The 250,014-nt window shown below is 34.9% G+C and overlaps 2 protein-coding genes and 1 long non-coding RNA gene across 7 annotated transcripts in view; 1 reads left to right on the top strand and 2 right to left on the bottom strand.

Annotated features, from left to right (window-relative positions):
* The window catches only part of LOC127555398 (uncharacterized), a 9,048-nt gene extending 5,113 nt beyond the window's left edge, over window positions 1–3,935 (bottom strand). The window contains exon 1 of the long non-coding RNA XR_007952208.1: window positions 1–3,935. This exon is cut by the window's left edge and continues 4,217 nt beyond it. This is a non-coding gene — a long non-coding RNA (uncharacterized LOC127555398).
* Window positions 3,936–13,956: 10,021 nt separating this feature from the next.
* ZMYM4 (zinc finger MYM-type containing 4) lies at window positions 13,957–136,009 on the bottom strand. Of its 4 annotated transcripts, none has more exons than XM_051987653.1 (30): window positions 135,852–136,004; window positions 97,962–98,007; window positions 88,488–89,012; window positions 83,420–83,484; window positions 82,883–83,053; window positions 62,948–63,032; window positions 62,436–62,688; window positions 57,438–57,612; window positions 57,140–57,352; window positions 53,561–53,711; window positions 52,993–53,108; window positions 52,026–52,301; window positions 51,725–51,875; window positions 50,592–50,764; window positions 42,960–43,113; window positions 41,796–41,933; window positions 41,563–41,600; window positions 40,585–40,729; window positions 36,041–36,159; window positions 35,193–35,364; window positions 34,059–34,112; window positions 33,745–33,924; window positions 33,274–33,368; window positions 31,046–31,217; window positions 30,867–30,953; window positions 28,928–29,079; window positions 22,253–22,364; window positions 21,387–21,635; window positions 17,792–17,921; window positions 13,957–16,518 (listed from the first exon to the last, which is right to left on the bottom strand). In XM_051987653.1, the coding sequence occupies exons 1-30, from the start codon at window positions 135,891–135,893 to the stop codon at window positions 16,311–16,313; spliced, it is 4,647 nt and encodes a 1,548-aa protein (XP_051843613.1). In that variant the 5' UTR covers window positions 135,894–136,004; the 3' UTR covers window positions 13,957–16,310. The 4 variants fall into 4 exon arrangements, with proteins under 4 accessions (XP_051843613.1, XP_051843615.1, XP_051843614.1 ...); XM_051987655.1 differs by having other exon boundaries at window positions 41,796–41,930; XM_051987654.1 differs by having other exon boundaries at window positions 83,420–83,481.
* Window positions 136,010–214,940: 78,931 nt separating this feature from the next.
* Window positions 214,941–233,289, top strand: SFPQ (splicing factor proline and glutamine rich). 2 transcript variants are annotated; one of them, XM_051987651.1, is made up of 13 exons: window positions 214,941–215,978; window positions 216,679–216,867; window positions 218,097–218,398; window positions 218,689–218,784; window positions 221,328–221,524; window positions 221,646–221,730; window positions 221,987–222,104; window positions 222,489–222,534; window positions 222,621–222,739; window positions 225,090–228,391; window positions 231,603–231,648; window positions 232,075–232,138; window positions 233,189–233,289. In XM_051987651.1, the coding sequence occupies exons 1-10, from the start codon at window positions 214,956–214,958 to the stop codon at window positions 225,225–225,227; spliced, it is 2,313 nt and encodes a 770-aa protein (XP_051843611.1). In that variant the 5' UTR covers window positions 214,941–214,955; the 3' UTR covers window positions 225,228–228,391; window positions 231,603–231,648; window positions 232,075–232,138; window positions 233,189–233,289. The 2 variants fall into 2 exon arrangements, with proteins under 2 accessions (XP_051843611.1, XP_051843612.1); XM_051987652.1 differs by lacking the exon at window positions 225,090–228,391.
* The last annotated feature ends 16,725 nt before the right edge of the window (window positions 233,290–250,014 follow it).

Below are 250,014 nucleotides of genomic sequence, written 5' to 3'. Positions count from 1 at the left end.
ACAGCATTATCCCTTGCATTCACTTCTGTTCCGATTTTTCCCCTCCCTCCCTCCACCCCCTCCCCTAGATGGCAAGCAGTCCTTTACATATTGAATAGGTTACAGTATATCCTAGATACAATATATGTGTGCAGAACCGAACAGTTTTCTTGTTGCACAGGGAGAATTGAATTCAGAAAGTAGAAATAACCTGGGAAGAAAAACAAAAATGCAAGCAGTTTATATTTATTTCCCAGTGTTCTTTCTTTGGGTGTGGCTGCTTCTGTCCATCTTTGATCTGAATTAACTCTCTTTATCGAAGAGATCCACTTCCATCAGAATATATTTGAGGTCCCTCTTCTAAACAGTTTCTATGTTATTGTCTTGTAGAGGTTCCTTTTTTTCTCTGTCATGCTTCACTCTTAGAAATGCCTATTCTTGCAGGTAATAGAGTATTGCCTCATTGTACGAATTTAATTATATCTCTAATTGTGCTGACCTCTCTGATTTCCCCTATGATTCCCACTTACCCTAATTTATTCTCTTTGGGTCCAGATTTTCCCACTCATTCCAGAGGATGACAATTTTCTCCAGGAACTTGGTCAGTCTAAATCCCTAAATAGTTAATCCATTGTTAAGGTCCCCAACTCCACTTAAATGTAGCTAGGTGATACAGTGGATGGACCAGGCTGGGAGTCAGGAAGACTGATCTTTCTAAACTCAAATCAGCCTCAGATGCTCACTAGCTGAGCAAGTCATTTAACATCATTTGCCTCAGTTTCCTTATCTGTAAAATGATCTGGAGAAAGAAATGGCTCCAGTATCTCTGCTCCAAATGGGATAATCAATAGTAGGACATGAGTGAACAATAACTACATTTCCATTTGTCTCCTTCCACTGGAGCATTTTTTAGCACTACCCTTTTCCACCAATGAAACAGGATTTTTTTTCTTTTCTTTCCTTCTTTTTAGTTCTTTCCTTTGTGTCCCTTACCCATTCGGTGGGTTCTCTTCTTCCTAAAAATTACAAGACTGTTTCATTGTTAATCTTTCACTTATGGCATATCCCATATTTCCCTCTAGCTTCCTCCTTCTCTCTCTCCTTTTATGTGCCTTCTCAATTTTTCAACTCAGTACAACAAAAAACTTGGATTCCCCTATAGATACAGTATTATGAGACTTAGTTCATGATGTTTCAGGGTTTCTTTACCTCACTTGTATTGGATTTTGAATTTCACTTTTGTTTCCTTCTGTACTTTTAGAAAGAATTCCCTGTATTATTTTTTTATTCTTATTCTTAATACCATAGTTGTCTTTCTCTTTTTAGTTGTTGGTGGGGTTTTTTGGGGGGAGAGGGGTTGGTTCTAGGGCAATTAATTTTGTTATCTGTGACATTACCAGTTGCTATATTTTTAAAAATAATTTTTTTCTTTTTTTAAATAGCTTTTTATTTACAAGTTATCTGCATGGGTAATTTTACAGCATTGACAACTGCCCAACCTTTTGTTCCAATTTTCCCCCTCCTTCCCCCCATCCCTTCCCCCCGATGGCAGGTTGACCAACACATGTTAAATATTTAAAGTATAAATTAAATACAATATAAGCATATATGTCCAAATAATTATTTTGCTGCACAAAAAGAATTGGACTTTGAAATAGTGTACTATTAGCCTGTGAAGGAAATAAAAAATGTAGGCGGACAAAAATATAGGGATTGGGAATTCTATGTAATGGTTCATAGTCATTTCCCAGAGTTCTTTCCCTAGGTGTAGCTGGTTCAATTCATTACTGCTCTATTGGAACTGATTGGTTCATCTCATTGCTGAAGAGAGCCACGTCCATCAGAATTGATCATCATATAGTATTGTTGTTGAAATATATAATGATCTCCTGGTCCTGCTCATTTCACTCAGCATCAGTTCATGTAAGTCTCTCTAGGCCTTTCTGAAATCATCCTGCTGGTCATTTCTTACAGAACAATAATATTCCATAACATTCATATACCACAATTTATTCAGCCATTCTCCAACTGATGAGTATCCATTCAGTTTCCAGTTTCTGGCCACTACAAACAGGGCTGCTACAAACATTTTGGCACATACAGGTCCCTTTCCCTTCTTTAGTATCTCTTTGGGGTATAAGCCCAGTCGAAACACTGCTGGATCAAAGGGTATGCACAGTTTGATAACTTTTTGAGCATAGTTCCAAATTGCTCTCCAGAATGACTGGATGTGTTCATAGTTCCACCAACAATGTATCAGTGTCCCTGTTTTCCCACATCCCCTCCAACATTCCGCATTATCTTTCCCTGTCATTCTAGCCAATCAGACAGGTGTGTAGTGGTATCTCAGAGTTGTCTTAATTTGCATTTCTCTGATTAATAATGACTTGGAGCATCTTTCCATATGGCTAGAAATAGTATCAATTTCTTCGTCTGAGAATTGTTCATATCCTTTGACCATTTATCAATTGGAGGATTAAAAATAATTTTTATTGGTGTTTTGTTTCACCATAATATCTCCTCATGTTCTTTCGCCAACCTTTGAGAACCATCTCATATGACAAAATTTTGTTTTGCTTTTGTTTTTAGAGGAAAAAATGAATTCAGCACAACTGATTCATACATTTAAGAAATTCCCAAAACTTATACAATGTTTAACAATTGTGGACCTCAGGTGAGGTTATTTCTCTTTCCTAATTTTCTGCTCTCTAAAGTGTTTGCAAAGAACAATTTGTTCATGTCTGATTTTCTTTGTAGGAATGCTTCATAAGTATCTAACTCTTCTATTGATTGTACTTTTATTTTTTCATTGATGATTAGGCTTGTTTGCAGGTTATGTCCCCTTGATTTGCTTCTAAAATTCCTTTGCTCTCTCCTTCCTCATCTTCACCTCCTGACTTCTTCAATGTCTAGTTAGAATCTAACCAATCTACAAGAAGCCTTTCGCAGTCCTCAATCTTTATGGTCCACATCTGAGATTATCTCCAATGAATCTTTATATCTTATTTGTAAATAGTTGTTTGCATGTTGCTTCCTTCATTAGAATATGAGCTTGAGAATATGTACTGTTTTATTTTGAGGTTTTTTGCTTGTTTTTATATACCCTGTACTTAACACAATATTATACATATATTAGGAACTTAATTATTGTTGGTTTGATACTAATTTGAAAAGTAGTTGCTTTCTACTTCATATTCATCATATTTGAAAAGATGATAAAAACAGGAAATGAGCAGTGTTGGGAGTACCACTAGTATACTCTTGACACAGCTGTGAATTGGTTCAGCCATTCTGGAAAGTGAGTTGGAATTATGCTCAAAAATCTACTAAACTGCATATCCTTTGACTTGCCCTAAAAGAGGAAATACCTATATAACTATTACTATGTATCCATATATTTAAATATTACTAGATTTATATGCCAAAGACAAAAGAAGACCTATATATACAAAAGTATTGTAGCAGCTTTTTCATAGTCGTCCCAAATTGGAAACAAGGGAGTTACCAACCATTGAAGAATTGATCAATAAATTACAGCATATATGTTGGAATACGGAATTTTTTTTTTGGCAAGGCAATTGGAGTTAAGTGGCTTGCCCAGGGTCACACAGCGCGTGTTAAGTGCCTGAGGCCAGATTTGGACTCAGGTCCTCCTGACTCCAGGGAAAGTGCTCTATCCACTGCATCATCTAGATTCTAGAAGATGGAAATATTGTTTATACCACTAAGAAATGATGAAACAGAAAGACTCAGAGGAACCTAAGAAGACATCTATGAATTGCTGCAGAAGGAAATAAGTAAAAGAATGATTTATATAATGATAACTTTATAGAGAAAAATAATTTTGAAGTATTTAGAACTCTGATCAATGCAATCATCAATCATGAGTCCAGACAGCTAAAGATAAAATCTACTTCCTATCATTAAGATGATGGATTTAAAATGCAGGAGATGTGGAAATTTGTTTTAATGAAGTATATATATGTGTGTATATATATGTATATATATATATATACATATATACATATATATACACACATATATATGCATACATACACACACACACATATATATATATATTTGTTATATTTTATTTTGAAAATTGTTTAATTTGGGCAAGGATGGATGAGTGGGAGAGGGAAATGTGGGAAGAAATTATACTTGTACATATAAGTAAATAAAAAAGAAATAAAAAGAGTAGGTACTTGCCTATTATTGGAATCTACTTACTATTGAACCAAGGATATCAAATTATACAATAATTTTTAAAACAGTTGCCTCATATGAAATGGGAGATAGCTGTCTCACAAGACAGGTAGAACCCAAGTGGCTTGTATTTGAAAACTTTAAAATGGCGATTCAACATTATGCTCACTCATGTCTCTTAGCTGTTAGTACTCTTCCAAAATAGGTGGTCATTCCATGGGAGGCTGAGGCCTTTAAACCTATCCCTAACTTTCAGCTTCCTCCAGTAGCCCAAAGGGCCCTTACCTTGGAGGATCTGGCCTCAGGACCAGTACAGAAATCTTGCTGATCTCTCTCTGATATATACAATTAGTTTTGGAGCATGTCATCACTCCATAATATGTCCTCTAAACAATCAGATCAAGGCCATTAGGAGAACAGTCTAAATTGGGTCTCTCACCAATTTGGCCACAGGGGTGGAGAAGGGGCTGGGTGAAATACCATTTTGCCTACTGGGGTTCGCCATACCAATAAAGATATCCTACAATTAAGTGGGAGTCACTCCATCTTGCTCTGCTGCTCAGAAGCATTTCTGTGAGGCAATGACAGGAACCATATTGATCCTCATTGAGTACCCTTTCCATATTATAACTAAACAAACCTACTTTTGCTAACTATCGAATAACTAGTCCCTTATTTCACTGAAATTTCAAACCCAAGTTACCAATCTAGCCTGTTACATAAGTGAAAGATTTTTGAAGAATGAGGTAAGGACTGAGCAGATTATAGGAAAATGGACAATGAGTCATTTGATTGGGGGAAATTAGAGAAGGAAGGATATAAATGATTAATGGGTTAGCTCTTAGAAAAAGGGAGTGAGATCAAGGGTACAAGTTGACAAGTCAACTGGATTGAGGCAGTCCAATAAGAGGGATTGGGAAAAGCTCCCTGTAGAGGAGCTTTTATCTGGGGGCTTGAAGCTTAAAGTATGGATAAGGGAGACATTTTCAGGATGGGGGACATTTGGGAGATTGAGGTTCTTGTATGAGCAATAGCAAGGAGAGCAGTGTCACTATATCACAGTGATGGTGATGGTGGGTGGTTACTGTAAGGTGTGTAAAAAAACTGGAAAAATGATATTTTATATTTGATCCTGGAGGTGATGGGGAGTTTATTGAATAGAAAAGGAATATGGTTAGACTTGGTGTTTTAGGAAGATCAATGATGGATGAGCAGAGAATGGACTAGAGTGGGAGTAGACTGGAGGAAGAGAGACCAACCTGCAGAATATTATAATAATCCAAGTTTAAAGTGCTGACCATTCTGGAGTAGGGGCAATAGTGGAGTAGAGAGAGGGGAGTATATTTGAGCAATACTATGAAGATATAATCAACAGGCACTGGACAAGAAAGGAGATGTGAGGGAGAGAGTGAGATAAGAGTTAAGGAATTAAAAATGACATTTAGATTGCCAGCTGGGCAAGTGAAAAGATGGTGATGTCTCCAAAAGTAATGAAGTTAGAAAGAGATGAGGGGTTAGAGTGGGAGATGAGGTGGGAAGGGGAAGTAAAGAGTTCAGTTTTGGACATGTTGAGTTTAAGATTTCTACAGGACATCCAGTTTGAGGTATTCATAAGGTAGCTGAAAAAAGGAGGCAATATCAGTGTTAAGTCATCACATACAGATGGTAATTAGATCAATGGCAGCTGTTGAGATCAGGAGTGAAATAGAGGTAAAAGAGAGCCTAGGATAAGAACCCTGTGGAGGAAGGTACACATGGACAGTAGCCATGACCTGGATGATGATCCAGCACATGAGACAGAGGAATGGTCGGATACTTAGGAGAAAAATCAGGACAGATGTCATGAAAACTTAAGAGAAGACAGTATCAAGGACAAGAAGGTTACTGACAGTATCAAAGACTGCAGAGAGGTCAAGAAAGCTGAAGATTAAGAAAAGATTAGAATCGGCAATTAAGAGGTCATTATTTGAATAAGATCAGATGCTGGACTTGGATAAATTTCTGCAAATAGGAAAGATAGAAATATTATTTCATGGTAGAAACTTTCCTGTGGATTAGATCTTTTCTAGTTCCTCTTCCTATTTCCTTTCTCATTAGTCATGAAATAGCCAGTTTGGAATCTAGCCCTCCCACTCTTCTGGATGCTTCATGCCCAATAGTTCTTTCCTTAAGGCAAGATGCTGTGCATAGAGGCATAACACTCTCTCAGAAGTGGACTCTCTGAACACTAAGGGCATAGATTATGCCCTTTTTGAGGTCCTTATTTCTTACTAGAGAGTCATCCCTTCCCCACAGTGAATTGAGATTTCCCTCTTTCTGTTGTAGCTTCTTTTCTTCTTGAAATCCCAGGAGTTATTTTCCCATCATTGTTTACCATTGCCTTCATTAGGACACACTATAAATTCTTCACTATACTGTTTCATCTTCCCTCTAAGTAAAGCCCTATAATCCTGCAGAGGAGTCTAATGTAAAATATTGATTAACCTGGAATGGGATGCACTGTGGGGGTATAGTCCATGATAATTCAGGCCTATTTCTTCACCATCACTTCTATTAAAACTGTATTTTCATCCTTATTTTGTGTACTTTTAGAACTGGGTCTCTTAATGGTTTCTTTGTTATTTTTTGTTATCTAAGCCCATAGATAGCTCATATCCCTTTAAAAATCTAGATGGGGGCAATTTATTTAATTACTTCTTTTCCTTAGTAGTTTATTCCTTGGGTTTTAAGTGCCTAAGGTCTTGTGGAGTATGCGCCTCCTGGCTTAATAACAACATATCTCATTTGCATAAAACTCTCATTAGTGGAGACTAATGTCTTGCTCTTCCACCTCTCTGACAAGGACAAAAGTGGGCGGCATTAGGGGGAAAAAAAATCTTCTGGCTTGCAGGCTCAAGAGAAAGCAGATATGGTCACAGATTCTCTTTTGGGAGAGGTGCCTGAAGAGAAACCAGGGCTCTGGGAAGAAGTCAACACATTGACTATCTCAGGATAATGTCTCCCATGGCCAGAAAGTGCATGCCCTCATGTCCCTTTCTTGGAATCTCAGCTCAACAATCACCTTTTTCAAGATCTTTTCTTGAAGATCTACTCCCCCTTTTCTCTCATCGTGTCTCCCAATATTTCTCTACTTTTTAATACACCCTATATTTATTTGTACAAATGTCAGTTCCTTGAGACAAGGACTGTTTCACTTTTTGTCTATAGCCTCAGCGCCCAGTACACTGGCTGGTACAGAGTAGGCAATGGAAGTTTGGGTCATGGGAAGCTTGATTTGAACCCCTCAGTTGGTAGACATCAGGTCCCCACTGGCCAGATCGAACCCAAGAGTCAAAGCCAGCTGTACTTCCCAATGTTTAAATACACTAAAGAGCTCACACAGAGTTTGAACTCAATTCTGGGTTAGGTTTTAGACTTGTAGCTGTGGTAAAGCTCTGATGATCCCAGTCACCCTCCTGGGTGGATTTTGTTCCATTGAGCCTCAAGTTCCAGTAGGACATTCAAGTTAGATAAAAACACAGGCCAAACCTGGCAAGGTGAAATGGGATCAATTTTAAGTCTCAAGTTACATAAAAAGTACAAAATACAGGATGGGGGGGGGGGGGGAGAAGAGGGATTATAGCTAAAGAATAAATAATAATGTGCTGGTGTACTGCAGAGGTTGTATCCAAATATAACGTTCTCATCTCACACAGAGCCTCATTTTATATGTTTTTCTATGACCTATTCTTTTATCTCACTGCAACCACAAACTGTCATATCCTTGATGCTGTCATCACACCCAAGAACTAGACATCCGTGTTCATGAATTTTGAAATGTCTAGTCCTAATGTGTTGTTGTTGCACTTCTTCCTCTACCTGCTACCCCTCTAAAACCCGTTCTTCCTTCCTGCCACGACTTCTGATGTTGCTCAGTTCTCTCCTAGACCACTAGCCCCTTCTTCATCGTGACCCCTTGGTGAACTAGCTGAAACTTTGGATCACTCCCAACCCCTTTTTGCTCCCACCCATGTGCTGCTCAACAAAGTTGGATTCACAAAACTGGGCTGACCAGGTTCATTACAAGTTTATGTCACATGATCTCAACTAAAACCTAATTATGGCAAGGGAATCCTTTTATACCTCCTCAAAGGGCTGACTATCCTATCTCATTCACCACCAAGACTTCAAATCTTTCCATTTCCCCTCCAACCTCCCATGGGTCCCCCTTCTCTCTGTTGAGAGCCCTGCCTCATACTCTTGACAAATGTGCAGCCTTTTGTCAGGAGCTCCCTCTACTTCCTCATCTCATTTCACTCCTGCATCCTCCACCACTATGCCTTCCCTCACTCATCTCTGGAAAGGTGGCCCTTCTTCCCGAGGCTAATCCTTGCCCACTGGCAGCTTCTTTCTTTTCTTATTCCATTCTCTCACTTAGCTTCAATCCCATTGCCTACAAACACAGTGTCGCAGTGCACCTGGTGCTCGAATAGAGTCAGGAAGAGTTGGCACGCAGCTACCAGCTGGGTGACTCTGGCTAGGGCACTTCACCTGTTTGCCTCCATTTCCTCTTCAGGAAATGACAAAATACTCTATAGTATCTCCACTAAGAAACCCCAATGGGGTCAAAGAGTGTGACAAGATTGATAAGCGCACATCTTCCCCTGTCCTCAAAAAACACATCCTTTTATCACAATCATCCCATCTTTGCTCGAAGTCACCTCTGATAGAGAGCTCCACCTCCTTTCTTCTCTATCAGCTGCGATCTAACCTCATCATTCAACCAGCTCTCTACAAAGTTACAACGATCTCAATTGCCAAATTCAATGCTTTTTTCTTAGTGTTCATCATTCCTGACCTCTCTGCAACCTTGGATACAATCTGCTCTGCTCTTCTTGAATACTCTCTTCTATGTTTTCTGAACTCTCCTGTCTCTCGGCTCTCTTCCCATACCTGTCTTCATCCAGGTAATGTCTGCTGACTGTCGATATTGCACAAGAATCTGTCCTGGACCCTCTTCTCTGTCTAAATTCCTTTGCTTGACCTCAAGCACTCCCATGGTTGCAATTAACTCTATTTTGATGATTTCCAAATTTACTTATGTAGAGCTTACTTTTTTTTTTTTTTTGATTGAATTCTAGTCGCTATTCGCCACTACCTATTAAGTCATCTTAAACATGTTCAAAACTGATTTCATTTATACCTCTATCTTCTCCCTTCCAAATTTCTCTATTATTGTTAAGAGCACTATCTTCCCAGGAGGCTCTCAGACTTGGTGTCATCCTTAATTCCTCACAATTTCAGCCCCTTCAATCTCCCCTACCCCCACAGCCCTTTCCCATATCCTCCTGGTTCACCTGCCTGCCACAATTTTCTTCCCCTTTGTCTGTCCTTCAGCTGCCAAAGTGATTTTCCTAAAGTGTTTAAGTCCAACCAAGTCATTCCCATAAGATTATCACATCCAAGATCAAATATAAAATCCTGTTGGGCACTCAAAAGCCTTTCATAACCTAACCCCCCTCCCTCTCAGCACTTACACTCCATCAGGTACTCTAGCCCACACCAGACTTCTTGTGGTTCCTCAACATAAGACATTTTCTCTTGGCTTTGGGCATTTTTGCTGGCTGTCTCTCATGCCTGGAATTCTATTCTTCCAGGCTTCCTCACGGTTCTAGCAAAAATTTCACCTCCTACAGAAAGCCCTTCTTGATCCCTCCTAATTTTAGTGCCTTCCTTGTGTTGATTAATTCCTACTGATGCCACATATAACTTGTTTATTTCTACATAGTGTTTGCATGTTCTCTCTTTTGTTAAGAGTATGAGCTCCTGGAGAGTCTTTGAATCACCAGTGTTTAGTACAGTGCCCAGCAAAAACTTAGACCAGTTTTTGGTCATAATATACTTCCTCTACATGAGTTTTACCTAAGCCTGATATTGATAAAGGACTCCAAGAACTTTTTCACCACTTTTGGATCTAAATTGAAAAGTCCACACCTACATCGGGTGCCAATTAGTTGTCCATTTTTAGGGTATAAAGTCTTGCCATATTTAAGGTGACAACTTTAAGGATATTCCCTCCCCCAACACACCTTCTTCATCCTCCAGCTGGGGTTTCTCATATAAAGGGACAAATCTGTCATATGGTAACATATGTACATACTTGGTTTGCTCACATAATAAAACTTGTGATTATATTGTTTCCTGAGTACTAATTTTCTCAAATCTTTAGTCTTTTAACCTGACCCATAAGGCCAAATAAAGCAATAAAAATTTAATAAATGCTTACTAATTACCAGTATCATGGGTAGAAATCAGTCAACAAATATTTATTTGTTTTTCCCTGTGCTAACTACCGGAGATACAAAGATAAGTGAAAAGTTTTTGCATTTCTGATGGAGGAAGGAGACAACTTACAAGTAGGTTGGTACAAATAAGATATATACAGAGTAAATGAATTTGGGAGAAGAGGGCAGTAGTGTTTGGAGTATCAAGAAAAACTAAAGTTGAGTAGAGTGTCAAAGGAAATAAGAGTTGGTGGAAAGGGGCCCAAATATTACAAGGATATGGGATAATCCTTAAAGAAAAGATGTGCCATTCGAGGACTTGATGTGCTTCTTAGAAATGGAAATGACTTCAACAATCATTCTTCATTCCAAGAAGCACACAAGCTTAGTTGTCCGTTAGGAGGTTTGATATATGGTTTTTCAAAGTTTTTGATGATTCCTAGTGATTTTACCTGAGTTTCAGGGAAAAGCTTCCAGCACATATATATCTTCAGATACAAGGCAATATGTCTGAGCAATTTATTCACTCAACACAGTGTCATTTAATTATCTTCTACTTCCAGGCAAGTCCAAAAAATAGTATATCCACTTTGGTGAGATCTGACTCCTGTGGGACACATTTCTTCAGCTCTGGAGCTTCCTAAAGTGGATTATAAAGAGCTTTGGGGAACTATCTTTCACATTCTTCATTATATGTATCCTGCAGAAAACCCCCCAAACATTTCTAGTTCAATTATTCCCAGAAACTGGGGCAAAACTAACACAATAAGCCATTCCAAATCATGGTAATCAGCAACAAAAAATTTTTTTTCCTCAGTAATTGAGTTACAGATGATGTCTGCAGAATCAAAGGGGTGAGGGATAGAAAGGCAAGTTTTATTGTCATTTTCCTTGGCTATCTTTTTTTTTTTTTTTGGCTATGACTCTGGGCATGGAAATGTCTACCATATTATCTATGCCCATGTATCAGTCTAACCCCATTCTATTTTTCAGTGCTATTATCTCACCTGCCCTGTGCAATGTAATTCAATTCAACAACAACTAATCGAGCATATGAGGTAGAGATTCACACTATACAGCAAGAACAAATAGTAGGTATAGTCTCACATAACTGAATTTACCTTTGTATAAATATTTTGACAGTTCCTCCTAGGAATGTCACCACTTTTCAATCTTGAAAACTTCTCCTCTAGGTGGCAAACTCTTGTAAACACTTTATTATTCCTATTCTTCCCAATTTTTCACCCCAAGATAGAGACTGTTATCTACTTCTGATGTTCAAGGCCAACCAAGTGAAGTCATTCTTTGTCTTGATCCAATGTCTACTCTCTTTGGTTTATGGATTTGCCAACTTAGCCAATGACCTATTTATTAAGGCAAGTATTTTCAGTTTCTCTTAATCCAAGTTTCTAAGCTGGGCTACCCAACCTTCATGATAATATCTTGACAACCTATCTTCAACAGCAACAAGGATCACTATGGTTCTTTCTTCCAAGCTGATATGAGTGTATAGTGTCTACTCTTATGACAGAGAAAGACCCACAATTGTTTTCTATAGAGTCGTTTTCTTTCTACCACATCATGCTGCCTTTCTCAAATTTAAAATATTTTGGATTATACATTTATAGTTTATCTTTCCATCATCTCGCTTATGTTCATTTCTCAATCTGCAATCATCCTCATCCTTATCTTTTGGCAATTGGGGGAGGGAGACTGGCAACAAGTAAAAGTAATGTGTTGGGTGTGTATGGCATATGGGTTTGATTATTGTACCTAATGCCCATATGCAATATCATCTTTGTTTATTAAGGCAACAGTAAAACGATTCCCTGAGTCAACAATGAACAAATACATTCATAAATATTAAATTTATTCAGAATCTGGCTACTTTTGCAGTTGTAGAAATTTCAGATTCATTAACTTGGTTTGGCCACAGGGGTAATTTCTACAGGTGCCTTTTTTGCATCTACCTATACAGATATATGGCACAACAGTTAGATCAGTTTTCTTAATGGCTTTTCCTTAGGTTGCTAGTTAAAATGAATATACTTTTTTTTTTTTGATCCTTTGAACTGGGTTGAAGGGTTTGCCAGGAGTCCCAGAGGCTTTCTTTATAATCCTCCTCCTCATCTAACACTTCAGGAAATTGAAGGTAAGAAAGACTTAAGTGACCACTGGCTCAGGATCATCAAGAGTCCAAATGCAAACAAGTCTCAACTTCAATATAGCACCTTGCTACAATACATCCAGATAAATTTTGCTGCAGGACTGCATACTCATTCTAAATATTTGATACCATAAACCAGTAGAATGTTCAAAGTAAGAAGTTAATTATTTGACAGAAACTGAAATAGTGAACTGAAGAAATTCCTACAACATAATGCACATTAAAAATGTCAAACAATAATAGAAATGAGAGTCACTAAATCAAATATAAGAACTTTTGTGGCCATATTTTGACTTAGAAAACCACACATTATATGGTGGTTCCTTTTTTTTCTTAAAAGATTAATGTATCAACACAACAAAATTAGCCAAGAACTACCTTTTGGTTTTGGTCCATATTTGGGAGGATGGTGGGTCACATATGGCCTGTACGTTTGACATTTCTGATGCACATCATTTTAAGAAGAGAGCCAAAGAGATGGATTGAACGGACACCTAAAGAGGGATTTATAGAATATCATTAAAAAAAAAAAAAAAAGAAAGATTAACTGGCACTGGCAAGTGGGAATGCAAATCCCAGCAAACACAGCTGTATGTAACACGACTGGCCACATCTTACCTTTTCACTTCAAGTTTTCAGTTAAATCCATTGTTCTACTGTTTTCCCATAAGGAAATTTGTAATGAAAGTCAAAGAAAACATGATTTCCTTAACAGAAATTAAATTTACTTTGAACCTTTCTAAAAACATATGAAAGAAAATCTATATAGAGAAATAAATACTTTGTAAAGTTGCATAATGACTATGAAGACTTCAAGCACATCAGGAAAAATCCAGCTGATCTTCCAACAGAACAGAGTAACAATTACCTAATGTATACACTCTTAACTTTAAGAAGTTTTCATGCTTAACTCCAAGCAGGTTTGGAATCTCTAAGTAACACAACTTAAAATCTAGACCTGTGATTTTACGAGTAGACAGTACTCTTGCTGTGAAAACATCCTTATACTCCTCCATTTCTTATAGACTTAAGAGAACTACCTGAGACACTAAAAAGTTAAGATTTTTGTTCATGGTCAAAAGGTCCAAAACTGGGATCTTTCTGATTTTTTGAGATAGGCTTCTCTCCATTGAAACTGCCGATAGAAAAAATAGTTAAAAGACTTTTCAATAAGATAATGAATGCTTACCTGACTGAATAAAAATAATGTTTTCTGGAAGCAAATAAATCAGGCCGAGTTTTTCCCCTGTAATTTTAAAATATGCTGAGACATACCAACAGGACCTAAGGGGAAAAAAGCCAAAGTTTTTCCAAGACGGAAAAAAAAGAATAACTCACCCATCATATACAAATATACTATTTTATTCTAGGGGAATATCTCTGTGGCTTTTGTAAAGGGAAAACCCAGAAGATTTTTGTTTTGCTTTTTAAAAGAAGAAATGACTAGGGTGTTTCTCTTGCTTTTCTCCCTGGGGGAAAAAAAAGCCTATTTCACATAATTTTAATAAAATAAAAACAAAAACCCAAACAACTAGACACACAAACGTTAACGGCTACAATTATGAGTAATGATCAAGAATTAATTCATCAATATTTCCTCCTAGGCATTAGATAAGGGTTTTGGGCCACTTTGCGGATTTACATGCACCTGAAATCCTGAAATCTTATACAATCAATCATACATTATCTGGGTAATGGTAGTTCTCAAGTTAAAAGATATAGATTTTGTTTGTTTCTGGTTACTTTATAACAATTCATCCACTACATTCACTATGTGTATTTCTTACACCACTACAGATAGAAGGGGAAGTGTCTCAGTGTTTCCATGAACTGTCATGTTCTTAGCATGGGGACCACTATGCCAGGAAAGATTTGGATGATTTATTAGGTAATGTCAGATAGCCAGATTTTTATCCCTCCACTTCAAACAAGGACTTGAAATAGGCAATTCTATAGTCAGAAATGACAAACACAGATGGATGTGATCATACAGAATTGGGGCAGGTTTACTTCTTTCACACAGTTCTTGGTATTAAAAATACATCCGTGAAATCTGTTACAAGCAAGAGGGACAAAACGACTAGGTACACAATGTCAAAAGGCTACTTTCTGATTTTTATTGTAGTTAAATGACCTTTAGTTACTGTTTTTAAAAAAACAAACAAACAAAAAAAAAAGCCCGGACCTTCTGTTCCCGCCCACCCCCTCCCACCTTTCAAAAAGGGGAAATCTTGAAAAAGTTTTTTCAAGGCTGTTAAAATTTCTGAGAGGCTCTCCTGAAGTCTGCTATTTCCATCATAGGGCCCAGTTCAACCTTAAAAAAGGTGAGTGGCCATCCTAAAAACCTTTAGCTAAATCTTTTCTAAGAGAGAGAGAAAAATTCATACATCAATGCTCCCATGACTTATAACCCTAAGATTACTGTGTAGCTAGCATCTGAAACATTGCTGGACTAGAACCTGGATGTTTTTTGTTTTTTTTGGTTTTTTGTTTTTGCCCCTAGAAAGTCTCACTTTTTAGGAATATAGTAGCTACAAGTTCTTCTAAATGTTTTAGTTGGAAACACTAGGTACACTTTTCTACCTTGGTTCTCATACTCTGAGTAATACTGTGTCTTTATTTAATCACACACGGGGTTGCCAAAAGGAGGAGAGAAAAAGAGATTATTTGTTTTGAAATGACAAGGGCCTCTGGAACCTGGCACAGAAGACAAGCCAAAAGAAAGATCTGGAAATTGGGAAGAGAAAGAAATAGAAAGAGAAGCTGCCATTTGAAAAAAGAAAATTCAAACAAAAAGAGGGAGACCCCCTATTTTCTGTTTACCACAGTACTTAGGAGATAGTGGCATCAGATTATAAAGGGCAGCAGAACCCTTAGGCGGGTTATTTAGTGGATTTTTTTTAACCTCCCAGACCATTGGGGTTTTAACACATGCTCCACAGATTCCCACTGTCTACAACCAGAGCTTCCTCACCTTAGCCATAGCCCATACCGAGAGCCGTGACAGATTTGGGAAATAGAGGGACACTGCTATGACAAAAGCAGTGAAGGCATTTCCTGCCCACATGAGGGACCACAGCAGAAGCACTCAGGGCTGTCATCCTTCACCAACTTAAATAACCATGACAAACAAAAACAATATCATCTTTATTCTCTACTCCACGGGGGAAAAAAAAGCTTGGTGTTTATTTAAGGTCCTTGAATCTGGGCCCCGCATACCTCATTTAGTATCTCTCATGAAAGTTCTGAGTTTCTTCCCTGACTAATGCAGGGCTTGCCCTATAGTAGTCAACAGCAGCCAAAATTTCACTCCAAAGTCACAGTACTGTGACCTACCTTTCTAAGGTATATGTTTACTATGGTAGAGTTTTATACAACAGTTTTCCTTAAAAATATCTCACAATTTGTTATTCCCAAACAAAATAAGATAATGCACCACTCAGAAGTAGGTTAGTTCATTCTTTAGTTGTTTAAGAACTCTATCAATGCCAAAGGATGCCATCTCTTTCAGCTTATTTGCTTCCTTCGATTCCAGTTTGTACATCCACTGTGGTTCACAAGATGCCTTTTTTCCTTTATTTTATAATCAAGTCAAGAGGACTTGGCTTATCTGATACACACCGTTTTCTGAAGGCTGGACGCATTCACAGTTTGGTGCTTACAAATGTATATGAAAATAAAATCCCACTTCAGTTTTAATCTGATAATTCAACATCAGAGTCTTCAGATTTGACTTTGGCAAGTTCTTCATGTACTTCTCTCACCATGAGAATACGTGTTAACATGGTGTCCAAGGTCCCAGGGTCTATTGGGAATGTGGAATACCACATAGGGCTATTGGGTACACAGGAGCGTTCAGGCTGAAGATAAAACACATCACTTCTCTGCTTCACGCTTTCAGAACTATCCATAAAAAGACAAGAAAATTCAAGTCAGAGGAAGCCATTATCACCGCTCTCTGAGTAATGGGTCAATATCATAATAACTTTCAGTTAAATCTTTTGTGGGGAAGAGAAACTCAGTATATTCAATGTCTCATGACTTACAGCTCTCAGAATTATTAACAAGAGTTTGAAATTATATATACTTAGGATCTGAGAGACAGCACTTAAAAAATACAAGATGTTTTGTACCTTAACTCTTAAAACTCCTATTTTCTAAGATATAGTACCCAAATAGAGATATATATGATAGCTATAGTTTTTTCAAATGTGTTGGCTGCTAACCCACTATGGACTTTTCTACCTTGATTGTTCTAATCTGAGTAATACTGTATTTCTTCATAATTACACATGAGAGTAATTATTGGAAGGACAGGGGTAAAAATTTTTAATAGAGAAGGGCTACTGCCTGTGACATTGATATAAGCCTTATGAGTAATATTGCCATCTCCTACCATTTCATTTAAAAAGGGCGCTTAACAATATCAAATCTATGTTGTCTACTTCTATAAGAAAACTATCAAACTTCTTAAAAACAGATCTTGTTTACTTAAATATTCAGCAGAACAAAATATCTTCTCTACTCTTTTAATTAATTGTTGTTGCTCAGAAGTCAGGGGGTTTTAACACTAGGTATAATGGTTATTATTTATGGAAGGCAATCATTTAGTTAAAAAAAAAAAAAAGCTTCCAAGAAATAGCTTCATTAAAACAAAGGTATATATGCTATCAGAAGGTCACTCTGCTTAACCAGTCTTATTTGCAATGCTCTTTTTAGAAAAACTGAGGAGAACTCAGAATGAAGAGAAAGATAATATTTACACCCAGATGTTTTAGAACCAGGCATTGCATAAGTGATTCCACATTAGAAATGGTCTCCTATCAGCCCTATATATCTAGTGAGAAAGTATACTTAGTTCCTATTTTCAGATCTCCAAACCTTGAACACCATAACATGTTCCAGTTTCCATAATCAGGAAAAGCTGACCCTTAAGCTACTTAATGCTACCCAATCCTTTCTGAATGGTTCACAAAAGAAGTCCACATTTCCAAAGCCTACTGAGATAGTCTGTCTGTCAACCAGTCAGATAGCTAATAAAAACTGGGAGTAACTTGCCAACCTGATTTTATTCTATAACAGTATTATTTTTGCCCATCATACTATGTAATCATAGGCCTGAAATACAGAATCATCATTATCTATTTTATGCAATGGGGACCCACATACTATTTACCATTTCGACAGGTAAAATTCATAAAGACGGACTGGGCATCTTAGTGGATTATCTGCATTTTCAACCATTTCCACAGCAGCTGAAATCTCTTCATCCTCATTACGTTTTCTCTTTCCCACAGTTAGTTTATCTAGAAATAGTGGGGGGAAAATACTGTTAGGGGGAATAAGGAAAGATGCTTGCTGAGTTTAAAACCAAAAATTCTACCTGTCAATGAATATTTCTTATGAAATAACAGTAAGATGATTAGAAGTAGTTTATTCCTGGAGAACCTGACATTCAGATGGGGGGGGGGGGGGAGAGTGTGGAGAGGGGAGAAAAAACTTCTCTGATCTAAATGGGTTCCCGACATCCATAGCAATAGGAAACAGATGTGAGTTTGAACCAAACATAATCCAAGATCAGCTACTCTTCTGCTTTGGTATGCAAAACAAGAAAGCAACTAGCTTTCAGTCTCCAAGCATTACTGTCAACATATAATGGGTTATTTTTCAAATTTATTTCCCCCTAAAGCATTATCAGAAGTGGAACTAGAGCTGAATGGAAGTGCCAAATGAAAGTTATCTCACATGTAATGGACAAATTTTTCAAGAAAAATATTCTACAAGATTGTGCAAAATTATCACAAAAAAGTCAGGGGAAATGAAGAGAAGAAAATCTATTTCTATCAGCAAAAGAATACATAAAATTGCTGACTATGAATATATAAGAATTATGTAAATAACGCAATCACAGAATCCAATAATTGGAAGACTCTCAGAGGCCATCTACTCTAACATCTAAACCAGATTCCTACGATAATAGATCCAAAAAGCAGGCAGCATGTGCTTGGAAGATCTCTAGGAATGGAATACCCACTAGACTGACCCCCTGTTTTGCTTTAAGGGCTCCAAAAGAACCTAGATTTGCAGCTTTAGAATCTTCATCCCTTGATCCCAGTTCTACCTTCTGGGCCCAAACAGTAAAATTCCTCTTCCACAAAACAATCTTATCAATATTTCAAGAGAGCAGAAGACACCTCCCAACTCTCCTCCTCCCCAGAATTCAATGCATCTGGCTGGCTGCCTCTCTAACCTATGTTTGCTTTCCTCCTAGCAGAGAAATCTGCCTATAGCATTCTGAATCATAGGGTTCTCCATCTCTTTTCTACTTACTAGCCTTTTGAAATCTGCTCTTCCAAAATTTCCATGGCACACATAAGGCCGTTTCTAGGTTTTCTTTTCTATCAAATTTAAAGATGAAAGTCACCTTTCCAGAAGTTCCTCATCATTTTTACTTCACCTTATAGAGCTCACCTTATTGGTAAGAATGAGAACCCAAATAGTGGTACTCCTTGATAATTTATCCACCATTATTAGAGAAATTATAGGTGGTTTTTTCCCCAAGCAAAATTCCTTAAGTTTCTTTTGCTCTCTTGGCTGCCCTCTTTTGAATGTACTACAATCCTTCCTAAAATAAGGCAGATCTAGACCTAAATGCAGTATTTGATTTGCTGGATAACCAAAATAGCATGTAAGCTAATCAATTCCCACCTCCATGTCCCTTTTCATGAAGCCTAAAAAGCACTAATTTTTGACTACCATATCATAGTATTGACATGCTGAATTTGTAATAAAATAAAACCTTCAGTTCTCCAACAGAAATAATGCTGTTTAGTCATGGCTGCCTGTTTTCTACTTGATAAGCTAATTTTAAAAATACAAGCATAATTAGAATTATCCGTTATATTCCTTCTTATTTAATTAGGTCCAATATTCTAGCATGTCAAGATTTTTGATTCTGTCATTTGATATATTGGCTATCCTCTTCAGTTTTGTGTTTTCTCCAAATTATACTAGTATAAAGAGTATGTTTTCATCTAAATAATTGTTAATAATGTTAAGGAATATAGGGCTAAATAAAGATCCCTGAAGCACTCTATTAAGATTCTTCTTCCTAAGATGTCACATGATTTCCACAATTTTTTTGGGGAAGGAGGGGGAGTCCAACCTTTCAACTAGATCCAAATTCACCTATCTCTAGTCTGTATTCTTCTTTGCTTCTAGCATTAGTACATTATATCTCTGTGTATCCACCATGGTCCCTTCAGATAACTCCTTTGTTTTCCCATTGAAACTACCTGTTTTTTATGTCTAAAGAATTTCAGTCATGATAGATAGAATGTTAAGCCAGAGACCGTATCGATTCTTTTTCTGGAACCTATAGATATCCCCTAAAAACTAGAGGGCATGTTAGATAAATTTCCCTTTTCTTTACTATAAACTTTTAATATGGAGTGGTCACCATTTACCAAGGTTCCCAACGTTTCCAACCTCATCCAACTGCTTCTTCCTTGTTGATAAGATCTATAAGGCATTATGATGAATATAAAGAATATGAAATAAATAGGAAGATTTTAATAACTTTATACAAAGTGAACTAACAGAGCCAGGAAATAATATGCATAATAATTACAATAATGTTCAAATAAACAAACCTCAATGCTTTCTAATTAATAACCAATCTTGATTTAAAAGTAGAATATCATCTTCTCCCTTCCATGTAAAAGGGAAAGATTACAGGTATGAAATGTCATCTATAGTGTCCAAAACAGTTGATATGTCTGCTTAACTGTATATCTCCCAAGCCCCCAATTTTCTCTTAAATTTTTTGGTAAAGAGATAGCTTCCAGGGTAATAAGAACAGGAGAAATACATTTGGAAATGGAAGTAATGTCTTTACGAAAAAAAAAAAAAAAGGCATTTCAATAATTTCAGGGGATGAGGCAGTGACTTCTGGAGGGTCACACAGCTAGTGAGTGTTAAGTGTCTGAGCCACATTTGAACTCAGATCCTCCTGACTCCAGGATCAGTGCTCTATCCATTGCATCATCTAGATGTCCCTCTTTTCAATAATTAAGAAAAATATTAAGTACTGTTTATAAAAATCAACTACATGATAATTTCAAATCATAAGGAGAAAAACAAAACAAAACTAAAGCTGCTAGGATTTTTCATCTTTGACATATCCTGACTAGTATGGTGGTAACTTAGCACTCAGCAATGACCCCTACTGGATGGCTGGATAGAAAGGAATGTTTGCATTAGACATCTTATTAAAAAAACCAAAAAGTTTTCTCTAACACTAAAGACAACATAAAATAGTGAAAAGTGTTCTAGGAACTTGGAAGCCAAAAAAAATCTAATTTCTTTGGGCAACAACTTTGGGAAAATCATTGAAGTCTTAATTTCCTTAATTGTAAAGTAGGGAAAATACATTCTCTGTGTTATCTCACAAGGTGGCTGTGATGATAAAATTAGATAATAAATGTAAAAGCATTGTGAATATTTTATGGCAGCAATGTGATGTGATAATGACTCCCATCTGTCTATATGTCTTAAGGCTTCTAGGTTGAAAACTTCAGAATGACTATGGTTAAAAAAAAAAATGTAAGAAACAGTTCTGGTTAATAATGAAACTGCAGGGAGTATTACAATGTTAAAAATGAAGCAGCTATTTTTATGTTCAAAAATTTCAGGCTACCAGCCTGCCCAGATAATAGTTAAGCGATCTAAACATATGCTTTATAGAGATATTCAAAAATAGTACCACACACCTGATTCTATCTCCTGCTTCTGAAAAGGGGGGAAAACTTTCAAATATGTTATCTTGGCATTAGATTTCAAAGTCCTGGTCCGCCTCATCACATGAGCAAAGGAAAGCTTCAGATGCTCTGAGACATTCTTTAGTTGAAAATATTTGGTATTGAAGAAAAGAAGTGTATTCAAGAGAACTATTGGTGAGTAAGCACCCAGCTGTTTGCACTCCCATAAATGCTCTTCTTCAATCCGAGAGAACATATACCCTAAAGACAGGTGTGGAAAAAAGAAATAGAAACAGCATTTACTCATCTATGTCATGCAAAATGACAAAGCTAAAAAGATCTCAATTCAGAAGCAACCAAAACCTGAGGAGGGGATATCCACAGATATGTATTTTTTCCTCTCCTGTATTCATATAAGTTTGGTTAATAAGGGGAGATAAGGAGCTACCATAACATTTCTTGATATCACTAAGATTATTGTAATTGTATGGTTTTAATATCTTTCAAAAATGCTTGGTTTTGAGGATGTAATAGCTAGAATCACAAGAAAACTTTTAAGTATTAGGTTTTACAAAAAGAAACATGTCACATCTTGAATTCTTGCTGAATTCTGTCCGACCAAAAACTATATATCTTTTTTTTTTTGGTAGTAAGAAAAATACAATTTTCTTGGTTAAGATGCATACATTTCCCCAAAACTAATCAGTTCAGTTTATCTTTTCTCTGAAGGACACTAGTGTTGAGAAAATATTTTGTATAATACAAAATTTGGGGATAGAGTGGTAATTCTTATAATAGGAAAGCTTGGAAAACCAAAATGTTTTTTATACATGTAAGAATACATATTAAAAAATACCCCCCAACCATCATTGTCCTACCATTAGGAAGTATTGTAGGTTCCCATATTTTCAAGAGTTTGGTAAGTTCAATCATAAATCTGGAATACGGTTCAGTAAAAATGTTATCTATTCTCCCATTCTCAAACAGGTACTGCAGTAAAAAAGGAAAAGACAGACATTTGTTGGTGCACAGAAAAAGGACAAAAGTTTATTTTTTTTCCATTTTAATTTCAAAAAAAAAAAAAAAAAAAGCAAAGCTTTCCTTTTCATTTCCAATCCTGCTAAAATATGCAATTACTCTAAATAAACAAAGTATCAATGAAGTTGATATTAAAATATCAGATTCAAAATAGAGAAATCTAAATGAACCTTAGGTTTTGATTTATTTGAAAAAATGTCTTCTGAATTGTAGAATGCTTACTGAAGCATAAAGAGATACTTCAGCAAAAGAATGATGGCTTTGACCTTAGGGGAGCTAAGATTAGGAGCTGTGAATAAACAGGAAAGAGGACTCTTTTCTGCCAATCCTGAAATGTGCAGGTCTGCAAAGTATGAATAAAGCTGGAAGGAATAAAGATGGCATCCATCAAGAGGTAAGTCTATTTCTCCCTCTCACTTCCATCTTCCTCAAGTCTGGCTACTTCCTTCCTACTGTGCCCTCTGGCATTTTTGTTCTAGAGTAAACAAACTTCCTTTTATTGTAGACCTTTTTCTTCCCCGTACTTTCTGTCTACTTGTTTATACACAGAGATCTGGCTCCTTCCAAATATCCCTACGTGGCTGGCTATCCTTCACTTGCAACTCCTGATGTTTTCTGAAGAAGCTAGAATACTACTTGCTTTTCATAGCCTCTCTCTGTTCTTTTTACCCAAGCTCTTTTTCTCTGAATCACTTTCTACAAAATACAGACCATTCATGGTTGACAGTTATCTGCAAGTCATTATCCCTTCTTTTTCAAGGAATTCATTATCTCCCCACCCCAGTCTTTCTTCTCCAACTTCCTCTTATGCTAGGGGATTTCCATCTCCATGTCAATATTCCTCCAAACAACCTAATTTCTGAGATCCTCAACCCTTCTCTCTCTCACTTTCATGATCTACACCTTAATTCTGACATTCACAAAGAGAATCATAGTCAGCCCTTACCATTAAAGTGCTTCATTCCTCTTGATCAAAAACTGCCCAAAATGTCCTAATGTTCCACATCTTCATTCCACCCCCCCAAAAAAAACCCCTCTATTACTCCTTTGTGCTTACATGTGACCCCGTTGTACCTCCTGAGTACTTTTCCAGGTCTTTATGTCTGCTCTTAACTTCATTTCCTTCCCTCTAATCTTAACCTGATAATTAGCCAATTCTACCCTCAACTCACCATCTTGTCTAACTTGACAAAAGCTTGTTCTGGATTAGTCTTGTGGGTCTGAATGGCAGAAGAAATAACACAATTGTACTGATTTGATAGGCTACGAATATATATAATCAAACTTCAACTGGACCTTCATTGCATTCAAAACAATTCTTTTTATATCTCCCTGATTTCCCTATCTCATTTCTCATCAAAGTTATTCCTCTTCTTTCAAAAAGCTTTCCAAACTTCCCTATACTTCCCACCATCTCAACTGAGGGTTTCAATATTTGCTTTCTGATAAAATTGAGGTCATATCCAATGTGAGCTCTTTATTTTCCCTCTCTTCATCATCTTCTATTATACTTTTTACCAACTTTTCATAAAGTTGATCTCATACTTGATTCTGTTCCCTTCAGTATTATTTCAGCAGGTTGCCTGCCCCCTTGGATCATTTTATCCATGCTGAGAGCTTCAAGTCTCTTTGTATTCTAGTTCCTTCACTACTTTCCTCAAATATGTCCAAGTCTCTCCCTCTCACCTTTGAATAATCTTCATCTTTCTTCAAGTTTTTGTAATTCTCTCAGCTAAACTCCTAGAAAAAGCTGTCTACACACCTTTCTTTTATTTCTTTTGTAGTTTGGCTTCAGACCTCAACCTTTAAACCACTTCTTTCAAAATAATCAATGATCCCTGTATTGCCAAAATTGAGGGCCTTTTTTTTTTTCAGTTACTTGTCATTTTTTTTGACCATTTTGCTTCATGTGACACCAGTAACTACCTCTACTTCTGGACACTCTTTTCTCTGGATTTCTGTGATACATTTCTCACCTGATTCTCTTCCTATCTGATGACTCTTCAGGCTGGCTGTTGGCATGTTACCTATATCAATCCTCCCTCTAAAAATGGGGGTTTCAAAAGTCTGTGTTCTGTGCCCTCTCTTCTCTCTTTTACTCTGTATTTTATTAGTTTCACAGGGTTTAATTATGATTTTTATGCAGATGACACATACATTTTTATAGTTAAGCCTAGTCCATTCTCTGATTATCAATCCTGTACCACCAATTTTCTATTGAATGTGTCAAGCTGAATGTCATTAAGATATTTCAAACTCGACATGTCCAAAAGAGAACTTGTTATTTTTATTCCTAAGTCCACCCCCTCTTCCAAACATCTCTATTTTGATCATATGTACTGATTCTTCTAGTCTCCTGGATTTATAACTTCAGCATTATGCTCAAACATTCACTTCCTCTCTGAATTTTACATTTAATCAATTGCCCCATCAGGATGTTTCTATCTCCCCACAACATCTCTTCCATCTGACCCTTCTCTGAGTACAGTTTGGTTCAAGACCTCTTCACCTACTACTCTGATGTGCTTCTCCCTGCTTCAAGTACACCTCTGCTCTAAATCATCCTCCACATGGCTGCCAAAGTGATTTTCCATAGGTGCACTTCTGACCACACCACTTCTCTACTCAAAAAATTCTCTTACTTCTTATCACTTTATCATCTATAAAATAAAATATAAAAATTTCTGTTTTTTAAAATCTAACTGTTTTATCTCACGCTTGAAATCTCATTTCCTGTCCTTACACTTGTACATTGGCACCTATGCTTGGAATGCCCTTCCTTCTCACTTCCACTTCACAAAACCTGTCTTCCTTCAAGATCTAGTTCAAATACCATCTTCAATGCAAGGTCACTCCATAATACTCACTCCCTAATACTTCTCAAACTATCCTGTAATTTTTCTGATTATAATTATATATATAGATACAAGAGGAAACCCCAATAGAATATAAGCTTCAGTAGAGTAGGATTGCATTATTCTTTGCTTTTGTACCCTGGAACCCTAGGACAATATTTGGCTTAAGTAGGTGCTTAATAATGCTTACTGAATAATTGACAAGATACAAACAATTTTCACTTTACATCAAGAGACCATTCTGCAGAACTCTACATAAAATGTTTCTGACATAGTAAGAAATTTGTCTTTAGATATATGGAAAAGGAGGAAGGGAGAAACACAGGAAGAAAAGGACAATGGAGGCAAGGGACCAGCATATGGCCCAAGGACATGTGGGGGTGGAGGCCAAGGCTGGTACAGCAAGGTATAGGTCTCTCTTAGCACTGGAAATCTCCTAATTGGTTGTTGGTATCTGCTTTCACTTGTAGAGTTCTGTTTTGTTTTGTTTTCTGGTGAGGGTAAAAAGCTACAAATGCTGAACTCAAGAGGCAGGAACAGAGAGAGAGTGAATACACAACATACTATATTGTAAAGTTAACATAGGTATTTTTGGGGAATGTATATTTCAGAATTTTTTACATAAAGTTGAATTTGAATAATGCAAATTTTCCTACATAAAGCCAAAATGTTCTGTACCTGTACAGCACACAATCCTTACAACGAACAATAAAATATAAATATATTTCAAATTTATAAGACATGGTCCTCAGATAGTGCTTTTTAAAGGAATTTAATTTATACTGAAACATTTTTCAACTGATTTAAGTATGCATTTAAAAAATCACATTAAAAAATAAATAAGACAATTAACATTAATAAGAGTTGGCCAATATTAAGTGAACTGAAATGACCTTTAATTTTGTGTTTGAAAACTAGTTGTATGAAGTTCCAGAACCAAAAAAGCCGTCATAAAAATAAAAGATTTTACCTATTAATTATAGTTTTGAGATAGAGAAACCCAGCCTATAGTACTGGACATGGAGAATAAAGTCTTTGTAATTTTTGAGAACTGATTAGATTAAGGGTTAACCTAGTTCACCCAGGGAAACAAGAAGCATACAAAAAAACAATAAGAGAATAAAATAAAGCATATATTTAAATGCTAAAGATATAGCAGAGAGGGGTTAGATTTCTCATCAGATTTTATTTGTAAAATGCTCTTCGTCATGGATTTGTAAAAAGTTACCCTTTTTAAATAAACTGCAGCTAAGGTTAGAGGAAGATAGATTTCCTTTCTTGGCTTACTTTAATTAATTTCTGATAAAAGGCTCTACTTTTTTAAAGACATAACTGAATTGATCAAAAGATTATTATATGTAGAAGCAGAAAGACCTTTAAATTAATATATAGAATTGTACACAATGGAAATAAAACGCTAGTAGTTCTTGTTTTATTTGTTCCTGTATCTTTATACTTCAGGTAATTTTAATGTATAAGTGATAATTGTTGGTTAACTGGAAATTCACTTAAAATTAATAACACTAATAATTGAATTAAATCATGTCCACCTGTAATTTAGAAACCAACCACAAAATAAAAATACTGTACTGAAATCTAAATTACAAAACCAGGAATTTCTCTTGTAGTCAGATTCACAAAATAAATGGGCCTTCTGGCTCTCAGAATTTATTTTATATAACATCTCTAATATAAAGCAAAACAAAAATTAGAGAATAATACAATTAGATGGATTAGGATCTAGCTGGATAGCTGGATTTTCACAACAGGGTTGTTGCAAGACTAAAATGACATAATTTATGCAAAGGGATTTGAAAATTTTAAAAAGGAGCATCAGTTATCATTATGGAATGATGTAAACACAAAGGGAGGTTATCACTAGTGGAATGTTTCAGTGGAATTTCCTTGGCCATTAGTTGTTAAAGGTTTTTAATTATGACTTGGATAATGTAACAGCAGCCCCTTACCATATTAGAAATGACATAAAGTGGGAGAAACAGCTAACATCTTAGACAAGAGTCAGGATCTAACAAGATCTCCAAAGAAAAGAGATATAGAGTGACTAACTCTAATGAAATTTGGTAAAGTTAAGTATAAAAATCTTATAGCTGGGGCAACTAGGTAGCGCAGTGGATAGAATACCAGCTCTGAAGTCAGGAGGACCTGAGTTCAAATCTGGCCTCAGACACTTAACACTTCCTAGCTGTGTGACCCTGGGCAAGTCACTTAACCCCCATTGCCTCAGCAAAAAAACCCAAAAACCAAAAAACAAACAAAAATCTTATAGTTGGATTCAGAATAATCTACTGAACAAGTATGAAATGATGAGGACTGCCTAGACAATCGCTTATGTGAAAAATATCAGAAGGTTTAAGTGGACTACAAATTCAAATTAATGCAGCACTGTGGCATGGCAGTGGGAAAAAACTTATGTGTAACAGCCTTACTGTACTCAACCTTGGCCAGACCAGATGCATAGTACCGGGATTAGCATTTGGCTAATTTTAGAAAAGAAAATGGAAAAGACAGGGGCTTTGGGAGGTTATAGAGAAAAATCTAAAGAAAGGCAACAATGCTAAGAAGACCAGAGATTAAGACATATAATGGTCTTGGGATGTGAAGAACAGAGAAGATAAAGGAAGTAGCATGATTGCTATCTCCCAAGTATTTTAAAGACTGCCATTTTGGAAAAAGGTTAAACTTATTTTGCTTAGTCCCACAGGCAAAAATAGGAACCGTGAAGGCAAGTTCTGGCTCAAAGTAAGGAAAACCTCCAATTAAAGCTGCTAAAATGCAGAATGAGTTGCTTTGAGAGGAAGTCTCCCCTGCTTGAGATTACTGTAGAAGAAATTCCTATTATGGAAAGAGTTGGTTTAGATGCCTTCTAAGGTACTTTCAAGATATGAAATTCCTGTATACTGAATACATGAATAAGTTCCTTTAAAATTGTTTAAACTTTGTGTTCATTCCAAAGGGATTACTTATTTTAGGAATTTATTTTATGTCTATTTTATACTCTTGTTTAGAGTTACTAATCATATTGAATGTGGTTACTTCATAAATGTTGATTTTTTTAAAATGGGGAGCAAGACATCTTTCTACACATTATTATAATATAATTAATATTAATTTACCTCTACATAATTAGATTGTCTGCTCTTTATGGGTGAGGATGAAATCTTTTATTTGTATCTTAATCTCAATCAAGACTATGGCCCAATCTAAAAAAACATGGGGCCCACAACAGATAATTGATTTGACCACTGATATTTTTTTTCAATGACTATGATTGGTTTCTGTCAAAGAGCGTACACCATCATTTTGAAATATTAATAAACATAAACACTTGAAGGTAACCAATGCAGTTGGCATATTTTTCTGACAGTGAGGTCTGACTAATCTAAAATCTTAAAAATAAGATTGACCCTAGTCCCACAGCCATCTAAACCTCATCCCTAAAGGAGCCCCAAAACAATACCATACCAACCACAGGAATTAATTTCTTGGTTACAGTAAAAAAAAAAAAAAAAAAAAAAAAAGTATTCAAATAAGCACAAATTATTATTTTTTTCAAACTGATTATGGGCTTTGCCAGAATTACTAAGAATTGACAATTGCCAGTACCAGTAAGTAATAAAAAAAAGTAATTTAATTTGGTACCTGTTGAATTCCAAGGCACAAGTATAAGATGCTGTCTGGATCATATTTTTCACCATTTGGTCTCCGCACCTCTTGGATAAACTGGCATAAGCCCAAACTCAATTCAGCAAAAGTACAGGACAAAATTTCTTCCTTTAGCTTTATAGGGCGGACTGTGGGAGGGTGGGATAAGAATACTAAATATCAACTTCTAGTAAGTACGAGAATACATTATAGCTTCTGGCCGTTTGTTATGCACAGTTAGAAAATGACCCCAAATTCCTTGTCCTCAGATGAGACCAGTCAAAACATAACCACATCATAAAACCATTCATTCAAAAACCTGCATGTGAGGTCCTGATTTACCTGCCCAATAGCAATATCTGAGGAAATTTGTTAAGTAATTTAACATAATAATAATTTCACAAATTAAAACTAGGGAAACAGTCTTCATCTACTTGCTGTTTCCTTTATAGAAGGAATTACAAGTTCCTTAGAGTGATTACAGTCTTCCAGGAGACTCTGAAATGATATGGAACTTAACAGAAGAGCATTTAGAAGATTTTACTAATCAAAAAGCATTTCTTTTTGACCACAGATTTTGTGCTATACATTTTCCCTCACAATCTTGTATATCTTTCTTTATTTTATGCCTAGTCTGATTCTTTGAAACAAAGTTATTTCTGCTGTCACACCATCCAAAGTATCTGGAAATATCTTGATGCATGAATGGGATATACAATGTAAAAATGCCTCAAAGTTTCAACTTTGTTTTTACCAAATCAAACCCTTTTTCATAATCAATAACACACTGAAATCTTGTATTCTGTCCTTACTTTTTTTTTTTTTTGCTGAGGCAATTGGGATTAAGTGATTTGCCCAGGGTCACATAACTAGGAAGTCCTAAATGTCTGAGGCCAGATTTTAAACTCAGGTCCTCCTGACTTCAGGGCTGGTGCTCTAGCCACTGCGCCATCTAGCTGCCCCGGATCTTGTATTCTGTATGGCCCAGAAAGCAGAACAATATGGACTCAAAGATGAACAAAAGGAGGAGAGCATACTTAATTCCTTTTAGGAAATGACATTGTTCCCCAAGCTTCCCATAAAAGCAAAAGCACATCTTTTCATCACTACCTCAATAACAATTAACTTTATAACATACTAACATTGTTAATGACAGTAAGACATGAAACACAGTTGCCTGGGAAGAACTAAGCATGAGAATTTTTCAGAGGTCAATGGAAATGCAAATGTTGAGTGTGAGAAGGATGCAACATATAACCAATGAGGCACTCCAAGAACAGGAATAAGAGCTTTCAAGGAATTATGTAACAGGAAGACAAGATGGGCTAGTCAGGTGATGAGAAAGGCATGACAGGTGAATGGTCAGAGTGCTATAATGCAAAATACCCTTGTCATGATGATGGAAGGAAGTGAGAAGACTTCCAGCATTATAAACAGATCACCTGAGGCAAAATTTTAGTAAGACATGAACAAGAGTCACATAGGATAGGCAAGTATGACGGGATTGTAATCTGTAGGGTTGGTAAGAATTCTTTAATTGATGAGATCAGAAATTCATTTGTATCTTTAATAATCATAACATAAAAATAATCATTTAATAATATTAATAATTATATTAATACAATAATTTATAATTGTAACATTTTCATATTATTTCCTTGGGAATTCACAAACCTGTGAAACAGAAATACGATCTTTAATTTTACTAAAAAGAAAATGGAAAATCAGAGTTATAAAATTATTTGCCCAGTATCACACAATTAGTAAAAGGTAGGGTTGACAAAACCTAGGACTTGACTGAAAAAATAGTGTCCTTTCAATAAAGAGCTCCTTTAATAAAATGCCTTTTCACAATTCAAGGAAAAGTACAACCACATTTATATTTCTAAGAACAGTGAGAATATGAAAAGAGAAGAAGTTTTAAAATTAGTTATACCTCTGCAGCTGGGCTCAGAGGTTTCTTGAGAGAGTGAATGATCTTGGGTACTTCCCAAAGAATCAGAGCATGGAACAGATTCAACACCTGACAAAGAAAGATGAAAAACTTAAATGAAAACGTAAAAAACTTCACATTCAGATTAGAGACTTGAAAATCTTTGTACCTGTAACTCTTACCTCCAAATTTCTGCTCCTCCTGTTCTTCCTTGGCATTTTTCCATTTAACCCAATTCTTCCAGGCATTTACTCCATACATGTATTTCAATGTCATTGGGGAAACTGAACCACCTTGAATTGCTCCTTGAACAAAATTCTTGGGCTCTGTGGCTACTATAGACTTCTTCCTTCCCTACAAATATACAGAATATAATTTTTAGTTTGGGGCCCTCCTCTGAAAAAGAAATGACTTAATAAGTTAAGATATTAATATAAAGATAAATAATGAACCAACAAGATAAATTCCATTTTTACCTCCTAATGAAGTAAAAAAAAAAAAAAAAAGCAGCACAATGAACAAGGTTGTTTTTCAAAAGTTACCCTCTTTCTTCCCAATGGAAGCAAGGGGAGGTTAGGAAATTAAAAGATACAGAAAAGATTATCCCTTTTGCAGTATCTTGATAGTTCTATAAATTAGTCAGGTTTTCAAACTCAAGTGGTGATGAAATTTGTGAACTATTAGTAAGATAATAGTAATAAGTGAATGTAAGAAGCATAGAATTAGCTGATGGAGATCTTGTCCATACAAAACAGCAAATAAATCTTAGAATATTCATACTAATATCTATAATACTGGAAGTTTCAATGTAATGGCAACAACTTTCATGATTTCTTTTGATATGTCTATCATCATACTCTAACTTTTTTGACTTTCCCCTGTCATTCACATCCTATATTCACTCTGCTGTCAAATTCTGTTGATACTATTTCTGTAGAATCTTGTGTCTAACCTCTTCTCTCCTATTTTAAGACATCATTACTTCTGGCCTGGAATATTTTAATAGTCATCCCTGCTGCTGGACTCTTCACTGTCCAATTCATCCTTCACCTTGCTAAGGAATTTCTAATGCACAAGTCTGATTGTGACAATTAAAAAATTTTCACTAGCTTAACTGCCTCTAGGATAAAACACAAACTCCTTAGCATTACAGTTTACCCACAATTTGACTCCAAGCTACTTTTCCAATTTTATTTCACTCTATTTCTCATCACACCCCGCCATGTTCCAAGCACAAATGACTACTACTCGATCCCTAATATTGTCCTGCATTAATTTTAAGTACCTAATATGAGCTACAAAATGTTTGAGACTTGGGATGCAAAAATAAAAATGAAAGCCCCTTACCTTTAAGAAACTAAGACTCTACTGGGGATAAGACAAATACAGAAGCTATTTCTGTTTTCTGTGCTAACAACATACTATCCCATCTTCAAGGATTTTTAACTTCCTTCAAGATTCAACTCAGGTATTATCTCATGAATGGAGTTTCTAACTACCTCATCTTCCCAACCCACCAATGTCAAATGAGTTTTCTCTATTTCTATTTCTTGAAGCACTTTATTCTTTCCCCTTGCAACATTCTCCTCTGCCCTTATAGCATTTCAAAATGCATCAGTTAGATATGTCTCATGAATCCTAACAAAATCAAATATGTAAGTTTTCTGAGGGCAGAAGTGGTGTTCATCATCTTTGTCTTCTCAGTATTGTGGCACACAATGATCCTTCTATTTACATACAGTATCAATGTATACTATAAAGTATAAAGATTTACTGAACTGAACTATTGAAACTGTTACATGTTCTACCCTATACACATCTGAAAGCTAATAACTGTCAAATCAAATTCCAACACATCTAATTCCTTTTGTTGGAAAGCCAAGTTATTTATGTATTTTTCACCAAGATGTATTTGAGATTACAGTTTTTAATTACTTGAGAAGTAAAAAAAATTTTTGAGTAGAAGAAATGTCTTTTCCTTGTCAATATTTTTCACAAAAAATGTGCTTTTGATCCAAGATTATTTTTGGAACTAAAAATGTATTCAGAAAGTGATGCTTCAAAAACCATAAAATAAAATAATCTACACCAGAGTGTGGCCCGCAACACCTCAGAGAGGCCTGAGCTAAATTAAAACGTAAGTAGGAAAGATTTAACAAAATGAAAATACAATAAAATACAGATAACATTGTTATTTTAAAATTAAGATAGCATGTAATCCACAGAGATCCTTAGGTATGGATTAGTGGCCACAAATAGTGGCCACTATTTGAGTTGACATTATGAGCTACTACAGCAATTAGAAAAATGCCTGATGCATAGTGGCTTCCAATAAATGTCTGTTGAGTAAATGAAGAAATACAATATCAGAGAAACTTATCAAGACCCCAATGAAACAGTTTCTGCTTACTCTTCGTTTGGGTTGTGGGAAGCCATCTCTGTGTCGTCGTCTTGGTCGTGAGCGAGACTGAATTCCCATTCCCTTATTAAGGGGGTCAAAAGTTTCTATATCCAAAAGAAAATTACAAAGGGAATTAAATGGACCCCCCCCAAAAATCAAATTATCAGGAAGATTGCTATAAATTGCTTTATTCTTTAAATTTATGAAGGAAAAACTTCCACAGACAATTAAAACAAATGAAGTGCGGCATTAGTTTTAGAAAGTGAATTTTAAAAATTCTTCATGGAAACTAGCAAAATATGTAAAGAGAAGCTGATAAAAATGAAATGGACCATTAAAATAATAACAGTTCTGCAAAGGCAGCAATCACACATTTCCTACTATATGACCTAAGAAATTATTCCTAATACCTTCTGATTATTTGATAAGTATCAGTTAAGAATTGTTGTAAGAAAGGTAATTTCATAGCTCTGCACAAACCTGATGGAAAATCTGCCTCTAGATCTTGTTCTGTGTCCAATTTTGGTGACTGCTTCAGTTCTAGATCCAATTCCTGTGTGGTATTTGACCTTAAGGCATAATGATTAAGTTCTTCTTCCCAACTATGTGGAGTAGACACTGCTTCTGATTCAAGATCACCACTATATGTGCTTCCTTGGTCTGAAATTTTAACACAGACAAAAGAAAATTTCCAGACAAACAAACAAAAAACCCAAGCATGATATATAGTATAGTATCTTACTACTGACTAAAAAAGTATAATTGGGAGAAATCATATATTTAAAAGTACAAACCTTTCTCAAATATCTTGGTGTCAAGAAAGAGCTCATGCTCAGATGTTTGAGACCCTCAAGAAAAAAGAAAGAATTTATAATGATCAGGAAATTAAGCTCACTCACACATAAACACATTTCTTTTTCTCATCTCAAATGATATGCTATGGCAGGTTCATGAACCAGTTCAGAAAGAATTTCAGTATATCGTCATATTTAAAAAAAAAAAGAAATACTCAGTACTTTTTTGAAGTCACAAGTTAAGAATTCCATGAAGACATACATATACACTCCAACTACATTTTACCTTAAAGAAAAAAATTTGATATTCTAGAGAATCAGTTGGCTCAGAAGATACTTCAGAGCCATCATCAATATGAGGCCTTTCTTGGACATGAACCATACCCCTATCCAGCAATTAGTCCTAATTTCCCCCCCAAATTATTTTGCATTTACTTTCTGTATATGTATAGGCATATCTGAGTTCATACACATGTATATATACACAAATATGCATATTTAACAACTTATATGCATACATATATGCAGTTTTCCTTGATGGAATAAGAACTCTCTGAGCACAAAGATCTTTTATTTTTTGGTACCTCAAGGTGCCTAAGCACAATTCCTGGCACATGGTAAGCTTCTGGTAAATTAATAGATTGATGAACTATTTAATGATCACTGATTGACACAGCAATACGATATGCATATGTGATATGATGGAAGGAAAGTTCCTACTCAAGTAAAGGTTTTTCTTGTTAAATTCTGAGCTCTTTTCTCACTCTGAGTGGCTACAATTCTATAGAGTCTCAAAAAATCTGAATACAGTAAATATATGTCATCAAAAGAAAAAAAAAAGATTAACAGAAAAAAATTATACAAAAAAACAAGATGGATTTTGGTTAGGGGAAAAAGTACGAGATTGACAATGAACCCTAAAACAATTAAGATTATGTTTCTAGATAAAGATTATAACAGACTGTGGGTATCTCAAAATATTAAAAATTTTTTCCCAAAATGTTCTCAAAGAGAATAAGTCACCAAAACCTTACTATTCAAGAAATTAAAAAAAAAGTTAATAGCATTGTCTATGCATTCAAATTTATTAAGGTCGCACAGTAATTTTTAAAAAAACTTAATGACACTACCAACCTCCATGGGACAGTGTTTTTTCCTTTTCTTCATCCTCTGCAATTATTTCTGCCATCTGAAGGAGGTCAGCCTCAAATGGATGAGGTGACATATTTTCCTTAATGTCTTGAATGGTCTCATTGACCTTTTTTGCACTGTCCACTGTTGTAGGAATAAGCATGGGAACCGGCATCTAAGAAAACACTTAAGAGTTACAGAATAGAACTCTAATTTTGTAATAAAATTAGACAGTGATTTAGATAATGAGTTTCCTATTGAAAGTATGTTTTTATAAAATGGATATCCTTATTGATGAGAAGATAACAGTCTACTTCATAGGGATGTTTTGAGAAGATCAATTATAATATGTAAAACTGCTTTTAAAGAACTAGAGAATAGTAGGCAAATGCAAGGTGCTCTAAAATTATTGTTAAAAAGTAAATGCTGCCTATTATTTTATTTCATTACGTTTTGGATCACCCAAGTAAAAATTGAATGTTTTGATTTGCATTCTCCAGGGTTAAATTATGAACATGAATGTTAATATTCTTTATGATCTCTAATATCTTTATGATTACACAAGCAGATGACAAATAAGTATTCGTTACTAACCAATTTGAAATGCATTCTTAGCTGACAGGATTATTGTGAGGATCAAATGAGATCATGTATTTATAGCACTTTGTAAACCACATAATGTGCTAAATGTCAGCTATCATTACTGTTATCAGAACTCATCATTAAGTATATTATGAAAAAGTTTGTTCTTCCAAATCTCTCAATAAATCCAGTATTTTATATGAAAAACTATATACTATATACTACAGGGAACTCATAAATAAGATTAATAATTTAGAATAATCACTCACTGGTATTGGAAGCCCAAATGGGACTGGTGCATATTGTGTATAAAGATGCAATGGTATGGGCACAAACACTGGTACAGGAACTGGCACCATGACGACTGGGGGTGGATTTGGGATATCTTCTAATGAAAAAATAAACACAAAGATAGGAAAAAAACAAGTCGTTTAGGAATTGGCATCAGGGTGAGTGAGATTGGGCTAGATTACTTTTTTTGTTGTTGTTAAGACAATTGGGGTTGAGTGAGTTACCCAGGGTCACATAGCCAGGAAGTGTTAAGGGTCTGAGGCCTGATTTCAAGTTAGGTCCTCCTGACTTCAGGGCCAGTGTTCTATCTACTACACCAACTAGCTGCCCCTAGATTACTTTTAAGGTACATTTTTATTCTTAAAAAACTCAGTCTTAGGAGATATTTCAGTTATATTTCCAAAGTGATCAGGAGTTATATAATTATACTATAAAATGAATATGACAACCCAACTACATAAATTGAGAGCCATTTCCTGACAAGTGGACAAATATTAACATCTTTCAAAATAATGACCACAAATAATATTACTCCTCAAAATAAAATGTTCAGTATCACTAAATTCTCCCTCCATCCCCCCTAAAATTGGAGAGGAACTGTCCAACATTCTTGAAGATCTGCCTTGAGTTCTTTCATACACTATGAAGTTACCAATGGAGCACAAGAATAGACACAACTCTTGCAAAAACTCTAGCCCATTTTTAAAACCGAACATCGTTGATTACATTTTCTACTCTTAATTTAAGTTGGTGGTTTCTTTATTGAACTTTTCCATTTTCTTTTAACCTCCCAACCCTTCAAAATCTCTGAAAAAAGAAAGGATAGAAGGGAAAAATTATAAGAATCCAAGTCTCTTGGAGAGTCCAGGAAGGAACAGAAAGCAAAACAATCACTGAAACAGAAAGAAAAAGGGAACTGACAACTAAAAAGAGATTGGGGGTGGGGAGGTATTAAAGAGCAGAAGAGTTTAGGTTTGAGTTAAAAAGATAAAAGAGACGTGGGGGGAGAGGGAAGGCTTGTTCTCCCCAATCCCAGCCAAAATGAGCTTTCAAGGGATTTAAAACAGTGCAAACTACTATTCAATAAAGTATTTTTATACTCATTTCTTTATGTCTTTTCTTCTTTCCTTTGACAAAATCAAATGAAAATGGAAGTTCAAGGGTCACACTTCTTCATTCTCTTATTAATGTATGTTTATTTGTGTACCTAAATTATGTGAAATAATCTTTCCCCAAGTCTTCTTTCTGAATTCCTTCTCCCTATTTTTCTATCTTCTCTTAAAATCTTCAAGACATAAATGAATCATTTCCAGACTTTGTCTAATAATACTCAATCTATTCAAGCTCTCTACTCCTTCACTGTGGTGGCTGTAAAACCATGTAGCGGGACTCTGAAAGTGACCCCTTGGTAGGTAATGGCAATACTTTTTTTCCCCTTTGCTCTAGGAAATCTGAATTGTGGGCCTAATGTTTCAGAGTGTTCACTTAGGGTTTCTTTCAGGAAAAGACTAATGGATCCTAATTTCTCTTTGCCCTCTGGTTCTAAAACAAAAAAAAAAAAAAAAAAACCCAAAACACTCAGATTCTATAAACTGAGACATCTAGGTGCTGTAGTAGAGAGAGTGCTAGCCGTAAAAGTCAGGAAGAACTGAGTCTAAATGTTGTCCTAGACACTGAGTAGCTATGTGACCCTGGAAAAGGCACTTAACATCTCTTAGCCTCAGTTTCTATATCTGCAAAATGGAGACAATAATAATGCCTTCCTCAAAAAGTTGTGGTAAGAATCAGATAAAATTGAAGCTTTATAAACCTTTAAGTGCCATATACATGTTAGCTATTATTACTGTTACAATATTTTTCAGCTATGTCTGATTCTTTCTAAGTCCATTTGGACTGAGTTAAGTTTTCTTTTAAAATTTCTTGAAATATGTCTTATATTTTTAAAAATTATAGATGATCTTATATTTTTTTCCTCCTCAATCCATTTTCCTAATCTGTCACTTATTTTTATAATGATATACCTTATGTTTTCTTCCACTTTCTCTCCAGTCTTTGACTTTAATATGTCTTATGAAATCATTGGCCTTTGTTTGGCCTATTTTAATTTCCAGGGGTTTTATTGCTTTGCCAATATGAGGCACACTGTTAATTCCCTATCCAGTACTTCCACAGTTTTTAATATGGAACTTTTCCTCCAGCACTTCCATAGTTTTTAATATGGAACTTTTCCTCCAGCACTCTCATTTCATTTGTAACTTAAAAAAAAAAAACAAAAAAAACCCAAACCCAATCCTCCTACTTCAGATTTTCTAGGAATTCTGTCTGGTTGAACCCAAGTTGTGTTTTTCTGTACCTGTTCAAGACATTTCATTTCATCCCATCTTCTCCAACAGGTAGATCATTCCACCAAAACTGTTCTTAAATTACTAATGACCTTAGTTGCCAAATCTAGTGGCCTTTTCTCAATTCTCATTCTCCTTGACTTCTATGCAACCTCTGCTACTCTTCTAGTTCTATTGACTGCTCTTTCTCTATGTACTTTGCTGAAACCTCTTCCACATCAAATCCTCTACCAGAATTTCTCAGAATTCTGTCCCAGGCCCTCCTTGGTTCTCCATCTATATTACTTCATTTGGTGATCTTGTCAGCTCTCATCAATTTATCATATCTATTCTAATGACTCTCAAATTTACCAAATCTCTCTGGCTTTATCTGAATTCCATCTTCCCCAAGAAGATTTTCCCACCCCCTAATTCTGTTATTTCTTGTTATTTATTTCCTATTTCTCCTATATATAATTTGTTTTATAATATATTTGTTTGCATGTTGTCTCCCATACTAGATTATAAGTTCTTTAAGGACAGGACTATCTTTTGCCTCTTTCTGCTTAACACAAAGCAGGTTTAGTAGGTACTTAATAAATGTTTGCTATAACTCTAAAACTGAACTCATTATTCCCCACCTTTCTCCCTCCATGCTTCTCTCTTTTAAATTTTCCTATTATTTTTAAGGATGCCATCACCCTCCTGGTCACACATGTTTGTAAGAGATGTTTTATCTCTGCTATTCCTTATATCTTGACCCCCAAATCCAGCTATTCCTTACATCTTGACCACCAAATCCAATCTGTTGTCAAGTCCTATTGACTAGCATCTTCCCTATGTACTTCCTTCTTTCCTCTGTCATTGCTACAACCCTGGTGAAAGATCTAGTCACCTCAAGCCTAAACCTAAAAGGTTATGTACAAACATACACTTCTCATAAGTAATGCAAACTATCAACAGTCATATGAAAAACTACTTCATATCATTAATGATAACCGAAATGGAATTAAAACAATTCCAAAGCTTTACTTCATATCCATTAAATCTGCAAAGATGAAAACAGTGAAGTGTTAAAGGGGCTGGGTGAAAAAAGGAACACTAATAATAATATGCTGTTAATAAAATTATGAATGGGTCAAACCATTTTAGAAAATAATTTAGAGCTCTTTAAGAAATGTTACTCAAAATATTTAACCCAGCCAACCCAATGGCCATATATAGAAATAAAGTCCCTACATATACCAAAATATTGTGGTAACTAGAAACTGGAATGTCAATAGTTGGTGATAAGTGATTGCTTGAATAAAATGTGACAAATAAATATAATGGAAAAGCATTATGTCATAGGAAATAACAAAAATGAAGAATTCACTCAGAAAAATATGGGGAGACTTCAACTGGTGTAAGACACAGATAACAAAGCTAGAAGAACAAAACATATAATGACTACAACAGAAAAACAACACAAATTCAGATCAAATTCAATAACCAATCTTAATCCTGAAAATTGATAAAACCCTTTTCTCAGTAGAGTTCAGAATAAAAAAGGGAAGCGGGGAAGAAATGGTGAGAAAAGGTGTCTATGAATGTAGGATGTTACATATACAAGTAGCTCTGTCACTTAGTTTTGGTCAAATGTTTTTGTTAAAAGGGAGAGGGTTGAAATTGGGGTGAACAGGAAATTATTATGATATAAAACAAAGACCTTTTCCAGGTTTAAAATTCTACTGCTAACATACACACAAAAACAGTGAATTTTGTTGAATGACTGTTAAATACACATGTAAATACACATATTTAATAGAGAAACATTTAAAACACAATTAGATCTGCTGGAAATATAGAAAAAGAATTCTTTCAAATCAGACCGATTTTAATGAATTATTAATCTATCTTTTACAAACCAAAATGGTGTTGGACATAAAACTCTTTTAAATGCTTTGCTACTCCATTTTTATTAACCATTCAAGTAGAAATGTTTGTCTTATGAATATACAAATTCAAAAGCTATCTTGGTCTGTTTTTGCATCTAAAACAATTCAAATACAAATAAGGCAGTTAAATTAAGTAAAATGAGGTATCTGACATAGTGGATTAAATAATGAATGCAATTTCTTGAAATTTAAACAATTTCCAATACTTCAGTTCAATTAAAAGAGGAAAAATCTTCCAAATATGAAAAGGATAAAGATACATACCTGTCTGACATTCTTTATTTTGTGTATGTGGTTTGCAAGAAGTAGCCTTGGTCTGTGTGATGGGTTTGCACAATAATGCTTTATTCTTTAAAAGGCGAGGAGGTTGTGTAGTTGGAAGTTTCAGGGCATCAGTTTGTGTACTTGCCTAGTTAAAATAGATACAGAAATCACAGAGATTGTTGAAAGATTTTAGGATTTTTTAAAAAACTAACTACAATTAATTTTTGAAATCTGAACAACATGATTTTTTAAGCTCTCTAAAGAAAGGGAAAATATCTTCATCACTATGATCCATCAGTACACCTAGTGTAGGGGTTGAAAATTGGCTGAAATGAAAAGTCACACCATGTCACAAGGGCCATTACTTAAACTAATACAATTGCCCATTAAGATAATTACAGTAAAAAAGCTATCTTAGACTATTGTACATTTGACTAGCACTATACTTCCATTCTAATCAGTTTAACTTAAAGAGAAAAACACTATTCCTATAAACTAGATGGAGGTATTAACAAGATTCTAAGACTGTTGTTTGCTTATACTGGGAATCTTAAGAATTTGGCTTCATTTCCAGATAACAAAAAAAGCAACAAGAAGGTCAGTAGAGAGAAACTAAGAGATATTCTTAAATTAGATCTTTTTTCCTATTATAAATACACATACATAAATAAATATGGTTTACTTAATCTATATATAATTAAAGTACTAAAAAATGTAGAGAATACATGTCATCATGAGAGTCAATTGCCCAATGCCCTAATTTTCTGTGAACTAAGTTTTACATGTTAATCCAAAATATTTTATTAAACCATAGCAGAAAGAACCAGTAAAGTGCAGTTTGAATTCCACTAGGGGGAAGCATATACTGTATATCTCTTTTAAACTTTATAAAGGAAAAAGATTTCTTGCAGTATATACGAAAACAAAATTAACATGTATAAAATCAGAAGTATTTAATAGTAAAAGTTTAAAACTTACATCTCCAATGATCTTTGCTGTCACCGTAGGAACAGCACCTGTTGGAAATTAGAAAGCAAATTTAAGTTCCTGTACTAGAGTAAAACAAAACAACAAAAATGCTTTTCAGCTCAGTGAACAAAATAGGAAATATTTGAAAAAGGACAACAAATATGTCATTCTAAGTTATAATAATTTTGCTGATAATTTTCAACCTCAAAAGACTAGGCAGATTTCTTGCAATCAATCTATACCTTGTAAGACATTGTTAGAGTTCACCGTAGGCTGGGCAGCAGGCGTACTTGCCAAAGATACTACATTGGCTATGACTGGAGTTGAATCTTTTCTTAGAGAAGGAGGTATAATTGAAGCACTTGGCATCATAGAAACTGCTTAAAACAAGACAAAAATGGAGTTCTGATGTTAAGTGGCACAAAGACACAGTTTAATAACCATTACTTTTAGAAAAAACATTCAACTATATTCAGTATTTATTCTACCAGGCAGGACAAATTTTTCCCTATTAATAAAAGAACTTATTTTGGAATTTGAAGGATGGCTATTTAAAAGTGAAAATTCCACAGAGAGGCTTGGAGAGACCTACATGGACTGATGCTAAGTGAGATGAGCAGAACCAGGAGATCATTATACACTTCGACAACGATATTGTATAAGGATGTATTCTGATGGAAGTGGATTTCTATGACAAAGAGACCTAACTGAGTTTCAATGGATAAATGATGGACAGAGACAGCTACACCCAGAGAAGGAACACTGGGAAACGAATGTGAACTATTTGCATTTTTGATTTTCTTCCCGAGTTATTTTTACCTTCTGAATCCAATTCTCCCTGTGCAACAGGAGAACTGTTCGGTTCTGCAAATATGTATTGTATCTAGGATATACTGCAACATATTTAACATATATAGGACTGCTTGCCATTTTGGCGGGGGGAGGGGGTGGAGGGAGGGAGGGGAAAAAAACGAAACATAAGCAAGTGCAAGGGATAATGTTGTAAAAAACTACCCTGGCATGGATTCTGTTAATACAAAGTTATTATTAAATAAAATAAAATTTAAATTTAAAATAAATAAATAAATGAATGAATAAATAAATAAATAAAATAGAATAAAATAAAATAAAATAAAAGTGAAAATTCCAAATGCCAAGAACTAAGATTGTCAAAGACAACAGAGGAGGTCAGTTTTATAACATACTTCCTTCAATCCTTTCAGATTAATAAATATGTTTAAGTACATTCATTTATGGTGATTTAATCCTAATAGTTTTAAAAATCTGGCTTATATAATTGTCAGTTCAACATTGAAATAAATATATTAATTATATACTAAAACTCACGTTTTCTCATGAAAGTAAACAAATTTTTAAAAATTGAGCTAATACCCAAGTTCAATTACCTGAATTATTATGAAGGGAAGGTGGGTCACATATACTGTGCTGATTACAGAACATCAATATACAAAGCAGGTTACAAAAATGTTTTATTTCCCCTCGCCATTTCATAGACTCACTGAGTTTACCCTGTCGTTTACAACCATCACACTTGGCCATCTGAGAAAGAAAAAAAAAGATCGAGCTAAAGGGAAAAATTACATTGCAAGGTAAGAATAGGTAAATATTTCTACAAATGCCTAATGCATAAGTCTAACTATATCATTTCCTCTCTCCCCTCTCAATAAACACCAATGGTTTTGTATCACCTTCGGGATCAAATGAAAGCCATTTATAACCTAGTCCCCATCTACTCTGTAGTCTTTTTACAACCCCCTCCCTGACACATTCTCTGCTATCCAGTGACAATGGACTTCCTGTTCCAAGAACAAGACAACTCAACTCTTAGCTTCAGGCATTTTTCCTAGCTGTCCTCCATGTCTGGAATGATCTTGCTCCTCCACTGTTAACTACTGACCTTTCTGGTTTCCTTTAGGTGCCAACTAAAATCTGACTTCCTACAGGAAGCCTTACCTTCATAATTCTAAACCTTTATTATGTGAATTATTTCCAATTTATTCAGCATAATAGCTTGCTTAGTGTATATTTGTTTGCATGTTGTTTCCCTTTTTGGATTGTATGCTCCTTGAGGGCAGGGACTGCATTTTGCCTCTTTATCTCCAGCAATTAGTTTAGTGCCTGATACAAAGGCTAACAGAAAAATGCTGGGGGGGGGGGGGGGGGGGGCAGAATATTAATCATGAAAACAAAAAGGAGTATTATACTAGAAAAGAATATCATAAAAGATGAATTCATTGTTAAAACCACCAAATACTGATTGGCCAACTCTGGCCAAGTTGGAGCTTAGGAGAAGTCTATTGGGAATAATGGCCACGTGGGGCCAGAGGGAAAGAATGAAACTATGTTGTTTTGTTATTTGAAATATGATAGGAAAAGCAGTTTTATATTGGCATTTAAAGCTGTATTTTGATTCAGTTTGTTACCTATATTATAACATTGCGAGTTACGTTTTAAATCCAGCTCTGCTGAACATGTGGGTTTTATGGAATCTTTCTCTCCCTCTTCCCCCCAACTGATTTCTGCTACTTTAAAGGTTGGATAGGATAGGGATCTTTTGTCTTAAACTCGACTCACTGCTCTCGGCTACTTCAGGTATGGAGCATCTAGTTAGCCTGGGCTGCAGTTTAGTTCACTTTCCCTGCCCCCTGCCTCTTTGGAGGTGCAGTTGGAGGGGGTGGGGGGGAGAGAGGATTCCACGTGACCCCCTCCCTCTAAACTGTGTTCCAGTCTTTTTTTTTTTTAATCAAGTTGTAGCTACCTGGTTCTTGGCTAAAAGGAGCAGACGGATTTGTATATATATAGAAGGTTATGGTAAATATCTGTTTAGGATTTATCCATAACTTTGGTTAATGGGATTTGTTATTGTAGGCAAAATTTTTTGGGTTTGTAGTTAATATGTCACTGCATTTTTTCCTCCTGTAACTGATTTCTATAATCAGAGCAATGGTCAATAAGAAACTGTTAATGCAATTCAATTATATCATACCTTACTATTTCCAATCTGGTTATATGATATACCTGGTTATCTGTAATCATTATACCCTAAATACTTGAGCAAATAAGTATTTAGTCTGGTCATCTATTAGTTACTAGATATGGTGTCTGGATATTCAAGTTTTTTTTAAGGTCTATAACTAATGAGAGGCCACATCTTACAGCAATCCTTGTGGACCAGTCTTTCTATCTCAGACTGTTCTAACTTTTCTTTGTTAGATTTGTTTTCGTTTCTAGATTTGGTCAAATTACAAATATATTAACTTGCTTCTGGGACCTAGATCAAGCTTTGATTGTCAGCATACCACACTATACTACCATCCCCTTCCCTGGACTGAGCATCTCCACCTTATCTTCAGCAGGAAACGGTTTTTGAAAAAACCATTGCCCCTTCTCCTGATGTAATTTGGACTGATATGGGGGAGTGGGAAAGGGGTTGAATCGTTAAATTTTAACTGTATTACGGAGTTTAAGACTTGGGATGGAAATTATTAAACTTGGGTAACTACTGCTGTTATGTTTGAGGGATTTTTAGTCTGTTATGTATATGTATAGGAATTTTGATTCACTCTTGGGATTTATATGTGGTATGGTTATTTGATAATTCCTTTCCGTAAGGAAAAAAAAGGGAGGAAGACATAGGAAATTGGGGAAACTGGTGTATTTTCTTAGGTACTTCTGCCACACCTCCTATTTTACTAGTTCAGATTTAATTGGAAGTCCTTTAAACAGTCCTTTTCATTTTTCACTCCTTGCTTAAATTTACTGGTCTATGATTTGCTGGTTGTGCTTTAACTTTGAAATCTCTTATTCTGTTGGAATTGCCCTGGAAGATTCGGTTTTGGGGATTATTATTTTTGGAAATAACCAGAAATCGGATACCTCTATCTTGGGGCTGGCAGTCTCTCTGATCTGTTTCTCCACTCCTGTTACCCAGGTCCTTAATTAGTATTTCAGCGTACTTACAAGGACCTTGTAGTTTGATATCGGGCCTCTAGAAGTTTGGGGTTTGCCTGCCTTGGTCTAACTGTGCATAATCTGCTCAGAATTCTGATCCTTTCTGCAGTCCTGTCTGTTCCTCTGGGCAGGGACAGGTGGAGCTACTCCAAGTCTCACCCTTCTCCTTTGGAGCGGGTTGCCCCTCTGAATGGGCAGCACAACTGTCTTGAGCTCTGTAAGCAGAGGCCGAGTCATGCACAGATGACCACAGACCTAATTCACAATGAACTCTCCATATGCTCCCCAACTGCAGAGGACCTGACATGATTGCAATGAGGAGCTTTGTGTATTGCTGATTAACTCTGAGGTTATGAGGGAGAGACTTGTCCTTGCCACAAGTCCTTGCATTGTTCTAGCTTTATTTTGGTTTATTTACTTAAGATAGGGTTGGTCAAAATTATGGTGCTAAGACCTTCTAGAGGAAGGTAATTCAATGATTTGAATAGTCAGAAGAGAGAGAGTGTGAAATGTTGTTCCACAGTTCTCTTTTAATATCCTGACCTAGTTTCCCTAATTGTCCTATTCAGTTACTCTGCCTCAGGTCATAACCATTGCCTCTTAATGTTAGGAAAAAGGTCTTATATCTTAGACCTTAGGCTATAATCATTCCCTCATAATGTTTGATGGGATAAAGGTTTTTATCCATTTTAGACATCATTAGACTATCAGGAGCTTCTCCAGTACCTGCCTCCATTATGTCATCCTCATCCTAGGTTCCTCCCCCCCATTAGGTCACCCCCATCCAGGTACCTCCCCTATTATGTCATCATGCTTGTAACCCTATAAAAGAATCTTGTATCTGACATTCACTGACATTCATTCTTTGAGACAATAGTCTCATTCAGCCCTGGGACCAAACCATGGATCCATTTGGTCCCAGTATATCTCTCCATTTAATAAATTATTAAATTGTTCTCTAATCTCTATCTTGCTCATTTTCTCTGGCATTACAATAAAAGTTTTAAAATATTTATCTTTGGGATGCTTTGGACATACACAGAAAAAAATATTATATTGTTAGAACTGAGAGTACTAAAAAATACAGGCTCATTTTTTCTTCAAAGTAGACGAGAAACCCAAATATTCTCATTTGGTAGCTTGACAATACTGAATTCCTTCCATAATCACAATCTTAGTTCAAGTCTCCTCCCCTTTCATAGTTTACTCTAACAATTTCCTAATGTGTTCTCTCAGTCTCAAGTACCTGATCACATATGGTCAAAGTAATTTCCCTTAAGCACAGATCTAATCATGTGCCCCTCATTTATTCAACTCCAACTGCTTTTTAATGCCTCCAGCATTAAATTAGAGATTACTGTTTACCTTTTAAAGCCTCATACAACCAATCCTATCTTTCCACCTTCAAAGGACATTACTTCTCTTCCTATATTCTACAATTCAAAAATCTATCCAGTCTTCATTTGTGACACACCATCTCTAGTTCCTAAATAGTCTGGCCATCCTCCATGGCTGTATGACGCTCCCTCCTTATCCTGTCTTCTCTTTAAGAAATTTAAGAAATGAAAGTTTAAGTTTCATCAAGAAGCCCTTCTAGACTCCTCATCTCCTAAGTAATCTTATCTTTTTGCATATGTTTGAATTTATGTTGCATATATTTTTAGAATTTGAATAAAGACTCCTTATTTCCCCAAGCACTTTTGACCTTAGTTTTTAACTAGTTATAATCACATAGGCCTGATGGGGAAAAGAGGATAAAGGTATAATATTCAAAAACTTCATCAATGATATGATAGCATAATTTTTTTTTTACATGTTAAATAATCTCCCCCCCACTCCCCTCCACTAGATTGTGAACTCTTCCAGGCCCACGACTACTATCTTTTGTCTATTTTTGTAACTTTAGAGTTTAGCACTGTGTCTGGGTACATAGGAGGCCTTTAATGTTTACTAACTGATTCATGAGTAGGGACTGTTTTGTTTTTTGTACTTATGTATCCAAGTATCAAGCTGGCACAAACCAAACAATACTTGTTAACTAGTTGTTAGGGAAAACATAGGAAAAGGGATCAGCTAAAGTTAAAGTTCCATTATGTCACTTATTTTTAATGGCTTTGCATCTACTACAGCCTACATACATACAGAAGAGAACAATATTTATATGCTAAAAACAAACTATCTTCAAAACAAGTATTTTTTTCTTAACTGCCTATATATGGCAGGAACTTCACCAAGTGGTGGAAAAGTAAAAAGTCTCAAGAAACTTCATTTTGAAAGGGAAACTACCCATTGTATATCTATCAGAAAATAAAGCAACCACTACTCCCACCCCCCACAAAGCTGACACAAGGCAGCTTTGGAAGGAAGGCAATAGTACCTTGGAAGAAAGGAAGGGCTTTAAGGTGGAGGTTCTTGAAAGGAAGATGATAGCAAGGCAGGAACTCCAAAAAGTAAAGGGAAGATAGGACAGCCTTCTAGCACAAGGGAAAGTTTAGGATGCATAGGAGGTAGAGTGATATGGAGGAGGGACATTGAGGTCTTTATGGGTAGACCAGAGAAAACATGGAAGGGAATAATTTTAAAAAAAAAAAAAAGAAGAAAAGAAAAGATAGGATGTGGTCAGAATGTGAAAACTTTTAAATGCTAGAAGAAATTTATTTATAATTCTTGAGGTAATTAATAGAGAACCACTACAGATTAGTGAGGGTGGAAGGGGGGACTGGAAGAAGAAAAAAGGATCTGACCTAGTCAAGCCTGATTTTCAGAAAAAAGTTGTGGTAACTAGAAAACATCCTGGAATACAGAGAGAGCTGAGGGAGGGAAACAAATTGGAAACTATTACAACGATTGAGAAAAGAAGTTATGGGGGTCCAAACAAGAGTGGTGGTAACTAAGTGATGAGAAAGAGATCTATAACAGATATTGTGGACATAAAAATCACCAATATTTGGCAACTGATCGGATATATGAGATGAGTGAGGATAAAACTGAAGTTGTAAATTTGGGCAAATGGTAGGATAGTGATATTTGAAAGAAAAGTCAGCTTGAGGGAAAAGATAACGAATTGCATTTTGGACAGTGAGCTGGAGATGGTCTAGATGAATTCTAAGATTCTTTCTGATTCTAGATTAATGGTTGTAATTCCTAGATCAAAATGTCTTATAAACAGATGGTGATGATGTACAGACTGTTCTCCCTTTACATAAATTATTTTTATGTAAATTCATTTTAGACAAATTTGATTTTTTTAAAAGAAATCAGCATTCCCCAAAGAACCTATGTTAACTTTATTGTACAGCACAGTACTCTTTCATTCCTCATTCTCCTCCTCTTCCTGCCACTTGGTTCTACACTTCACCCACTCCTTAAAAAAAAATCTAAAAACAAAAGAGAAACCTCCACAGGAAAGCAGAGACGTGCTGAGAGAATGCCAATACCAAGAAAGTAGACTTTTGTCCAGTTTCATCCATTTGCCCAACACATCTAGCCCTTCCATCCATCGGCACTCAGGTGCTGTGTTGTGTGTCTGTATCCTGTAGGGCACTTCTCCTGTCAGTTTCACTTCTCTATCCCCAGCATTCCATGTCTTCTTGAGCCAGGTGCCAGCCCCATGCCTGTCTCCCTCCTTTCACATGACATAGAGGTTTGCAGAATGGTCCACTTAGTAAAGAGCTCAGAAAGGAGACAAGAAATAGACAGATCTGGACGTCCTCTGGATAAATAAACCAGGCTTGATGACAGGATGACTCAATGAGGAAATATAAAGAGACTCAAGACAGAATCTTAAGGGTGCAGTACGCTCATCAGAGTTGTGGCTAAGAAAGGTACCAGAGATAAAGAACGAAAAGAAGTGATTTGCTGAGGAAGGAAGGACTCAGTGATTCTGAAGGATGAGGAGATCTGGGCATGTAGGGCAGCTGGGAGAGACTGAAGATCAAGGGCTTAATGTAGTAATGGAAAAGGTATACTGTAAAAGGGTTGGCCTTAGCGAGGAGAAACTCCTCTCTCTTCATTGGAGAAACTGAGGGATAATCTTGAAAAGTTGGGGGAAGGAAGGAAGGGAAGAAGAGAATTTTAGGGCAAATGACTGATCTTGGTGAAGTATGAGGAAAGATTCTTGGCTGAGATGCTGTGGAAGGTAAGAGAGAAGAGAAGGTTTGGAACTGCTATTGCTGTTGGTGAAATAAGAGGATCAACCAGGGCAAAATAAAAGGATTGGCTTGGTTCAGTCAGAACACAGTTGAGATTAAGTAACAGAAATCTGTAGTGAGCGTAATTAATACAATTATGTGACTTCCTTTAGTTAAATTCAGCAGTATATGTGTAGAAATGGAAATGGATAATTAAGAGTAATACAGGGAATGGTTTGGCAGGGCATGAGTCACAAGGAGACTGTAATAGGCTTGATGTTGACTCACTTCAGTTGTGTCCAACTCTTTGTGACCCCATTTTTTCCCCTTGGGTTTTTTTGGCAAAACTGGAGCAGTTTGCCATTCCCTTCTCAGCCAAACAGGTCTAAGTGACTTGCCCAGCATCATATAGCTAGGAAGCGTCTTTAGCTGGATTTGAACTCAGGAAGATGAGTTCATGACCAATACTCTCTCTACTGAACACATAGCTGCTCTGTAATGACATGACAGGAAGGGGATTTCAAAACCAGAAAACAATGGAATTATATCACTAAGGAGTAAAGAATATGAAAGAGAATGTGGCTAGAGAGGGCAGAGTCTAAGAAAATACTAAAGATTGGTAGAATTAAAGAAAAGCATGGGGAGCAACATGGACTGGCTTTCCAGTGAAAATTATGACTTGAGAATTCATAAGAGCCAATTAAGGTGAAATATTTTATGGTAACATAAGAAAAAGCAAGAAGAATAAAATAAAGTTTTCTATTATTGGAAACATTAAATAACCTCAAATTTTTCATACATAGCAAAACCCAGTTTCTGATTTCAATTAATTTTTTAAATCATCAAATACTTCATCCTGTTAAACAAAGAATTAAAAAGGAGAGGGAAAAAAGCTATGTTCTAACTCCCAAATGAAAGAACACAAATATTCCTTACCTGATAAAACAAAACTGTAAACTTGGACATGCACTCTTCACAGCAGAACTCTTCCATCTTTCCCCCAAAATGATTCTGTACCAATTTGGGAGATGTTTGTAAACAGTAACTGCACATTTTACAGTGGCTTCCCCAGCGTTTTGCCAAGTCATGTTTATAGAGCAATTTGCAACCTAAAAAACCAAAAACATAGTAAGGGGAAAAAAAAGGTCAAACTTAAGCATTTACAGCAGGAGTCAATCTGAATGTTTACTTCTCTAAGTTGATGGTTGGACACTTGCTTGTTGGTAACTACAATCACCCATCCTCATTATATACCACTAAGTTAAAGTACATTTTGCATTTTACATATTATCAAAATAGACACTATTTTGTCTTTTTGTGATTTTTAAACAATGTCTTTAAACAAGACATTAAAAACCACTAAAAGAAGATAGAAGGATAGCGATTTGGACCTGTAATTTCAATGGTATAGGTAATTCAAAGGTGACAAAACTTCCTCCTACCAATGTTAATCAGTAACTTCTCTGAACTTCTAAGAAAATTATTTAGGTAAGGTTAAGTGACTTGCTCAGAATCACACACTTAGCATGCATCAGAGGTGGGACTTGAAGTTTTACTGGCTTATTCACATGCAATACTGCCTCTACAATAGCTATGTTACATTTTGAAGATTTTTCAATTAAAGGATTATGTAATGTGCAATGACAGATATGAAAAGTTATTAAGTGATAAGTGTAACACACAAAGCATTAGAAAAGCCACAATATTTTTTTTGAGAAAAATATTTCCTAATTAGTTTTCCTTTAAAAAAAAATTTTTTCTAATTACACATAAAAATTTAATATTCATTTTTAAAAATTATAAGTTCCAAAATGAGAATTTGGAATTATGAGTTCCAAATTCTCATTCTACTTCCCCTTCCCCACTCACAGAGAAGACAAGCATTAAAAAATCACAAATTTACTGGATGAGAGCCTATTTAAATTTCCCACAAAATAGAATTTAAGTTAATAAAATGCTTACTGACTTGACAAAATAAAATAAAAACAGTATCAAGGAAATTAACCCTTAATACAGTATCTTCATATCTTTTTCATTATATTCTGTAGCTGAATGTAAATTTTTTTTACCTTCACTGCAGAATGGCTTATCGATGCCTGAGAATCGCACAGTCTCCTTTATAATTTTCTCAATTTTACAGTATTCACACATTGCCATTACACTATTTATCTTCTTATATTCATCACAGCAAGTCTTGCCACAAAACTGAAACATTTTACTCTGTAATGAAAAACAGTCCTCTTTTTATCAATTCAACAAATGCCTTGTATATCTTTTATTGTTAAAGTAAATAGAATAGTTGTAAAAGACAAAAAGTCCCAAGTACTTTTGTATTCAATTAGATCTATTTTTAAAGAATTCTTGCTTTACCTTGTAATCAAGAAGTTCTGGTTTTGTGGCAAAGAGTCGATTACAGTGCTGGCATTTGAGTTTCACAACGGTACGGGCAAAGGTGACCTGCTGGGATTGTGCAGCAAGCCGCTGGAGACCAGCTGCAGCGGAGCTACTGATGGAGCTGGGGGAAACAGCAGAAGTGCTTCCTCCTCCTGCTGAGACTGTTGTCCCTGTAGGAATGCTGACGATGACTTGACCCTGAGACAGGGGCACCACTGAAGAGTTCATGCCTGTTGGTTTGTTGAACAAATTCTGAAAGGAGAGAAAAATGATGTAAATCTACTTTATTTCATGATGAAGTGGAAAGAGAACCATACTAGACAGAAAAAAAACATGGTTTCAGTCTAGTCTCTGTCATTTATTAGGCATGTGACTTGAAATAAATCACTAACTTTCTCAGCTGCAATTTTCTCCTATGTGAAATGAATATCTTTTCCTGCTTATCTCAGAGGGTTATAGAATATATTGAGATAATATGTGTGTGTGTGTATATATATACTTACATATACATACACATATCATTATAACAATCAATGAATAGATAAAAAGATGTTTAATACTAAAACATCTTTTTATCTATTCATTGATTGTTATAATATGTGTGTGTGTATATAAATATATATATATACACACACACATTATCTCTCAATACTACTCAATATTAAAGAGTAATAAGTTTCTTTATAACAAAGATTTGTGACTCTCAAACAATATATACATGTAAGTTTTTGTATGTGAGTGTAGAGAAAGCCTCTAAATGACATGTAAAGGCAGAAAAAGAATTTTTTTAAGAATTAAGATGAATGGAGCTAGAACTAGAATTCTGAAATTCATGCTACCCAGTCTTAATTCCACTAGAGGGACTCTAATAAATACAGAGTTACAACAAATAATATGCAGAAAAGAGGAAAGATTAAAAAAAAAAAAAGTCCTTATACTATACCTGGAAAGCTACAACACAACTGTAGCTGCAGAAGTTGCGTATACTTCCATCAGACATAGCCAGGTGATACTGAGGGATGGCTGAGGTTTTACAACTGTTACACTGGACTTGCACTCCTTAGTAAGTTAGAATAAAACCAATAAGTAATGTAAATAAGTGTACAAAGGGACTAAAATATGTAAAGGAAATAAAATATCGTATGTTAACATAAAACCTGCAAACTGTTTACTCATAGAAACTGAACAAGATCTATTAAGTCACATGTAAATGTAAATTAACATTAAACGAACAGTTTTTAAGTTTTCCTTCACCTCACTATCAAATATACAATTTAAAAAGTAATCCCAAGTTAAACTGGATATGAATAAATACTTTTTATGTTCAAGAAGTGTCCTCAACTAAAATTCTTTAGGTAAGGTATTCCTTAAAAATACACAAACAAAATAGAAAGAAATGAAACTCTGCTCATAATAGCTAATTTTGAACCTGCTTCCAAATTATAGAAACAAACTAATACCACAACATTTATTAAAACTATAAAGTAAATTTCCCAAAGCACCAACATTACCTGAGGAAGTAACCATTTTAACTCTGTAAGCAGATAAGCAGTTAACAGAGCAGAAAAGCTCTGTTTTCCCCAAGTTATTGGTGTTTTCAATCATTTCAGCTGAGGACCTCAATGATTTACAAAGAGCACAGAGAGTAATTTTTGCCGATTTCTATTAAGAAAACAAAACCATATTCACCAACTTCAAATTTCCATTACATATATGCATGACATACAAAAAAATTACATCAATTTTCTTTAAAGTATTTTAACTAAACTAACCAGAATAAAAACCCAGCTGGCAGATGCCACAAATGGTATTAATAAATGTCAGTAAACACACAAATTGCAGGAAATAAATATTAAAATTACAGTTTTAAAGAAATTAATAATAATGAAGCAAATAGTAAACAATCTCTGGTAGGTCAGAATGGTTTTCTTCAACCTAAACAACCAATGAAGTCAAATAAAAATCAATCATAATATATGGCTCCCTTCTCAATGTTACTATATAGCTTGGTAGTGCCTAGGCAATTAACCACTGAATGCTATTAATATATCCTTCTTAGTTGGTAGAATTTTACCTTTTTTTTTTTTTTTAAGTGCTTTTAATCACACTAAAATCTTACAGCAATCTCCTATATTTCAAGGTTGGTTTCACAACAGTGAGTTCATTTGCTAATGAGCATAAGTCCATTTAGAAAAGCAGTATATATGCAATCTTAGAAATGTCATGGGTAAAAAAGAAAGACACCAATGTATGAAAAATGTGAACTGTTATATTTTACTATATAAATATGTCCACAGAATATTTCCAAAATAAAACTGCACTCACTGATCTGACACAGTCTAGTTTCTGAGATAGCATAAATACCTTTATGTAAATTGTATTTCTCCCAAAGGGAAGAGCAGGTAATTGCTAAAGGAAGAAAGGATATATTTTACTAACAAAGATGTACTACTGATGACTACTGAGAGCAAATAAACTTAATAGAGCCTAATGGGTTCTTAACTTTAATGATTTAGCATGACAACTAAAAAAAGCAAGACAACTAAAAAAGTTCATGCAAATTTAAATTACATTAATACAAGTATAGTATCTAGAAGAAAGAGGTGAATCTCTGTTCCATTCTGGGAGCCATAATTTAAAAGGGGATAAGAACAAACCAAAGCACATTAAAAAGATATCAGAAAAGTGGAAATATTTACAGAAGAATTGCATACAATTAACATATCATGGATTACTTGCTGCCTAGGGGAGAGGGTTGGGAGAAGACAGGGAGAAAAATTTAGAACAAAAGATTTTGCAAGGATAAATGTTGAAAACTATCTTTGCATGTATTTGAAAATAAAAAGGTGTTGTTGTTTTTTTTTTTTTTTAAAGAAGATACCAGGATGGTAAGGGACTTGAAAAACTATCATATAAAGAAAAAGTGAGGGAATTTGACAAGTTTAGCCTGAAGGACTTAAGAAGGAAGGAGACTGTTTTGAAATAGTCAAAGACTTGTCATGCAGAAGAGAACAGCTCAAGAGATATAAAAGAGGCCTTTTATGAGTTCTGAGGATCCTTATCTCAATTATCACTGTCATTGAAGAATTTCAGTTCTCTCCTTGTAAAGGGAATGCTAGAGTTAGAAAACACCCAGTGCTACAAGAATCTGGCAAAGTTTCTCATGTTATTCTTTTCTTTTCTTTTTTTTAAATTTTTAATAGCTTTTTATTTACAAGTTATATGCATGGGTAATTTTACAGCATTGACAATTGCCAAACCTTTTGTTCCAATTTTTCCCCTCCTTTCCCCCACCCCTTTCCCTAGATGGCAGGATGACCAATACATGTTAAATATATTAAAATATAAATCAAATACAAAATAAGTATACACCTCATGTTATTCTTGCAGAAAAGAAAGAGCTATATGAGATTACATTATAATAAGTGATCTGGAATTAGTTCAATAGATAAATCTTAAAAGTACCCACTAATGACTCATATCAATTTGCAAAGTTTCCAGTAGATTTCTTCCTTTGTATTCTACTTGGCTCTGTCTTGCTTAATGTTTTTATTAATAACTTGAACAAAGTCATAAACAGCATGCTTATAAAATTTATAATGACACAAATCAGGAGAAATGGGTAATATATTAAATGACAGGATCAAGATCCAAAGACTGAATTAAACAGGGTTAAAAGTAAAGCTTTAATAAATAACTATTTGGACATGTATACTTATTTTGTATTTAATTTATACTTTAACATAATTAACATGTATTGGTCAACCTGCCATCTTGGGGAAGGGATGGGGGGAAGGAGGGGAAAAATTGGAACAAAAGGTTTGGCAGTTGTCAATGCTGTAAAATTACCCATGCATATAATTTGTAAATAAAAAGCTATAATTTAAAAAAATTAAATAAACCCCCCCCAAAAATAAAATTTTTTTAAAAAGTAAAGCTTTACACTTTTATTGCTTAATGATTCATACAATCAATTTCACAAGATCAAGATAAAAAGTAGTAGTTTATCTAAAAAAAAAAATTATGGGTTTTTGTAGACTGTAAGATCACTAAGTTAATAGTATTATATAGAACATTGAAAAAAGGTAATGTGATTACATAATTCCTAGGCCAGATTATACTTAAAAAATTATGTTCAATTTGGGAAAATAAAATTTTAAGAATTTCAAGCTAAAGAACATCCAGGAAAAGATACTTAGAATGGGAAAGAGCCTTGAGATTTTTAATATGAGGATCAGTTGAAAAATAGCTGAGGAAATGAGAATAATTAGTAAGAGTAGGGAGAAGGAAGAACGGAGAATACAAGATTGCTATCTTAATTATTTCCTGATTAGACTTATTTTTTCTTGGTCTCAAAGTACAGAACCTTAGAAACAATGGGTACAAATTGCTCAGAGGCGAAACTAGGTTTGATGTGGAGAAAATTTCTTAAATGACTATCACAAGGTTGTAGATTCTCCCTCTTTGTATTTCTCAGTCATTATTTACTGCTGTCGATAAAAGTTTTCCTTCATAACTTAATCCCAAATTCTTCAAAATGTGAAATAACATTTATCAATAAATTCTTAGGTGGAAGGGACCTTCAGAAGTTATTTAACTTAATCTTATTGCCTCAACAATTATTTCCTATATGTTCCTAAAACGTAATATTATCAAGAACTACTTTCTGAAAGACTTTTCTTTCATGAGACTGCAAAAAAAGTTTCCTTTGTGCATCTCAAATATCAGTATGCAATTTTAAAGGATTATATAAAGTTCCGCTTCACTTTATGCAAGAGGAAAAAAAAAAACTCAGAAAAATATTTATGCTAATCATATTTTCATAAATTGATATGTATTTCAAGAGCTTCACTATTAATAAAAAATCTTAAGATGAATACTTTTGTAAAGCAATTAATCACCTAATTTCTTTGTAAATCTATATTTTTAAAAGATAGTCATATTAGAAAACCTATCACCCCAACTATTTTAGTTTCTCTTAAATACTGTTTATTTCTCCCTTATAATAAACAGAAGTCATTTATTCTTCTACTAGCACATCCTTTTTTAATAATTCAATGGAAATCACTAAATTAAACATGATCTTATACCTGTTTATATGCTGTGACACATGTCGAACTACAGAATTTCTTAGACTGTCCCTCTATCTGGAGCATGTGGCATTGACCAGAGCCACTGTAACAGTAACCCCCACAGTTCTCACAGCAGTTCATCGTGAGGTTATTAGCAGAGCGGAACTTGGAGAAGCAGGCATCACTACAAAGTTTATGGACCACATTTTGGTAATTAACTTCATGTCGAATCTAGGAATGAAAAGCCACAGTAAGTAGTACCATTCAAATCTCTGACGGCTGTAAATAGTTTCAGCAAATTCAAAATATAACTTACAACTGCATTCTTCTGGCACATGCTGCACTTGGTTGAAATGCTATTAGTATGTATGGTAACAATAGGTTTTCTTTTTAGTTCATACGTAGATAGACATGATTGGCTGCAAAAATCTTTGCTAGAGCTCGTATTGTCAAACTGGGCAGTGATCACATCCTTTGGGTTTAAAATATCTCTAAAAAATAATAAATGAGGAAAAATATGAATTGCTATTTTGTCATGATTCTTATTTCTTTTTGTAAGGTGAAAGGGCTAATGAAATGCATTACTAGAATGATATTAGAACTTTTAATTTAAAAGAAACATTGATGACTTATAGGTGATAACCTCAATATACAATAAAATCTTGGCTATCAGAATCCTCAGGGAATTAATAATTCTGGACAGTATTTCCTCAGATATCAGAAACATCATCCCTTCAAGCATCAAAATTTTTGAAAAAATAATTATCAATCAACAAACATCTATTAAGCACCTACTATGTCCTGACCCATATGGATGTTATTCCTTCTTTTCTTAAAGAAAGCTGAAGGTAATTAACTTCTATGAGTCAGTGAACCTAGTATACTAAAGTGATCTAGGCATGTCTTTTTAGAGCTCTTAAGTTTTTATAGTTTTTATTTTTCTCTATATTCTAATGCCTGGCACACAAAAGGCACTTAATAAATGCCTGTTACGTAATTGTCAGGCTGCTATTTCTACTTGTTACGGAGATGGGTTTCTTAAAACTTTTTTCTACTCACAACCCCTTTTCTGCCTGAAAAATGTTTACATACCTGGGTACATAGGTATATAAAATAGGTATACAAATCAAACATTTACTGATAATAAATCATAACTTCACAACTCCCATATTAACTTATGAGACCCTATATGGGGTCACCAATCACAGTTTAAGCTGGGTTATAATAGAGTATATGCCTATATCTTCTTCTCTACCCTTGGCAGAGAGAAACTTTAAACATTAAAAAGTGGGAAAAATTTATAAGAATCATTTATTAGAAAAGTATCTACTCTGAATTAGGACTTCAGAAATTTTTTTATAAAGAAAATACATTAATATTTAGAATATCTCCTTTGGCCATTCAAAGACTTTTTGGGGCTTACATCCTAGTTTTTCTGTGGTTCCAACATAAAAACAGAATAAAAAATTTCAATTCAAAATAAGAGAGATGAACTTTCTGCCTACTCCAGGATTCAGAGATGAAATTTCTTTTTAGCTACTGATTCTCAAAAGCAACTCATTATAAAAAGACTTAAAAGCTTATCTTTAAATTTTTATACAGTTTAATATTTGCTTAAAAAGACTATCTTTTGAGTGTTGCAAATTTGAAGACCTCAAATATCAATAAAGATGAAGGTAAAAAAAATCTTGAAATCCAAGTGAAAAATCGCAACTGTTACTCTACCAAATTAACAAGTTCTTCTAACACTAACAATAATGCTATCTTTCCTATGATTCATAAAAATAGTTCATTTATTTGACATTAGAGGCAACTGAATTTCTTTTCTCAGTCCTATTTATAATTCTCAAATTGGAATTTTTGTATATTTAAGAAAGACTTACTCCACCTATAGTTTAAAACATACAGAATAAAGCCTTAGTATACAAGCTCTGCAAATGAACACGGCATGCCACCTTGAACAAAACCATTAACATCACCAGATCTGTTTCCTCATCTATAAAACATGGAAATGATACTAGTCTATTCTAACTCTAATGTTCTAAAGCTGGATACCAGGGTATCTCACCTGCACTAATGGTTTCAGTCACTCTAGAAGCCAGTAGAGAGAAAAGATTAGGAGAAATAGTAGTGAAATACTGAAGGTGGGATTAAATAAGAACAAAAGAAGTCAAGTGGAACAAAAACAGCACAAGAATTATAATAAGAAAGAGACAGCTGAAAGAGGATATAACACTAAAAACAAGATGAAAATGGTGAGCTAAGGATAAAGCTGAGAAAAAGAAATAATGGCAGAAAAGAGAAAAGGATCAGGGAATAGTTAGGTTAGAAGAAAGGGACCCAAAAATAATAAATAATAGGATAATGATATGGATGGTAATTAAAGCAAAAGGCAACAGGAGAGAGAAGTATATGACAGGTATGCACAGAGATTAGGGGAGGAAAGCATATGGTAAAAACTGGAAAGAGAGAAGACAGCAAATGACAGAATAAGAAAGGAAAGCTTAAGCGAGAGCAGAACTATACTAGGTCATGGGAGATAAAATACATTATATTGTGCTATAAAATAGTTAAAAAAAAAAAAAAGACTAACTGAGCTAATTGTAAGGACAGTGTGAAATGAGGGAACTTTTGAACACGTTGGGATATGTGGACAAAACATAGGAAAGGAAGACTAAATGAGCCAAAGAAAGAACAAGCAAAAGGTAAAACAAAACACTTTGTGAATCTCTATAAAAGTTTAAGCTATAATTTTTTTCCCCAAGGACCATATGTCATAAAATAAATTTAGCATTAAAACTTGTTTTCAGTGATGAATACTTAAGAAAAAGTTAACTAAAACCATAAAATCTTGGGTTTTGAAGGAACTTTTGAGACCATCTAGTTCAGGATTTTATCTGAAGAAGGGACCCTCTTCTCTAACATCACAGACAAGTATTAGTATTATTGTTATTCTTAAATGGTCGCTCATCATTTGCCTGCACAATTATTACAATGGGGCTTTCACAATATATTCTATTCATTTTTAGATAATTTAAAATTGTCAACTGTCTTCCCTTAGTTTACATCTATGAATTGAAGATATTGTACTATCTCTAAGACTAAGCAAACTTTTCCATAATAAACACTCTTAGTTCCTTTCATATATTGTATTTCTAGTGTTTTCATCAAACTATTCCTTACAATCTATACCAATCTGTAAATATACTTCCTAAAATGTGATCTACCTGCTGATCTATTTATAATACTCCTGACAAGACTATGATAGGCCACAAAAATCTTTACAAGAATTTGTATTATCAAATGGATAATAAAGACATCCTTTAGGTCTAACAAACAAAAATGAGACTATCACTTCCTTTTTAATTACTTCTTTTCAATAATCCAAAGATTGATTAAGCAAACAAAAACAATAAAACATAATATTCTATGGTAAAGAAATTACTTGGCTCCATCAAACTTGTTAGGTAAATAACATCCTTGTTTTAAAGATTAGAAAACTGAGTCTCAGTACTTACTTGCCAAAGTAAGTTCCAGACCTGAGCATCAAACCAAGATCTAATACTATTTCTATCAATCACATTTTTTGTAACACTGCGCTGCTTCCCAAGAGAAGTAAAAACATAAAGAAAAAACTAAATGGGATGTTATGACAAATTATGAAAAAAAACCAGAGTAAATTTCTTGTGATAATAAACTAGTTTAAATGAATATGTACACACACCCAAAATCAGCTTTGAAAATGATCTTCATTATTATTTGGTAAACTAAGTCTGAAGAATGGGATCAAAAGTCAAGATACTCCTATTTCTTTCTACTCAGTCATTTTCTGGCTATATATGATCTTGAACAAGTCATTTGTATTTCTTTGCATCTCAATCAGTTTCTATAAGAAGAAGTTGAAGCAGCTTATTTTCAAAGTTTCTTTCAATGACTAGGTCAAAAATAAAATAATACAGGAGTCAAACAACAATACAAGAGAAATGTATATCCTCCTCTTCCGTTCAGTTTGAGGACCTTTTTAAAAGTGCCCATAAATAAGGCAATTAGCTACTTAAGAGATCCAATTATGGGATATAATTCCTTCGATGAATGCGAGCATGCTACAGAGTAAATTGCTTCAGAAACAGATATGGTCAAACAAGAATGTCACTACTATAATTCTCTTAATTCTTTTACTCTAAAATTTATTCTTAGAGTAGCTATACAAAAAATATAACTATCTTTAAACCTGTTTCTTTATCTATATAAAGAGAATGTCAGGTAAGATGACATTAGATTCCCTACAACACTAAATCTTATAAATCAACACACACACACACACACACACACACACACACACACACACACACACACAGTATGACCATGAAGCAAATACTTCTACTTTAGCCTTTAGTTTAAGAAATTCGCTACTAGTTTAGAATACCACCATATCATACTATAGTCACAGATTTACATTAACATACTATTTTTATTAGTCCTAATATTCTAAATCTCATTTTATGATATAATTAAAAATCATCTTAAGTTTTATTCCTGTTCACTGAGTGATTGACAAAATCCCTTCTCTCTGAGCCTAGCTTTTTGACTTATGTAAGAAAAGTCCAAGAAAACTTAGAAGTGGATTGATCCTTATGTCAATTAGTTTGGTCTCCTCCATTTTGGAGATAAGGGCATTGAAATCTAGAGAAGTCAGACAAGCTGTCCAATGTCACAAAGGCATGAAGCAGCAGAGCTTGGTTTCAAACCCTAGCCCTGAATGCAAATCTAGTTCTCCTTCTTCACAAGTCCTATTCAGTTGAATTCAATTATATCAGAATGTTGTAAAGATAAACAAATAAATTTATAAGCATTATGAGTTCTGTTGAAGGCATTAATATACCTTCTACCATTATTTTGTTACCTGCCTCTACTTGATCTATCATTATTAAAATGAATCCAGTATCAGAAATAATTACTTAGTTTTTAAGTTAAAACATTACAATTTCCTAATTAGTGGGTGTTTCCTTAAAGAATGCATAAAATAAAAAGGATACAGATGATTTTAACTATTATAAAATTATACTATTTAAAGTAGAGGGAAAATTATGTTCCTTAGAACTTGAAAAAAACACACCTGTAAAATTCTTAATTAGCAAAGAAACTATTTATGACCAAGTAATAAATCTGTTAGGGAAAGTAAAAGGCACAGCATGCTTCTACTGGACTGATTGGCTATTTCTTCCCAAAGAGGGAAAAGTGGAAAGATGAACCCTGAAACGTTGATGAAGAGAATAAGCATAAACAACAGACAGAATAGAGATCTCAGCTATACTTTGAGCAGCTGGAACAGGTTTTCTTGGTGGGGGCTGGTAGGCGGGCAGATGGAACGGTGTATCCAGTGAGGCACAGTGTGGAGCAGAAGAGCTGAGTAGACCCTTTTCTCTGATAGGCCGTTTGCCCTTTCTGAAGGATTTTTTTACAACCAGAACAGGAAACTCGAACAGCTGGGGATGGAACTGAGGGAAGCATTTTGTTCATGCCAGAAGATGCCAGAGAAGGCTGAAAGCCTGTTGTCAACTGTGGAGCTATAAAAAACAAAACAGGAAGGGGAGGAAAAGGTTTTGGTATTTACCATGAATATTAAGTACATATATTCTATTTTTCTTTCAACTCCAATCTTCTCAGTCTTGAACTCTAATATAAAATATGGAGTCTGTATTTAATGGTTCTAATCAAAGATTAGACATTACTGCCCACATCACTAATACAAAAATATCAGGAAACTTATCTCCAGATACAGGTCAGAATATGTAGGTGGATAATTTACAAACATGTGCTTCTTACCAAGAGGACTGCCACTGACTGAAAAAACAGCACTAATTTTCAGTTCTCCTTCTGGAGTTTTTCCCTGTTGACCATGACTGTATTCCTGAAAGAAAGGGAAAGGGAAAATTGGATAAAATGCTCTTTTAAAAATCAGATATTTAAGCAGGAGAGAAAAATTACCTTTAGCACCAAAAAGCTAGCATTGTTTCAAAACATCTCAGAGTCAAAAATTTTAGAAATCTTACGTTGGTTACTAGCAATTCTTAAGGAAGAAGATTTGTTAGTATTATGGGATCTCTCACGTCTGCTAAAGACAATATCCTATTTTACTGAGGTCAAATAAAGAGACCAAATGGACAAATGGTAAATGTGACTACATCCAAAGAGAACCAAGACAAAGGCACATTAATAACTGATTTATACCCTAATTTAAGCATTATCTTTAAAAGGTCACAGGATTTAATTTTCATTGAAATCTCTGATTTGAATTAAACAATTTTAGTTGATTGAGTTTATGGAGAGCTGCTGACCAAAAGACCTGTACCCATGAGCCAGTCCAGCCAACCCTTTCAGTTCTGATTCAAAATGGTTTTTTTTAGATAGAATAATCTTGCTCTAAATTACAATTTATCTTGACTAGGATGCACAAATATACTGTTCCCAGAACAGCACCAAACAGATATAAATTTTTACAATAATTTTAAGGGGAAAAGTTTAATTATAGGCTTTTAAATACATTTTAATTTTCAACTGTACAGTTTATCAAATATATTTATCTGACTCATTCTATGATCAAATCAAGACAAGTTTATTTGTCCAAATTCAGGAAAAATGTTAAAAAAAAAAAGGGGGGGGGGACCGTAAAGGAGGGGTGGTGGAAGCTAGGTGGTGCAATGAATAAAGCACCAGCCCTGAAGTCAGGAGGACCTGGGTTCAAATGTGATCTCAGACACTTAACACTTCCTAGCTGTGTGACCCTGGGCAAGACACTTAACCTCAACTGCCTAAGCAAAAAACAAAACAAAAAACCAACTGCTTAAGTCCTCGAACTTAAAAGTTCTTGTTGGGGTAGGGAAAAATAAAAATGGGGCTGTTTTAAAAATGAAATATTGAGTCCTTAATAAACTAAGTAATTCCAAAATTGACAGACCATAAAAGGGCAAGTTTTAACTCCAAGAACACTTACCCAAAATTTTTTAAAAAGTATGTTTTTGCCATAATAAAAGTTTGCTTCAGATTAAACGAGACATGAAAATGCTAAGTGTTAGAAGAACATTAAAGTGTTTTAGAAGATCTTCACTAACAAAAACGCAAAAAAATTCCTTCTTGACAGGACCTATTTAAAAGAATTAAAACTGATTTGTAGTTTAATAATGGTTTACGTTAAAAATGGGTGTACCTATTTTCTCTCCCATTCTTTGTAGAGGTGAGGAACCATAGGCATGGAATACTACATATATTATCATATTATCACCCCAGACTGATGTGCTGTTTTTGTTTTTCTGCCCCTTTATTTTTATTCTTTGTAATCAGAGATGGCTCACTAAGTACAGGATTAGATAATTTGGAAAATAAAGAGGATGTAAAAGCAATGAAAATTTCAGAGCACGTGTGCATGTTCTTCTCAAGTACTTAAAAATGATTCTGTTTATTTTAAAAATCTGCTTTTGTAGGGTTTTCCCCCCAGCAACATCAGATACACTATTAGGTGAAACTAGGAAAAATACGTGGGTTTGTCAGAAATTTTAAACTAAGAGAAATCATGAGATTTTATTCTATTTTTGATCGACTTGTTCTCACTTAAAACATATAGTTTTGACTCAGATTTTAAGTATTTGATAACATTTATAACTCAAAGTCTTGACATTCAAACTATTGTCTCCACAGCAAAACGAGCATATGTACAAACTTAGAGCTTCCTAACTTAAAATGAAAAAACAAAAAACAAAAAAAAAATTAAAAAAAACCTTGTTTGGCTTTTCTTCAAATAAAGGCATGATATTGATACATATTTTGCTTTCCAAATGGAGAAATCAATTCAAGTACCTCATTCTTCAAAAAAATATCCTATTACACTCCAAAATACTCAATTCACTAACAGCATTATCTATGAATTCCATCACTTGAGAAAAACTACCACCTTTAAGATTATTATTATGGACATAAAATATTTTCAGAACTATAATTCAAATAATATCAATTAAATCCCTAGTAAACCTGGTTGTTAACAGAAGAAATAAAGGAGATTAAAACAAAAATTACACTAGTTGGGACTAGATAGAGCCCAGAACTTGGGAGTTAAAAAGACATCTGAATTCAAATTTTGCCTTAGATTATTCATTAACTATATGACCCTGGAGAAGTCACTTTGTAGGCCTCAGTTTCCTCATAACTAAAGATTAGGATAATAATAGTATCTAATCCATATGGCTGATGTGAAGATCAAATGAATTATATACATAAGATACTATATAATGCTAGTTGTAATAAAAATACTAATATTATAGAATGAGTTTTTATTCTAAGCACTACTACTAAATCAGGAGAAAGAAATCTGAAGTTTTTGCCTCTTAACAGCAATATGACCTCAGGTCCATAACTCATTTGTAGAGGTGCTACAGCTAAATGTGAGCTACCACTATCATGAGACCATATCTCATCTCCTCTGTGTAGGTATACTCCAAGCCTCTGTGTGGGGCCTTTTTTCTTCCAAATTATAATGCCTTTTGATGATGTCATCACTTTCTATGAATTCAATTATATCTATGCATATGACTACACTATCTACATTAGCCATCTCTCACCTGAGCTCCAGTCTTACATTACCCAAATGTTTACATGAGAATTTCACTTCAGTGTCCCATGGGCATCTCAAACTAAACACAGCCAAATATAGCCCCCTTTCCTGAATTCCCTACTTTTGATGAATATACTACCATTTCCAACCTCAGTCATACTCAACTCTGCAACTCTCCTTTATTGTTCAAACTCAACCTGTTGGTTCTACCTGCACACTTAGCTCTATACCTGCACACTTGTCTTATTTTTCTGATTTCTCATCATTTCAATGGCTATCACGCTAGTTCAGGTCTTCACCCAGGAGGTTCTCTGCTTCATTTTTCTTTCCAATCTATATTTGTAACTATTCCTAGTTAGTGAATAGGCCAAATATATAACTCCCTGACTCAACACATTTTAGTAGTTCCTTACTGCCTCCAGGATAAAATATACACACTTATTTGCCCCTTTTTAATCCCTTCATAGTAGGCCCAAACTTATCTTTCTAGACAATTTAAATTCTTTGTTTTTTACCCATTCTCTAGCAATTAAAACAGTCCAGAGATCACATTCCATCTCATATTGTGCCTTTTGCACAGATAAAAATTTGGTTAATGAAGTGAAATGAAATATATATGGGGTTTTGTTGTTTGTCTTATCAGCAAAGGGTATCAGCAGCTTCCAGCTCTACTCACTTAGGAGAGTGATTTGTTACAGATGCATATATTTTAAATCAGGTGAAATACACTTAAGACATAATTTGTCTATAGTGCTTGTGTGTCTTGATATCTATTCAATTACTCTTCTCTCCGCCCTCAGTGAACTACAATTTAAACTGGTTTTCTTAGTCCAAGGAAATAACTCAACTAAGAAAAAAGTTGTAGGAATCTTGTACTCCCCTTTCCATTTAAGTCATCTAAGTTAACATTATCAATAATAATCATATTTATATACTGCATTTTTTTTAAAAAAAGGATACACCTGTGAGGGAGGTAGAAGTATTATATGCCCACTTTACAGAGGAGGAAGCAAATTTAATTGACTTGCCCAGTTATATAATTAATTTCTTTGTGTGTATGTGCTACAGAATTATATGCTTAAAAAATTTTTTTGAAATTATCTTTAGTTTTTACATTACTTAATTTCCATATATACCCCCTACCACTGTTCCACTCAGAGCTATCCTTCACAACAGGAAATATTTTTAAAAGAGGAGCAGGGGAGAAGAACAACAACTCAGCAAAACCAACCAACCAACCACATCAATCAAGTATAACAGCATACAATATTTCAGTCCATCACACCTAAAAAGAAGGGCTGGAAGTGCATTCTCTTAGCTCTTCTTGAGGGCCAAGTTTTGTGATTATATTTCATATTTAAAGTTTTGATTTTTGTTCTTGTTTTTTCCATTTATATATTCTTAAAATACATTTTTAATTTACTTTTTTAAAACATCACCAGACATTTTCTCAGTCACCCTCTCTTCCCCTCCCTGACAGCTGATTCATATATTTTAAAAGAGAAAATGCAGAGAAAAGTAAAAACCAGCATATCGTTCATTAAATCAAAAAAGTCTTAAAATATATATGATGCTCCAAGACCAATTACCTCTACAAAGGAGTGAAATGGGTGTGTCTTTTCATTATCTTTTCACTGTGACCATGACACTTCTTTTTAAATTTTGCAATATTCACTTTTAATTCCTATCACTGTGTATACTGTTTTCTTGGGTCTATTTATGTCACTTGGCATCAAATCATTTAAAAATTTCCATTTGTTGTTCAGTTGTTTCAGTCATGTCCAATTCTGCATGACCCTATTGGGGGTTTTCTTGGCAAAGATACCAGAGTGGTTTGATATTTCCTTCTTCAAAATGTTTCCATACTTCTCTGTATTTATCATGTTTATTATTTCTTATAGCACAGTAATATTTCATTACATTTATGTACAATTCATTTAGTCATTCTCCAATCAATGGGTATTTATTTCATTTCCAATTTTTCTGCCTCTACAAAAAGCGCTACTATAAATATTTTGTGATGCATATAGAGGCTTTATTCATATCAATGACTTCTTTGGAGTATAAGCCAAGTAGTATAATTTCTGGATCAAAGGGTAGAGATATTTTGGATTTTTATTTGCATAATTCTAAACTGCTTTCCAAAATGATTGTATCAATTAATGAATACACAGAAATTGCACTAATGTGCCGCCCTTGCCAAAACTCCTCCAACACTGACTTTTCCCAGGTTTTATCATCTTTCCCAATTTGCTGAATATGTCAGGATTGTTCAGATTTGTATCCCTCTTATTAGTGATTTAATGATTTGGAAGCATTTGTTCCTAAGGTTAATAGTTTTTCTTTTACTGACTTTGTTGTTAGTACATATATGCCTCCCTGTATTCTTCATATCCTGCTTTTCTTATGATAATATGCCGTTAATACATTCTACAATTTATTTACCCACTTTCCAATCAATTGGCAGATATTATGTTTCCAGGTTTTGCTGCTATTAAAATACCATTAAAATTATATTGAAAAACTAGGGCCTCTTTTAAGTTCTTGGGATATATACCTAACAGTAATTTCTTTAGATAACAAGTTAGAACATCTTATTAATCAAGTGAATCTTATTGGTTAAGAATTAGTAAGGGGGAAAAAAGTAATTACAAACAAATTTGCAAAGTTGGGCAAAAATAATGTCTCTCAGACTAGTTTACAAAAATTATCTTTATTCACTGTCTTCTCAGGTTTCTTCTGCCTTGCATAGAGGTTCGCTTCTTCTTCCCTTCTGCTATAACAGCCAAGGTTCAAAAACAAGAACTGTCACACCAAGAATAGTATGTTACAGTTTTGTGAGCAGTGATGGTGGTGGAATAAAATAGTATTAAGAATCACACTGTTTGTAGACCATATAGAAACTTTAACTTAGATGTTAAGTGAGATAATTTGTCCAAAAACCTTCAAGTGGACATACTGCTGGAGAATCTAAATTATATCAATTTCAACATTCTCACTATAAATAAGACTAGCATGAAGTTGTAAGAAAATGTTTGATGAAAAATTTAAAAGGAATATTGTTTCAAGGTCTATCTGTCATTTTAAACTATAATATAGACTAAGATTTACAAAATAATCACACCTTAAAAATAACTGTAGATTACATGCCAATTATTTTTTGCAGAGGGTAAAGAGATAGAGAAATTATTTGAAGAACTCACTAAAGCCCTCCAAATTAAATGAACTTCCACTATGACTAATACAAAAAGAGTAATAAGATAGGACTTGGCAAAATAGATCAGGAAATAATACAGTTCAATCACAAAAAAGGAGACTAGCTAAAAAGCTTTAAATACAGAGGCTTCATGTCTTATATTATGAGCTCTTCTGCAAAAGAATGAGTAGGATGCTAGATTCATCATTTCAAAAAGAAAAAAATAATTATTGATGTGGAAATCATGCCTATGTATAGTTAGATCAATAACTTGTCAGAACAAAGATCAGAATCTGAAATTAAGAAATTAAAATTGGACATTATGTGCATCAAAAATCAATTAAACTTAGCAACCAATTATCAAGTACTTAATATGCACAAGGCATGATGGTAGGAAAAAAAAGCGTAAACCCATGTGACTTCAAGAAAGTTTAATTCTACTGCAAGGAAACAATCTATTTACAAATGAGTAAATTCAAAGAAGTCTCAAGGCAAAGAAAAAGGGGAAAACTGGGAAGACCAAGAAAGCCCTTTTACAGGAAATGGCAGTGGAGATGTCCTTTAAGGACACTAAGGATTTTAGGAGTTAAAAGGTGAGGAAGAAGTGGAATCTAGACATGGTGGGGATTACTGGGGCAAGAGAAATACAATGTTTTATTTGGGGAACCTAATAAGACAATTTGATAGAAATAGATTGCGCACAGAATTTTATAAAATATGCCAAGAGACAGACAAATCGTATAGGGCTTTTAATACCAAATTCATGAATTTGTATTTTACTTTATAGAGACAACAGGGAAAACTCAAGATTTTTTTGAACTAAGAGGCATCGAGTTGACACGATCTGATTCATATTTTAGGAACACCATTGTGGTATCCAAAAGGGAAATGGGCTGGAGGAGCAATGTATTTCTAAGCTACTTGAAAGTTGGGATGATCCTACAAGAATGCAAAAGATCCTAAAAAATATTACTAACCCTCAATAGGGAATCAAACAGTAAAGACCCTAGGAAAACAAAATAATCTGAGTAGTTTCATCACTATAAAATCATTTTAAGAATAGTTTATACATTTGTTGAAGGAAACTGACAAACATGAGTGAAGAGAGGCTTTATTTTCTATTGAGCATCAATTGGGAAATGGCTGAACAAGTTATGGTATATCAATGGAATGAAATATTGTTCTCAAAGAAATGATGAGCAATGATTTCAGAAAAGTCTGGACTTAAATGAACTGATATAGAGTAAAGAGAGCAGAATCAAAAGAACATTGTACATAGTAACAGCAAAATTATATGATAATCAACTATGACAGACTTAGCTCTTCTCAACAATGCAAAGATCAAAAACAATTCCAATAGATTTGGGATGGAAAATGCCATTTGCTTCCAGATGGAGAACTATGGAGATTGTGGATCAAAGCATACTATTTTTACCTTTTCTATAGAAATATGTTTAAAGTGACTGTGTGTGTATGTGTGTGTGTCTATCTCAAGCACACATATCAAATTGCTGTCTTGGGGGAGGAGGAAGGAAAGGGAGAAAAAATTTGGAACTCACACTCTTATGATTATAAAAACGAATGTTGAAAACTATCTTTACATGTAATTGGCAAAATAAAATACTGCTGAGAGAAAAAAAGACCAAACTTTTAAACATACTATTCTTGGTGTGACAGTTCTTGTTTTTGAACCTTGGCTGTTATAGCAGAAGGGAAGAAGCAACGAATCTCTATGCAAGGCAGAAGAAACCTGAGAGACAGTGAATAAAGCTAGTTTTTGTAAACTAGTCTGAGAGGCATTATAAGATTTTTGCCCAACTTTGCAAATTTGTTTGTAATTACTTTTTTCCCCTTAATAATTCTTAACCAAAATAAATAAAAGATAAAATAATTTCAGTTGCAACTTCATAATCATACATTTGACAGGGATATACATAATATAAAAATTCAGTAATTACCAATTAAAACAAAGCATTCAATCCAGAAAAGTGAAACAATGTGTGTCCCAAGTAAAGTTTATGTTAATAAGATCATTTGAACTTTCTGTCCCTTTTAAACATTGCCAGCAGAGTATGCCTGAATATTCTCAATGATCTAAAAAACAACAGTTCAGTGAAGTTAGAAAAATGTTCTCATTAAGATGTGCTTTAAAATTAAGAGTAAAATTGTTAACTATAAAATTGAAGGATGGTTACATTGGTCATCTGAGAGAAATGATGATCCCTGATCAGGAAAAACTATTGTGAACCTTAGGAGTAGATTAAACAAGTAGGATTAAATCAGTCCCAATTTTGATGGTCAATGTTAAGACCTAGAAAAAATAATCTGCCATCCGATCCATTAAAAGTCATTGCATTCATAAACTTCAAAACTCCTTTATTTGATCTTAACCCTTTATCATTCCATTGTTTCCTATGCTTTAGCATTCCAGACTCCTAAATCTGTTCTTCAATCTTCAGTACAACTTCTATATTCTCCACCTCTCAATTCTTTCCCAACTCATCACCTCTGTCAGTAGCTATACCTACTCCCTTTCCTGTGGTCAACACTTTAGTGAAACAGCTCAAAGCTATACTAATCTTTATTCTCAAATCTCTTCCTCATCCCATCACAAACTACATACATCTTGCCAAACTGCAACCCTAGATCCCACAATCTATCCCCCTTCATTCCTATTCATATGCTGCTGAATTAAGCTGGGAGGAGAATCACAAAAAAAAGTTGAATCTGCCACAAATATGCTTTTTCTAATCTTGCTGGGCTCTAAAAATAATAAAGTAACAACTCTTTACCTAATTTCTATACTGGTTGTTGCTACCCTTTCTCATATCTTCTCAATCCTCAATCCTCCTCAATCTTCAATCACTCTTTGAGTGAGGCTATTTTCCCCTCCTAATTTCACAACATTCAAGATATCTTCTCCCTAACAGCTTTTCCTTTACTCCTATAATGAAGAGCTGGTCCTTTCCAGCAAATCCATCCCTTCTATATGTAACTTTGATCCCATTCCCTCCTGTGTTTCTCCAGCAGATGGCTCCCTATCATCTTTACTAACTCTAATCTTTGGTCTCTCCCAAATATACTTGTATCTTTCCCTATTTTTAAAACAAACCAAAAAATAAAAAATAAAACACTCTGAATCCTGCCATTCCCAATTTCCACAATACTGCATTTGTCCTCCGTCTTCTCTACTAACTTGCTTGAGAAAGTCAACTATATTATGTACCTCTACTTCCTCTCCTCTCCTTTCTCTTAACAATTCTCTGAAATCTCATTAAACAGAAAATGCTCTCCTCAAAAGTACAAAAGACCTTTTAATTGCCAAATGTACTGGTCTCTTTTCAATTCTTCAAAACTTCTTGACATCTCTACACTTGCTATTGATCTGATGCTACTGATCACTACCTCCTCCTAGTTATTTTCTTGTCTTCATTACCTTACTACACTACCTCTGTCCTAGTTCTCCTGACAGTTCCTTCTCCTGTCTCATTTGATGGATCTTTACTCAGGTGATGCATTCCTAAGGCTCCATCTTGAGGCTTTTTCTGTTACTTAACTTGGTTATCTCACCAGTTCCCATAAGTTCAATTATTATCTCTGTGTGGATGATATGTGTGTATTTATATCTGTATATATCCAGAGAGAATAGGCTCTCTCCTGAGTGACGTATAGCATCACCATCTCCATTGCATCTGAAACTAGACTTCTAAGGCTAGTTATATTTAATATATCTCACTACTCATTTTCCTCCTAATTTTCCCATTACTGTCAAATGCACAACTACCCTTGTCATCTAAGTTCACAGTTAGTGTCCCTCTAAATTTCTCATCCTCATGTAGTCCACATACCAATCCCACTGTCAAATCCCTTAAGTCAATTTCAAGCCCTTATCACCTCTTATGTGGACAATTTCAAAAGCTCTCCATTGGTATCCATTTTAAATGCTTCATTCACTCCAACCCATCTACTATTTAATTGCCAATATGATTTTCCTAAAGCATAGATCAGAGGATTATGCATTCCCTTATTTAATCAGTTCCAATGGGTCCTTATTATCCCCAAGATAAAATATAAAGTTCTAAGTCTGGCATCTAAAGCCTTTCACCATCCGGTCCCTTCCTTTACCAGTCCCAATACTTGATGATCAGCCACACTGGTTTTCTTGACAGTCCTCAGATACAAATTTTTAACTCCCTTTTCTGTGCCTTTGTACTGAATGTCTTCTTGGAATGCTCTGCCTCCTTCCTCACGTCAGCATCTTAAAGTTACTGACTTTCTTCTAGTCTGCTCAAATGCCACCTTCTAAAGGTCTTTCCCAATTCCTCTGAGTTCTATAATGTTCCTTCTTGAGATTATTTTCCATTTATTCTGTATGTACCTATGTTTTTAAAATGTTGTCTACCACATTAGAATATAAACTCCTTAAGGAGCAGGAACTATTTGTGGTTTTCTTTATATATACAGCTCTTAATACAGTGTCTGGTATGTCATTGGTATATCATAAATGCTTGATATACACACATATACATACACATACATGCGTGTATACACACACACACACACACACACATACATACGTGGACATACTGGACATGGTGAAAAAAGCACTTTGTAAACTTTCAGGTGCCACAAAAATACTAACTCATTTAAGACCCAAGTAAAGTCAGCAATTTATGAAGCCTTTCTAGTTCATTTACAACATAATCTTGTCCTTCAGATTAACTCCCATTATCATTTAATCATGTCATTCCACTGCAAACAAATAGGAACAATCTTGTACAGTTAGAGCTTAAGATTTCGAGAAGATGGGGTCTAGTTCTGTTGAGCATATTACCATACTTTCAGTCACATAGGTTTGAAACTTCACGATTATTCTCAACTAGGTTTAGTAGGGAATTATAATGACACCAGCTATACCCTAATTCAAGGCATGACTGAGCCAGGAAGGGTGAAGAGTGTTTAAAACACCACCATGTTTGCTAAAATACATTTGTTAATAGATACTTTTAGCAATATCGTTCTTCTTCACATCATTTCTACTTCCCATTGTAGACTTACCACTTCCCAGAATTCCATACATTATAATAAAGAAGAAAGAGGAATAAAAGACAACTTCCACAAAATTCATCAACATCCCCAAAAGAGTCTGGAATCATTATCCATGGTTCATAGATCTCCATAAGTAAGTATCTTTTCATTTGTTACTTTGGCATTAGAAATGCCATTCTAATTTCCCAGCATGTAGATTCAATTAATTTAGTTGTTACTTTTTCTACTTACATTCATTGTAGTTGTTATTAAAATTGTTCTCCTAATCCTCTACTCATTAGTTTTTCGATACTCATTTTGTCTTTATCATTTCTTACAGCACAATTATATTACATTACATCCACACGTTACATTACACACGTACCATTACAGGTATGTAGATGGTGGGAAAAAATTTGCTGGCTCTGGAGATTAGAGGCCCTGAGTTCAAATCCTACCTAAAATATTTATTAACATCTGTAGAATTTCAGAGATGAAAGGAATCTTTTTTTTAATTAAAACTTTTTATTTTTCAAAACATATGTGTGGACAATTCTTCAACATTAGCCCTTGCAAAAACCTTGTGTTCCAATTTTTCTCTTCCTTCCCCCATCTCCTCTCCTAGATGGCAAGTAGTCCAATATATGTTAAACATGGTAAAAATATATGAAAGGAAGGAATCTTAAAAATTATCTAGTGGAAACTCCTCATTTTGAATCTGAATTTGAATAAACTGAGACCCAGTGAGGTAAATTAGTCAGAGGTAAGAGCCAGTTAGTGGCAGAAAGAGAAATAAAATACCAAGTCTTCTAACTCCAATTAGGTGATTTTTTGGTATTATGTAACTCCATTCCTTAAGTTTTTCTCCATAACTAGATTATAAATTTTTTAAGAGCAGTAACTATCATCTTATTCCTTTTAGTTTAAAATGTATTTTTATTGACATGGTTATTTTCACAGTGCCTATAGATGTTCCCCTACATTCCTGTCACTCCATGTCAAGAACCATACTTTATAAGAATTTTTTTTTTAAAGTGGGAGAAAAAATTATAGGCATAAAGAGATTTTTCAAACATCATTACTAGTATTATTAACAATGACAACAACAAATTCACTTAGCTGGTGCTTGACAGTCTACAAAATTCTTTTTCCACAAACCTGTGAGGCATCACAGTTTTTTTTAACATTATCAAAGTCTCTTCATACTGTCTCATTTTATGCTAGTTCATAACAGTACATTTTGAAATCTTTTTCTAACAAGCTTAGACTGGTTTAAACAAAAACATCAGATATCTATTTTACAGATGAGGAAGTTAGGACTTAAAATTGATAATCATGCAAAACATAAAAATCATAACTTGCAGATGTTCTAGCTCTAAGAACTCATTTTTTTCATTTTACTCCCTGTCTACTTCTTTGTATTCATCTTGTAAACTACCACAATGGTTTGCTTCTTTTCTAGAAGATACTTAAGAATGTTACTCCTTGAGCAATTTGGAACTATGCTCAAAAAGTTATCAAACTGTGCATACCCTTTCATCCAGCAGTATTACTACTGGGCTTATATCCCAAAGAGATTTTAAAGGGAAAGGGACCTGTATGTGCAAGAATGTTTGTGGCAGCCCTCTTTGTAGTGGCCAGAAACTGGAAATTGAGTGGATGCCCATCAATTGAAGAATGGTTGGATAAATTGTGGTATATGAATATTATGGAATATTATTGTTCAGTAAGAAATGATGAACAGGATAATTTTCAGAAAGGCCTGGAGAGACTTACATGAACTGATGCTGAGTGAAACGAGCAGGGCCAGGAGATCATTCTATACTTCAACAACAATACTACATGATGATCAATTCTGATGGACATGGCTCTCTTCAACAATGAGATGAACCAAATCAATTCCAATAGAGCAGTAAGGAATTGAAATAGCTATACCCAGCGAAAGAACTCTGGGAGATGACTAAGAACCATTACATTGAATTCCCAATCCCTATATTTTTGCCTGCCTGCATTTTGCATTTCCTTCACAGGCTAATTGTATAATATTTCAGAGCCCGATTCTTTTTGTACAGCAAAATAACGGTTTGGTCATGTATACTTATTGTGTATTTAATTTATACTTTAACATCTACTGGTCATCCTACCATCTAGGGGAGGGGATGGGAGGAAGGAAGGGAAAAATTGGAACAAAAGGTTTGGCAATTGTCAATGCTGTAAAATTACCCATGCATATAACTCGTAAATAAAAAGCTATTAAAAAATTAACAAAACAAAAAAACAATATGGAAAAAACAATTCTAAGACTATCCCAGAATCTGTCAGTACTTTAAAGGAAAACTTTCCTATATAATGACATACTGTCCTAGCCTTGGTTTTAATAAAACATATAAAGGCAAAAAAAAAAAAAAAGAAAGAAAGAAAGAAATGACCAACAGGATGATTTCAGAAAGGCCTGGAGAGACTTACATGAACTCATGCTGAGTGAAATGAGCAGGACCAGGAGATCATTATATACTTCAACAACAATACTATATGATGATCAATTCTGATGGATATGGCCATCTTCAGCAATGAGATGAACCAAATCAATTCCAATGTAGCAGTAATGAACTGAATCAGCTACACTCAGCGAAAGAACTCTGGGAGATGAGTAAGAACCATTACATTGAGTTCCCAATCCCTATATTTTTGCCTGCCTGCATTTTTTTCCTTAGTTCCTTCACAGGCTAATTGTACAATATTTCAGAGTCCGATTCTTTTTGTACAGCAAAATAATGGTTTGGACATGTATACTTATTTTGTAATTAATTTATACTTTAATATATTTAACATGTATTGGTCATCCTGCCATCTAGGGGAGGGGGTGGGGGAAGGAGGAGAAAAATTGGAACAAAAGGTTTGGCAATTGTCAGTGCTGTAAAATTACCCATGCATATAACTCGTAAATAAAAAGCTATTTAAAAAAAAAAAAAAAAAAAAGAATGTTACTCCTTGCCTACATATATCTTAAACACTAGAATATCAAATTCCTTTTTCCCTGGGGCCCAATTTCTACAAACTCCATAGAAAGCACACACACACACAAAATCTATATACTTACAACAAGATAAAACTTGTCATGATTATCATAACTGCTTTTTTTGTCACTAACTTTTGAACTTCATTGTTTTTCATTAACTAAACTAGAAAAACTAAGGGCTTCTTGCAAAAGAACTTCATTACCCCCAAGTAATCAATTTGAAACTATTCACAAAAATTCTCAAGTTGTTTGTATCCTTTAAATATAAATGACCTCATTAGTGGGCATATAAACCAGGGGAGTCAAGAGCGTAAAAAACAATGTAATATTGTATATACCCAAATAATCATACCAGCACTCTGTGGTAGCAAAAATCTGGGAAGCACAATAGGTACTCATACCTGAAAAAAACAGATTGTGTGAATGTAAAGAAATATGAAGATTTATATGGTCTAATATAAAGTAAAATAAGTAGAACCAAAAAATTACTAAATGACTATAGCCTCATAAATGAAAAGATTACTAAAAGAAATTTGAACTCTTTAGTGATGAAAAAACAAAGTGCTAATTAAATATAATTCCTCCCTAGTGACAGGAAAGTGAATCTCTACTAAAGAAAAATATTGTATATAGTTAAAGCTGGTTTCTGTTTTACAGGATATTTTTATTTAAATGTTTTTCATCATTACCATGGAAAATTCAATGGGGATTAACTAACAATGACAAAAGGGAGTATTGAAATGTTATTTAAAATAAAATGAAAGTTTAAACTAGATAAGCTTTAAGACAATTTTTAGCTCTAAATTTATGAATTATGATAGGGACAATTCAACACGTAGTTACATATTTCTTTACTTGCAAGATTATCTGAAATATATTCCATCTCCTGGCAAAAACGTGAAGCCATTTTATCTCAAAAGTTATGTTTAACTCTTATATAATAAGTTACTACACTGACTAGATTTCTGAAAACAACATATTTTTTCCATCTGACTATGGCAAAAAAACTTAAATTTAATTGTTATTAGAATACATATCTAATTTTTAAATACAACATTCAATTAAAAGAGTTGAGGAGAAAATGCAAAATTAGACAAGTTATATATTTTATAGCATTCATCCCTGACAAAATATTCAGCATCACAAAAAAAAATGACATTAAAAAAAGAAAAGGACATTTAGCATATATTGTTCCAAAGAGAAAGTATATACATGCACATGAAGGAGTTGAACTTTAACAAAAGTTTAGAAATGAATTGTCATAAACTGTCTTAAAAAATTGATTAACAAAAGAATTAAGTGAAGATTACATTTACTTGGATTAGAAAAGCACAAATTACTATTTCTTTTCTTTTTTTCAAAACCTTTGAATTTAAAGATTAATTGCTACTTTCATGATCAAAATCTCAGCTTTGAAACAGATAAGAAATAAAATCCCATTCTTCAGGAATGGACTGAAGCATTTTACTGTTTGTAATACCCAAGTTCTCACCTTTTCTTTCTTCATATTCTTTTAGAAGCCAATGGTCTAGAAATAGAGCTTTCTTAATTGAAAGACCCCTCAGAGGGTTTGTAGACTTAGGTCTAATATCTATTTTGTTCAATGTACTTGCACTGGCCAAGACTAGGCCAAAAAGCCATCACTACACTAGTCTTACTTTGCCAAAGGTGAGAAAATTAGAAAAAAAGAAAAGAAAAATGACAAAAAAAAAAAAAAGAAAATGGAATTATGGTTCAAATGAGAGATGATCAGTGAATACATAGAAAAGGAAAGTTTGATCACAAAGAGACAGCATAATTTCATCAAAAAGGCCATTCCAGACTAATGTTAATTCCTTTTTTGATAAGATCATAAATGAATAAAAGGGAAGGAGAATAAGAGAATTTATTAAGTACCTATGTATGGCACTTATTACATTGAAGCTTGACACAAAGAAATAACTTCTCAACTATCAAAACTGCAATAAGATGAAATAAGATTTTTTTGGAGAAGCAATAAATTCATCATGTAAAGAGATTACCATTAGATATACTATAATCAAGATTCTTTCTAGTAGGGGTCAGACTAGAAGGCCAGTGAAGCTCCTTCCTTACCTGAATTTTTGTGCCTCTGTGACTATAATTCTTTGTTTAACTGTGGTTATATTTATAAAAGCATTGTCTGAAATGAGAATTTGTTTTTTCAATCACGTTTGGTTTAATTTTTTTAAAAAGAAAAAACAGGTAAGCCTTACAGGCAATTTCTAAAGTAGGATACAACTTTATAATCCCACAATTGACTGAAGTATATAAAGCCAATAAGACCAAGCTGGTTTTGTTTACTGTTGTCACAAAAGCATTTGACTAAGGAGAATAAAATGCAATCAAATACCTCTTTAGAGAAAATATCTTGCATATACACTGAAATCTTACACAATTTCATGGGAATATGAGAATGTGAGAAATAATTTGCACATCTTTCTATTCCAATCACTATTAATCAATGTGATATGATTCTATAGGTGTAGTGGTTATAAATTCAGTATATTAGGCCCCAGATAATAAATTCACTTGCTTACTCATAGGAAGCTAACCAGAGGCCTTCTACCTTTGTTTTTCCTTGTCATGGTGGCCAAGCCCAGTGTGGCAGCAGAGGTGACTCAATTACATTAAAAGTACTCCAAATTATTTTTGTACCTCCAGTTTTCTCTCTGTTCCCCAAGAGCAAGTACCCATCTTATGACCGTTTAGTGGAGATTCCCCAATTTTAACTCAACTTATAACGCCCCTCATGTTATATCATTTTTGGCCTTCAAAAGCAAGCTCTACCAACCAATAAGGTTATGTATTTCACCATGACTCTTTTGCATATATGGGTATCAAACTTTAATACAAGGCTCTGAAAGAAAGGAGCATCTTGGATCATGAGGAACACCTAAAGTGGGAATGAGCTCAGAGATATGCACATTAAGTATAGGAATCAAGTGAAATATTTTAGCAAAGAGGTATATTTACCAAAAACATTCAAATAATATCATGACATATGTTCAAAAGTAAGATAGAAAGAAAAAAAGATAAGACTTTGTAAATGTTCCTAATTTGGAAAATACAATGTAATAACTGATCCACAAAATACTATACACTCTTCTATGTGAAATCCTAAACATTTTAATTTAGCCATTGACACTAAAAATAAATAAATAAATAAATGGAATGGAAAAACACAAATAGCCTAAATTATGCCACTCAATTGGGGCAGCTAGGTTGGTACAATGAATAAAATACCAAGCCTGGAGCAGACAAGACCTAAGTTCAAATATGGCCTCAAACACTTACTAGCTGGGTGATCCCGAATAAGTCACTTGATTATTTGCCTCAGTTGCTCATCTATAAAATGAGCTGAAGAATAAAATGGCAAGACACACAAGTATCTTTACCAGAAAAAATTATATGAACTGCTGCAAACTTCAGTACACAGTTAACAGTATTATTACAATTATAACCAACTATGAAAGTCATTCAGCTACTCTGATCAATACAATGATTTACCACAACTTCAAAGGACTCATAATGTAAAATGCTACACATCTCCAGATAGAAAATTGGAGGACAGAATAGAGACTGAAGCATTTTTTCATTTTTTTTATTTTTCTTGCTTATTCTTCCTTAAAAATGGGCAAAAATAAGTTTTATATGACTTCATATGTATAAGAGGTATCAAACCTCTTATCTTCTTAACAGCTGGAGAAAAATGGAGGGGCAGAGGAAAACTGGAAAATAAAAATTTTAAATAAAAAAAAAAACAGTAACAAATTAAATCTATCAAAATGTATATCTACTCTAAGGTAGTTAAGAATACCACAAATACAATTATATGGGTTATTAAATCAGATTGAAATACATTTAGTAAATTGTGCAGTCCTTTTGATGATCCAAAGTAACTATCATTACAAAAATATTAAAAGTAACATGGGTACAAACAAGGTAAACAGCATAGTTCTGGAATCAGAGTTACATTTTTTGGGGGGGGAGGTAGATTATATTTTAACTCCATTTTATTTTATTTTATTTTATTTTTTTAAATAACTTTTTATTGATAGAACCCATGCCAGGGTAATTTTTTACAGCATTATCCCTTGCATTCACTTCTGTTCCGATTTTTCCCCCCCCTCCCTCCATCCCCTCCCCCAGATGGCAAGCATTTAAATGATACTCCTGATACTTATTCTCTCTGTAATTGCAGCAAGTCATTTAATATTATCAAATTTCAGTTTACTCATCTACAGTGAGAGGGATGGACTGGATGGTATTTCAGTTAGATCTATGATCTTTAACCAATATATTCTTCCAGTGATGCTATATTATAGAATATAAGAATTCTACCAAAGTTCAAATATAACTACATTGTAAAAACACATAGGCTGCAGTATATAATCAATAACTTGCACAAAAACAACATAAACTATTATCAAGAATTTATTTGACCAAAGCAATATTATTTATTCATGCAGTGAGAATAAGATCAAATGAGATTACATATATAAAACATATTGCAAACTTTAAATTGTTATATAAACACTAGCTTTTTATCATCATTAATATTTTTAGTGAGAAATAACAGATGGAGAGGCTCAGTAGTATACTGACATTAAAGAGAAAAACCTCCAATCCACTAAATCCATTTTATGGAGGACTATGGGAAAGCATTATTAATTAAATGGCATGAGATCTTGTGAAGAGATGAGTAACATGTAATTACATTGCTAAATACAGCAATGAAATCATGACTCTATTCAAATATATAATAATTTAAGAATAAATTGCTGCATATTATGTCCCTCTTCGAGTAAATTCATTCTTAGTTTAACAAATTTTAAAAATTCTCATCTTATTTTCTTCTAGATCACTTTATACTCACCAAACTAGAACAATCTCATTCTAAAAATTAACAATTGGCACATATTGTCCAGGACTAACAATTCAACAAAAAGGAAACAAAATGATAGTATTAACACATATCTTTTCAAATTTGATTTTTTCTTTCTAAGTTTTTTTGTTTGTTTTTGGTTTTTTTTGCTGAGGCAATTGGGGTTAAGTGACTTGCCCAGAGTCACGCAGCTAGGAAGGGTTAAGTGCCTGAGGCCAGATTTGAACTCAGGTCCTCCTGACTTGAGGGCTGGTACCCTATCCACTGTGCACCTAACTGCCCCCTCTTTCTAAGCTTTCAGTCAAATAACAGTAAGAGTGAATAGCTACTTCTCTGTTTAGTAATAAAAATGAAATAGAAAACAAAGCATCAATAAAAAGTACAAATCAATGGTATTACTCTTAAAAAAAAAAAAAAAAAAGGAGTCAGGAAATGAAGAGAACAAGAACAAAATGGATCCAAGGGGAGAAAAAACTGAAAAGGAAGGAAAAAAAAATACAAAAATATGTTTTTCTGCAGAGAAAAGAAAATTGGATGCTACCACCACCTGTGCTTTTTGCTAATTTATCAACATATGAATGTTTAGACCTCCAGAAGCAGTTGGTGGTGATATGGAAAGAGCACTGGGCTGGGAGTCAGAAAAACCTAAATTCAAATATGGCCTCAGGCACTTAACTAGGGATATGACTCTGGGAAAGTCACTTAGTCTCATTGTGTGTCAGTTTCCTCAATTGTAAAATGGAAATAATAACACCTACTACTTTCTGGGGTTGTGAGAATCAAGAGAGATAAAATCTGTAAAGTACTTAACCAGGCACTTATTTCTTTTTCTCCCTTCCTACCTACCCCACCCTTCGCTTCCTAACTCCCATCCCTACCTCACCTAGAGAAACAAGCATTTTAAATCATTTCAAAACCAAGTACCAACAGATACTTCATGGAACTAATCAATTCATCTTGTGAATGGAAAAAAAACCAACCATGAAAAGTAAAGAGGTAATACTTACTTGAGCGGTGTCAGGCTCATCTTTAATTTTATCTAGAAGTCCTGGCTGTGGGGCCATTGCTTTGTCATATTCATCATCCAAAGGTTCTTCTTTAATTCTAATATTTGGTGCAAAGGAATTCCCCAGTTCTGGACCAATAGATTCTTTACTGGGAAATGAATAATTTGATTCCTAAAACATAATGTAAAACATTAATGAATATTTACATTTAAATATCAAGTTTCTCTAATTTTCTTACCTACAGAAAAATTCATTAAGAATAAGTAACCCCATGGCTACTTAGGAAGGTCCCTACACCTAAGAATAATGGTTCTACATAATTGAATACAAAAAAAATAAAAATAAAGCAGCTTGGGTTTGACCAGAGGTTTCTTAGAACCTCTGTCAAGATATTTTTAGGCAAACAAATAAAGAAATCAGCAGTTGACCTGAACAAGCTAAATCAATTATTTTGTTAGGAAGAGATGGGAATACAGCAACCTTTTGACAAGAGTTATGTTACATTAATAGCTATCTGTATACACATTAAAAACTTACCCTGAAGTTTGTTTCTGGGGTTTGTGGTAATTGGGTATGTAATGTTTCCTCAACTTGATTAGCTACTGGAAAAAACAAATGTGTATATAAATATAATTCTTGTAAGAAGCGATTTGGAAGGGTAACAATTATTCATTAGTTTCCCTTTTCAGCAAGATATTCAAGCTGAAGTAGGTCTCCAAAAGCCCCAAAGGTAAGTTGATTCAAGGCCCTTTATAAGCTGGTACCTTTCAAACATCTCCCATTACTTTCCCCAATACCAATCCTCCACTTAAGTCAAAATTCTTTCTTTATTGTCCTCTGAATATTTTTCCACCTCTAGCATGCTGCTTTTGCTCAACCCATTTCCACCATTACTCCCCATCTATCAGAACATTTTCCCACCGATTTAAACACATTCATTTTTTGAAGAATAAATTCCACTATTGTTACCTTACAGCCATTATTTAATCTTGAATGATTAAATCTTTTTGTTTTAGCCTTCCTGTTTACTTGTACCTTCTCAAGCATGTAGCAAAATGCCTTATAAATGGCAGGTTAATGAAGTTTATTACATTTTCTCAATTCTTCAATTCCTTGAGACCTGAGATTATCTGACTAAATCTTGTTTTCTCTGTATTTCCAGTGCCAATATAGTACAACAGGCACTTAATAAATGTTTGTTAACTGATATAAAGACTGTGCCTTAGTAATGTCTATTTACTATTATTTTCTATGGCAAAAGCACTAGGACTTTTCCTTCTCTTTCTACATATTTTAATTTCTTACAAAAATTCCTTTTGCTAGCTTTTCTTTTCCTTCCAAGAGCTAAAGCATCTCCTAACATGAAAACTTTGTTTATTCAGACCCACTAATCAGGCATGTGATTAATTCCAATATGAAAAATACAATCCTGAAGAATTTTTTAAAAATATGTGTGATGAATACTTATGAGTTTAATCCTCCCTTCCTTAATAATTACACATGATCCTTATATATTCATTACAGCACTTCTGTAAGATTTCTACTTAGCATACTTTATAAACTATTCTTTTATACATTTATAAAATAATGAAATTATATATTATAAAATATGAACTCAGATTTTTAACTTCCATTTCATCTGAATTAAAGATATCTAACTTTACTTCACTATACCAGCTGTCAGCTATATAGCTGACCAAAATCTCAATCATTTTTATCATCTCTTTTAGAAGAGAAGTTTTTTGAAGCCCAGAACCACATCTTTCAGTGTGTCCAAATATAGTACCCAATATACTATGAATGCCTTATAGATGTTATTAAATACAGATCATCCTCAGACCTTTCATATTCCTGGATGTTGCTCCACAGATGCTATCCAGTTTCAATAATTTCCTGGATATCAAAGTCCTGTTAAAATATCATTACTAGAGATGAATATTGGAAAAAGATGTAATGTGGTTAAATAAGTAGCCTATCAAAGAACATTTCTTTAAATAAGATGAAACTGATCTTGTAGAGACTAAGTTTATAAATAAGAAATAGCTATTAGTAGTTCATTAATCAATGTACTTGTAATTCTATGATAATGGATACTCATTTTGGAGTTTCAAAATGATTGTTTTTGAGATATTATTCCATAAAATTATGTAGTAGTTCCTGCTAAAAAAATCTTAAGCAGTATCAGTCTGTGGAATTCACACATATAAAAAATATTCAAGCACATTCTTTCTTATTAATAGGCTTAAAGTATTAAAAATATGGTATAATGAAAAAAGCAATGTCTGGGGCAAGATAAATAAGTTTTTGGATTTGGTTCCTGATTCTATTAGTTCTTTATTAGTCATATGATCCTGTCATGTAGTCATATAGTCTCAGTTTCTTCATCTGTAAAATGGGGAATATCTATGCAATTCATTTCACAGGATTGTGAAAAAAATATTTGTAAACCAAAAAGTACTACATAAATCTGAGTCATTTTTCTTTCCTATATTATTCCTGTAAAGGAACAGACGATTATAACTGAAAATCCAGGTTGAAATAAAGACTCTAATTAAAGAATTTTATAAGACCTTATTCATCATCATCTCATCTTTAGTCATAACAAATTATTTAGGTCTTGTTTTTATTTTCTCCCATAAGTAATGGTAACCTAAAGTTAATTTATTAAATATTTGCTTGTTATCTATATGTAGCTAACAAATAATAAACTTGAAAACGTATCTGGCCACTAAGTATTAATAGATGGGGCTTTCCTAAATAAGAAAATTTTTAAAAAGAATTTTATAAACAATGAAGCTCAACTAAACTTCATGTTTTGATGGTCAAACAAAATGCAACACAGAATTTGTGATTTTCTGCCTTTCCATGCAAAGCTGGAGCAGAAAGAAAAAGAAATAGTGATTAATAGTATTTTTCAACAGAGACTATAGAACATAGTCAGTTATCAAGGGAAGAACAAGAATAAAACAATTAACAGCAGGCTTTCACAAAATTCAAAATCTTAAGGCCATTTCAACCTTAATTTAAGAACATGTGAGTGCTGAAGAAAAATGACTGAGTTAACTAGAAATATATCAATGTAGCCTTAACTGGGAAATCTTTTTTATCTATCTTTTGAGCTTCTCATTTCCCAGAATCATAGTTTCACATCTTCTTTTAAGCTTCCTTGGCTGGTTCACTCTCCTTCCCCAGCCTCCTTCATTCTCAACTTTCTTATCTTTGTCCAATTGAGAAAATAGAGGTAATCAGATGCAATCTCCTACTACTCCATGTTTTCCACAATTCTAACTTTTAAAAAGTATATACTTATCTATCCTGTCTTACCTCGGAGGATGAGAATGCTCCTCCTGTTTATCAAGGCAAACTCTCTGCCACTGGTCCTATCCTATTCTCACTCCAATTTCCTATGACCATAGGCCATTTAAAAAAAAAAAAAAAGGAAAGAAAGAAAAGAATAAAAGAAATCAGCTTGGCCCAAAGATCTTTTACATGCACTTTCACCATTTCCCTCTCCACTATTTTTTCCTCTCTTCCTTATAAGATTGCTCAAGTCTAAATTCTTTCCTTCATCCTGCTGGTTCTTTCATGTTGTCTTCTTCCTCTTGCTACCCTTTTCCTAGGATTATCCCATAATCATCATCTCCACCTTCTCACTAGTCATTCAATCCTTCAAACTTTCATACTAGTTGCCATTCAATTAACTATTCTCTTTTCAAGGCACTAATGACAGATTTTGAAATGGGGAAAGGACCTGAGGTCACTTAGTAAAAGGCCTTCCATTTAACAGATGAGGAAACTGAAACCCAGAATGGCTGACTTTGTCAAAAGTCAAATCTTCCCAGCCCAAATCCAGTACCTTTCCATTGTACCATGCTGCCTCTCAAATACAAGAATCACGTTTTTCCCCCCAGTCTCCATCCTCCTTGACTTCTGGAAGGGTTCATCACATTCTGATCTCCCATGGTCCTGCACTTTTAGAGGTGTCCTATTTCTCTTAACAATTTTTCTCTATCCTTTACCTGCTCCCCACCATCCCCCTCCAGGTGGCCCTTAGCCTACTTCTATCCTAAGACACTCTCTCCCAGGCTATCATTCACTTCCACAAGTTCAACTGTCATCCCTACAGAGATGCCCTAGTTTAACCTCTCTAACCAAAACTCCTATCCTGTGAGTCTATACTTGTGCTAGATTATCTTCATTTGGATGACTCAACACCTCAAATTCACCATGTTCAAAACCAAATTTGTCACTTTTTATCAAAAAGTTGGTCTTCCAAACTTTCTAATTTCTATTCATAGCAACACCATTTTCCTTGTTATTCAGACCTCTATTGTCAGTTATTCTTGACTCTTTAGAATTATCTTTGAATGCTTAATCCCTCTACTGCTATTTACTGCATCCTGTGGATTTTACTTCACAAATGTACATTCCAAGTATGCTCATTAAAGTTAGTCTAGTTTAGACTACTTTGAACTCTGTAAAAAAAAAAAAAATTTTTTTTTAAAAAACAATCTTCCTCTTTAGGCCATGGGGTTTTTAATCTGGAGTCATGGACCACAAAGGAGCATATGGATAAATTTCAGAAGATAAATTAACTTGGATGGGAAATTTTTTTTTGATAACTATTTTATCTTATTTGTTATTATTCTGAAAAGAGAAATCCTAGGAGGTCCATGACATAAAAAAAGTTTAAGAAGCAGTGCCCTAGAGGCAGCAAGGTAGCAAAGTGGAAAGAGTATCACCCTTGGAATCAGGAGGATCTGAGTTTAAATTCAGCCTAAGAACATACTAGCTATGTGAACCTGGGCAAGTTCCTTAATCCTTACTGCCTCCTCCACCAGCACCTACCCTCAAAAAAAAGAGGAAGTCAGGGAAAATAGTGCTCAACTTCTCTTTAATCTATCCTAACTCTGGTTCCCTGGAATTCTTCACCAAAATTTCCAGTCATTGCCCTTAACAATACTGATCAGATAATGTTCCTAGCATACTATTTTGACAATATTACTACTTTAATTAAAGATCTTCATTGATTCCCCAGGAAAGTATGTTACCAAAAACAGTATTAGATTGTTTTTTCCTGGCATTCAAAACAGGTCTGGCTTCAACATCGCTTATCTCAACATACCAGAGCCCTACTCACCTTTACTCTTCCCCAACCACATTCTCATCCCAGCTTTCCCAACTTTGTACTTTTGTACTTTTTCTCATGGTGTCTCTCTTGCATAAAAAGAACTTCACCCACCTTCACTTCATGAAATTATTCCCTTTTTTCAAGACATAACTGAGACAACTACAATATTCCATAACCCAGACTTCTACCTAATTGAAATTCTTTCTCAAAATTCTTGATACAATCGAATTCAACTTTTCCCTTTAAATTTAACATTCTAACATTTACACATTTATCTGTCTTATTTCATTATATGGTCAAAGTTTTATGGCTTGTTTCACCTGGTATCCTCAGTGCCTAGAACAGTTCCTCATGCATAATAGGTCCATGGCAAGTAGTTGCTGAATTAACTACAATCAATTATTTGAATTGACACTTCATCTAGTTCTTGTTTTCTCTGTCTTGTAGTTTTATTCCAACACATTACACTATTACCTGCTTTATCAAAAAAACTGCTTTTCAACCTGGAATCCACCTCTTTATGGGGTTTATCCAACCGTTTTTCACGTTCTTGATAAGATATGTCTCTATTTTTCTCCTTTCCAGAAAATGTCTCTTTGTTGTTTTCTCTTGCTAGACTAAAATCTTTCCGAATGGATTTAAATACAGAACCCTGATCAAATTGTTTAGGGAAGTCCTTTTTAACTTTATTTTGAATATGTATTTCTTTTTCACTGTCTGATTCATGCTGTGTTACTCTTCGATCTACTTCCAAACTATCAGCAGCATGAATTGCAGGTGTGAGATTGTCCTTTGTACTAAAATCTTGTTCTTCCTCATTGTCACTAGCAACAACTGGAATCCCTGCAAGATCCCCAGAGTTCAAAAAATAATCATCTTCATCAAGCAATGAATTTTCAGATCCTGTTTGATTCGGCATTCCATAAGACATGCTTTCAAGAGTGGGAGTTAAGTTGTGGTCCATGTCTTCAGACATTTCTGTATCCATGATAACGCCACCTTGAAAAGTAAAAAATTGCTTAGAAAAAAATTTGGTAATATTAAAGTAGACATTTATAAGATTTTATAAACATTCAAAGTATTATTTTATCTAACAAGAGATTCATCCAATTATATTGTAATGTTAAAAGTCTTAAAACAACCTTTTAAGATAAGTATGGTATTTATTATATGTAATTTGACTGATAAGAAAAACCTTAACAGAGAGTCTGAGAGACTTCTCTAAGGTTGCAAAGAAAACAAAAATAAGAGACAGAACTAGAATCCATACCAAATGCTCCTTCCCATGCTGTTCCCTTCAACACTTAACAGAAAAATGTACTTTAGTTACTTTATAGCAAGATTTAAAAGGACAATAAATGCATATAATGCCTAAATGAACAAATATAAATGTTTAATCCTCATAATTGTCATCACAGCAGTCAGCAACAAATCCTGATTTGTGCAGTGTTTGCTATCTTACAAAACAAAACCTTTATTTTGCTGTTGCAGGTGATAGTTACCTAATAATAAGTTATAAGCATCTAAGCAAAGTACCTATTTAAAAAACATGAATTTACTTAATAACTATATAAGGAAAGCAGGATATACTTTTGAAATTCAAATACTGTTTAAATAAATTAACTGCTTCAAATTTCAATTAATCTTCACATTTCATAATACCTTTAACTTATAACAAATAAAGAAAGTTTCTGTTTTGTATAGTTCTAAATGGCAAGTATTCAAAAATGAAACAACACAGAAAATTATTTGGAAATCATGGCAACTAATGAAGAAGTAGAAAATTTTTAAACAAAATTTAGTGGATTTTAGTATCAGGATTTTCATGAGGTAAGATGAAAGGTGGGTAATGTTGATCTTGAAAAGGTTTCATTCCAAAAGCAGTTATTATATAGACCTATCACTTTTTTACTGTATATACACGATTTCCTACAAGTTTAGTGCATTTTTTAATCATAAAACTCTCCTTTTCAGGGTTGACCTACTGTCATTTCTTCATCTATTAACTCCATGTTTCTCAAATTTATAGTTCCAGACCATTATCTTTCCCCAAGGTTCAAATTTCTTTTTTCAAATGCCTATCGATTATTTCCTTTTGTTCCCCAAGCATATTCAAATCTTCAATCCTTCAAGGTTACAAGATTTCATATTGTCATATGAGCTCTATTTTACCCAGAGTCTATTCCTCAGTTCTGTAAGAGAGAGATGTTTAGGCTTATTAATTCTTCGAATCAAAAGGCATTAAAGCTAGAGTAAATCTTAGAAATCATCTTAACTCTCTCTTTTTCAGATAAGTAATCAGAAGTTTCAGGGGTGACTTACTGCAAAGCTTATAGATTGGTAACCCACTGTTGTAGTTTAATCATGTCTGACTATGACACACCATGGACCACACTGTCCATGACATTTTGTTGGCAAAGATACTGAAGTAGTTTGTCATTTCTTTCTCCAATGCATTAAGGTAAACAGAGATTAAGTGACTTGGCCAGGCCATAAACTCTTCTGAGACTCCAGGCTTAGTGGCTGCCTCTATTAGGACTCATATCTAATGCTTAGTGTCTTCCACTATTATCACACAAAGAACAAAAGTATATCCTAACTAAATTAGTAAATAGTTATATTCTCTGAAAGGGGTTCAACCAGAAGCAAGAATTTGTTTTTGCCATATTACTCCTTCTACCAAAGCATAACATGACCCTTCTGTAATTTATTTGATGGTCTTTATGAGTCGCTGAATCAAATGGTGGAGTGGGCTGAGGGAGAGGAAGGCTAAGCTAGTGCTGTTGAAATCGAACTCATTTAAAACCAAACATTTTATATCTGCCTAAAATCTGTATCTTATAAATCTGTTATTTCTGTGACTGATGCACTTATTCTACTGGTCTCAGAACTTTAACCATCCTTAACTCATACTTCTTCATTCCATACTCAATCACTAATTCCTATCCATTTTTCCTAGACTTCCACTCGAAGAACTAAACTTCATATTGCTAATCTCCCTTATATACTATCCTTCAGACATTGCTTCAAAAAAAAAAAAAGAAGAAGAAGAAGAAGAAGAAGAAGAAGCAAAAATCTTATGTTTGTCTCTTGACTGTAAGATAAAGTCCAAATTCTTTTGCTTTACATTCACTTTACTTGTCCAACCTCACCTACCTTTATCTCCTAACAAATTCTCTAGTGTGGCCAGAAAGTCTCCAAACTGCATTTCAAAAATATTAATCATGATTAATTCCACTTTTATATCTTGGTTCATATTGTTTTCCCAGCACAGAATTCTCTCCTCAGAGGTAAAGCCTACAGACTGATGAGGTACAAGACACAAAAGCATGGAGTAATCCAGAATGTGAATTCACAGGTTCAGACTATTTTTAAATCATGGGACATGGCTTTATTGTGATACTATGTTAACTGCTAATTCATTAGGAATTTTGCCCTCTTACTAAGTGTTATAATTAGTTCCTAATGAACTAGCAATTAACAAAGAGGAAGATGGGACCTTTTATGAGAAAAGACCTTAAATAAAGTATGATAACTATGATAATTGCATGCATCAGCAAGATTACAGATTATCATAGTATAAGTTAGGATTATGCAAGATAGTCCTTGAAAGAGACAAGTATAGTTTGACTTCCTGAATGTATACAGTAACTGTGCTATCATTATAAGGTAGCTCTGTCTATACAAGATAATTTGGTCAAAACAAGAAATTCTTCAGGGTCAGTGTGTTCCCAAATCAAGAGGAAAATAGAAAGAGATGGCATTCCTCATTAGGACTCACTTAGTTACTGGGTTACTGTCAGGTTCATAGTATTTTGCTGCGGTCTATTAGCTTCATCAATTCCACTAAAGATTTCCCTCTCAGATAACATTGACTGAAAAGTTATAATGAAACAGCTTGATCTGAATCTTGGACATAACACTGGTGATATAGGAAAAGGATCATCTGATTTAGAGACCTTTAAGAATGTCTTATAATTTCATGGAGGAGAACACTAAAGCCTAGAGAAGAAGTGATTTGTCTAAGTTCACAAGGCAGTAAGTCAAGAACCTAACTGATGTTTGTTTCATCATACCCAGTCTTATCCCCATGAATGAACCACTGAAAACAATTTCTCTTGATAGAGCCAGCTGAGTGGTGAAAAATGAAAAAGTATTAATAGAATTAAAATTAGAGTCAAGAAGACTTGAGTTCAAATTCCATCATACATAGAGGCTATACGAACCTAATCTAGTCATTTATTCTCTCCAGTTTAGTCTGCTTATTTGTAAAATAGGGAAAATAATAGGTATTTGCCTCCTAGGGTAGTAATGTGGATAAAAATAAGTAACATTTTATAAAATGCTTTGCAACCTTCAAAGCACTAAATAAATATTAGATATTACTATCCTTATTAAAGACCATTTTCTATAGTAATCATTACTTTGCTTTAGGTGACAAAAGAAAAATGTCATCTCTTTCTGCAAATTCTCTATCTGACCTTCCCCTACCAGATTATGTCCCAATAGAACAGGATTCAAAATTAAGAATGTCCCCTAAGGGCAACTAGGTAGCACAGGGGATAGAGCACCAGCCCTGAAGTCAGGGAGGACCTGAGTTCAAATATGCTCTTAGACACTCAACACGTCCTACCTGTGTGACCCTGGGTAAGTCACTTATCTCCAACTGCCTCAGTAAAAAAGAAAAGGAAAAAACGTCCCTGAGGTGGTTACTAGGTAATTTATCATAAAGGTAGAAGGGACCTAATCACCACTCAATTTAACTTTTTATTCTGAGTTTATATTAATCTATCTTTCCCTCAGTTTCTTCATCTATAAAACTAGACTAAGCCGGCCCCTGAAGTCCCTTATTATACAACCGATCACACCAAGATTAAAATGGCTTTGTAAGCTTTAAGTACTATATATTATGAACAATTCAATTGTTCTCACTATCAAGAGAGACTAAACATTAATAAAATCCCATTATAACTTAATCCTACCAATTATCCAAATTAGGGCAACACTGGTAAATCAATAGGATTCATTTTCCTTATTCTAGAAATCTATCATTTAATTAGGAATATAATAATGATACTGTAGTTGAGGGATAATTCACTCATTTCACCATTAGGATCTCATTTTATCATTAGAACCTTAGCAAAGAAACCCAACCAGTAAAGAAATACATATACTACACCTCTCGTGATGTCTCTCATTTACTTTGAGATATTACTCAGAATTCCTGGCAATCAGATGGTATAGAAGATAAAATATTGAGTCTGAAGTTAGAAAGACCAGTTTTCAAATTCAGCCTCAAACACTCAAGTCTTTGATCAAGTCACTTAACCTGTCTCAGTTTCCTCATCAATAAAATGGTAATAACAATGGCACCTACCAGCCTTCCAGGATTGTAAAGATCAAATGAGATAATTGTAATTCTCTTAGTACAGTAAGTACTATAGACTACAGTACCATAGAAATGCTTATTCCCATCCCCTCTTTCATGGAGTATTAGTTTTTTCTCATTCATTTTTTCCCAGAAATGCTTACTAAAAACATGGTTTCACAAATTAAAGGAAGATAACAAGTACGATTTTATCTCAAGAAATCATACAATTGTGTTATTAGCCATCTGTTTAATTTCTTTTCTCTAGTAAGATTACATAGTACAAGAGGGGAAAAATAATTGTAAAACCAAAGTTTAAAAAGTTTGATATGGCTAGGATTTATTTCTTCCACATTAAAACATTACATAAGGGTTTTTTATTGTTTTGAGTTTGTTTGTTTTTTGCCATTGAAAGTATTGCTAGCAAATATAATTATGATCTAAAAGATGCCAAGCCCATTTAAAAGTCGACCAAAACTTTTTTCTAATTTCATAATACAGGCATAAAAGTATATGTCAAAATAAAAGACAATGTATGAAGAATAAATCTTAAGCTTTCTATTTCACAAGATAAAAAAAGAATCCTATCTGTAAATAAGTTTTTCAGAGGCTTTTTATTTAAGCAAGCTATTCCAGAACAGAAAAAAAAATGCTGTTTATAGAATAAGTGGAAGAACCAGCTTGAAATGCAAAACACTCATGCATGACTAATTAATGCTAACTCACCTGCAACTCTACACACAGAAATAAGTAAAGAATGTAGAATTTTGAATAAGTTAAAACACTAAGTCAAAGACAAAATCATTGCCTATTACCGACTATTTGGTAAAACTAGAAATCATTTGTTCATCATGACAATAACAAAAACAGGACATCAAAATACTAATATTTTTTAAATGTTAGTTTATACTTGAATGAACTGATTAAGAAACAAAGTAGAAACAACAGAAGAGTATACATGATTAGCATAATATAAATGACACCACTAAAAGAAAGCTGAATTCAAATTAGATGAAATGACTAATACTGGTTCCAAGGACAGATGATACAACATACCTCCCTCCTTTCAATATGGGGGAAGCTATGGATGCTGAGTGTTGCAAATGCTGACAGATTCAGTAACTGTGATGACTGGTTTTGCTTGACTGTGTTTTCTTTGTTACAAAAGGATTCTAGGAAACATACCAGGAATGATTCTGGTATTTAAAAAAAAAAAAACCCACCACCACCACCAAAACATCAATAAAACTAAACTAAATCTAATGTTTAATTATATGGGAAACTCAAATTGCTATAATCAGTTAATAATTTAAGGACTTATTTAGACTGAAGATGATATGTTTTTAACTTAGTTATACAATCAAGGAAAAGAACTCATTCTGTAGTCATGTCATTCAAACTCCACCAGAAGTTTCAAAGATCCTAATCATAAAACTCCTCTTCTAAATACCAATACAGTTCCAAGGATGCCCTAAATGACACATAAAATGCCACCATTTCTAAAGAATGAATACAAGAGGTGATCCCAAGAGCAAAAGAAATAAAAGATCAAGGAAAATAGACTTCAGCACATTACCTACAAGAACTTTCTTACAAGTACTGCAATAAAGAAATATGAACTGTTATGGGGGGGGAGGGGGAAGTGAGCTTGTCATATAGTAAGAAGGAGGAATAAAAGACAGCTACAATGTTCCACTGTACCTATGAAATTTTAAAAGACTTATGGAATATTATTGTTCTGTAAGAAATGACCAGCAGGATGAATACAGAGAGGACTGGCGAGACTTACATGAACTGGTGCTAAGTGAAATGAGCAGAACCAGGAGATCATTATACACTTTGACAACGATATTGTATGAGGACATATTTCGATGGAAGTGGATTTCTTTGACAAAGAGACCTAACTGAGTTTCAATTGATAAATGACGGACAAAAGCAGCTACACCCAAAGAAAGAACACTGGAAAACGAATGTGAACTATCTGCATTTTTGTTTTTCTTCCCGGGTTATTTATACCTTCTGAATCCAATTCTCCCTATGCAACAAGAGAACTGTTCGGTTCTGCAAACATATAATTGTATCTAGGATATACTGCAACATATCCAACATATAAAGGACTGCTTGCCATCTAGGGGAGGGGGTGGAGGGAGGGAGGGGGAAAAAATCGGAACAGAAACGAGTGCAAGGGATAATGTTGTAAAAAAAAATTACCCTGGCATGGATTCTGTCAATATAAAGTAATTATTAAATAAAAATTAAAAAAAAAAAAGAATTTGGTTTCAGAAAAAAAAAAGAAATTTTAAAAGACTTGGAGGAAAGTCTCTAGCACTTTCAGTAGACTCTTTTTTTGGTAGAAACAAACAAGGGTCAAACAAGTATAAAGGGCTCAGAAGGTATGTTTAGGGTCCAAATAGTAATCTCCCTGATAAAATCACAGATACAGTCAAGTGTTCAATTGTGTCAGTTACACAAAATGTAACATAAGCAATCCAAAATCCAAACACACACACATTTTTATTTCTGTATAGCCTGCATTTCCAGCATTCACTTTTTTTCTTCATTCTTTAAACATTCTATCATTATTTAATCCTACCCCTAACTTAATCCAATTAAAAGGTATAGTTGGCAATCCTACTGGAACTGTGAAGACATTTCCTACATATATACTAATAAATTATCATATTATGATGCATCAAATAAATATGACTCCTACTAAGTTTTGTTACTAATATGTTTGAAAAGAATTTTGGTTTTGAAATCACCTGCTCTGGCTTAAATTCTCTAGACCTCAGTTTATTCATCTGTAAAATGAAGGAAGATAAAAATTCTTTCAGGCACTAAATTCAATGAATCAGGAATGTTGTTAAAAGAGATTTGATAGGTGAAAGGAAATTACTTTCCACAACAAAGCAGAAACAGCTTTTCTCCTTTGAAAAATTAAAAGACAACTACCAAAAATACCTATCTTCAAGATTTAGCTGAAGATCAAAATAATTTTCAAAACAGTGTCTAAATATCTATTCACATTTTTTAAACCCTGAAAGTTAAATTTTTTTCATTTGCAAATGTATTAATCAATTACATCTAAAGCACACAAGAATAAGGTACTACTAATAAAGGGGCTTTAGGTAATTGCTTATACAAAGATTTTTTACCTTTTAACCCTCAATAAAAAGAATCCATTTACATAACAAATGTAATTTTCACAGGGTAGAATTAAATGGTCTATGTTTTTCTTTATTCCATAAAATATAATTATGAAGAGGTTAAATTCATTTTACAATTTAATTTGTTTTCAAAGTGTTGCATTTCTTTCTTAGGAAAAAAAAAATCAACATTTTGAATCATAACAGATAAACTGAATTACAAACCAGAAAGGCATAAAAAAGACTATTAAAAGTATGTACTTAGAAACTATGTGGAAAAAAGAAGTTCCAGAGAAGCAATTTTGTGCTCTGATTTAGGGGGACTGATTTCATAGGTCCTTGGCACTTGAATGACGTGTTAATTTATAAATAAACTTGCCTGTGGTTGTAAAAAGATCACGTATTTTCATGACCAATAGGAAATTAAGCTTGTAACTATCCAGTATTTAGGAACCGAGACATAAGTCTCTAAATTTATTTATTTTATAGTCATAACTACAAGTAATGCACAAGAAAAAAAATGCTACTGTATGCATTGCCAAATATTAAAGCTTAATTTTTTATATGCTTCTACCTTCCTTTCTGCTCTTTTCCTTTTTTCTTCTCAATGCCTACAGAATTCCAGTCTTACCAAAAGAAAAAAAAAATCAATCCTGATATTAAAGGATTATTAATTAGTGATAGATTAATAATATTATGTTACATAAATCTGTACTGTACTTCCTTCTGTACTACAATCTCAAACCTTAATGAAAACAACTGGCTACAACTGAGGTTCCTTTATGAATAAGCCAGGAAATGAGGTGCAATATGGATATGGACATGGAATCATCTCCATGAGTGACTTTAGTCAAGTCAATAAACCTCTTTAAGGCTCAATTTCTTAAATCTGTAAAATGAGAGATTGGACTTGATGGCCTCTAAGAGTCTTTCCAGCTCTGTTTTGCTTTGTATTCCAATATTTAGCACAGTGTTGGCACAGTTATAAGCACTTAACAAATGTTGTCGACTAAATCGATCAACTCTACAACAATATGATTTTATAGTTTTTAGTTACAAATATTTAAGTAGCAAAGATCCTTTTATCCAGACTTAGAAAACTACAAGACATTTTAAGATAATACTCCTCCACTTCCCCTAAAATATTACCATCTTGAATTCAAATAGAGGCCTTAGCAAATATGTTTAATCAATTAAACAAAGAAATATATAGTAGATGATTAAAATATTTAAAATCATAAAATCTAATTATCACCTAAGCCAACCCAGCTGCTTGAATAATATGGTGATAACAGATCAAGTAAAACTGGTGATAGCAAGTCAAGTTTCTCATTACAGTAATGAGAAATATATGCATATTTATCAAACAACTAATGAAGCTAATATACTTTTAAAAACTATTTAAACTAAGACAATACTTTAAAAAATACTTACATTTATCTGCAATTTCATCAAAAACTGCACCAGCCTTCTGTTCAAACTGTTTAAAAAAAAAAAAAAGGAAAACAAATTCATTTATCTGGTTATCTGATTAGCTATCATGAGTTTCTGGCATAATCCACTCTCAAGAGCTGTTTTTGCAACCTTAATGTATAAAAATATATAATAATTGATAGATATGATTATTAAAAAACTAACAAGAAAATATCTGAAGATGAAACAGTGGTAACAACACCCAATTCCCTATCACTAACATAACATATCCTCTCAATGAAAAACTAGTAATTAAAAAAGCCTTAATGTCATACTGTTTATTTCAAACAGAGCAATAAAAAGTTAAAAGGAAACATCCAGGTTAAAGAAAAATAGAGTACCCAATATTCATAACAAAGAACTCAGAATAATGCTCTGAAAAATATCCAAAAAGAAACATATTTAGTTAATTTATTTTTAGGATGACCAATTTTAACAAAATGGAAATATTTAACCTTCATGTTTACCTCACCATTCTCTAAGGCAAATTCTACCACCAGCATTCTGGAAACTGACATATACCAGCATGATGATACAAAGTTACAGCAGAAATTTATTTTAACATTTATAATAACTTTGAGGGTTGTTTTCATGAAGTGATTCTTAACAAGTCACTTCTATTAGTCTCAACTTCCACATCTCTAAAATGGTCTCCAAGATACTTTCTAGCTAATTACATATGCCAATCAAATGAAAATTACTATTATTAAATGTTTTTAAAATTACCCAGTAAGGAAACCAATTTAGCCTATCAAATTCATTTCAGCAGCCACTAGCAAAAAGTATTACCTAAGAACACTTTGCTTTGATATTGCACTAAAAATAACTTAGTAACTTTAATTCTATTATAAAAATTATGCTGTGTTCATCTCTGATCCTTATATTAAACGATTTCCCCTTGTTTCTAACATTTTTTGGCAGTTTTGAAAATAGCTATTCTTTAATGTTTTCAACTGGTAATCCATACATTGAATAATCATCACAGATTTAGACAACAAGGTTCCTTAGCCCAATCTCGTAATTTTACAAATTAAAAAAACCGAGGTACAGAGAGGATAAGTGACTTGTTCAGTGTTATACGCATAAAATGGTACAGGTAAAGTTCAAGCACAGGCCCCAATTCAATGCCATTTCTAAAGCTTAAAGATTTATCTGCTTTAATCTTGTGCAATTTTATACTTCAAATTCAAGGCCAGATTTTGGTCAGTGAATGTTCTATGTCAATGCACTACAGCTTTTATGCTAAATTTAATCAGAGTTGCTTAAGTAGTCAAAACTCCTGAGGATAAACCAAGCACATTAGAAGGCATATAAAGCTAGTGAAATTATCTAATTTACCGGAGCAATTTGAATTATTTAGAAAAATGGCTTTAATTCAAATATAATTGAATTGATTGTCATAAAATTCCAAAATATACAAGCAATTACAGGAAAGCTAGACAGTTAAATCAAGAATAGGTTGTTATTATAGTCTCTGCCTATCTTTAACTATTTCCGAGATAGGGCATAAGAAACCTAAATATTTAGTTGTTTAAGAAAAAAGATATAAAAATCTCTCTTAGTTAAAAATATTTTCAAAAAACAAACCTCTGATCCATCACCAAACTACACTTCAACTCTTCTAACGTATGTATTTAATTACATATTACCATAATAGTGGCTTATTACATTTATATAATACTTTATGGTTTACAAAGTATTTTGTTAACATTATTTTTCTTGATCCTTATAACCCTGGAGAGAACATAATACAACAACAGTTAACAATTTATTTATTTACTATAATAATAAGTTATTAATTATTTAATTATTTGGTAAGCATTTATTGAGGGCTTGCCCTGAGTCAATTATTGTGCTAAATTCTGGGGCCACAAAGAAAGGCAAAAACAGTCATTTCTCAAGAAGCTCAAGTTCCAATAGGAAGAAACAATCCAATTAGCTGTTATTTATTAAGCAAATACTATGTCAGGAGCCAAGAATGCAAATATAAAGAATAATTTCGCCTCATAAGGAATTTGCCTTCTAATACAGTCCAGAAATACATATTTAAAAAACTTACAGGAGAAACTAGTTGGTGTAGTGCATAGAGCACTAACTAGCCCTGTAGTCAGGAGGACTACAATTCAAATCTGAACTCAAGACACTTAACACTTCCTAGCTGTGTGATCCTGGGCAAGTCACTTAATCCCAATGGCCTCAGGGGGAAAAAAATTTACACACACACTATATATATATATGTGTGTATATATATATTTTACACACACACTATATATATATATATATATATATATATATATATATATATATATATATATATATATATATATATATATATATATATATATATATAAAAACAGGAAAGGATCATAATAATCTAATGTTTCACAAACCCAAAGATTCAATATTTTGGAACCAAAAAAAAAAAAATCACTATTTGACAAAAAGTGCTGGTTAAACTAGAAAGCAGTTTAGCAGAAACTGGGTATAGAACATCTCACACTATCATACCAAGATAAAATCAAAATAGGTACATGATTTGGACATAAAAGGTGATATCAAAAGCTACTTTGGGGAGCATGAAATATTTTACTTATTAGATTTATGAATAAAGGGAGAATTTATGACCAAACAAGAGACAGAAAACACTACAGACTGTAAAATTGATTAATTTTTTCACATCAAATTAAAAGGTTTTGCACAAACAAAATAAATGCAGCCAAGATTAAAATTTTATAGGAAGAATCTGATAATGACCTTTTTTCAAATATATAGAGAAATAAGTTAAATTTATAAAAATAAGAGCCATTCCTCCAACGGATAAAGGGTCAAAGAATATGAAAAAATGCTGTTGTTTTTAATTACAAAATGCAAATTAAAACAACTCTACTATCTCACACCTATTAGACTGGCCAATATGACAGAAAAGGAAAATGACAAATGTTGGGATATGGAAAAATAGGGACAATGAATGTGAGTTATTAGAGTTGTAAACTCAGTTTTGGAAAGCAATTTGGAACTATGCTATAAAACTATGCATATTGTTTGATTCAGCGACACTACTAGTAGATCTGTATTCCAATGAGATGAAAAGATAATGAAAAAGGAGCTCTTTGTACAAAAATATTTACATAGCAGCTTTTTTGTGGAGGCAAAGAATTAGAAATTAAGGGATATTCTCAATTGGGAAATGGCTGAACAAGTTGTGATATATGATTGTGATGGAATATTATTCTGCTATAAGAAATATGAATGAGATGCTTTCGGAAAAAACTGGAAACTCACATGAACCAATGCAAAATGAAATGAGCAGAATCACAAGAACATTATATACAGTAACAGCAATACTGAAAGATGATCCACCATAGCTCGTCAACAATGAGATGATTCAAAGCAGTTCCAATGTTCAATGAAGAAGATAGTGGGAATGGAATGTGGTTCACAATATAACATTTTCATTCGTTTTGTTGCTTGCATTTTCTTTTGCTGCTGCTGTTTTTTTTTTTTTTTTTTTTTTTTTTTTACTGGTTTGATTTGATTTTTCCTGTCAGCTTGATAGTTGTATAAATATGTATGCATATATTGGATTTAACATATATTTCTACCATGTTTAACATATTTTGGACTGCTTGCCATCTAGGGGAGGGCATGGGAGAAGAGGAGGAAATTGGAACCCAAGGTTTTGCGAGGGCTGATGTTGAATTGTCCACGTATATGTTTTGAAAAATAAAAAGCTTTTAATAAAAAAGAAAGATTATCCACTCTGAATGACTTAGCTCTTCTCAGCAACAGAATGGCCCAAAATAATTCCAAAGAACTTATCATGAAGAAGCTATCCACCTTCAAAGAAAGAACTGATGGAGTCTAAATAAGATTGAAGGGCAATTATTTTATTACTGTGTTTGGGTTTTTGGTCTGTGTTTTCTCTTTGCAACATGGTTAATATGGAAATGTTTTCCAAGACTGTACTTGTATAACCATATCAAACTGCTTGCTTTCTTCAGGAAATTATCATCAGGAGTGCAAGGATCAGCAATGGTTTTGTGAAAAAAGTGATATTTGAGCTGCATCTTAAAAGAAAGGGACTCTATGAAGCAGAGATAACTAGTTTCATCTACATAGATTAGGAACCTGAGAAAAATTAAATAACTTGTCATATCATAAGACAGCTAGTAAATGAAAGACTAGGGGAAAAAAAGGTTTTTTGCTATGCTTTTGAGTTTTTACATCTGTTCTGTACTTTTTGGGTCCATCTTTCACTGTCTTTCCAACATTCTTGACTCTAATACTATAGAATTTTTGAAGCTGAAGAGATTATTTTAAAAGTTTATTTATTTGACAGAGAGATGCCTAAGGCCTAGATGTTAGGTGATTTACCTAATGTGATACATATTAGGAGTAGAACTGAAACTAAAAGCTATTTTTCTGAATCCCACTGTGCACTATATGTACTTCCTTAGTACTCCACTGCTCTCTGGCTGGCTGCCTCCTAATCTGTCACTTGTAAGTGATTTTGGGATTAGAAACTAGATAAAACCAATTTTGAAGAAAAGTTTGAAACAAAATTTAATAGACCCTGAGTGACCGACCAAGAGCTCTCCTATAATCACAGATGGCTACATATGACATTTCTTTGAACTGTTTGAAGGTCTTTCCACTTCTTTTCTTATTCCTGACTGTATTCCAAAGTCAAGATTGTCAAAGAGATGACCACAAGCTAAAGACCAAAGTATTATAGACATAAAAAGAATATCAGAAAAGATAGATGCCAAATGAATGGTACAAACAGAAGAGCTACAGGAATCAACAATTGAGATAAATGAGAGCTATGAAGGTCAGAGAAGGTTTCAAGCAGATCTATAGGGAAAATTTAACCTCAGGAACACGACTGGGATTTCTGACACAATGCAAGATGAGGCTGGTATTTATTTATTTTTTTTTAGCTATCCCAACTGCCTGAAATGGGTTCTACCTTTTAAAAAGCCTATTTTCAAGGCTCAAGTCATACTCTATCTCCTATCCTCCATTCCCTATCCTCCTAGGAATAAAGTGCTGTTTTCCTCCTTAAATTATCATGTATATACTTATCTGCTTACACGTAGTTTCTTCTAACAGAGTTTAAGTTTATGGGCAAAGTATTTTTCATTTGATTTTTGTCTTGGTATCCACGATGCCTTAATACCAATACATTAGTTTTTTGTCTTAGATGAAAGAAACTGAGCGAATAAGCTTCAAAATGATAACCAAACAGGTTAGGGGAAGGAAGAATATTCCATTTTACAGGAAAAGTATAAGGCAGATGTAGGGCAATTTAGAAAGTATATTGGTGACATAGTCAAGGAATACCTGAACTTTATCTGAAGAGGTAAACTGAATGTGGATAAAACATAGCATTCTCACTTTTTTTGTTATTGTATGTTTGGATTTTTTCACCCTTTTTATCTCTTACACAGCATAATGAATTTGGAAATGTGTTGAAGGAGAATTAACCTATATTAGACTGCTTCCTGACTGAAAAGAAAGAGGAAGGAAGAAAAATTTTGAACATAAAGTTTTACAAAGGTGATTATTGAAAACCATCTTTGCATGTAACTGGAAAAATAAAAAGCTATTATTAAAAAAAAAAGTAATACAAAAAAACTGAGAATTTACTCAATGTAACTGATACACTAGGGAATCAATCGGAACCTAACAACTAATTTCACGTCTTTTATTTAGAGCTCAATTTTTCCCTCAAGAACACAGAAAACAACCACTTCATATCTCAAGTTGCAACCCTTACCTTTTCATAAGCAAACCAGAGTAAAATTTTTTCAGAATAAAATGCTATATTCATTGTAAAACTTCTGATACTGCAGAAGCTGAGAGTAGGAGGGCTGGTCTCTATAAACACACTACTCCTCCCCCCTTTTTCCTCCTAATTCTTCTACTTTCCTGGAGTTTCAGGCAGATGAGGTCCTGTACCCACAGTAGCTGTTGAGTGCCCAGACTCCCTGAGACAAAGGGCAAACAGTCCAAGGCAAACACTTCCACTATTTTATTACAGTATTTATTAATTTCTCGATCCATGTAAAAAGGTTTGTTACCATTTTAAGCTTACTCTTTTTATGTATGACTTAAAATGTTTTTGAGTGTTGTACTCCAACCCCATAATGCTCAATTTTGCATAGTATGGTGATTTTTAGCAATGTATATGTTCCGTTATAGTTACACTGATTGTAGTACAATCAAGAAAGCAGCATGTTTTCTTTGGAATAGAACAGTAGGATACAATTCTAAATTCTATTATATAATAATTAGTTGAGATTCTCTATTAACAGGAATTTTTGAAGTTCTACAATAAATTATAAAAGAAGCTTATACAATGATCCCTTTAACCTCAAGGTATTACGATAGTATCAATGAAAACATTATTTAATTATGATGATCAGTGTTAATTTTATTATATTCTAATACTCTGAAACTGGATACTTCATGATGTCTATTTGAGAAATTATACATAACTAGAATATTTTGTTAAACAAAACAATTCATTTCCTAATCATACTGGTTACCAAATCAGCTATTACACAAAGATCATTTTTTATCAAAAGATATATCAAAAATTTCAACATAGTCTAGAAGGCGGGTAACTTGTCAATATGTAAAACATTTTCTTTGAAAAAATGTTGTAAAAGGTCATAATAGATGAAACAAAGTTTGAGTTGCTAAGATTTAAAAGTATCCAGAAATCACTCCTCATGTAACCACAATTATGTTAAAATTCAGGGCTAACAATAAAATATTTAAGACTCTGATACATAATTGAAACTGTTACGCAGAAAAAAAAATCTAAAAATATTTTTCTTTATAAGAATGTTATAAAATGAATGTCATATATTTAAAATGAAAAGCCAAGCTATAAATAATATTCAGAGATTTATGTAAAATCCTCTTTTATTTACTCTACTTCATATGTAGAGATGCTTATTTTATTGATGTTTGTTCAGAATAGAAAAAATAAACTTTAAAATTAAATTATTAGAATCTACAATAAAAAGGGAAAAAAAAAACATTCCATATGTTTAACTAAATAAAATCATTACATTTTCTACTGCATGGGCAAAATGGGACTGGGGAAAAAAAAAAAGGAAGACACTAGAAATAACTCTTATTAAATATGTCAGGACAAAAATAAAAAAGAACACAATAAATTACATAAAGTTTATGTCTATAAATATATATGTATATATATATTTTACAAATGGCACGTTAAGAAAAAGCATGATATAGTAAAAAGTATTTGACTTGCAGTCAAAGAACCCAGGTATAGTCTTTAATTCAGGCTATATACTAGCCTTAAAATTTAATCTCTCTGATAAGTTAGTCTCCTAATTTGTAAAATAAAAGTATTCAGATTTATGAGAGCTAAATGAGATATGAATATCTTTAAAGCACATTATAAATATTTTTAAATAAGTCTAAGTTACTATACTAACTTTTTGGGGAAAATTACGAATTTTTTGAAAGTTAAGTCTTTCTGACATATTTTAAAACTTTAATGAGATGTTTATTTTTCATCAAAAACTATAAGATATACAGTTTTTCCTTACTTTTATTCCATAAAAGGCCTAAATTTCAATCGTAATTAAATGGCTAAATTGTTTTGGGATTAATTTGTGAATTACTTTCTTCATTAAAACTATGCAAACTGCAATTATTTATTTGCACTTTAACAGGAAAAAAAACATGAAACATAATTATTTTTGTTATGTAAATTACTAAATATTTATTAGTCTGTTCATTCAATTTTTAATAGTATATAACATACCCACCAGCCAAGAAACACAGCAATTGTGAAAGTCAATGAAGACGTACAATGTTACTTATAGCAATAAATATCACTCTAAAGAGCTAGCAGGTCAACAAAACAGATCTCCTGCAACTAATTAGATGTTGACCCTCTGTACAAACTTGAGCTAATATGGTCGTTGGAAACAAGCACAGCATTATCAACTATCAAAAATAAAATACATTATTAAAAAAAAAAAGTTATAAGGCCAAGATTCCTCTTTAAAAAATGAGACAAGAACAAACTCTTGAAAATGTTTTTCCAGTCTCTTAAGACCTCTGGAAAGCCATTTAATTATAGATTCATTGGTTAAAAAAAAAGTCAGCAAATGAAACTAGGAAAAAAATAAACAACTTTCCTCTTAAGATTACGTATTCCTAAAAGGATACAGTTGATAAAAATTTTTTCTCATTTTTCATATCTTTTCCAATTGGGAAAACTCGAAAAGAAATTTTAAAATATATAAACTACATTAAAATCTGAAATCTGCAGCAGAAGAAATTAAACTCTTCTAGAACATTTTTTAAAAGGACACAAAGTAGTGTTATTCTGCAATCATTTTTGATGTGCTAAGCAGAAATTAGTGTTAAAAGAGCCTCAAAGGCTTCTTTTCTCCTTTTCTTTGTAAAACCTAGGACCACACTGTATATTATATTATCACATTAGACTTTTTTGATATGTTGAGATGTACAGAATTTTTCTTAATTTTTTTTTTGGGGGGGGCGCTAAGTGACTTGCCCAGGCCACACTGCTATTAAATGTTAAGTATCTGAGGCCAGATTTGAACTCCTGATTTCAGGGCTAGTGATCTATTTATCTACTGTATACCATCTAGCTGTCCCAAATCTTTTTCTTACCATAAAAAGATTTTCATTATATAGGATGGAACAAGTTATGTGAGGAGGGTAACAGGAAGGAATATGATAGGAAAAATAAAGGATGTAGAAACAAGTGATGTCAACACAAAGTTTTTTTCTTAAAAAACAAAAATGATCTATTCACTAAAATGAGTTAATCCATGACACTAGCTCAGTTCTATGTTCTATCTATACCTCAAAAAAACATTAAATTCCATTTCATTTTCTAAATTCTTAAATTTCTTATTAGCCTCCTATCAACTAACCTAAATTAGTGAGATTTTAATGTAGAAACAAAACAAACAAACAAAAAAAACCTAATACTCAGAGATCATAAAAAGAAGACTGTATTTAACCATTAACTATGCAAAAGAAATATTTAAGTCAAATTGCAATATTGGTCTTAGCAAATCTCAGTGGCATTGGGGACACACGAATCATATTTGATGTAATTTTTTTCTTTGTTTTTAAACTACCTGAACTAATTTTGTGTAACTTTTTGTTACCCAACTGGATGCCAATTGATGAATGCCATGATTTTTGGCATGTACTCACACTGTATTTTGACTGTTAACATAGTCTAATTAAATAACCTGAGTTAATGATCTATAAGTTCTTATGTTTTGTTTTGAAATATCATGATTCTGAGTTTACTATTGTCTTTTGAGATAATATAGAAAAAGTTAGAAAAAAAATTTCACACAAGACTTTATTGTGAATTTACAACCAATGAAGATGGATAGTTCCATATACATAATATAGGACTGTACATACAAATTAACTTTTTTACATACAACTTTTAAAAAGATAAAATAAAGTCAACAGTAATTTTTAAAGCTGTCCTACATATTAGTGATTCTTTTTGATCATTCTTTTAGACTCTTTTGTGTACTGGGGGGCGGGGGGGGGGCGGGGCGGGGGGAGGAGGAAGTTCCAATGACCTCTTTTCTTTCTTCTTTGTTTCTGGCCTCCTATCCCTATTTCCCTTCTCCATTCTATTCCCAGCCCTGCTAAAGGGGAAAAAAACACAAATACACATAGTCAAATAAATAAATTACTACACTGATCCCGTCCACAAGTGCATTTCTCAATCTGCATCTTGGGGATCAATTTCTCCTTAAGGCAGTGAGTACTTCTCCTCACCAAACTTCTGCAATCCCAATTGGTCACTGAATTTTTTCTTTTTTTAAAATAACTGCTTACTTCACTCTCTATCAATTCATGCAAATTTTTCCAGATTTTTCTGAAAATCATTTTTTAATCATTAAAAAGGAATAGCACTGCAAACCAAAATTTGTTTAGCCATTTTCCAATTAATAAATATCACTTTAGATACAAATCTTTAGCACTACAAAAAGACTGCATATTGGTCCTTTCCTTCTTTCTTTGATCTCTTTAGAGCACAGGTCTGCGGGGTATCACTAGATCAAAAAGTAGGTACAATGTAGTAGTTTTTTTTTAATCATAGTTCCAAATTGCTTTTTAAAATGTCTGGACCACTCCACACAAATAAAGTCAGACTTAAATAATTGGAAAAATATTAAGTGCTCTTGGATAGGCCGAGCGAATATAATAAAGATGACAATACTCCCTAAACTAATCTATTTACTTAGTGCTATACCAGTCAGACTTCCAAGAAAATATTTTAATGATCTAGAAAAAATAACAACAAAATTCATATGGAACAATAAAAAGTCGAGAATCTCAAGGGAATTAATGAAAAAAAAAATCAAATGAAGGTGGCCTAGCTGTACCTGATCTAAAATTATATTATAAAGCAGCAGTCACCAAAACCATTTGGTATTGGCTAAGAAACAGATTAGTTGATCAGTGGAAAAGGTTAGGTTCACAAGACAGAATAGTCAACTATAGCAATCTAGTGTTTGACAAACCCAAAGATCCTAACTTTTGGGATAAGAATTCATTATTTGATAAAAACTGCTGGGATAACTGGAAATTAGTATGGCAGAAATTAGGCAAGGACCCACACTTAACACCATATACCAAGATAAGATCAAAATGGGTCCATGACCTAGGCATAAAGAACGAGATTATAAATAAATTAGAGGAACATAGGTTAGTTTATCTCTCAGACTTGTGGAGGAAATTTGTGACGAAAGATGAACTAGAGACCATTACTGATCACAAAATACAAAATTTTGTTTACATCAAATTAAAAAGCCTTTGTAAAAACAAAACTAATGCAAACAAGATTAGAAGGGAAGCAACAAACTGGGAAAACATCTTCACAGTTAAAAGTTTCTGATAAAGGCCTCATTTCCAAAATATATAGAGAACTGACTCAAATTTATAAGAAATCAAGCCATTCTCCAATTGATAAATGGTCAAAGGATATGAACAGACAATTTTCAGATAGTGAAATTGAAACTATTTTCACTCATATAAAAATATACTCCAAATCACTATTGATCAGAGAAATGCAAATTAAGACAACTCTGAGATACCACTACACACCTGTCAGATTGGCTAAGATGACAGAAAAAATAATGATGAATGTTGGAGGGGATGCAGGAAAACGGGGACACTGATGCATTGTTGGTGGAGTTGTGAACGAATCCAACCATTCTGGAGAGCAATCTGGAATTATGCCCAAAAAATTATCAAAATGTGCATATCCTTTGATCCAGCAGTGTTTCTATTGGGCTTATATCCCAAAGAAATACTAAAGAAGGGAAAGGGACCTGTATGTGCCAAAATGTTTGTAGCAGCCCTGTTTGTAGTGGCTAGAAACTGGAAAATGAATGGATGCCCATCAATTGGAGAATGGCTGGGTAAATTGTGGTATATGAACGTTATGGAATATTATTGTTCTGTAAGAAATGACCAGCAGGATGAATACAGAGAGGCTTGGAGAGACTTACATGAACTGATGCTGAGTGAAATGAGCAGAACCAGGAGATTACTTTACACTTCGACAACGATATTGTATGAGGATGTATTCTGATGGAAGTGGATTTCTTTGACAAAGACTCAGTTTCAATTGATAAATGATGGACAGAAGCAGCTACACCCAAAGAAAGAACACTGGGAAACGAATGTGAACTATTTGCATTTTTGTTTTTCTTTCCGAGCTGTTTTTACCTTCTGAATCCAATTCTCCCTGTGCAACAAGAGAACTGTTCAGTTCTGCAAATATATATTGTATCTAGGATATACTGCAACATATCTAACATATATAAGACTGCTTGCCAATCTAAGGGAGGGGGTGGAGGGAGGGAAGGGAAAAATCGGAACAGAAATGAGTACAAGGGATAATGTTGTAAAAAAAAAATTACCCTGGCATGGATTCTGTCAATATAAAGTTATTATTAAATAAAATAAAATATTTTTTAAAATGGACCAATTTACAGCTCTACAAACATGCCCTAGTGTGTCTACCTTCTTTCAACTCCCCAAATAATGATCATTTTTTACTTCTCTCCTCTTTCTGGCTCCAATGGTTGTGAGGTGAAAACTCAGTTGTTTTAATTTGCAATGCTTTGGTTAAGAGTAACTTGAAGCATTTTTTTCATAGGATTTGGATATTTTTCCTTTGAGACCTGCTAGTTCATACCCTGAGAATACTTCTGTATTACACAATGTATTAAGTGAATGGCTGTCATTCTTAAATTTATCTAAATAAATTCCTTACATAATTTTGGCTATCAAACCTTCAAAAGAGAAATTTATTTCAAAAATTTTTCCCAGCTGCCTGTTTCCTTTCTAATTTTAGCTTCATTGGTTTTGTTTGTATAAAAAACTTTCAATTTTATATAATAAAAATTGTTCATGTTACCTTTTATCAACTTCTTCTATCCCTTAGCTCATTATGAATTCTTCTCATAACCACAGTTAAAAAAACATTATTTCCTTCCTTGATTCTCTAACTTGTTTATGATATGACATTTTTTAGAGAGGTCATGAATCCATTTGGAGTTTATATTGTTATAGGTAATGAAATGCTGGACTATACCTAATTCCTGCCATACTTTTGAATTTTTTCAGGACCCAAAAGATTTTTTGAAGACAGAAAATGAAGTTAAGAAAATTTATAGCTGTAATTGCTATAAATTTTTTAAACTTCATTTTCTATCTTTTTTTAAAAAATTCACTTTGCTCTTTTATTCATTTATTTCATTTGTTTCAGGATTTAAGGAAATGAAATATTTGTGTTGGGATTTAAGGTAGACCACAAAAAAAAATTGGGGTTCCAGACTGTTATTGCAAGATGTCTCAAGAGAATTTAGATTCTCTTGATTTGGACTTATCTCCAAATTAAAGAGCAAAAGTTTATTATAATTGTAACTCCAATTAAAATGTGCTAAATTCCAAAAGTGGTTAAGCAAAGAACCAGGGGCAAGAAGGTAAATTTATAGACATCAGATATTTCGTATCCCTGATATATACTAATTTTCTGGCTTTAGGAGTGGTCTGGTTCTGATGTAGTGCCCATAGTTCTCTGGGCAAGTTTATAGGGGGAACTTTCTGGAGGTGTGTTTTAGACTTGAAACATCATTAGGTCAAATAGGTCAATTTTGATCTGTAACTTTAAGCATTTCATTATTATTGCTCATTAGTCTCAAAAACCTAGTTATCATAGACCAACAGACTGTTAAATGACAGCTAGCATTATTTGTGAACTTAGCATCCTGATGATATAGAGTAAACTAAGGTAGGATAACCTAAGGGAAAAAATACATCATTTCTAACTACAGCATTTGCAAGTGCAGATGGCTTTAAGATTATTGCTAGAGGGACAGCTAAGTGGCGCAGTGGACAGAGCACCAGCTGTGAAGTCAGGAGGACTTGAGTTCAAAAGTGACCTCAGACACTTAGCACTTTCTAGCTATGTAACCCTGGGCAAGTCACTTAATCCTAATTGCCTCAGGAGAAAAAAAAAGATTATTGCCAGATCACCTCTAGGATTACTACTCTCATTAGACATCACTACTATAGTGCTAGATTAAGTTCTTTGAATAAAAAAGCATTACTATAATCATTCACTCTAATAAAATAGATCAGTAGGTTGCTTCTCAAAATCCTAGATTTAAACATATTTCATTAGTAGTTCTTAGTAGAAAAGGAGAAAAACAAATTTCAGAATAAAAAACCTTTTCTTCAAAATGAGTCCTAAAATAACAAATTTCTCTAAACTACAAAAGAAAAAATTAACATGCAAAATAGCCTTTCATTATTTTCAAATTGAGAAATATGAAACGTAACACCAATTCTGTTAAAATATAATTCTACTTAAATTGCTTGGAGGTGATAGCAATTATTTTTAAATTTGACATTAAACATTTTAAAATAAAGCTAAAACATAAAAACTTAGTTTAAATAGGCTTTTTTCTATGTGACTATTAAATATTATAAAGAAGAATTATTAAATAAGAACATTCACTTTTAATTAAAATTTAGATGAATTAGGTAAAAATGTGTAAAATGCAGATTTTCTGCTAACGAACCATTATAAAATACTAGGTAACATCAATATAAACCAGATCTGCAAAGCACTTCATTATCTTTTACATTTATAGTACATGATATTAACTGTAAAATATACTATATTTAATATGTAATATATATATTTTAATTATCAACCATGTAAGATAGGCACCAGTTTTATTCCTATTTTAGAGATGAGGAAACAGAAGTTTATATAAGTTAAGTAATTTGACCAGGATTACATAGTTTAAGTGATGAGGAAGTATTTAAATTCACATTTTTCAGATTCCAAGTCCAGGTCTCTATGCACCTAGTCTTTACTGCCATTTTAAACAGAAACAAATGCCAAGAGGTAGGAGACAAGAGGGTAGAGTAGCAGGAAGAATTATAGATAAGATCTCACTTAAAATTCTTCTGTACAGATTTAGAAAATGAATCAGACTGGAGGGATTGTAAGAAAAGGCACATCAGTGCATTGTTGGTGGAGTTGTAAATTGATGCTACTGCAGAAAACAATTTGAAGTTAAGCAAATAAAGTGACCCAAATGCCCAAATTCTTTGACTCAGAGATTCTATTACTTTTAGCCCAAGGATTTATTATCACTGGGCTTATACCACAAAGACACTAATAAAAACTATTTATAATAGCACTTTTTGAGATAATAAAGAATTAGAAACAAATTAGATGCTTTTCAACTAGAAAATGGCTAAATAAACTGGTAAATGAATGTAATATTACTATGTTCTAAGAAATCTGATGACAAGAGTACAATGTAAACTTCTACATCTACTTATGCAGAAGTAATTAAGTCAAGGCTTATACCCAAATGATTACAAGAATGTAAATGAAAAGTTCATATAAAATATATACAAAAGACTACAATGATATAAATGAAAAGAACTATATTCAAAAAAAAAAAACATCGCAAAGTTGTAAAGAACAAGTATGTCTCAAAAGAAGATATCAGAAGACACTTCCAATATGTTTGTGCTTTTTTAGTTTTCTGATCAATTATGCTACTTCCCTTCCCTCTTTTTTATCTTTTAAAAAATACTATTTGTTATATAGAATGTCTTTCTGGAAGGGTGTAGGGGAAGAAAGGCTGCGGGGAAACTTGGTGATATTAAAAAAAAAAGACATCAATAAAAACATTTTATTTTTCAAGTGCAGTAAATAGAATCGTGATTGGGAAATCCAAGAAAAAATTTGTAAGTCCATTCTTCAGCCTAAGTTGGTTGCCTAAATTTAGCCTTTTAGGAAATAAGGCAACTGTCGGTTACATTTACAATAACAAATTCAGGTTTTTAAATTAAGATTTATACTCATTTTAATTTATAAAATGGAAAAGTGCCACCAAAAAAGGGTGCTTTCCAATTCTTATAGATTAAAAAAAAGGCATGTCTGGATTGCTGTCCCCTGACTAGGCATGTATGGTATTATGGAAAGAGGTCATTAGCAGCCAATCAACATGTCCCTCTCCATTTAAAATTTCACAACACAAACGGTTATAATTAATCCACTAATATTTATTGGATACCTTTTGCAAAAAAAGTTCAAGCATTTATGCCTACCTTAAAAGTAACCTATGTAATTAATAGGGACAGGAACAACAAAGAGCTAGCCAGTCTGCAAAATACCTGCAACAGGAAAAGCTTTCAACAGGAAGAAAACCCTCTAGAGATCAAGAGAGCCATAGAGTATCAGATTTAAAAGAACTACAGTTCTGGGGGGGGGAAGGGGGGAAAAAAAACCATAGAGTTCTTATATAAAAGCCAGCTCTGTCTTTTTCTACAGAGCCCCCTAGTGGCTTTTACAAACTTCTCGGCTCACTGCCTATAACCAATGACTTTTTCTGGGCAAAAGGGCTGAGGACTGATTATATTAATTTTATTTTGGAGCAAAGTATTTCATACAGTTTGTCTAATACAGTCTGTCTCCTTTCATTTTTATTTCTAAAACAAAACAAAGACTTTTGGAAATACATGACCTATTTTGATTAAAATACACATTTAAATTTAGTAATATAGAGTTTAAATGAGCCCATAATAAACTCTGAAGCAGCTACGTAATGCTGGAGTTCAAATGGATCTCAGACATTTACTAACCATGTGGACCCCGATTTCCTTATTGGTAAATGTGGATAATATCACCTACTTTCCAGTATAGTTAGGTGGCCCAGTGGATTGAGTATCCCAGGGCCCAAAGTCAAATAAATTCATCTTCTTGAGTTTATGTCTGACCTCACACACATATCAGCTCTGTGAACCTAGGCAATTACTTAACTTTGTTTGCCTCAGTTTCCTTAACTTTAAAATAAGCTGGAGAAGGAAATGACAAACCAATCTAGTATCTTTCCCAAGAAAACTCCAAATGGGATTATATAGGACTTTAACAACTTCATTACCACAAATTCCCAATTTGTTACCACAAAAAAAGATAAGACATTGCTTAAAGTTATACTTTTGCATTTTATTACAGAAAATTAGATTTTAACCATTTTAATTTAAGGAAGGAAAATAATTGAAAAAAAAATGAACATAATGATTAAAAAGATTTGTTTTAAAGGAAATCATAATAAATGCTCCAGACTTTGTGTAATTAAAACAAACCAATTCCTTAATAAACCTTAAAATTTTCATGAAAAATTATATCTAATGCAATGCTAAGAGGATTGAGACTCTAATATAGTATAGAATACTTAATAGTCTAGAAGCACTTTAACAGTAACAAAATAGTGGCTGCAATACGCCAAGATCAACTTTATCTAGTTAATGTGATTTTAAATCTAAATTTTCTGTTTGGCCATTTTCAGTCACAGTGGCTACTATACAGAACTTTAATTATATAAAAAAGAAATACTGAATTAAGACTGTAATAATATACAAACTATGTGTGTCAAATATAAATAAAGAAGAAACAGAATTATAACAATCTCCAACTCAGGATTAAGGATCCTACTGCACAGTATACATTGTTACCTGTTGGAATCCTTACAAAGCATTAAGTCATTAGAATTGATAGAGACAATAATTATCTAATTTAGCATGGTTCAGTGTGATTGATCTGATCCTACAAGGAGATGTTATGGGCCAGAACTTGAAACAAGGTACTAAGTGGAATTGAGCAGACAATGTTTAAATCTAGTTTAGAATTGCTTAATCCTACAACAAATAATGGTTTCCCAGTGATATGATGATTGGTGTGTACTCAGTGTACAGCATATAAGCAAGATGCTCTCAGGGCCAAAGAGCACTCTAGGAGACACAGAAGCCCACTCACTTCAATTGGAGATTGAGAAGCCACAGGTCGGAGTGAGGCCTCTAAGAAAGCTAACCGGGCCCAATGAAAGAGAGAAGACTTGGAAGGAGAAAATAAACCTTTGGATTTTGTCAGCTGGCTGCATATGAAGTGATTATTACTTTGAACTGAAACTAAGGCTGCCTCCAGAAACCTCCCCAAGAAACCTGCTCCTAGAGAACCATTATATATTATACAAAAGAAGGGAACACTACTTTTACCAAATAACAAAACAAAAAAAAATTCCAATTGCTAGCAAAATTACCAAGTCAATTACAAACATAACAAAATAAAATTTAAAAATACAAAAATATAATCATTAGAGTAAAAAATGTGATGACTGAACCAAGTACTGTCTTACATACCAACAAGGGGAAATGAAATTATTGTGAAACAGCACATAATACTCCTGTCTCTTCTTTGGCCATACACTCTTCCCTTTTCCGTAAATTTGACAGGTAAAATTTTCTATGTTCCCTTAGTTAACTATAATATTACACTTTATGTCTAAAACTTTACCCATTTTGAGTTTATCTGGGTATGACAGTATAAAATGCATCCAGAGAGACAACTATGGAAACTAAATGCTGATCAGAGCAAACTATTTCCACTTTTTTTGGGGGGGTCTTTTTTTCTTCATGGTTTTGTCTTGCACAACATGACAAATATGGAAAATAGATTTAAAAAGGATTGTATGTGTTTAACTTTTATCAGATTGCTTGCTGTCTTAGGGAGATGGGAGGTAAGAAGAAAGGCAGAGAGAAAAAAGTGTAATAAAATGTCTTACAAAAACGAATGCTGAAAACATGTATCATTACATGTATTTGGAAAAATAAAAGACTACTGAAGAAAAAAAAAACTTGAGAAAACAGGACAAATAAAAAAATGAAGCAAGACCTTTGGCCATTTATTACACTGGTGACCCTTACCTAGAACTCCTCTAAATTATCATTATCTTTTTGAAAATATGGTACCCAAGAGTCAACACCACAATCCAGATGTGATCTGATCATGGCAGAGAACAGCACACTTGGAGTCAGGAAGACTCATCTTCCTGAGTTCAAATCTAGCCTCAGACACTAGCTTTGTGACCCTGGGCAAGTCACTTAACCCCATTTGCTTCAGTTTCCTCATCTGCAAAATGAATTGCAGAAGGAAATTACAAACCATTCCAATATTTTCACCAAATAATAACAACAGAGGGGTGAAATGAATGAGAATAACTGGTATTATTCTAATAATGTTACACAGCTATGAATTATGGAATTCTAAGGGCTACCTAAAGAGCCACGATATGTGGTGGGCATTGCTACTGTAGCAATTACCAATAATTATAAACCAGAAGAAGGTAACATTAGAAACATACAGTAACAGAAAAGAAGGCTGGGGGTTACTGTATTTTAATGATGTTATAACAGGGAAAGGGAGAAAAGGAATATATTGGGAGAAAGAGAAGAAAAGATAAGAAAAATTCTATCACATAAATAAGCAAGAAATAGTAAAAGAAAGCTTGAAAGGAGGAATACTCTAACCTTATTCTCATCTGAACTGGTCAAAGGAGGAAAGAAGGAGTGTACATGTACAATGTGCACATTGCATTTTACAACATTGTGTGTATATATACATACACACAAGATTTGGACACAAAAATAATTCACTTAAAAGGGAAAGGGGAAATGAGAGGAAGGGCAGGTTAAAGGAAGGATAAGTTTTAAACTGAAAAAACTCTTAAAGAGGGGATAGAAAATAAATATTTAATTTTTAACTAAACTAAATATAAATTTTAAATAAAATTTAAATTAAATATTAACTATTAATTAATATTTCTCCATTTCTATGGAGAGAAATATACCATTAACAACCATAACTATAAATATGAAGTAGAAAAACCCTTAAATGAAAAAGGATAGAAAAATAGGTAAGAAAGCAGAATCTAATAATATATTTGTTAAGAAATATATTTGAAACAAAATGATGCAAAGAAAAAGTTAGAATAAGGTGCTGGAGTAAAATCTAAATCTATAATGCTTCACTTGAAGTTAAAGAAAAGGAAGAAACAATATCCATAATGTCAAAAAAATTAGCAAAAACATAGTAAGAGACTAAAGTACTTTAAGTTTTTGTTGAAAGGTATCATGAATAACAAAGGATATAAACAGATAAATTTTTTTCAATTATTTATTTTTAATAATTATGACTTTTTATCGACAGAACCCATGCCTGGGTATTTTTTTTTTAACAACATTGTCCCTTGCACTCACTTCTATTCCCACTTTTACCTTCGGGAAGCCTCCCTCCACCCCCTCCCCTACATGGTAGGCAGTCCTATACATGTTAAATATGTCACAGTATTTCCTAGATACAATATGTGTGCAGAAAACCAAACAGTTCTCTTGTTGCACAGGAAGAATTGGATTCAGAAGGTAAAAATAACCCGGGAAGAAAAACAAAAATGCAAACAGTTTACATTCATTTCCCAGTGAACAGATAATTTTTAGATGAACTAAAACTATTTCTAAATCACTTGATCAGAGAAAAAATGCAAATTAAGACAACTCTTACACCTCTCAAATTGGCTAAGATGACAGGAAAAAAATAATGATGTCAAAGGGAATGTGGGAAAACTGGGACACTAATACATTGTTGGTGGAGTTGTAAACGGATTCAATCATGTTAGAGAGCAATTTGGAACTAAAACTATCCAACTGTGCATACCCTTTGATCCAGCAGTGTCTCTATTGGGCCTGTATCTCAAAAAGATCATAAAAAAGGGAAAAGGGACCTACATGTGCAAATATGTTTTAGTAGAGGCAAAGAAGTAGAAACTAGGTGGATGCCCATCAGTTGGGGAGGGGGAATGGTTGAATTAGTTATGGTATATGAATGTTATAGAATATTATTGTTCTATAAGAAACAATCAGCAGAATGATTTCAGAACAGCTTGAAGAGACTTCATGAACTTATGCTAAGTGAGCTGAGGAGAACCAGGAGAATAGTGTTCACAGGAACAAGAAGATTATATGATGATCAATTCTGATGGACATGGCTCTTTTCAACAATGATATGATTCAGGTCAGTTCCAATAGATTTGTGATGAAGAGAGCCATCTGCACCCAGAGAAAGGACTGTGCGAGCATAAAGTATTTTCATCTTTTCTGTTATTGTCTGCTTTCTTTCACATTTTTTTCCTCCTTTTTGATCTGATTTTTCTTGTGTGGCATGACAAATGTTGAAATATGTATAGAAGAATTGTATATATTTAACATATATTGGATTATCTGTTGTGTAGGGGAGAAGGTGAGGGAAAGGGAAGGAGAAAAATTTGAAATACAAAGTTTTACAAGAATGAATGCTGAAAACTATCTTTGCATATATTTTGAAAATAAAAAGCTACTCTTTAAAAAAAAAAGAAAGAAAGGTATCATGGACTAGGTGTCAAATTCACAGTAGTATCACCATATTAAAATGTAAATGTGAAATGTTTAACAAAATAAACACTCAATACAACATAATGTTAATTTGTGGTTTTTGACATCAATGTGGCCTACAAGGATACATTTCTATTTGACTTTGACAGTAGTCCGGAACAAATATCAATTCTAAATATATATGGACCAACAACACAGCATCTAAATTCTTAAAGGACAAAGAAAATGAGTTATACAGAGAAATAGAGAACAAAACCATAATAGTGAGAAATCTCAATTTACACTTCTTAGATTCAAATAACCTAAAGAAAAAAAGAAATGAAGGACTAAATAGAATTTTTTTAAAGTCAAATAAGATAGCTCTTTGGATATTATTAAACAGGAACAGAATGGAGTATACATATTTCTCAGATGTGCATGGAACCTTCAAAAAAAACTGATCATGTAGTGATACATAAAAATCTCACAAGCAAAAGTAGAAAAGCAGAAACATTAAACACATCTCTGACAAATTATAATGCAATAAAAATTATACTCAATAAAAGTATCTGAAACAATTTAAAAATAAACTTTTCTAAAAATATGTGGATGGGGCAGTTAGGTGGTGCAGTGGAGAGAGCACAGCCCTGAAGTCAGGAGGACCTGGGTTCAAATTTGATCTCAAACACTTAACACTTCACACTTCCTAGCTGTGTGATCCTGGGCAAGTCCCTTAACCCCAATCTCCACAGCAAATAAATAAATAAATAAAGATATGTGGCTCAGAGAACAAATCACTGAAACAATAATTTCTTCCCCCCCCAACTTATTTATTTATAATAATTATAACTTTTTATTTACAGAACCCATGGCTCGGTAATTTTTTATAACATTATCCCTTACACTCACTTCTGTTCCGACTTTTCCCCTCCCTCTCTCCCTCGACTTCCTCCCCCAGATGGCAAGCAGTCCTATATATGAAATAATAATTTCAATGAAGACAATGACAACAATCAACTAACATATCAAAATTTTCAGGATGCAATTAAAGCAGTAATTAGTTGAAATTTTGTATCTCCAAATGTTTCCATCAATAAAAGAGAAAAAACAGATCAACATAGCAGCATACAACTAAAAAAAAAATCCTAGAAAAGAAACAAACTAAAATCCTTCAAAGAAGAATCTTGAAAATCAAAGATTAACAAAATGAAATTAATAAATAAAACAAGTGTATAAACTACACAAGGTACAATGGATGTCCACTATTACCATTACCATGCTACCAGAAATGGTAGTTATAGCAATAAGAGAAGAAAAATAAATTTTGTTTAAGCATAGGCCCACTCCCAAAGAATCAAAATTTTTTATCATGATGAACTAAGGAGAATAAACTAAAAAACAAAATGAAACATTAACAACTTCAGCAAAGTTAAGTGATATAAAATAAAATCACTTAAACCATATATATATATATTTCCCTCCAAAAAAGCTAACAGTAAGAGTTTAAAAGGCACATTTCATTTAAAATAACCCATTATTTCACTCATATAATTAAGATATACACGAGAACTATATGAACACTCTTTTATTTTTTTAAATAACTTTTTATTGATAGAACACATGCCAGGGTAATTTTTTACAGCATTATCCCTTGCATTCACTTCTGTTCCGATTTTTCCCCTCCCTCCCTCCACCCCTTCCCCCAGATGGCAAGCAGTCCTTTACATGTTGAATGGGTTGCAGTATATCCTAGATACAATATATGTGTGCAGAACCGAACAGTTATCTTGTTGCACAGGGAGAATTGGATTCAGAAGGTATAAATAACCCGGGAAGAAAAACAAAAATGCAAGCAGTTTATATTCATTTCCCAGTGTTCTTTCTCTGGGTGTAGCTGCTTCTGTCCATCTTTGATCAATTAAGGCTCTCTTTATCGAAGAAATCCACTTCCATCAGAATACATCCTCAAACAATATCGTTGTTGAGGTATATAATGATCTCCTGGTTCTGCTCATTTCACTCAGTATCAATTCATGTAAGTCTCGCCAGTCCTCTCTGTATTCATCCTGCTAGTCATTCCTTACAGAACAATAATATTCCATAACATTCATATACCACAATTTACTCAACCATTCTCCAATTGATGGACATCCTTTCATTTTCCAGCTTCTAGCCACTACAAACAGGGCTGCCACAAACATTTTGGCACATACAGGTCCCTTTCCTTTCTTTAGTATCTCTTTGGGGTATAAGCCCAGTAGAAACACTGCTGGATCAAAGGGTATGCACAGTTTGATAACTTTTTGAGCATAGTTCCAAATTGCTCTCCAGAATGGCTGGATGTGTTATATGAATACTCTTTACAAAAATTAATACATCTATGATCAATGTGATGGCCTTGGCTCTTTTCAAGAATGAGACGATTCAAGGCAATTCAAATAGGTTTGTGATGGAAAAAGCCATCTGCAGCCAGAGATGACTAAGAAGACTGAATGTGTATCACAACCTAGTATTTTCACCTTTTTTGTTGTTGTTATTATTTGCTTGGGGTTTTTTTTTCTTTCTCATTTTTCTCCCTTTGATCTGATTGTTCTTTCACAGAATAAAGATGGAAATATATTTAGAGGAATTGTATGTATTTAACCCATACTGGATTACTTACTATCTAGGAGAGGGTTGAGGTGAGAAACACAAGATTTTGCAAAGGTGAATGTCGAAAATTATCTTTGCGTGTATTTTGGGAAAAAAAACCCTATTATTATCTTAATAAATACATTTAAATAATTAGAAAAATGTTAATTGCTCATGGGAAGATTAAGTCAGAATAATAAAAGTGACAATATTATCTAAATTAATTTACTTATTCAATATAATAGCAATCAAGTTTATTGAGCTAAAAAATTTAACACAAAAAATATCAAGAATATCAAGGGAATTAATGAAAAGAATTGGCAAGGAGCTATACCCAGCAAAAGAACTCTAGGAGATGACTAAGAACCATTACGTAGAATTGCCAATCCCTCTATTTTTGTCCACCTGCATTTTTGATTTCTTTCACAGGCTAATTGTACAATATTTCAGAGTCCGATTCTTTTTATACAGCAAAATAACTGTTTGGACATATATATTTATTTTGTATTTAATTTATACTTTAACATATTTAACATGTATAGGTCAACCTGCCATCTGGGGGAAAGAGTGGAAAAATTGGAACAAAAAATTTGGCAATTGTCAATGCTATAAAATTACCCATGCATAATATAACTTCTAAATAAAAAGCTATTTAAAAAAAGAAAAAGAAAAGAATTGGCAAGGAAGTCTAACTCTACTACAAAGCTGTATTCATCAATACAATTTGGTACTAAGTATAAAATAAAAAGACTGATAAGTAGAACAAAATAGGTACAAAATATATAGAAACAAAGTTGTCAAAATGTTTGATAAACCCAAAGATCCCAATCATTAGGGCAAAAACTCAATATACAATAAAAAATGTTGGGAGAATAGAAAAGCAGTCTGACCAAAACTAAATATAGGCCAATATCTCACCATATACCAAATAAACATATGACTTAGATATGAAAGGCTAACATCATAAACAAATTAGAGGAATGAAAAAGAAATTACATAGGAAGTAAAATGGACTCTTCTGGTTACATAAAATTAAAAGCTTTTTGAACAAACAAAACCAACTCTGATAAAAATTAGAAACGGGTAAATCAGAAAAAATATTTGCAGCTCATTTCTCTGATAAAAATCTTATTTTTAAGATCTATAAGAGAAAGATTCAAATATATAAGAATAAGAGCCATTCCCTAATTGATCAATGGTGAAAAGATATGACTATGTCATTCTGGGGAAAAAAAAAGTGAGAAAAATGCTCTAAGTCCTTAATAACTAGAAAATCATACCTCACAGTCATAAGACTGGCAAAGATGGAAAAATAAATGACAAAAGCTGGAGAGGGCTATAGGAAAACAGACACTTTCAAGCAAGTAGAGCTGATTCATGGTCTAGCCATTCTGGAAAGCAATTTGAAATACTACCTAGAAATTTATGAAACTATTCCTTTTGACACAGTTATATCACTAACAGGCCTCAATCCCCAAATGATCAGAAAAGTTTTTTAAAAGACTCAGTCATACAAAAATATTTACAGCAGTTATTTTATGGTTGAAAAGAACTGGTGAGCAAAGCCATCAAATGGCAAACAGTTGAACAAATCATGGTATACACACACACACACACACAAATTTATGTGTGTGTGTGTATATATATATACATATATATATATTTCACTAAAGCCTTTTATTCTCAAAAGATATATAATACTATTGACTTGTAAGAAATTATGGAAAAAATGGTTTCAAAAAAATCTGGAAAGGTTAATAATAATTGAAATGAAGTGAGCAAAACAAAAAAAAAAGATTTATGCAATAAGAACAATATTATATAAACAACTTTGAAAGATTTAGAAATTGGAATCAATATGTAGTGATAGGGACAGCTAGGTGGCACAGTGATTATTACAGCACCAGTCCTGAAGTCAGGAGGACCTGAGTTCAAATCTGACCTCAGACACTTAACATTTCCTATCTGTGTGATCCTGGGCAAGTCACTTAACCCCAACTGCATCAGCAAAAAAAACAGACAAACAAATAAATAGAATACATAATGACAAACTACAATTCCTCCTGATATCAAAAAGTTGAGCTCAGTTCAGTGCAAACTAAGACCTTGCTTGGACTTGGCCAAAAAAATAATTTGTTTTGCTTGATTATGTCAGGTGCTTCCTCTCCTGACCCCACCCCTTTTGTTTCTTTAACTGGGAGAATAAAAGCTTTGGGGGAAGAGAACAGGGATTTTAAAACAAACTAAAATTTCATTTTTTTTATTTATTATAGCTTTTTATTTACAAGTTATATGCATGGGTAATTTTACAGCATTGACAACTGCCAAACTTTTGTTCTAATTTTCCCCTTCCTTCCCCCCCCCCCATTCCTCCAGACGGCAGGTTGATCAATACATGTTAAATATGTTAAAATATAAATTAAATACAATATTAGTATACATGTCCAAACTTACTAAAATTTCATTTTAAAAGAGATCATTACTAACTTTGGAGAGAGTAGTTTCAAATGATGAGGTCAGAAGACTTTTAAAAAGAGTTGAGAGGTAATTGTTAGAAGTAATTATTAGAGACTCTTCTGAAGGGATTTTAGCCAAAAGGAGGAGAAATATAGGATAGCAAATGAAGATGGAAAACACATCCAATGAGGGGTTTTTGAGGATAGAAAGATATGGACATGTTTATTGGCAGCAGATGGGAGAAACTAAGTAAAGACAAAACAGTAGGGATGATAAGAGGGGTCAATCTGCTAGAGAAGATGAGATAGAATATGATCACTTGGGCATGTTGAAGGGGTTGCCTTGGCAAAAAGGGCCACCTTTCCACGTGAATCAGAAGTGAAAGTGAAGGTGGAAGTGGAGATGGAGGCAGAAGGCAACATGGTAATGTGAGAAGAGATTTTTTACTGAAATATGAGGCAAGGGGGGGGAAGAAGGGGAAAAATTGGAACACAAGTTTTTGCAAGACTCAATGTTGAAAAATTATCCTAGAATGTTTTGAAAATAAAAAGCTTCAATAAAAAAATTAAAAAGAAAAAAAATTGAAAGAAATATGAGGCAAATTTCTCTGCTGAGACTAAAGGGGAGAAGAAAAGGTGTGACATGGTTGAGCAGGATGAAAAAGTACAAAAAAGTAGCTGTGGTGAGAATGGATAGTTAGTTAATTAAGAAGATGAAAAGACCTGCCTTGCTACACAGAGAAGTTCCAGTTGAGATTATGTAGTATTAATTTGGAGTGGGTTCAATTAATATGCTGGATTTGTTGGGTTTTTTTTAAATTTCCTACAGCTTCAGTCTATAGCATAGAAGAATGAATAAAGAGCAATACACAGTGAGAATAATCCAAGGCTAGGATTATGAAGAGCAAGGTCTTAAACTAGGTTAATGGGGCATGGAACTCAGTACAGAATTGAAATGCTTCCCCAAGGAGCAAGGATGAAAAAGGGAGTGAGCCAGTGCAAGATGATGGTGGCCTGGAAGAGAAATGAGGAGTGGAGGAATTGGATATCACAGTAAAGTTGAAAAATATTTGGAGTAACAAGGCAGAAAGAAAAGGTGAATGACATATTATGACCAGGAATTTCAAAGATTATATATATATATATATATATATATATATATATATATATATATATATATATATATATAGAACATTTCTGGTGTGATTGACAAGATTAAAGATATGTGTAGCTATGGTATTGGTGAGGAAAAAACAAGTCATGGGAAATAATTTGAGGAACTGGGAAAATAAAGAGTATTGTATGTATGTTGAAGTCCCTTATCATGAAGGAAAGAATAAGGGTTGAGTGTTCTGGATTTTTATTGACAACCACTACCAGAATTTAACTGGATGATATATATGGATAGAACCTCAAAGAACAGAAAGGTTACTGAGTGATGAAAGTAAGAGGAAAAGTCTGAGAATGGCAATAGGGAACAAAGTATTAGCCTAGTTCTCCACCACAATAGTATGAGTGCAAATGAAATCATTGAGTGTTGTAAAGAGAGGACAAGGAAATTATCAACAGCAGAGAGTCAGATCTCAGTGATGCAAAAAGATGGAGGACTTAGGAAAAGGTTTAAGATGAAATCCAGTTTGTTACCTATGGAATAGGAAATCAAAAGAAAACAATGGAAGAGCCAGATAACTTAAAAGTAGAAGTTTAGAATAAGTTCCTTGAGGATAGGGGCCATATTTCTGCTTTTCTTACTATCCTTGGCACTTGTATAGCCCCTTAAACATAGTAAGTTGCTTAATGCTTTTTCACCAACAATTATGGGTACTTCATTTTTTAAAAAGAAAATGGTACATTCTGAAGCTATGTCCAGAAGAAAGTAACCAACATCAGAATAATGTAGCACATAATACTCAAAGATCAATTGAAAGAACTAGATGTTTGGTTTTTTAAAATCCTGAAGAGGAGGGAGGAGAGAGGAATGATAAAGAAATTTATGTTGACTTCAAGTATTCTGAGAGATGTCAGTAACAGAACAATGAACTGTCTATAGCAGACTTAAGAGTAGAATGGTATTTAAAGAGGAAGATTTAAGGTTGAGTTAAGGAGAAACCACCTAACAAAACTGTGGTGTTCTTCTTTTTCTAAAATATGATCGTTCTCTATGAGCAGGTTTCTTGGGGAGGTTTTCTGGAGCTAGCCTTAGTTTCAGTTCCAAGTAATAATCACTCCAAAATGTAGCCAGGTGTTAAAAGTTCAAATCTTTTATTTTCTCTTCCAAAATAGCCCAGTTAGTTTTCTTAGAGGCCTATCTCCCTCCTTGGTTCCAAGAGCTCTTGCAGCTTGTCCTTTGCCTCTGCTTTCTTCAGCTTCCAGCTCTCTCTGAATCTTTCTCCAATTCTTCTCAACTGATGCCTCCACTCACTCCTGGCTCTCAATCTCTCAGAGTGCTCTTTGTTCCTGAGAGCTTCTTGCTTATATGCTGTACACCGAGTACACACCAATCATTATATCACTGGGAAACCATTATTTGTTGTAGGATTAAATCAATTCTAAACTAGATTTAAACATTGTATCCTCAATTACACTTAGTACCTTGTTTCAAGTTCTGGCCCATAATATCACCTTGTAGGATCAGATCAATCACATTGAACGATGCTAAATTAGATAATTATTGTCTCTATCAATTCTAATGACTTAACACTTTGTAAGGATTCCAACACAAAACTATCCAAACAGCCTGATGGTTCAACAACCTTGGACATCATATTCTTTCCCCTCCAAAAGCTGGACACTATAGTAATCTTCCTGAAGTAGCAACTTCTTTATTATCCCTCCTCAATACCTCCCTCTTAGGAGTCCTTAAATGGTTTAGTGATCAAGGATCTAGAATTATTGGAAAGAAGGTCTCAAGAGGTAGTCTGATCTAAACTCTTCATTTGACAAGTGAGGAAACTAAAATCCAAGAGTTTTTTAAATGATTTGTCTACCACCAAACATAAAGGTAGGACACACACACATGTGCACATGAGCCTGTGATTTGAAATCAGGGCCTTTTTGACTCAAATTCCAATGACCTTTTATGAACAATCCAATCATCCATCAGGATTAACTATCCTAATTCCATCAAAGTCATATTGCCTACTGAATAAGTATGAAGATTATTCCTTCTCATTGATTCAAAGTTGTCTTATTTTGAAGAATGTTTTACATAATAATGGTCTAATATATTATATGATCAAAGGATAGAATTTTCATTCCATGATAATGTAAATGAAAAATTGATATAAGATTTTTTAAAACAAAATTTCAGCAAAAAAAAAATTGATTTTCTGCTATCAAACATGCAGAGGTATATTTTGTAATTAAAATACTATCAGACTTTTATAAAATACCTTCTTAAAAATATTTTAATGTCATTTATTTTTAGAATTCTTTTTTTCTTTAATATTTTCTTTTTCCAAATACATGCAAAGAGTTTTCAACATTCACCTTTCAAAATTTTGTGCTCCAAATTTTTCTCCCTCTTCCCCATTCCCTTTCCCTAGATAGAAAGCAATCCAGCAGGTTAAACATGTGCAATTCTTCTAAACATATTTCTATATTCATCATACTGCACAAGAAAAATCAGATCAAAAGAGGAATAAACGTGAGAAAACAAAAACAAAAACACAAGCAAACAACAAAAATGTGAAAATATTATGCAGTCTTCATCGCTCTCTCTGGATATGGATGGCTCTTTCCATCACAAGTCTTTCAGTATTGCCTTGAATCACTGCTGAAAAGAGCCAAGTTAATCATAGCTGATTATCATATTATCTTGTTGATCTGTACAATATTCTCATTTCTGCTCATTTCACTCAGCAACAGTTCATACAAGTCTTTCTAGGCTTTTCTAAAATCAGCCTGCTAATCATTTCTTATAGAAAAATAATATTCCATAACATTCATACACCATAACTAATTCAGCCAATTCCCAACTGATGAGTATACACGCAATTTCCAGTTCCTTGCCATTACAAAGAGGGCTGCCATAAACATTTTTGCACATTTTATCATCTCTTTGGAATACGAATCCAGTAGAGATATTGCTGAATTAAAGGACATACAGTTTTATAACCTTTTGGGCAGAATTCCAAATTAGGTTTTTCTTTTTACATTTCAAGTTCAAATTTTCTCCCTCCCAACCATAGTGAGAAGATAAGCAACATACAAGTGATACCATATGAAACATATTTTCAAATTTTCAAGAAAAATTCAAGAAAAAAGAGATGAGAAAGTAATACTTCAATGTGTACACAAGAGTTCTTCAATTCTCTCTCTGAAAGTGAAGAGCAGTTTTTCATCATGGGTCCTTTAGAATCATCTTGATTGTATCACATTGATCAATATAACCAAGTCTTTCACAGTTTATCATCATTACAACATTGTTGTTACTGTGCACAATTCTCCCGATTTTCCTCATAACACTTTGTATCAGCTCATATAGTTCTTGCCATGTTTTTCTGAAACAACCTTCTTTGTCATTTCTTACAGCACCATAATACTCCATAATAATCATATATCATAACAAGCCATTTCCAACTGATGAATATCCCTTTTTTTTCTTTAAAAAGTATAAATATTGGATTCTAATATGGGCTTATCAACTAATTTGGTACATGACTTTTCATTTCTTTGGAACTTATGGTTTCTCATGTGAAAAACGAGAAGATTGAGACTAGATGACTATTAAAGTTTCTGTTAGCCCTAAAATTGTTTTGTAATGAATCTATAATCGTTAAAAATAAGTACAATTAATTCTCTTTATGGGCTAGATGGTAGTGGACAGAACACTGACCTTGAAGTCAGGAGGATCCAAGTTTAAAGCCATCCTCAGATACTTAATATTTCCTAGCTGTATGACCCTGAGTAAGTCACTTAACCTCAATTGCCTCAGCAAAAAAATAAATAAAATTCTCTAAGAACTGAAACATTAAATAGTCTGGATAAGACAAAAAAAAATGTACATAATCTGAGAATCTACATAAAAACAAAACTAGTAGTTTGGTTAAGATATGAAGATATGATTACCAAAAAATTAATTAATCTGGTTATTTTATTCAATTGGCTAATACAGCTAAACCTAATACATCTTTGATATCACTTTTTCCAATTTTGCAGATTATATTTCATTCATTCTTACTCAAGTCTTATCGAAATACTTTCATAAATTTACCTATGTAGGTCTATCCACTATCTTCACCTGACATTGTAGATATACTAATTAAGCAAAGGGACTATCCATAGGTCAGCCTTCAAGCTTATTGAATTCACTGCTAATAATCATAAAACTTTCACAGCAAATATATTCATTAAATGATGCACCATTATTTGATATTATGGAGACATTATTCCTAGGTACTAATAGCAAACTAACTCTTTTTCAGCAATTTTATGATGGTTTTGGTACCAAATGTCAATAATCTATCACAATTAACAACTCTACTTCAGACAATTTATAAAAGTTCTACTACTTACTGGATAGATATGAAGACTCTTCTTTCTAAATGATTACCTTTCCTGATACTATATTTTTAAAGAACTAATTAACATTAGGCAGCAATACCAGTACTATCAAAACTGGGAGGGAAAGGAAGCTTTATTGAATGAAGTCTCACAAATAAAGTGTTCATTAGGATTAGAAGAGTTCATAGAGCTTGGCACAACTAATGACTTTGTGTGTGACTTTTTTCAAGACATTTAAGAATCTCTAAATTAAGAAAAGTAGGCAAATATTTTGACTAAACTTAGCTGTGAATCATGGAGTTCTACAGTCTTTGACAAACTGAAATTGAAGATCAATCAAAAGTTTACAGAGAGATAAAAAGTGAACGACAATAGGCTCCAACAAGTTATAACAAAATAAATTAAGCCAAAAAATACATGAGTGGAGGAAAAAAAAGATGGGTTAATCATATCACGACTATTTGGTACAAGGACCAACATGAAACTACTGAAAAAAATGTTAATTGTCTAGAAGCACCCAGGAATTATACCTCCAACATACCAAAGACTGTGAATCATTTAATAAATATTTACTATTAAAATTTTATGTTTATTAACAGTAAATTGGTAGAAATAACATTTAGACTCAAACACTATATTAGGTAAACCAAAAACAGAAAAGGTCTATCTAAAAGATTGTCATTTACAATCTGCCACTGATCTTATGCCAATCAAATACTGGATTTGGCAGATGGGAAAATCTCAACCACAGATCCCAATTCTCCTATTATCAAGAACCTATCACAGACTTCACAGAGCTAATCAGCTCTTTGCTTTAACAAGAATGTTCTAAGATGGCACAAAGTATGTTAGTCAAAAGATATGACAACAAGCACAACACTGAAAAGGACTAATTGTGTGTTGCTACAAAAAGCAATAAGACAATAAGAAACTAAATTCCAATAAAGGCAGAAGACACTCAAATATGATCTATCAAAAGTGATTGTTCCTTCACAGACAGGTAAATATAATTCCAGAAAGACTGTATAGCATCCTCCAAAGGATCATCTTTCTAAACAGAACACTCACCTTAATATTGTGTGCTATACACTGGCTGAGAATACAAAAAGAAAAGATAGTTCCTGATAAGGAGATTATAAGCAATATCTATTAAATACCACCTACTTTTTTAATACATGTGAAAAGTCTATGATTTTCAATGGCACATTAGTAGTGGTACTCTTATCTTACAATAGACCAGCCTTGCAATATATACTGTTAGTTTTCCAATATCATATAACTGTTATGAGATACATCCAGAATTATAATAAGCTGGACCCAAAATTAGAAAGACCTCATTCAAATCCTAACTCTGAGAAATATTATATGGTCTTGGGCAAATCACTTAATGCTCAAGTTAATTTCCCCAGAATTCTATAAATTGCAGAACAAGTGTCACTTGGTATTTGAAATATATGTATATATATATTTGTGTATATAATAGATCCAATACTGGATATTATATTTTAATAATATATTAACATAATATATAATATATCAATGTTATATCTTAATATAATGTTGACATATAATTTATAAAGTAACATGCAATAGTGACAATAATAACGTGTTAAGTAGCACTTATATAGCACTTTGAGACTAGCAGAACATTTTAGAAATATTATCTCATTTTATCCTCACAACAATCTTTTTAAAAGGTGAAAACCTTATTGGGTAAATGAAATGAGTAATACAGTTACTTATTTGCTTGTCTTGGATCATACTATCCCTATGCCTGAAATGCCCTTCATTTTTAGCTCCCCCCCCCCATGTCCAGCTGTTAAAATCTTATTTTTCAAGGTACAACGCAATTGTCACTTCTATAAAACTATCTCTGATCTTCTGCAAAGATATTTTTTATTCAGACCACAAAAGCTCTTTCTCATAAACACTTATATTCCAGATTATAATTGTTACATTGTTCACCATAGCATATTTATAATATATTTATATTATATATATTTACTATTTAGTTATTAAATATTTGTATATATTAGATGAGGGCAGAAAATATATTTTAATTATCTGCTTTGCTTTCTGAACTGCGCCATATAAGGTACTATATGTAAGCTTGCTGAATCATCTCAACTTTAAAAGCAATAGCTTCTTTTGTAGGAATTAAAATAGTATTTCCTTTGTGTAAATTAATTTAATCTAAGTAAGGTTTGAATTTGAAAAAACTGCATTTGAAAATTTGAAAAAGAAAAAATCAAATTTCTTTTACAGAATGTAAAAAGAAATATTAGAGAACCAACTACTCAAAATATTAAATTATAATGCTGACTTCACTGAAAGCTTTAAAAATTAAAACTTTCAAAATGTAAAGATGTAAAAGTTGTAAAGAGAAAAGTAAAAAGCTTAAAATATACACATGTATAGTTAAAACAACTAACTCCAGAATATGTATTTTTTTTAAGGTGAAGAAAATGGAAGCATTTTGTTTACCCCGCTAACTATAAAAACATCCCCAAATATTCATTAACTTGTTAATTTGAGATACTTGTGAAAGCAGAGAAACAATCAACTTGGAAAATAAAATAACTTTTATATATTTATAATTTATTATATATGGGCTAATTATACCAGAAAATTGAACTATATACACGAATAAATCCTTTTTAAAATCAAGAATAATCTAATAAATTCCATGGTCTAAATTAAGAAATCCTGTAGCAATAATGGATTTGTACAGATAAACAATGTTCTATCAATACAAATCCTTTGACTTATACTGTACATTTTATCTAAATGCTAACTTTACTAGTACCATGCAATAATTGAGCTAACACTAACCATTAATAGAAAAGAATATCTCAAATATTAAATGGGAAGCAAGATCTTCCAAACATGAATGAGATTTATTGCTCCAAAGACTCACAAGATGGATTAACATAGCAGTCCAAGGTGTTCCAAAATTTGAAAAAGGACGCATGAGGAATCTTTAGAGTGGATTGGTAAAATAAGGTATCAGCATGAATCCTATAACCAAAACTACATCCTCTATATGGATTCAAAAGGATACTATTCAAAAAGTAAGGCTTAGAGAAAACCCAAATTCCAAAGATGAGGACTTTGAACTTGGGTCTATATATACTCAACACCATCAGATTGAGTAATCCTTTCCTACCAAAAAAATCAATCAATACCTATTGAACGTATGTTGTTAAATGGCAATCTGCTAAGCCCTGAAAGCCAAAAAATAGTATAAGATATGGCAGTATGGCAGATTAGAAAGAAAATAAACTGGATTTTTGGATTCATAAGATCTATACAAGAATTTTAAGAATTATAACTCCCATACTTAACTACTCTCAATCTTACTTTGCTCATCTATAAAATCTGGTTAATCTTGTACTGCCTACTCCACAGTGTTACAGTGAGAAAAGTAATGTGTAAACATTTGAAAACATTAAGGATATAAATATAAATATATATATATGTATGTATATATGTATGTATGAAGGTATACATATGTAATTTGGTAACACTTACTAAGTAATAATACAATGTAACTCGATAAATCAAGTCAAGGGTTTGGGATTTGGGTTCAAATCACAACTCTGTTATTAACAACCCAGATGGGTGTATACAAGTAACCTTCCTGAGCCTTAGTTTTCTCAGCTATAAAGAATTGAACTACATAATCTATAAGATTTTTTTCTAAGTTTAAGACCTATGATCTTGAAATCTATTTGCTAATTTGGAAATATAGAGATTATACACTATTTCATAGAGCAAATACCACTCTGCAAACAAACCATAACTATGTAAATATCAATTCAAATTCTTATTGTAGACAATACCACATTATAATTACAGGTTCATATTAAGAGCAGAGTTTCTATATATTATTATCTAATCATCATCTATTAAATGGATTAGTTTTTTTTAGTGCCTAATAACAGATACAATAATATTTTAATCATCTCTAATACAGCATGGATACATTAATGTAGAATTGCAATTCTCCTATGCCTCAGTATAAAGGATTCACAAATGGATTTGGCAAAAACAAAAATTTGTTCATCTACCTACCAGTAATGAAGATCCACAAACTTATCAAGATTGGTCCTTGGAGACCAAAAATATACTATTCCTGTATCTGACCTCTAAATTCTCCATGGCTGTCAAACAAGAAAGAGGCTGTATTCCTCTGAACAGGGTCAACTTGATGTCAAGAATGGTCAAAGGATCAAAGACTTAGAGCTAAAAGGGATCCACAGAAAAACATCTAGTTCAACTCCCTCACTTTACACATTAGGAAACTAAAACCCACAGAGGTTATGTGACTTGTTCAAGTTGAAGGCATTAGCATAGCAAATATCTATATTATTATTTTAAAATCACAGTTCTTAATCTCTTTAGGCTTCAGTGTTCCTATCTTTAAAATGAGGCAATTTGACTATTCTTTTTACCTTTATGTTCTATCATTCTAATAATTGGTAGTTCAAAATGTATAAGAGATGATGGATACAATAGCAATGACTTTACTACAACCACCTATTCAAATGTGAAATTAAAGACTGAATGAATATAGAAGTTGAATTACCTACTCCCTGACAAACAGGCAATTTTCCTCTAACATAGAAGGGAAACTAAGCAAAGGAAACTCACACTTGTTGTGGAAAGATAACCTCAATCTCCAGTGCCATAATTCTGGCATCTTTTAAAAGCATTAAAATCAATTTAAAACAAAGAAACATTCATAATCTATGAAAGATTTTGTTTTAAGTCTAAATTGCTAACTAACCTTTTACATAAGTGTAGAATAGAAAATATCACAGGAATAACAATTTTAATCAATTTTATGTATCCAACTCCTATTAGTGAGCATTACAAATCTAAAGAGGTACTTTACCTTGAGTTTCTCAGTTGCTGAAAATATATTTGGAAAACTTCTTGGGAAAAGTATTATAATCCCCCCAGCTATCTTATACCATCATTCCTGTAAAATGAAGATCCAAGTTTAAACCCATTCATAACTTTGAAAAACCAATCAGTACTCAAAAGTTCTCATCACTGCATTTTATATGCAAATTCATCATGCTCTGCACCTCTTTCCAACCTTATAGAAAAAAGATCGTTAAGGACCTCAATTTTTTGCCTACCTATGAACAAGGGGGGCTTCAAAAGTAGTAACTAACATCTGTAGACATTTACAAGAAATAATATATACATGTAAAGATGTAGAGAAAAAACACAAGAAAACATTTACCATTATCACAGAATGCACACGTAAAATGCTTACAGCATCCTTGATTTTATTTTTCATTGATGGGCATTGTAGAAATGCCATCTTTTTATTCAATAGATCCAATTCTTCTTCTTAGGAAATATTTATTAGTGCTCAGTCGTCTACCAAGTAATAAGAGTAAAGTGAGTGTTTTTTTTAATTGCTGAGTATCTTACACAATAATATTTTTTTCAATTTGAAGGGGAAAACTGAGAATCAAATAAAAGTTCTGAGGAGAACTTTAACAAGACATTCAGTTACACAGGCACAGAAGTGGTTCTCTAGAGGAGGTGGACCACATCCTTGAAATGTCAGAATTTATGTCATACTTTCAATATTCTCAACTAGAAACAAAAAAACTCAGTATTTTTAATTGTAATGGCAAAAAAGTAGCCTTCAGACGACAAAACCTGACACTTAACCTCCACTTCTTTCTAGGTAGCGACACATCGTACCCTTCATATCAATAAAAGCGGGGGAGGGGTTTAAAAGGGGGCAGGACGGACAAACAATGAATTAATGTTTTTCTGACAAAACGGTTCTCCAATTAACTCTAACTAGAAAGCCTCCAAGCTCCTCCTTTCTCCTAACAACTCAGGCCTTACAGGGTTTTCAAAAGCACTGATTTTCTACATAAGGAAAATACAAATTTGGCGACTCCCCCTCGAACCCATCGTCACCCCACTAAGCGACCACCGCACAAGTACACTCCACCTCGCCCCGAGATAATCTAGTCTACCACTCCACAAGAGGCCAAAGAGTTGAGACCAACTACCCCTCCCTCACGGCAGATCTTTGTCCCACCTGCCTAAGAGTCACTTTCCCCACCCCATCCAGGACGGAGTCGCCCCTCCTCCTTTGCCCTGCCTGGGGGTTCCTCGATTAACACATCTCTTTCTGGAACCTCCTACTCCAAGACAGGGATCCTCCATGTGGGGGCCCCTTTCCCGCCCCCCAACATACACTCGGGGTGGGGGGTTTCTTGGGTCAGCTCCTCCTCCTCCTCCTCCCTTTGCGCCTCTCCTGGGACTCCCCCTCCCCGTCCCCTAGTCTTGCGGGGACCTCCCGTGCCGCGCGACCCTCCACCCGTCCCGAGTGCGCGCTTCCTCACTCCCCCGCTAGTACCCCGACCCCCGAGCTCACCTCACCTACCCTCTTTCGGGGGCCGGGCTCCTCTGCCTCTCGCTCCGCCATGTTGGGCCCCAGAGGAGGCGCCGCTCGGTGCGGCTCCCGCTCCGGCTCCGACTCCGGGCCGCGGCGACCCCCGGGCTGGTGGTCTGCCCCTGCCCTGGTCCAGCCCTGCCCACCCTTCCCCACGGCTCCCGCCGCCGCCCCCCCTCGGCCCTCCCCGGCACACGCACCGGCGCCTCGATGCTGCCCTCCCCGGGCCGGGCCTCACCTCTCCTCCCTCAAATGGGGAGGGGGCGGGTCCCGCACACTGAGGGAAGGTGGCGGGGTGTTTGACTCCCCAGCTTGGGGAGAAGAGGCAGGACGGGGTGCAGGGAAAGGACGCGGGGAGCCCGGGACTCGGGGGGTTAATGGTGTCTAATGGGCCCGGGGTGGAGGATTATTTTCTGTCGGAGAAATTCCTCCGCCTGCCCCCTTCTTAAAGCGGTCACCAAACGAGCCTCTTGCGCGGGCCTTCACTGCGCTTGCGCGCAGCGCCTGCGTACTGCCAGCCCCTCCCTCCTTTCCCATCACTCCACCCCTTCTAGGCATGCGCAGTGAGAAAGCTTGGGTAGGCCAAACCCCTGGAGCCCTCTAGCTACCAGCTGCTGCTCCCTCCACTGAGTTATGGCTGCCCTTTTAAAGGCCCTATGACCCAATTTTAAAATGAGGGGTAGAGGGATATAGAAGTGAGACCTGAGAAGGGGTATAAGGCCTGGTGAATGGGGGTCTTGAGACCTACTATGCCCACTTTTTTTTGCCATGGTGGCCACCAAGATGATTGCACCTAGCCAGGTCTAATGGAAGACTCGAGGAGTTAGAACCCTAATAGGGTTAGAGGCACTTCAGCCTTATACCCTCATTTCATAGAAGGGGAAACTGAGGCTCAGCCAACAGGATTTGCCCCAAATCACAAAATGAGTGAAAGGGCGGAGCCCAGAGGCTCTTCTGCTAAATGCAAGTCTCTTTTCCAAAGGCCCCAGATAGTGTCTGCTGGGAGCCATGACGGAGAGGTCAATCTCCCTAAGGAAACCTCAACCTCTCTCTAGGGCTAGGTAATTCAAATGTGAGGGATCAGATGAAGCCGGAACTGGACGTACCCAAACCTGGAGTGAGAGAGAGCCACGGACTTACCCGGGCAAAAACACTTGAAGACGAGTCTGTGGTTTAGAGCCTAGACCAGTCCCGCGGCTAATGGTCCCCGACAGCCAGCCATTGTGGCCCTGGAGGTGGAAGAAGTGCCCTAGCTAGCCCAGAATGAGGAGGAGGGGTGCAGGGTTCCCAGTAGTGCCTAAGTCCTGTTTTGTATTCCTACAGTGGGTGAGATAGGAATATCTTGGTTTCTCACTCCTACTGACAATAGTAGGAGAAATGGTGTTCTCTGCCATGAAAATCTGAGGGGATACAAAGAGAAATTCCATTCAGAATAACTGTTGATAGCATAAAATATTTGGGAATCTACCTACCAAAGGAAAGTCAGGAATTATTTGAGCAAAATTACAAAAAAGTTTCCACACAAATAAAGTCAGACTTAAATAATTGGAAAAATATTAAGTGCTCTTGGATAGGCCGAGCGAATATAATAAAGATGACAATACTCCCTAAACTAATCTATTTATTTAGTGCTATACCAATCAGACTTCCAAGAAAATATTTTAATGATGTAGAAAAAATAACAACAAAATTCATATGGAACAATAAAAAGTCGAGAATCTCAAGGGAATTAATTGAAAAAAAATCAAACGAAGGTGGTCTAGCTGTACCTGATCTAAAATTATATTATAAAGCAGCAGTCACCAAAACCATTTGGTATTGGCTAAGAAATAGATTAGTTGATCAGTGGAAAAGGTTAGGTTCACAAGACAGAATAGTCAATTATAGCAATCTAGTGTTTGACAAACCCAAAGATTCTAACTTTTGGGATAAGAATTCATTATTTGATAAAAACTGCTGGGATAACTGGAAATTAGTATGGCAGAAATTAGGCAAGGACCCACACTTAACACCATATACCAAGATAAGATCAAAATGGGTCCATGACCTAGGCATAAACAACGAGATTATAAATAAATTAGAGGAACATAGGTTAGTTTATCTCTCAGACTTGTGGAGGAGAAAGAAATTTGTGACCAAAGATGAACTAGAGACCATTACTGATCACAAAATAGGAAATTTTGATTATATCAAATTAAAAAGCCTTTGTACAAACAGAACGAATGCAAATAAGATTAGAAAGGAAGCAACAAACTGGGAAAACATCTTCACAGTTAAAGGTTCTGATAAAGGCCTCATTTCCAAAATATATAGAGAACTGACCCTAATTTATAAGAAACCAAGCCATTCTCCAATTGATAAATGGTCAAAGGATATGAACAGACAATTTTCAGATGATGAAATTGAAACTATTTCCACTCATATGAAAGAGTGTTCCAAATCACTATTGATCAGAAAAATGCAAATTAAGACAACTCTGAGATACCACTACACACCTGTCAGATTGGCTAAGATGACAGGAAAAAATAATGATGAATGTTGGAGGGGATGCGGGAAAACTGGGACACTGATGCATTGTTGGTGGAGTTGTGAACGAACCCAACCATTCTGGAGAGCAATCTGGAATTATGCCCAAAAAGTTATCAAAATGTGCATACCCTTTGATCCAGCAGTGTTTCTATTGGGCTTATACCCCAAAGAGATACTAAAAAAGGGAAAGGGACCTGTATGTGCCAAAATGTTTGTGGCAGCCCTGTTTGTAGTGGCTAGAAACTGGAAAATGAATGGATGCCCATCAATTGGAGAATGGCTGGGTAAATTGTGGTATATGAATGTTATGGAATATTATTGCTCTGTAAGGAATGACCAGCAGGATGAATACAGAGAGGCTTGGAGAGACCTACATGGACTGATGCTAAGTGAGATGAGCAGAACCAGGAGATCATTATACACTTCGACAACGATATTGTATGAGGATGTATACTGATGGAAGTGGATTTCTTTGACAAAGAGACCTAACTGAGTTTCAATGGATAAATGATGGACAGAAGCAGCTACACCCAAAGAAAGAACACTGGGAAACGAATGTGAACTATTTGCATTTTTGATTTTCTTCCCGAGTTATTTTTACCTTCTGAATCCAATTCTCCCTGTGCAACAAGAGAACTGTTCGGTTCTGCAAACATATATTGTATCTAGGATATACTGCAACATATCTAACATATATAGGACTGCTTGCTATCTAGGGGAGGGGGTGGAGAGAGGGAGGGGAAAAATCGAAACATAAGCGAGTGCAAGGGATAATGTTGTAAAAAATTACCCTGGCATGGATTCTGTCAAAATAAATTTATTATTAAATAAAATAAAATTAAAAAAAAAAATCTGAGGGGATACACTTGTCTTCTGGAACCTTCTGAGTCTTGAGATCTGAGCAGTTTATCCAGAGAATGAGCATCTGACTATGTAGCAGAAGTGGCAGGACAATTCCTGTTTCATACTTCTGTTTTCTCCACTTTCCTACAGGTTACTAGAAAAGGGGACATTGTCATCATCAGTGTCAAGTAGTAATGGAGAATAGTATGAAATGTAATGATTAGATAATTCTGTGCAATGCCATTGATGTGGATGCTAGTGCATACTGAAATTCCTTCCATACTTTCTCAGTATCTTCTCATTCTGTATGATTTCCATGCATGACAGATGAAGAATCATAATAAGAACAAATAAATAAAAGATTGAAGGCCTTTCCTTATCAAACTCAGTATGTACATGTGAGGTAGGAATAGTATTTTGAATAACTGTAATTATTGAATATCAATCCACGTATAATCCAACTATACATTTTTGGTAAATTTAGAGCCGTTAGGTCAAAAAGAAGATGCAAGATGACTTGGATCAGTTTTGGACCATCCATTACACAATACTAACTCCACTTATGATCATGAAAATCCAAGTGGAAGTATTAAATTATTGCTAAATTAAAGTTCTGAAAATTTCCTGCATTGATTTGTGTCTCAGAATATTGGAACACAAGGAGGGTAAAGAATAGAAAGGTGTCTCTTCATACAACAGTAAAGATATGCAGAATCTCTGATCACATAAGAAATGAAGTGTTTCACACATTAGAGACACATCTCTTGAGATCAAGGACTATATCTATTTTTGCTTCCCCCACTGAGTACAGGATGTGGAACACAATAGATACTTAATAAATGAATTTTAAATTAATGATGAAACAATGAATAAAAAATGTAGAAAGGCAGTTTGTCACTCAAGAGATAAATCATCTAATTAACAAACTGGATCCCATAGAATCACAACAAATCAATTAGTGGGATCAACCACTGATCTGAGTGTTTGGACACTCATGAAATGAAATGAAAACAATATAATCATTTTCAATATTTAGTAGATGGGGGTTCTCACCAATTGGAGCTGCAACAGAGCCAAATATAATTTCATATTTTTTTTCTATTTTGTTGCTAATGTGAAATTCAAGAATGAGATTACTTAATTTTATTTTTGAATTCTCCACAAAATTTTCCAAATTTGGAATTTCTTTCCAAGACTAGCATATATTTTAAACACCTGAGTGGTAGATGGGACAGAAGAACTTCCAAGGAAAAAAGGACGAAGAAAAAGTTTTTACTTGACTAAACAGAATCTACTTTGTACAAAGGCAAAAGAAATCCAAAAAAAGAGGAATATTGGAAACAGAAGGGGGGAAAAAGACTTTTTGCTAGTAAGATAAAAGACCTAAGGAGGAAAGAAAGCTGAAAACACTGCCCAGTATGTGCTAGTGTTCCACAGCTATTTATTGTAATACCAATCTTTTTTAATATCATGAGCCAATCCTTTTCCAACAGAAGCTTGCAAATGATCAATAACAAGACATAAAGATATGAGAATTTAAAGACACAATAACTAAAAAGCAAATTGAAAAGACTGTTAAAATATTAATTAAATATTAAAATGTTACATTAAAATATCTATAATTAATTACCAAATGAGTAGCTAAAAGCCATAAGTTCAAAGGAATGAAAAGATCACTGATCAGGGAAGTCCATGAAGTAAAAAATTGAACTGAACCTTAAAGGATAGGTAGAATTAAGAGAAATGAGCCTTGGGCTGTGAGAACACTGACATCCCAATAAAGCTATTAATGGGCACAACCATTCTGGAAAAGAATTTGAAACTATGCAAGAACACTTTTATCCAAGGACCTGAACAGTATATAATGCAGGAGAGACAAAGACAGAAAGACTCCATAATGCTAAAATATTCATAACACTTTTTGACATGGTAAAAGAACTGCAAAGAAAGTTATATAATGCATTGTAATATCTTTCTCTAAAATATATTGTTCTCTGGGAGCAGATTTCTTGGGGAGCTTCTGGGAGCAGCCTTTGTTTCAATTCAGAGTAATGATCACCTCAAATGCAGCCAGGAGTTAAAGTCCAATCTTTTATTGTTTCCTTCAAAATAGCCCAGTTAGCTTTCTTAGAGGCCTATCTCTCTCCTTGGTTCTGAGAGCTCTTGCCGCTAGTCCTTTGTCTCTTTCAGCTTCTGCCTCTAGCTCCCTTTGAATCCAAAGCCTCCAGCCAGCACGAAGGTGGAAGATGGAATGAATCTGCCTCTGCCTCTGAGAGTGGGTTTGTGGGTCTCCTGAAGTACATCCTGGTTGAGGCTCCTAGCTCATATATACTCTCTTAAAGGTGTGAACTCTAATAAGTACTAAATACATCTAGATAAGCACCCTGCTAAATAACCATTGTCTCTTATCAATTCCACTGATTTAGCACCTTGTAAGAATTCTAACAATGCATACTATAATTTCTGCCATCAGTTAGGGAATGTCTAAATGCTGTGGTTTATGAACATAATGGAATGTTATTGTCTGCTCAGATAAAGAATAGGAGGAATTCAGAGAACCATGAAAAGATATATGATTTGATGAATAATAAAGAAGCAGAACCATATACACCATGACCACAATAATATAAATGAAAAGAATGCAAAGAAAAAAACCCAAAAAACCAAACGACCCAGACTAATATTAATGGTTGATCTTGGTGCTGGAGAACAAATTTTTTTTTGTTTTTTTGGGGTTTTTTTATTTTATTTTATTTAATAATAACTTTATATTGACAGAATCCATGCCAGGATAATTTTTACACAGCATTATCCCTTGCAATCACTTATGTTTCGTTTTTTTTTCCCCTCCCTCTCTCCTCCCCCCCCCAAGATGGCAAGCAGTCCTATATATGTTAAATATGTTGCAGTATATCCTAGATACAATACATATTTGCAGAACCGAACAGTTCTCCCACTGCACAGCGAGAATTGGATTCAGAAGGTAAAAATAACTCGGGAAGAAAATCAAAAATCAAATAGTTCACATTCATTTCCCAGTATTCCTTCTTTGGGTGTAGCTGTTTCTGTCCATCATTTATCCAATGAAACTCAGTTAAGTCTCTTTGTCAGAGAAATCCACTTCCATCAGAATACATCCTCATACAATATCGTTGTCGAAGTGTATAATGATCTCCTGGTTCTGCTCATCTCACTTAGCATCAGTCCATGTAGGTCTCTCCAAGCCTCTCTGTATTCATCCTGCTGGTCATTCCTTACAGAGCAATAATATTCCATAACATTCATATACCACAATTTACCCAGCCATTCTCTAATTGATGGGCATCCATTCATTTTCCAGTTTCTAGCCACTACAAACAGGGCTGCTACAAACATTTTGGCACATACAGATCCCTTTCCCTTTTTTAGTATCTCTTTGGGGTATAAGCCCAATAGAAACACTGCTGGATCAAAGGGTATGCACAGTTTGATAACTTTTTGGGTATAATTCCAGATTGCTTGGAGAACAAATTGTGAAATATACTTTCCTCCTCTTTATAGAGAGGTAGGGAGTCTGTAAGTCAGTACAAAATATTGAATGCAGTTACACACATATTTTAATTGGTTTTGCATAACTTTTTTTAGAAGATTGAAATCAATGAGAAGGAAAAAGGTGCTATATGTGGAAATTGTTGTGAATTAAAAAATAAGCAGTATCAGAAAAAATCTCTAAAATATTTTTAAGTATAGTATTGATAGGATAATTAAAGTTCATCAAATTAATTCATTCTTTTATCGATACTAGGTTCCGTTCTTCATTATTCCTGACTCATGATTATTCAGAATCTATAGGGAACTTTCAGGAACAGGGCCCTCTGGGCTTCACAAAGTAGTAGGTTTCATTGTTGAAATCTAGTTCCTTTAGGCTCTAGAACAACAGAGAACTTTTCTCCCCTTTCTATATAACATAACATGAAATCATTTTGATTCCTCCAATCTCTAATGACCTTTCCCTTCTTTTGTTCCTAACACTTGCTTTCCTAGCACTCTCTGATGCACTTTGAATTGAGTATTTTGTGGATCCTAACAAATATTTGTGTTTGTGTCATATTCCTCTACTAAACAGCATTTCTTATTAAAATTTGTTCCCTCCTCCCAATTGCTAACACAGTGCTCTGCTAATGCAGTGCTCTGCATAGAGTAAATAGTTAATAAATATTTATTGAATTATGTGAAATAACACTTAATGACAGTTACTATGCCTCTTCCTATCTAAATCTTCTCTGGGTACAATATCACCAGTTCCCTGAATCATCATTCCTTTAACTTTTTCCCAGATAGCTAATTAAACTGATCATTCTCACCCAGATAGTCCTAGATTTACAATGTCCTTAAATTTTTGACACATATCATTTAGCCAAATACTCATTAAGCATCTATTATATAACTGTGGGAGGAGTTGGATTATATGAGTATTTTTGATCTCAGGTCTGGAATTTCCATCCCTGAGCTCTCAGATGTGGTCTAACCAGTGGAGAACACAGTGGGATTATTATGAACATCCTGCTTTGATTGACTCTCTTTATTATATTAGCCTTCTGGCAAGTTGTGCCACACTATTGGTTTATGTTAAGCAAAGAACAAGCAAAAACCTTAGATCATTTTACACATAAACTGATCAAACCACATCTCTTCCTTATCTTCCAATACTTATACAACTGATTTCTTGAAACCAAATGCACATTATCATATTTATTTCTGTTTAATTTAACTTTTTTGTTTCTGGTTCCATTTTTCCAGACTATCAAGATCATTTTGGATTTTGGCCCTGTCTTATTAGCTAATAATCTCAGCTTTGAATCATTTGAAAACTTGATAAAGATGAAATATATTCAGTTCCTCCCTTCTCCAATCCTCCAAAAAGCCATTAAAAAAGCCCAACAGTCCTGAAACAAAAACTTGATCATGTTACTCCCTTCTCAAGAAGCCTCACTCTTACTCTTGCCTCTAAAATAAAATACAAATTAACTTTTTTCTCTTTTAATTTTATTTTTAATTCTGAATTTATCTAATACACAAAAAAGAGAAAATATTTCTGTAAACAAAGTAGAACCAAGATTGTATATGAATAAATGCAAATGTCTTATGTACAGATTTTTTTTTCCTGAGGCAATTGGCCTACTATGTACCAGATACTGTACTAAGCACTGGGAATATAAATAAGAAAAAGAGAAAGTGCGTATCCTTCAGTTTAGGGAATGTATGTAGCCTGCTAATGGAAAATGGGAGTTACCAAGGAGGATTTGAACCCTTTAAAAAGAAGGCTTTGGGAAGAGTAAAAAAATAGTCCTTCAGCCCTCCAATCAGAGAGGAGGGCCAACAGAGGATGAGCTGAGATTTTCAGTATAAAAACCTTTTCAAAAACAGTTCAAGGTGATGAGATTTCAAGAGATCAGGCTTATTCTTAAAGGGGAAAAGCAGGAGGAAGGATATCTAGGAAAGGAAGAATGTTGTTGTGGAGTTAAAACCAAACAGAGTAACTAATGGAAATCGAAATTTTAACAGGAGAAAATGTAACAAATTCAAAATATAACAAATTGTGTTACTTTTGAAACTGTCCTGCTTGTGTTTCTGAACCTCATTCAATTCTCTTCAATTTAAAAATATGCTTCTATGTCCTTTTTTTTTCTTTTTTGGCAACTAGATTGCCCTTCCCCGAGGTTGCCTCCCCCACCCAAAACAAAAACAAAAAACAAAAAACCCCAATCCAAAATCTTTGTAACTAATAAATATATTCAAGTAAAACAATCCCACACATTTACCATGTGAAAAAAGACATATCATATTATGGTTTGAGTCCATAATTCCTCTATCAGGAGATAGAATGCTTTCTCCTTTTTCTTCTAGAATTCTTAGTGATCATTGAATTGACTGGAATTCTTAAGTTTTTCAAAATTGTTTTTCTTTACAATATTGTTCTACCTTGTATATTATTCTCCTGGTTCTGCTCCTTTTACTCTTGTATCAATTCATACAATCATCACACATCTCTGTGATATATTTTTTTTGAGGGATCATTTTTGGTGCCATAATAACATTCCATTACATTCAGCCCTTCCCCAGGATGAGGGGCACACCTTCTGTTTATGTTTCTTTGCTATAACAAAATGGTTACTAGAAATTTTTCTTTTTCTTTTTTGCATGTGGAACCTTTTCATCTTTTTTTGATCTTTAGGGTATAGGTCTAGTGCTAAGATAACTGGGGGGAAAAAAAGGATGTAGTTTGATGAGTTTTAGGGAAAAGTTCCAAACTGCTATTCAGAATGCTTAGACCAATCCATAATTCTACCAAAAATGCCTCAGTTTTCTGTCTGCTAGCTATTCCTCCAACAATTGTCATTTTCTCCCCTCACCCCATTCTTGCCAATCTAATCTATTTGAGGTGAAGCATTAGTTGTTTTATTGGAATTTCTTCTCTATTAGCAATTTGGAGTATTTTTCATGTACTTATTAATTATTTGGATTTCTTACTTAGAGAACTGCCTCTTTACATACTCTTTAACCATTTCCATTGGGGAATTGCTGTCATTCTTATATGTTTGAATCTGTTCTTTGGATATCTTAGATATCAATCCTTTATCAAAGACACTCCTGCAAAGATTTTTTTCTCAGTTAATAGTTTCTCTACTAATTTTAGCTACACTGATTTTTTGTTCAAAAACTTCAATTTGATATAATCAAAATTGTCTTTTTACTGATGTTAAGTGAAGGGAATAGAACAGAAGAACATTGTATACCGCAACAAGAAGACTATGTGATGATCAATTCTGATGGACGTGACTCTTTTCAACAATGAAGTGATTCAGGCCAATTCCAATAGACTTGTGATGGAGAGAACCATCTGCACCCAGAGAGAGAACTGTGAGGACTGAATGTGAATCACAACATAGTATTTTCATTTTGTTGTTGTTGTCATTGCTTGCTTTTTGTTTTCTTTCTCATTTTTTCCCTTTTTGATCTGATTTTTCTTATGTAGCATGATAATTGTGTTAATAGATATAGAAGAATTGCACATGTTTAACATAGTTTACTTGTCTAGGGGAGGAGGTGGAGGGAAGAAAGGGAGAAAAAAAATTTGGAGCACAAGGTTTTGCAAAGGTAAATGTTGAAAATTATCTGTGCATATGCTTTAAATAAAAATAAATTAAAAATGGCATTTTAGTTGGGAAGCTAGTAAGAAGACCTGTGATGGGAAAGCATTCTAGGAATGAGATACAGCCAGAGAAAATGCTCTAAGGCAGAGGTAGAATGTTTTGTTCACAAAGTAGCAAGGAAGCCAGTGATACTGAATACGAGAGTACATAATGAGGAATAATCTATAAGAAGACTGGAAAGATAGGAGAGGGTTAAATTATAAAAAATTTTGAGTTCTAAGCAGAGCATTTTTAAAAATTAATATTTATTTATCTATTTGTTTTTATTATTGTAGCTTTTTATTTACAAAATATATGCATGAGTAATATTTCAACATTGACCCTTGCAAAACCTTCTGTTCCAACTTTTCCCCTCTTCTTCCTACTCCCTCCCCTAGATACTAGGTTGTCCAATACATTTTAAATATGTTAAAGTATATATTAAATACAATATATGTATACATATTTATACAATTATCTTTCTGCCCAAGAAAAAATTGGATTTAGAAAGAAGGTAAAACCCGAGAAGGAAAACAAAAATGTAAGCAAACAATAATAGAAAGAATGTAAATGCTATGTTGTAGTCTATACTCATTTCCCATAGTTCTCTTGCTGGGTGTAGCTGGTTCTTTTCATTACTGAACAATTGGGACTGATTTGGATCATCTCACTATTGAAAAGAGCCACATACATCAGGATTGATCATCACATATTATTGTTGTTGAAGTGTATGATGATCTCCTGGTTCTGCTCATTTCACTCAGCATCAGTTCATGTAAGTCTCTCCAGGCCTCTCTGAAATCATCCTGATGGTCATTTCTTATAGAACAATAATATTCCATAACATTCATATACCACAATTTACCCAGCCATTCTCCAATTGATGGGCATCCATTCATTTTCCAGCTTCTAGCCACTACAAAAAGGGCTGCCACAAACATTTTTGCACATACAGGTCCCTTTCCCTTCTATAAGCTCACTGCTGGATCATAAGGTATGCACAGTTTGATAATTTTTTGAGCATAGTTCCAAATTCAAGCAGAGCATTTTTTTTTGCACTAGAGGTAATAGTGAGCCACTGGATTTTATTGAGTAGAAATGAAGATAGGAGAAGGGGCTTCATTTTTAAACCACTTCCAAATTACTTTTCAGTTTTTTCCAGCAGTTTTTTAAAATTTTATTTTTTTTTTAGGTTATACATTCATTTTTTACATATTTCCATATGAGTCAAGTTGAGAGAGAAAAATCAGAATCAAAGAGAAAAATAGTGAAAAAGGGAAAAAAAGAGATGAAAATAGTGTGTATTAATCTATATTCAGCCCAGCTGTTTTTTAAATTGAATCGTGACTCCTTAAACAAATAGCTACAACTTTTGGTATATTGGAGGCAGCTAGTGGTACAGTGGATAGAGCCATGAGCCTGATCTCAGGAGGATGAATTCAAATCTGACTTTAGACCCTGAGGCCATACCAGCTGTATGATCCTACACAAATCATAGAACCTCTGTTTGCCTCAGGTTTTTTTTGTTTGTTTGTTTTTGTTTTTGTTTTTATTGTACAATGGGAATAACAGTACCTACTTCCTTGGTTGTTGTCAGGATCAAAGAAGATAATATTTGAAAAATGCTTATGGCACTGTGCCTGGTAGATGCTATATAAATATTTATTTCTTTTTCCTCTATAATAAACAGTGGATTTATGTTTCTGTAAGTTATATACTTTTCCACTGTTCAACCTTTCTTTTTTTAACCATTGCTAAATCATTTTGATGATAATTGCTTTGAATATAGTTTGAGATCTTATACTTCTAGGCCCTTTCCGTCTCATTTTTTTGTTATTTCCTTTTAATATCTTGATCTTTTGTTTTCTAACTCACTAAAATAATACTTTGGTAGTTTGGCTTATATAGCACTGAAGAAGGAAATTAATTTAGATAGTATTATACCTTTTAATATGTTGGCATTTCTCTACATTTATGTAGGTCTTTTAATTTTAATAGTGTTTTGTTGTTGTATTCATATAGTTCCAGTGTATTTTGGTAGGTAGACTTTCAAATATTTTATACATACATATTTCTTGCCCTGGCAAACCCTAGCCCTAGATTATTCCCACCAACCCTTGTCTTTACTTTTAGCACTATTCACCTGCTGCTAAAAGAAGCTTGAAAAAGTCCAATAGAAGTTTATATTATATAATCTCAACAGTGCCTTCATTGTGGCTAGACAGTTTTTATATTTCCCTAATTAATTCACTATCTCATATCCCAAAGCTCCTTTTCCAACATTTTTCATCCCTTTTCAAACTTCCCATACTTTCCTTCATCTCAACTGAGAAATTCACTTCATATTTCACTGAAAAATCTCTATCTCAAAATATCAGATGCTTTCCGCCAATGTCTCCTCCTTCACCCCATTTCACACGAAAGCTGTGTACAAGTGATCCCATTCCAACCAGTCTCTTCCAACTGATTGTCTATCCTTACCCTCTCATTAACCTTTACTCAATCCCTATATATTACAAATATGCCCATGCCTCTTAATCTTTGAAAATCTTCACTTGATTCATTCATTCCTCTTTTTTCCTATATCTACTTCCTTTTGAGATTAAATTCCTTGAAACTAGATTAGCTAAGATCTAGGAAAAGATAATGATAAATGTTAGAGGGGATTGGGAAAACTGGGACACTGGTACAATCCTCATAGAGTTGTGAAATGATCCAACCATTCTTAAGACCAATTTGGTCTTAAGCCCAAAGCTATAAAACTATGTGTACCCTTTGATCTAGCAGTAGCACTGTTGGGGCTATTCTCAAAGATATCATAAAAAAAAGAAAAGGATCCACATGCATAAAGATTTTGGTAGCACCTTTTTTTTTTTTGCAGTGGTAAGAAAATGGAAATTGGGTGAATGCCCATCAATTGGGGAATGGGGAAATTATAGTACATGAATGTAGTGGAGTATTCTATAAGAAATGATGAGCAGACTGATTTCAGAAAAGCTGGGAAAGACTTACATAAACTGATGTTGAATAAAGTGAGCAGAACCAGGAGAACATTGTATACAGTAACAAGATTATGTGATGATCAACTGTGATGGACTTAGCTCTTAATGCACTAATTTAAGACAATTTCAATAGACTTGGGATGGAAAATGCCATCTGCATGCAGAGAGAAAACCATGGATACTCAAAGTGGACTGAAATATGGATATATAAAAATATGTTTTAAAATACTGTTCATGTATAACCTATATCAGGTATATCTGATATCTTGGGATGGAGGAATGAAAGTAAGGGAGGGAGGGACAAAAAATTTGGAACACAAAGTCTTATGAAAATGAATACTGAAAACTATTTTTACATGTATTTGGAAAATAGTACTGAGAAAATTAAATGAATAAATTTCTTAAGAATTGTCTCTAATAGATGCCCCCACTTCCTTTTCTCTCTCTTTTTTAATTACAGTCTTCTGACCTCATCATTCCAACTTTATCATTCAACTGAAAACTGCTCCCCCTCAAAGTTATGGATTATCTCTTAAATGCCAAATCCAATGCCTTTTTCTCAACCCTCATTTTTCTTGACTTTCATGGAACTTTTGACACTGTTGGTCACCTTCTTTTCCTTCATACTCCTCTCAACTTTTGGTGATGCTATTCTTTCCTGGTTCTCCTTATACCGATTTAATCATTCTTCTGTCTCTATTACAGATCTTCATTCAGGTCTCTCATTAACCATGGGTGTACCCCCAGGATTCTGCTCTGGGCCTTCTCTTCTTCCTTCATAGGTGATCTTATTGATTTGTGGATTCAATTATCATCTCTATGCTGATGGTTCTCAAATCTACTGATCCAGACCTAAACTTTCTGGTGAGATCCAATCTTGCATCTCCAACTACCTATTAAATATCTCAAACTGGATAGACATTTTAAATGCAATAGATCCAAAACTCAACTCATTATCTTTTCTCCCAAAATCTTCTCTTCTTTAAAAGTTCTCTGTTATTGTCAAGGATACCACCATTCTCCCAGTCATTTAGGCTCAAAAGCTAGGCTCTCAGTTAACAAACTAATCTTTCTAAAATTCAGGTCTAAAAAAGTTTTTAAAAATAAAATGCAGATATAATCTCTCTCTCTTTTTTTCTGTTTCTCTCTCTTTCTCTTTCATCTCTTTGTCTCTTTATTTTCTTTATGCCTCTTTTCTCTCTCTCTCTCTCTTTGTCTCTGTCTCTGTCTCTCTTTTTTCTCTGTCTCTCTCTTCTGTCTCTCTCTCTCTTTTTGTCTCTGTCTTCCTCCCACCTGACTCTCTCTTACACAGATACAGACACACACACACACACACACACACACACACACACACACACACACATTTACTAAACTCTGTTGATTCCCCATTGCCCCCATGATCCAATATAACATTTTTGTCTGTTTTATAAAGCCTGTCATAATCTGACCTTTCCCTACATTTCTATTCTTCTTACACTTTATTCTTATTTGTACTTTCGGTTCCAGTGACATTGGTCTCCTTGTTATTCCCAGCACATGGCACTCCATCTTCAACTCTGGCTATTGATCCCTCATACCTGGAACTATCACCCTCATCTCTGCCAATTAGTTACTCTTAACTTACTTCAAGTCTCAGCTAAAATTTAGCCTTCTGCAAAAAGACTTTCTCAACATGCTACCCGCCTACAGATAGAGAGATGATAGACTCAAAGCACAGATTGAGGTATATTTTTTTATATGGCAAATGGAGGGATTTGTTTTGCTTGATTATACATATTTGCAATAGGTTTGTTTGTCTTGTTTTCTCAATAGGGGGTGTGGGTGTGGGAGGGAAAGAATTCAGGGCTGAAAATAAGATAAAATTGAAATTTTTTTTAAAAGTCTTCCCAGTCCTCTTTAATCTTAATGCCTTCCTTCTAAAATTGTCTCCAATTTATCCTGTCTACATCCTGCTTATATGTTGCTATCCCCATTAGACTGTGAATTTTTTAAGAGTAAGAACACTATCTACTCTCTTTTCCCCCCCAGCATCTGGCTCACTGCCTGCAACAGAGTAGGTGTTTTAAAAGGCTAGTTTAACGAATAAATTAATTTATGCATTTATCTAAATAATATGCATAAAAAATGAATAGAACCAGGTGAAAAGAAGACATTCCATTGTAAATGACATAGATAGGATAGTTATAAATGGAACAATTTGATATGAATCCTGGAAAAGAACACTGGTGAGAAGGATTGGACTATGAGTTTAGACTTTTAAGGATACTTAATTTAGCCCCATAGCATATACTAAAGCCTAAAGAGGAATTGGATTAGTCTAAGTTCACAAAAGTGAGTGGAGCTGCCAGGATTTATGACCCAAATTTAGTGGGGATTTTTTATGTTTGGTTTTTATACCTAGTCTTATCTCTATGACTGAATCATTGAAAATATCTCCTCTAAAAAGAGACAGCTTACTTCTATGTTCTATGGTTATACAAACATTTTCCTAACGGTCTATAACACATTCTCCTACCTGTATATACAGAATCAAAGGGAAAGCTTAAAAGTTGTTTTGCTAGAATCTTCAAGATGTTTCATTTAGGTATGGTGTAGCTTTTTTTGCTGGGTTCTTTTCAGAAAATACCTTTCTTTTTTTGCCCATTCTGTGGTGAAAATTAATAGTGTTGTACTTAGAGTTAGAAAGACATGAGTTCAAAATCAACCTCACACTTACTAGGTTTGTGACTCTGGGAATGTCACTTATTCTTTTTCAATTTGTTTCTTCATCTGTAAAATGGGCACCTATCTCACAGCGTTGTTATAAGAATTTAATGAGATAATATGTATAAAGTGCTTTGTAACCATTAAAGCATACTATAAATGCTAGCTATTACTGCTCTATTTCAGACCATTTTCTGCAGTTATCATTGCTTTGTTTTGGATCAAAAATTTTTAAAAATCTTAAAATTTTAATGCCTCTCATCAGCTTATGTCCCTTTATTTAGGTTTTATCTGATATGACAGGATTCAGTATTTCTACAGAGCTTATAAGGGGATTATTAGGTCATTCATTAAAGACCTAGAAGGGACCTTAGGGATTAGTAAGTAAATACTCTCAATTTAATTATTTTGAATTTATGTTCATCTTTATTATAAACTTAAGATTAGGGCTTACAATCACCATAGCTCTCTTGGTCCTGATATTTTTTATTAGGTGAACCTACATCCCGAAAATAAATCAATCATTGTTATGGACTAGATGTGAAAAAAGTCTAGACTTGTCCTCCTATTTTAACAAAAGGTGACAGAAAATCTCTTCAGACTGATGGAAAAATTTCACCTTGCTGGTTTCAGAAAAATGTGGAAAGATTTATATAAACTGATGCTAAGTGACATGAGGAGAACCAGGAGAACATTGTACACAGTAACAGCAAGATTGTGTTATGATCAATTTAATTATTCTCAGCAATACAGTGATCTAATACAATTTCAATTTATTGGGTATAGAAAATGCTATTCACATTCAGAGGGAGAAAACTATGGAGACTAAATGGAGATTGAAGCATATTAATGTTTCTTTGTTTTTTCTTCTCATGGCTTTTTTTTGCTCTGATTTTTCTTTCATAGCATGATTAATATAGAAGTGTATTTTAAATGATAATACATGTATAACCTATATCAGATTGTTTGCTGTTTTAGGGATGGGGAGGTAAGAGAAGGAGGGAAAAAGAAATATTGGAACTCAAAATCTTACCAAAATGACTGTTGAAAACTATCTTTACATATAATTAGGAAAATATAATATTATTGAAATTAAAAAAAAACTCAAAACATTCAAGCTTCTCCCAACATATAAGAGGACATTCCAGTCAAACTACTAAGGAAGAATGACTTAAGAGAAAAGAAGAAAGTTCTATTTTCAATCTCATTCTCCTCATTTCCTACCACCACTTTGGCTAGAAAGAGGATCTTCTAGATTCAAAGGGATTGGAGGAGTTTGGATTTCACATTGGTGTCCTGGCAGTATCTTTCGAACAGTTATATCAGGAGTCAAGGACAGAATAGGCAAAAAAAAGAAAGGCATTTTCCGAAAAGAACCCAGCAAAAAAAGCTACACCATACCTAAATGAAACATCTTGAAGATTCTAGCAAAACAACTTTCAAGCTTTCCCTTTGATTCTATATATACTGGTAGGAGAATGTGTTCTAGACCATTAGGAAAATGTTTGTATAACCATAATACATAGAAAATAGTAAATACCCATTTCTAAAAGTCAGTTAAATCTGACTAATTGATGTCAACTGATAATCATAGAGAGAATTACTCGGGAAGAGGCTTAGGAACCGGTAAACCATCCTCAAAGCTCTCAGGATACCTTTAGCAGGTAGCCATAAGGAAGATGCAGACCCAGCTATCAACTTTTTTGGAATTTGGGAAGAGTTAAGTCCAGAGTATGTGCTATATAAATAATAAGGAAGGAATCAAATCAACAAAATATGAAAAGAAATCAGACACAAGCCTAAAACTCCAAAATACTTAGAGTTTGCTAAATAGAAAAAAAAGTATAAACTTAAACAAAATATCTATTTTTAATTTATTTTTATAATAGTTTTTTATTTTTCAAAATACATGCAAAAATAGTTTTCAACATTCACACTTACATAACCTTGTGTTCTCCTTCCCTTCTCCTCTTCCCCCTCCCCTAGATAGCAAGCAATCTCATATAGATTAAACATATGTAATTCTTCTAAACATTTTTCCACACAAAATATCTATTTTCATTGTGTTCCTTTTGACTTTTCCATCAACAAACATTTATTAAGCTCGTACTAAGTGGATTTCCTCTTTCTTTTTCATCTATTTGTAATATATACATATATGTATGACTTGTTCTGATTCTTCTTTCTTGCTGTACCTTTCCATATTACTTTACAAACTTCATAGTTTTCATTTGTACAGTCATAATATTTTATATTGGCATATTATCTATAACATATATATATTATATTGGTATAAGACAATTTATTCAACCATTCACCAATCATTTTACATATAGTCTAATACTTTTTGAAGATTATAAACAAATCCACTATGAATGTTTGTATACTGATAAGTCTTCTCCTCCCATTTAATAATAGACTTTCAAAAGTAGTCCTTTAAGGTCACTGGGTTGAAATAAGGTCAGTTTTATGACTCTTATCTTTTCAGGGTTTTTACAAAAATAACATCAATTCAAATCTTCACCAACAGTGAAAATTACTCCAAAATTGTACCAACATTGAATAAAATAAGATGTAAGTATATTTTTTAATTTAATGGGTTTAAGAGACAGCTCAAAATTTTTCATTTGACTTTCTCTGATTATTAGATTTGAACAATTTTCAAGTGATTATTAATGATCTGTGTTTTTTCCTTTTTATCTCCTGCAAAACCTAGTATAGTACTTTGCACACAGTGGGTTTCTAATACTATGTGTTGAATAAATGACCTTTTAATATCCTTTTACAATTTAGTCAATTCAGAAAGCATTATCAAGTGCTTAATGTGTATTTGTCATAAACTAAGGAATGAGGGAGATGGGGAAGGGAATAAGTATTTACATAGCATCTACTATGTGTCAGGCACTGTGATAAGTACTTTATAAATAGTATTTCATTTAATCCTTACAGCAGTCTGGGAAGTAGATGGTATTATTATCTCCATTTTACAGTTGAGGAAACTGAGGATAATTGACTCACCCGATGTCACACAGCTAGTAAGTGTTATGAACCTATATTTTAACTCAAATCTTCCTGATTTTAGGGCCAATTCTGTGCAATCTACCTGCCTGGGAGTTGGGCATAAAAAGACAGAAAGAAAACCTTTGCCCTATAGAAATGAAATTCTGTTGGGAAAAGACAACATTTAAGCAAATAAATGACATATAATACTTAAGGAGGAAGGGATCAGTAATAACCAGGAGCATCAGAAAAGCCTTGTTATGGGAAGAAACATTTGAATCAAATATGAAATGAAGCTGAGGCAGAGGTGAAAAGAGATATATTCTAGGTAAAGCGGGTGGTTATAGAGGTGGGAGAGGGGATGAACAACAACTAGACCAATTTGGCTGGAATATAAAGGATACAAAGGGAAGTAATATAAAATAAGCCTGGAGAGACTGGAGCCAGAGTATGTGGGCTTTTAAATGTCAAACTGAAAAGTTTCTATTTTATCCTCTTTTTATTTAGTTACTTTAAAATAAATATATTTATTTAGTTTATTTTAAAATAAATATATATTTAGTTTGTTTTTAAATAAGTAAATATTTTATTTAGTTTATTTAGATATATAAATATCTAATTAGGAAATTAGGAAACAGGAAATTAATGAAGATTTAAGGATAGAAGTGATATAGTCTAATCTACATTTTAGTAAAAATATTTTGGCAGTTGTGTAGATGATGGATTAGAGAGAGAATAGAAACAAAGAAATTAATTAAGAGGCTGCTATAAGTTGAATAGTTTTAGTCCTGAGCTAGAATGATGACTTTCTGAGGAAAGAGAAAGAAAATGAATATGAGAAATATTGTAGAAGTAAATTGACTAGACATATTAAACTTGTTGGATATTTGAAAGGTAAGGCAGAAGGAAAAGTCAAAGATGACTCTTGAGTCTGTGAACTTGCCTAAATGAGATATTGATGGTACCCTTCGTGTAAATAGGAAAGTTTCAAGGCAGGTGGTTTTAGAAGAGAAGAAAAGATCCATTTTGGACACAAAGGGTTGAGATGCCAGTAGGTAATCCAAGTGAAGGTGCACAGAATATAGCACACAGAGCTAGAATTAGGACTGGATATTTAGACTCACCAGTTATTTGCAAAAAGATGATTGCTAAAGCTATGGAAGCTTACAAGATAATCATGGGGGAAATTAAAGAAAACAGAAAGTTATGGGGGACACGGAGATAGATGATAGATCAGCAAGGGAGCCCAAGAAGGAATCTTCAGATAAGTAGAAGGAAAACTGGGAAGAGAGCTTGGTTTTGGAACCTAAGGGAAGAGAATGCAGAAGTAAGTGGGAGTTCAAGAAATAGAGAGGCTGATGATAAGAACTAAGGAAAGATCATGGTTTGCATTAAGAGACTGATAACAGTCTGGGAGAGCGGACTAACAAGAATGAGAAACAAGATGGATAGTTCTGCTCCGTATCCCTGAAACACAAAAACAAGAATCCAGACTCTGGTCACCACTATGCACTGGGTCAAATCTCCACTGAGGCTGTTGGGAAAACTTTACAGTAATATTTTGCTGATTTTTTCAGAACCAAATGATTTTTTTGGTATTCAATAAACAATAATCCAAGGGGATTTTATATTTTCTTCACTTTTCAGTTATATGCTTATCAAGATTTAGTCCACTCCATGGCTAGAAACTGGAAAATGAATGGATGCCCATCAATTGGAGAATGGCTGGGTAAATTGTGGTATATGAATGTTATGGAATATTATTGCTCTGTAAGGAATGACCAGCAGGATGAATACAGAGAGGCTTGGAGAGACCTACATGGACTGATGCTAAGTGAGATGAGCAGAACCAGGAGATCATTATACACTTTGACAACGATATTGTATGAGGATGTATTCTGATGGAAGTGGATTTCTCTGACAAAGAGACTTAACTGAGTTTCATTGGAGAAATGATGGACAGAAACAGCTACACCCAAAGAAGGAATACTGGGAAATGAATGTGAACTATTTGCATTTTTGATTTTCTTCCCGAGTTATTTTTACCTTCTGAATCCAATTCTCCCTGTGCAACAAGAGAACTGTTCGGTTCTGCAAATATGTATTGTATCTAGGATATACTGCATCATGTTTAGCATATATAGGACTGCTTGCCATCCTGGGGGGGGGGGGAGGGAGGGAGGGGAAAAAACGAAACATAAGTGATTGCAAGGGATAATGTCGTGTAGAAATTATCCTGGCATGGATTCTGTCAATGCGAAGTTATTATTAAATAAAATAAAATTTATATATAAAAAAAAAAAAGATTTAGTCCACTCCAGAATATCATTTGTGAAAGTCTGCCTTTGATCTTCTCATATCTACATCAAGGATGTCTTTGCTTTATGTGTTACAGACTCATTTTAACTAGACCTGTAATTTCACTGTAGGAAGTTCCTGGTAAAGTAAAGAATTTTCCTTATGAACTGGAAACTGAGTGGATGTCCATCAGTAGGGGAATAGCTGAATCAGTTATGGCATATAAATGTCTAGAATATTATTGTTCTGTAAGAAACAATCAACAGGATGAAAAAGAGAGGCCTGGAGAGGCCTTACATGAACTGATGCTAAGTAAAATGAGCAGAACCAGGAGATCATTATACACGGCAACAAGACTATAGGATGATCAATTCTGATGGATGTGGCTTTTTTCAGCAGTGAGGTGATTCATGCTGGTTCCAATGGTCTTGTGATGGAGAGAGCCATCTGCACCCAGAGAGCATTCAGTGGGGACTGAGTGTCACAATACAGCATTTTCATCTTTTTTATTGTTTTTTATTTGCATTTTGTTTTCTCTCGTTTTTCCCCCTTTTTTGAGCCCCTTTTTGATTTTTCTTGTGCAGCAAGATAATTGTGGAAATTAGTATATATGAATTGCACATGTTTAACATAGATTACTTGCCTTCTGGGGGTGGATGGGCAGGAAGTGAGGGAGAAAAAAATTCAGAACATAAGGTTTTGCAAGGGTGAATGTTGACAATTATCTATACATATGTTTTGAAAATAAAAAGTTTTAATTTAAAAAAAAAAGAACTTTCCTTACCTGTGTAGATCAGCATCTTCTCCACAAATGAGAGAGCTATCTGGGGTACTAAGAGGTTAAATCTCTTAGCCAAATTCACAAGGCTGATAATTGTCAGAGGCAGGAGCTGAACCTAGCTTTATTTGACTCATATTATCTAATCCATTGGGCATATTGCCTCCCACTACGTATAGATTTTTGTCATCACAATTTTGTGTCAACCTAATATGATCATGCACACTTGTAATTCCTACTACTAGGGGAGACCGATTCTGGTGAATATCTTGAGTCTGAGGCTGAGAGTGCTGAACTACAATACAATTGAAGCTAATCTGATGTCCATACCAAGACAAGCACCATATTAAGCCTCCAGAAGCTGTGCAGTGCCCTAGTGCCAATAGACAATGCCCAAGTAGTGGCAAATCTGCCCAGATGGAAACAGAGCAGGTCAGAATTCCTGTGCTCATCAGCAATGGGGATAGGCTCATAACTGACCTCTGTACTTTCAAAGAAAGACAGAAAGACTCAATCTCAAAAATAAAATATAACCAAAAATTTTCTCAATGGAAAAGCTGGTATATTGATCAGAATTTATTGATATTCTCTCAGTTACTTTATTTTTGGTGATAATACTATATAAAATTGTTTTTATGCCTTTGGAAATTTCTTTAGATACTTTGAGAAGTAAGCTCACAACACCTTCAAAATTATGTTGTCTCCATAATGGTTTTCCACCAAATGGTCTTCAGTTAGATCAACTGTTTTGAATTTTTTTTAATTGACTTATGTGATGAATGTTGGAGGGGATGTAGGAAAATTGGGACACATACATTGTTGGTGGAATTGTGAATGCATTCAACCATTCTGGAGAGCAATTTGGAACTATGTTCAAAAAGTTTTCAAACTGTGCATATAACCTTTGATCCAGCAGTGTCACTATTGGGCTTATATCCCAGGGAGATCTTAAAAAGTGAAAAGAAACCCATATGTGTAAAAATGTTTGTGGCAGCCCTTTTTGTAGTGGCTAGAAACTGGAAACTGAGTGGATGCGTTTTTGTTTTCCTTCTCAGGTGTTTTTTGTTTTTTTTTTAACTTTTTTTTTACCTTCTTTCTAGATCTGATCTTTGTTGAGCAGCAAGATAACTGTATAAATATGTATACATATATTGTATTTAACATATACTTTAACATATTCAACATGTATTAGACTACCTGCCATCTAGGGGAGAGGGGAGGAGGAAAGAGGGGAAAAGTTGGAACAGAAGGTTTTGCAAGGGTCAATGTTGAAAAAATTACTCATGCATATGTTTTATCAATAAAAAGCTATAATTTTAAACAAAGAATATTATTGTTCTGTAAGAAACAACCAGCAGGATGATTTCAGAGAGACCTAGAGAGACCTACATGAACTGATGCAAAGTGAAATGAGCAGAACCAGGAGATCATTGTACATGGTAACAACAAGACTATACAAGGATCAATTCTGATGGGCATGGCTCTCTTCAACAATGAGATGATTCAGGCCAATTCCAGTAATCTTGTGATGAAGAGAGAGATCTAAACCCAGAATGAGAGGACAATGGGAAATGAGTATGGACTACAATATAACATTCTCATTCACTCTGTTGTTGTTTGCTTGCATTTTGTTTTCTTTCTCATTTTTTTCTTCCTTCTTGATCCAATTTTTCTTGTGCAGCAAGATAACTGTATGAATATGTATACATATATTGGATTTAACATATATTTTAACATAATTAACAAGTATGGGAGTACCTGCCATCTAAGGGGAGGGAGTAAGGGGAAGGAGAGGATAATTTGGAAGGCTTTGCAAGGGTCAATGATGAAAAATTACCCATGCATATGTTTGTAAATAAAAAGCTTTAATAAGTAAAAAAAAAAAATCCTAAATCCTAAAAATCCTAAATCCCAATCGCCAATCCTAAAAAAACAAATTGATTTACTATAGAGAGAATCATTTACATCCCGAGAGAGGATTATGGGGACTGAATGTGAATCACAATATAGCATTTTCACCTTTTTTTGTTGTTGTTTCCTTGTTTTTTATTTTTAATTTTTTTCTTCCTTTTGGTCTGATTGTTCTGATGCTGCATGCTAAAGGTGGAAATATGTTTAGAAGAATTGCACATGTTTAACCTATATTGGATTACTTGCTATTTAGGGGAGGGAAGAAGTAGAATGGAGGGAGAAAAATTTGGAACACAAAGTTTTGCAAGGATGAATGTTGAAACTTATATTTGCATGTATTTTGAAAAATAAAAAATTATTATTATTAAAAATTATCATGAATGGAATAATCAAAATTAACATGCACATTTTAAGTATATAAAGAACAAAAATTAGGATCTTGTATGAACTAAACTTGTGCTATTTTTTTTTGCAGAATATTACATTTTGCATGTAGCAATTGTCCTGTTTGAAATCTTCTGAAATTCTTTTTGTTTTCCTGTGCATACACTGTGCATTTTAAAATATTTTATGGATGCTCTTTTCTATTTTTTCTCTTTCTTAGAATATTTACTCCTCCCTCCTCATTCATATCCAACCCATAGAGAAGCACTCACTTGCAACAAAGTAAAGTAAAACAAACCCATGGGCCATGTCTGAAAATGTTAATTTGAAAATGTGCACGCTAGTCCATCATCTCTTCCCAAAGAAGGTGGCTTGCTTCATGATCAGCCTTCTGAAGTCATAAATAGGGACACAGGGATCAGAATTCTGTAATCTCTTAAAATTACTTTCTTTACATTATTGTGTTCACTGTAAATTGTTCTTTCTCTTCACTCTGCAATAATATATAAAAGTTTTTCCAAGAGTTTCAATTTGTAATGCTGACCATTTCTTACCAATAATATTTAGTTGCATTTATATGCCACCACTTGTTCAAACATTCTCCAACTGGACAGTTTGTTTTCAATTTTTTGCTATAACAAATGCTATAAATATTTTGTTTTATGTAAATGTTTCTTTTGTCTTTTAACTTCTTTGGGTTATGTGTCCAAGTAGTGATATCACTGCCCTTGAGGATGACAAAAGTTTATAAGAAAATTCTTTTGCAGATCTTTCCCATTTTTCATGTTTGTTAACCTCTTGATAGTTTTATCCTTAATTATATATGGGATGACTTTGCTTGGTTGGGTTTCTTTTCAAAATTTCTGCAAGTTTGTTTTTCCTCCAAGTTTCTTCCTGTTTTATAACATTAAACGTCTACAATCCTACTTAAGATTTTACCGTGTTCTTATTCTAAACCTTGATTGCCATATATTTCCACTGAGAAAGGAGAGCAAATAATTGCAGCTGAGCAGGTTCTTTAAGCCTCTTTGTTATAGCAATTGATTTGTATAACTTAGATGTCTTTAGGAAACAAGTGTAACCTGTTATAATGTCTTTTCTACCATCCATTCTCCTCCTCCACCCCCACCACCCCCTCCTTTTTTTTTTAGCAACAACTCATTAGAAAAGTTTAGGATGGAAATGTTTTAATTGCATGTAATTTTTCTCATTTTATTCTTTCTTTTAATTTGCAACAGTCAACAAGTATTTATTAATCATTTACTATGTGTTAGGTGCTGCATAAAGTCCTGAAGGTATAAAGAGAAATTTAAAAGAGAATTTAAAAAGAGAAAATAAAATCCTACTAATACTCAGACAACTTACATTTTATTGGCAAGAAAAATAGGCACATAGAAAATTAAATACTATACACACATAATACACATACACATATACATATATATGCACACATTTATAAAACCAGACTCAGAATTCTTTATTGGAAGAGGAAACATTCTGCACCTTACATTATACATGTATATATCATATATTTATGTAATTATGCACAATAAACAATGATTTGTTTATAGTTTATAAAATATATATTCCTAATTCTTTATAATTTCTAATGATAATTCAATCCAGATAATATATATTTATTTACATAAGTACATACATTTACATTCATATACATGTATATCTATATAGATATAAATATATATATCTATATACACATATATATAAAAATTTGAGGTGCAAGTTATTTTCTCTCCTACAAAGGATTGTGATGCTGGAATAAAACTAGATTCAATATTGGAAAAGGAAGACCCCAAAAGATAAGGTAGGTGGTGTTTTGGGGGCTCTCTAGTTTTTTATGTCTCCCAACTAACGAGTCCTAAGGAAATCTCTTTAACAAAGTTTAGTTGTGGGTCATGGCTAAGGTTTTCCCTAAAAATGATAAATAGGTCCTCTTCTAGAAATGATGTTCCATGTACAAAGTAGATATTAGATATGGGGCAACTATTTATTTCCTTTATCACAAAAGAAATCTTAAAACACTAAAGATCATAAATAAACATTAGCAAATGCTTAAAATGTGAAATAATATGGAAGACTAGATTAGAATTGGAAAGGGCTGACTGTATGGTTAGGAGGGAAGGCTCCATTTAGTCTTTGTGCAATTGTAAGTTAAACATCAGATTAATTAAATCCTAGTTTTATCTCTTCCATAGTTTTGCATTAATTTTGATTTTTACTTGAACAAAGCAGGAGTGATTCAGGAATGATTTGCACACCAATAATGAGTCATTTCCTGTCTGTTGAAATATAATCAATTTTATTTTTAGCTGCTATTTAGTGCTCCTGTTCATCTTCTCAAAGAAAGTATTCATAATGCATAGCCATGAGGCATTTGAGTGGTATAGAAGCCTTTGGTCTCTTTCAAGTCTTACTCACAATTGAGGCAACTGGCGTTCAAAATTTGCCCAAGGTCATACGGCCAGGGAGAACCTGGGCTGGGCTCCTTCCTCCAGACCCCTGGCCCTTTCCATGATGAATCAGTACAAAGTGAATGTTCCTTATCACTCTTCCATCTAAATTCTAAACTGCATGAGGACAAAAAGCAAGTCTTAATTCACTTTTCATTCTTTACCAACACCTAGCACAGATAGGTAGGGGATTAATAAATGTTTGTGGAATTGAATGTTCATACTGCAATATCATTTCAGAAAATATCTCCCTGAAATATCATAAAGACAATCAAATCACAAAATTTTATTTTATTCATTCTTAACTGGGGATCATTATCATCACATTATGAATTCTATTTCTTACAAAAATTCTACTATATTAAAAACTGACAGATAGGGCTTTTTCTATTTTCCAAAGCAACTTTCATGCATTACTTTTCATTTGTGTGAAAATGAAAAACAAGAGGTTTGGAATGAAAATCAAATCAATAGGTATTAGACCAAAGGATAACCCAGGAAAACTTGCAGAACACAGCGTAGAATAATAGATGAAATTCTAAAAGAAGCAGCCTTGGAAAGAAGGCTAAGCTAGGGGGGAGGGGGAGGAACAAACCCCCTAGGCCAAAAAAAAAAGAATTGGGGAAAAAATGGCTTCCTTGTGTTTCTGCCTCCAGAGGTCTCCCTGACTTGTGCCCTGGTTAAGGAGCTCCCCCTAGCCTGGCGCTGTGCGCGGCCGTCCCTCGCCATCTCCGGGCACCGGGGCTGGTCGGCAAGAGAGAGTGCCTCGCTGAGACCCTGCTCCCTCCCTGCTTCTTTTCTCCGGCAAACCTCCCTTCCCCGTGCCCACAGGCGGCTCGCGGCGGCTCCGCTCAGCCCCGCTAGGCGAGGAGGCGAGAACAGACCAGCTGCTCCCCGTGCCCCAGCCAGGGCGATTCCGGGAAGGGCCTGGCCGGGGGGTGGGACGAATAGAGGGAGGCCCAGTTGAAAAGAGAATTTTTTTTAGCTCACTCATCTCCTGTAACAGATGTCCTGAATTTCAATTGCTTTGCCCCTTCATCCTCCGAGGGCAGCCAGACATTGTGCGCGCACAGGCAGAGGGCACCTAGCACCCATCGAGAAACAAAGTGCCTCTCTTTAGATGGGAGCAGTTTCCAACTGGCTTGCCCGTCTGGGCTCAGTTATATCCGGCACCAGATGGGACGCGAGATGCGGAGCCCTGATGCACACCTTGGTGATGGCAGCCCAGTAACGAGCCTTTTCATCTTCCTCTTTTTGCTCTCATTGGAAAACACCAGATGGTAGGGGCTGAGTTGACCTATCGGTGGTTAGTGGGCCTAACTAACCGCAGAACGCTTTCAGGCAGCTCGGTGAAATAACGGAGCAAAGGGCTTGCTGCCTTAGTGCTTCCTCCATTTCTTTGTGCGGAGGGACAAAAGTCTAGCCAAGCCCTTGCTCTTCTGGTTGATTAATCTGCTTTCCTTCCCTCTCTCGTTAACGTCCTTCTCTTTTCATTCTTGAGAATTAATAAGCTCTCCTTCCTTTCCCCAACGGTGACCCTCTATCCTTGACCAATGTTCATCTTATTAATAAGCCACCAGGAAAATCTAGGTAACAGTTGTTTTTTCTAGTCAAAAAGATGCCTTTTTCATAAAATATAGATTGACACTAAGGAATTATTCAAGGAATGGTTCAGTGTAGCACAATTGACCATATCAATAACAAAAGAAAAACCAAGTGATTATATAAACAGATACAGAAAAAGCCTTTGACCAATACAACACCTATTCCTAATAAACACATTAGAAAGCTAGGGTTTTATATAAATAGAGCTTTTCTTAAAATAAGTAGCCTGCCTAAAATCATTATCTCTAAAAAGGATAACTTTGAAGCCTTCCCAATAAGATCAGGAGTGAAGCAAGGATGTCCTTTATCATCACCGTTATTCATTATTGTATTAGAAATGCCAACTTTAGCAATAAGATAAGAAAAATAAATTGAAGGAGTAAGAATAAGCAGGAACAAAGCTATCACTTTATAGATGGTATATTTAGGTATATTTAGATATACCTAAATATTCCTAAAGAATCAACTGAAAACTAATTGGAACAATTAACTTCAGCAGAGTTGTAAGCAAAAAATAAACACACATACATCATTAGAATTTCTATATGCTACCAACAAAATCCAATAGCAAAAGAAAGAAAGAGAAGTGCCACTTAAAATAACTACAAATAACAAACATTTCACACCAATATAGATCTGAACAACTGGAAAAATATCAATTGTTCATAGGTAGGCTGAGCCAAAAGATTAAAAAAAAGAGAGAGAGAGTTCTACCTGAGTTAATTTATTTAATGTCATAGCACTAAGAATTATTGTATAAAGCTAGAAAAAATAATAACAAAATTCATCTGGGAGAAGAAAAAGTCATGACTATCAAGGGAATCAATGGGGAGAAAAGAGAAGGAAGGTGGCCTACTAGTTCCAGATTTCAAACTCTATTATAGAAGGCTACTCATCAAAACAGTATGGATATTAGCTAAGAAATAGAGTGGTAGACCAAGGGAATGGATTAGGTACATAATTCACAATAGTCAATAACCATAGTAATCTAGTGTTTGATAAACCCCAAAATCCAAGCTTTGGGAGAAGGAATCAACATTTGACAAAAACTGCTAGAAAAGCTGGAAAGCAGTTTGGCAAGCACAGATTAATCATCTCTCACTGTTTACCAAGATATGGACAAAAATAGATAAATGATTTATATATCAAGGGTGATATCATAAGTAGGGAAAAGCACAAGCACAGCATGGAAAAAATGTGTCAGAATGATCTGTAAATAAGAGAAGAGTTTATGACCAAACAAGAGATAGAGAGAATTGTGGGAAATAAAATATATAATTTTGATTAAGTGAAATTATAAAAAGCTTTCGCACAAACAAAAATACTGCAGCCAAAATTAGAAGAAAAACAGGAAAGTGAGGGAAGACTTTAAAGTAAATTTCTCTGATAAAAGCCTAATTTCTAAATATATAGGAAACAAAACTGAATTTATAAAAAAAAAAAATAAGAACCATTCCTCAGTTGGTAAATGACCAAAGGATTCAAACAGGAAGTTTTCAGAAGAAGATACCAAATTTAACAGTAGTCAAATGAAAGGGAAGTGCAAACAAAACAGCTCTGAGTTTTATCTCTCAGAATGTCTTAACATGACAGAAAAAGAAAATGACAAATCCTGGATGGGATATGTAGAATTTGGAACACTAATGCACTATTGAGAGAGTTGTGAACTCTAGCCCCAACCATTCTGGAGAAAAATCTGGAACTATCCCAAAGAACTATAAAACTGTGCAGATCTTTAACCCAGCAATACCACTACTAAATCTATATTCCAAAGAGATCAAAGAAACACGAAAAGTTCTAGATACACAAAAATATTTATAGTTGATCTTTTTGTCATGGCAAAGAATTAGAACCTATGAAATGGGGAGTGGCTGAATAAGTTGTTACATATAATTATGTTGGAACACTATTCTGTTCTAAGAAATGAGGAGGAGGATGATTTCGGAAAAATGTAAGAAGATATATATTAACTCAGAATGAAGTGAGCAGAATCAGGAGAACATTGTACACAGTAACAGCAATACTGTAATTATGATCAATTGTGAAAAACTTAGCTACTCCAATCAAGACAATGATTCAAGACAATTCTGAATGATCCATGATGAAAAATATTATACACCTCCAGAGAAAGAAGTATTGGATTTTGAATGAACATTAAAGCAAACTTTTTTACTTTATTTTTCTTAGGTTTTTTGGTCTGTGTTTTCTTTTGCAACATGGCTAATATGGAAATATGTTTTACATGATTTCATGTGTGTAACTGTTATAAAATTTCTTTCCTTCTCAAAGAGGTAGAAGGGGCAATAAAGGAGGGAGAGAATTTGGAACTCAAAATTTCTTTAAATGGTTGTTAAAAAATTTTTTTTACATGTTATTGGGCAATATTTAATGAAATGAAAAAATTAAAAACCTGAAAAAATTAAAAATCAGAAAAGTGAGTTATTACTAAGACAAAAAGGTCTCTAAATAAAAGGAATATTATATTCCATTACTATAATAGAGAAATAAATCTGTGATCAGATATGTTATATGTACATAGATATATGCATATAGATGGCATGAAAGAAGGCATTGTAATATAAAGCTAAAAAAAAAAAACTGAAGGACCTGGCTTCATATCCTGGTTCTACTAAAACTTGGACTTCTCTCAACCTCTCTAGATCTCAATTTCCTCATTTTAAAAATATATAGTTAGACAAGCTCTGTGGTCTCTTCCAGATCTTAATCTATGGTCCTATGTAGGTTGAAAATTCACAGTATGTAATTTTAGAAACAGAGTATGATGCAGTGGTGAAGAATAATGTCAAAACCTCAATCTAAATTTAGATATTTGAAGGAGATATTTGCTAGCTATGTGTGCATGAGCAAATTATCAATTCTTTCAGTATACTTCAGCAACACATCTTAAAACACCTTAAATTTTCTTAGAACAGAGAATGGCACAAAGTGAGGAACTTTTACAACTATTTAGTTTAGTTATTTCAATTCAATAAATATTAAGTTCATGCCACATGTGAGGGATTTTAGATACAGACATAGCTATATTTTACAGTTAAGGAAACTAACTTCCCATACAAAATCTCACAAATTTAAGCATTGTGTTGAAATACACAGGGTCTCAGAATCATAAACTTTGAATTGGAAGGAAATAAAGTTCATCTAAATGTAAGGATTGGGATGAAGTCAATCAATTACACAGACACATATAATATCTAATGATAGCCATCTCTACAGTAGGGAAGAGAAGAAAAACACTAAAAGAAAGAAAAAAATTTATATGATATGTTTATTATATTTTTAAAAAGAATAGCAAGTTATACACAATAGATTTGCAGTTTTATGTGCAATCATCTTTTATATTATACTATATTATGGAAATTCTAGTTTTATTCCATAAATTAAAAATAAATGTGAAAAAACTTTAATTAAAAAATAAATCATTCTAAAAGTGGAAATATGTATAGAAGAATTATACATGTTTAACATAGATTGAATTGTTTTCTTCTAAGGGAGAGGGGGATAAGGAAAACAGGGAGAAAAATTTGGAACACAGGATTTTGCAAGGGTGAATGATGAAAACTCTTTGCATGTATTTTAAAACTAAAAAGCTATTGTTGTCCCCCCCAAAAATAAACAAATCATTCTATCCCACTTAGCTCTGTTACCTGTATCAGATGAGAACACTTTCAGTGGGCCAATCAATCATTTAGAGCAGTGGTCCTCAAAGTGTAGTCCAAAGAATTGTTGGGATCTCTGAAACCCTTTCAGAGGGTATACAAATTCAAAATCATTTTTTATTTCTAATATAGTAAATAGCTATAAATATAACCCATGTGAACAAAAACTCATTGAACAGATCCTCGATAGTTTTTTAACAACATGAAGATACTGAAAACAAAAATTTGAGAACCACTGATTTAGAGTCATGAACCAACTTGTTCACAAGTTCTAGACACCTACATTGAGTCATTCAATGGCTTTAACTTAAGTAAGAGTAAAAAATCCCTGAACAATTTTAGAAATCTCTATGAAATAAAATGTTGTGTGTGAGGAACAGCAAGATGAATTTGCTATGATGATATAATTCATATAAAAAAATGTATAATAAGCCAGAAAATGTAGATTAGGGACAAGTTTTAATGCCAGAGAAGTGTTGTGGAGGTAATAGAGAGCCACTGAATTAGTGATATGGCCAGGATTGTGATTTAGTAAAATCATTTTGGTAGTTGTTTCAAGGATGGATTAGAGTAAAGAGACAGAGAGGAAGACCAAATTACTTTAGATAACTGTTTACAATAGTTCAGGAGACAGGGGATGAGAGCCAAAACTAGGAATGGAGAGGAGACAGATGCTAGAGATGCCTTTGAGGTAGAAACAAGATGTGATAAATGAATGGTTATGTGGGATGGAAAAGCATAAGGAGTCAAAGATAATAGATAGGGTACAAATCTGGGTAACTAGAACTTGGGAGTTTCCTTGATAGAAATAGAGAAATTCAGGAGAGGATTGGGCTTGGGAGGAAAAGATAAATGATCTCTGTTCTGGTGAAAATCTATTTTGAGTTTGAAATAACTATGGGTAGATATACAGTTCAAGAGGATAATAGGCAGTTGGTGATACAAAATTGAATGTTAGTCTAGGTCTTCTCATATTAGATATTAGTCTCTTGCATAGAGATGATTATTTTAATGCTTGAGATTGCCAGAAGAGAGTGTGAAAAAAAGTCCCAGAAAATGTGTGGACCACAACATAGCATTTCCACTCTTTCTGTTATTGTCTGCTTGCATTTTTGTTTTTCTTCCCAGGTTATTTTTACCTTCTTTCTAAATCCAATTTTTCTTGTGCAGCAAGACAACTGTATAAATATGTATACATATTTTTTATTTAACATGTATTGGACTGTCTGACATCTAGGAGAGGGAGTGGAAGGAAGGAGGGGAAAAGCTGGAACAGAAGTTTTTGCAAGGGTCAATGTTGAAAAATAATCCATGCATATGTTTTGTCAATAAAAAGCTATAATAATAAAAAAAAATAAGTATGTACTTATAACACATATGTACATATTGCACATATATGTGTGTGTATGTATATGTATGTTTATATAATATATAGATTTTGATACATAAATATACCTTCTGCAGCAGTAGTTATTAAAGTGTGATCTGAAGATCCCTGGAGGTCCCCAATACCCTAATAGGGAGTCTGATCACAATAATTCATAATTAAGACATTATTTGCCTATAAAACACTCCTTTCTCTTCCAATTATAAAAAAAGTCCCAGAAAAAATGGGGAACCTAGAAATATCAGACCTCAAACTATATTACCAAACAATAATCACGTCAAAATGGTTTGATACTAGTGGAAAAACAGATCAGTCAGTGAAACAGATTAGGTAACACAGAAGCAAATGACCACAGTAGTCTAAATTTGAAAGTTCCAGTTATTGGAGTGAGAACTCATTATTTAAACAAAATCAAAACTCCTGAGAGAGTTGGAAAGCAACTTGGCAGAAATTAGATGTAGACCAACATCTGAGATAATATAGCAAGAGAAGTTCCAAATGAGTACATGAATTAGACAAAAAGGCAGCATGATCATGCATTAGATAGAACACTGGGCCCAGAGTCAGGAAAAGCTCATTTGGATTCAAATTCTTTCTCACTGTGTCAGTTAAGTCAAGTCACTTAAATTTTCTCTACCTCAGTTCCCTCATCTGTAAAGTAGGAGTAAAATAGGAATAATATAGCAGTTACTTCTCAAAGTTGTTATGAAAATCAAATGAAATGATATTTGACATAAAAGTCCTTAGCATAACGACTGACACAGAGTAGGTGCTTAATAAATGTTTTTTCCCTCCCACCAAAAGAGTGATATCATAAGCCAATTTGAGGAACAAGAAAAATAATCAGTGATCAACATAATAGACACTTTAACTACTCTATGCCAGACAATGTGCTAAAGGCCAGGGATACAAAAATGAGTCAAAGTACAGTCCTGCCTTCAAGGAAATTTCAATCTAATGGATTTCTCAGATCTATAGATATAAGAATTCATTATATTAAAAAATTCCATTTGGATGGAATTACCAAAGATAAAAAAAGCAATTTTTGCCATATAAAATTTAAATGTTTTTTGCAAAAACAAAATGAATGCAGATAAAATTAGAAGGAAAATAGATAACTGGGGCAAATCTTTGCAGGAAGTTTTTCTTATAAATGTCTCATTTTTAAGCTACATAAGAAACTGATTCAAATTTATAAGACTAAGAGCCATTCTGAAATTGATAAATGATTTAAGAATAGGAGAAATTGCAGACATTAAGAATGCCCTTACAAGTGTGTATGGAGTAACACCAAAAATTCAGTGCCTTCCTCCAGAACAGGAAGAAGATGTACAAATTCTTGGTCAAATTGAATTCTGTTTCAGTAAAGACCTACAGTTGAGAAATTGTACTGACCCAGAGGTAGATCCTCCCTTCTGCAAAATGCTTTATTGACTGATGAGACTTTCATGAGTCATAGGCTCTCTATCTGTGAAGATGGCCCAGTTTTCTATCCCCCTCCAGAAAAGTCAAACCATTAATGCTTGGATGATTGGGAATATTTGGTATTTGGTCAGATGGCTTGTATTACAGGAAGCAAGAAAGTTTCACAAAACTGTTTGACTAAATACATGTTTATTTTTTAAAATTTAATTTTAGTGGATCTTCCCAATGTTTTACAAAGGAAATAGAGAAGAAAAAGCACATCACCTCTGAAAAGCAAAGTTGTATTTGAAGAAAGAAAACAAAGATATTTAGGCTACATAAAAAAAATTTCTTAAATCATTATAAACTGGAAAAATGCAAATTAAATTAATTCTGAGATTACACCTCTTAACCATCAGATTCTTAAAGTTGACAAAAGGGGAAAATTACAAATATTGGAGAGGTTGTGGGAAAATGGGGACATTACACTACTGGTGGAGTTCTAAATTGGTCTCGCCATTCTATAAAACAGTTTGAAACTATACCCCCAAAGTTATTAAACCTTGCATAACCTTTGACTGAGCAATATCACTATGTGGGTCTACGTCCCAAAGAGATCATAGAGAAGAAAAGGATTCACATGTACAAAAAATTTTATAGGAACAAAAAACTGGCAAGGGAGTATCCATCAGTTTGAGAATGACTGAACAAATTATGGCATATTATTGTACTATATGTCTGTATAAATGAATTGTGACTTAAAAAAGGATAATTTCATAGAAACCTAAGAACCCTTGTATGAATTGATACAGAGTAAAATAATCAGAACCAGAATAATTTTTGCAACAACCTTTTTTAAAAATCACTTTGAAAGGTCTAAGAACTATCATCAGTGTAATAACCAGCTACAACCCAGAGGACTTGTGATGAAACATATTATCCACCTCTTGATAGAGAGGTGATGGAATAGAGTATAGACTGAAATATGCATTACTCTATAGTCAACATGACAATTTCATATTTATTACAAAGTTTTTGTTTTTCTTTCTCTTTCAATGGGAGTTGGAGTGGGAGGGGAAAATTTTTTTAATTTGAAAAAAATCTATTTTTGGAGCAGCTAATTGGTGTAGTAGATAGAACACCAGTCCTGAAATCAGGAGGACCTAAGTTCAACTATGACCTTAGATACTTAACACTTCCTAGCTATGTGACCCTGAGCAAGTCACTCAACCCCAACTGCCTCAGCAAAAAACAAAAACAAAAAATTAAATTAAATTTGGAAAGTAGCATGTTGAGTACATTATTTGCTCCTTTTAAAAGTTGTATAAAATGGAGAGTTGAAGTTTCCTTCAGACTTGTATAGTCTTCCTTTTCCCTTCAACTTTGTAAATATTTTTTTTCTTTTTAGTCATTGTAAAAGACAAGTACCTGACTCTGCAGACTCACTCACTGATGAAGCCAGGAAAATATTTTTATTCACAATCTTGCAAGAATGAGTGTCCAAAAGAACAGATACACACTTAAAGTGCCAAAGCATAACTTTTTATACTCTGTCCCAAAATGCAAGTCCCTCTCTTGATTCCCCACTGACTGGGTGCTGCAGAAGTTATGGCCTATTCAGAGTACCTAATTCCCCCACATGAGTCCCCACTCCTAATTACATCTCCAATTGACTTTCATCTTATTTAATCATACTTCCTCATAAATGATTATTTATATTGGCAGTCCTTCCCATGATGCAAAAGCAACATTTTCAACCACATTTTCTATAGTCATTAAACAAAGAATTTTAAAAAATGTTAATAAAAAAAAGATTAGTGGGCCCAGAAAGAAGCTTGGGTATATCTATAGCTAATGGATAAGACAAAAATACAATCTATTAAAAGACCAAAAAGGTAGGTGAACAGCCAAGAGAGATTAGTTTCACAAAAACACAGAGAGGAGAGAGTATCCTATAGGACAGAGTTGTCAAAAGTGTTAAATGCTGCAGAGAAGTCAAGGAGGATGACAATTGAGAAAATTGCCAGCAATTGATCTGGCAATTAAGAGATCACTGCTAACTTTAGAGAGAGCAGTTTGGAGAATGATGAGATCAAAAGCCAGTGGCGGGTTTTTAAGAAAGAGTGAAAGAAGCCGCAGCAGCAGGGTCAATGAGGGCAGGACCATTTGACTGAAATAGGTGGAAGAAATATAGAATGATAGCTTTGGGGGGATAGTTGGGTCCAGTGAGGAATTTTAAGGATGAAGAAAATGTGAGTGTATCTGTAGACAATGGAAAAGAACCAGGAGAGGGGATGATGGTAGAGACAATCTGCTAGAAAAGACTGGAGAAAAGGCATTGAGTGTACATACAGAAGGACTGCTCCTGGCAAGACAGGAGGCCCATCATTAGGCCTTTATTAAAATCATTTCCACCTTACTAGAGTCTGACTGAGCTTGTGTTATGGGTTTTCTCCCATAGTGCTCTCTGGCCCAAAGCTTCAAGGAAGGTGTGAACTCATTGAACTCCAATGAGTAAAGGTGTGAACACAAGCCTTGTCTTAATTAGTTCTACTTAGTACCTTGTTTCAGGTTCTGGCCAAAACATCTTCTTGTAAGATTAGATCAACTCTAATTACTTAGCAGTTAGTAAGGATTCCAACATCTCCCCCTTTCTTTTGTTTTAAAACATAGGGGGTTTCTGAGGGGGTACACATAAATCCATCAATATGGGCCAGAACTTTGTAACAGATATACATGGTATACATAAATCCATCAATATGGGAGGCATTATACATAATTTACATAAGCACATAGCAATATAACACAGGCTAGTAGTAATGTAACAACATGAATCAACCTGAAGATTTACACATGCCCATAAGTCCTAGAAATAGTCCATAAGCAATCCATTGTCCATTAGTTCACATGCCAGGAATCTAATAATTCCTGTAAGCTCTAAAGTACTGCAAAAAGTCTCATCAACAATTTTTCATCTCAGGGAACCCAATGATTCTTGCTGGTTTTTCAGGAACTGAAATAGTCTCATCTTGTGTTAGGAAATCCATTGATTTCTGAAGATTTTAAGAGTCCTTTTGACAGCCTCATTGTCAGCCATTTGATTCTTTCTCCATCTGTGGAAATATAAGCAGATCCTCTTCCCCAAGCAGTTAATCTAATTCCCTTCTATTTACCAAATTTGGGATTTCTCCTCATCATCTGGTAATTACATTGGAGTTGTTTGCATTGGATATTGTCTTGTTGTCTTAAAAGGCCTGTATTCTTCCCAACTGTAATCCTGATTACTTTTCTGTTGGTTGATGACATCAGAGTTCTGAATTTCTAAAGTCTCTCTGGGTGTAACCTCAGCTGCTATTATGCCCCACCTGTCCTTTGATTGATACTTTGGAGCTGGGCCCTGCCTCTCATTCCTCTGGGTCAATATACATTTAGAGGCCCAGTGAAAGCCTTGATTACATTTTGGACATGGAGTTTTGGGTTTTCTCTCACCCTGTCTTCTCACTCTATATCCATATCTACAATGAGCTCTCAAATGTCCAATTTTTCCGCACTGAAAACATCGACGAGTTTCTCTAGAATTCCTCTGCCAAGAAGGACCTTGTCTTTCCATGTTCATCATAGTCTGGGCATAATAAGCATTTGTGCCCACTGTGGCACAGCGTCTTATGATTTCCTCTAAAGGAGCATCTTTGTCTAGCCCCCATATAATTCTTTTGCAAACCTCATTGGCATTTTCCTTAGCCAAATGTTTAGTCATTATTTCTGTTGCTGCATTGTCTCCAATGGTTCTTATTACAGCTGTTTGTAAACGTCCCACAAAATCTGCAAAAGGTTCATTGGGACCTTGCTCTATTTTTGTGAAAGCATTATTTCCATCTTTCTGTCCAGGGAGAGAATTCCAAGCTTTTATGGCAGCCTTAGAAATTTGCTCATAGACTGTTATGGGATAATAAATCTGTTCTGAACTCTCTGCATACTGACCTTCACCAGCTAGTTGGTCAAAAGTGATTTGTACAACAGCTCCTTTTTGCCTATTGCGTTGGGCTTGAATCCTACATAATTCATGAAACTCCGAAAGCCACAATAAATTTTGTCCCGGTTCTAGACAAGTTTTCGTTATGGATTTCCAGTCATTCGGGGTTAGGATTTCATTAGACAAATTATCCAGTAACATCTTCACATAAGATGATGTAGCCCCATAAAGAGTGCAACCCTTTTTCAAATCTTTAATTTTTCCCAAATTAAAAGGAGTGTATTTTCTCTCTTTTTGACCTGAGGAGTTGAGCTCTTCAATCACAGGATATGCATTTATAAAATCAGATATATCTTCTCCTTCATTTTTTGCTTTAATTAATGCTTTTTCTAATCTTGTCAAATTCTGCTTTACAGGAGAAGCTGACTGTGTTTCTGCCTCTCTCCCTCCCCCTTGTTCCACCCATGAAGGGTTAATTGCGGGGGGAGGGTCATGAGATGTGGAATCACCTAATTCCTCCTGCTGTGAAGTATCATACTCAGAATTGTAATTAACTCCATTCTCATCTGATTTGTCCTCCTTTTCACCTAGTAAAGTTGGCACTTCCTCCTGTACTTTCCTTTTCATCATTCTATCACTTAAATAACTTCTTATAGCCAATTGTATTACATTATATGTATTAATTATTGAGTTAGGCCCATTTTTATCATAGAATTGACAAAGATCCTCTCCAACCAATTTCCATTCATTTAGATCTAATTCCTTATCAAGAGAGAAACAAGGGCATATGTCCTTTATAGTTTGTAAAAGTTCAGTGATTTGCTGTAAACTTATAATTAAACCTTGGCTTTCCATAACTTTGACAATACTCTCTAAACATTTTCCTTGAACAGAAACAGGCTGTTTTCTAAATATCTGTCCCATCTTAGCTGAAATTCTACTTTAACTCTTCTAACAAAATTTCTTTGTTGCACTCACCCTAATTTCTGGGTTGAAGTCTTTTCCACTGGATCAGGATCAGAGGCTTTTCCACTTGAATCAGGATCGGGGCTTTTCCACTTGAATCAGGATCGGAGCTTTTCCACTGAAATCCACTGAGGGGTCTGTTTGTCCCACGTTCAGGGCGCCAAAATGTTGTGAGCTTTTTCTTCTCAAAAAACAGGCAGGTGATAAAAGTTCAGATCTTTTAATATCTCCAATATAGCCCGGTTAGCTTAGAGGCCTATCTCTCTGCTTGGTTCCAAGAGCTCTCTCCAAATGTCTTTAAATCCAAAGGTCTGGTCCTTCAGCCTCTGCCTCTGCTTTCTTCAGCCTCCAGCCAGCTCCAGTCTTCATGTCATTCCAGTGAAATCTCGACTTGTAGCGTCTTCCTCTCTCCTCTCCGATTGGCAACAAAAGAAAGGGGGAGATGTTGGAATCCTTACTAACTGCTAAGTAGTTAGAGTTGATCTAATCTTACAAAAAGATGTTTTGGGCAGAACCTGAAACAAGGTACTAAGTAGAACTACCCATAATCCCTCTCTCGGGAAGGAGCATAAATAGGCCAATGAGCCAGTCGAAGGAGTTCTTGAGAGAGGAATTATGGGTTTTCTCCCATAGTGCTCTCTGGCCCAAAGCTTCAAGGAAGGTGTGAACTCATTGAACTCCAATGAGTAAAGGTGTGAACACAAGCCTTGTCTTAATTAGTTCTACTTAGTACCTTGTTTCAGGTTCTGCCCAAAACATCTTTTTGTAAGATTAGATCAACTCTAACTACTTAGCAGTTAGTAAGGATTCCAACACTTGTGGACCACTGACATAGTTTTTATTTTTATTTTTTTTATATATAGCTTTTTATTCACAAATATATGCACAGGTAATTTTTCAGCATTGACAGTTGCAAATCCTTTTGTTCCAACTTTTTCCCTCCTTCCCCCCACTCCTTCCCCAAGATGGCAGGTTGATCAATACATGTTAAATATGTTAAAGTATAAGTTAAATACAATATATGTATACATGTCCATATAGTTATTTTGCTGTAGAAAAAGAGACTGACATAGTTTTTAGAACATTCTCCTTTGTATCACAAAGTTTCATGAGAAAAAGACTTTTAATGGAAGGGAAAACAATAGTATCTACTTAAAATTTGCAAACAAATCTCCAATACTCTTTCTCTTTTCTCTTCTTATACATTTTCCTTTCTTTATACTTACTTTCTTCCTTTCTTTTTCTTCTTTTTTTCTTCCCTTTCCTCCCCTTCACCTTCCCTCTTTTGTTCCTTCAAGTTATTAATTGGCACTGGAGTACATTTGCTATAGTTCAACTTGCAGAGAGCAGATCTTTCCATTGAAGCAAAGATCAAATCTGCTTTCTAAAAGGGAATGAAGTTAGTTAGGAAAAGGACGATACTTTTTAGAGAAATCTTCATCTTACTCAGATTTAGGAAGAAATCAATTATTTCTGAAATGATTTGTGGGAAGATAAAAGTTACTATTCATTCAAGTCTCCTAGTTTTTCACCTTCCTTATCCTGTTACTTTACTTACAATGGACCCAGAGGAATGAGAACTTGGGTCAGCCTGACAAAAAAGACTTAAACTCAAACTTTTTGTAGATTTTCAAGTTTTGTCCTTACCCTTATCAAATTTTGACGAGAACTCTACTAACAAAGAACAAAATGATGCTATTTCAATTGATTTTTTTTCTCTAGCTATCCTATCTCCTTCTGTACCTGGCCTCTGAGGAAAGTACTTATCTTGTCAATTGTGAAATGATCCTGTACAGTTGGAAAAAGTCAATCCACAAGCATTCATTAAATGCCTACCATGTACCACAGAGAAAGGCATAAAGATAGTCTCTGTTACCAAAAAATTTCATAATCTAATGGGGCATACAACTTGTCAACAGCTAGGTAAAAGCATGATACATTAATGATAAATTGGGACTAATCACCAAAAGTTAGGCACCAACATTAAAGATGGTCAAAGAAGGACAAGGATATATATCTACCTGAAATGGACTAAACTCTCCTGAATTTTTTTTCTTTTTTAAATTCCATGTCTTCTACCTATACCATAAATTCCAATTATTTTTCTTGTCAACTTTAATCCTATTATTATCTAATATTCTTCAGCAAGATTAATGTGTTCAGAAATGTCCTTCCTTAGATCCATGTCTCCCCTCCCTAACTAACATTGCTTATTCTGTCTTTCTCTCTACTGCTGGAGGAAGGAAGCCTTCTTCTCTCTTTTATCCTTCAATTCTTATTACTAAGGATAATCTCTTTGCCATGGTTCCTTGAATCCACTCACAGAATAAGAGCATCTCAGAGGTGGAAGGAACCTCAGAGTACATCTACTAAAACTCCTTCCTTAACAAGAGTTTCCTTGACTCTCTACCAGACTTGTGGTCATTCAACTTTTGCCTGAAAACTAATAGTGATCAGGAACAGGAATTCACTGTCTCACCAGTAGCGCATTATGTTTTTAGACAGTTACTATGTGCTAGGAAGTTTTTTTTTCTCCTTACATCAAGTCAAGTTTGTTTCTTTGACCATTTCCACCTATTGTTCCCACTTTTGCCCTCTGGAACAAAAACAATCAGTCTAATCCCTTCTTGACTATACCACCCTCTTTTCTGGCAAGGTCCATTGCTTGAATTATGTGTTCTTGAATTCTACTAGTAACCCAGATCAAACTCACTAGATCATAGTTTATAGAATCTTAAAAAAAAAAAAAAGGGGTGTATGGGGGGGGACATTTGTTTATTTCCAGTACTGAAGAAAGTTACTTTGGAAAGTTACTGATAGGAAACCAAAAAATATTGCTTTTTTTTTGCAAACAATATAAAGATTTACTTAGAAACTCCTCAAGCACCAACCAAAAAATTAACTGAAAGAATTACTGTTCAATTAGTACATTTACCAAAGTTGCGGTATATAAAATCACTAGTACATCTATATATTGCCAGCCAAATACAGCAGGAAGAATTAGAAATTCCATTCAAAATAGCTACAGAAGTACAATATATTTGGATTTATAAGATATAGCCAATAATAATATAAATCCAACTATAAAACGCTCTTTACAGAAACCAAGACAGACCTAAATAACTAGAGAAATATTAGTTTTGTATGAATAGATCAAACTATTATAATAAAATGACAATAACACCTAAATTAATTTGAAATTCCAGGTCTTTACTAACCAAATAACCAAAGGACTATTTTCTAGACCTAGAAAAAAATAATAAAATGCACATGTTCATGGAGAAACAGTCAAGAATCTCAAGAGTAATAATGGGAAAAGGGTGGGAAAGAAAAGCTTCTAATTATACAAGATTACAAACTAATCTATAAAGCAGTACTATTAAAATTATTTGATACTAGTTAAAAATGTTTACTAATAAGCAGATAATTCAACATATAAAAACAAACACACAGCTGCATAGTGTTTGCTATATACAAAGGTCTCAGTTACTAGGGTAAAGACTATTTGAGAAAAATTGCTGGAATGAAAAGAAAAAGCGACAGGGAGGGAGGGAGGGAGGAAGGAAAAAAGAAAGAAAGGAAAAGAGAGAGGGAGGGAGAAAAGGAAGGAAGGAAGGAGAAAAATAGTATGCTTCAATCACTATTTATACAACATCTCTTGAGGTAAACAACATTTTTCAACAGAATCCTTTGGAATTGTCCTGGATCATTGTATTACTAAGAGTAATAAAATACTCTTGTATTACTACAAGTCATTCATGATTCATCATAGTTCAATATTGCTGTTACTGTATGCAATGTTCTCCTGGTTCTGCTCACTTCACTTTTTATGAGTTCATATAACTTTTTTCAGATTTTTCTGAAACCATCTTATTATTTTTTATGGTACAATATTATTTCATTACAATCTATACTACAATTTGTTTAGCTACTTCCCAATTGATAGGCATCTCCTCGATTTCCAATTCTTAGCTACCACCAAAGGGCTGCTATAAATATTTTTGTAAAAATAGGTTTTCCTCCCCTTCCCCTTTTAAAATCTTTTTTGGATGCAGACACAGCAATGATATCACTGAATCAAAGTTTGATGGTCCTTTGGGCATCTGAATAGGCAATTTTCTAAAGTAAAAATCCAAGTTACCAATCAGGAAAAAAAATGCTGCAAATCACTAATAATTAGAGAAATGCAAACTGAAGCAACCTTGTGGTTCTTCCTCACACCCATCAGATTGACAATGTTAAGCAAACAAAAAGGAAAAAGACAAATGTTGAAGGGACTGTGGGAAAACAGGCTATTAATTATATTAATCGTTCTGTGAATTGGTCTAGCCATTCTGGAAAGCAATGTGGAATTAGGCTCCAAAAGTTAACTAAACTGTGCATAATCTTTGCCTTTGCTATACTACTTCTCGGCCTATTCCACAAAGAGGATAAAGAAAAAAGAAAAGGATTTATTTAAACAAAAATACTTATAACAACTCTGTTTTCTAAGTAGGCAAAACTGGAAATTAGAGGAGTACACCTATTGAAAATAGCTAAACAAATTATACAAATGTTAATATAACATTTGTTATATTATATATATGTTATCTGAATGTAGTAGGCAGCATTGAAGTAATGCTTTAAGGTTTGCAAAGTACTTTTTAAATATTAGTTCATTTTATTTTCACAATAATTCTGAGAGGTACGTGTTATTATTATCATCAATATTTTACAGCAGAATCTGAGGCAGAAAGAAGTTAATTGACTTTTCCAAAGTCATACTGTTAGTAAGTATTGGAGATTAGACACGAACTTAGATTTTCCTGACTCCTGTCCATTTTTGGACATAGCGAATATGGGAATTTTTGTTGAATTACTGATGTGGTTTGAGTGGTCTCAATTCCTGGTGGTCTAGTGGTTAGTGGCAATAAAATAATTGTTAAGAACCCCCTTTAAATCAGCTGCAGGTTTTAGGAGTGAATGAATTCACTCATTCCTGAATTATTAGTTGCAAAATGAAAGTTTATTGTTGGATAGAAATCAGTTTACCAAAAGACTGACTTTTATATTGGCGGATCTATGGAAAATGGAGTTTTGGCGCTTAGAGAATGCTTTCTCAAGCAGGCAGAAGGTCTTGGAAGCTAAGTGAGCTACCTAGGTCCATCTGCAAAGACTTTGGTGAAGGATGCTCTTATATTGGGTATCTTTAGTGGGGGCTGAGACAGCCCAAGCAGGTCAGACCCAGTGGGGGCTGGGACAGCCCGGATCTCCTATTAGAATTAATAACACTTCAAAGGGGCACTTTTTGACCAGGATTTCTAATTGAATCAAAGGTTCTGGTATCCTGGAAAGATAACTTGTTTAGGGAGGATATGCCCAGGAAGAATCTGAAAGGAATCACAGATCAAAAGGAAATACAGTTTCTTACAGGGACCACAACATGCTTCACTATGAATATCTTTAATGAGGGTTTTCTTTTTCTTTTTTAAATAATTGTTCCTTTTCGGGGAGGAGCAGGTGTGTGTGTGTGTGTGTGTGTGTGTGTGTGTGTGTGTGTGTGTGTGTAATTAGAGCAGGCAATGGAAAAAATAGATAAATCCTTGAAATACAAAGATGAAGATATTTCACAGCCTGGTTGGAAAACAAACAAACAAATGTCATCACTAGTGATTTAGTAGCTAAATTTGATCATTTTGATCATTCTTGATGATATATTTCATCACACCAAATAACTTAAAATCATCATGGCAGCTAATTAGATCTAAGTATTTCCTTACTAAACTATTAATTCACATCTTGATATTTGTTCTGCATTTCTTATACCAAAGGTCATCTTTCTTGATAGAGTAGACAGAAATAACATGGAAACACTCCCTTTGATCCTTCTAGCACATTAGGCTATCATCCAAATTTGCTTCTACCCCCATGTCCCTTTTCACTGCCAATTTTTTTCGAGTTGCAACACACACATTACCACTTCCCACGTCATTATTTTTTCATTAGCACTTCATAATCTGGCTTCAATCTTCACCATTCTACTGAGATGACTCTCTCAAAGATGAGCTCTCCATCATTAATTAGAATATCCTCTTTTTCTTTTAAAAAGTAGTCATCCTGGAGAGACTTATATGAACTGATGCTAAGTGAAATGAGTAGAATCAGGAATACACTGTATACAATAACAGTAGAAATGGGCAATGATCAAGTATGAAAGACTTGGTTCTACTCAATGCTTCAGGGATACAAGTCAATTCCAAAAAATTTTGTATAGAAAACACCATTTACATCCAGAAAAAGAATTGAATTCTCTTTAAATGTCATGAATGAAGGTTCTGATAAAGCCCTCATTTCCAAAATATATAGAGAACTGACCCTAATTTATAAGAAATCAAGCCATTCTCCAATTGATAAATGGTCAAAGGATATGAACAGGCAATTTTCAGATGATGAAATTGAAACTATTACCACTCATATGAAAGAGTGTTCCAAATTACTATTGATCAGAGAAATGCAAATTAAGACAACTCTGAGATACTACTACACACCTGTCAGATTGGCTAAGATGACAGGAAAAAATAATGATGAATGTTGGAGGGGATGCAGGAAAACTGGGACACTGATGAATCGTTGGTGGAGTTGTGAACGAATCCAACCATTCTGGAGAGCAATTTGGAACTATGCCCAAAAAGTTATCAAACTGTGCATACCCTTTGATCCAGCAGTGTCTCTACTGGGCTTATACCCGAAAGAGATACTAAAGAAGGGAAAGGGACCTGTATGTGCCAAAATGTTTGTGGCAGCCCTGTTTGTAGTGGCTAGAAACTGGAAATTGAATGGATGCCCATCAATTGGAGAATGGCTGAATAATTATGGTATATGAATGCTATGGAATATTATTGTTCTGTAAGAAATGACCAACAGGATGAATAAGAGAGGACTGGCGAGACTTACATGAACTGATGCTGAGTGAAATGAGCAGAACCAGGAGATCATTATACACTTTGACAACGATATTGTACGAGGATGTATTCCGATGGAAGTGGATTTCTTTGACAAAGAGACCTAACTGAGTTTCAATTGATAAATGATGGACAGAAGCAGCTACACCCAAAGAAAGAACACTGGGAAACGAATATGAACTATTTGCATTTTTGATTTTCTTCCCGGGTTATTTTTCAAATCCAATTCTCTGAATCCAATTCTCCCTGTGCAACAAGGGAACTGTTTGGTTCTGCACACGTATATTGTATCTAGGATATACTGCAACATATCTAACATATATAGGACTGCTTGCCATCTGGGGGAGGGAGTGGAGGGAGGGAGAGGAAAAATCGGAACAGAAGCGAGTGCAAGGGATAATGTTGTAAAAAATTACCCTGGCATGGATTCTGTCAATATAAAGTTATTATTAAATAAAAATAAATAAATAAATAAATGTAATGGATGTAAATCAACACATGCTATGTTCACTTTTTCTCTTATGGTTTTTCCCTTCCATTCTGAATTTTTCTTTCCCAAAATGATTCATAAAGAAATATGTAGTTTAAAAGTTAATATATAATTTTTTTAAGTGGTCAACTTTTCATAGCTATCAACCACTCTGTACTATAGGATATTTTCTCCTCCCACGGCTTAATTAAAATAGTTCCTTATTTCTCTTATTCTAAGTCTTCTCTCTTCTTTGCTGACCTTTTAAATTAATTGATTGTAAGCCAGACCTACAAGCCCAGATCCCCTACATGGAGGCATTCTGAGGCATCTTGCTCGGACATTCTCAGATCTCCTGAGATGATGGCATTTTTCATCCTTTGCCAAGTGGGGGAGTGGAGTCTCCTTTGATGGGCTGCATGACCAACACAAGGTGCCTCATTAAAATTGGTGAGAAAGACTTGGTACTGTCTTTCAGTCATACTCCAACCCACTAGGTCCAAAGGCTGAAGATCCCAGGTCATCCGTAACATAGACTCCATGAACTGAACAAGGGGGAGAGGAAGGAAGATGATCTTCTGCTGTTCCCTCTCACCTCAGAGAAGAAAGGGATCTAAAGGTGTTTGTTTCTGCTCCATGTTGTTTGTATTTTCAGTTTTAGGGACCAGGGTGATTGCCACCAGACCTGGAAGTTTTGAGTCATGGTGACCTTGGAGCTAGAATTGTAAGTTAGTGCAGCCATTCAGCCCTAGGCTTGAAGAAGCCATGGGTCTTGAGACTCAAGCCTGAGGTGAGAACGGGAATTATTCTCTATATGAGCTAACCTAAGTGTTAAACCTAATCCCTTCTCCCTCCCCAGAGATCAAGGTGCTATCGTGGTGTTGGGGGGTGAGAGATCATGCTTCCTTTCAGGATAATGAAGTAAATTTGTATATTTGTGATCATGTCTTTTGAAATAAATGTTTCTGGTAAAAGCTAATCTGATCTTTAGTGGCTAAATGGAAGTGAGGTGCAGGGAGCCATTCCCATAATACTTGGGAGAACATCCTTAGTGAGGGATATAGTCATTTGCAGAGAGCCTAAATTCTCCTAATTCCTCTTAAGGTATCAGAACACCTTGAGAAAGAACTGAAATCCACCTCTGGACTTCTGGGGGTGGAAGCAGGGTCAGTGTTATAGAATCAACAAGTCTATATATGTATGCTGCAAAAAATAATGTCACTCTCTCCTCCATAGCCCTTTATCTTACATGATAAAATGGCCTTACCATTGATTAAGACTCAACACTAATTGTGGATCCAAGGGATCTCATTCTATCCTATGTCCTCCAAGAGATGGCTCCCTTTATCATCTCCACTCTTTCATTTATTTTCAATTTTTCCCTGTCCACTAGCTCATCATCTACTGCCTACAAACATGTCCATGTCTTCCTCATCCTGAAAAAGAAAATCTTCACTTGATGTTTCCTTCCCTGTTAATTATCATTCTATATCTCTTTAATCCTTGGAAGGTAAACTCCTCAAAAAAGGTTTCTTTGATGGATGCCTTCACTTTCTCTCCTCTCCCTCTTTTCTTAACCTCTTACAGTCTGGCTCATCATTCCACTGAAACAGCTTTCTCCAAAGTTACTAAGGATCTTTTGGCTCCCAAATCTTAACAGCTTTTTTTTTTCAATCTTCAATTGAAATCATCATTTAATCCATTATTTGTCCTGATCTTTCTACAGTCTTTGACATTGTACTCTCTCTTTTTTCTAGGTTTTTTGGACATACTCTTTCCTGGTTCCCCTACTATCTATTAGACTCTTTCTTCTTAGTCTTTTTTACTGGATTCTCATCTAGATCATTCCCTCAAACTATGGGTATCACTGAGAGTTCTGTCCTGGACATTTTCTTTTCTTCCTATAAACTACTTCATTAGGCAACCTCTTTAGCTCTCATAGATTCAACTGTCATGACTCAAAGCTAATGACTATCAAATCTCCTTATCCTGCCCCAAACTCTGCTCATCTCCAGTCTCATATCTGCAATTACCTTTCAGACATTTCAAAATGAATAGCCAGTAAGCATCTTAAATTTCCTTTGTAGTTGATTTGAGTATTTATAATACTAATAACTTGGTTGTTTACAATTAATCTCTGAACATTACCATTACTATATACAACATTCTCTTGGTTCTGCTTATCTCACATTTCATTATTTCATTCAAGTCTTTCCATGTTTTTTTTTTTTTTAAATCAACCAGTTCATCACTTCTTACAACACAGTTGTCTTTTATCAGAATCATATACCAGAACTTGTTTAACTATCTCCCAATTGATGGGCATTTCCCAAATTTCTAGTTCTTTGCTGCAACAAAGAGAGGTCCCATAAATATTTTGGGACATGGAAAAAGGACATTTTCCTTTTTCCCTGATCACCTTGGGAAAGAGACCAGTTCCAGATTAGTCTCCATAATGGTTGGATCAGTTCACAGTTTCATTAACAGTGTAGTAATGTTCCAATTTTTTCTACATTTCTTCCAATATTTGTAACTTTCCCCTTTTATCATTTTTGTCAATCTGATGATATCTAAGATGATATCTAAAAGTTGCTTTAATTTGCATTTCTCTAATCAATAATTAGAGAAACTTTTCATATGATTTTATGCAGTTTTTATTTCTTTGTTGAAAAACTTCCTATCCTTATTCTTTGACCATATCCTTAATCTTTGACCATTGTCAATTGGGGAATGATTCATATTCTTGTAAATTTGACAAAGTCCTCAATATAGTTGAGATTCGAGACCTTTATCCAAGAAACTATTTATAAAACTTCCCCTATTCTTCTACTTTCCTTCTAATTTTGACTACTTTGGTTTTATTTGTACAAACCTTTTTTAATTTGCTATAATCAAAATTATCCATATACATCTCACAATGCTCTCTATCTCTTATTTATTAATAAATTCTTCTCCTATCCATATGTCTGAAAGGTAATATATTCCATGTGCTTCTAATTTTCTTATATCTTCCCTTATATTTAAGTCATGTATTCATTTTGACTTTTTCTTGGTAAATGGTGTAAGATATTGATCTATACCCAATTTCTTCCAGACTGCTTTCCAGTTTTCCCAACAATTTTTACCAAATAGTGCATTCTTATCCCCAAAGCTTAAATCTTTATATTTGTCACGTACAAGATTACTATAATTATTTACTACTATGTACTGTAAGTCTACTCTGTTCTACTAATTCACCTTTCTATTTCTTAGCCAGTACCAGATAGTTTTGATAATTACTGCCTTATCATTTAAGATCTGGTTCTGTTAAATCTCCTTTATTGGGATTACATTGAATAGATTAAGTAAATCTAATTTTTGTTATTTTGGCTCTGCCTATTCATGAACAATTAATATTTTTCCAATTATTTAAATTTGACTTTATTTGTATAAAAAGTATATATAATTATATTCATGTAGTTCTGGATTTGTTCTCAGGCATCCCTTGCTATATCTTCTTGCATTTATTTAATGTTCCATAGACAAAACAGAGATCTATAGTTGTAGCTGGAGTCCCTGTCCTGAGGTAATATATAAAAATGCTAATTATTTATTATTTATTAAGATATTAATGTTTATTTTATATCCTGCTACTCTGCTAAAAAGATTATTGATTGTTTCAACTAATTTTTAATTGAATCTCTAAGATTTTCCAAGTATATCATCTTATTTTCTACAAAAAGAGATAGTTTTATTAGTTCATTTCCCATTGATCCCTTCAATTTCTTTTTCTTCTCTTATTGTTATTGTTAGCATTTCTAATATAATACTGACTAATATTAGTAATAAGGGCCATCCTTGTTTCACTCCTGATTTTATTGAGAAGGCTTCTAGCTAATGGCTAGTACAAATAATGCTTAATGATGGTTTGGGGTAGATGCTTCTTATCATTTTAAGGAAAAATCAACTTATACCTATGCTTTTAAGTGTTTTTTTTTAAATAAGAATGATTATTGTATTCTATCAAAATCTTTTTCTGTATGGAAAATATACATTGATATAATCAATACTGTTGATATAATCATATGAATTTTGTTGTTTTTGTTACTCAAATAATCTATTATGTTGATAGTTTTTTGTAAAGTCTGGCCTAGTTCCCTAAAGGCCTCAGGAACAGCTGGAGTCAGGATAAGTAAAAGTCCTTGGTCTTCAGGGGGAGAAATGAAGAAGGCAGACAAACTGCCACAAGCTCACCACCAACCTTCCTTCTCCTGGTCCTGCTGCAAAGTGAAGTTCTCTCGCCTCTCTCACCCCACCCCTTAAACCTTACCTACAATTATCTGTATACACCAAACATCGAGCCAGCACGGAACAGTGAAAAGAGCCATTTTTCCAAACATAGGCTGATAGAATCTTTGTGTAATAGATAATTAGCCTTAAGTGCTAAGTATACTTTTTAAGAGTTTCAGCCCTTTACAATTTTTCTTATGTTAAATAATCTCTGCATTCCTAGTATAAATCCCACTTGGTTACCATATGTTATCTTTGTGACATATTGTTGTAGTCTAGAATTTTATTTAGGGTTCTGCATCCATGTTTGTTAGTGAAATTGGTCTATAATTGTTTTTCTCTATTTTTGATCTTCCTTACTTAGGTATTATATTTATTACATAAAAAGAGTTTGCTAGGATTCCTTTTTTGCCTATTATTCAAAATAATTGATTGGAGTTAATCATTAAATGTTTGATAGATTTTATTTTCAATTTCATTTAGTCCTGATTTTTTTCCTTAGGAAGCTCATTTATGGCCTGTTCAATTCCTTTTTTATGTTTATTTAAGTAGTCTAGTTATTCTGTTAATCTAGGCAGTTTATATTTTTGTAAATATTCTTCCTTTTCATTTAAATTGTTAAATGTTTTAGCACTTATTTGGGTACAATAACTTCTAATAATTGCTTTGATTTCATTTTTATAAGTGATATATTCACTATTTTCATTTTTGGTACTAGTAATTTGTTTTTCTTCTTTCTTTTTCAAAATCAAATTAACCAATGGTTTATCTATTCTATTGTTTTTTTCAAAAGAACAATTTCTGGTTTTATTTATTAATTCAATGGTCGTCTTATGTTTAATTTTATTAATCTCACCTTTAATTTTTAGGATTTCCAATTTGGTAATTGGGGATTATAAATTTGTTGTTTTTTTCCTAGTTTTTTTCATTGCATACCTAAGTCTTTCTCTGTTTTATTGATATAAGCATTTGTGGTTATAAATTTTCCTCTGATAACTGCTTTTTCTACATCCCATAAGTTTTGATATGTTGTTTCATTATTATCATTATTCTTAATAAAATTATTTATTGTTTCTATAACTTGTTCTTTAAGCCACTCATTCTTTAAGATTAGGTTTTTTGTCTCCATTTAATTTTTTATCTTTGTTTTTATGATCTGTTTATTAAATATAATTTTATTTCTTTTTACCCTGAAAAGGATGAAATATTTCTGCTTTCCTGCATTTAATTATAAAGTTTTCAGCCCTGATGTGTGCTCAATTTTTGAAAATGTTCCATGTACCACTGAGAAAAAGGTGTCTTTCTCTCTATTCTCTTTTAATTCTCTTCAAATAGCTATCATATCCAGTTTATGTAATTCATCTATTCATCTCCTTTCTTCATTTTTGGTTAGATTTATCTAGTCCTGAGAGGGGAGGGTTGAAGTTCTTCGCTATTATAGTTTTGCTCTTTATTGCCACCTGTAATTCATTTAACTTTTCCTTTAAAAACTTGGATGCTATGGAGTTTAGTGCATATAGATTTAGTATTAATATTACTTCATTATCTATCATATTTTTTTATCACAATATAGTTTTCCTGTTTTTCTCTTTTAATTAAATCTATTTTAGCTTTAACTTTGTCTGAGATCAAGATTGCTACCCCTGACTGTTTTGCATCAGAGGAAGCATACTAAATTCTACTCCAGCCTTTTATTTTTCTCTTTGTGTATCTCTCATTTTTAAATGTTTTTGTAAACAATATATTTTTGGATTCTATTTTTAATCCATTCTGCTAGCCATTTTTATTTTATGGTTGAGTTCATCCCATTCACTTTCAAAGTTATAATTACCAGCTGCATTTCCCTCCATCCTATTTTTTCCTCACAGTTTATCCTTCTTTCCCTCTCTTTTTACCTTATTTTCCTCAAACATCTAATTGAATTCTAACCACTATTTCCCTAATATGCATCACTTCTTAGAGTCCCTCCCTTATCTTTCTCCTTACCCTCCAATTTCTTGATCTGTACACTCTTTTAAAAGTCCTTCTCTTATTTTTTTGCCCTCCTATTTCTTTGTAAGTTAAAAAAAAAAAACTTTTATACACTTCTAGATGTATATATTATTCCCCCTTTAGCTCAGTTCTGAAGAGATTATTAAGTTTCTAGCACAACCAGCCCTCCACCTCCTCCTGCTTTCACTGTAGCCATTCTTCCATTTACGCCTCATTTGTATAAGATAATTGCTTTATTTTACTTTTCCCTACCCAGTTTTATTTTATTTGTTTAGTATCATCCCATCCTACTCAACTCAACTCAAACCTTCTTTTTCAAACTACCCAAGTAATAATTCTTAAGAGTAACAAATAATGTTTTCCTGTATAAGAAGTAAATACTTTGACCTTTTAAAATGTTTTATAATGGGATTTTTATATTTACCTTCTCTAGTAGGTTAAAATTTCCATTCAGAAATGATCTTTTCTTCACAAGTATCTGAAAGTCCTTTAGTTCACTAAATAACTATTTTCCCCCATTCAGAATGACATTCAGCTTTGCTGGGTAAATTATTCTTGGTTGAAAACAGTTGCTTTGCCCTTCAGACTATAATATTCTATAACCTTTAGTCTTTTAATGTAGAAGCTGCTAAATCTTGTTGATTGTAGCCACAATATTAAATTTGCTCATAGTATTTTCTTGATCTGGGAACTTCAAAATTTAGCTATGATGTTTCTACGAATTTTCTTTTATCTTGAGATTTCTTTCAGAGAGTGATTGTTGTATTTTTTTTCTAATTCTATTTTACACTCTAAAATTTCAGGGAAATTTTCTTTAAAAATTTCTTGAATTATAGTCTAGAATTATAATCTTGAATTATAATCTAGACTTTTTTCCCATTTAATTTTTTTTCTCAACAGAAAAAATTCTCAATAGTATTTTATTTTTCCAATTACATGTAAAGATAGTTTTCAACATTCATTTTTCTTCTAATTTTTTTCTTCTTCCTTCCTTCCTCCCTCCCCCAAACAGCTAGCAATTTGATAATCATTTAAACAGAGTTCCATATTTATCATGTTGTGAAAGAAAAATCAGAACAAAAGGGAAAAACCATGAAAAAGAAAAAGCAAAGAAAAAAGGTGAAAATAATGTTTCCATACTCATTCAGTCTCTATAGTTCTCTCTTTGGATGCAGAAGACATTTTCCATTCCAAGTCTAATAGAATTGTCTAGAGTCTTTTTTGATCCTAACTTTCAAGTTGTCCAACAATTCTTATATTATGTCTCTTTAATCTGTTCTCCAGATCAGTTGTTTTTCTAATAACTGCTTTACCTTGACTTTAAATGATTTTGCTGCTCAAGGTCAGTTGTTTTTCTAATAATTGCTTTACCTTGATTTTTAGTTATTTCTACTGCTCAGGGTTCACACTGAGGAAGTATTTTTTTTTTAATTTTATTTTATTTAATAATAACTTTATATTGACAGAATCCATGCCAGGGTAATTTTTTACAACATTATCCCTTGCACTGAGGTAGTATTTTAAAGAGATTGAGGAGAGCTAGGTAATTTCCTGCCTTATTCCACAAGCTTCTCATAATCCTCCCTCCTAAAGTGATTTTCACGTTCTCTTTTATTCTTTTGATTTTGTTTTTATTATTTCTTGGTGTCTTGTGCCATCCCCTTGCCCGATTCAAATTTATTTTAATTTTTTATTAAATCTTTTTATTTTTCAAAACATATGCGTGGACAGTTCTTCAACATTAGCCCTTGCAAAACCCTGTGTTCCAATCCAATTCTAATTTTAAAGAGTTTTTTTTTTTTCGATTAGTTTTTGGATCCCTTTTCCCAATTGGTTGACTTTTTTTTTTTCATAATTTTCTTGATTTTCTTGCATTACTTAAATTTTCCCCCTAATTTTCCCTCGACCTCCTTATTTGATTTTTAAAAACTCTTTTTGGACTTGCGTCTCTTTCCCTTTTTTCTCTGAAATAGAAGCAGCTACGTGGACTTCACTTCCTGCGTTTGACGCAGATCTTCTCTATCCCCATAGGAGCTCTCTGGGGTAGGTTCTTTCTCTTTCGTTACTCATTTTTTAGTGGGTTTTAGCCTGGTTATTTTGTTACAGCAGGCTCTGGCCCTTAGGGGTTGGGGGGGGGAAGGAATGGTAGCTCAGGTTTTAGGTTTGGGGCTTGTGTTTTCCGCTCTCTCTCGGGGTCTCCTCTGACACAGCCCCCAGCAACCCTGACCAGGGTCCCCACAAAGCCAAGCCCCTCCCCCCGCTGCCCCGGGAGGAGAACAGCTCGCTCCCCGCCCCGGAACCCAGCCCAGGCCGCGGCTCACCCGGGGCACGTGCTCGCTCTTCCTCGCCCGCAGCCGCAGCGGGACCGGCGTTTGGGCAGCCCCGGGGCCCGGAGATCGGACGCCTGAACCCCACACTGCCGCGGAGGGAAAGTTCCTGACTAAGGCTGGGGCCGGACCCGCCTACCTACCCCCAGGGCTCCTCGCTGGTTGATTTTTCAGCCCGGAGGCATCGGGACTTCAATCGGACCAAACTACCCCCTCGGGAGGTCAGGTCTTTCCTAATGTCCTCCAAAACTGCCTTCGGAGGACAATTGACTTTTAATTATTTCTGCTGCTCAAAGTTCACATTGAGGCATTATTTTAAAGGGACTTAGAAGAGCCAGGTGATTTCCAGAAATCCGGGTAATTCTCAGAATCCTCCCTCCCAGAGTGATTTTCTTAAAGCTTCCGGTCACTCGGCTCCACTTCGCTTACTCAGTAAACGCCAATGGTTCTCCTTTCCTCCAGGATTAAATACGAGACTGGCAAAGTTCTTTCTAACCTCACTCTCCAGCGCACGGTCTTCTGCCCAAGGACGCTGGCCATTTCACCAGTGACGCTCCATGTCTGCTCCCGGCATTTTCTCTGGGGGTCCTACAAGCCTCAATTACTCCACTTCCCCGACTTCCACCACTGATCTCCTTGGTTTTAAGTACCATCTAAAATCCCACCTTCAACAAAAAACCTTAATTCTTAATTCAGCTGTCTTCCCTTGGTTAATTAATTCCCACCTATCCTGTATATGTATATATTTGTTTACAAATTTATTGTCTCCTTCATTAGATTGTCAGCTTCTTGAGGACAGGATTATTATTATTTTTTGTATCTCCAGCACAACACAGTGACTGACACATAAAAGGTATTTAATTTTTTATTGATTGATAGAAGTCGAGGGAAGAAGCGGGTTCCAAACACAGGGTGTAGATTGTATAAGGATACAGAGAGGGAAAATGGAATATAGATAGCAAATAGGTATGTAACAAGGGTAGAACCTGTGGGGAAATTGGAATATAAAGAGACTAGAAAGATAGGCGAAGGTCATCTTCTGGGAGGCTTTCTTTTTTTTTTTTATTATTATTTCAGTAGTGTTTTATTTTCCCAATTACTTGTAAAGAGAGTTTTCAACGTTTATTTTTATAAGATTTTGAGTTGCAAATATTTTTTCTTTTTCTTAAGACAGTAAATAATCTGATCTAGGTTATATATGTATAAATATTTTAAACATATTTCTTTTTTATTTTATTAAAGCTTTTTATTTTCAAAACATAATGCATGGATAATTTTTTAACATTGATCCTTGCAAAATCTTGTGTTCCACATTTCCCCTCCCCTTACCACATTCCCTCCCCTAGATAGCAAGTAATCCAATATATGTTAAACATGTTAAAATATATGTTAAATCCAACATATGTATAAATATTTATATAATTACCTTGTTGCACAAGAAAAATCAGATCAAAAAGGGAAAAAATGAGAAAGAGCAAACAACAACAAAAAGAGGGAAAATGCTATCTTGTGATCCTCAGTTCCCACAGTCCTCTCTCTGGGTGTAGATGGCTCTCATCATTACAAGATCATTGGAACTGCCCTGAATCATCTCATTTAAACATATTTCCATATTTGTCATGTTGTAAAAGGAAAAAAATCAGAACAAAAGGGAAAAAACACAAGAAAAAAGAAGCAACCAAAGAAAAAAGATAAAAACAATATGCTGCAATTTGCATTTAGTCTCAATAGTTCTCTTTCTGGGAGTGGATGCCATTTTTCATTCCAAATCTATTGGAAATGTCTAGGATCACTGTATTGCTGAGAAGAGCCAAGTCTATCATAATTGATCATCACATAATCTTGCTTGCTATTGTATACAGTGTTCTTCTGGTTCTGCTCACTGTGGAAGATTTTCAGTGTAAAACAGAAGACTCTGAAGTTTCATGTTAGAGACAATAGGGAGCTACTGAAACTTTATGAACAAGGAAAAATATGTCCAGACTCTTGGAAATATTAGTTTGGCAATAGTCTGAAAGGCCTATTCTTTTTTTTTTTTTTTTTTTTTACATCCCTAGCACAGTGCACTGCCTGGAACATAGTAAGTACTTAAAAATTACTTTTGATAGATTGGGAAAGATTGGATGCAGGGAGACCAATTGTAAGTCTATGAAAATAGTCTAGTTGAGGGATCATGGGGATCCAAACTAGGTGGGAGGGGGGAAGGATGGATGATATTGAGATCAATTCCATAAAAATTGGCAAATGATTTGGATATGAGGAATGATGAATAAAGGTGGAGGGTTCAAGATGACTTTCAGGTTGCAAATACTGAATGTTCCAGAATATTTATAGGAGAACTCCTTGAGACCCTCAGCCTTTTCAGTGACTTCATTATCACCTCGTCTTTTGATTTCTTTTTTTTTTAAATTCAGTAGTACTTTATTTTTCCAATTACATGTAAAGATAGTTTTCAACATACATTTTTGTAAGATTTTGAGCTCCAAATTTTCTTTTCTCCTTTCCTCCTTTAACTCCTCCCTTCCCAAGCAACAAGCAATCTGATAAAATGTATACATGTATTATCATTTTAAACATATTTCCATTTTAGTCATGTTGTGAAAGAAAAATCTGATTTCATTTATTCCCATAGCTTTAATTACTATTCCTGACCTGCATGTTTTTCAACTACATACATACCATCTCTTACTTAGATGATCCATTATACTACTACATGGAGTGGTGGAAAGAGGTCTCTACTTGGAGGCAAGAAAGAACTGGGTTCAAGTTCTACTTCTTATACTAATTATGTGAGACTGAATAAGTCACTTAATTTTTCTGAGCCTCCCTTTCCTCACCAGAAAAATGGGGCTATTTCTATATATGATACCTTATACTTGTTTTCCCCTTGAGGCAATTGGGAGTAAGTGACTTGCCTAGGGTCACACAGCCAGGAAGTGTTAAGTGTTTGAAACTAAATTTGAACTCAGGTCCTTCCTGACTTCAGGGTTTGGGGCTCTATCTGCACCACCTAGCTGCCCCTATCTTGTATTTCTTAATGAAATAATGCGTAGAAAGCACTCTGCCCCATTTTCTCCAATTTTCATCCCCAAAAGATATAATATCCTGCTCTATTTATGCCATTTGTAGGATGGTATGCCTCCGAGAGAATATTGAGATACCAAAGAAAGAGGGGCTCATACCAGCCTGGTTATCAATAGGTCTTACTAAGTTTTATTAGGTTATTTAAGGGAGTTTACTCATAAGCATCCTAGAGAGCAGCAGGATAGAATTACAAGATGGATCCCCACACCAGCCCTGGCCAGGTCAGTCCAGAAACAACAAAGTACGCCTAGCACAGAGGGCCCAGGTCATGTGCAAATTTCTCTATAGGATAGTTGGAGCCTCTTTTGTTATTTACATTTATTCAAAGTAGTTTAATTTTTTTTTTTTTTTTGTGAAGTTAAAAGTCACTTTCCCATTCTAGACTACCCACCTTCACCCTACCCATATTCTCTCCCCCATCCCTCAATGCAAGAATTACCATTCTAAGTCATTTCTCTCCTTTGCTAACAAAATCTTCTATGGCTCCTTATTCACCATTAATTAAAGTGGAACCTCCTTTGTGTGGTAATTATGTCCCTTAAGAATTTATTTCCAATCTTTCTGTGCTTATTTCTTATCACTCCTGGACTCTGTCCCAGCTACAGTGGACCACTGTCAGCTCCCTCACTACATAGTACACTAACCTATCTCAGTGTCTGTGTTTATATTTTCTTCCCTTGTATTTGCCTTTAAATTCCTAAAGCTGGGGTAGTGAGATGGTGGAGTAGATGGAACACCAGCCCCAGTGTCAAGAAGAACTGAGTTCAAATTTTCCTTTACACACTCACCTGACTGTAGACCCCAGCACTCTATCTGCTTTGTCATCTAACTGTCCCAAAACCAGGGAGAGCTGAATTCAAATCCAGTGTTATGATTGAGGCCCGTTACAGTTGTTCAGTGATGGAGAGCCACCTACACCCAAAGAGAGAACTGTGGGAACTGAGTGTGGACCACAACAGAGCATTTCCATTCTTTTTATTGTTGTTCGATTACATTTTGTTTTCTTACACATTTTCTCTCCTTTTTGATCTGATTTTTTTTTTGTGCAGAAAGATAATTGTATAAATATGTTTACATATATTGGATTTAACATATATTTTAACATGTATAACATATATTGGATTACTTGTCATATAGGGGAGGGGATAGGAGAAGGAGGGGAAAATTTGGAACATAAGGTTTTGCAAGGGTCACTGTTGAAAAATTATCCATGAATATGTTTTGAAAAATAAAAAGCTTTAACAACAAAAAATATATAGAACGAGAAAAAAAAAATCTAGTCTCAGACATACTAACTGTGAGTCCCTGAGTAAGCTGCATAACCTGTTTTCCTCACATGTGTAAAATGAGAATAGTAATAGCACCTCCCAGAGTTATTGTGATAATTAAATAAGATAATAATTGTAAAATGGGGTGTGTGGGATGTTCAGGGAGGACCAACTTCTCTGGTCTGAGGATTTGCTGAGTCCTTTTTGGGGATGCTCATCCACCTTTGCTATCCATTTTCACCCAAAGCTCACCTGTGGCTCCAAGAAGCTGTAGTATGTGCTGCAATCCCTCTTCCCCCCCAGGTAAAACTGCCATAGCAATAAGACTAAACCGGCTGTGAGGAAGCTTCCAACTCATTGGCGAACTGGAGAGTTTTGTGTGTACCTCAAGCATATGAAAACTTCCCCCGAAATGCTTTTTCATGCATGCTTTCCCTTGGAATTTGTTCCAGTGATTATGATGGCAGTCATGAAGGATGGAGTTCTTAGAGCTTGGTCAGACATGGAAGATATCAAAGACATCCACTGCATCCTGGGCCATTGCCAGTCATCTAGACTTTTGTCCTGTCACCGGATTTTGATGATTCTGGAAGAGAAAGTGAGCCTGAGGACTTTGTGCAACTCTGTCTCACTTAAATCCAACTTCCGAGCAAGACAAACCAAGTATGAACAAAACAATTATAAAGTGCTCCTGGCACATAGTAAATACTATATAAATGTTAGCTATCATTAGCATTATTATTATCTTTTTAAAAGAAAAAGAGAGCCTGGCTATTGGACCGACAAACCCCTCCCAACCCCCCAAGGCCATGTTTTAGGCAGCTCTGGCAAGCAAGAGTCAATAGCCAGAAGAAGAACATTGTTAGCATCTAGAATATGGAAAAATAATTCAACTACGGGGTGACCAATACAAGAATGCAAATTCCTAATTGATATTTGTCTAAGAAAAACTAGTTAAAGATTCAAGGATTTTAAGTCCTTTTGTCTCCCTGAAGTTTAAGTGAGGATTTCCTTGCAAGGAGTAGAAAAATGCCCTTCTGTCTTTTGTCATAAGTTTTAAAAGGTCACAACTTGTAGAATACAAGAATATATTTGGAGTCCTTTGTTTAACTTGGAGTAAGATAATTCATGTAATAAACTGGAGTCAAAAAAGAATATTAATTTATTCAAAAATGAAGTGGGCAGTCTCAGGAGGAAATAGCTCTCTATTCACTGAAGGAGTTAAATTATGTCCTCCCAACCCCCATATCCTGGCCCATTCTCCCTTTCTTGCTGACCAATGAGGTCCCCTCCCCCCATCCCATCCCACCCTTGCAGCCCGATTTCTTCTGCCTTCTGGACTCTAGGGGTAATTCTGAGGAGTTGAGGTAGATTTTCTATTTCTGCTTTATGCTAGTTCTTATCTTGTTAGTAGCCAGACTTAATTACCTTTTAGAAAAGGGCATTTATTAGTTCAGTATAATACTTGGGTACAAAACTTTCCTCCCTCCTCAAAAAAAAAAAAAGTCTGGCACACACAAAGTCCCTGAAGAGAATGGACTCAAACTTAGAGAGCTCATATAGCCAAAGAGTAAACTCCTAATTATTTTAAATCCTTTTCTCGCTCTCTGGAGTCTTAGTGAAGGTCCTCATTGCTATAGCTCTTTGCATGAGCTGCCAGGGTAGGTGCCCCGTAGGATCCCCAAGCCGTCTTTGCTCAATGTGTCTAATTTATCCTTGGTTCCCAAGGCAGAAGCTACTGCCAACTTCTGCTATCCCAGGGAATTATGATGAGCAGTCCAAACCTTGTGACTTTTACAAGGTGGTCAAGGGCAGGGGGCAGGAGGGAGGAGGCTCTATCTTCTCCTCCCCTGGCTGGAGCCAGTGGGGATGGGTTCCTTCTCAAAACCCATAGTGTGAACTATTTTGTCCATTTAGATAAGCCTCCACAGAGTGACTGATTTTTTTCAGCCAAAAAAATTCCTGTCAATTCATTCTTACTTTACATCTTTGACTAAATGACTGGATAGAAGTATGTCTTTTCACTTATAGTTTGACTTTGTATCTCACTCAAAAAGTAGTTCTTATCTGATAAAGTTATCAGGTTTCCTGGAATATCTTGTTAAACTTAAATCAATTATCTTTTCACTTATAGTTTGACTTTGTATCTCACTCAAAAAGTAGTTCTTATCTGATAAAGTTATCAGGTTTCCTGGAATATCTTGTTAAACTTAAATCAATTAATTTTGAAGTGTTATGGGCCAGAACTTGAAACAAGGTGCTAAGTCAGTGGAATTGATAGAGACAACAGTTATTTAGCATGGTGCTTAACAGTTCTCTAGGTCAGTACATGTACTTAGTACTTATTATAATTCTACAAGATTCACACCTTTGATAAGACAGCCTATCAGAATCAGAACGAGGCAAGACCACTTTTCCACTGAAACCAAGATCCGAAGGCCTCCAGAAAAACTAGCGGACCCCCAAGTGAAGGAGGCTCAGTACAATAAAGAATTTGGACTTTAACTCGTGGCTGCATTTGTTCTGATTACTGAACTGAAACGAAAGCTGCTGCCTCCAGAGACCCCAAGAGAACATTACATTTTAGAAAAAATATTACATTGAAGAGTGTCTTTGTACTGGCAAAATCTGCATCATTAATTAGTAAGGAGGCAGTTGGTACAGTGCAAAGAGCTGTGGCTTGAGAGCTAAAGGAGCTGGGTTCAAATTCCACTACTAAAATAATACTTATTTGATATGCATGACCATGGACAAGCCCTATGCCTCAGTTTCCTCATCTATAAAATTAGGGGCTTGGACTATCAGGCTTCTGAGCTCTCTTCCAGATCTTTATCTATTATCCTCTGCTATTGAGGGGTTTTTGCAGAGATAGAATAATATGGCACATTACAATTTGCAGAGTAAAGGGTTCAGGAATTAAACCATTTTGTGGATAAGGGAGGTGAGGTTCTGAGAAGTAAAGTGATTTGTCCATGGATACTCAGCTAGTAACTATCTTAGATGGGATTCTGACTCAGGAATCCTGATATCAGGTCTAATTCTTTTCCATTATAGCCTGTTGGCTAGTGTGGTATTTCTGGAACAAGTGGGCCTGGAAGAAAGGCTCTGGGAAGAAAATATCCCTGTTTCAATTTGTTCTCACGGCAGAGCTGAGTTTATCTACACCTGTTCAGTCAAATTTATATGCAATTGTTGCTGGACCCCACTCCTGCTGACAGACTCCCACAGTGCCTGTGGGGGGATTCTTAGACCTCTTTCCAGCTGTGGCCTACTTTGTAGGATTTGTCAACAGGCAATAGGGACCCACAATGCATTTATTCTCAAATTTAGTGATGCATGAGGAAGGGGGAAGGGAAGAAATATTTTCTTGATGGAAATAGGTGGACAGCAACTATGAAAAGCAGCCCAGATCTGCTCATGTGGAATCGCAAGCTCACCCAGCCAACATAAAGAGGTACCATGTGGAATACATTGGCTTAACTCAGAAGGAAATGCTTTATCTTCTATTATCTCACGACAGAACTGTGAGAGGCTGTAAGGATGCTGAAAGAAGCAAGCATTTGTATCTCTCCACCAAAGTCTTCAAATTCTTTTTAAACCCATTTCTTCTATTTTCAGGTAGTCAGATGGCACAATGGATAGAGTGCCATGCTTGGAGTCGGGAAGACTCACTTTCCTAAGTTAAAATTCAGCCTCAGACATTTACTAGCTGTGTGATCTTAGGCAAGTTACTGTTTGCTTCCCTTTCCTCACCTGTAAAATAGGTTGGAAGAGGAAATGACAAATCACTCCAATATCTCTGCCAAAAAAACTGAAAAAGAGGTCATGAAAAGTTGGTCATGACTAAAAAAAAAAGTTAACAACTAGAACTTCTCACCTATTCAAGTGAGAAAGGATTCTGACTTTTTAAGTGAGGAAAACTGAGACAGACTTTGTTTTTAAAATATATAAATTATGGGAGAGGCAGTGTAGGACCATGGATAAAGAACTACTGAGAATAAAGATGAGTTTGGCTTAATTCTTCATTCTTATACTATTATCTATGTGATTCAGGTTATTTAATTTCCCAGTGACTCAGGTCATTCTTTAAGACTATGAATGGCAAAATAACTTGCCAATCTGTATCAGCAGAAGAATTTCCCTTGCTGGGAGCTCCCGACATCCATGAATCACAGCTGTGGACCAAAAGAAAAAAGTACCTCCAGGAAGGTAGAGACTGTATATTTTAATTTCAATAGTATCATACGGGGTGCCCCTTTTGTAATTGTTGTTGGAAACAGTTTGATATCATGGAAAGAGTATTGAGCTGGAAGTCCCAAACCTGTACTGTAGTTCAACAATTATTTAAGTAATCTCTTGACTCTTGGAACTCAGTTTACTCATATGTAAAATGGGGATAATAATACCTTCAGTCCTTACTTCATAGCATTGTTGTAAAAAGCAAGCAGGAAAATATGTGCAAAAGTGTCTTTTAGTTGTAAAGTCTGAGCTAGCTCCCTGGAGTTCTCACAATCTCAGCCAGAGTCAGGATAGGCAAAAGTCCTTGCTCTTTAGGGGGAGAAGTGAAGGAGATGGACAAAACTGGCAGTTTTGCCAAGGATCTCTCCTTGATTCTAGAGTCCACCTTTCTCCTCCTGGTCCTGCAGCCCAGTGAAATTTGGCTTGTCACACCCCACCCTCCAATCCTTGCCTATTAACTGTACACACCAAACATTGAGTAAAAAACAGTGGTGAGAAGGGCCATTTTTCCAAACATATGCTAATAGAGTCATTGTCAAATAGCCTTAAGTGCTGGGTTCTCAGATTCAAGCATACCTTTTAAGAGTTTGAGCCCTTTACATGTAGTCAGAGGTTAAGTTAGAGTGAATAATCATTATTACTTGTAGGTGTTCACAGGAGAATAATAACAACACTGATAATTCTTGGTTCCCATAATTAACCATAATTATAAGCCTTTATATGATACTTTAAGGTTCATAAACTGCTTTATACATTTTAGCTCATATGTTACATATTGAGCTGATTTGATCCTCACAGTAACTCTATGAGGTAGGTATTATTTTTATCATCATCATTCCCATTTTTACAGATCAGTTAAATGATTTGTCTAGGGTCATTCAAGTAGACAAGTATCTGTCAGGATTCAAGCTCAGTTCTCTTTGCAGCTCTAAGCCTTGCAGTATTATACACTAGGCTAGCTAGCTTCCTTAGAAGGACTTTTGGACTATTGGGCCAATCTCCTGCTCTCTGGCTATTCCCAGTGGACATAAGTAGAGCTATCCTTTAAAACGGGGGTCCTCAGATTGTATAAGACCCACAGAATCATTTGGTCTGGCCCTGCCAAGGCAACTGCAGGAGAAGGCAACCTCCCACTGCTTGAGTAGTCTAAGTTGATAATTTTGCATGGCTCGTGAATGATATTATAAATATCCAAATGGCCCTTGGCAGAAAAAAGTTTCCCCAGCCTTGCCTCTAAGATGGGGAGGAGCAGCAAAATAGGGGCTTTGGTCAGCAGGGTGAACCCTGGATGGCAGAATAGTAAGGAAATCTCTGAGGCACATAATTCCAGGGGTACAGTGTAGATTGTCTACTACCCCATATCTTTCAAACACAGTTACTTTAGGATCAAAGGATGACCTTAGAGGGCTAATCCGCATTCCTCATACTCATCTGTATAAACAAAACTGAGGTACAGAGTCGCTTTTTCAAGGTTACAAAAGTAGGAAATACCAGAGTGAGAGCCATGGATAAAAAGTGGAGAGAGCCAGAAAGTCCAAATTCTGTCCTCTCCAGGGGAAGCATCCAGTCTCCGTTGGAAGAACTGTAAAACAATGGAACCCACCCCTTTCTGGGAGAATCAGTTCTTCTGAGTTGCTGCAATGAGGAGGGAGTTTTTCCTTACATAACCCTCCCTGTGGCTACTAAGTAAAGGGGCTGAAGTTCCTTCTTGAACAGAGGTCTTCTGATTGACCACATGGGGCTGTCCCTATTAGCAATGCCCTAACTACCAAGTCCCTGCTGGCAAGCTTATCTTTAACAATCATGTTGGCAGAAACAATTAGCCAGAAGCAATAGCATTTACTTAAAATGACATGATAGTTATAAAATGTTCCCATCATAAAAACTGGAGGGTTCTCTCCCACAAATACTCATGGCATCTGTGAGAACAACGGGTACAAACTTATAGAGGGTCCTCAAACATGTGTCTGCTCCCATATCTATGTCTTAAACTCCTAAAATGGCAAACTGTGGAACTGACTTTCTGACTCTTGAACCAGCTGCCTCCCAAGCCAGAAGCTTGGCTGCTGAATGCTAAGCTTGATGCAGAGGGGAAGGGATTTCTCTCCTTTCCCTTGCTGCTCAAGGGGCACAATTCCCAACTATTCCAAATTTTGACTAATTCAAACTCTTGTCTGTTAATTTTTTGTTTGCTTGCTTTTCTATCTTCAGCACTTCAGCACAGCAGGCTTTAAATTAATACTTGTTGTCCTGATAAAAGTTGAATTGTATCTAATCAATGAATTGATTTCTTGATCAGTGAAATTCTTCTAATAAATGGGGGAATTGCCCTTCTGATTTAATCAGAGGTTTCACACTTCCTAGGTGTTAGAGAGCCTGATTTTTTTTTTATTACATTTTAATCTTTTGAATACATTCTTTTTTTCTTCTTCTTCTTTTTTTGTGTAGTAATTAGGGTTAAGTGACTTGCCCAGTAAACAGATTTGGACTCAGGTCCTCCTGATTTCAGAGCCCATGCTTTTATACACCATCTAGCTGCCCCTACATTTAATCTTTTAATTACATTCTGGTACATATACAACCCTTTCTTAAGTTAGTTGAAGGACATGGTAATGTTAAGCCTGGAAAAAACTTTCCTGTGGGAGAAGGGGCTGATAGTTGTCAAGTATTTGAAAAGCTCTCTTGTGCAAGATCTGCTTGACAGAATTAGGTAGGGATATCAGATTTCTGCTTAGTGTTAGGAAAAACTTGACAACTTAAAACTCTCTAAAATTGAAACAGGTTGGGTAGGTAGGCAATAGGTCTGGAGAACCATCTTTAGGGAATGGTGTAAAAGGGCTTCCACTACCAACATGGGTTGGACCAAAAGGGCTATGAGATCCTTTCTTGAGGAAATTCTGGGTGTGGAAAAACTGCCTAAAAATTTAGTGAACTCCATGTTACTAGAAAGTCTCAAACAGAACTAGTTGTTTCTTCTTAGTGATATTATAGAAGAATCATTGCTGCATTGGACACAAGTTGGTCCATATGACTTCATTTTTAACAATAAGGTTTATTAGTGTATATGGATCATTTGATCTGCTGCTACTTAGAGTAATGGCTAACCATAGTTTATGGGTTTATTTGCCTGCCTGGATAAAAAGTAGAATGAGTCCTATTTTTCAGTAGCTATGAGAAACGAAACAGTACAGTGGGATACCATTCCTGTAAGATTAAGCATGCCCAAGTAAAAACAAAAAACAATAAACTTTATCTATTATTCAAGGCAATTTGCAGACCAACAGAGGGAGAGATCTTCCTTATTCCGTTTGGTCACCAAGACTTTCTTCAAAAGCAGCTGTGTAGGACAGATAATATCTTCTGAGAAACAAATCCTAATGTATTTAAATGAGCATATCAGAACATCTCGGAGGGGTTCATAACAAGAGAAGGAACACTCCGTGATGGAGCGAAGAGTTCTTTCTCCTAGAGCACTGTCTTAGGAATGAGGAGAAAAATAAATAAACTTCACAACTGTGGAAGGAACCCCAGGGCCCCAGGCGGAAGCTCCGAGTTTTAATGCTGCTGCTGTGGAGAAAAGTGCTGGCTTTGGAATCATGGCTCCTATCTCTGCTTTCCTAAAGTGACTTTGGAGAAGTCACTTCACTTTGAAGGCCCTATTTTCCATATCAGGAAAATGAGGGGGCTGGACTTGATTCCTTTGTGTGATCCTATGGCTATGGAGACCCCTGCTGGTGAACGTATGTATTGCTGCCCATTGGGAGGAGAGAGAACCATGGGGCTGTTTGTATTAGGAGGGGTTAGAAGTCCTATAAAATGGAGGCCTTTTGCCAGGTCCATGACTCCACCTAGATGTGAGAGAGCTAGAGGGAAAAGTGTTGACAGGGTGGGAGACCTTGCAGCTTTGGAGGAGAAAGCCCAAGCTAGCTCGCGCAGATGCCGACCAGCTGGTTACAAAGACAGACTATAATTAATGACATATGAACACTCCTTCATATTTGCTAGGGGCCCTCATTGTGTTTCATCTTGTATATTACCTAGATTCCTTGCCTTCCAGGGAATTACTTAAATACATGTTGTATAATTAATTACATGCCACATTTATTATAATGATCACTTTGCAATAGAAAGTCCTATGTTCAGTCTTAGAAATGGTAAAATGAACTGTGTGTGGCAAGCATTTATAGTGGGGAGCAGTGGTAGAAGCTTTAGCTTCTTGCAGAAGACTGGGGGCTAATCTAGTGCCTTTGGAATGGAAGAATGGAGCCATGCCACTGATGAGGTGCTTTAGTGATGAGGAATTGTAGTAAGACTTACAGAAAACTTAAGTTTCAAATGAGATAATAGCGATAGCATTTCAAAGTGCAAAAAGAACTTTATGTAGATTATTCCATTTGTTATTCCTCACAAGAACCTAGGAGATAGATGTTTTTATTACCTCTATTTTGCAAGAAGGAAGAAATTAAATGGCTTGACTAGCTGCTGCTGCTGTTGCTGCTGGGATTTGCTTCCAACTCAGATCTTCCTAGCAGTACTGTGAAACTCAAATGAAATAACATATATAAAGCACTTGCAAATCTTAAAACTATGATAATAAACGCAACAATAAATAAATAATAATAATAAATGTCAGTTATTATTATCACCTTTCCCAACTAGCTACACTCCTTGGGTTCAACTCCATTATCATCATGCCCTTTTCAATGCTTCCCTTGCCCTCACTTTTAAACTCCCTTTTGTGTGTAGTTTTCACTAATTAGATTGTAAACCTGTTGAAGGTAGGAACTGTCTTTTTTTTATTGGTATCTCCAATTCAGCACAGTGCCTAGCACATAACAGGCATTTAATAAATATTTATTGTATTATTATTATTTCAAATTTTTAAATAGCTTTTTATTTTCAAAATACATGCAAAGATAGTTTTCAACATTCAGTTTTGCAAAACATCATCCAAGCTTTCTTCTTCCCTTTCCTTCATCCCTTCCCCTAAACAGCAAGTAACCCAATATAGGTTAAATATGTACAACTCTTCTAGATATATTTCCACATTTATTATGATGCACAAGAAAAATCAAATCAAAAAGGGAAAAAAAATGAGAAAGAAAAATAGCAAGCAAACAATAACAAAAAAGGTGAAGATACTATTTTGTGATCTACATCCAGTCCCCATGGTCATCTTTCTGGATGCAGATGGCTCTCTCCATCACAAGTGTATTGGAATTGGCCCAAATCACCTCATTGAGGAAAAGAGCCACATTCATCACAATTGATCATCACACAATCTTGTTGCTGCATACAAGGTTTTCTTGGTTCTACTCATTTCACTTAGCATCAGTTCCTTTAAGTCTCTCCAAGCCTTTCTGAAATCATCCTACAGATGGTTTCTTATACAACAATAATATTCCATTATATTCATTCTATTAATTATTATCATCTTATAATCATGTTTCCCTGAGCCTTCTGAACTCCTTTTAAATTCAAGCAATTTGTAGAGCAAAATAGAAAGATGCTGTTAAATGTTTTAACAACTGGATTCTTAGGGAAGAACAGAGAGGGAGAGATATATGTATCATACTTTTATTTTTTAATGGTATTTTTTCCAATTATGTGTAAAGATTATTTTCTTTTTTCTTTCTTTTTAAAATTTTTTCACATTTAAATAGTATTTTATTTTTCCAAATACCTGCAAAGATAGTTTTCAATGTTCACCTTTGTAAAAACTTGTGTTCCAAATTTTTCTCTTCCCCAATCCCTTCATTTCAGTTCAGTAATAACCCCACGAGTAGTCAGGGGTTAAAGTCCAAATTCTTTATTTTCTCCTTCACTTGGGACTTGACTAGTTTTTCTGGAGACCTTCCAGATTTTGGTTTCAGTGGAGAAGCGAAGGAGGAGAGCCTACCACCACTTCTCTGTCTTCCCTAGTTCTCATTCTGGCTGAGCTTGTCCAAGCTTATATCCTCTCTTATCAAAGGTGTGAATCTTGTGAAACTATAGTAAGTACTAAGTACATGCGCTGAAGTAGAGAACTGTTAAGTACCATGCTAAATAAACATTGTCTCATCAATTCCACTGACTTAGCACCTTTTTTCAAGTTCTGGCCCATAACACCTGGGTGTTACAGAGACCTGGGTCTTTTTAACAGAAGATCTTCAACAGGTCTCAATTTGCCTGAAGCCCCATCCTTTCAGTGATCAAGGTTAAGCAGCAATTGAGGCAAAGAATCTCCTCTTTCATCTAGTACAAAAAAAAAAATCTAAATAAATAAATGAATGAATGAATCTGTGAGGAAGACCCTTAGAGTTTCTGGCCAAAGCAGAAAGGACTGCTACTTACATTTGATCCCAGTCGATCAGAACCCAGTTACCAAATGGGGCTTGGCCTGGACCTAGTGGTGGCTAATTAGACTCAGATTGGTTTTGGTTTAAGGCCTGGTCCTTAAGAGAGATATCTAACTAGTAAATCCCAAGATATCTTGGGAGGGTTCAGAGATGCAAAAGAGAAAAAAAAAATGCTTTTAAGAGTATCTGTAGGTAAGGATATGATACCTTATATGGAAAGAGAGAGAGAGAAGGAAGGAAGGAAGAAAAGGAGTGGTGAGGTCATTGTTATGTGTGGTTAGGAAAGGAATTGATAAACTGATGAATTGATAAAAATTAATCCCTTAGGCAAGCAGGAAGAAGGCTCTGATAATGGAGATCCTTAGTTCCTTGGTCCCACTCTCTAAAAGGAATCCCAATCTGAAATGTAAGTTATGTCAAGACTTGCAGGCTAAATTTTCCCTATAAAATCTACTTGTGGGCCATTCCTTTGGGTCAGCCCATCATGGTCACTCTGCCCCATGGTGTCTTTCTCCTTACCCCTCCCCCATGCCTCGTGGTATCCCCCCTAACTTCACTATGCTTCCCAACTCCCCCAAATAAATCTACCATTTGCTAAAGAGAATGGCCATTGTGATTTCTTCACACAACTGAACTCCAACTTTTGGTTCCTGCCATCATTTGGTGACAAACTCCATATCATAGATCACATCAGGAGGAAGGAAGGAAAGAGGGAAGGGAGGAAGAAGGAAGGAGGGAAAAAAAGAAGGAAGGGGAAAAGGAAAGAAGGAAGGGAGGAAGGAAAAAAAGGAGAAAGGGAAGCAGGAAGTTTTTCAACAAATTCCAAAGTAGCTCTGCTCACAGAGGTGGTTGTTTGTCCTTCCTTCTCAAAGAGATCCATGATATCAAGGAGGTGATGCTGTGACATGCAAGGAAGTTGGATTTAAGTGAGGGAAGACTGTGCAAGATCACCTGCCTTACTTTCCAGAGCCATGTGGGTCCTGTGAAGAATATAGATCAAGAAATCTGGAGATGGTCCTTTCCATATTAATCATGCTGCAAAAGAAGAATCAGAACAAAAGAGAAACACCATGAGAAAGAAAAAACAAATTAAAAAAAAAAAAACGTTCAAATAGTGTGCTTTGATCTGCTTTCAGATTCTGTTTTCTTTCTCTAGATATAAATAGCATTTTGTATGATTTTGGAAATATGTTAGGTCATTGTATTACTGAGAAAAGCAAAGTCTATCAAAGTTGATCATCACACATGTTACTTAGATGTACTTTTAAATCTAATATATTAACATTTTCTCAAGTCTAGACAATCAACTAAACAATAAATCTAAAGTATAAATGCTCATGCTGAAAATTAAATGTGGTTTTCATTTAGAATAGGCCAAGATACACCCTTGGTTTTCCCTGTCTTTCAGTCCTGCACTCAGCTACCATCTACCTCTTCCCCAAATGAAAAGTATATGTGCATTTGTTGAGGTGGAAGACACCCTAACAATATTACGGTTCCCAGGTCAGTGTTGAAAGAATTCACAAACTCAATTTGTCTCCAAGTTAAGGGCAAAGATTTATTGTGTTGTGTGGCTAAGTTCCAAAATAATTTAGCAAAGAACCAGGGGCAAGAAGATAAATTTATGGAAAAAAAGTAAGGAAGACCAGGTGCTTTATGTTACTGATATGCTAATTTTGTGGCTTAGATATGGATTTTAGGAGTGGCCTGGTATGCACCTCATTTTTGTCTCAGAAACTTTATTACTGATCAACAGATTGTTATCTGATAGGCAGCAATATTTGTGGAACTATTGCACTCCCAAGGCCGGGGAAGTTAGGGGTTATTGCTATATCTCCCCCACAAGGTAGGAGAAGAAATATATCATTTTAAAATCATTCCCAAGGCCAGTTGCTACATCTCTCCTAGAAGCTGTACTCCATCACATCCAAACCTCCAAATAAGATCACAATAATAATTGTGAAGTGCTCTAGCTGCTCCCAGTTCTGCTTTCTGGGGCTAAGCAGAGCCCCCTTCCATATGTCAGCTCATGAAATGGTGTCAGCCATGGTATTTCTTCTAAGTCTTTTTTTCTTCAGGGAAAACACTATTTAAATCTTCAACAAATGCTTTTAAGATATCTCCACCGGTACTCTCAAAATTGTGGATATTCTTCTGAAAACCAGCCTGTAATGTTCTTCTCTAAAATGTGATGTTCTCTGGGAGCAGGTTTCTTGGAGGGCTTCTGGGAGCAGCCTTCCTTTCAGTTCAGTATAATCACCCCAAATTCAACCAGGAGTTAAAATTCCAAATCCTATATTTTCTCTTTCAAGTCTTGTCTCCTTCTTGGGCCTGGTTACCTTTCTTAGAGGCCTAGCTCTCTTCTTGTATCTGAGAGTTCTTGCTGCTAGTTCTTTGCCTCTGCCAGCTTCAGCCTCTAGCTCCCTCCGATATAACGCCTCCAGCCAGCACAAAGGTGGAAGTTGGAATGAATCTGACTTCGCCTCCGAGAGTGGGCTTATGGGCTTCTGATTTGTAAATCTCCCAGACTTGTGATCTACTGGACTTGTAAATCTCCTAGATTTGTGAATCTCCTCCACTGAATCTGGATTTGTGAATCTCCCGAAGTGCAACCTGGTTAAGGCTCCTAGCTTATATATGCTCTCTTAAAAGTATGAAAGGTGTGAACTCTAATAAGTACTAAGTACATAAGCACTGTCTCTATCAATTCCAGTGAAACAAACTTAGCACCTTGTTTCAAGTCCTGGCCCATAATACCAGCTCCCAGTTTGTCAATGTCCTCCCTAAAATGTAGTGCTGGGGAACAAAAATCAATTCTATTTGTCATTTATTCAGGACAAGGGACAATGGAGATCCCTCACTAATCCCATCCTGGATAGTGTGCTTCTTTTAACATGGTCTAAGACTGGTGATTTTGGTTTCTCCTTCATCCGAAGTGTTAGTAATCCTTCTCAGCTTTGTGCCACCTATACCTATGTCATTAATAAAAAAACATGGCATAGCAGAAAGCTAATTGCTGAGGAATTTGGCTGGACTACGTAACCTCTGAAGTACCTTCTGTTTGCAGAACTAAAATCCATAAAGCCTTCTGGAGTAACATCTATTCCTTTCTTACACTTCTTCAGGGTTCATTGTTTAATCAGGTCTAAAACCATCTAATTGTGTACTATCATCCAGTCTTGGTATATCCTATCTCCTTCACCAAGAGATGCTTTGTCCAGTGCCTTGTTGGCATCCAAATATACTATAGTTATTTTTTTTTTTAAAGAGTGGTTTCTAGATAGAACTTACTTTAAAAAATAGACAAAATGTCTATTTTTATTATAGGCTGAACAAACATAGACATGTGGATGTCTCTGTAAAAAAAATAACAACAAACAAACCAGAAAAAACGCCAATTTCTGTTGCACAAAGTTTATTTTTTTAAAGTATATCTTGAACTTAACATGAGAGCACCAATACTGCTGTACTTGTGTGTAACCCTTTTGAACTTCCTTCTGCTCTCTTTTGTATATTTTTAATCTTTCATTGAGATTCTTTCCTTTCTTCTATTTTTTTTTTGCATCCCTTTATCTCTCTCTCCTTTCTCCTTTCTAAAAGTCCTTGAAACAAATAAAAATATGGTCAAGCAAAACAAATTCATTCACTCTCTGTGTCTGATAATGGTTATCTTGTTCTTGTTACCACAAGTCCATCCCCTCTCTGCTAAGAAGGCAGAGGCAGGTAGGAGTAATCTGTGTGTCAACTGTTAAATTTTTTTGGGAAGGAGTTATATATGGGGTATATAAGGGAGGAGAAGAAGGGATAGAGAAAATATAGAACTCAAAAAGAAAAAAAAAACAAATGTTTAAAATGTTTATTTTTATATAACTAGGAAAGTAATTTTTTTCCCCCAGCTTGAGAATTTACATCTTGCAAATCAGTAACTGCTATACATCAGGGCTTGATTGTTTCATTAAGAAAATTGGAAAAATGTTAATAATGCAGATTAAACTTAAAAGTATGTGCAACACAGCAGGCTGTTAAGCATTCAAATCAGAGAAAGCAAGTTTTCTCTTTCAATCTTCTAAAGTCCCCAGGTAATCCTTGCATGAGGTAACCTATGCAAAGTATTTTGCAAAACTTTGTTATTATTATTAATCAGAGCTTTCTTCATAGTGGGTTCTAGTCTTGATGAATATATGAAGACAGTGACCAGGGCTTCCCTTTCTAAATGCCAACAAATTGTTACTATAATAATTCTAAAATTTTTCCAAGAGTCTTTTATAGTTTTTATTATCCTTTGTTATTTCTTGATTCAAACCAGTTTTCCTATATCTAGCACCTCTGTTGTGGATTTGGCAATCAGATCACCAAACTGGTTAGAATTGTGTATAAACATATAATCTATATCAAATTGCTTGCCTTCTCAAAGAGGGGAAAGGGAAAAAAAGAATTTGGAACTACACATTTAAAAAAAACGTTAAAGGTTTTTCTTTAACATGTAATTGGAAAAGAAATAGGAGAAAAAGAAAAAGAACTATATAGAACAGCTAGGTAGTTAGAGTGCCAAGACCTGATTTCAGATGTGATACCAGATACCCACTAGCTTGTGTGGCCCTGGGCAAGTCACATTAACTATGTCTGCCTCAGTTTTCTCATCTGTTAAAGGTAGATAATAATAATACCTCCTAGGATTGTTGTATCAAATGAAATAACAATTATAAAGCACTTAGCACAGTACCCAACATAATTAAGTCCTATACATATGTTTACTATTATTTAAGCAATATTAAGCAAAAAAACCCCACACAATTAAATTAATTAAAGCAAAGCAAATGTAAATAGTACTTCATTACTCCAAGTAATAAGAGTGAGCAGTGACATTTATTTTAGCCATTCAGAAGGGTTTTTTGGTTGGTTTGTTTGGTCAGATTCAGTGGAAGACTGAGATCCCCAAGCCTCTATTACAAAGGTGGCCAGACTGTTTAAGGAGTGGGTGGATGAGGATATGAAGGCAGCAGATAGAAATAACCATTAGATTGCCAATGAGATGGACAGAGATAGGACAGCCTGAGGGAAGAGGTGCAGAAATCAGAGAAAAGGGGTTATTTTGTCTCTTTGCTTAAGAATTGAGAAGACTTTGTTTTTTCATGCAGATTGCAATTGCTCTGAAATTTAAAATCTAGTTGATAAGTCTTAGAGGCCATGATTAGTCCATGGTCACACAACTATTGAGTATCAGAAGCATGATTTTAATCCAGGTCTTCTGGATGCCAAGGGATGCACTCTTAGTTATTCATTCTGCCTCTCTCACTTCTCTTTTTATACCTTACCATTTACACTTTCTCTTTTTATACCTTGCCTGTTGTATCTTTTCTAAAATATAATATTCTCCATTGAGGTTTTCTTGGGGTCTCTGGAAGCAGTCTTTGTTTCAGTTCAGTAATCACTACAAGGGTAGCCAAGTCCAAATCCTTTATTGTCTCTTTGCAAGTCTTGTCTCTTTTCCTGGGGCCTGGTTAGTTTTCTTAGAGGCCTATCTCTCTCCTTGGTCCCAAGAGCTTGAGCTCCTGCCCCCAATCTGCCTCTGCCAGCTTCTTGAGGTCCTCCTGAATGTGTTTTGGTTTCTGGGGGGAGGCAGGAGGATCTGCCACCTCGGTCTCTTGTCTTCCTTAGTTCTGATTCTGGCTGAGTTTGTCTAAGCTTATATGGTCTCTTATCAAAGGTATGAATCTTGTAGAACTAGTAATACTAAGTACTTAAGTACCCAATTAAGTACCATGCTGAATAACCATTGTCTTTATCAATTCCACTGACTTAGCACCTTGTTTCAAGTTCTGGCCCTTAACACTTACCGGTTCCCCAAAAAATTTGCAATGGCTTATAAAATTACTTAAATAAATTATAATTATATATGGATAAATATAATATACAAATATATAAAATATAAATAAATGTATATAATTATTTATATAAATTATATTTACATAAAATTATACTGCACAAAAATCAAAAAAATAAAAGGGAATCTTCCCCAAATAGCCTTTTATAAGAAGAGAAAGCAATCACTGGGTAACTAGGATGAGATAATTACAGTGTCTGAGCACTATGAGACAGAACTTGAGAGGTGATCTAGACCAAGATTTCTGAAACTTTTCCTACTCCTTTCCCCTGAGAAAAATGATCTTAGGCATATAGTATATACTATATATTACATTATACTTATAGTATATGGCATTTACAATTATATATATGTGCATATTATTTACTATATATTACATATAGAGAGCATATAACATATACAATAGATCCAATTCAAATATTTACTGATAATAAATCATTATTTCACCACCCCTATATTAAGCCATGAGACCCCATCTTGAAGCATGGTTTAAGAAGCTGGGATCAAAATTCGCTTTTTCAAATAAGAAGGAGGATCTGAATTCATATCTTGAATTATTTCCTGTTTGGGGCTGCTTTTTCAGGTCTCACTAAAAAAGCAATAAAAGGGAAAATGTGACCTTGAAAAGTTCTTGGAGGCTAAAAAGTATCAAACAAGGTAAATGAGAAGGACAACCTTTAACTAGCCTTTGAATACAAAAGTATGGATCATCACTGTTAACACTGCTGCTGCTTTATCCCAACCGGCAATAATCAGCTAAGAGCTAGGAAGGTCTGGACCCAAGCTTAGCCCAGTTAGTTCTGGGAGAGTAGCTACAAGAATATGGGAATTTTTTAACATTGGAAGTATGGATAGATATAACCCACATAAAGAAAAGCTCCTTTTGGGGTGGGTCTTCAAAAAGTCCATTTTTGTTAGGAAGTTCTTGCTTTTACTGAAGTCTGTTTCTCTGGGACACCCTTATTAAACACTTGCTATATGCAGGGCCTTGTGCTCACAAGTGGGATTCAAAAGTGGAAATGGCAGTTTCTCCCACCTTGAGGAGACCACAGCTCCTAATGGAGGCAGGGAATGAGAATGTTCTAGGAAAAAGTTGAGTGAGCTCAACCTCCCTAGGCGATCCCTAGCAGGTAATGCTTCCAAAGGGAGGCAACCATTGAAAACTATGGCTTGGGGTCAGGAATGGGTGCAGTGGCAAGTACAAGGGATGGAGGAGCCAAGTCGCAGAAATGAGAATTTAATTAGACTAGAATGCAGAACATATTAAGGGAAGTATAAGCCAGATCGTTGAGAGCCTTGAATGCCAAGCAAAGTCTTCCCTATTTTATTTGCTCCGAGTCCGGAAGCATCAGAAGACGACTTCCACTCACGACTCCCAGTTATGCTTAAAGGGTCCCCTCCCCCACCGAGAAGCACGCGTCAATCCGGGGAAGTAGAAGTGCCAGTCTATTGCTAAAGTTTAGAAACTAGGAGAAAAGCCCTGGACCCCCCATCCTCCCCTGTTTCTCACCCCCCTCACCCCCCCCCCCCTCCCCGGGCAGATCTCCAGGGCAATGAGCTGGGATCGCCTCTTTTGTACCGGGACGGGTGAGAGGTGGGTCGGGATTAGGGTCGGCGGCTCTCTGGCTCTGATAATTCGTTAGAGTGGGAGGTTTTTTTTTTTTTTTTTTAATTTGCCTGAATCTAGGGATTAGACGGATTTGGGCATACAGCAAGTGCTTAACAAATGCTTTTAGTTCACTAAATTCAAAGGCACGGAGAAAGTCCTGAGAACTTGTCCTCTGGGGTTCACAGCTTTAGGAAAAGGGAATCTGCTTGGGTCGCCGGTAAAGCATGGCATTGGAAGCCGGGAGACCGGGCCTCTCCCACTTAACGACCTGCGTCAACTTAAATCTTACACTTTTCTGAGCCTCAAAGACGTCTCTTTGTAAAACGAGATGCTTAAAGATCGCTCCAGCGCTCAAACCTGGTTCCCGATGCACTGACACGCTCACAGCTTCATTTCTAGGCAAGATGTTCCAACCATCCCAACCTACACACACAGAAGTCGCCCACGAGTGCTCATTCAAATTCCGTCAGCAAATCACAGCAGAAAGAAATCCTTTCCTCTGCTGTTTATTGGTTGGTTCAGACAAGCGGTCCTGGCACGGGTCCCACCCCTTAGTAGCGAACCAGTAAGGGAGGATGGGATCGCGTCATTGTGCGGCAATCTACCTATTGGTGAAGTTCGCTGTCCATCTGGGAGCGCAAGGGGCGGGCTCAGAGCTGACGGCCTATATAAGCGGAGGACAAAGGCGGCGCGGTGCTTGTGTCCCCCGCCATTTTGTGATCAGCAAGGTGGCCTCCACGTTCCCTGAGCGACTTCTCCGCTTTTGCCTCGCCCGCCCGCTGATCACGGACATGTCCCGGGACCGGTTCCGGAGTCGCGGGGGCGGCGGCGGCGGCTTCCACCGGCGCGGTGGCGGCGGCGGGCGAGGCGGAGGCCTAAGCCATGACTTCCGTTCACCGCCGCCGGGCATGGGCCTGAGCCAGAATCGAGGGCCGCTGGGGCCAGGCCCCGTCCAGACCGGACCGAAGCCTTCCATCCCGCCGCCTCCGGCGCAGGTATTGGCGCAGCAGCAAGCGCAACAGGCGGCGGCGGCCGCAGCAGCCGCGGCGGCGGCAGCGGCAGCGGCGCAGCAACAACAGGCGTCGTCCCCGGACCCGCCGAAGCCAGGGCTCCCTCCGGGCAGCAGCCCCGGGCCCACAGTGGGCACCGCCGCGCCGGCCTCTGTTTCCGCGCCGTCCGCGCCGCCCCCGGGCTCGGGGGGGCCTCAAGGCCCAGGCTCAGCGACTTCCCAGGCCTCATCTGGACCGTCGGCCCCTCCCGGGGGGCCTCAGCAGACCTCTTCGACCCCGGCCTCCGTGTCCTCGGGCTCGAGCGGGGGCCCGCCCCCTCCGCCCCCGGGCTCCTCTGGGCCTAAGCCTGGTCCGAGCCCTGGCGGGCCCAAAGGCAAGATGCCCGGAGGGCCCAAACCTGGCGGGCCGGGCCTCACTCCTCCCGGAGGACATCCGAAGCCGCCACACCGGGGCGGCGGGGAACCCCGCGGGGGCCGGCAGCACCACCCGCCGTACCACCAGCAGCAGCAGCAGCCGCCTCCCCATCATCAGGGTCCCTCGCCCGGCGGACCCGCTGGCCGCAGTGAAGAGAAGATCTCGGACTCGGAGGTGAGTGAGCGGCGTGTTAAAATGGCGGCCGGCGCCGATCCTGCTCTTGCCTCCCCCTCCCCCTCCGCTAGGCCTCGGACTCCATTTTGTCGGCAGCGAGGTGACTCGGCGCATGCGTGAGCGCGGCCCGCCAGCCGACTCGTGGCGGGGGCGGGGAGGGGGCACGAAGACCGCTCGATGGTTCGGTGACGCGTCGCCGCCATTTTCTCCACCTTAGGGTGTAGCGGATCCTAATGCGGTTCCTGCGTGACTGGAGAGAAATGGGGGGGGCTGGGATGTAATGGAGTAAGATGGCGCTGGGGGAGGAGGAGGGGCTGGGGAAAGCTGGGCTGATGCCATTATCGAGGAGGTGGGGTCCGGGCCCCGGCACAGGCTCCCTGTGCGTCCGGACCTCGGCTTCCCTTTCGATTAGGAGGGTCCATCTGGTGGGGTCCTTTGTTTTAGTGCAGGCGTAGCCCTGTCACAGCCTCTTCCGTTCCTGCCTGCCCTCAGGGCTGGAACAGAAAGGGAAATCGTCCGGCCTCTGGTCTGGGCCTGGCTGGGAAAGGATGGGGAGAGGGATGTTTTGTTAGGGCTATATGGAGTGAATTAATTCAGTCTTCAAGTTTTCTTTGGCAGGTCTGGGAAAACTTTGTAAGTTACTCGTTTTCTGGGGATTCAGCTTCTCTTAACTGAAAACTCCTCTCCTCATTTTTCCTAGGGTTTTAAAGCAAATTTGTCCCTATTGAGGAGACCTGGAGAGAAAACTTACACCCAACGATGTAGGTTATTTGTTGGAAATCTGCCAGCTGATATTACAGATGAAGACTTTAAAAGATTATTTGCTAAGTATGGAGAACCTGGTGAAGTCTTTATCAATAAGGGTAAAGGATTTGGATTCATCAAACTGGTGAGTGTATTTATTCTCCTTGTCAGTGGAGGATACATATGCACAATACAAAATACAAAAAAAAAAAAATCGGTTTTTTATTTAAGAATCTGGAGTCTATTAACATTTTAGTCATTTTATAGTTTAGGTTGTAGCTAAGTGATATTTAATCATGCCTTTATTGTGATTTTTATCATCTTGAATGGTACCTTGACTGGGGTTGTTTTAGTGAATAACCAAGGACAGCCAAGATTTATATATGCAAATTTCTAAGTCTTGAATAAATGGTCTATGGCTCATACACTACCTTTGATAAAACATTAAGCCAGCAGAAATTGATGATGCTAAGTAATTATAATATTGCTTTAAAATACACACATTAGTACCCCAGACAATTGGTATACCTGGTGCAAACATCCTAAACCTGAACTGTAATATGATTGTTTTAGTCTGGTCCACTAGAGGCAGTGTACTCTGTTCCATAGCACTAATGGCCAGATTCTGTCTCTTTAGCTCTTTGACCACAAGCAAAGTAAAAGTAATACTCCTTGAATTTCATATTTTTCAATCATAAAACTAGTTTTATAGTAATAATAATATACAAATACTTAGGCACTGTATGTTGAAGTTTTGGGGAAAGTACTCTTTTTCCAGACACCCACCTTTTCTGCATTATGTAATGATCTCTGTAGCAATGTGTTCTAATAATAACTTAAATTTACCACTTTTAGGTTTGCAAAGTGTTTTCCCAAATTTTTTAATGGGAAGAGTATAATCAGGAATAATTTAGATTCAAATACTGTATGACCATGAGCAAATCCATTTTGGTGATTTATATAAAACTTTATATAGTTCAATACCTTATCAGATGAACCATTGGGATTAGATAGTAGTTTATGGTGCTTGTTTATACACTATTTGGTACATAGGTGCATAACAAATAATGGGCAGTTATATATATATATATATATATATAGTATGATAGAATTTGCAAACTAGTAAACCATATAGTTATTTAAATTTCATGAAGTTTCAAGGGCCAAAATAAAAATCTTCTGAACCAGACTCTTTAAAACTAGTACACAACTGAAAAAGTGAAATCTTCGCAAAATCTTGGTCTCAAGGTTCCAACTAGGGTCTTCCCTTTATCACCTTTATCTTTGAAAAAGTAAAAGAAATGATATAATTTGTCCCCAATTCATCAAGTCAATTCTAAAATTAACTCAGATTTGAATATTTGATATTTTCAGGAATCGAGAGCTTTGGCAGAAATTGCCAAAGCAGAACTTGATGATACACCCATGAGAGGGCGACAACTTCGTGTTCGTTTTGCCACACATGCTGCTGCCCTCTCTGTACGAAATCTCTCACCCTATGTTTCCAATGAATTATTGGAAGAAGCATTCAGCCAATTTGGACCTATTGAAAGGGCTGTGGTAATTGTTGATGATCGAGGAAGATCTACAGGAAAAGGCATTGTTGAATTTGCTTCCAAGCCAGCTGCAAGAAAAGCATTTGAAAGATGCAGTGAAGGAGTATTTTTGTTGACAACGTAAGATACTTCAAATTTTTAAGTTCTCTTAAATTTAGTATATGGATGTGGTGTAGCATGGCGATGTCAAACTGGTTCATAAGTTTGACCCAAATTAAAATGTAATTTGGTCATCTTTAGCAAAATAAATAAAACATTGATAAATATTAACATTTTCTAATCAGTATGTGTTTTACAGGGAATGTTTTATATGGTTTAGTAGTGGTCCCTGTTTCTTTGAGATTGTTGTCTCTAGAGTAGGGTTTTTTAATCTGAAGACCAAACTCAAATGCTATTTTCTTTTTTCTTAGAACTCCTCGACCAGTCATTGTGGAACCTCTTGAGCAATTAGATGATGAAGATGGTCTTCCTGAAAAGCTTGCTCAGAAGAATCCAATGTATCAAAAGTAAGAACTCTTTTATACTTGAATGTTTCAAAAGGACTATGGTTTTCCTTCAGAATAAATCTTTGCCTTAAAGGACAGTTTAGTTTCATGGGTTTTAGTTCTAAGGGAAAAAAAAAAAACTCCACTCTTTAGTGCCTACTATTAGCAATTTCCTCCCAACTGCTTAAATGTTTGAGTCCCTAAATAGCTTTCCAATAACTTAGAGACTTTCTACATCATAGAAGCACTGAAATGTTATTCTAGTGGAGGAACATCTTATTTTTCTTATTTAAAAATGGGTGGGTAGGAAATGGAGTCAAAACTCTTAGTGGCAATTATTAAAAAAAATTAGTTGGATCCAGACCCACTGGATTAACTTTCTGGAGGTCTTGTTCTGATGATTGAAGCAAACCCTCCAAAAAACAATAATCAAATAGAAAAGAGAGTTGGAAGGAGTCATCTAACAATTCCCCTCCCCCTTTTCCATATCTAAAAGGAAACCACAGAAGTTGAAGATTGGAAAGGAACCTATAGCTGTTTAGTCACTATTCAGGTTCAAATAGTAGAGTTTTCCTACTGTCAACAACTATGCTGAATATTGGGGCCGCAAAGAAAAAAAAAAGTTTTGCTCTTGAATTGACAACTACAGTATAATTGCTACAAGACAAGAATAGCCATCTAGTCTTACCATATGTGAAAAGGAATTTACTAAGACCTACTTTGACCAACAGTATAATCTAGCTTTGGGCTTGACCATTTCCAAGGAGAGAGAACTGAAAGCCTTGACATAGTCTTTTACTTTTCCACAGTGATAATTGAAGTTTTCTCTTAAAAGTCTGCATTTGTTTCTTTCTATCCAATGGTCCTTTTTCTGACTTGGGCCAAACAAGATGTTCATTCTTTAATTTGGCAGCCATTCAAATACATAAAATTACTTATATCTCCCTGATGTTTTCTCCAGGGTAAGTTTTTATGTTAACTTCTGGTTTTAAACTTCACTGTCCTGATTGTTCTTTGGACTTTTCAGTTTATCAGTGTCCTCAAATATTTGTGACCAAAACTGAAGCAAAAACTCCAGATGAGATCTGACAAAACCAGGGTACAGAAAGATTTCTTATCTCATTTCTGGAATCTATGTAGCTTAAGGTCACCTTAGCTTTTTTGCCTCTATATTATACATTTCATAATTCTGCAATCTTGATTTAAATTTCCACATGTTTTTCAAATAACCTGTTTCTCCCCATTGTGGTACTTGTGGAATTTTTAAAATTTGGGATTTTAAAAACTTATGGTAATTAATGTCCTTATCTAATTTGATCTTTTTAGATTCAACCCAGTAAGTCACACTTTATCTTTGGATCCTGTCTTGCATTTCATTGGCTATTCTCTAGTGTCTAGTACAAATTTGTATCTTTATTCGAATCATGGATAAAAATTTAATTTCAACATGATGGGTAAGATTAAATAGCCCAGGGCAGCAAAATAGGTTCACTGGAGGATTGGCCAAGTTGGAACTCTTGATATACCTATTCTTGGGAGTCTGGCCATTTAACCTAATTTAAATTTAGTCTTAGTCTTATGCATTGCCATTTTCACCGTGCAAAATTCTGACTAGTTTACAGGTTGTTCTCAGGCTTAGAATAGGTTTAAAATAAAACATAGGAAAACTTGAGGATTCTATGAATAGTATGAATAGTATGAATTAGTATGATAGCAAAAAAGAAGATGCTGTAGTCTTAGGCTGCATTATTAGAGGAGGATAGTGTAGATCATAGCTGAAATACTGTATTATGTTGGAGAAGTTGGAATGTATCAGTGATCATGAACCTAATATGAATATTAGCTAAGAGATCTTTGTGTCATTTCTCAGTTCTACTTGGTCCCAGAGATAAAAGACCAAAAAAAGTGTAAAGAAGGCAGGGAACAAAACTAATTGGTCCAAAAGTAGGATAGGTTTTTACTTTTGACAGGTTGTCAAAACTAGTCCTCAAGGGCAAAAAAAGGGTGAAAATTTATACCCTTTGGATACCATTCCTTGTTTCTAGTAGAACTGTGTTTGGTCCACAATGATCCTCCTTTAATACAAAGCCTCAGATTAGTACTATTTCCCCTTTGGACACCTCCTTTACTCCAATTGAGCTATTTATTTTACCCCTGATCCTGATGTAAGATGTCCTTGCATCTAATACTTGGTGAAAAACTTATTTCCTGTTGTTATTCCTAGCACAAACCTTATTTATTTCCAGTACCTCTTTGATTCTTATCCTCTTCCTGAGGTGGTTGCTTTTCTCTATCAATGACTCCATTTGTGTATGATGCACACACTTTGGTGTTGCAGATATTTTATTGCCATATAATGGCACATTTTTAGATTGACACATGCTCATATAAAATTGAGGAAGGTAAAATAAAATAAGTGTTGGTATTTTTTAAATGTTGCCTGCTTGATATAAATCTCAACTTTTTGTTCCTTGAATGATAATCTTGGATACAAGCTCTGATAGATTTTTCCAAATTGCACATTTCATGTACCAAGTAACTTGACAGACTTGTACAATTTTCAGGGAGAGAGAGAATCCTCCACGTTTTGCTCAGCATGGCACCTTTGAGTTTGAGTATTCCCAGAGATGGAAGTCTTTGGATGAGATGGAAAAGCAGCAGAGGGAACAAGTTGAGAAAAACATGAAAGATGCAAAAGACAAACTGGAAAGTGAAATGGAAGATGCATATCATGAACATCAGGCAAATCTTTTACGCCAGGGTAAGCATCCTCATCTAGAATCAAATTTGAGATGGTATTATATTAATTACTTAGATATATAATTATTATTTACGTATTGTCTGCATTAATGGGAAAAAATTTAACTTGTGAAAATATCCAGATCTAATGAGGCGTCAAGAAGAATTGAGAAGGATGGAGGAACTTCACAATCAAGAAATGCAGAAACGCAAAGAAATACAGTTAAGGTAGGATTTATCTGTAGTTCTAACTTCTGTATGCTTGTTTAAACGATTGTAAATTGGAAAAAATTAGATTTCACAGCTGAGGCATAGAGAGGTTTGAATCCCTTGTCTGTGTTTGTGCCACCAGTAGAATGGCAGAGTTTAGCCTTAGGTTTACTTCTGAAATCTTTTCCCTTTTCTCCTCATGAAGAAACGGCCATCATTACATTTAATTGTTTTATATAATTATCTCTTGCTATTCATAACTGCATTTTTCTAGGCAAGAGGAAGAGCGGCGTAGAAGAGAAGAGGAAATGATGATTCGGCAGCGTGAGATGGAAGAGCAAATGAGACGCCAAAGAGAAGAAAGTTACAGTCGGATGGGATACATGGATCCTGTAAGTGGAGATTGTTTAAAAATTGGCATACTCCTGAATATTAGTTTTTTGTCAGGCTCTTGCCTAACCTAATATTTTATTAGCAATTTTGGCTTAAATTTTCAGTAGACAAAATGGACTTCTGTTCCTTATCCCAATGAATTGCCAAAAGGTAACTAAAATGTGAGGGGGGAATAAAGGAAAGGGTGTCTACATTAAGTAGACCTGGAAATAAAAGTTTTAATACATGTTGACTTCATCTGTAACTACATTTTTATAACTCTTGCTTTATCCCAACAATAGTATATCATTCTTTCATATTAGAATTTGAAAATTTTGTCTTATTCCAGATGTTTGGAAAGTAGAGGCTTGTTAGTTAATAAAAGCATTATTTTCTTTTTACAGCGCGAGAGAGAGATAAGAATGGGTGCAGGAACAATGAACATGGGAGGTAAAAGTTGAAAATGTGTGTTTGTTCAAGAACATTAGTTGATTGAATAATTGAGAATAATTATAACCAGTGTTTCTGTTTCTTAGATCCCTATGGCTCAGGAAGCCAGAAATTTCCACCTTTAGGTGGTGGTGGCATAGGTTATGAGGCCAGCCCTGGAGTTCCACCAACAGCCCTGAGTGGTTCCATGATGGGAAGTGACATGGTAATGTATCTTGTAAGGACTTAATGAGGGAATTTCTCATTTTCACCTTTTCTTACTTAATTTTAATTTTTTAAAAAGCAGATGACTTTGAACTTTCTTAGTTCCCCTAGTCTTTGTAAATAGTGCTATGGAAGATTAGTGTGGCGATACATATATATGTAGAAAGCTTTTTCAGCTGTGTTGTAACTTAGCTGAAGACAAGGTTGCCAATAAGGGAATCGGAACTATGCTTTCTGGAATATTTGCAGTTTTCTTTGGCATTTAAATAGGTTTGAAGTTCTGCATTCTGTTGCTGATGCACTTTTGATTTAGTGCATGGCAACCCCAAATTCCTAGTGTTAGTGAGCACACCAGATTACTCTGTTATCTTAAGTGGGAGTAATCACATGGCAAAGTATCTTTTTTTAAGCTGGTATTTGCCATATGTATTAGAATCATAGTTTGTAGCATTAGGCATGTTTTAGTGATAGGACTCTGGCCTCTTTATTTGCTGTGTCTTCTATCATATGACAAGGAAATTCTGATTGTGTTCTGACTCGTCGTTTCCCACTTGTTGGGTCTGTCTGTGGTTACAGCCTCTTAATTCAACTTACTACATCTCCATTTTGTTCAAGGGTACATTTAAAGTCTAGATTACTTACTTAGCATACTAATTGTGTGCTCTTGATCTGAGCCCTCTTGATGCTATCGCAATATAGTTTTACTACTGATAGCTTACAAAAATGCCTGGGAATAATAATTTGAACTGGTTTGAGTGGTTGCATTAGGCTTTCACCATCCTTATAAGTGCACGTGGCATTTCGAAGGGTTTAGAGGGTGAGTTTAAAAAATTTTTCAGGGCATCTTTGGATCACTTTTCATAGTACTTGGGCTATGGTGAGCTGCTGTGGCTTACCCAGAAATCATCTCTTTATATTAAAATGAAACAGATGACTTGGAGGTCAGTTTAGCATTATGGCCTTTGATAAAATTTGTTTTATGGGCTTTTTTTTTTTTTTAATTTTTTTAAGAATAAAAAGGAAATGTCATGCTTTGAGTGGTTTAGTAAAGCCAGTGCACCTTCATACTGTTCACTAAAGTGCTGATAAAGGTGCTAAAATTTGATAATGCAGTCCTTGGTAACACATGTCACTTAATGGCAGCTTCTGGGTTCTTAGCTGTAATTAAAAATTGCAAAAAGCCAGAAAACCTTGCTGATTTTGACAATCCATTACTTGGAAGGATTGAAGCCAGTCTTTTCAATATCTCTCTAGTATTTTGAAAGATTCTTTTCTTAGTTGTTGGTATTAGTTGTAGAAACAGTAAATACTGATTCTACTTTATTTTGGTGGGATAGTAATTGACATCCAATTTTATTAGAAATGCAACAAGTTAGGTTTCTGTGCTCCTATAATTATAGAAGGGGTTACTGCTTTGTTCAGTCACTACCCTTTTTACCTGATACTAGATATAGTCTTGAAATCACTGCTTTATTGCAGTCAAATTGGGCTTGTTGGTAAAACTGTGGGAGATGCCAATAAAGCCTTGAAATCACAGTGAAGTCTTAAAGTGGACTTGCACAAGACCTGGGGAAATGTTGGGTTGTTTAATGGATGCACATCACTCCTGTGTCTTTACTTTAGTTAAACAGTCAGATGGTACTGTGAAATTGTATCTGGCTATGTAGCTATGGCTCTTAAGTGAGAATATGGCAACAAGTTTTTATTAAGTTACTACTGTGCTGGTTAGGTTAAATCATTAAATCCATTAGTCTCTTTGCTTTTTCTTTTTGTAGTCCAGTAGCACTGTATTAAAACTTTCAACCTTTTAAGACATCTGCAGCTTAGTCAGCAGATCTGTCTTAAGCCCATCTCGAAAAGCACAAGGTCTCTAATGCAGCACATGCCACTAACTGGTGAGTAGGCCTTTCATGTCAACTCATACTGAGTGAATTCAATCTTTCTGGTTAGGCTTTCTTGGAAATTGACTGGAGTCAACTAAATTTCTCTGCTCAGACCTTGAGTATGCAAGCCTTTCTCTGGGTTAAAGAGGTGTGAAAATTCTAGAACTCATTTTGGAATGGGTATTCACATCTGCACTAATGCTTAAATTTTTTAGCACTACAGGGAAGATCTGTTCTTTGAAACACAGGTGTATGAGAATGGATCAAGTGGGAACATACCTCAAGGCATGTATTACCATAAACTAATTTTCAAATTACCCTTTTTTCCTTTCTATGTTCCCGGTACCTGTGGATCGACTCAATGGTGATTGTATCGACGAACGTTGACTACGGAACCTTCTAAAAATATTTACTTAACACACATGGACATCAACTACATATAATGAACTGTTAATACTGTTCCAATAGCGTACTGAGCGCTTTGGGCAGGGAGGAGCTGGGCCTGTGGGTGGGCAGGGCCCTAGAGGAATGGGACCTGGAACTCCAGCAGGATATGGTAGAGGGAGAGAAGAGTATGAAGGCCCAAACAAAAAGCCCCGATTTTAGATGTGATATCTAGGCTTTCATTCCAGTTTGTTTTTTGTCTTTTCTTGTTTAGACACCGATCTTTTTAATTCTTGCATTTTAGTAAGAAAGCTACATTTTTATGGATGTTAGAAATTTATTGACCTAATATTTGTAAATGGTCTGTTTGGGCGAGTAAAATTATGTAATGCAGTGTTTCAAAAAAGGGAGAAAATCTAGCTTTTTTTTGATGTATAACGTCCCTAAAGTTATGGCAGTGTACCTTGTGCCACTGAATTCCCAAAGTGTACCAATTTTTTTTACTGTGCTTCAAATAAATAGAAAAAACTAGCTATAAATTTGATCTTTAATTTTGCCATTCATGCTTCCATCATATTAGGTCAGGGAATACACCTCACAAGCTTAAGACTCTTTGGCCTTTGAAAGGTACTTTTCATTTGTGGGAAGGTATATTTAGAAGCAGTTCTTTCCACAAATGGTTCTAGTTTTAAAGAAGTAACAGCTACTGAAAGAATAGTAATTATTTGCTTGCTGTGCATTATACATTCTACAGCAATGAGGATAAGCTATCTTGAGTATTTTGGAGATGGTGATGTAAGTTGAAGCAGAACTGTTAACTATTCTGCAGGAATATGTATCAAGATTATGGAATGGGTTTTAGAACTGTTGATGGGGGGAGGAGGGCGGGCTTGGCTGAGTTGGTTTTTTTTTTTTTTTTTTTTTTAAATAGCCCTATCTATGACTTTTATTCTGTGCTTGGTAGTTTTTAAAGTTGGGAAAAAAATAGGTCATTTCACCCTTCTTTTACCCCAAGACCAAACCCTAAAGAATGGCTTGTATTGACTTCTCTTCCAAATTAAAGATTGTTAAATGTGAAGGCTTCATGCATTACTTTTAAGTGGCTCTGTAAACAGGGAATGTGTGTTCTGCCTGAAATAGTTAACCTACCAGAGAAAGCTGCAAGGTAGTTGAATGACCTAAAGTAGGGAGAACCATACAAATTTGTACTCTGTAACTTACAGCTCCTTGTGCTACTTCTGTTGGGCAAAATATAGAATAGGAATATTTAAATCTAGAAGCTTCAATAACCTAGCAGTTCTCCTTTCTGAGAGCTAGTGGTGATTACATTTAGGGCTGTAAATTCCAAGTGTATTGAATTGTAGATCTGGCAGATATCCCTATAGTTACTATTTGGCGTATCATTATAAAGTAGCACTAAATCTGGAGGGCATAGCTCATGCTACACAGTACAAATATTGCTCCCTTTTAAAGCTTTTGAAGTGTTTCGATGGTGTTGCCAGTTACTTGTCAACTTCATTGAATCCTTCACTCTAGATTATCTCATGAGTAATATTAATGTAGTTGGTTGCCTGTGAGTGCTGGGAGCCTGATTTCCCAGTGTTAAATACATTCCGCAGAAGTGTGACCATCCTGGTTTGGCTCTGTTTTTAGTTATGCATTTCAAAACTTGTACATTAATGTAGCTGTTACTATGGTATTCTCCCTCTTCCTCCTTCCCCTTTCCCCTCCTCGGTGTACTAATTGGCAAATGTGAAATTCTAAGCCAAACCTTTGTCAAAAGGCTAAAGCTTAGTTCTGTAGTTAGCCTATGTATAAAAGCAGAACTTAAAATAATTGGGCATTTGGGTAATGGTGAGTAGGGAGTCCCCAAATGTAACGACTAGCAAAGCAAGTCTTGTCATTAAAATACTAGTTGTTACTGAGTATATGCAATGTGTTTAATTGAGGTAGACTCTTTGATTTTGGCTAATATTAAAGCTTATTGTTTCTATTCACCAAGAGGAAGAGGACAGTTGACTTTTTCTGCATATTATTATATTTAAGTTTAGCCATGTCAGTGATACACGAGTTCTTTTGTCTCCATGACTCTTGGCTTGAAAGCAGTCCCATTATAACTTGAACTGTAGTAAGGACCCAACTTAATAACCAAAAAAAACTATTCAAAGGGTGTTCATGGGACACCCATAGAGGGTGAACTTGATTGTGTGGGGGTGGGGGGGATGGCGGGGGAATTGGGAAGTCTGCCTGTAAAATTAATGTTTCAGTTTATTTTTCAGATTACATGCCTTTCTTTATAAAAGAGATGCTGGCACAGACCCTAAAATAAGCTTTAAGTAGTACTGTACCTTTGAAGAGTGGTAAAGAATGCTAATGGATAGCCTGAAAGTTGTGGCTTTTGATACCCTTATTTGGGGCAGTAAAATTGCTAAACAAAGTTTAGCAAAACTATTCAGTTCAACTGACATTTGATTTATCATGTTAATAGCAGTGTTACCAAGTGTTGTAACTGCTCAAATTGACTTTCAAAAAGTTTTGAGATCCTTGTGCTAAACAGGTGTAAGGTAGTCATAACTTAATTTGAATTTAAATAATTTTAAAAGGAAGTTTTCTAAAAATTTGATCCACATGGGTTGGGAGAAGGGTGGTGATTAGCCTAGTCCATAATTATTGGGTTTTGGCAGTTTCTAAGATATTAATAGTCATTTTGTTAGCCATTTTTCTACTTTTAAAAAACCACACCTTTTTCACACACACCCTCCTCCCTCCCAACTCTTTCATTCCCTTTTCACTTTTCTCCCTTACTCATAATTTTGATTTGGATTGGGCTTTAAGAGGACCACTGGTACTTTCTATGCAGCATATTTTTAAGTATACTTCAATCCTCCTAATCTTAAACTGCATTCTGTAGTACCCCCAACTCTGGGTAGATTTAGCAATTAGGTAGTGAATAAGCTTAATGTGTTTGCACACACTGTCCCGTGAAATTGTAATCCTCTTTGCTTAGTACATTAAGCATCCTTTTTAAACTTGTAGGAACATAATCCCACAGCTGCATAGATGCATTATACCATTTAACATAAACAGATTACAATTTATGAGAAATTGTAACATTACATCTGTGAGACTTTATGTGGCATTTTATGGTAGATTAAAATCTAGATTACTTGGCTTCTCCTTGGCAGCCACTTTATTGTGGCAGAAAGTTTTTCTGGTATTCTTGGACTGCAATTGTGCAAGTAGTGGCCTGCTACATAACTGCATTTAGCCAGCATTTCTGCAGTGCGTAACTGTGAGGAACGTAGTACCGCAAATGGCAATGGACATTAGGACCCGGATGTAGTATTCCTGCTTGCTCCAAGATTCTCATTGCCGACTGCATACAGGTAGGTAACAAGCAATATAATCTAACTTGGTGACTTGCTATGTACTTTTATTCTGTGGGCATTCTGACATCACACTTCTGATAATGAAATTACAGTGCAGCACCCAACACTTGTATGTTGAAGTTAGCTTGCATCAAAACTGCGTGGGTTTCGGGTTAGAGCTGTAATGTAAGCAGAATTCAGTGCTCTTTGCAATTCTGAGATAAAAACTGCAAACCTGATACCTTGGTATCTGACTCAGTTGTGTGGCTTTCTTTGGTTTCCTTGCATAACTCTGAAGATAAAATTGAAAACTGCAGCTCTGGGGAAGAGGGGATACATAACCAAAAAACCATACTTAGGTACAGTTGGGTGATCTTAAAATCTTGAAACAGACTTTTGTAGCATGTTGTAGTCTTCTGTAGCAACAAACTGACCTGACTAGGTCAGCATGGGTAGGCTTTTCATTATACCATCTTGGTTTAGTAATTTCTCTAGGATAAGTGAACTAAGATCCAAATTACAGTTTATTGTATTGTGCATTTAAAAAAAAAAAAAAGGTGGGGGGGACTCCTTGGGAACTCTGTTTAATCATGGGTTCAAATGGGAATCTTACAATGTGAATAGTTCTTTAGTTTTGTGGCTTATCCAAACCTGTCTATACTTTTAAACCCTGAGGTGTTGGGTGGGGAGGACATTGGTATGACAGTTGAACAAAATCTGGGAATCATGACTTCCCAGTAATTGCCAACAGTTGAACAAAATCTGGGAATTGTGGTTTCACAGTTAAAAAGCTCGTCGTGATGTAGAGTGAATATGATCTTCAGAATAGTCTTGTGAACTTGGCTCTGATTAGCTTCAGGAATGTGATGGTTCTAAACTCAAATTGCCAGAAAATGCAAGTCTTCCAAAGCACTTTATTGTTTAGGAAGGATGGACTTTAAGCTTGTACCTACTGTTGTGTTTAGAACTTGATTGAACTTTTAACTTAAGTCCCTGAACTGGTTCTTGACTAATGCATAAGAAACAGGTTTCAGGTGTAAATAATGATTTCTGCTTTGTAACTGCAAAGTTGTGTCAACTTAGCATGAATGCTGGTATAGACTTTGCTTGACTTGAACATTATTCAGTTGTATTTCCCAGGGAATAGCTTGCTCATTAGCAAACAGTTTCCAAACTGGAGACAGATTTGTACTTTGCTTTCTAATCCATTCAAGCAAGTAGTTTCTGTACTTTTGATGTCTCTTAATGAATAGTTTAGCTCACTGTAGTAATAACATGATGTAGCTTGTATTTCTGTTGCTCAGCAAGTGACATCAGTGTCACGAAATCTGGCTTCTAACACTGGGGTGTTCTGTGCATAAAAATGTTAAATCAGTGGCCATATTTGCTACTGTGTTACAAGTGCTTGAGTTTTTAAGTTTAGGATTTATTTTTTAAGTCAGTATGCTCTAAGGGCACATTCTTGACATAACATTTTGGACTTTAGGAATATCATGAAGGGTTTTATCATTTTGCTTTGTTCATCCTTGAAGCTTGATTGGGTTTTTACTCTTAACAGAACAAACAACCTGTGACGTAAGTGGGTTTCCATTTGCTTTAGGTATCAAATGTGAATCTTAGTGCAGTAGGTTCCCCCCCTTCCCAAAACAAAACAAAAAAACAAAACAAAAACCAACAAACCAAAAACCGTTTCTAGACACCTTAAGTCAAAAGTTGGGAATAAGTGGGTTTCAGTAATAATGGAAATACCAAGGTGTTTGCATTGTATTTCATGATTTTACATTACCATTCAAAACTGAACTGGTGCTTTTAAAATTTAAACAATCTGAAGCTCAGAGGTGTGATGCCAGAATGTATTTGAGTACTTGTTAGGCCCTTGGAAACAAGATAATGGTGCTGTTTGAAAGATGAAATACAACGGGTGCTTTTACTGAGAATACTGTAAAGCTACATACAAAGTATGGATGATGGTTGCAGTTTCCCCAATACTTAAACAGATGCGTGTGACTTCGTTTTTTTTTTGGACTCTAGCTTTAATTGGGGATGGAGGGGGGGGTTTGCATGTCTCCTATTGTTAATCATTGTTAGCTGCAGTGACATGATTTGCAAGACCTGCGTTACATTGCATTTCCCTACAACGTTATGTGACGTTTTTTGGAGAGCCATGCTGTTTGTTCTGGACCTTATTTGGTTTTGCCTTTAGCTGATATGTCAGTGCTGTCAGCTAGTGCAGTTGTCAAATGGCTGCTTACTAGGGAAAGAATTTGGAGGATTCACTACTCCTATTTATCTGTCATTGCTGCTAGATAATGATTGGCAACTAAAAGACTTAACTGTGGAAACTCCACAGTCATCTGTAAAACCCATCATGTATAAAATGTTGCTTTAAAACACCAGTGCTGACAAAGTTGGGTTTTCCTTGGGTGAAAAGGGCTGGATCAGAATAGGACAATCTGGAGAAGGGGGTTGGATGCAAAAAGATATAGTATCCCTTATGGATGGTACATGTGCAACAGGGAATTAGGGAGGAAGAAAAGCTTGGAATTGGAAATTGAATTAAGGCTGATCTTGTTCTTGTGCACTGTGGGCCTGCATTGTGAAGGTGATATCCTCTCTCTCTGATGAGGAAGGCCATGTATTACTCAGGTTCCCTTGGTGTGGCATTGTTAGTCTGCCCTAATTTAAAAGCCTGGTGAGGACTTGGGAGGGGGAAAAGGGAGCTCTACAGAATGAAGGGACAGCAGCTGCAGTATCAGACTTGAAATGGGGAGGGCATTCTTGAATGGGTTCTGCTGAGATTGGTCAGTCTGCCTGATTGGTGGAAGATAATACAGGAAAGGTGCTTTCTTTACAGTAAAGAATAGGGCTTGATGATGTTAGGGTAAAAGTTGTCACATACCTTCACATAAGGGATAGTATATTTTGGGTTGCAATAAAACTTTTACTGTGCTCAGACTGGTGAAAGTAGCAGTTTAGGATTTTTGTATTTAAAAGGAAATGTTCTTCACTCTTAATTCAGTTGCCTACTCTTTGACATCATCTTTACAAGAATTATGTAAACTAGACTATCTGCCCCCATGAGCTTCTTTCTCCTACTATTTTCATATGCCATAATTTGCCCCCAATTTACCAATCTTTACCTCTGGAATTTTTACCTTTTAAAATTGTGAAATTACTAGCATTTTTGGGATCTTTGGCTTTTGTAATAACTTTGTTTATTATTCTTTAGGTAAGAGTGATTGGTGTAGGCTGAAAAGAGTGCTCAATCCATTGAGGTAAGTTTTTACCTGTTCTTTCAACTGTGGAATTTAAGTCTTAAGTTTATTGGTTATGAGATAATTAAATTGAGAATTTAAATCTGGAATCATACCAATCATTAAAAACTTAGCTCAGTTATTAGGTATTAGAAAAAAGCTAAGTCCTTTGCTATTCAAGATCTTGAAAGTAAAAAAAAGTAATGACTTTATAAATTTTTCAAATATGGAGCAAGTCCTTCATTTTTCCTATCAGGAGTTTCTTTTGACTGTTTTGTTTTTATTCATATCCATCCATAGGATGTGTTTAGATTGTAAAATAAATTATTGGAGGATTGCATTCTTTTTAAGTGGATCTCGGGTGTAGAAAATTTTTAAGCAGTACTTTATATTTTTATAAGGATTTGTTTCTGCTTTAGTGATTAACATTGCCATTTTCATTTGAAGTCTTCTAGAACAACATGAGCACATCCAGACTGAGCCTGGGTCACCCACCCGACCAGTTAAATAGGTAAGTTGTGGCATATCACCTACTTTTCTGAAAAAACTGCTTTGCTGAATACTCAGCCTTAAGGATTCATCCCAAATAATTAATGTAAAAAGATCAGAATTAACTGTTTTGTTGTCTTGCTTTTTTAGGTTATAAGCTTCTTGGGCAATGTTGAACTGTCCTTTTTTTTGGGGGGGGGGGCAATATCTTCGTGCTTAGCACAGTTCATAGAACATAGTAGGCACTTAATGTTTCAGTTTTGTAACATAGAACCTGACAGTGCTTTTAATACCTGTTTATTTGATATTGTAGCTAATTGTCTTTGATTTTAAATTATTCTTCCATCTCTTGTTTCTGTGAACATAAATTGTCATTTTAAAAATGAGGATTGTTTAAAAAGCTTATTTTTTCCCCCTGGGTGTGGCAAGGCAATTGTTTTGGGATTGTGACTTGTCCAGGGTCACTTGGTTGTTTCTCCCTCTCAACCCTGCCTCCCCTTCTCCACGACATATACATGATATCGGGTAATCATGAAAATTTTTTTTCTGGTTCATTTCATTCAAAAGGAAAAAGTGCGAACTGTATAATAATGCTGTTTAAAAAATGTATAAAGAGTAAAAGGGGGGGAGGGTTCTCTGGTATTGGATGGACAAGTGGGAATTGAATCTCAAGTTATAGAGAGTTTTTATGTTGCTAAGGGCAAGTACCATTTGAAAGAAGACAATCCAATAATAGGTCAAGCTGCTTAGATTGTGTTCTCAGAAAGCCATTTGAGATTTTTTGAATACAGTATAAAGGTAATAGAAACTTAAGTAGTCCAGATGTTGAACAACCGTGATTATGAACTTGATCATTATTAAGATGATTTCTTATTTGGACAATTTTGTCTTAGTGGCACGTAGAAAATATAGGCCTCTTGTTTTAATTGTTCAGTATTAAAACTTTGCTGTGCATGAGTGTTTTATATTTGGTGTTAAGCCATTTTTAAGCTTAGTTTAGTGAAATCCTTTGGCACATTATTTTAATAAGTGTTTAATAAGCTTTTTGAAATAATCTTTTTTGAATTTACAGGAGTATAAAAGGGAGCAGTACTTTGGAAATCCACAAACCAAGGAAGAAGAACCAGGATTATTGAAGGAATTTATTTTTAATAATAAAAAAGTTTGAATCCATTTCTTAGTAGTTTTAGTAAATTGGGTAAGCGCGCATGGTCCAGTATTGCTTATGGCAGTTCCAGAGCTCACTGCTAGGTGGCACAAAAGTAGCATGGCTACCAGTAGCCGTGAGGTTTCTCCAGTTCTATAAATAACCCCTGTTCAGACATGTTCTCTCTATACCAACATTTTAAAAATTCATTCAAACCTTTATGGCTGTTGACTATTTATAAAACCATCCTGGTAGTTGCTGCTTACATTCCATGTTACATATCATAAATGATAAATATTATTTTAAAATTGGAGGCTCCTTATTGGGAACTACTTGTTAACATATACCTCTCCAATTTAAAATAGAGTATATCTTCATTTTTTAAAAATTGAGAGTACATCTTCATTTTTCCTGGAGCCAGGAGTTTTTGACTAATTTGTTTTATTCATATCCATAGGTTATAAAATCAGGTTATTAGAGGATTGCATTCTTTTGAAGTGAATGTCTTGGTTGTGGGAGATTTTTAAGCAGAGTGGTTGTGATTATATAAAAATTTTTATAAAATTAAATTTCTGGTTCCAAAATCAGTCCTGTTATAGATGGTTCAAGTACAAATACACTCTCACCATTGCTGTCCTCACGTCTTTATCCTGCATGTTTATTTGACAAACTGGTCTGTCTACTTGATCAAAATGTACCCTTCATCCCAAATCAAAATGTCCACCCACTTTTCCACCTCAGTCATTTTACCACTTATTTTTATCACTTCCTCATTTCACTAATCTGTTGTCAGCAATCTAAAATTAAGTTAACTAGGTTGCTTTAAGTTAAAATTTCTCAGCTGGGCAATTAGATGCTTTAAATCAACGTGCCATTTTACTAAATAATGGGAAATATACTACCACTTGGCTCTTGATCAACACATGCCTGCAAGTCCCTTTTCAAGTGTCAAATTCATGAAAGTGATAGAAATCCCAGTTGAAAGTGATCCTCTGGTATGTAGTATTTAGCGCATAGTATACCTTGGCATATCTCACAGCTCAGACAAAATATAAACTATGTAGACCTTAACATCCTGCTGTTCTTGCATAGCTTCTGGTAACATTTGATTATTTGACTTTATGATATCATTTAACTGGTTCACTCCAATTTGGTTTTTCATATTTTCAGATGTTGAATTTTTGAAATATTTTAAAGCAACCGAATTGTATCACATGAAGCATTGGATTTTTATTGCTTTTTATCTATATTGTATGAACTTTTGGGCTACTTGAGCTCTGTGGACATGGGATCTTTTTGCTTGAGCTGGACATAAAAATGGGCCCCTGCCAACATTAGGTAACTAACCTGGTGAGGATAAGAGGATCAAATGGCTATCAGGATTGGCCATTACCACCAGTTTCAAGAAGTATAATCTAAGGTATCATAAATGTAAGAACATTACCATTTCCAAAAACAACCTTTTTTTTTTTTTTTTAATTTTTATCCAGAAGATTTTACTTTGTAATAGTGCCTTATGAGATTTTGTAAAAGGAATAACATTTATGACACCTTAGGTTAATGAACTTTTGGTCTTGATAACCGAATTTCCCTTATTGCATCTGACCACAAACAAAATCCAAAGATAGGTGGTGGTGAAATCGTCCAGTCCTCGAATTCTGTCTACAAAGTACTTTGGATAATGGAGCCTCTTGAGGAATGCCACTGGTGTGAATTGTTTTCAACATCAGGAGTTTTTTCTATAGTGTTGGAATTTCCACCTACTGATTTCTATACTTTTTAAAATGATGGCATCAAGAAAATTGGAACCTGTCTTTCAAGGTGTAAGAACAGTACTCGTGCATAGCCTAGGTTCAAAATTTATTTGGCAGGGTGGTTTTTCTCCCAACATCAACTTATATTGTGAACAATAGACCAGAGAATGCAGATTTGTAACGGGGGTGGGGGGTAGTAGGGGTGGGAGGTTGACAAGTTGATGACCCGTGGACTTGTGAGCACCAGTGCAGAGTACAAAAATGGAATTCATTCATCTTTGGTTAAGCGCAAGGGCCCTAAAGCATTTTATTAATTCTATAGCCGGCTTATATTCCATTTCTCAAAGGAGATGCACTTATAGAGCTGAGTGGCAGCTTTTTTTTCTTCTGGCAATGAGGTTTAAGTGATTTGCTCATGAGTCCCACAGTAATTTTTGAAGACACTCCTTTCTGTGCTTTCCTTTCCCTCTTGAATTTTGATCCAAACAGGAACGTAGATTTCGGAAAACAGAATTGAGTTGATTTAGTTAAATTCTTTTTAATTTTTCAAATCAAGAAGTACAGTAGGATGAATTTACGTGGCCCAGTTCAAAGTGTCAGGAAAGACCCGAGCTAGATTTCCTTGGCTGTAAAGTGTTTAATAAAAGCCACCTACTGTAGGTTCTAGCGAGGTAACATTTATGAAAATAGTAAGGATCAAACTGGGAATCAAAACACCTGTCACCTGACCACAAATCCAGTGCTCTTCACTGGATTGTAAAGACTAAAGATCCTTGTTCCCTTTTAAACTGATAACGGCTTCTTGGTTGAGTTCTGGTCACAAACTTAGTTCAAGATCCGTTTTACTACTAAAGCTATGACACCCACCTGCATACTGGCTTATTGAGGCTGTATAGATTTCATATGTAAGGAAAAGAGCTTAAATATTTTTAAACCTAAGGAACATCAAGATTTCATGGAAAGATAGTGTCTCCTTTAGGCTAATGTAATACTTCAGGAAGGCTGTAATGAATTGATAATCAGTAATATGAGAGATAAGCAGTTGAGCATTGTGATAGAAACAAATTGGGATCTGACAACTGGTTAGAAAACAGGATTCCAGAGGGATTATTGGATGAATATTGGTGCTAAAAAATCAGTTGAAATGTTTGATGAAACTGCATTTCTGAATTGTGTAATCTGTCCATCCAACTGATATTGCAGATGATAGACATTCTCCATAGTTTTTCTTATGTGAAATTAAATTCAAATCAAAGTGTGAATTTTTTTGTGTGTGGATTGTTTTAATTTGTCTTTGTATCCTTTACAATGGGTATACCACACAAATATCATATTGTGCATTGTGAAATGCTAGTGGGTTGATTTGGAGACTGCAGTATTCTATAGCTTAATGCAGCTGAAATGGAAATGTCCAGAGCAGTGGTATCCAAAGTGGAGTGTGCAATGAAAATCGTAGAATTGAGAGGAGCACAGCTGTTCAGGCTACTTCCTGCCCTCCTGGTTTGTTTTTCCCTGCCTGCATTCAGAGTGGACTGTTGCATGGACTGCTCCCCAGCTAGGTAGGTAATTAATTCTCCATCTGACTTTTGGTCTTCATTTTACTGCTCTGCCCCATCAAAAGGACCAGGCAAATTCACCATGTCGTATAATGTTGCACCTTTCATTTGGGTTTATATGTCTTGGTGGAAACTCCTCTGGTTCTTTAAAACTGAGTATCAAAATAAATTGAACTTGGAACCAGACTTTTGAATTGCTATACCCCAAAATGTTAAACCAAGATAGATTTACAAAAATAACATTCATTCACATCGTCTTTAATAAATATACATATATATATTTATGGGAGCAGAAAAGTTTTGTATCACTGTTAAATAAAATACTTTAAAAATATTTCATCTTGTACTTTATTTTTTATATAAGTAACTTTATATATGCATATATACATAATGTAAAAATTGGGACCCCTGGAACTTGGAAAGTACTTCTTGATGAAGTAATTAGATGTTGAGTTGCTGAGACTTGGTTCAAGTACAGCCTCAGACTAGCAGGGTGATCCTGGCCAAGTCATTTTAACCATTGTATGCTTTTTTTTCCTCATGTAAAATGGGGATAATACCATTGACTTCCCAGAATAGTTGTGAAATATTATAATTTATTAAATGCTTTGCAAACTTTAGTCCATAAAAATGTTAGCTATGAATATCAAGGTAGCTGAGTGGGGAAAGTGAGTGACTTAATGGCCCATGTGAGTTCTCCACTGGTAGTTCCGATCTTTACAGTGGGGTCTTCTCCATAAAATCTAAGGACTCTGGAGTTTCAGGTTGCTGACTCTTAGTATATGAGCTTCTCACCCCGCCTCCCCCAAAAAGAATAGTCAACCTCTACACACACACCTTGATAATGCTGATCCTGAACCCTCATAGCATCATTTAGATGGACACAACATATTCAATAGCTGCTATTCTGTCTAGAAACACTAAACTCTGCCCAAAATCTCTATCACATTTTCACTCTTATGTTCTACAACTGGGTCCTAATTAGTATGAATAATGAATCTCTCAAAGTCATATGTTAACATTTATTCCAAATAAAAACATTAGAGCACGGAAATAAATGGAGTTTTCCTTAAAATGATAAGTAGCATCTATCTAAAACCAGCAGGCATATGTGTGGATAAGTTAGAAACATTTCCAATATCAGGGTGAAATAAGGATGCCCATTATCAGTATCAGTCAATATCGTACTAGAAATGTTAGCTTTAGCAATTTAGCAAAGAAGTTAAAGGAATTGGAATAGGCAATGAGGAAACGAAGCTCTCTCTGCAGATGATATGGTATATTTAGGGAATCAACTAAACTACTTGAAACAACTTTAGTAAAATTGCAGGATATAAGATAAACCCACATAAATCATTGGCATTTCTAAATATTACCAGCAAAACTTAGCAGTAGAATGGTGATTTAGAGCATTTTTTCATATGAGTATAGATGGCTAGAAAGAGAAATTGTAGACAATGGTTAATATTGGGAATCCATCTGCCAAACAAACTCAGGAACTTTATGAATATTTACAAAACCACATAAGTGCATCTAAACAATTGGAAAAATGTTAATTGTTCATAGGTAAGCCAAGCTAATATAAAAAGGGGCAATTCTACCTAAATCTGCTTATTCAGTGCCATAGCAAACTGCCAAAAAATAATTTTCTAGACCTAGGGAAAAAAATTCATCTGGAAGAACAAAAAATTGAGAATATCAGGGAAATTAATGAAAAAAACAAAACAAAACCAACCCAACCCCATAAAACACAAAGGAAGATGGCCTAACCATACCAAACCTCAAACTATATTATAAAGCAGCAATCATCAAAACAATTTGGTATTGGCTGAGAAATAGTGTTCAGAGTAGGTTAGGTACACAAAACACAATAGTCAGTGACTATAAGAATCTATTCTGATAAACCCAAAGATTCCAACTTCTGGGATAAGAACTTGCCATTGGACAAATATTTTTGGGAACATTGGAAGAGTATGGCAGAAACTAGGTATAGACCAACATCTCATACCCTATATCAAGATAAAGTTGAAATGTGTTCATGTTTAGACATAATGATACTTTATGCAAATTGGGACAGCAAGGGATAATTTACCTGTCAGATCTTTGGCGAGGGGAGGAATTTATGACCAAACAAGAAATAGAGAATTTTATGAAATGCCAAATGGATACTTTTGATTAAATTTAAAAAGTTTTTGCACAAACAAAACCATATAACCAACATTAGAAGGAAAGCAGAAAGCTGGAAAATGATTTTTACAGACTTTCTTTTAAAAGCTTCATTTCTAATGAAGAGAAAACTGAATCAAATTTTTATAAGAATACAAGTCATTTACCAGTTAATAATTGGTCAAAGGATTTTCAGATGAAGAATTAAAGCCATCTATAGTCATATGAAAAAATGCTCTAAATCACTATTGGTTACAGAAATGCAAATTAAAACAACTCTGAATTACCACTACACACCTATCAGACTGGCTAAGATGACAGTAAAAGACATTGATAAATGTTGGAAGGGATGTGGGAAAATTGAAACACTAATGCATTGTTGGTGGAGTTGTGATATGATGTAGTAATTCTGGAGAGCAATTTGAAACTATGTCCAATGGGTTTTACAACTGTATATACAGCAGTATCACTACATCCCAAAGAGATCTTAAAAGAGGGAAAAGGAACCACATGTGCAAAAATGCTTTGTAGCAGCTCTTTTCTGCAAGGAACTGGAAATTGAGTGGATGCCCATCAGTTGGGGAGTGGCTGAGTAAGTTAGGTATATGAATGTGATGGAATGTTATTGTTTCATAAGAAATGATGAGCAGGCTGATTTCAGAAAAGCCTGGAAAGATGTATATGAACTTTTGCTAAATGAAGTGAGCAGAACCAGGATGACGTATGTAGTAACAGCAAGATTGTCAAACTGACAAATCTACTATGATAGAGTTAAATCTTCTCACTAATACTTTGATCCAAGACAATTCAGGATGGAAAATGCCATCTGCATACCAGCAGAGAACAATGGAGACTGAATGTAGGTGGAAGCATAATATTTTCACTTTTTTCCTTTTTTTTGGTGGTTTTCTCTTTTATTCTGATTTTTCTTTTCGTAGCATGACTAATATAGATATATGTTTAAAAGGATTGTATTTGTATAATCTGTATTAGATTGCTGTCTTGGGGAGGGGAAAGTAAAGAAGGGAAGAATAAAAATTAAAACCCCAAATCTCACAAAAATGTTGATAAGTGGGGTAGCTAAATTGTACAGTGGATAGACCATTAGCCCAGAAGTCAGGAGGACCTGAGTTCAAATCTGACCTCAGACACTTAACACTTCCTAGCTGTGTGATACTGGGCAAGTCACCTAACCCCAACTGCCTCAGGGAAAAAAGTGTTGGTAAGTGTTTTTATATGTAATTAGAATAAAATACTATTGAAATTTTAAAAATTTGCATATATTGAAATGCATACTGTTCAAAGTTATAATTATAGAAAATATGCTAATTATTCTAGCCTAGTGGAAATATATTGTACAGTATCATGACACCTAATATGTTATTTTCAGTTTTAATTTGACAAGGAAATGGAATAGATTGAGAGAGATGATCATAGAGATCATGATAATTAGCAATGTGTGCTTAGAAATTTACCTAAATTAATTTGGATGCCTTATGTAGTCCTAGGTTAAATAAATCATTAGCTTTTCCCGGTCTTTGGATGTCTCCTGGGATGGAAAACTTACCATTTGCCTAGTGATTCCATCCATCATTAAGGTGGTTCTAATTATTATTATTATTATTTTTTTGCTGAGGCAATTGGGGTTAAATGACTTGCTCAGGGTCACACAGCTAAGAAGTGTTTGAGGACAGATTTGAACTCAGGTCCTCCTGACTTCAGGGCTAGTGCTCTATCCATTGCACCACCTAGCTGCCCCTGATGATTCAAATTATTAAGACACTCTTCTTTATATGGATCCTAATTCTGCTTCTCTATAACTTCCCAGTGCTCCATTATTTTTCCTTTGGGGATAAGCAAAATAAATTTTTTATATTTATATTATATAATATTTATATTATAAAGACAACTTTAAAGTATGCAACCTGTAGGGCCATCTTTCTTCTCCAGGTTAAATATCTCTTGGTTCTCAATATCTGAATTGCTTTTGTTTTTAACCTGGGTCACTCTTCAAGGTGTTGATGTTAGTTTGCCAATGACGTTAAAATGAGGCAGCCAAATCTCAACTTGTTAGTGCAGATGCAAACTGACCAGGGTAGAAAACAACTGTGATTACCTTCCTAGTTTTGGACAATAAGCTTTTATTAATGTAGGACAAGGTCAAGTTTGCATTTTTTTCTGCAATGATATATTGAGCTGGCAGCTCACTAAGTCACTCAGGTTTTTTTTCATCTCTTAGCCAAATCTACCTGACCCCAATAATCCTGTATTTTTTCAACTGATTTTTTTTTTGAGCCTGAATATGCTACTTTAAATTTTTTCCAAGTTTCTTTAATATGATGACTTTTGTTCCCCATTCAATCTTTTGCTGGATATGAGAATTGCTCAGAATGGAAAGACAAATGGATTATAATCTGCATTCCTGGAGACAATGTCCATGTAAAGGTGATTATCCACTGGAACATTGGAGTAAGATTTAGCTCACTGCTCTAGCCTTTTGAGATCTTTTGTCTACATTAGATATCAGTATTTCCTCTCTTCCGACTTGCTTTTAAACCTTTGGCAATCTGGCTTCAAATCTCATCCTTCAACTGAAACTACTGTCTCCAAAACTACCAATGGTCTCTTAATTACCAAATCTAATGTGCTTTTTTTTTTTTTTAATTTTGAATGCCAAATAAAATGGGCATTTCAATCCAACAGAAAAAGGAGAATTCTGCATAAAATTTCAGCTCTTGTGAACAATTTGATTTTCTTTTTTCTTTTTTCTTTTTTCTTTTTTTTTTTTTTTAGCATCCACTAATATTATTTCATTTTTATTTTCTCTCATGGAAGCCAAAAGCTATCACAGAAGTCATCAAGTCCAATTTGATTTTCTTTTAAAAAATGTATCCAATATGCAATTTTCAAAGCTGTCCTCTTCGTCTGTGATCCTTTCTGGTTTTTTCTTTTGATCTCTTTTGTACTTATTTTTAAAATAAGATAGTTTAACCACCACCATCTCAAATTGGAGAGGGAGAGAGAGAAAATGAGGGTTGGGGAAGAGAGGGAGAAAGGCATCCTTCTAAAAAATAGGGATACTCAAGCAGAACAAATTCTCAATGACTCACAAAAATGGTTTTCTTCTATATCCCAAGTTTATTGCTTCTCTGTCAGGAGATGGATAGCATTTTTTATCCTTAGACCTCTAACATTATAGAGATTACATTGATTAGTTCTATAATCTTTCAAATTTTTTTCTTTTTAATATTGTCATTGTATAAATTGTTCTACTGGTTCTTCTCACTTTACTTTGCATTAATTCATAAATATTCCTGATTTTCTTTGCAACTTTCCATTTCATGACTCCTTATAAGTACAATAATATTCCATTATATTCACATACCATAATTTCTTCAGCCATTTCTTAATTGATGGGAAGCATCTTAGTTTCTAATTCTTTGTCATAACAAAAAGGAATTGCTGTGGGTATTTAAAATTGTGCCTCTTTTCTTTCTTTGATCTATAGGAAGAATAGGCCTAGTAGTAATATAGCTGGGTCAAAGCGTTTATGTCACAGTCTTATGACATTTTGGGTATAGTTCCAAATTGCTTTCTAGAATGTCTGGATCATTTCATAGCTCCATCAGCAGTGCATTAATATTCCTGTTTTTTCTGAAGCTATTCCAACAACTGTCATTTTCCTTTTTTTTTTGTCATCTTTGCCAATTTGATGAATGTCAGGTAAAACTTCAGAGTTGCTTTAATTTGCATATCTCTACTTATTAGTGATTTGGGACATTTATTATTTTTATTTTTTTTGGATAGTTGGCAATACCTTGGATTCCTTCTTTGAAAACTGTAATGATCTCTTCTCAGTGGTCATCCTCCTTGATCTCCCTGCAACCTTTGACACTGTTGATCACCCTTTTCTCCTAGATACTCTCTCCTCTCTAGAATTTCATGATAGCTCTCTCTCTCTTTGTTTTCTACCTACTCATCTGACCGATCCTAATATGCGTATCCTGTAAGGCTCTTTCCTAGACTCTTTTCTCTGTGCTATTTTAATTATGCTATTTTACTTGATAATTCCATCAGCTCCCATGGGATCAATAATCAAACAATTCACAGTTTTAAATATCGAACTCTATCCTTTCTTCCGAGATCCAGTCTCCCATCAACAACTGCTTCTCAAACTGGGAATTCTGTAGTCAGTCATCTCAAATGCAACATCTCCAAACCAGAACTCACCATTTCCCCCCTCCCAGCCCTTTCCCTCTTCATAGCTATTAGCATTCTCTTAGACACTGAAGTTTGCAACCTCAAGGTCATCCTTGACTCCTGGTTCTTCTCACCTTTTCCCCCCTCCCTCATATCCAATCTGTTGTCAAGTAATATAGATTCTACCTTCACAATATCTCTAATACATCTCCTTTCATTTAGCTTATAGCCATCCTCCTTGTACAGGCTGTCATTATCTCTTGACTCATCTGTTACAATAGTCTTCTGATTGTTCTTTCTGCTTCAAAATACTCCTCATTCCAATTCATCCACCACTCATCTGCCAAAGTGCATTTACAAGAAAGGAAGGAAGGAAGAAAGGAGACAGAGTCCTTTAAGGTGTGTTTTTTTATTTTTATTTTTATTTTCTTATATATACTGTATCATTACAGAAGTACAGAAGAAGAAAATGCCGTGAGATTTCTTTCTTCAGAATCAGGGAATTTGCTCTGAAGGAGTCTTGAAAGGTAGAAGACCTTGAGTATTCCGGCTGCAAGACAAAGGGCAGGCAAGTTTAGGGTGTCCTGATGTAGTGGCAGGAATGTTGGATTTGAAGGAGACAGAGGAGATGGATTACTTCAAGACTCAGCTCAAAGTCAGCCTTCTGTAGGAGGCTTTTCCTGATTCTTCCAGCTGTTGGAAGTGTGGTAGATCAGGAATTCCTTTTTATCTATTCTGCTTATATCTTGGAGGGATTGAATTATTAACATATTGTCTTTCCATATTTTCCCTCAGTCTCTCCCAAACACTGAACTAGCTCTGGCAATACATGTGTCAATCTCATTATCAATGTGGACATCCCTGGAAAGCATACTGCTGAGGTAAGAGAACTTATCCACCGCCTTCAAAACTTCACCATTAACTGTAATGGATAGTTCCAAATATAGATGGTGGGGGGCTGGCTGAGGGAGCACCTGTGCTTTCTGGGTGTTAATGGTTGGGCCAAAATTAGCACAAGCAGCAGAGAACTGAGCCATAATTTATTGTATCTCAACTTCAGAGGCTGCATTGAGCGCACAATCATCTGCAGACAAAAAGTCATGCACTAAAATTTTCTCCATTTTAGTTTTGGCTTGTAGCCTTTTCAAGTTGAAGAACCATCAGCGGGGTAGCTGACTGTGATTCCCTGTTTGACAACATGGCTGAAAACATCGTGTTAAAAACGATGGGAGTGAGCACAGAGCCTTGTTTTATTCCATTAGTGACTGGGGAAGCTTAAGAGCATCGCCCATTATCCAGAACCTGGGCAAGGATGCCATCATGAAACTGATGTACTTTACGGATGAACTTCTCTGGGCAACCAAATTTTGACATAATTTTCCATAAGCCCTCACGACTGATAGTCTCAAAGGACATGTGGTCAGGTCTACAAATATATACAGATTCTGTTCTTTTGGAATTTTTCCTGGAGTTGTTGGGCAGTAAACACTATTTATTATTGACTCTTCCCTTGGCCCATTCTGAAGCCACACTGACTCTCAGGTCAGAAAGACCTATTAAGAAGGACTTTGGCAAGAATATATTTTTTTTGTAAATAGTTCCATTTATTATTTTTTTGTGTTAGATGGAAATTAAAAATATATAGCTTTTTTATTTTTAAAATATATACATGGATAATTTTTTACATTAACCTTGCAAAACCCTGTGTTCTAATTTTTTTCGGTCCCTCCCCCCCAGTTGGCAAGTAATCCAACATATGTTAAACAGGTGCAATTCCTCTATACATATTTCCACAAATATCATGTTGCACAAGAAAAATGAGACCCAAAAGGAAAAAAAACACGAGAAAGGAAACAAAATGCAAGCAAACAACAACAAAAAGAGTGAAAATACTATGTTGTGGTCCATATTCAGTTCCCCATTGTCCTCTCTCTGGTGCAGATGGCTTTCTTCATCACAAGATCATTAGAACTGATACTGGAAAGTAATTTGGAACTATGCTCAAAAAGTTATCAAACTGTGCATATCCTTTGATCCAGCAGTGTTTCTACTGGGCTTGTATCCCAGAGAGATCTTAAAGGAGGGAAAGGGACCTACATGTGCAAAAATGTTTGTGGCAGCCCTTTTTGTAATGGTAAGAAACTAAAAACTGAGTGGATGCCCATCAATTGGAGAATGGTTGGGTAAATTGTGGTATATGAATGTTATGGATGATTTCAGAAAGGCCTGGAGAGACTTACAGGAACTGATGTTGAGTGAAATGAGCAGAACCAGGAGATCACTGTACATGGCAACATCAATATTATACAATGATCAGTTCTGATGGATGTGATTCTTCTCAGGCCAGTTCCAATGAGCTTGTGATGAGAACCATCTATACCCAGAGATAGGAGTGTGGGAACTGAGTATACATCACAACATAGCATTCTCACTCTTTTTGTTGTAGTTTGCTTGAATTTTATTTTCTTTCTCACTTTTTCCCCCTTTTTGATCTAATTCTTCTTGTGCAGCAAGATAATTGTATAAATATGTATGCCTATGTTGGATTTACATGTATTTTACCATGTTTAACATATATTGGATTACTTGCCATCTAGGAGAGGGGATGGGGGAAGGGGAAGAAATTGGGAACACAAGGTCAAATGCAAAGGTCAATGGTGAAAAATTATCCTTGCATATGTTTTTTTTTGTTGTTGTTGTAGGATTTTGTTTTTTTATTTTTTAAAAAATATTTTATTTTATTTTATTTCATAATAACTTTATATTGACAGAATCCATGCCAGGGTAATTTTTTTACAACATTATCCCTTGTACTCGCTTCTGTTCCGATTTTTCCCCTCCCTCCCTCCACCCCCTCCCCTAGATGGCAAGCAGTCCTATATATGTTAGGTATGTTCTTGCATATGTTTTGAAAATAAAAATCTTCAATAAAAAAAGACCATTGAACTGGTCTCAATCACCCTTTGTTGATGAGAATTAGTCTACTGGCATTCAAAATCTCTTCTTCAGTTGGAACTTCAGCTAGAGAGTGATGGATTTCAACTTGAGGTAAACGGTCAATAGTTTCAGCATTGATTGATGATGGGCTACTGAGAGACTATGGAAATATTCAGCCCATCTCTCCAGAACCATGTCCTTATCACTAATTAATGTGGCACCACCAACACTGAGTTTTCCCAGTTAGACTATGCTACTCGAAGGCAAAAAGTATTTTTATTTTTCTTTGTTCTCCAGCTCTTAGCATAATGCTGATACACCATTAGAACTTAATAAATGCTTTTTTATTTTTGAATTATTTTAAACTTTATTAAAATTTTGATTTTTAATCATTTTAAACTTTATTAAAATTTCTTAAAATGATAAATTCTTTTTGATTGTTGAAGTAAGCTCATTTCTGTGTAGATCTTTGCTGATCTTTGGTAAGAGGTACAGATCCTAGACTCATCAAATATTATTTTCCTTTGTGCAGAGCAGCACGAGTACCTGAGAGTTCATCTGAGCTAGATGAATGTGGCTCAAAAACTTTCTTTGGAAACCTGGGTAAACTTTAGTGGATCTGAGATCTCACTGATGTGGGTATCCCTTCAAGGATGCTGATTGCACAATTTTTCATTCTATATAATTCTTATTCCTATCTTCCCATCAATCTTTCACTGAGCATCTACTCAAAGTAGTATGGTTCCAGACTATGGCAAGAAGCAGAATATCTTCCTCTAGTTTTTCTCTGTTGATATATCCTTTTCTAATGAAATCATGGAAGAAATTTATACAAAGTCGTGTGCCATAATGGATAGAAAGCTGGCTCGAATTAAGGAGCACTCTGAGGCCTTCAAATCCTGGCTATGCAACCATGTGACAATCTCACAGGTACCTGTTACAGGTAACTTGCCGATGGGTATCAGTGGAGGATGTTTCTATTCTGTAAGAGCCTTAGGCAGAAGAAATCACAGATCCAGGATTATGCGAATGTGTTTGTGAATATGCTTACTTACCTTGATATAATTGTGTATAATTTACATGGGTGTGTACGGATACATATATATTTACACACATATTCAAGGGGCAGCTAGTGTACAGAGGACTGAGCCTGGAGTCAGGAAGAAATGAGTTCAAATGTAGCTTCAGATGTTTAGTAGGGGATGATCCTGGGCAACTCACTTTCTCTTCTGTCAAATGAGCTGGAGAAGGAAACGGATATCTGTGAGTGTGTGTATGTGTATATATGCATGTACTTAGATCACACAGTACACTCACATACACAGGATGCTCCAAAAATCTATTGCAGTTTTAAGTGTTAATAGTTCATGTTAAAGCTTAAGCCTTAATATGCTGTTGCTCCGTTATTTCAGTCATACTCTTTGTGACCCCATTTAGGGTTTTTTTGGCAGAGATATTAGAGTGGTTTACCATTTTCTTCTCTAAACCGTTTTACAAATGAGGAAACAGGCAAACAGGGTTAAGTGACTTGCCTAGGGTCACACAGCTAGGAAAAATGGCTCTAAAGTTTATATTATATATAGTATATACACACACATATATGACAATACATACACACACACACTCATAGAGAGGCAAATGCGTGCATAATCATTAGTCCTAATCCTGAAGCTTATTTAACCCTTCCTAGAAGCTATCCAGATGTGGCAGATTTGCCACCCCTGGGACTGCACTCCCTGCTTGGTCTTGCCCTTCACCTACATTGCTTGACTGTTCACAGGGCATTTATGTCAAATTTTCAATTTTTTTTACTCTTCAGAAATTGGTAAATGCTACAAATCAAGGCTTGGTTTATTGTTTTGTTGATTGTCTAGACTTAAGAAAGTGAGGGAGAAAATGTGCATAATATTCTTTAAATATAAAAGTGTCTTTTTTTTTTTTTTGAAGAGCTTGTGGTTAAACTTTACGAGCACATCACTGTTCTCACTGATCCTGCCAACCTTAATATGACCCTCACATCTAAGTCCTGCAGCGCCTTGGCAATTCTGACTGACTTAGGTAACCTAAGGGCATCTGGGTCTTGCTACCCATCCCACTTTTGTGTCTTCCTGTCTGCCTTTCATCTGGCCTTTTTTGTACAGGTTCTAGTCCTTAACTAGAGTGTGAGCTTCTTAAGAGCTGAGACTATCTCCCTCACTCTCTTCCCTTTCTCTCTCTCTCTCTCTCTCCATCTCTCTTTCTCTGACTCTCTCACCCTCTCTGTCTCTCTCTCTTTCTTTCTCTGTCTCTGTCTCTGTCTCTCTCTCTCTCTTCCCCTCCCTCTCTCTCTCTCTCTCTTTGTCTCTGTCTCTGTCTCTCTGTCTCTGTCTCTTTCTGTCTCTCTCCCTCTCTCTCTGTTTCTCTCTGTCTGTCTGTTTCTTTCTGTCTTTCTCTCTGTTTCTCTGTCTCTCTCTCTCTCTGTCTCTCTCTCTCTGTGTCTCTCTGTCTGTTTCTCTCTGTCTCTGTCTTTCTCTCTTTCTCTCTGTCTCTGTCTCTCTGTCTCTATCTCTCTCTGTCTCTCTCTCTGTTTCTGTCTCTCTGTCTCTCTCTGTCTCTGTCTCTCTCTGTCTCTCTGTCTCTGTCTCTGTCTCTCTCTGTCTCTCTCTCTCTGTGTCTCTCTATCTGTTTCTCTCTGTCTCTGTGTCTCTCTCTCTTTCTCTCTGTCTCTGTCTCTCTGTCTCTATCTCTCTCTGTCTCTCTCTCTGTTTCTGTCTCTCTGTTTCTCTCTCTCTCTGTCTCTCTCTCTCTGTCTCTGTCTCTCTTTCTCTCTCTCTCTCTGTCTCTCTTTGTCTCTGTCTCTGTCTCTGTCTCTTTCTTTCTCTTTGTCTCTGTCTCTCTGTCTCTGTCTCTCTGTGTCTCTCTGTCTGTTTCTCTCTGTCTTTGTCTCTCTCTTTCTCTCTTTGTCTCTGTCTCTGTCTCTCTCTCTCTCTCTATGTCTCTGTTCTCTCTGTCTCTGTCTCTTTCTCTCTCTCTCTGTCTCTCTATCTTTCTCTCTCTCTGTGTCTCTCTCTCTTTGTCTCTCTGTCTGTTTCTCTCTGTCTCTGTCTCTCTCTTTCTCTCTTTGTCTCTGTCTCTGTCTCTCTCTCTGTCTCTCTGTCTCTCTCTCTCTGTCTCTTTGAATCTGTCTCTCTGTCTCTTTCTCTCTCTATCTTTCTCTCTTTCTATGTCTCTGTTTCTCTCTGTCTCTGTCTCTCTCTCTGTGTCTGTCTGTTTCTCTCTCTCTGTCTCTCTCTTTCTCTCTGTCTCTGTGTCTCTGTCTCTGTCTCTCTCTGTCTCTCTGTCTCTGTCTCTCTCTGTCTCTCTGTCTCTCTTTGTCTCTGTCTCTCTGTCTCTGTCTCTGTCTCTCTGTCTGTCTGTTTCTCTCTGTCTTTGTCTCTCTCTTTCTCTTTGTCTCTGTCTCTGTCTCTCTCTCTCTATGTCTCTGTCTCTCTCTGTCTCTGTCTCTCTCTTTGTCTCTGTCTCTGTCTCTCTCTCTCTATGTCTCTGTTTCTCTCTGTCTCTGTCTCTCTCTCTCTGTCTCTCTGTCTCTATCTCTCTGTCTCTCTCTCTCTCTCTGTGTTTCTCTCTGTCTCTCTCTCTGTCTCTGTCTCTCTCTCTCTCTCTCTCTCTCTCTCTCTCTCTCTCTCTCTCTTTTTCTCTCTCTCTCTCTGTCTCTCTCTCTGTCTCTCTCTGTCTCTCTCTCTCTCTCTGTGTCTCTCTCTGTCTCTGTCTCTCTCTCTCTGTCTCTCTGTCTCTATCTCTCTGTCTCTCTCTCTCTGTCTCTCTCTCTCTGTCTCTCTGTCTCTATCTCTCTGTCTCTCTGTCTCTCTCTCTCTCTCTGTGTCTCTTTGTCTCTGTCTCTCTCTGGTATTCTCAGCACTTAGCACAGTGCTTGACATATAGTAAATGATTAATAAGCACTTTTCATTCATTCAGGCATGTATCTCTCGTTTGTCTTTCTGGCCACCCACTATTTTTATTTTTTATTTTTGCAGATTGTGGGGGTTTGAGTCACATCACTGGAAATCTATTCATGTTAAAAAGATGATTTTGTGTCAGGTAGCCGACCAAAAACTTTAAACAGGAGGCAGTAAGATATCACTATCATAAGATAAGATAA

The sequence above is a fragment of the Antechinus flavipes genome, chromosome 3 (genome assembly GCF_016432865.1).
Source record: "Antechinus flavipes isolate AdamAnt ecotype Samford, QLD, Australia chromosome 3, AdamAnt_v2, whole genome shotgun sequence".
NCBI classification, from domain to species: Eukaryota; Metazoa; Chordata; class Mammalia; order Dasyuromorphia; family Dasyuridae; genus Antechinus; species Antechinus flavipes.
This window is presented reverse-complemented; position numbering and strand designations above follow the sequence as displayed.

Bases quoted from the DNA above. Each gene is read 5' to 3' on its own strand.
- SFPQ (XM_051987651.1), top strand. From the start codon at position 214,956: ATGGGATCGCGTCATTGTGCGGCAATCTACCTATTGGTGAAGTTCGCT. The intron at 218,399-218,688 runs GTAAGATACTTC...CTTTTTTCTTAG, and splicing joins GGAGTATTTTTGTTGACAAC to AACTCCTCGACCAGTCATTG. The intron at 222,740-225,089 runs GTAATGTATCTT...CTGTTCCAATAG, and splicing joins CCATGATGGGAAGTGACATG to CGTACTGAGCGCTTTGGGCA.
- ZMYM4 (XM_051987653.1), bottom strand. From the start codon at position 135,893: ATGGCGGAGCGAGAGGCAGAGGAGCCCGGCCCCCGAAAGAGG. The intron at 52,302-52,992 runs GTATAGTATAAG...CTCTCCTTTCAG, and splicing joins GTTGTGTTGTAGCTTTCCAG to AATTTGTTCAACAAACCAAC. The intron at 40,730-41,562 runs GTAAGTTTTAAA...TATTTTAACTAG, and splicing joins CAGCAAAGATCATTGGAGAT to GCAAGTACACAAACTGATGC.